Below are 288,358 nucleotides of genomic sequence, written 5' to 3' on the forward strand. Positions count from 1 at the left end.
TTCTGCAGAGCATAATTGTCCAATGTTGTCCTGGATGACATGGGTGGGCAAGAATATTTGTGAAATAAATTAAGGACTGAACTGGGGATGACATTGCAACTCATGCATATGCAGAAATAGAATAATAATCAGTAGGATAATAACATAGTGTAATAACAGTCAACATATGCACATGCTCCTTGTGTACCCAGCAGTGCTCTAGAATCCACTTAATCCTCACAAAAACTCCTATGAAGAAAGTACTATTACCATCAGTTCCATTTTACAGGTGGGGAAACAAGACACAGAGAACTTAAGAGCCCTGCTAAATTCACACAGCTATCAAGTGGCATATATGGCCTTCAAGCCCAGGGGTCTGTCCCAGGGGCCCTGCCTTTAGCCACCCCATTCTAGTGATGCATGCCACATAGGCCTCTCTATAATTTGGGTTTATATAAAATTCTTCTAAGAGCAGGAAACCAGCACTTATTTTGCACCCGCTGTGCATCAAGCACTTCAGGTACATCATCTCATTTAAAGTTCTCGATAACCTCATGAAGCAGCAATTATGATCGACATCTCAAATCACCCAGTTAGTGAGAGATTCACTTCCCCTGTTGCCTTTCAATGGGTGATGGTGCTCCAGAATGGTGCCGGGACCCATTAGCACGCTCCCAATCACTTGTTAAGGCTTCCACATGGCTATTCCTTTGTGACAATTCCCTCCAGAAGCCCGGGGAAGGGCTGAGGGAAAAGGCCCCTGCTGGGAACGAATTGTAAGCTCAGAAAACATCCTGGTATATTTGGAGAGAGAAAGCAGCAGCTTTTTGCCAAGGGCACACGTACATCCAGGTAGCTTCTCTTTCCTTTTGCTAACAAGCCTGCGAGGCCAGGAATAAAAGACCAGAACGGTCTGTCAGCCAATACAGGGGAGAACTGTGAATAACCAAAGACTCGGTGGGAAAGAGGGGCAGGCTTGATGGCCGGATGTCTGCGCTCTGAGAAAGGGGCCCACTTAACATTGTCAGGTCTGTTTTAAACCTGCAATAGGCGTCTCCTCCACTCCTAACCACACAAATAGGCATCGTAATGGAGTGTAGGAGAATGAAGAGAGCACCTTTTTTCTCTCTCTCAGAAGGATAATGGTGTCAGGGTCCAGGCTGATCAAGTCAAGGCTGAGAAGAGAGTCTTTGGGTCTGTGTCCTCAGCACTGAGGTCGCTAGACAACAGTGGAGTTGGTGTGGCCAGTCCACGGCCTGAGCCGTTGTTAGGAGCGTGACTCGTCCCGGCGTTTGTATCCCTCCGATGAGCCCTTGAAGAGGGAGAGGGAACAGGTACACCTGGTCTACCCGTCACCATTCTGGGCTTCACTCTTGGCTCACGCATTCCCATCAAAATTAGTTGGATCTTTTTCAGCTGAGGAAGTGTTAAGTTTATGGAGGTTCTTACGTAAATAACTGTACTGGGAAGATAGAGGAGACAATCGCAAGCAAGAGTAAGATGATTGTGGGATCCTGGAAAATTCTACCACATGTTGTGGTCCTTGGCCCTGGAGGGAGCCCCATGACTCCTGGGTGAGCCCCTCAGGGAAAGCCTTGGGGGATTAAGTCTCATTTAGGGAGACATCGGGCTGCAGATGCCTCTTGGTTAAACCAGGCAAGCCCCCAAACACAGAACTCCCTGAAGGCAAGGAAACTGCACTGCTGGAGTTCCAAGGAGGAAGCCCGGATAGTTCCAGAGCCACCATGAATGGTTGCGCCTTGTAAAAGCTTGGGGGGTGATCTTTAAATCCTATTCATCATAGATTTGTATATTGATTAAGACCATTTTGTGGCAGGTGGAAGTCAAGTGTCTTGAGGAAGGTGACATTTTTCCTCATTCATAAACGATGCTCTGTCGGCTCACCCAGTACTGCCTGAACCCTGAGCTGCTCACAGGGGCAGAGATGTCTAATCTAAGCCTTGCTGTCTTGTCTTGCTACTTCCCCCTGGGGTGAGGAGGAAAGGTGTGGTCATGTTCCTGCTTGCTCAGAGACAGAGCCCTGGGGCTGGCAGGGCCTATCCCTGGTTAGGGCAGGGTCTGGCTTATAAAAAAGCGAACAAACCTCTGACTGCCTTATCTTTGAATCATCTGTTTGGTCTTGATTTCTCACTGCTTTCTCTTATATCTTTTCAATGGAGACTTACAAACATCAGGAGAGCATATTCCTTTAAAAATTAATTTAAAAGCCTCTTCCTGCCCCTCCCACCAGCCTCGCTTCTGGGCCAAGGTGTTTAGGGTGCAATGACAGAGCCCAAAGGCAGCCCTTCCCTGAAGCTTCTAGGCTGAGAGAAATCCCCAGGGCTCCTGGAAAGGAAGTGAAGTCAAGGTGAGGTCATCCCGTCACACTAGGAAGGGGAATTCTCGGGAATTGGTACCTGCAGGGGAAGAAAGCTATTTCAACCTCCCAGTTGCCTGTAGTGAAAAAACCACCCTGAATATCTCTCTCTTCCCCAAGCTTTGTGTGGTTTTTTCTTATTTTTGGCACCATGAAGCCTGGGTGCCCTGGATGCCAGGGCGAATGTGTTTTATTCCATTTTCTCTGTGCCAGTCCAGGCTGTCCCTGCCCCAGGCGAAGGCAGCTGCAGGTGACTCACCATCTGAGTCTAGTTCCTGCAGATTCTAGGTTGGGTTTGTTTCTTTAGGAAACCTCCAGCACTGCCCCGGACTTGCCTTAAATCAAACCACTCTTTGAGATCAGAGACGGCCTCTTCCGGCCATTATTCCTAGCTCTTAGCACAGTACCTGGGGCACTGTAGGCACTCAAAAAATATTTCTTAAGTGAACCAAATAAGTAAATGAATGAGTGAATGGTGTGTTTTACGTGGATTTATGTATAGAATGTGTAACAGTGTTCTCCAGAGAAATAGAACCAACAGGAGATTTTATATATATACATATATATAAAGGTATATATATGTGTAAAGATATTTATTTTAAGGAATTGGGTCACACAATTGTGGGGACCGGCAAATCCAAAAATCCGTGAGCCAGCAGCCTGGAAACTCAGGCAGGACTTGATGCTGCAGTCTTAAGTCAGAATTTCTTCTTTTTCAGGAAACCTCAGTCTTTTACTCTTAAGGCCTTCAACTGATTGGATGAGGCCCACTCACATTATTGGGAGTAATCTTTATTTAAAGCCAACTGATTGTAGATGATAATCATATCTACGAAATACCTTCATAGAAACACCTAGTGTTTGATTAACTATCTGAGTACTGTAGCCCAGTCAAGTTGACACATAAAACTAACCATCATATCCTGTGTTAAATTATGTTCGTAGAAACGACCACCACCAAAAACCTTCTACCAAACAAATACTATATAACAAAAGCCCAGTAAAACAGAGTTAAAAACCTGTACCCCAGTTCCAGTTAGGTGCTGGCAGCACCAAGATGCTTAAAACACATTCACTGCCCTCAGGGAGTTAACTCTCTAATGGGGGAGACAGTCTGGTAGACAGATAATTACCAACGGGTGTAATAAATGCTGTAATCGAGATGTGGACAAAACATGTTTACTGCTATTTAGAGTTGGTCAGAACGACCTTGGTAACCTGAGAGAGGGTCTGATGTCTGCCAGGCTAATATTACAACCTTAACTGCCCTGCAGAGAGAGTTTCAAATACCTTAAATAAATGGCCTGGGAAACGGCCATAGGATCTTGATGCCAGCAAATGTCAGAACACCCAAGGCAATCTGGGCATTTGGGAAAGGCCTTGCCAGGCAGTCGCTCTTACTCAGCTGCCCGCAGCTGTTCCTAAATGCCAATCAGACACCCCCAGCCCTGCTCGGCTTTAGATCTGAAGTCATCTGGATAAATCCCCCAAAACACTGATGCCTGGGAGGGCAGGTTAGAGACACAGCTCTGTCTGCCGCCTTACCTATGGTAAACGATGCCCTGTGCTAACTTCGGCAAGCTTTCTATTTCTGGAAGAGTAGCATTGCATCCTGTTTCCCTTCCCTGGTAGGTGTGAGCAGACCACAGGCGTCTGCTTACTTCAGCAGTGCTGATGGCTTTTATCAGGCGCATGCTCTTCTACTTTCCTTCCAACAATATCTGTTGTCAAATTAAAGATTAGGCTCAACATATTTAGCTGCGAATGCATTGCTAACGCCACAATGGGGTTGTCAGATTTACCTCTCATCCGTCTCCTGCCCGGAAACATTAAGATCATACAAATAAGTACCAATGTCCCTGCATTCTTATGCCTCCACGGGGTCAAATCCAATGGTAAGACTACCAAACCGGGGTTGCCTTACGTTAGATCGGCCACTGAGTCTCATGGAAGCAGACAAGCAAAGGACAGCAGTGGGTCTCATGGCTATAGAAAAAGCAGCAGGGATGCTAAGATGTCACGTTATGATGTCAGGATCTGGCTGGTCAGAAAAATATTCAAAGATTGCAACCTGAAGCATAGGAAGAGTCTGGAAGGAAAAGCCTCAAACCTCATGGTGGTTCTCTCAGGAGGCTGACGTTGGAAGGGGGCACAGAGTAGCCCTCATTTTTGTTGTTGTTGCTGAGGAAGATTCACCCTGAGTTAATATCTGTGCCAATCCTCCTCTATTTTTTGTCTGTGGGTCACCACCACAGTATGGCTGACAAGTGGTGTAGGTCCGTGCCCGGGATCCAAACCCGCAAACCCTGGGCCGCTGAAGCAGAGTGCACCAAATTCAACCACTAAGCCAGGGGGCTGGCCCCTCTCATTTTTACTTTGCATATTGCTTGAATTTGATACAAAGGATATATATTACTTCTGGAAATAAAACATTAAAAACAATTAAAGTTGTTTTTTAAGAGAATTGATTACTTAACCCAGTAACAACAACAACGATAACAACAGCAGCAAGGGGCTGGCCCCGGGCGTGGCAGTTAAGTGCGCGCGCTCCGCTGATGGTGGCCTGGGTTCGGATCCCGGGCGCACACCGATGAACTGCTTGTCAGGCCGTGCTGTGGCGGCGTTCCACATAAAGTAGAGGAAGATGATGGGCACGGATGTTAGCCCAGGGCCAGTCTTCCTCACCAAAAAGAGGAGGATTGGCATGGATGTTAGCTCACATCTTCCTGACACACACAAAAATAAAACAAAACACAACAGCAGTAACAACACAAGGGTACCAGCTGACCATAACGGGAAGCACCCCGACCCCACCAAACACAGTCTTTGTAAGGACAGATTGCGGGTGACTTTGATCTTATGTTTCTTGGTGTGGATTTTAAAAGCACTACTTATCCAGAGTAATACATTCAGACCAGTGTCAGCCTCCTGGGGACCCTGTGCAAGGAAGTCTCGTGACCCCACCTAAACCTGAGGGGTGGGGGAAGGCAGTGGCCATCCGAGTGTTTATTTGCCAAACCAGATCGAGCTTAGAACTAACACATGGTTTAATTATCATGCAGGGCTGCAGCTGGAGGCGGCTGGAGTGAGTTGGCATCTGCTTTTGCAGAGCACAATTTCTGCAAATAATTAACCACCAGAACTCTCGATTTTCTCTAATTAATGAAGAGGAAGACTGGAATCTTCAGAGTCCACGAATGTCATGCTGCCATTGTGTCAGGATTGATCTCCTTTGTTCTAAACCGAAGAGCATGTCTCTCCCGCCTCTCCTAATTCTTTATAAATTGAATTTTTCTATTACTAGTTGTGACAGCTAAGTAACATGACTTCAGAAATTCACCCGCAGTTCATGCCAGTATTAGAAGCCTGAATAATAATACTTTTTTAAGAAGAACCATAATGGAGCAAGCTTTCTGTCTCTGACCCAGAATTAATCATAGTGAAGAGACACCTACTGAAAGGATGGCCGTTAATTAGCTCTAATGGATCTTGCTAGGTGGAAGCTGAATTACTGGGAAGTCTGCAAACAGAGGGAAAGAGGAGATTCTTCCCTTTCTCTGTCCATCTCCATGTGATGCTGGGATGGAAGATGAGGAGACTTTGCTTTCAGAGGGCCAGGGAGTCATGACGGAGGCCGCAGAAGAGTTCAGATCAGCAGGGGATGCTGATGTATTAGCCTGGAAGCCCGCCAACTCTGAACATCTTTGAGGAGGAGGAGTGGACGTGGGCAAATGGCCTATCCCTGTGGCCTTGTCTGAGCATGTAACAAAAGCACCACACAGAACCCTGAGTGGGATCCTAGTGAAACGTAAGTCAGATGGTGTCACTTCTTTGCTCCAAAGGCTCCAATGGCCCCATCTCTTTAAAAGAAAGCAAAATTTATATATCAGCCTGCAGAGTCCTGCCTATCTGGCAAATGTTTCCTCTATGATGTCATTTCCTCTCCTTTCCTCCTCACCCACTCCATTCCAGGCATACTAGCTTCTTTGATGTTCCACCAACACTCTGGGCATGCTCTTACCTCAGGACCTTTGCACTGGCTAGTCTATCTGTCTATGGCACTGCTTTCCAGATATTCACTTGGCTCCTTTCTTCTTTTCCTTTAGGACTTTGCTAATAGGTCACTTGAATGAGGCCAACATTGACTACCTCATGTAAAATGGGACCTCCGACCCCAGCACTCCCGATTCCTCTTACCCTACTATATCTTTCTCTCACCTCCTAACATACCGTGTAATTTCCTTATTTATTATTTTTATTGTTAAAGATTTGCCTCCTCCACCTCCCACTAGAATAAGCTGCACAAGAACAGGGATTCTTGTCTGTTTTGTTCACTGATGTCTTCCTAGCACCTAGAACTGTGCCAGAGCAACAAATGTTTGCAGAGTGAAAGAATCAGTCACCACACTTGGAGTGTTTGTTGGTATGTGTGAAGACTGCATGTGCCCGTCGAAAACGGTTGCTCAAACATCTTATAGAGGCTGGGGTATGAGCTGTTCCTTTTTCTTTTTCAAGTGTCTGGATGAAGTGCTGCAGTTTCCTTTGGCTGCCGAATGTTAATAATTAAAGCCAACAGAGTGATCCGAGTTAAAGATTACTTGAGGTGTTTCTTTCTTTCCCAATGGCTTCTGCTAGAAGAAGCTGGTGTGGGACTGGCCAAAAATGGTGCTTTTATGGGAGGAGGATCGGTTCTTGTCCCCAGGGGTCTGTGTTCTTCCTCTTTTAGTCCACAGAGCGCGGGAGGTCTTTAGAGATATTGTGCAGCAGAAATCACGGTGGTGGGGAGAGGTGTCCTTGGTGTAATTCAACAGTGACCCTACAGAGGGGGAAGCATTCATAGACACCCAAGGAAGAGGCAAATCTGCTGAGGATACAGAGCCAGGGCCAGAATGCAGAGTTTTAGGCAGAGAGTTGCAGTGATGTCCGTGTCTATGGATAGTGCCATCTCTATGGATTGTTTTCCCCTGGTCCCCTTCTCACACATGCTTCCCAACAATGGGACCATAATAGATTCCTGCACCAGATTCTTCCCATTAAAGAATGCCTGTTGAGTCCTGCTTGTGTCTGTGACTTGTTAAGGGTTAGGTAAATCTGACAGGGGTTGCAGTGTAGACAGATGAGGGCCCCGGGCAGTGGATAGATCCAACCTTCCCTGTTCTACTTAATTTGTGCCTCGTATCAATCCAGTCCCTAGCTCAGAGGGGCTGACCTTGGAGGAAAACTGGTATGCATTCAGTGAGCAAGCGGCTAGTGCTGCCTGGGTGCTGAGTCAGGGAACACAGGTTCTAGCCCTGGTTCTGCAGCTGCTGGGTGAGTGACTTTGGCCGTTCATCTCCCTGCACCATGGTTTCTAGCTCTACCTGCTTAATATTTTACAAAATTCTTTCTCATTTATTCCTCTGAATAACTCTGCCAAAGATAAAGAAAGAAAGGCCAAGAGAGGTCGAGGTACTTACCTAAGGTCACACTGTTATTAAGAGGTAGAGCCAAAAAGGTTAAAAATAGAACTACCATACCATCCAGCAATCCCACTTCTGGGTATATATCCAAAGGAAATGAACACAGGATCTTGAAGAGATACCTGTACTCCCATGTTCATTGCAGCATTATTCACAATAGCCAAGATGTGGAAACAACCTAATTGTCCATTCAAGGGAGAATGGATAAAGGTGTGGTGTATACGTACAATGGAATATTATTCAGCCACGAGAAAGAAGGAAATCCTGCCATTGGTGACAAGATGGATGGATCTTGAGGGCATTATGCTAAGTGACATAAGCCAGACAAAGCAAGACAAATACTGCATGGTATCACTTATATGTGGAATATGAAAAAAAAAGTCGAACTCATAGAAACAGAGAGTAGAAAGGTGGTTGCCAGGGGCTAGGGTTGGGGGTGGAGGAATAGGGAAAGGTTGGTTAAAAAAAAAAAAAAGAAGTAGGACCAGGACCTGAATTCTCCCTGCAAATCCAGTTTCTGTCCACAATGCTCTTCAGGTCGGACGACACCCACTCTATTTTCCTCTTGTAGCTACAAATGAAACTGTTCTCATGGGTAAAAAGGGATTTTACCAGTCTGAAGTGGATTATTATTAAAGTGGCCTCACAAATTCAGAGGATGCTCAGAGGTCAGAGCTGAGAACCTGAACTAAGTCTCATGGGCGTAAAGGTATGAATTATTGTGTTTTTTAGGTATTCTAAATTCCAACTCCAAGGCTGACATTGAGAGCACCCCTTCAAAGCTGAGTTTGGCATAGTGCTCTTGTTCTAAATAGCAAAATCGACCTTCCTCTTAGACTCATATTCTAAATTATTCTGAAGATTCTTCCTCCTCCACTGCTTCCGACAACCAACCTGAAGACACTCTTGCTGATTTACAACTGCAATCTTGCTAAAAGGAATGGAAAAAAGCCAGAATGAGTTTCTGTTAGACAGGATTACTGGAATGAAATACTAACATCACTACAACTTGGCATATAACTGACTGACTGACCGCATCACTGCCCTCCCTTTCTTATTTCGCTGAAATGGGTCATTTGTTAGAAAACTGAGGGCGCCTTGTTCCTCAGCCCCCCACCCCCAAAGGATGAAGGAAGAAGGATGCTGACCGTGCTACTCAGCGTGTGCCTGCATGTGGCTCCCCAGAGCCAGCGCAGGGCCAGCAAGCTTTCCTCGTTAAGTTCCCGCGCCAGTGCTTTGTCTTTGATGAGTGTCTGTGACTGATGTGTGCAAAGCCCTTCTGTTTCCTGCCTTTACTGAAGGAATAAAGACTGGGCAGGACGCAAGCAGTAAGCTCCAGCTGTCTCTGCTTAAAATATGCTGATTAGATGCGAACAGGCCATGACTTGACAAAATATTATCTAAGTGAGGAAGGGGGTCCCTTTCCCTCATATTTATTCTCTCCCAGAAACTTAATCCATGCTGTCAATTAGTCAATCAAATATTTGTTGACAATTCCCTGCGTCCCATTTTGCATAGAGTGAACAGAGCAGAGAGAGGTAAAACCTTACAAGTTATTAAAGGCTTAGCTTGGAAAATAAGATGAGTATTTGTTCATCAAGAGTGGAAAACTCAAATGCCTACAGGGGCCGGGTGGGTAATGTGGATGAATGAAGCTGTTTTATAATAGCATCTTAAGGTATTTATATATATATGTATAGAGAGAGACACACACACAGATATATATATATATAGACACACACAGATACATTTTCCTTGTATATTTAATACACAGAAATATTCTTTCCTTCACAAAATCAGAGACCTGTTGGTCCATTTTTAGTTTTCACTTTGTTTTTTGTTTTTTTTTTTTTTTGGTGGGGAAGACTAGTCCTGAGCTAACATCCGTTGCCAATCCTCCTCTTTTTGCTGAGGAAGATTGGCCCTAGGCTAACATCTGTGCCCATCCTCCTCTATTTTACGTGGGATGCTTGCCACAGCGTGGCTTGGTAAGTGGTGCATAGGTCCACGCCTGGGATCTGAACCTGTGAACCCCAGGCCACCAAAGAGGAGGCTCGAACTTAACTGCTACGCCACTGGGCCGGCCCCAGTTTTCACATTTTTGATAGAGACAAGGGTATCTTCTTCAACTCTTCTACAAAACAATAGGGTAAGTGCTGATTCCATGGCAACCAACAGCAGAGTTCAGTGTTAAGAGACAATTGGAAGTGCCACAAGGAAGTGGTGGGGCCCGTGTCCAGTTAGGGAGCTTGTGGGTTATCACAAGGGAGTAGCTGCTTTCTAAGTGCCATGTTGCCTTACTGCTGAGTGAAAATGGGGACTCAGAACACATCTTCAAATTATTCTAAAACCCTGTTCTTCCCCAAACATGTCATGGAGTATGTTGTCATTTCTGTGCCTTAGGTTTGTCCCTTTGGTCTCTTTCTTTAGGTTTGTCTTGTCCTTCTGTTTCTCTCAAATGGATGGAAAGGCTGAAGTTTTTCCCTCTTTGTCCACTCACAGGGATAGTCTGAGCTCTTTGCACATGGCTGCTGGGCAATGCTTACTTCTTGTCATCATTGGGCCATGACAGAGAGGATAACTTCCTTGTGGTCTGGTCAAAATTATGCAGAGTAATTCACCAGTGCATGAGTTTTGATTATCAAGGAAAGCAGAGGGATCTCCAAAGTGACAGCCAGGCTTCATTCACTTAACCTTGAACAGGTCTCTGTGGTAGATTGCAAAATGGACACAAATACCTTCCTTCCTATTGCGCTGCCCTCTTTGTCCACTCCTCCCATCAAGAAGTTTCTCTCTTCACTTCTTGATTCTGGGTCTATAGAACTTGTTTTGAGCATTGAGATATTAGCAAACATGACACAAGTAGAGACTTGAAAAGCACTGGCACTTTGAGGCTTACCAATTCTGGCTGCGCTGGATCCATGAGACCACCATGAAAATAAACTCAAAGCCCCACCAGACAACCTGTTAAGCACCAGATAGGTGAGTGAGGCTGATCCTAGACCAACCATCTGGCTCAGATGAGACTTGCAGAAGAACCAATCAGCTGAGCCCAGCCTGAATTTCCAACCCACAGAAATATGAACTAATAAATGATCATTGTTTGCAATACAGAAAACATGCCATACTGGCCAATCCAACTGAAGACCAGCTTCTGCCCACTGCCATCAATTTACTCCGTGCTGAGGTAATGCTGACTATGCAGCTATGTGGGAAAATTGCGTGGGAATCACAGACACTCTTTGCAAGGATACCATACTAGTTCCCTCCTCCTACATCCTGAGTCAGCCCTCTGTTTGAATGCCTCTGATAATAAGAGTGGCCTCCAAAGCCAGCCGTTTCATCTTAGGTCAGCTTTGCCTCTTAGATGTCTTCTTTACATTGACCCAAAATGTTTTCCCTGTGACCTCAACCCATTGGTTCTGGATACAGCACAGGGCAAGCAGAACAAGTCTATCTCTGTATGTGAAAATCCTTCATATTCTTGAAGATAATGACCACAGCATTCCTAAGTCTTCTCTGGCCTCAACTTCTCTTGTTCCTACAACAACCTTTCATAAGACATGATTTCAAATTTCTTGACCACCATATTTGCTGTCCTCTACATGAGCCCCAGGGTGTCCCTTCATGTGGCACCCCAAACAGCTCTCTACTGGGGTCTGACCCTGACACAGTAAAACAGCCATGACTCACTTCCTCATCCCAGATGGACCTGGTTCTTCCTGTAGCCTAGGATCATGCTGACTTTTGGAACATGCCTATATTGAAATCTGTTGACTAAAACTCCTCAGAATTTTCATTCAGTCTGTTGCAAAATTATATTTTTCACATCCTAGAATTAGATTTAGGCCACAGCTCCAATCTTCAAGATTCTTTAGTAGCTTGAGTGGTTTTAAAATATGTTCACAAAATTTTCGAAACTCCTCCCTTCAAGGGGTGAAGCCTAATTCCCCTCCCTTGAGTACAGGCTGGACCTAGTGACTTGTTTATAACAAATAGCATAGAGTGAAAGTGATGCTGTGCGAATTCAGAGACTAGGTCATAAAAGGTACTGTGACTTTCTTCTCTCTCTTGGGTTGCTCTTTCTGGGGGAAGGTTGCTGCCACGTCTTGAGGACACTCATGCAGCATATGGATAGGCTCATATGGTGCAGAACTGAGGCTCCCTGCCCACAGCCATGTGAGTGAACCAGATTGGAAGCAGATCCTCCAGCCCCAGTCAAGCCTTCAGATGACTGCAGCCCTGACCCGTATCTTGACTCCAACTACGTGAGAGACTCTGAGCCAGAAATACCCCAGCTAAGCTGTTTCTGGGTTTCTCTCTCTTTTTTTTTTTTTGCAGAGGAAGATTCTCCCTGAGCTAACATCCATGCCGATCTTCCTCTATTTTTTAGTGTGTGGGCTGCCAGCACAGCATGGCTGCTAACAGAGCGGTGTAGGTGCACACTTGGGAACTGAATCCAGGTGACTGAAGTGGAGCGTGCTAGGCCACCGGGACTGGCCCTGTTTCTGGATTTCTGAACTAAAGAAACTGTGAGATAATAAATGTTTGTTGTTTTAAGCCACTCATTTTTGGTGTGATTTGCTATGTAGCAAGAGATAAGTAATACATCTTGATTCTGTGGTTGGATATTTTTCTTACCCATCCAGCTTCGTGTTGTTCACACAAGGAGTCAGCATGCCCTTTCTATGTATATCAACACCTCCAACTGATACAAATTATAGGATTGACAAAGTCCTTGGAGATTGCAAGGAAGCCTCCTTAAAATCAGCACTGGTTCCCTACACAGCATGCTTAGATATCGTCCTTTAGCCAGTTCATAATACCCCCTGCTCTAAGAGAGAGACAACACCAGACATTGGCAAAAGACTTGAATGAAGCCTTGATGAATTATAAGAATTCAGACACGCCCAGAGGGATGGCAGGTGGGAGCATATTTGATGCATACAAACAGATTCCTATATATAGGTCAGATTCCATGGACAATGGAGAGAGAGCTAGATTACAAGCTTTTGGGGGAAAGGACTGTGTTTGTCTTATTCACTGCCTCCATCCCAGGTCTGGCACTTAAATGCTCAGTAACTTTTTTTTAATGAGATAATGAAAAAATAGAGAGTTTATATAGATGAAGAGTAAGAGAAGTTTAGATATGGAGGCTAGCCAGATTGGAGAAGAATTTCATGGTCAAAATATTTTTCTGGGAGTCAATTTTTCACAGCTGGTGAGAGATCAACATCTGCAAGAGGTATGAGCAGAACTTAAGCAGGGTTGATACTTGGTGTGATAGGAGGTGCAGAGAAGACTGTGGGTCACAGACTGTGGCTCCTGAACGTCACCTAATGTAGGCATAGATTAATTAAATTTCGGCAGCATCTTGAAGAAGTATTTTTCTTGGGGAAAACTCTATGGGGGGAAATGACTAACCTAGAAAGAGAAAGGTAGGAACTGTGCTAATAATTGATCTTGAAGTCAAGATTACCAGGTTAAGCCTAGATCCAAGCTGGGAATTTTCATAGAAGAGCAGAGAGTATAGGGATGTAAGTGAGAGAAGAGATGTCCTAGAGGCGTACAATATGTATGAACCATGAATGGGGTCTGTCTCAATTTGAACAGTCCCTTTGGTTCCGAAGTCTTCCAGAATTGGACCATACATATTGGGCAGCAAGGGCCACCCCCAGTACATCCTTGCTCCTGCTTCTTTTTCTCTGACCTAATTCCCTGGTTCCCAAGACTTTTCTAGTTCATATTCTGGTAGAAGCATCAGTTATCCTGAAGTGCAGATATTGGTTCTTAGACAACAACCCCGCTTGGAGCCAAGTAAGTCAAGTTCTGTTTCGTGAAGGGCATAGGTTAAGACAGGACGTGGATTAGAATATACTTTCTTAGATGCAACTGGCTGATTTTTTAATGAGATTTATAATTTTATTAATTAATACAAAAAAATTTTTTTACTGCTTTAAGTATGGCCCTAGATATTGGGACCACAAAAATCAATAATATAAATGATACAAGAACTAAGAGTGAACAGTGGCTATGGAAAGATTTTAAACAGAAGAGTGCTGCATTCTGATTTATAACTTTGAAATATAACTGATGGTAGAATGTTGGTGAATTGAAGGCTGGGAGATTGGTTGGGAAGTTATTACAGCAGGCTAGGCAAAAGAGGATGAAATGTAATGACAGCAGACATGGAAGAGGAGAGGAGCAACAACAGATCCTTAGGAAGGGGAACGCATAAGGCCTGGCAATGATTGGAGGTTGGTGGATGACTGTAGCCAAGAAGGAAGCTAAATACGCCTGAGGTTTCCTGCTCAGGCACTTGGTTGAGGTAATTTGACGTGGTAGAGCTGTATGTGTGGGTGAGCTTTGTGGTGTCTAACAAAAGATCAGCTTTAATATAATTTGACCTATCTATCAACCTCCTATGGGGATCTCAAAAAAGGTAGGAAGTTGTGAAGGAGAGAAGAAGTCAGTGTATACATCAGATTATAGTTCAGAATGGTTAAGTATAAAACTGAATGTCAGCAGCATGAAGGACAGTCAAGGGCCTTCTTGTGGGAACTCCAACTGAAAATAGCTCTCTGGGCTGGACTGGCTGGAGCGGCAAGCCCAAGTGCTCTGGTAAGGTGTGGATGCCATCCCTGTAAGCAGGCAGGGTGGATCCCCAGATGACCTTGGCCTATAGTTAGCTCTCACAATCAGCTGTGGCTGGTTTCCAAAGGAGCGGCAACGGCAGCTGACAGCTTTGGAAGTGTATTTTCTTCTCTGTAAAGAAAAAGTGCTCATAAGCAATGCATTTCCCAAGGAGCTACTCTTCCTGGTTTGACTAAGGGCTTCTGTGGTGAAAATATGCCCATGGTTTCCATAAGGCCATTTAAAAAAAATTAATCACTTTTCTCCTCAGTCAAATACCTTGAACCTTTTGGGTAAATTAGAAGAATCAGTGTTAAGTTCTACCCCTGGAAAATATGTCAAAGAAATGCCTGCTTGCACGCTCTAGTTCCTTAGAGACTCTTTTCCCCTTCTGAATATCACAATAAAAGTAAAATAGATATAAGGATTCAAAGGCAGAGCAGGAATCTAACCCTAACAGATTAGAAGGCAATGCCCCGTTTTGGGATCTGAAGCTGGAATACAAGAATCTGAGTTTGAGACTCGCAGATAAAAAGTGCTTGCAATCACTTAGAGTTCACGTCAAAACATCTGGTGGTAAGTTTGCTTTAGTGTATGGTAATGGGGAAAATATTGAGAGACTGCAATAATGTTTTTTGTTTGTTTGTAAATTGAGCTTTAGTTCCTGTACTTCATCCAGGAAACACTAGAGGGAGTAAGTCAGATAGAAGAAAAAGGCTACCGTGAGAATAAACAGGAATGAAGAGAGAGTGCTGAGGAGGAAGGCATTTCTGCATTTCACTAATGCACAGAATTTTACTTAGGTAGACACTGATGTTTAGACTATGACCAAGTGACTTTATGTTTGAAAACCAGTACTAAAAAGCATTTCAAACTATGATCTGCTGAGCCTGTTCAGAATCCAGAACAGTGAAGGAAAACCATTACTCTCTGACCAGAATCTATATTCTGTCCATTTTAGGCATTTTGAAAGCCAATACGATACAGCTCTATCTGTGAGTCTTTAATTTTAGAGGACACATTCTTTGGATGAATAACCTTTCACAGACATTGGAATTTTTTTTTCAGCACTGGTAAGTAATACTTCCAGTGATCAAAGTGAATAGTAATGATACCAGGAGTTTTCAGACACTTGTAGGAATAAAATGTGCTCTTTGTAGATATCCTAGATTGGAAGCCTTCCCCTCTTCACTTTCTCCATAGTTCTCACGAATTAGGTCCACATAGAAACACCATTTTACAATCCAGAACCACTGAAGTTAACTGGCCCAATGTCATGCACATGTCAATGAGAACTGATATTTATTCTTCTTGTTTAAATTCCCAGATCCTTAGTTCCTTTGTGCCTCTTGAAAATGCCAGAAGAGCTAATGAAGGCTAGAGCCACATAACCTATTTTTAAAAAAAATTTGTAACAATTAATCCCTATAATCAGAAATATCTTTAAAAGCTTTTTAAGAGACTATTCAACTGAATGTTAAAATATTTTACTGAATGATGAACTAATAATTCTACGAAATATTTACCTTAAACCATAGAGATTTTTGAAGTACGGCTGTTAAAAGCATGTGTGAATTCAAATGTAAAAAAAATCACAATAAAGCATGCTAAGTTAATAAGAATCTGCCCTTTTACAAACCATGGGTCAGCCTCACCTGGACGTTAATATCAAGAGAATAGAAATAACATTATGAACTTCCTAAGGCAGCGTCTGCCAGAAACGATCAATTACACTGACAAGGAAAACAGCTCCGAAATTTGGGTTTGGGTTTGTTAGTCATGCATTATACTACTTACCTCTCAGGACAGACCTTTAATTTCAGAAAGTGCTGAGATGCATTACTGCACCCGTTATCAAAAGTCTTTGGCAGAAATACCATTTATCCTTGTTGTGGTAATGAACAGAATTATAACATTCTGGTGTCACCATTCTTGAAAAAGCACATTCATTTGAATATCTCTTCCACAAACATAGTGAAATACTCCATGAAGGCACATGGGTGTAGAATACTATGGAGCGATATTGCTGGTGAATGACAGAACGTCTGGTTGATCTACATGAAACCCCAAGTGCTCATATGAGAATAGGTTAGGTTTAGATTGACGAGCAAATGTGTAACCAGACTTCTGGCTGACAAATGGCAGAGCTATGCCAGCGCATTAGCTTCTCTGGAAAGAGACCAAAAGTAAGAGGAACGGATCAAGTTCATTCCATAAAGGACATTCAAACCTAATGGATGGCAGGGTGGCTGGGATATTAAGAACATATAGATTTTAATACCCCAAAATAGTCCTGGGCAACTTTACAGTTGGGCTGGCATACAAACCAATGACCGAACTCCTATCAAATGTTCCTGTATCACGCATGTATTTATATTGACATTCCTTCAGAAGGATCCTAGTGTTTTTAAAGATGTCTATTTTATTGGCAGCTTTGGCTTCAAGTCACTAGCCTCTGAAAATAGCTTGTTTGGGTAAACTAGAAAATGAAAATAAAAACTGATGAGATTAGTATTAAAAATGGTGCCAAGCACTAAACGGTCCAGATTGGATTTGATTTATTCTGGTTGGGCACAGCTGAGGACAGAGACATCCATAGAACTTTTGTGAAGAAGGATGAATTGTTTGGACCACGTTCTTCTTTCAAGGCTGAGGCTGAAAGTTCAGGGCTTTGGGTCTGCCTTCAAGGAAGTGGCATGATAGTAACAATAGATGCCGTTCACTGAGTTGCTTCCCGTGGCATGCCGGACCTTCTGCTCAGCGCTTGAGTTGCGTCATCTCATTTAATTCTTACCACCACACTGTGGGGTTGGGTTTATTATCTTGCTTTATAGATGAGCCTGAGGTACAGAGAGATTAGTTGACTTGTCCTAGGTCACAGACTAGTAAGTAACAGAGTTAGGATTTAAACTCCAGTCTGACTCCAAAGCACTTTCCATCATGCTACACTGCTACATGAATGTCTGATGAACATTACTGGTGGAGGTTTGGCAGCTGGCAAGCCCTGTGGTATTTGAGCAGTAGAGAAGCAAGAGCAACAGAGAGCCAGGAGACCTGGGTCTGAATCTTGACTGCCATTTACTGGCTGTGTGATCTTGGAAAAATTTCTAACCTCTCTGAACTGTCTCCTTATTTATAAAGAATGTGTGTCTTGTGTATGGTGGAGTATTAGAAGATTCTTAAACTACATTTCATTTCCCACCTTCTGTGATTCCGTGAGCCTTCAAGGGGCTTTCAATTCCCTGTAATTGAGGTGCATGTTTGGTCTTTTGCTCTTTAAGTGAACTCAGATGTGAGGAAACGCTACTATCTGAAATTCAAGAACCAACTTAATTGCTGCCACAGAGATATCATTCCTTTTCTGCAAAATTTGTTTTCTCTGTGGGTTGCCCCAACACAGACTATCTTCTATTTCTCAGGTGGACAACTACACTGTGTGCTGAGTATGGCACTCTGCTCACAAGCGAGCCATACGGAGGCCTGTAGGACATGCTGGAAACACAAAATGGTATTTTATAGTATTATCACAAAAGAAACCACTAAAGTTGGCTTTCATCTGAAGGCAATAAAGGTTACTTCCAGTACGGGTTGGGGAACCAAATATCCATGTAGTTGCCTATTTTGGATGCTTTATTCTGTTTCTGTAAATTAATGAGGTTTTATTTATTGTATCCTCCTCCTTACATAAAATTCACCAGGATCTGCTGACAAGCTTTCTCTGAAAACTGCTGTCCACACCTAGAGGGTGCCACCCCTTGCTTGTCGGTCTTGCACCCATTCTCCCGCTGATGGAATTGTGTACATTGGCTCCCCTGCCATGGGCATTCATCACCCAGTGCTCCCGCTCTGCTGCTCGGCATTCTTGAGGATCAAATGACATGGGCCAGGCTGTATGTGGGGAGCAATGTTGGAAAATTCCTTTGATGTTGCGACTTGTGACACTCAATGGCTAAATCTAAGCTTTTGCTATTTGACCAAATGCCAAATGTGCTAGTTTCTGAATATCTATGATCTTACAGAGAGCTGGATGGAAAAATAAGAATAAACGACTGGAAAAAATATTTTAAAATTATTTTGCAGGGCTAATTAAGGTAAAGTTTTTATTAATTGGAAAGTTAGTTGAGCAGAATATTTAAGTTAATTAGGAGCTAAGGTATAACACTTTTAAAAATTCATTTAGTATATACTGAATGTCATCTACCTATAAGGTATTAGGAATGCAAATAAGGGCAAAAGTTCATACAGTTCTTCTGTCCAAAGCATCTTCTGGTTTTCTTCTACCCATTATTGTTGAAAATTTTGTTCTATTTCCTTCTAGGCCTTTTTAATGCTTAAGTTTTTTGTTACAACGATGTGATCACACAGAATATGTATTTTGAATCCATTTTTATTCATTTAACATTATAAGAACTTAATCTAAGCATCACCCAAGCATGTAATGGTGTGCTTAAATATTCCCTTATTTGCTTGAAATTTAGTTTGTTTCCTCTTGTTTTCCATGACAAAAAAGGCTACAAAGAAAATCTTTACACAAAGAAGTTTCCCTTTATTATTATTATTTTTGTATTTCCTATGATGAATTCTTGGATGTGGAATTATTGAATCAAAGAAGACAATTTTAAATGCTCATTGTTATCGATATGTGTTGCAATTGCTTTCCCAAGAAGTTATCCCAATTTATAGTCGCACTACCATTGTTTCACTGTAAGTTTCTCCTCACTATCTCCGTCCATATTGGGCTTTATTTGTTTACATTTTTTGCTGATGTAACAGGCAAAATACTTTTGAATCAAAAAAACAAATTTAACACCCATTATCTATTGAATTCACACAATAACCTTGCAAAGTCGATAGCTTACAGATGAATAGATACTGGGAAAGATATTAATTGACTTGCCCAAGTTGGTACAACTATTATCAGAGCTGGAACTTGATCTAGCTTCTTCTGAGTCCAGGCCTGTTGTGCGTGCCACCCTACCACAGCTGTGACTTAAATAACCGGATGGGTCTAGGCTAATGAGGCCTGCAAGGCAAGCTTGGAGCGGCTAGGTGGTTGGTATGTACAAAGATGGAGTTGATGAGCAGGACTGTCCAGATGACTTTGTTCCCTTAAAAAATCAAACATTTCCTCAAACTGAGTAAATTTTTAATTAATTTGCACATGCTGTTTCACCCTCCCACATGCACATTAAAAAGATTTTTTTTAAAAAGAAGAAAGTTATTTATCAGTGCCCAAGTGTTGGAGTATTTTAACTGCACTCAGATACAGGAGTGCCTCCAGTGGAAGTTGTTCATGCATATCTGAACCGAATGTGGCCTTTTGACTTTAGAATATTAAACACAAGGAAATTCATAGTTAAAATTCCACTCTTAGCTCTCTAGCCAAGGTGGGAATGGCCCCGGCCACAAAACATGCTGGACAAGGCTGCCCCAAGGCCCAATAATCTGTTGGCATTCTAGAGCAGGGTAGGCAAACCAAGTAAATCAAGGTCTCACCTTCATTTTTCAAAAAGCTGGATGGATTAAAGTGTGTGCTTCGTTCTCTACCGTGCAAAGTCTGGTTCTCTGGAGCGTGGTGTGTGGAGTAAATGACAAATGCCTCTCAGTAAGATGGTGTTTGGATGCCCCAGGTAACATTTGGAAGATCTTTTGGAAAAATGATTTGGGACCATGCAGCCTTCTTCTTCTTAGCAGGAGTGAAAAGAAGGAAAACCCAGTTTGGAGGTCACAGTCTGGCAGCATCTGCCAGCATTGGCTCCACCACATGTGGCTTGAGCAGAGCAGTCTGTGCTTCCATTCAGCTGGAGGTTCTTGGATTTAGGAGGTCCCCTGTGAGCTGAGCAGAAGGCTGAATAACGGAGTTTAGCAAAACTCAGGGATGGGTTCACCTCACCTGGATTTCAAAATGCCATTAATCTTTAATAGGACCACCATTTAATGGACATTGAAAACAAGACAACATCAAATCACCAGTATTTATCCTGCAAGGATATAACTCTGAATGTGGATAGCAGAAAGGATATCTTGTTAATATCACTCAACAGCTCCTTTTAGATAATTGCAAAGAACGCTGGCTTCTTCAAGCATTCGGATAATCTCTAGAGGCTTCTGTAGGGAGATGAAACTGCTTTGGTGCATCCTGCACTGAGAAGGTTATCTGGACTCACCCTGCCTTAAAGGAGAAAAGCTGGACGCAGCAGGATGCATTTGTGCAGACGCGGAAAACTGATCATCTCTCCAGGTCCCTTGTTTTGTAACCAGATTTTAATTTTAATCAGCGAGGAATCCTGAAAACACAATAACAGAAAACAACCTGGAAGCAGCTTTGATTTCAAAATTGCATAGTGACGCCTCCACTCCACCAATGTGTTTTCATAGCCCTTTGCCTGAAAGGCCAGGCCATAAACAGGCGTATCGTCCAGAGCTCTGCGTGGAGCTGGGTTCTTGTTTTGCTGGTGGCCTTCGAGAGCAGGCCTGCTGCGTTGAGCTCCAGGGGCATTTCCCCTAGCCTAGTCTAAACGAGGCCTCTCTCTGACGTGACTAGAGTGTTTTCTGTCACCTCCAAATATTACACACTGTGATAACATTGATTTCCAAGGCTCAAACCCTCTGTGACACTCAGGAATGCGTGTAAAATGCAAGCAAAGTTGAACAAGATGGGCGAACCCCTCCCGCCCAGCCCGGGCCAAGAGGTGGAGTTGGGGAGGGGCCGACCCTCATTTTGCCCTCTGTTGTTTTTGGAAGGCTTTCATTTGGGTTTTTACCACTGGGTGGTCTCTTGGGCCTCCCACTACATTCCAAATATTTCCAAAACATTCTGAGAGGTAGTGCTTCAACCAAATGAGCGTACTCTCCTGGCTCCCGCGGGAAGGCTGTAAGGCGCTGGCTGTCCCTCTGTCACAACATTCCTTCATGCTAACCCCTTTGTTTCCTTGGAGCAAGACAGAATTGTAGATCTGACGTTCTCGAATTCTGGGTACGGTGGAATTTTTTCTTGCAGCCCCTTATGCCTTAATGCTCAGTGGTCTCCAAGCTTTTGGATGGCTTACCAGAATCAGTAAAAGATTTTAAGCAGATACTCCCAATATTTGGTATTTGTTTATTATAAATATACATGCACTATTGAACTAATATATGATATGTTAGTTAAAAACACACAAAGAGAAAATTTTAAAAGATGAAACAATATTCTATATTTTTTCGATGGTACAAAAACCCTTTTTGCTTTTACTATGCTATTAATGCTGTATGTTCATTTTATATTTATACGTCACTGAAATGGACATGCTTCACTTGAAAAGCTTGCTTTACCACTTTGTGATACGATTCAAAAGTCTGATTCTAAGCACAGTTTATTTTGATACCTGGTTTCAGTGACTATCATGGCTAAAAACAGTGCTACAAAGGTAATACAAGAAGTGCGTTGTGGTCTGTCATTATTCCATAGTCACTCATGTTTTCAGCCACATCACCAGCTATGCAAGGATTCTGTTGAAAGTTTACTAATAAATTTCCATCTTCCTTAGCATCAATCAATTGCTCTTATAATCTAATCAAGAAGTGCTTCCCATTGGCCAGACCCAGAAGGCAAGGAAGCCTGGTTGATGCACCATTTTAACAGATAGATAGATGATAGATAGATAGATAGATAGATAGATAGATAGATAGATAGAGAGATGATAGATAGAAAGACAGTTTTAGATATGTTCGAAGCTCTCTGAAATTATATATTTGAAATATTTTTAAATAATTTAGAAAAATCCGACTCCCAGTTTTCAAAATGTGTATGTATCAGAATTTTTAACAGAGAAAACATTGTTTTCAGAAACAAATTTATACGATAGTGAAAACAATTCTAAATACCCATTTTCAAAGTGTTCTCTCCATAGCATGAATTTCTTTTTCAAAGCAGTCACTTTCTCACTCACTAGTACAATGTCAGCATGACCTTGGCTGGACAGATTCAGTGTCTTCATTTTTGCAGAGCTGACTGCTAGGTTGCATATTCCAACAGCTTCTTGTCACCATAGCAAATTTCAGAAAATGTTTTTTACACAGTAAGATGGCAGAAGGGGTCATCTCACTAGATGAATTGTTTTGGTTTGTTTCTGCTAGGTAGGATTATATTTTAGGAACAACTCAGGCAAATTGTGAGGGAAGCAAGTGGATGGGTCTGAGTTCCTGTAAGTAACTCCTGGTGCATTTCACTGGGGTACTTGAAAAGAGTTTATTTAATAAAGGCAGTCAGCAAAGGGAAAAGGGCCGTGATAGGGCAGCAATAGCTAGAAGCCCTTACTTCTTTCCCCTAAACCTGGGGTCTGGGGAGGGAGCAGAGACCCAAGCCAAGGGAGAGAACCGTAGTTCTAGGAGAGGGAGCATGGTCTGCACCTGTGATTTTGGGAGAGGGACTGTATCAGTTGGCTCAGAATGCCACAACCAAGTACCATGACTGGGTGGCTTAAACAATGGGAATTTATTTTCTCACAATTCTAGAGGCTAGAAGTCTAAGATCAAGGTGCTACAGTGTTGGTTTCTTCCGAAGCCCATCTCCTTGTAGGTGGCTGTCTTCTGCCTGTGTCTTCACGTGGTCTTCCCTTTATGCATGTATCTGTATCCAAATATTCTCTTCTTATAAGGACACCAGGTATATTGAATTAGTGCCCCCCAATGACCTCATTTTAACTTAATTACCTCTTTATTTCCAGATACAGTCACATGCTGGGGGATCAGGACTTCAACGTATGAATTTTGGGGAACACAATTCAACCCATGACAGGGACACTGCCAGTCTGTGGCCCACAGGGAGGAAGCCTGGAAATAAACCTTAATCAATCTTCCCTCTAGCCCACCAGTGGTCTGCATGTACCTCAGATTGGCCAAACCCAGAAGGAAGCCAGAGGCAAGTGAGCCTGTTTGATGCCGCCCCGGAAGGTCAGTCTCCTGGGACAGAGAGTAATCTGGAGGAGCAAACAGAGAAGATCCAGCTCACAAAGTGACTGTGCTGAACTTAGAAAACAGAGATTTCATTGACCTATGGGGTTATAAATAATTTATCACAGAAAGAAGGAAAGAAGTAATGATCAGATAAGCCAGGAGGTGTGGCTTTGTGGATTGCACAAGAGATGTGAGTTTCAGAGAACTGCTGTTACTAGGCTCGGCTTTGTGGTAATAGATTGAATATCTTGCACAGCACTAGTCCTTGTGAGACTTAGAAAAAGATATCCCCTGCGGGCAGACAAATTAGAGAAAGATGCCTTCCACTGGGTCCAGCAGGCCTTTTGGTGTACAGTTTTTGGTGAGCTCCCTGTTCGCCTTCCTCAGCCAAACTCACCCTGCATGGCCGTGTACAGCGACCCTCATCATGAAGTCAGATGCACAGCCAACATGCTATTAGTACCGTCTTTCCAGCCCCGCATCGTGAATACCTTCAAGGATAAATTTTGATACTGTGTCTGCTGTACTCTGCAAAAGGGCAGCCTTCTAGTTCCACATGGAAAAAAATCATTGAGCTATAGCAAAATTCAAATATATTACTGGCTGTTTTATTAAATCAATCAAGCCCCTTTTGCTGACAGTTTGTGGCTGACCTGAATTTAACTATTTGCTGTGTCTTCCACCTACAGGGAGTAATTAATGTTCATTTAGATAATTGTTCCTTATTAGCACTACTGGTAACCCCATTTTAAGATTTTGGGATTTTGGCAAACACGAGATTTGAATATAAGCATTGGATTTTATTTGTCCATCAGACAAACAGACTGCAGCTTACGGTGAGAAAGCTGAGCCCTGTACAACTCCAGGGATGCCATTTGCAGTCATTGTAGATTTGTATGGTCTTTCTGACAATTTTTCGGCAGATGGCTGTATAGAATTCTAAGAACAGGGTACCTCCTCCCTCCTAAATTGCTATAAAGTTGCCACTTGGGTAAGTGGCAGGTTAGGTCCCCGTGTGTGTGAGGAACTCTGCTAGGCACTGGAGTAGAGCTGGTGGGAAAGGACCCACTGAAGACTAAGCCGTGGTCCCAACTTCTCAATACAGTGGAAGAGGAGAGCTTATGGGCACCCTCTCGGCTTCAGCTTCAGCATAATGCCCGGGTGTACTACCTCCACCTGCCCCACCTCTCAAGTTCTGTGGGTGTGAAGGAGGAGGAAAAGGTCCAGAAGGAGGATGTTCCACACCCCACTCAGGCGGTGGCAACATTAGGCCACTGCAGCTATTCTTGGGGCTCCAAGGGCTGAGCCTGTGAGAACTGTGATAGCCACTGCCAGGCCAGGAGTGGAGGAAAATTGCTGAGGTTGAGGGGTGGGAGCCAGTGGGGACTGGGGTGGGTGGTGAGGGGGGCTAGCCCAGGAGCAGCCTGGTCAGCTCCACAGCAGCCAGGGGTGTCCATGGAAGCCACTAAAACACCGTCTGAGGCACCAGAGACCCTAACAATGAACTGCATCCTTGCTTAGCCAAGCCTGGTTCCTTCTTTTCAGGAGAAAGGAGGGGAGATCTTTTTCGGTGTTCACAGTGGGAAAACATTTATACTACTTACACCCTTGGCCCAGCACCTTCCCCTTCCCATGAGAGCTAGGACCCCTCAGCTGTGGTTTCTCGTCTGCTCTGCCGATCTTTGACAATACTCACCCTCTCACTCACTGGGCTCTTACTGCAGTTTTTATTTTTTTAAATCTCAAGTAGAGGTATTCTTTGCAAGAAGGATAGTTATTTCATCTAATCTTAGGGTCTGTGATTATCACTTTGAAAACATTTTGGCATTATCTTGTAAAACTGATGCTAGGCATACCCTATGATCCAGCAATTCCACTGCTGGGCATATACCCTGCAGAAATACAGGTATGGATGCACCAAGTGATACTTACAAGCATTTTCATCACGGCATGTTTAATAGTCAAAAACTGGAAAGAGCTCCCACGTCTATCAAAAATAAAATGGGCATGCTTTTGTATATTTATACAATGAAATACTACTCAATGATAAAAATAAACAAATTACACTTATGCAAAAACTCATGATTAAATCTTAAAGATATAATACAGTCATTAATTGATTAACGATAGGGATACATTCTGAGAAATGTGTTGTTAGGTGATTTCGTCGTTGTGCGAACATCATAGAGTGTACTTACACAAACCTAGATGGTAACAGGTGTAGCCTACTACACACCTAGGCTATGTGGTACTAATCTCATGGGACCACTGTCTTATATGTTGTCCGTTGTTGACTGAAACGTTGTCATGTGGAGCCTGACTCTATTGAGTGAAAGAAGTCAGACACAACAAAATATTTAACGCACGATTCCATTTATATAAATTTCAAATATAGGCACAACTAAACTCTAGGTTTTAGGGATGTGTATTTAGGTGGTAAAATCATAAAGAAAAGCAAGAAAGTGAATACTATAAAGTCTGTATATTGTTACCTACTGAGCCGGAGCGGGGTGGGAGTGGTGGGGAGGCTGGGGTGGGGGTTATGGTTGTGAAGAGACACCATGGGGGGAACTTTAGGGAGGGGGCTGGCTGTGTTCTATTTCTCAGCTTGGGTGGAAGTCAGAGGGTATTCATTTTGCAATGATACTTTGAGCTGTACATCTATGTTTTATGCACTTTTCTAAGCTTATTTTAGGATGTAAAAAAAGTTAAAAAGAAAGTAGTTATTTATTGCCTAATGATTCTCAGGAAGATTAGGTACTGAGTTGAATCTTAAAAGATAAATAGGAGTCATCCAGGTGGAGGACGATGTTCTAGGAGCGAGACAAGAAGGAGCAAAGGTGCAGAGTACAGAACTCTTTTGAGATTTTAAAGTTCAAGATGGGGTGTGGCTGGAGGTGAGGCCCCGAGGACAGTGGAAATGAGGTCATGGGGGAGCCAGGCGTTTAGACTCGGTGGGCTGGTGGAAGGATTTTAAGCAGGGGAATGAAATTTCAAGAAGAGGAGGGCTGTCAACAGTGACAAATGCAGCAAAGAAGTCATTCAGATAAGGATTGAGGGTTCTTTGACTTGGGAATAGGAGGAGGTCCCTGTCCCCCTGGGTGGGAACCGTGCAGTGGAGAGCTGGCAGCGGACACCAGATTGCAGTAGGATGAGGTGGAATGGGAGCTGGGGGAGTGGAGACAAATGTGTTTGGCAGCGCTGACCCATGCTGCAGAGAGGGCCAGTTGGAGGAAACAACAGATGAGATGGATTAGACTGGTGAATTCACTATTTCTCTGTGACCATAAAAGGTTGTAGCTCTTTTTCTCAAAAACTCAAAGGCATTTATTTCAGAGACTCCAGAATGAACTTCTGGGTGATGAGAAGTTTCAGCTGGTGAGGTAGTATCCCCACGCTCTGTGAGGTTGGACTAGATTCGCTTGGGAGGCAGTGGAAGAATACCAGGGGATATCAGTAGGCAGCTGCTTCGGAGTTTCCGCGGGATGTTGGATTTGTTGCCTCAGAGATGGCCACGCACTGCTGACATCTTAGAAACTTCTCTGTTCCCTTAATTTGATACACACCAGAGTTGGTGGCTGAGAGCTGGTAAGAGACCAGCAAGTTTACCAGGCCCTCGGGGGACAGCTTCGGGAGGGCTGCGTCAGTCAACAGAGTTCATTTTGTCTTCTTTTTCTCCTCCACTCAAACTTTCTTATATTTCTTTTCCTTCCTGTCTCCCTTTCTAACTCTCTTTTCTACTTCCTTTCTCTCTCTTCTTTCTGCCATCCTCTCATGTCTTTTCTAACTCCTTCCTGATTTTTCCACTTCCACACCATTCCTGCTTGTCAACTCTCTGCTTCAAACCTTTTACCATGTTCCATCTGACAGTGAGAGGAAAGCACACTTCAGGGGGCAAGTTTATGGCATCACAAAAGACCGCCTTCCTTTGGAGAACATTTACCCTGTCATGGCAGAATTACTCCTGTCCCTCAATATATGGTCCTTATCTCCTCTGGGCAGAGTAGGAGGAGAACCAACTTCCTCACCACCCCCAGACTCTCACACAGAGCCGGGTATGAAAGCCCGAGCAGGGGGCAAGGCTAAGGCATTTGTACAGCCAAGAAGGTGGTGGCAGAGATGGGAGATTGGTTACATACAGGGGAACTGATCAAATGAGTAAATATTTCAAGGATATCGGGGGTCAGGTCTTTTCCTGTCAGAGGAGAGAGTTACAAATAAGGAAAGGGAAAACGATCCCTGTGGTGTTGGATTGGAATTGGAGGTATGGATGTGCAAACATGTTCTTCAATGTTTATAGTTAATATCGAAAGTACAGATGTAAATGTGTGTTTGTGCACACTTGCACCACCCCTGCACACACACACACACACACACATTCCCTAACCCTGTTCACCGACGGGACTTGGGAACAGTGACATGTCAACAGCAAAGAGTACATCTAGTGCCCAAATCTTACCTTCTAAATGCCAGTGTCCGCTAAAAGGATGCAGGGATCTTTGGAGAAAGGGTTGATTCCAGAACTGGGACAGGAAGAGTACAAGATGAGCTTGGGACATCGAGTGGCACCAGAAAGCAAGGAAGTGCTTAAAGAATGATGGAGACATATCTTTAAAAAAACACAGAAGCTGGCCTGTAGGGGCTTCCACTGGCCAAACTGGGGACAATTTGAGCATCAAACCAAATAACGATTGTAACAGATTAGAACCCATCGAATAAAATAGGAAACCATGAGTCCATACTCATATAAAATAAGTTGATGAATGAATTCAAAGTTTGAGGGTGTTCAGGATATTTACATGGTTCCAAAACATCTCCCCACAAAATACTTAACTGCAAAGTGGGAAAGAGTAACTTTACAGTGGAGATGCCAGGCACATACCACCTTAATTAAGTGATCGAAGGGAACAGCATCAGTAAAGAGACAAATTGAAATCACACACCTTCTGGTGGGATCAGCGAGGAGAACACAGCTTCACTTCGGTCCTCTTCCTGCCAAAGGAGCAGGACCACATGGAAACTTCAAACAAACCAATCTGAGGACACTCTACAAAATAACTGGCCTGTCATCTTCAATCGTGTCAAAGTCATGAAAGTCACATAAAGACTTTCAGGAGCTATTTCAGACTAAAGGAAACTAAAAAGATATGACAACTAAATGCAGTGCATGATTTTGAACTGGATCTTTTTACTACAAAGACATTACTGGAATAATTGGTGATATATCACTATTACTTTCCTTATTTTGATGGTTGTATTGTGATCGTGTAGGAGAATGTCCTTGTTTGAAGGGGATCATGGAGCATCAGGTTGATAATTTGCTCTCAAATAAATCAGGATAAAAGTTCTTTGTACTGTACTTACAACTTTGGCGTTTCAAAATTTTTCTTTTTTTTGGTGAGGAAGATTTGCTCTGTGCTAACATCCGTTACCAATCTTCCTCTTTTTTTGCTTGAGGAAGATTGTCCCTCAGCTAACACCTGTGCCATTCTTCCTCTACTTTGTATATGGGACGCCACCAGAGCATGGCTTGACGAGCGGTGTGCAGGTCCATGCCTGGGATCCGAACTTGCAAACCCAGGCCGCTGAAGTGGAGCACGAGGGACTTAACCACTACGCCGGACTTAACTACTACGCCATGGGGCCAGCCCCAAAATTTTAAAAAATATTTAAGAAATAAATAAAATGGCACGACCACTTTGGGGAAAAAGAGAAAGATATGTTATAAGGTAAACACAAAATTCCCATTAATTGAGGAGAAAACATAGGAAGTTTTGTGTTTATGGTGGGCCACATGGGGCTATGCCTCCACATCCCTGGAGTTCCCTAAGCTCGCTCCTCAGCTCTCAAGGGTCCTTTGATAGAAAAATAGAGCAGCACTATGATTTTTGAGGATCCTTGGAAAGCTGCAGTATTAGGTAATGGAAAGTGCCATGATCCTACTTCCCAGCTCACAGGTCTTGCCACAGAGGAGCGAATGCCTGCCCAAATCAGCCTGCCCAGCGACTCGCCCCCTAGTGCTGATTGCGGTGAAATGGAAGAAACCAGATGGTGTCTTAGGTCTCACTTGAAGTGCTCAGTAAAGCAGCAGGATGACTTGTGGTTTGCATCTCATTTTCCATTCAAGGGGCTGAATGTGGCAGTGAAAGGAGCATCTGGAATGTTTGTGCTGTTGCAAGAGGGATTTTGTCCTTTAGAATCAGAGCAATGGCCTTGGTGAGAGCGATGAAGCACATCTCATAGGAACATTTGGGAAGAGATTTAACTGAGAACGTCCATTACAAGTCTAGTGCCTTCCAGAATCATTTTCATGAAGTGGCGCTTTGATGTGCTGCCTTTGGCTTTCATGGAGGGGCCCTACCTGGAACAGCCTTGAGAATGCGTCACTGTATTGGCAGAGAAATGTGGTGGAGGACATTGCCCAGTGCAGTGGTCTCTACACAAAGCTAGTAAATACTATCTTTTTCCAGAAGATCTGGTAGGCTTTGCTCCCTTTGACAGTAAGAGCTATACATGTGTGTACCTTTCTCCCTTTTCATCTTGGCTGCCAGGAAACTCAAAACTACTGAGGTTCAACTATATGGATGGTGGAGGCCTTTTGGCTTGCAGAGCTACTTTCTGTGCTCTCCTTTTCTCTCTTCACTGTTAACCTCCCAAGCCCTGATTTTTAATTTTCTGTTTTACTGTCTTTCCTCTAAGTTGCTCCAAACCTTTGTAAAATAAATGGACAGAAGGATCATTGGAAGAGTGAAAGTTGAGGGAAACAGAAAATCTTCTTTACAAAACTGTACTAAATGTTAGGAAGAAAATCATGCATATAACAAGAATGGAAGCAGTTCCTTCAGTATTTTTTAAGAGAAAATAAAAGGCAAGGTGGCCAGAAACAATATTCATGGTCTTGGGCTTGTGTCAAAGCACAACGTGTTACAAAGCGGATATGATGGGATTCCTGCCTAGACTTCTGTGAAGAAAGTAATAAATACAAGAGTTCTCAAAATATAGTGGAGGGGGTCAGAAAACTACACGGGTGTCTGCGAGTCCACAGTCTGGCACGTGCAGAACATTTGACTGAGGGTAAAAAAGTCAAAATGACGTTATTTGGAAAGTATCCTACATCCTGCTTGATTGAAACAAAACAAGACAATACTTTCTTGTTACACATTCCAATATTTTCCAAGCAGGAGTGACAAAGGAACATCAACTCTGGACATCTGCTCCAAGTCTCATTCTGGCAAAAGCAGAGCTCCCTAAGACTTCATTTGTCTGCCTGCCTATTTTATCTCTCAGAATGCGGAGGAACCAGCGAGGAAAACGACTGCTTCAGAGTGAATTCTGATCAGTAGAAAAAGGAACTGGCTGGTAACGTGAAAATGACAAGAATCTCAGGAGACAGTGTTCATGTCGTCTTGGCTCTCTTGCAGAACTCCCAAAGCTCTTTTATCATCATCATACTTTTGTTACTTCTCCTTGCAATATTGTCATTTATATACTTGCGTCTCCCCACAGGAACGTCCCTCGAGGAGTGGGACCACATCGTGTCATCTTTGCGTCTTCTGATGTCTGGTGCGTTATCTTCTAAATGCAAAATATCAGTCAAACGTGCTGAATTGGAATACATTGAACATAGCGAGTTGCACAATTTCAGGATGATCTGACATGCTTTGTTAAAACTTTTTTCTCCTGATCATGTTTTCATTGTAGAAAACTGGAAAAACTTGGAAAAGTATAAATGAGAAAATACAAACTTTCTATAATTCTTCTACCCACAGCTAAGCATTTTGAAGTATCTTCTCCTCATTTTTTATTCTTAAATATTGCTTCATAATTATGAGCATACTATATCTATACTCTGTACCTAAACCTTCCATTTACCTTATATTCTGAATATTTTTCATGCCATTAAAATGTCATTTAAAAATGACTAGTAATATTCCATTGCATGTCTTTATTATAATTAATCATGACAAAAAATAAAACAACATAGAGATGTTAATTGGCTACCAGCTTTAAGAACTGTAGTGTGCGCAAGAAGTCAACAGGAAACCATTTCACCTGTATAGAACCATGCGGCTGAGCCGGGGACATAGGTGAAGCCCTAGGCTATTCCTGGGGTGCTGGGTTTTGTCCTGAGTCACCCGTGGTGCATCTGGAGCATGAGCCGATGGCGTGGAGTGTGGAGCCAGAGCTGATGAACAATTAAAGCTACAAGGAACGTTCAACCCCAAGAAGATTAGAGGAGCCAGCAGTTTTCCACATTTGAGGAATGACCGACTTGTCTCATTTTTAAAAAAGATTTTATTGTACAAATGGTCATACATTAAAACAGACTTTTTGGTGTACAGTTCTATGAATTTGAGCACTTACATAGATTTGTGTAACCGCACAATCAGGATATAGAATAGTTTCATCACCCCCAAAAACTCCCTTGTGCTATCCCTTTATAGTCACAGCCTCCCGTCCCCTTTAACTCCTGGCAATCACTGATATGTTCTCTGTCACTATACTTTTGTCTTTTCAAGAATGGGAATGACTGACTTACTCTGCAGCATCTCAGTTGTCAGAACAAAGGCTGATGAGTAGAAAATACAAAGACACAATTTGGACTCCTTAAGCAAATTTGAGAGCTGTTCCAAAAACATACAGGACGCCAGGTGAGGTGGGAAGTGCCCCGTCATTGGAGGTGTTCAAGAAGAGGAAGTGGCTTCAGGGAGCCTAGAGGGTAGGAGATACATGCAGAGTCTTGTTTATGATCCGTATCTTGTGTAAATGAGCAACGGAATAATCTAAATCAAACCTCAGTCTCTCAGAGTCACGTTAAAAAAAATGAATAGCATTAAAGTTGTTGTATTTAATCCAATGCCACCTGTTTTCAATTCTGAGCGGCGCAGAGACCTGCCAGCGCTTTCTTGCGCCTCCGAGTCATGAGGTCTGGCAAGGCTTTTGGCTTCCTCCCCTGCCCCCAGCTTCCTTGAGCCTTGAAAGTCCCATTTAAGTTACTCCCCAGTCTGAGCAACAATGCTCTCCATGAGGGAGCTGGCAGCCTTAGGCAACAGTGATTATCTGTGTGTCAGTTCTTACCGTTAACCCGCAACTCAAGAACCCTATCATCCCCAGCACCGAGTGCCAGAAGACTCTGAATATCCACCAGCAGTTCCCCCTCCAATGCCCTCACCCACGTGGGCCGGGGCTCCTGCCTCAGAGCTCACAGCTGAAGGTGAAGAACAAAATCCTCCCTCTAGTGGCAAAAGATAAAACACTCCCTGGCCCTCCAAAGACCCAGAGGGTGTACACAACAGACACTCTGGAGCCATTTCACAGGGTTGAAATTCCATTGCCTCGCGGAGCTCATCCCACATGAAGGGATGGGCACACGGCACCACCTCTCAGCTGTGCCAGGAACCCCAGGCTGGGACCCGTGGGCGCTCACCTCGCAGCCCCCACTCCCCACTGCCATCTGGCACAGGCTGCCGGCGGGGCCCCGTGTTCTCAGTGATGACTGAGGAGTGATTACCTCATCACACTGCTATTAAAGGGGAAGAAACTGCCTGGGTTTCTTAAACCCTGAGCTTTGAGTTCTCCTCCTTCCTCACCTACTTCACAAATTCTGAAGATTTTTCTGTTGGGGCAGGGGGTGGGCGGCTGGTGACAGGTCTGTGACCTTTACCCCAAGTTAGTTGGATCTTTTCCTTTTTGGCTACTCCAGTGGAATGAGGATATCAGTCAGATCTGAACATTTTTGAGCCCCCACTTGGGCTGGGAGGCACCACCTTCCTCCTAGTGAATTTTTAATCAGTATTTGAGGAGGTGGAATTCAGGCTCCCGTGGACTTACTGAGCACCACGGCAGCTGAAGGGCATGGATGGTGGGGAGAAAACAGGGCTCCCTCACCGCCCCCCCCCACGACTACCTCATCCCAGCTGACACAGAAGGGGAAATATGCAACCAGGGAGCAACTACTAGAGCTTCTTCCCTCCCCTCCAACCCAGGAACTCTACCTCGGATGCTGGGTACCAGCCCATCTCAGACAAAGAGGAAACCCTGGCTCCTGATGGTGACCCGGGTAACCACAACTTTTTTGCAAGGTGGAATTGAACCCCAAAGGCACCTCAGTTCCTCTTTTTATGTGCGAATGACAGCTCTTTCTGAACCATCATCACTCTGGTTTGCTCGTCCCTTGCGCACAGATGGAAAAGGTGCTCCTGAAAAAGTGTTTAGCAGTTTCCGCGTAAAGGCAGCTAGCTACCAGATGTCCCAGGACTGCAGTGACATAAATCCTTCTTAAAAAACGAGAACAAAAGGTCAACCAAACCTATGGGGCTTAGCAGCCTGAATGGCATTTCTCTCCTGCCTTTGGTCGTTGGTCACATGTAGCAGCACCAGGACAGCGCAAGGCTGGGACAGAAAATGAGGCCACCCGGCTTACATTAGTAGCAGCCTGTGGTGATCTTTGTGAGGCCACACTTTCCTCCTGCCCGGCATCTTTCTCTCTGCAGCAGTGGTTATCATCAGAGGACCCTGTGCCCTTTCTCAAGGAGCCACTGAGTTACCAGTGCTTTCTTGGCTCTGGCAAGTTAAGTGCTCTAAACCCCACTTACCTAATTCACATTCCACATCATCCACACTGCAGGGGAGGCATACGGAAATGGAGGGTATGGATATTTTTCTTGCCCATTCCTTTCACCACCATGACGGAGCCATTGGGCAGCAGAAAAAGAATACCGTACAGCTCCACTAAAAGGTTCAATCTGCCTTGGGTAAAAGGAGTCACTTTCCTGTACTTAGTGCCTCCCATAGAGCACATGAGTGTGGGAAAGACAGTTCTCTCTCCTCCATGAATGCTGCACTGGAGGCTCCTATTGGGAGCAGCCACATGAGGTCCCTAAAGGAGGCCCTTGGTCTCAAGGCACGGAGAAGGTCTTCTTGAAATCCTTACCCGCGTGCTTGCTTACCAGAGATGGGACACTGTTTTTATTTTGTCCTTCTTGCTGGGCAATGACAAATAGTGCCACAGTCATAGGACAGCAGTAAGGAAGGAGGAAGCAGAGGGGTCCTGCCCTTGGTCTTTAAGAACAGACCAAAGGCAGACTTTTGCTGAGATGAAATGTGCTGAGCTGATGGCTGATGTCTCTGGTCCCTGTACACAGATTTAAATAACCAGAAAGAAGAGGGTGGGCAGGTTTTTCCAATTCTTTTCAAGGAAATGTATTTTGAGTACACAATGAATCTGAAATAATTTTCAAGTCACTTTCAAACCAATCTACTGAGCTGAAGAAAGAGATCAGAAATGAAATTCTGATATACTCTACTTAAAAGAAATTGACAGGGAAAATAAAATTTCAGATGTTTTTTATTCAAAGGTTCTCAAAAGAAATAAAACAGAAAAAGCTAACAATCTGATCAAATGTACAGTTCAAAAATGTCTTTTGGCGTTTAACAACAAATCCTAGGAAAGAAAACTACAGAGTTATCTTGAACCGGACAAATAAGTTACCACTGGCAAGTTTGTGGCACTAGTAAAACAAAAATAAAAAATTAACTCTCTTGATCATATAGATATCTCTATGAAAATCTTTTTTTTTCAATCTGTACAAAAGGTCTTTCTTCATAAATTAATTTTTTTTATAATTTAATGGCTGTCTACTATGTGATGTTTAACTGATTTTTTTTTTTTTATGTACAGAGGTTATGTTTCCCAAATCTTACCCAGACGAGTATGGCACTTAGTTCAGACATTTCTAGCAGCAGACTTCCCCTCCCCTCTAACTGAGCTATCAAATTTCTGTCTTAACTAATGCAAAAATATCAAGTAGTGAGAGACCCAGGTTTATAAATGTACTAGGTACAAGGAGGGTGCTGCGTTCAGTCTGGACTGTCACAAAGCAGTAATATTCCAGGGAGCATAGAACCAATAATACCACAACTTTAAAAAAGGAAACAAAAACAAAAACAAAAACACATTTCTCTTATGACTATGTAATTTTCACTAGAATCTACACTTCTCAGAGCAGCAAGGACTTTTGAAACTATGAAATGTCACTGACATCTATAATCAAATACAAGCATAAAATTTAAGAACTAAAAAATACTCGAAAGAAATAACTGCTTAGCCCTAGCTCCTGAGCTAGGAGGATTTGGTCTGTGGAAACAGGGAGGGCCAGCAACCTGTCCCAGCACAAAAGAAAATAGACTCTGAGGTAGATAACTGATCACACACAGTTGACCAGACAAGTACACAGTTTTGGAAGACAACTTAATTTACCATTGCTTTTCAAACGTATGCAATTGTCTTAATAAAAGAGCTTTAATAACAGTGAATTATCTTATATGTACTAAAGTAGAAATAACTGTGTATTTATGACTCAGGAATTTCATAGTTTCAAAATTGGTTTTTCTTTACACTTAACACTTGTAGTGATGATGTAAAGTGTGGCACTGCTTGGATCCAAATCTTCCTTCATGCTTTTGTTTGTTTGTGTGTGTCCATACATCAGTTAAAATTATAAAACCTAAATGCGAAGGTACAAAAAAGGCACATTCTCCTAACCGCAAACTGGTCCGGCAAAAATAAAGAGCACAGAAGATGCGACGCTGAGACGAGTTGGAGCTACTGGTTACTGGCTCTTCGGTCTTTGGTGAAGTTACCTTTAAAAGTGCCAAGTCATTTTCATTTCTCGAATTTACGGAATAGAGAGAGCGAGCTAGTAGCCAATCGTTCTGCTTCTACTCATATCTCAGCCTATGTTTGAAGATAAATCCTTACTTTTAGCTTCTGCCATTTCGTTGCAATAGCAACATTTTTCGGTTTGCCAGATCGCAGGCATGTCTCACTCTAAAGCACTAGCATTAGTATAAAGGAAGGACGAAACATTCGGTGACTCCCCTCCCCCGCCCCCCGCCCCTAGCCCCCACGCTACCTACACTACATCTAGAACATCAAGTTAGTTTTTTTTCCTGAAAAAAGGCAAAAAAGACTTTACATTGCATCATACAGCAGATATCCTAAATCAGTCAAAACTATCAGAGGAAACTGTTGGCGTACAGCCTTACAAACGATTTACCCTATGAAAAGTTCCCCAGTCAGAAAATGTGTTTCACACAAAACATTTTTCCCTTCTTGCATTTCACTACCTTACACATTATGTGAAAAATCATTAAAAACACCTACTACATATTTAAAAAAGCCAAAATTTCAGCAACTTTTATTGACTACCTTTTAAAAGCCCTATGCTGCTGTTTTACAAGGCATAATAGACCAGCTCATTTGGTCAAAGCGTTCTACATTAGTTTGAACTAACTTTTACTGAAACAGCTACAGCATCAAAAGAGTTAAGGCAAATTGGAATTCATAGAAAAGGATAAGACACTTCACACTAAGTTGAAAGAAAAACGGAAAGCTAAGAAAAGAGACGCTGACGGCAACACTGAATTACAGCAACACTCGCACTGCAAGCAGAGAACACGGTGGGTGAAGTCGGACTATTGAAACTTCAGAAAGCCCATTTCATACAGCTGAAAAAAACACAAATTCAACACAAAATGAACAGAACCACAAAAATCCGGTCATGCACTTGGATAAGTCTTCATGGTCTTTGTGCATACCCAGAAAATTGAAGTTTTCTTTTCTTTTTTTTTTCCTTTTCCTTTTTTTTCTTTTTTTTTTTCCTTTTTTTTTTGCATCATAACATTTGATAAAAATCTTTTGTTTTGTTTTTGTTTTTTGTTTTTTTTTTTTTACTAAAATAAACCTGTTCAGGGGAACAGCTACTAGATGAATTTAAGGGTTTTATGCACCTTATAGAACTTATAGCAAAAATAGTTTTAGTTGATTTCATTATAAATAACGTTTTCAAGAACCTGTGCAAAACTGTCAATAATTTCCTAAAGCACAATTGATCAGAAAAATCCATGATTGTTCAGCCTTCACACCCTTCTTCATGTAAGAACACCCTTCTGTACATCTGGAAGAGAAAAATAAAACACAAATGCTTTTGTACACTTGGTATAATACATCACAGAGCTTTGTAATTGCTTTCTTGTTTTAAAGATATATGTGTTTGAAAAAGGCTTTGCTCATCTCTGGTGGTAGACCAACAAATGCAAACTCTGGAACTGAGGGTTGCTTTCTATGCCTCAAATCCACCTTTCAAATGTGGGATCTGCAACATACATTTGCCAGAGCAATCCAGAAACCCAGGTGTTCTCAGTTCCACACAGCTATTTTACTGCAATCGGCATGGTAAAGCGAAAAGTTTTGAGACTTGTGGTCCACGTGAGAGCTGGGAAAACAATCTCCCAATCTAAGGATAATGACATTAAACTCATAGTCAAGATATTGCTAATCTTGTAATGCTGGATTAGGCAACATCTTATGCTATATTTCCTTCAGTTTGTGAGCATTAAAGCAATATAAATGTAGGCTACATGTATTGTAGAACACATTGGGTAGCTGGTGTTCTCTGATATGTTACAGAATTTTTTACGAGGGTTAGGGAGGGAGAGAGTAAATATACATTTGACTTCAATATAAGGCACTATTCTTTTTGGACAGAATATTCAATCTGCAAATCCACAAAATCACTGATTTTAACATTTCAGTAACACTGGATTGCTTGGCCATGTTTAGAGCAGTGTGACTAAATCTCAGTTAGTTTAAGTACCATTCGATAAAAGAATCATACACTTTCCCTGACTTGAGCCCTACAGTCCTGGAGACCTTCCCCTCATACCTCACAGTTACTTATTGGGTTGAAAGGTGTATGGAGAATGGTCATTAGACGTCTCCACAGCCACCTGCTGCTGGCCACTCGCCTCCTACAACAAAGCAGAACAGATGAGACACGTGAGCAATGAAATCCGAACTCTGCTATGCAGGTCTGACCGAGTCCAACAGCTTACAAACAAGCACTCTTTAAAAGTGATTTTCTTAATGCCATGTAGAGCTTTCAGGGTTAATTATTTCCCTAAGGAGTTAAAATGTCTGACAGACCCAAAGAAACCTCCCACCCCAACTTTTATGAGTTGTCTCTTCATGTCAAGCTACAATGTATCAAACAATCTCTTAGTCCCTGGGGCCAGGAATGACTTGGAATTCAGTATTTTCAGATTTTAGAATCTGAAATATGGTATTTATATGGTGAATATCCACAGAATATACCCAGTGGGGTCTAGGGCTATACCTCATAATCAAACACATTAACAGGTCTACACTGAAAGATATGATTGTGCACAGTAAATGGGGTAAAGATTTTGTCTGACATTAGTTCAGGCTGCTTGTGGCCACAGGTTATAACGGTTTTTTGCTCAAGCAGTTACAAAGAGAATTTTTTTCGGATTTTTTTTGTGTGATTCAGAACTATAGATAAGGGATTGTGGGTTCTGGTAACTGTGGTTAACAATAACTGCACAAATTTAAACCAAACAGAAGTAAACAAAACAAAACAAGAACCCCTCCCAAATCCAGTCACAGTCTGAGGGCTGCTTCTGGAATTGGAACCTATGGGATCTCTCTAGCGAGTGGGATTGATCGGGTTGATAAACTTCCTTGGAATTTTAAGAGTACTTTGCAGGAAAACGCTATACTTTCTGTCCAATCTTAATTCAAATGTAAGACTTCTTCCCTATCAATATCATATCAGTATCTTCCATAATAAGAACTAAAAGTTATTTGGCTATACTAACAACCTCTATAAAAACAGGTATGGTTTGTTCCCATCCCTGTTGCATTCTGAAGCATCAGTTTTTTCAAGCATCTTAATTATAACTGATTTCTTTTTATAATTATTATTATTGATATAATCTTTGATACTAGGATTCCAAACTCCAGCTTTATCTTAATTTGCCTGTAAGCATCATTTTACAGGAGACAAGACAGAGTCTTGAAGGGGTATGAAAGGTGCTACAAGCTTGGAAAATATTTCTGGGAGTCTTGCGCGTGGCTTGGCTGTTGCTACACTAATTGTATGCAGAGAATTATATTTCATAGTTGAAAATAACTCTAGGTATATACTCCCTTCTAAACTCAACTCTTTATGCAAATGTTTGACTTTTGATTGATATTTTTTTTTTGAGTTCTATCTAATTTACCCATTTCTGAAGCTACTCATTGCCAGAATGGCCATTGGATGGTCTGTACCAACCTCAACAGGAACCGCTGTCGTCTGCACGTGTGTGTACTGTGGCAAATAGGCTCCTTGCATAGCTGATGTTGCAGGCATATACTGAAAAGAAGAAGATGGTCAGGATGGGCAACGACAAGCCATGCAGAATTCCGAGCCCTTGGGGAATTTTGAGATGGGATGTCAAGTATCTGGAAGTCTCAAAGAAGAAATTTAAACAGGCTACCTCACAGTTTAATTTGTGCACATAAATACGTCATATGGAAGCAAAGTGAATGTTTTCTACTTTTTGAATCTGTCAGACTGAAAATCCCACCTCTCTTTGGATTTCCTAACAAAGAAGCACCTGGGTGAAGATCATGAAGGTTTCTCATCCTCAATAATTCAATGTCACCAATGTGCTATTTTAGAAGATCTCTCCTCAAAGGACCTGATTATTTTCCAGCAGCCCCCTAAACTAGTATCTAGAGTTGTTTCCATAGGCGGCGACCCAAGAGGTAAATGACTTCTCAGATCTTTAACAGGTCACTGTGGAACAGGAAATAGACTCTTGCTTTCCTGACGCAGAAGTCATCCTTTTCCAAAGGCAGGAGAGCTTGCCAGTCGATCTCACTGGATGTGTGGGGCCCTGGTTTAGCCTCCCCAAGAAGCTGCTTCTGGTTTTGAATGTAAGCGGGGAAAACACACTACCCTCTTTTCTTTTAAGCCACCATAGACGTGGACTGAATTAAAAGCCTTTGGCCATCTCACCATCTAAAACTACACATACCAACCCTGGAAGTTAACCTGGTGTCAGCTCAACCTCAATACCGAACTGAGTCCCCTGGACTTTGGGGAAATAAGTTGATACTAAGATGGTGATTCAGTGCCCCCAAATTCCATAAAAAAAAAGTGAGGAAAAATCTCCTGCCTTGACCACGATGTATCACCTTCATCTTTTGCTTCATGAGACCAGGTCTGCGTGTGAATCAATGTCACTAGTTATTAGGGCTAGGTGTGGTCATGTATGGGTGCTATATTCTAATAAAGGAGAGATACCCAGAGAACAGACTTCTAGTTCATCAATTAATTAAGAAATATCTGAGTATTTACTATGCAGAAGGCAATGTGTGGGTGAGAAGGGATCAGACATAATCTTTGACATCATAGAGCCTGTAACTGATGTGTAAGACATAGGCTGCATTAATTTACCCTCCTCTGTTTGCCAAGACACATGATATTAATTTGCCACCTACTGTTCCGGTGCTGCCTAGTGACAGGTGACTCATCTGCTGGGCCAGAGGGCTGATCATAGATGCAGGCTGTAGTGACATGGTGTGCTCCATTGAGGGAGTTAACACGGCACCCTGGAGAGTCGGAGACAAGAACAATGTGAGACAAACTGAGGGAGGGAGTTAAGACTCTGTAATCACCTTTTGCAAAGGAAATGTCTTAGTTTGTTGAGGAATGTGAAGCTAAAATAATCTCCTCTCAAACTTGCCAATGGTATCACAAACAATTTCCTAAAAATCTTCTAGATTGTGCTTCCTGGGACTTTTTAGAGACCAATGACTTCATAGAAATTCCTGTAATAAACACCTTTCCCTTTTCCTTCACTTAGCTGTAACGCAAGCTAGTCCAGCAGGAAGAACTGTAATAGGAAACGCAAACTGCTTTTGGCTGACTAGGGTTACAAAACTCTTTCTTTTTATACTGAATATATTAAATACAGTGTATGTTTAAAAATGTATTACACAGATAGTGATATGATTCAAGATCAGGCTGTTAGGATCAAGATCACATTCTTCACTCACTCAGTTTTCCTCAGAACTTTCAACTAAAATTCGGTGCCAGGAAAGCAGATTCAGATATGATTTCATAACCCAATTTCAGATTCTTTGATTTCATTTCAAAAAATTCTGGTCATTAAAAATAAAATTAAATATAGTTAAAAAAAACAGAGAGGAGGGGTGAAAAACATTGCCATAACCCAGCCTCTCTCTCATATATCACTGTCAGCGCTGTCAGGGTACTACTGCCCAGATTCTAGCCTCAGTGTGTTTTTACAGAGTTGCAACCAGGGCACATAATTTCATATCCTGGGTTTTGCTTTTAACTTAAATATCCTATTATAAATATTTATCTAACTTACTCCATAGGTGTCATTATCATTTTTAACGATTACGTAACAGCACATTGATTGTATAAACCCAAATTTAATTAATCCTATTTCTGGATTTTTGTATTTTCTCTCATTTATCCTATATAATATTCTTATGGATTATACAATTTCTCTCACTTTTGCCACCACCCAGTTACCTGAGAATGCAATTATTCCAACACACCCTACAAATATTAATGTTATGTTTTTGGTATCACTGGACCTGACTTATCCCTTAAATACACTGTTATTTAGTGATAATCAGATACACAATTGAGGGCAGAGATTCGTGTGTAGGCCCTTTAATTCTGGTTGCAGGCAGTCTAACTCATAGGGAAAGAGAATGAGTCCTCAGATAGGAACCTTCTGCATACACACTATGGTCTCCTTGGAGAAGTTCAACTGAGAAATGTGCAGCCTTTTTGTCTAAAAGTTGCCAGAAAAAAAAAAACCCAACCATATAGACGTGTGTCAGAAATGGTTTGTTAATACACTTCTTAAGAAAATTTTTAATGTGCATCATCAAAAAGTGTGTGGTGACATGGAAATGACTCAGAAGCCCAGAATATGCTGAAGGATTTTCCTACTCCTTTTTTCCTTCATCTATAGCAGCTACTGTACTAGGAAGACCCTAAACGAAAAGTGAGTTGACTTCCAGCATTCCAACACAGGACAGCACAAAGTACTAGGGACACAGATTGACATGGGCATTTGTGTACGTGTGGATTTGTGGGTGTCAATATGTACACATGTGTAAGTATGTGTGGGTTTGTGGATGTACATGTGCATAAGTATGTGTGCATGTAGAGACATACGTGTGTGTGTTTTATACAGACACATGACATACACACAGACATCATCAGAGAGCTCTTCTGTGTTATCAACTAAACATGTTTATCTGCTTCTTCAAAGTCATCTCAGCAACTTCCTGTTCAGAACTCATCCCTGGGGTGCTGTTTCATACACACGGTCTTATACTGTGCAGCGTCCTCTTGAAGAGGTGTCCTGAGAGAAATTCCCATCTCATCTTGAGGCCAAGAATTGTGTGCTTTTCCTCAGCAATGGATCTGTTTTTATCTTATAAGTACTGTGAACTGTATTGCTTATCAAGATTCCCATTTTGCATTAGTTACTAGAAAGCTTAGGGCCAAATTTGTGGCCCTCTCATGGCAAATATGCAGGTCACTGTGTTGGGCATTCTTAACTTTTTTTTGTGATTTCATTCTCCATCTTTATTTATCAACTTTTAAATCTATGTTTTAATTCAACAAACTGGATTTTATGTATCTTTGAAAAACACATTAAATATACTATCTAATAGGTGAAGTGTAACTCATTCAATTAAAAAAATGTAATACATACATAAGTATAACAAATGCTCATATCACTCAAGAAATCACACTTATTATTTACCAAAGAAGGTGTTACTACTTTGGTATCTATAATTTTCACAGAGAGGCTTACACTGATGAAAATCTCTCGCTCAATTTTTGTGTGTGTGTGTGTGTGAGGAAGATTAGCCCTGAGCTAACATCCGCTACCAATCCTCCTCTTTTTGCTGAAGAAGATTGGCCCTGGGGTAACATCCGTGCCCATTTTTCCCCTACTTTATGTGGGACGCCTGACACAGCATGGCTTGATGAGTGGTGCATCAGTTCACACCCAGGACCCAAACCTGAGAACCCCAGGCCACCGAAGTGGAGTGCGTGAACTTAACACTATGCCACCCGGCCGGCCCTCTAGCTCAATTTTGAACGCTACTTTATATTGGCATTAAACAGAATATGAAAGATGACAGCTGTTTCATCCTATGTACTGTTAAAAATTTAGCAATTTAAAAACTTCAAAATTTAAAAACTCAACTGAATGATCTCCTACAGAACTGGTACGAGGAAGAAAATGGTGTCCTGCCTCAAATACGATGTATTTTAAGTTCTTACAGATTGCAAATTTAACTTAAATGTTAATTACCAATTTGTTTTAAGACAAGGGTGAAGGGAAGTTTTATAATGAACTTGTACATTCTCATATTCCATGCTTAAAATTTCCCAAACCATACCATCTTTGGCAAATGGTTTTAACCCAGAGAATAGTTTTAATGTATACATAGCTTACTTGCAAACCACAAAGCCATTAAGATGAAAAACTTACGGGGTGCTGTAGGATATATGGTTGAGGTTGCATCCAAGAAGGACTTTGCACCTGGAAAAGGAGAATTTGAAAGAAACATTGATTTCCATTGGAAGGCTACCTATTTCTCTAGAACTCTTTTAATCATGTTAAAATCTACAGAAAGAAAATAAGGAAACAATACTATCAGTGATTAAACAGATTAAGGTAGGTAGAGTTCTTGGCAAACTGGTCACTCTGAATAGGATGAAATGATTATTTAAAACCAAGTTCCATTTGCCCACTCAAGAAGTATTTACTGAGTATCAGACAGCAAAGAGAAAAAGACCAATAAGACACGGGACCCACCCTCAAGAAATTTACTGTCTAAGCAAGGCAGATAAACAAGACACCAACTCAAATAAATAGTGAAAAGTGTTATAATCAAGGTATGAACTAGGTGCTTTAGGAATACAGATGAATGAGAATTAATTTCAGCACATCTTATCAGAACTAATCCTTAAAGTATGTGCTTCTTTTAAAAAAAACAACCAAATTCAATTCTTCTTTGATATCCAGGACATTAGGTTTCAGAAATCTTGTCTGGTGGTTAACAACTTCTAGTTAGTATGGAAAATAAAAACCTGAAATTGAGATTTAGGAAATTAAACTTCAGTAACTAAATCCTGACATCTACAGTCAAAAGGGCATCCACACAGTAGACCCTCTGGACTGAGAAATAAGATGTGAGAGTCAGGTTCCATGGCAGGAAAGAAAGCACGTGCAGTCTGCCACTCAAGACAAAAAAATATCGGTCCATTTCTTGATACCCAGAGCTTTCCTGAGACCATGTAATTTTTAAAATAAGTTTCAGTCTCTAATTTTTAACAACAAACCCCTCTTGTATGTTATCCCCTACTGTTAACTTCAGAGGTTCTATAGAGAGGATATGGGGAAGAGTCATGGGGGAAGAATGTATTGCGATTTACCTTGATAGCAGAGCCCCGATACTTGTTTTCTCTGGTTTCCTTTGCCACCTAAGGCAGACCAAAGTTAAGTGCTTCTGCCTTGTTAACATTTCAGTTATCTGGACTGCAGCCTTTCCCCATCGGGGTATTGGTGGTTTCTTGCAGATGCCAATTTCTCAAATCCAATTGTATAAGCATATGGTGGTTTAGTGGAGAAAGGCCCACTCCAACATGAGTGCAAGGCCTTCACTGAATAAATCATGGGGAGGCGAGCAGCTCCCTATAGACCTCAATTTGGGCCAGAGGCTCCCATTTCTTGTATGCTTCAGTGGTCTTAATAATCTAATAGCTTACAGCATTATGAGGTTAGGGAGCTATGACATCTAATCCAATTTTCTTTCTTAAGCAGCAAATCAGCTGCTGTCAATTTCTAGTCCTCAATTTTCCCTAACTGTAAAATGGGAATAATAATCTATGTTCTATGAACTCTTAACCATTGGTTCTTTACCCTCTTTTGGGTCATGATCCCTTTGAAAACCTGATGAAAGAAATACACCTTTTCTCCCAACTAATTGCATATACACAAGCCACATTTTGCAACCAATTTAGGGGAATCACAGACCACTTCAAGCTCATCCACTGACCCTACTGGGTCCCTAAATTTACGGGGTTAAGCATCAGCCTTAGAAGTTATGGCACTGAGTGTCAGGCCAATGGAATGAAATTCCATATGTATGTTAGGGAAAGACAGAATGCTCAGGAGAAGAAATCAGGCTTTGAAATGAAATACTGTTTCCAGGTAGGTATGTCAAATCTATTACCAACACTGGTCTCCCAATTTTTTTATTCTATGAAACAATTCTGTGGCCAAAACGCTCATCATTTTTATAGTAAAGAGGGGAAAAGAGGTGGTGGGGAGATGCATTAATAGCTGTAATATCTGTAGCAGCATACATTCAAATTAATATGCACAATCTTTCATTTGCCTGAGAATAAGCTTACATGTCTCTATTTTTTAGTAATATACATAAATGGCAGAGGTTTCCAAGTTCAGATAGTTAAGAAAGACTACCTTTCAAAATCAGACACAGTAATTGTTAATTAGAGAAAATGCACCACAGCAGATCACACTGAGGCTTATACAGGCAAGGAAAACAGAAATCTGAAGTCCAAAATAATTAAAGAGGCATTAAGTGAGTGAATACTATGTCCAGCAGATTGAAGCACCAGCATAAGTAACATAACAATCAGAGAGCTAAGAGAAAAGAAAATAAGTGACAACTCAGGGAAAGGAAGAGAAAAGAACCTAAAAGCTGAGGGAAGCTCTGAACGCTACTTGCAAACTTTAGTTTTAGTGCATTTAATCACTTTTCTTTGTTATTCAAAGCTACTTTTATGTTTTAGACAGAACCACCTTTATGATATTGTTTATGTTGACCAATCCATTATTTTAAAAAAGTATAAGGAATATACTCTTAACAGCCCGCTAATCCTGCATATTAATGATGATAGTCAGAGCTAACATTTATTGAGAGCTAATGATATGCCAGGTACTGTGCTGAGCTATTTACACAGTTAGTCTCATTTAGTTCTTGTAAGAAGCCTATGAAATAGAAACTATTATTATCCCCATTTTAAAGATGAGGAAACTGAGGCTTACAGAGGTAAAATAACACAGTTATTAGATATTGCAGTCCTCTAACCCCAGAAATCAGGGCTACAACATCTAATTCAATTGTTTTAAAAACAAGAATACACAAAAGTTTAGTTTAGTCACACATGATCTCAACAGTCAACAAAAGAGAACTGTATTCCCACATGTCTACAACTGAACTCCGTTATGAAGTTCCTGTCTGGGCCAAGGCAGTAAGCCTGTTAGACGCACTCTGATAAAGGAGGAGAAATGCATGTACACCACTGGGTTCATGGAGAATAGGAGCTAACCCTGCAATAAAACCAAATCAATATTATAACAAGGTGCTTAATGAGATCTTGGTTCTAAGTTGGGAATTTATTTTAAGGTAAGGCCTCTTCACAAAATAACCTAAACAGGGAGTCACCTCCCCCCTCCCCTTTTTTTTTCAGCCTCCAATCTCATGGCACAGCTCATTTAATGTTATCTAATAGAGACACATCTTTATTTATTAGCATGTTTCCTTGCTCTTTTGTCAGTTCCTGCTGACGAATAAACAAAGGTAGGTGCACACCTCTCCTGTATTTTACCTAATGGCAATTCTCCTTAAGCTTCAATTTCTGGGACACACAGGGTCCACGGCAGGCCCTGTTGTGGAGGAAGTATTCGGGTTCATCCCAATTCTAAAATGCTCTGATTTCAAGGACTGACAACTGACAACCATTTCCCCTTGTTTTACGTTCTCCTATATGTAAAAGTAAATCACTCTCAAATAACAAGCAGCTCCTTCTAAATTGGGTATCCAAGTTACATAACATCTGACTTAAATTTCATTATAAATCTTCAAAACTTTAAGACACATAAAAAGGTAGCAATGATTCGTGGTCAGCAAGTTGTCACACTCTTGATGAATCCTAAAGGTACAAACCTGGTAGGCAGATACAGGAGACGCAATATAGGGTGTAATAGAAGTTTGAGTGATCATTCGGTTTGTAGCAATACTGTATGGTGAAGGATAAAATCTAGAACAAACACAAAAGCCTTTATTAAGTAATCCTTTAAACAGAACAATTCATGGAACAAATGTCTGCTATTTTCCACCTTCACATTTTCCCTCAAGCCATTATGTATTTATCTTAATGACATACCCGTTCTGTATAGCAGCTGTGGTTGGGTCATAAGTAAGTGTCATTCCAGCCTATGGGAAAGAGAAAGAAATAGAAACATTCATCTGCAAAGGCATGATTTAAACATTCCATTTCTTAGAGTCATGGCAACATCAAACAGTGATAGTTTAGTAGCATTTGATAAAATTGAGAGTTTCTGTTAGACAGACATAATTATAAACTCAATATGACAATTAAGCTCTAGATCTGCACTGTCCCACATGGTAGCCATTGGTCACATGCAGCTATTTAAAATGAAAAGAAAAATTGAGTCCCTCCAGCATACTTGCTACATTTCAAGTGCTCAAATAGCCACATGTGGCTAGTGGTTATCATTGGGCAGTGCAGATTCTAGAATATTTCTACTAGACAGCAGTTCCCTAGACATTCTTGCACTAGTATGTTACTTTAGAAAAAAAGAAATTCATTGGAAATAAATATGAGGAAATGGAGGTCTAACATCTTTATTATGAAATTGAGCTTTTTTTCTTTTTTTTTTTTTTTTGGTGAGGAAGATTAGCCCTGAGCTAACATCCATTCCCATCTTCCTCTACTTTATATGGGACTTTGCCACAGCATGGCTTGACAAGTAATGCGTGGGTCTGCTCCCAGAATCTGAACCTGGGAACCGCGGGCCGCCAAAGTAGAGTGTGCGGACTTACCGCTACGCCACCAGGCTGGCCCTGAGTTTTTTGTTTTTTTTAAAAAAAAAAAAAAAAACAAACATTATTCTAAAGAATTAGACCAAAAAACTCAACAACAAATATACTAATTATTTTAATAATGTTATTTAGCATGATTTCTGAATAATTATAAACGTAAATCTAAGAAACCATGACACACCAAAAAACAAAAACACGTGCATTTCTTACAGCAATGTAAAATGCTCTTTTACTTTATATGTCGTTAACTGGTAAACATAGCTGTTTTTACGTCTGTCTGTCTGTCTAGAGAATCGTCACTCTCCTAGCACCATATCCACTGGGAAGAGTTTTAATCTAACATTATCTGGACTACAAAGTTTTAAATCTGGCACCATTCATGTAGGCCTTCATGATCAGACACCCGCACTAAAGTTTCAGGAAAGGACTTACAAGTCTCACCTCTCCTTCTCTATGCCATGGTCTTCCATTAGGGATGTATTTGTTTGGGTTCTGTCTTTTCTTCTGTCCTCCATCCGCAAACTTACACAATAAAGGTTCTGTAGGAGCTGAATAAATAGGGAGAAATAACATGAAACCAAAATCATGTGTGTGTACAGATGACAAAACGGAACTGAATTTCTTTTTTAACAGGAGCAGTGTTAGTGCTATAAGGGAAGTGATAGAACGCTTTAAGGCAAAGCTTACTCAGACCCCTGTACGGTCATCCACTGGTGAAAAATACAGTACAGAAAATACATTAGTTATTATTTTCAAACCAGAGAGTAATAAAAACCTTTAAAGAGCTATTCTGAGGAAGCAAAGGAAAGGAATCTTTTGATTCACTTCCGCACTTTAAGTGCAGATCCACTTCTTTTCATTCTGGGCTCTCTCCGATTCCACCTCTATAAATCTTCAAATGTAAAAAGGATTGTGTCAGCCTCTCCTCTCCCAACTTAAAAATGCTCTCATAGCTTCCCATTGTAATTCCTCAGAGAGGCCTTCACTTCCCTGGGTAGAAAACAAGTTCCCCTTTATACTGCTCACACCATATTTTTATTCACAGCATTCAGAACAATTTGCGAGTGTGGTAATCTGTTTGGTGTCTGTCTCCCCTCCAGAGTGTAGGCCCCATGGGGGCAGGCACATTTGTTTTGTTCATCATTGTATCTCCAGTGCCTAAGCGTCTGGCATGCTGTAGGCGCTTATGACATCTTCGTTGAATCAATGAATGAATACTATCTGTTTATCTTTGGGATACAGCATTGAAGATAGCTGTTGTGAGAAAGCTGAAAACACCTGCCCACTCTATTTAAAGGCTTTTCTGAGCCATTTACCACCCCACTTGGTGTTGCTTTACTATATATCCACATCATAAAATGATCCAACGAACAACTCAAGAAACTAACATAGAAAAGCAAAAGCTGCTGAAACTATTTTACAGGGATACATATTCATTAGTTAAAAAAAAAAGAAGAAAAATTAATAACAAACAAACAAAAAGGCAAACCATAGTAGGCCACCCATGACTTTTCCTTGGCTTTTCATAACGGAAATAGCAGTGTATTCCTGAAAGGGGTGCATGTTTTTGTATGTTTCTAGTTAATGTAATAAAGCCAATCACACCTTCCTGTCTGGTTCTCACAATCTGTCCTTTGTCTACTGTAGAACTGTGATTACTACTTTCAAGTTCTGTTTCAAAGTTAAATAACCATGAAGGGAAAAATATTACTTGTGGAAAATTTACTCCTTTCTCCTTTGCCCCTTATTATCCTAATTCATCTCTTATTTTATATCACTATTACCCACCCACTAATGACAGGGTGGAAGCAATAGTGCCTCTCAACACTTCTCTGGCAAAAAACAAAACACAACATAAAACCCAACTGTAATTCCTTCTCGGCGAGCTGTGTAGGCTGTTGTCTGGCGCTCCTTTCTCCTCTCCCTGGCGTGAACCGCTCCAGAGGGACAGCTGGAATGGGCGCTCACTTCTGAACAGCAAGTGCACTACAGTATGAGGAGGTGAGAGCAAAACTGTGATGGGCTGGTGAGAACACCAGAAAGTCTGGGCCTTACCTTTCACAAAGGGGGCCTTTGTTTACCTTCTGACTCCACTCCCAGGCTTTCCTGAACACAGAACGGCAAACTGGGTTGTGTCGCAAGATGGACCGGGGCTAAATCCTAGACTGTAGATGAACTACACTCTTTATCTTTCCAAAAAAAAGTATTGATTTTGGGAAATTTCTACCTTCACCAACGATCACAGAAGGTAAAGTAAATGGATGCAATGAAGCAAGAGAGCTTTCTAATCACTGATGCTTTTAATTCTACAACTGGGCCATTTAGGGAGAGATGGAAATTAGGGCTGAGAGAATACAGCACTCACATAGAAGGAGGGGATCAAGGGCAAACCCTCCTAAGAGTAAGGAGAGTATGTGTCTGCTGTGGCTGGGGATGCCTCACTTTGACTTCTAAAGACAAATAAGAAACTCAGACAAAGAGAAGCAAAGATCTCACTCTCTGCAGATGTAGAAAGGCCCTGGTGGCATCGAATGTTTTCTCCAACAACATCTGAGGTTTTAGGATTTTGCCTCCCATAACTTCATAGGGCAAGAGAGTATAATAAACTCTGGTGCTGGCACTTTGTGGGACCTCACTTGGAGGACAGACTTTAATCTAGAGGCCTTATAAAGACTAGCTCCTAGACTGAAATTTAACTTTATTTTAAAAAAACAGTTTACTTGACACAGTGAGTAATGCGAAGGACCATTTTCCTCCATGAGCACCATTTCTTCCAGAGAAAGATGATGACCAGGTTGGGTGCATTCCAGAAGTTCACTACAGGCAGGTATGAATGAAGCAGTGAGGTGGCAATTCCCAGCGAGCGCCGAAGCTCCACACTCGCTGAAAGGCCAAGCGTCCCTATATCTGTGGTAAAGAGTTTCCAGTACATTTCACTCATCTAGACTACGCTCTGTCGAAGAAAAAGCAATCTCAGGCAACAAAAAAGCCTGCTAAAAACAGATAATGATGAGGTAAACATCAAGCGAGCAACAAGATGTTTGCAAATATATCATTTAAAGTGAAACAAATGGAACTGGATGTAGTTGAATCTTTCAAAAAACCACTTATATTTACTACATGATTTTGTGCTGTCATTAAGATATTTTTCCCCCTCTAAAAGCAAAACGGTAAGTAGCTAAAACAGTTTGTATGCTGGCAGGTGTCTCCTATCTTAGGAAAACAAATTTCTTATTTTAAAACAAGAATTATAACCAGTAGAAACCACACATTTTTAAAATAGTTGCTGGCTCCTTGTTTCAGGGAAATGGGGGTGCCCCAGTATTCCCTGTGAAATGATATAAAATTCTAACAGCTTCCTTCTTGTATTAAAATTCCCTTTGCTCTATTTAGCAGTTGAAATTTTTATCGAGCACCTACTATGTGCAGGTACATTGTTAAGAACTAGGGATACAGTGGTGGATAAAACAGGGTTTTACTTCATAGGGATTGCAGTCTAATGGGGACAAGAGTGCACCCAATCTTATGAAAACCCATTTACCCATTTATGGTACAGAGCACTGTTTGTTTTTTTTTTTTTCCTGAGAAAGAGTCGCCCTGAGCTAACATCTGTGCCAAGCCTCCTCTATTTTGTATGTGGGTCGCTGCCACAGCATGGCTGCCGATGAGTGGTATAGGTCTGTGCCCAGGAACCAAACCCAGGCCACCAAAGGGGAGCGTGTTGAACTTAACCATTAGGCCACGGGGCTGTCCCCAGAGCACTGTTTTTAATAAAAATGCCACCCAGAAGTGAAATACTTCTGATACAGGAACAGCATATTTCTTTTATAGTTGCTGCTCTATGTAATTGGATGACATCATGAGAAACAGCCTATCCCTATAAGTTCTTGATTTCTTATTTATCACCAATATTGCACCATGTGCTCCAGGAAAGCAACTACACGAAGATTTCTTTTAGACATTTATGCTACCACTAAGCTGAGCAAGGGGGGTTAGATGATTTCAGTTAGATTTCTGAACAGAAAAACAAACACACACACCCAGATCTGTGCCATGGCCCACTTGGTTTTAGGTGCGTGTGTGCTTATTTCAAAAAGAGAGACCCTTACTTGACCGGTATATCCTGTGGCTTATTCCAAACCAGGGAATAGTCTCTAGTTTGTGTTTTGGAGCCTAATACACAGGTTCTAGGTTGAAGATTGGGACACTCTATGTGATGTCACATTGTTCTACAGAACAGACCCTTCAAGTGACTTCCTTGATTGTTTTTTTTAGAAGGGAGGTACTGACATGCAGAAAAGGCAGGCCATGAATACTAGTTAATACGACTATGATCGATAGGTAAGTTTGGGTATATTAACTTTAAAAAATTAGTATGAACAGTCAACTCATATCTTCTATATGGTCAATTTTTTGGAGTAGCAACTCTTCACCCTATTGTGCAAAACAATTAATTGCAATGAGTTCTAACAAATGATTTGTGATTTAAAATATATTTCTGTACTAAACGAATATAAAAGTTATATAAAATTATCCCAATCAATTGATTTTGCCAAATATGCACAGTATTCTAGGCTGAATTTCCCCTTAAGTAACCACAGTCTTTTGGCTTTGTGAAGGGTGCACCTCAGATGTCTTGTGAGATCTCTCAGGTTAGATTCTCTTCCTTATTATCCAAGACAGAAAAGTTATTTCCTTGTTCATCAGAACCTAAAGGAACATGTGCCTCCAAAAGCTTGGCTACTGTAGTATAACCTCCAGCAAGCAATACCACAAATGCAAACACTGGTCTGATATTTTTTGGCACCTCTTAGAGCCATCTAAGGTAACTGCATTACCGGATTCTCCAATGTGTCCTCAAAAGGGCTTTGTGGGTGGGATGATCTTTTACTAATGCCTGATTCTGTGGCACTAACAACCCCTCCTAAGGGACTAGGAGCCATATGGGTGATGTCCGTGATGACTCACCGCACATCTCTACCAAGTGGTTTCCTTACCCATATTCTGAAGCTCAAACTCTACCATAATTTAGGCTCAAATGTCTTCCCTTGATAGCCACACTATAAGTCACTTCTCGCATGTCTGCTTTGACTAAGCAGTGTAGCTCATGATGTGACCTCCTGGAGGTCCTCCTCACGCATCTTAATCAAGCAGCTCAGAGGACTCGGGTTTCTCTGTAGTTTGTAACAGAGTGGACCTTTTCCTCACTGTGTTCTAACAGCTGGAGAAATTGCTCCTTCCAAACTCCCATTTTTCTAGTTATGCAGTATTTATCCCAATCAACATTCTGTAAAATGTGAACTGCCCTCGATAGAAGCTTTTCCATCAGTTGTAGAAAACTAGCCTACTCTGTAATTGCTTTCTTTCCGATAATGTTGCCTACTTTCAAAATTCCTCAACTAATAACATGCAAGGAACTGTCTGGGGCTCTTCTTTTAAAAATTTCAACCTAAGGATCGAATAAATACTATCCATTTTTTTATGTGCATAATATTGTTTCCTGCTTTAGCTCCTCTCTGTTTCTAACCAAATCCTGCTGTCCTGCTCAACTACAGCACAGACCTACAGCTTCTCTCCACAGACCCTGTCCTCCCACACCTGCTGTTGGGTTCCCATCTCTCCTCCTTTCCTGACCCTTATACAGTGGTTCCATGTCCCACTCAGTTTTACCTATCAGTAAAATAATGATTTAACAACATTAAAGTCAGGTTAAATAGAAAACGGAAATGCAGTACTTCCCTATCACTCCAACATCAATATTTTAATATTCTATATTTACTACTTTTCTATGTCTATATTTATTTTTCATATTTGCAACGATAGGTCCTTTTCTTCTACCATTTACATTGTGCCCCCTTGTCTACCTTGTTATAGAATCATTTAAGGAAAAGTGGTTACATAATGTTCTATTTGAAAAGGGATCATGTCTAGTTTCTTTGTTATTATAATTAACATTGTCTGAACATCTATGTGTGCATATTATTTATTTCTCCGATCCCAGTGTCAACTGCTACACTGGCGGACAGATTCTATGGTTAGAACACGGGCTTCTAGATTAGTCTCCCCGGGTTTGAAATTTGGCTTTGCCATGTACTAGCTAGTGACTCTGGGCAAGTTACTCAACGTCTCTGGTTCCATAATCTGCGAAACAGGGACAGGAATAGTACTTACTTCAAAGGATCGTTATAATTAACATATAAAGTGCTTAGAACAGCTCATACTAACTACTGTTATTACTACTATGACAACAAGAGGAGCTCAGATTTTTGAATTATGGCTCCTCCTCTTGCCTTTGAATTATTAAGATAAATTCTCAGGAGAGGGACTTCTGGTTCAGAAGTTATAACATCTTTAGAGACTGGCCTGTTTTCCATGGGATTTGATTCTGCGAGATTTAACGAGCTGGCTAGGGTTGCTGCCTTGGCTTCACATAGAATAAAGAAATGTTCAAGTCGTAGTTAAGGATGAAGTTACTGGAAAATGTCTTTTAGAAAACTGTTTCAAAGTAACACCTACATCTTCCACCCAAGATCCTTATGCTTTAATAAAATCTTACTCCACTATTTATTGTTCCTCCCCGGCAGAACCTGATAAAGTAAAGGTATAAAACGGATTTGAGGGGCCTGCGGTAGGCTGGGTATGATTGATGGTGATAACAACTGCCCGAAAGCAGCCCCATCATAAACCTGGCACAGCACTCAGGCACATTTCTAGTTGTGGTCCTTTGTCACTTTTTAAAAACTAGACTTCCTTCTCCTTGGTGGAGAATGAGTTTGGGTTTTGGATCCGCAAGACAGCCCTCATCCCACTGGCCACCCAGGACTGTTCCAGCACTCCTGCTTTCACGCCAATGACTGCTCACGGAGTACAGCCCTTGGAGGGTACATCTCAACAATACGTGCATTCAGACTCTGCTCCACTGTACATGCTGGGTGAGGGGGTTGTGAGCAGACCACAATCCCAAAGGTACCATCCCACTGTTCTAAAGGTACCAGGAGCACCGCATACGTCTTCAAGTGTTTCTTTTGTCCTGGAGCTGCCAAAATTTTCTGTTTTTACAGAGTAACAATGCTTAAGACAAACATTCAGGGAACACAATGGGCAATAAAAACCCTTGAAAGATTTCCAGCCTTTTTAGTAGAGTCATAGTTTTTCCTCTAAACATTACCTTTTCTGCCTCCTGGCATAGGACAATGTCCTAATAATACCACCTCCACACAGGGAGTAAGGAAACGCGGGTAAGAGCAGTGTGAAGCCCTGCTGGGCACATAATCCAATCTGAACAGTCAGGGTAACACAGAAAGCAGGTGTACAACAAGCTGAGGTCTTTGAATGGAGTCAGCCAGCAGTCACGTACGTACTTTGCCAGAGCTCCTCCACAACACAGACGAAGCTCTGGGCGATGTGGCAGAATGATGCCAGCAGAATACTGAGAATCTAACACAGAGGCAGTGACTAGATACATTTCTTTTTTTTTAAACTCTCTGCCCTTAGCACACAGAAACTTATTCGGACTCTATTCATGTCATGGAGAGGTCCAGAAAGAGATGGGTGATCACATCGCCTCCTGCAGCACTGAACACATGTGTGACCTTTGTCCATGGGGTGTGCATGTGTGTTGTGTGTGTGTGTGTTGTGTGCGATGCCCACAAAGCCAAAAACAGCAGGCTCAGGGCAAGCAGCTCTAGGAGAGTTCCAGGTAACATGCCATGTGCATTAGTCTCCTCAGACACTGTACTCTCTTCCAGGAAGGTACTGAAAGAGCATTTTTTAGACAAATCCCTGAATCATGACCACGAGTGACAGTGTTTTTGCCTTGGGCATGTCTCCTAATTTGGACATCAGTTCTACGTAACTAAAACTTCCCATTCCTTATTTCTAACATTCACTGTGTGGGAAACCACCCACCATACTATTTCTCCATAATGGAATTTTTATCTAGCTAATATTAAGTAGATATTTTAAACTTCTATGGAATTCACCTAGATTGTCTCACAAAGAAGTCGTTGGTTCTTTTACCCTGGTTGGGGACCTTCCAAGCAAATGTGACTTACTGCAAACCAGCTAGCACTCAAAACCAACGTAAATCCAAATAAAAGACAATGCTTCAACATTTTCAGGGAAAAATGAGAGACTGGGTGGGGGATGATAGAAGGAAAGATCTTATGAGCAATTATTTTTTTCAACACAAACTCCAAAGAGTTTAAAGAAGAAGTTGCTATGAGAAAAGACAAAGCCTCTTTGAAAATATGATAACATCAGACACAAAAGCACAAGATTTTTTAATAAGCAATTTCAGAAAACAGATTGCATTAAAAATTGTGATGTGGATTTTTATATAACTATAAATATGTACTACATTATGTACCATGTCCCAGGCCAGGGTAGAGTCCGTCCAGCATGGGGGAACCCAGCCACATCACCCTGGTATGAAAAGAGTGTGTGGGCAGGAGGATGGGTAACATCTGAGAAGTGACAACTCATGTGCATACTGACCTCCTTCTGCTTCTCCATCTAGAGACTTTCTTAAGTGTCACAGTTAAGATGAGTTCACTGTTCAGTTTGTTAACTTTCAGAAAGTGTCTTTCGCAAACTGTGTTTAACGTGGGTTTCTTTACTGTACTTGACTCCAATGTCACAGGCAAATTGCCAGTCGTGCAAGAGTCTGAGTACTCTGACAGAAACCATCCTGGATAATTCTGCTTATGCCAGCTAAACAACCTGCATCATTAAATAAACCATCCTCTGACTGTATTTATGAAATGTTATGTCTGCCTAGCAATGAGCCTACATTATTTAAACATTAAGGTGGAGGTTCATTCAATCTACCCTTGCCTGACAATATTTTCGTTTTTTCTTCTGGTTCTGCTGAAAATAATCATGCACTCCATGGAGAAACCCATGGAGTGGGTTATGGAGTAGCCATTCAGGTAACAGAAGGGAGAGAGTAGCATCTAATCAACAGACTGGTAGTCAAAGATAACTCTCATATTATGTATCCAAAAAAGAGAAGTTGAAAACTGTTTCAAATTCTGTTGTGGGTTCTCAAATCTACTGGGGACTTGTTCTGGGGAAAAGTAGGGTTCACTGGAACAGTGTGCTTCCAAGTCCCACGTTGTACATCTTAAACTCCTGCCTAAAGGCACTTCAACCCTGCTTATATGCAAAAAGGTATCCAAAAAGGCCCTCAAAATAGCCATGACTATTGTTATGAGGTCTACATGAAAAATGTCCTTGGAAATTGCTTGGTAATCTCTACTGGTACAGGGCAATGCACAGGCTTTCTGTGCCTACCGCAAGATTAAAAATAAAACACAGCCCCCGCCACCAAAGAACTTGCAATCTATTTGGGAACCAAGACCAATACACAGGAAAGATCACTAAATATTAGAAAACGGCATAAATTAAATTCTGACTCAGAACCAAGAGAACAGTTCGACTGCACAGCGGCTCCTCCAACAGTGACGCTCTCGATGTAGAAGGAACCCGTCTGTTTTTTGTGCCCCAACTGACACTTGGCACAACTTGGAAGAAACTATTCTTTACTAGCTGCAAAGATGCAGAGGATCCTACAATCATTTACATGTGGTTTGGAAATCAGGGTCTTTTTTTTTCCTCGAATGGGTGTGACCAATAGTCTTCAAACCCACTTCAAAGAAAAGTTAGATGACACAACCATGAAGTCATTGGGAGAAAAAAGGAAACTGTCCAACCCCGATCCATGACACCCTGAGATCTATTTCATTCAGAGAACTGGTAGATCTTATCTTAGATTGATACAACATGGCAACAAATGTATGCTTGAATGTTTTTCCTTCTTGAACTTTCCTTGTTGCAGGCAAGAACGAGCTGAGAGAGTGAAGAGGTCACCAGTGAGTGGATGAGCAGCCCTTCAAAGGGACTCAAACTCCGGGGTCCTGACTATGTAAAAGATGGCACAGGGAAGCAGGGAGGACACCAGGTGCCAGCTGTGCACAGGGGTTAAACTTCTATGTATGAAATTCCTCCTTTGTCTTTACTTGGTTGGAGGGTAAAAAGCATTCCTTTTTATTTTTTCTTTCAACTCAAGTATTGTTGATGGGAAAACAAAACTAACTTAAAAAACAAAAGGGAAGCTCTTTCACAAGTCTGAGTTCCTTGGAATACTGTACTTCCAGGTCTTATATTTTATGCTCCAACCTCGTGCCTGTAGGCAGTTCAAGCTTACATATAGCCATGCCAACCGTATGCTGTCAGGTTTTAGTATTACAAGATGAAGTGTAGTCTGTGGTATCACATATACTTACAAATAGGTTCCCTATGAAGTGAGACTCAACTGGATGCAGAAAATTAAAGTAAATCCCTAATCATAATCATCAGGCATCTGGTTAAAAATGGAACCCCAGAGTTATAAGAGGAATAAATACTGAACACTAGTTACACATGCAAGGCTAACGTGGGGGAAAAATTGAAATGTCTTCTGGTTTGTGGTCAACCACTAGCATGCTGGCTTGTAAACAGGTAGTATTGTCTTGGTGAATAGTGTAGTGAAATTTATACAAAACCAACAAACATTTACTGTTGCTTAGTACGGTTGGAGTACTGTGCTGGGCATGAAAACAAAAAGACGAGGAAACAGTTCCTGCCTTCGAGGAGCTTACAGTTTACAGTTTAGTGGACTGACAAGTAAACACGTTAAATGCTGTGACACAAGTGGGTGTCCTCAAGGTGCTATGCAAACAGAGGGTAACCCAACTGGATCAGAGGAGGCCCTTGCAGGGGAGGCAAGCTTGAACAGAGTCTTGAAGGGTGAGGAGGGGACAGCCAGGTTAAAGGGAACTGAAGGGATCTGAGAAACTGGAAACCACGTGAGAGAAAGCAAAGGGAAATGAAGCAGCATTCCGTGTATCTGGAATACCATCTGCAGTTCAGTAGATAAACAGTAAGGCAAGGAACAGAGGGAGACAGGACTGAAGAAGTGGGCAAGAGCCCTGTCACCTCTGGTCTTCAATGTCATTCTAGGAATCCTGGGTCTTTTCTTCTGGGGGGAAGAAGGGGACTTTTAGCAGTAAAGTGACACAGAGGCCGTTATTTTATCTAAATCTCTCTGCTGTAGTCAGGGAGGATATGAGAGAGGAAGGACAGGGTAGGCAATGAGGAGGCTACTAAAATGGCCTAGGTGAGAGATAAGGGGTTAAACTAGGCAGTGGTAAGAGGGCTGGAGGGGAGAGGGAAGATTCTAGAAATAATCAGGAAGAAAAGTGTAAGGACTTGAATGACTGTATGTGAGAGATGACGGATGGAGGGGGACAGGGGAGCCCAGGATGATTCAGTCCTGGGTTTCTGGCTTGGGTGCCTGGGTGGATACTGGTTACACCAACCAAGATAACAAAAACAGGAAGAGGAGCTGGCTTAGACAGAAAAGGGGACTAGTTGAGTTTTGGAGTAGATGAATATAAGGTGACTGAGGCCAGGCAACCTGAAACTCAGGGGAAAAGCCAGGATGAGAGATGAATGTTTGAGAGCTGTCTGAATGTAAGTAGTAGTTCAAACCTTGAGAGTGGATGAAATCTATCAGAATCATGAGCCAAAAATGAAATTCAGGGAAACACCAATAAATAAGGAGTAGACAGAAGAAACAAGCCCACAAGAGAGAAAAGAACTAACACAAGATGGAAAGAAAATAGAGAGACAGGTGAAACAGAAGTCAAAGGAGGACACATTTCAAGGATGAGTGAGGGATCAGCAGTACCATATATAGCAGGTAGACACAGCACAAAAAGCCTCCAGATTTGATAATCAGGGGGTAAGTGTTAAGGGTTGAATTGTGTCCCCTACACACACACAGCTGGAGTTCTAACTGTCAGTACATCAGAATGTGACCTTATTTAGAGATAGAGTCTTTAAAGTTCAAATGAAGTCATTAGGTGGACCCTAATTCAATGACTGGTGTCCTTATAAAAAGGGGAAATTTGGACACAAAGACAGAAACACATAAGGGAAGATAACGTGAAGAGATATGGGGAGAAGACATCTAAAAGCCAAGAAGCGAGGCCTGGAACAGATTCTTCTTCACAGCCCTCAGAAGGAGCCAACCCTGCCGACATCTTCATCTTGGACTCCTAGCCTTCAGAACTATGAGACAATACATTTGTATTGTTTAAGCCACCTAGTTTGTGATGTTTTGTCACAGCAGCCCTAGCAGACTAACACAGTAAGTTTACCACGAGGAATTTCAGTTGCACACTAGGGGGAGAAGTCAGATTGGAGAGAGTTGAGGTGTGAATAGGCAGTGAAGAAGTGGGATTATACTTTTAAAAGGTTTACATGTGAAGGAGGTAGAGAGTGCTTAATTTAATTTAGTTTCAAGATCACAGAGACCTGAATGCTCTCAAACACAAATGGATAGATTTTTCTAGAAAGTTATTTATTAAAATGTATTGGCATAAAGTAGTTCATAGTTTTGTTCATTGTATTCTATGATTTTAAGAACGTCTATTATAGTTATGGTCACAATTTTTGTTTCTAGTATTATTTATACATTTTATCCCATTTCTCTACCAATTAGTCTTGCCAGAGATCTGTTATTAATCACAAAAAAAGGTTTTTGGTTTTGTTGAAAAAAAAAAAATAAAAGCAAAAGACAGACTGAAATTATAGGAGAGGGAGGGGATAACTGGCAGAGCAAGGTCCTGATGGGATGGGATCAAGGCCACAGCTTTGAACCTCCTGTCCTTGAGACTTTTGGGAAGGAGGGAGGCAAGAATGGGTGCGGGTGTAGGTCTCCTTGTCGGGAGGAAGCAGGAAGTTGACGATGGCATTTCCATCTGGTGATCTCAATTTTATTCATCAAGTAGGAAGTGAAGTCATCTGCTTAGAGGTGGGGGGCAGGGGTTAGGGAGGGGACTGAGCAGGATGGTGAAAATGGAGAAGAATTATGCTAAGGAAGGGTGAGAAAGCTGAGTGAGGACCAGTGATGCTGAGGGTCTGGTCAAGCTGAAGACAGCCTTTACCTGCCTGGGTGTAACAGCAGCAGTGAGGGTGGACTGTTGCAGGATTAATCCAGGTTCAGTGTTCTGCCAAGCAGGTGTGACCAGGGGATGGAGCATAAGGAAACTGAGGATGCTGCTAAAGAAATGGTTTTAGTGCTCAAAAATGGAGACCAGATTTGGGGGGGATGGGAAAGAGGTAGAGGAGAACCAATAAAGAGCGAAAATGGAAGGATCCCTTTGTATTTCAGATCAGGTTTAGTGGGAATCAGAGTGAGTATGATGTTGGAATGAAAAGCTCCTGAGGTGCAGTGTTCTTGGTCATGACAACACAGGGCAGAGCAATGGGAGAAAGTGGCGACAGGGGAATGGACAGAAAGGCCATAGGAGCTGAGGTCCAGGCACTATAAGGGGGGGAGGGGTAGCACATGTTGAAATCTTCCAGAACAAAGGAAGGAGCTGGGGTGGAAAGTACCCCAGTCCCCAACGGATGTGACTGAAGGACAGAAGATTTATTGAGGATGGTGATACGGTGGGTTGGAGGATGGCTTATGCATCAAAGAGGAGGCTTCTGAATGCTTTACAAGTCAGACAGCTCCTTACCACGGGTCTGCTTTCATTCATATTTAAACACCCAATGTCTGGGGAGAGATGAATTTTTAAGTTTTATTTGTAGATCCAAAGAAATAAATTTTAAAGAGCTAAAAGAAGCGTTTTTGTTCTTGACGTAAGAATCATTACATGTTAAAATTATACACACAATACATAAAAGACTACTGATAAAATTTAGACAAACAACATACCAGAAACTCCGGGGGGTGTCTTGATGAATTTTCCATTAAAATGACCAATTACGGCTTCGCACTTTTCTGTTGACTCCATCCTATTTACATATAAAGATAGAACACATAAATTTATATTTAGAGATCTCTTAGTTTTCATTTTGTTCTGTGCACGTGAACACATTCTTATAGGTTTACTGGATACAAATGAAACCTAGCAAAAATGTGAATAAGAAAAAGTGCGTTTATCCTATCTTTTATCTAATTGCTGTTTGTGAACTTCTATAGTAAAATAAAACTGATATCCACAGTACATTTGGAATCCAAAGAAAAATAAATTATATCGAAGTGTTCACTATCAAGCATATCAAATTCTACAATTTTTTTTCTACTTGTTGGAAAACTGACAGTCAATAAACAATAGCTCTGTTAGTCATGATATTGAATTAAAAACAAAAATACCAGTTTAAAATACTCATGATTTGCTGCTGCTAGAATATGGGTCATTTAAAGACGGTCCTTCCTTTTACATATTCACAAAATGACAGGCTCAAAAGTCATGATAAGAACTAGTGTGAATCAGAGTGTGCCTTATATGTTTTTTACATTAGTTTCAAGTTTAAAATGAAATTATTAAAGTTAATTATTTACTTTCTTTGTCATCTTGGTTTTGGAGGAGTAATTAAAGGATGGAGCCTAACTTTATAACTTATTCTATGCCTGCAAGTGGTTAAAAACATTTGTGAAACATTTCAGGGGAATTAAAGTATTTTGACTTATTTTTCTTTAATGGAAGAAACATTCAATAATCTACTCAAATGCGCTACACTCCTGGACTACCCAGAGAGTTATACCTTGGTTTTAACAGGTAGTGATAGTTTTAAAAAGCAATAGAATTTAATTGGGTTCCGTCTTTGGATGTAGAACTGAAATTACTTGATCTGCTTTCAGAAGAACACCCACAGAGGGGACGATTTTTAGACGGTGCCGATCTTTTCACTGTTTCATCTGGATCCTTTTAACCAATAAGGCGTACACTGGAGATGCTAGCCTTGGTGACTTTCTCCTTGTAGAATATTTTAGTTTTATTATAAAATTATCTTGCTTAACAGAAAGAACAAAGGACTAAAAGCCAGAAGAACCAAGTACTAGACCTTGATTCATCAGTTGGAAGCCTGGTGACAGTGGAAAAGTCCCATCTTTGCCTCGGTTTTCTTATACGTAAATAGTGAACAATGCTTGCTTTGTTGATCTCATAGGTCTGTGTTAGATGCGATTGTCATCAAATAGGATAATGTAAAAATGTCAGCAATTTTTCTTCCAAAATCAAAGTCAATACTTTACACTTCTGTTACTGCACAGTATTAATAGTTTCTAAATAATGTATTTTGTACCTGGGCTTTCAGATTCGAACTATGTCAAAAATCAAAGCTCCTTCTGTGTAAGATTTTTCCTGTAGAAACCAAATTAACCATTACACTGAAGTATCCTTTCTGGGGAGTGAGGGCCCTTTAGATATATCTGTAACTTTTTACTTCTTAAAAAAACAATCTGAAGCAAAATTATAAAATGCTACAATTGGTATAGCAATTGGTGGTTATACGGTTGTCATATCATTGTCTTACTTTCCGAATGTTTGAAATAATCTAATTCATTGACTTTGTCGATGATGATTCAAACTTCCATCTAATGAAAAAAAAAATCAATTTATTTAGGAACCTGAGATCTTTATTTTGAAGGGTTATACGCATCCTGATCTAATTAACCAAAATATTAAGGACACACATTTTCAGAACTATTGTTCATGTGATATTTCCTTGCCCGGAGCCAGCAAAAATTTAGTGTCCTCAGGTTCAAGAATCCTAACGAAATTCTAAAGGTTTGGAAAAATGCAAACCAGTATTCACAAATTTAATTTAATTAATTTATTTATTTTCCCCCAAAGCCCCAGTAGATAGTTGTATGTCATAGCTGCACATCCTTCTAGTTGCTGTATGTGGGACGCGGCCTCAGCATGGCCGGACAAGCGGTGCGTCAGTGAGCGCCCGGGATCTGAACCCGGGCCACCAGCAGCGGAGCGCGAGCACTTAACTGCTAAGCCACAGGGCCGGCCCTAGTATTCACAAATTTAAATTCACGGTGCAACTGGCTGCCATAACCCCGGCTTAAATTCTCTCTTCTTGCTCAATTTTTATTTTCCAGGAAACTTTGCAGGGCTATTGTTGTTGAAATAATAAAGACAGTGCAGCATGCTTACCTAGCAAAGCCAACACCACGACTTGTACCACTGGAATCACGGAGTATCCTCGTAGAAATAACTTGTCCAAATGGTTTGAGCATATTTTCAAGTTCCTGCTCATCCATGGACAGTGGCAAATTAGAAATATACAGGTTGGTAGGATCTTGTTCCTGTTGCTAAAACAGAACACAGAATTGTCCATTAATTCCCAAAAGAAGGTGAGATGTTTTTTATGTTAACACGTCTACTTTTATTTAGCCACTGTCATGGCTCAGGTCCTTTTAGAGTACTCCCTAGTAAGACCACGGGAACTGCAGAACACCCAAGTCACCCTGGACGCTTGAAAAGAGTATCTGAAGCTTGGACAATCTGTGCAGGTCAGACATGTCCCACCGAGCCATTCTTAGTAGATTTGGAAGTGGAACTGCTGGCAGGCACCGCTGAGTTGGAGAGGATGCCCTTATGGAACCAGGACTCTCAGCTGTTTGCAGTGTTCCCAAAAATAACCAACGTCCCCTGCACAGTCCATCCCAGGCACACTGTTGCACAGAAGGCTATTACTGCTGATAATTCAATCCAGACAAACACGACAGATTCTAGACCAAGCCATCTAAAGTATAGGGGAGCTTTGCCCAAATTCCCCTCCTCCGCTCCACAGCAGGGTCCTTACTACTTTTGAGTTGTGATCACCAATGGGAAAAGGAGAGCTCCTAAATTAACAAAAACAAGGAAACTCAAAGCATGTAACATGATAAACTCAAGACAGAGAAAATTTTAGAATCTGGGTAAAGCTGAACTCAAGAGTAGATGGGGGAGGTAGTTTTGCTAAATCCTTGCTACTCAAAGAGTGATCCAGGGGCCAGTAGTGATGGAATTACCCGCAAGCCAATTAAAATGCAGAATCTCAGGCCCCATCTAAGACCTACAGAATTAGAAGCTGCATTTTAACAAGACTTCCAGGTGATTCATATGCATATGAAAGTTGAAGAAGCAATAACTAGATATTTCCCACTCACCTTTCCTTTGCTGAGATACAATCAGCTGAAACCAAAGATATGCAACTGAATTTTCTGAGAACCAGTAACTGCTATGTATATTTACTAAGAGTACGGTGCTAAATCATCAGGGAAAAAGCTTATATGACAACTGGAATATTTTCTGACCAAGTCAAAACTCACCTCTGCAATTGTGAGGTTAGGAGAGTCAATTAATTTTAAAGCAGGCTTTCCTTTGATCTTATTAACCAACTGTATCTTTACAGAATGAACTATGCAAGCTTATACCTTTTCTTTAATAAGCACTATTAGTAAAGTCAATAATTGATGTTTTAGCCTTAGGCAACAGAATGGTGTACTCATTATATTTTAGATTTCCAAAATGCAGAGTACTTTAAAAATATATGCGAAGCATATGCATGTTTGAATTGCACAGTCTCTACTTTCAAGTGCGTCCTAGCATTAATTAAACCTAAAATGAAACTTGCCCTTTCATAAAATCCCCAAGAAAAAGTGAACGCTGATCTTTCGTGCTATACTTACCTGGTAAGATTTAAAATAACAATCTGGCATCCTACAGAATGGTAAATACCCTGGTATTCCCAAGAATGAAAGTTATCAAAGACTGAGAAACTATGGGCAAAAAGCCCTGTCCCTATGACTTCCTGGTTCTGACAGAAGGCGGCAACATGTAACCAGGCCAGTTCCAAAGGTACAGAGCAGAGGTTCCCAACCTGGGTGACTCAAACTGGCAGAGGCGTGTCAATGCGGGTGGGTCCAAGAAAAAAATTTAAAAATTTTCAAATGCTCAAATAGCAAGCCAAACACTTAACCTCATTAACCCTTCACAGAAGACACAAAATGACAACTACCTTTGCTTCTAGCTGAAATGGATAAATTCAGAGTGGTACCACTGATTATGTTAAGCCGAGCAAAACCCACTGACAATCACAGAAAGTGTATCTTTAATGTATAAAAATTGGAAAGGGATTTAAAAAAAGCACAACAATAATAGATAAAATGTTTCAAAATATAGGGCAAAGCAAAATGGTCTTAGATATTAAAGTTTTCAAATTCTTCTGAGGTGGGACAAGTGGTAAAATCTCATTTTCACTTCACTCACTACCTTCACCCAATTAATTACACAGCTCCTCGATTAGCCATCTCAAGTCAGCTCTAACTCCTAAGTCCCCAAAGCTTTCCTGGAGTGCGAAAGACTCGATTTGTTCCTGTGGAAGTCTGGTCCTTAATCGGCCAAGGCAGATGGGGTCCCTTCCCTCTGAAGGTGGGTACTGAGGGGCCCTGAAGCCTAATACAGCCAAATGACATTTACAATGCCTCTCATACATCCCAGACTCTCCTTACACAATAACCGTGACTCGTCCTGTCTTCTAGCTGCCTACAGTTAAGTAGGGGAGAGAGAAACACACGTAATGAATGCTGTAATAGAGACATGTACAAATCACAATGGGAGGACAGAGAGGGGCGCTTATCTTAGGAAGATTAGGGAAGCACCCTTCCGAGGGCATGATATTGAGTTGAGACTTGAGAAACAAGCAGAAGTCACAAGGCTGAAACCAGATTGTGAAAGGCTATCTAAGGAGTTTGATTGTTATTTTGTCAGTCATGCCTGCTTCAACTTTTCCACTTAAGCAATGCTAACAGCAAGGAGAACTACATACCCTGAAGAGTCTGTAGTCAAAGGCCAAAGAGTAGGCTTGCCAAAGCTGCAAAATTTCCTTAAAGCCTTGTGCTTTATCTCAAAAAAAAAAAAAAGTCACATAAATTTTGCAATCTACTTCCTAACTACTGGAGTTTGTTTTAATATAGAAACAATATTTCTGACCTAATCCTTTCAAGTAACACTGATCCTCCAGGGAAGTAAGCCATGTTTACCCTGGAGGGGGAGGGGGAGGAGCAGGGAGGAGGGACTGCAGTTAGAAGGCCACGCCCTGAAAAATGGGAGCTTGTGGAGGCATGAAAGCAGGGGAGAGACAGGATCAACTCTATCTTATTAGAAAGATTTCTGAATCATGCTTAGTCAGATTCAGAAAAAAGCTGGGAACTTCCTAATTAAAAAGCATTAAAACACTCCTTGGACAAAGACATGGCATAAAAAAAAATGTTACATAAGAAACATATCATCAATATTGTGGGCTTTCTTTTTAAGCTAAGTTTAAGTTCTTATAAAAATCTGACTAATATTTAAGAATGTTCATAGGAGAATTTGTCATATGTGAAGTATTTTTAAAAGCGTTGACGATGTAGGTCTTGTAGGACAATGTAGTACTTTCTAAATCTGTGTTTTAGTTGCTTCTATTATTAAAATATTAATAAAAATATTATATTCTTTAAAGTCTTGATTCACCTTGAAAGTTTACCAATGAAGAAAATAATAATTGCTAAAATCAGAATCCAGAAAGAAATGGAGCTCTTAGCCCATTCTTTGATAAATAGTGAGATGGAGTAGACTAAAATACAAGGAAATATTCCCTATGATTTTAAGGCACTTGTTTTCAATAGCAACAACTCAGTTAATTAGGTTTCGTCATTGGAGATGACCCTTAGAGCTAATGTTATTTACCTGTCTTTTCAAATGGTCAGCTTATCCTAATGCAAACATTGACTACGAAGTTGCAATAATTAAAAAAAAAAAAAAAAAAAACAAGAAGAAGGAACTCCAAGCTGGCAGCATTGGCCACAAAATGATCTAATCCCCAAGTGTCCACGCATTCTAATTACCATACATTCACAGTGAATGGAATATATAATACTTGTAGTAAGTGGGGTGGTTCCTGAATGAGGGTAATTTAGTTTCTTTAAAAGCAGTGACAACCATAACTCTGTTTTATTACATACAATGCTATGTCTGAAAAAACAATTATTCTGTAAATTATGGGTGGCCAAACATAAAAATGGGGCCAACGGGCCTCTTTATATCCCTAGGCATGGAGAGAGTTCAATGGCTTCTCTAACAAGTAGAAAACTAGATCCCACATTGGCCGTGAGAGGGATAAATGGCTACTAATGTTCACTTGAGTAGAAAAGCGGGGCTCGGAGGTCCCGCCTGGTGTAAAGCACTCAGTCATCATCTGAAAGAAATTAACAAAAACCTCCCTGTGCATGTGGAATGGTTCCTAAAATACAAGAAAGGGACTTGGCAGGAAGACCAGACATCTGTTTTCTCTTGTACTGAATAGGTTCCCCAACCAGCAGATAGCTGCTTACGGGCATGTGAATGCAAACTGCTTGAAGCACGGTAGACCTCTGTGTGGAAGAGGGGTTAAATTCCTGCTCTATTGACTGCCTATTTACTGAAAAAAATGTGCAAGCTTACCACCAGGCAAATACCAGGCGATGATCTGCTGACCTCCAGCAGGCCTTAAGAGGTATGCTGAAAGGCCCACAGAAGTCATTCTGGTCACAGATATCACCAAGGTTGATTTGAGTTTTCCGTCTCTTTAGCTCGTTATCTGAGTTCTTCTCTTTTTTTCATAGATTCTGAGTCTTCTATTTTAAAAAGGCACACATGGGAAACAAATGCCAAGTTTAACATAAATAGAAATGGCCTTGAGCCTTTGGGAAAACCTTTTGGTAAGTTTCATCTGGGTACTCTATGGACAGAGCCCAATAAATATAATTTTCAAAGGTCCCATTCTTAATTCCCAATATCTGTCCAATCTGGGAAGAAAGTTTTTCTCTTGCATAACTGGCTTCTTTGATCATCAACAAAACAAACATTTAATATCTACCATATGCCAGGTACCAAGCAAGGCAGTGAAAATTAAAACAGGAATAAGAAATAATCACTGCTGTCTAATGCTCTCCACTTGCAGTTTTGCAATTCAGTTCTGAATATTTGTGGAGTCCCCTTTCAATCCAGGTAGCCAACGCGTCCAACAATATTATATTCTCCCTCATCCCCGGACTCCGCTAGTAGAATGCCCCTTAATTTTTTCTGATTACATAAGAAATCAAGCCTTTAGTATGTGGCAATGTGAATTTTTAAAACCTTATAGTAACCTGATTAATTCACTAGAGGAAAGTGGACGGTGACTGGTCCCTTATCACCCAACCATGGGAGCCAGATCTAAACTTCTTTTAAAAAATTGTCTCCACAAAAGGTGCATGCCAGGTGCTCCTTTATCCAGACAGCATAAAGGGGCTAAGTCAACTCCAGATACTCAAATCCATGGCTGTGGCATAGAACAATGGACTCGCTAGCATTTAAAATACCTTTGTAACTTTAACGGTATAATAAAAAAGAAATCAGGTCCAGGAAACTCAGTTAGTCTACAGAGACCTGAAGAAATTCAAAGTGCAGAATGTTGGCACACTGCTAGCGTCTCTGAACCTGCATACTGCTCCTTCCCTACAGATGATGTAGGAAGGGATCATTTTTCCTAGCCAATTCACAGGATCAAGCCTCCTAAAGAGGTCTTTGAACAGTGCTCATTATCAACCCCCGGGAAAGCTGGCATTCAAAGTGCACTGTTGACACGATATGTAGTGCCAATCTATACCCAGGCCACTTTTGACTAAATGCATTGTCAAGACTTCTTCGAAACAGTGTATATTTAACATACTATGCTGCTTAATATCACTGGCATTGAAAAGATGCCTAGGTAAGTGCTCACAGGGCCACTCTAAATAAGGCTTCTGCATTTGTAGCAGGTTGTTAAAATAGGCCTATTTCTAACTTTGTTTCAGCAGAAGCCACAAAACAATGGGTGTCAGGCACTCCCACATTCCAGAATGAGAAACCAGACCACCTAAAGAGAGTCTGCATAGGAGCTGGCTGAGAACTGGTTTGGGATGCTTAGCTGACCACCCACCTCCTGTCTGTCTATGAGAGACTGGAGAGGCTGAGAATGAACACGTATATGGAGAGAGACGCTGATGTGTTCTGAGTCTCACCATGTGGGCTGCTTCCCTATCACCGCCAGTCAAGCAAGAGGGGCTTCAGAAACAGACCACTCAGGAGGCTTGATCTGCGTCCCGTGGAGCTTGGTGGATACTGTGGATCAATGTCCGACTTAAGCCTGAGGAAGCTAAAAGGCAAAAGGCTGGTTGACAGGGCCTATCAGTGTGGTTGGGAAGTAACTACTCTCCCACGGTTGGCAAACGTAGATCAGATATGGGCCACACAAGGTCGAGCCGGCCCAGGGTTGTGTTAGATCCTCCCAAGAAAGCTGCCTTGAAGGGCAAGAAGGTCCCAGCAGAAAGGGGCTAAAGACAGACCCTTAGATTATCAGAAGCTGAGGCTAACGGGCTGAGGACATGTATTCTCTAGCTTCAAGGAAGCATGAGGGAAAGATCAATTGGGCGTGCGGGAGGTAAGAGATCTCTGAAAAATTCCCAAAGCATTCCGTGAGGGAAAACGTCAGCTCTCTGTCTGGACAGAGAAATCAACACCAGATTACATCATTGTCAAGTCAAGAAACTTTCCCATCCTTACCACTGTTCCAACCCTGGAGGAGTAGAAACCACGGCTAGACAGCGGATGAAAGAGTGGGAAAGACACAGGTTTGGGAAACAGGAAAGAAACTAACCATGCTCCCATCCCACTACAGGCTTACTACTTAGAACAGACCTGAGCTGCGGGAAGGGAGACGCTTTAACATTATATGATACTCAAAATTTTGTCAAATAAACAGGATTGGACATTTAAATTATAGGCATCACACACTTAACATCAGTAACGTGTTCTTGAAAATCAGACTTTCAGCATCAAAATGTTAACCAGGAGCTTATTTCATATTATTTCAAATAAAAAAAATTATAATGTATTCCACATTAATCACAACCCCCAATTTCCTAAAATGTAACTAAATACATTTGCTACATATCTATATGTGAGTATTTATGTGTGTGTATACACACACATAATAGATGGTTATATTGGGATGTAAACCTTTAAAACATTGCTTCCTGATCACCAAATAATCATTTGTTATTGTTAGCAGACAACTGCTTTGTAAGCTGTGATTTCTTCTGGCACCAGCAACATCCAAGACACACGTCCCTTTTGCTGACTCTCAGCAGAGTTTTCGAAACCTCTACACATGATTCTGACATTTTACAAATTGTATTTGGAATGTAACTTGAGATTTTCCCCATACAACATCTTCTTTAAAATATACTGAGGTTAATGTAAATACATATAGAACCAGCTGAAAATGTACTGAAAGATAATTATGTTCCATGAAATTTGGATATGAAAAATCAAGAGGCATTCTACAGAAAAAAAAATTAACCAGAAAAACCTGAAATGAAAGAAGCAACTGAAGGGACTTTTTAAAATAATGAGAGTGGCCAGACAAGTCATGGGACCTGCCCTGGATTTTATCCACGCGAGGAGGAAGGAGGAGCTTCATAGAGTAGAGGAAACGGACAGAGTAGGGGAAAAAAATCGAGCTGTTTTCTGATTGTGCCTTAAAAGTCCTGCTTATAAAATGTATGGTTACCCATTGTTTACAGATGCAGATTAAATGTTCTGCAAATCATTATACAACATAGGTATTGCACATTCACAATTAAATATATTTAAAACCTCATAATCATTGTCTTTCAACAATGCCACAGGGAACTGCTCTATATTATGGGCAAATAATCTGAAAATCATGGTGCTTAATATTTACAGTTCCTGTTTATTTTACCTTCTTACTCTGGAGTTCAAGAAAATCTAAAATTAGTCCAACTCAATCCAAAGCTTTAAAAATATTAAAAGTCAAGAACTACTTTAGAAAGGTGATCCTTTTCATAATTCCTGAAATCTTTATGCTGATTCTTTTAGTCCTGGTAGCTGTACATATGTCCCTCAGTAGCCTTAAGGTCTTAGCAGGTAACTTATCTCTTTACTGGAGTCCTTTAACCTCCATAAATTTCCTTCCTTATGGAAATGGGAATGCTCCTCAGGGAATGATCACGTGCTACTATTCAGAAGTAGCAGAAGACAGCACAAAATTACTTTTCTCTTTACTTCAAGAAGCCAGATAATATGAAATTATTGATCTTTTGAAAAGAATACACAAAATATCAAACTGCGGAGTTTCAGGCTTGAAAATATTTTCCATAGCAATTCAAGGACCACAAATGGAAAAAAAGATGTACATGATTATATGAATATCTTAATAAGTGCACTATAGGTACTAGGTATGGTATAACCCAAGTTTACATTTGGGCCATAAAGACTGGGGCATAAATATCACTTCAACAATATTCCTCATCTAGAATGCTAAAAGTTCATCAGAAACATGTCTTGAATAAAGTCACCGCAGAACTACTAGAGCAGATTTATATCCCATAAATAACCAGTGTCTAAATAGGTCTGACTTATACAGATTCGAAATGGCACCTGTAGGTTACATTGCATTAAAACTACTATTGAGGATGTGGAGGCATGGGGCAAGTGTCCAGCAGTAACGGTGGCTAGCTGGAATGGCGGGGAGAATGCGAACGGTGATAGGAGAAGCAATGTGTCAGCCTTCAGAACCAAAGCCAGGCAATAGAGAAGACATTCCTCGCTCTCAACTCACCTTTGCCATTTGAGCTTGAACTCCACTAGCCTTCAGGGCAGACACAGCTTTCTGAGCTGCTGCCGGACTGTCAAAGTCAACAAAACCATAACCTGAAATGGAAAACACACTGAGTTTAAAGCCATTATTTTATGATTATGTGAAGAGTAAAAGAATGACTCCATTTGGTTTCAGATGCAGGCAAAAGAAACGAAAACCCTGATGTCCTGACGGGTCTCAAGCTTTAACAGCCGCAATGCAGCATCCTCCTCAGGCTGTCCTTCCCTGTTGTCTACCAGGGGCTAGACAGGCTTCCCTTCAAAGTAATAATAATAATAGTAATGATTAAAGAAAAGGAACGAGCTTGCCCCTCTTCCAGATCTTTTTCTCAGGTATCCTGTACTTACTAAAAGAAAAAAAATGACATCTAAATTACCAAACAAGGTTAAAAAAAAGGGAGGGTGGGGACGTGAATCAACTTCATTGCGTTTTTTTTTTTTTTGTGAGGAGGACTAGCCCTGAGCTAACATCCGATGCCAATGCTCCCCTTTTTTCTTGAGGAAGATTGGCCCCGGGCTAACATCCGTGCCCATCTTCCTCTACTTTACATGGGACGCCGCCACAGCATGGCTTAACAAGCGGTGCATTGGTGCGCGCCTGGGATCTGAACCTGCGAACCCCGGGCCGCTGCAGCGGAGCCCACGCACTTAACCACTTGCGCCACCAGGCCGGCCCCAACTTCACTGCATTTTTAATGAGTTGGTAAGAAAAATGGAGCTATCTTATGGAGCTTACAAATGACAGAAACAAAAATTATGTGTAGACTAAGCTTTATTTTTCAAATAACTTATTAAGTACAACCATTAGGTATCTAAAACATAAAAAAAGTCTAAATTTTAGTAATTGGTTAAAAATATCATTACTTATTTACCTAAAACATAGCTCATAATCTTCCTTCAAAATAAAGGGGGAAAAATGCCTCCAGATACCCAAAATAGCTGTTTCAGCAGTTCATGCCCTAAAGTCTTAAAACATAACAAAACAAGCAAATAAACCAATAACCTCCTAAGAGATGCCCTGCTTCAAAGCTTATTTATCCATAGCTTTACAAATATTTTTAACAACCTGGCAGCTACTTCCCCTGGCCACAACAATGAAAAGCAGGAAATTAGGGAAAGAAAGGGTTGGGTTGAGGAGATGGCTGCTCCAAAGTAAGCATATGGATGGTATCTAGCAGTGAAAACTAGTAACAAGCAATAAAAGAGGAAAACTATACAAAGAACAGGATTTCTGCAGCATAAGAGCATCAGCCCCATGCATCTCAACCAATCCTGTGAGCATCATTGTATTCAACAGGCAATCATTGCTTTTTCACTGTGATAACTCCTAAGTTATTGAAAAAGGTTAAGTTATATTCAGCACACTGTTTAAAAGATTGGGATACCAAGCAAAAATACTAACAGAGATTTTCTGGGAACTCAAGCCTATTATAAAATTAATTTTAAAAGGAATAAGAATATTTTGAAAAAGTAATGTGTGGGAGGTTGCAGAGAAGAGGGGCCAGTCCTATCATCTATTTATAGATAGTTTAAAGATATAGTAATGCAGACAGTAAGGTACTAATGTCAAAATAGACATACATATCAACAAGACCAAAGAGAAAGCTCGGACAAGATCCAAAGGTCATTTTGCAGTATTTGTACCAAAAATATTGCTGGTAACAAAACAGATGGTAATGAAACAGAGCGGACTATCGATTACAGAAATAGATGCTTTAGGAGAAATCAGTGTTAAAGCTGAAATAAGCAGTAGCTTCCTTCTATTACCTGGAATTGGATTGAAATAAGGCTTAATTTGATTTAGACAGTGGAGAAATAGCCAGGTTGGAAAGAAAAAGAAGAGGCTGACCCAGGTAAAAGCAGAAAATGCTACTCAACGGCCAGATTAGAAATCAAGTTAATCATATTTCAGGTGTTTTCTAGAAATCTGTTGTTAATGCTAATATGCAACCCTCTGTGGAGACACACACAGGCGCGCACTCACTCTCATACATATTTTAACACCAAACACAATTTTAGCAGGTCACAAATGAACACCCAACTACACTGAGATGATGTAATTCCTACCGATGGATATTTAAGTTTTCCCTCCAATTTTGCTGTAGTCAATAAATTACAATATATAGACGATCTCAATTTTAATGCTATTGTAGTTGAAGTTATTAACACTCAGGTATTATTAGTATTATTTTATGTTATTTTCTTATCAGGAAAAATCCATAATGGTTGCATTTTAGTTAATTGTTTACAACCTTTTCTGACCTTCTCCAAGCACATAGCTGTTTCATAAGCATTTGCTGAAAACAAATGTAACTGGTAAGCATGCAACCTTGTGCTTTCATTTTCTCACTTTCAAGTAAATATGAGTATATAAATTTGAGTTACACAGGTTTTACGGGGTCCATTATACAAATATGTATAAAGGTATTTTTGAAGGCAGGATTCACTCAATAACACAGCACCTTCTCACTGGATCTCCAGGAGGATCTTCTCAGGTCTCAAGAGCAGGAATAGTTATGGCGCTCCTGCTTCTTTGATTTTCCTCCACATTGTGATGACTGAATAATGGCAATAGCTATGTTTTCCATTTTTGCTTTGGCCACTAGGAAACACAGGGCCATTTCTATAGTAACCTGAAACTTCCTGCTCTCACCCCTATTTTCTCTTTGGTCTGACTTATCCTCACCCATTTTTAATGTGTGTGTGTACTCTCTGTATACATCTGTACGTGTGTATTCTGGTCTTACATGCCAATCCGTAAGCATTAATAATTAGGTAATTAGTGTTATAATCAATCCTTTGTACGCTTTTTTTGTCCTAAACTGCCATATATACCAGTGTTGGGAAGTGTTTAAATACCTTTTGTTGGCTAAAAACGAACAAAGATTGAAATGTAGAAGAGCAGCTGAATTGTGAATTTTTAAATTTAATAACTAAGGTACATGTTATTCAGAACGTTTCCTTCAACTTAATCTTGTCTCTTGGATAGAGGCTCTAAAATGTTTTGTGACAAAAAATGGTGCTATGACCAGTAAGGTCTCTAATTTCTAAGTTTAAAATTCTTTGATCTCACAATAGCCAAGACTTGGAAAGAACCTAAGTGCCCATCAATGGATGAATGGATAAAGAAGAAGTGGCATATATACACAATGGAATACTACTCAGCCATAAAAAAGATGAAATCGTGCCGTTTTCAACAACATGGATGGACCCTGAGGGTATTAAGCTAATCGAAATAAGTAAAATGGAGAAAGTCAAATAGTGTATGATTTCACTCATAAATGGAAGATAAAAAAACAACGAACAAACACATAGACACAAAGAATAGACTGGTGGTTACTAGAGGAGAAGGGAGGAGGGGGAAGGGTGAAAGGAGTAAAAGGGCACATGTGTATGGTGATGATGGTAATCAGTCTTTGGGTGGTGAACATGATGTAGTCTACATACAAATCAAAATATAATAACGTATACCTAAAATTTATCTAATGTTATAAACCAATGTTACCTCAATAAAAGTAAATAAAACAAAAAAAATTCTTCGATCTGTTCAATCTCCAAAAATTAGTACACAACACAAGCACTTTTCATTTATACTGATACTCTATAACCTCTTATGCATTATTTTTCATCCATCCACCCACCTACTACATTCTTAACATGGGTAACATGTTATCTTCATTATGAGCTATGGAAAGTGTTATTTCTTCTCATTTGTCCTAAAATTACTTTTTTTCAGGAGCTCTCTCTTTCTCACTTCCAGGATTTTATAAACCTATTTTTGCTTACTCTCTCCCCTCCCTTACTTCCCACCCACCCACCAGGTATCTGTTGACATCTATTCCTGAGAGGCCTGTGTGAGACAAAGATCCCTAAAAGGTTTCTATCCTTGTCCCCATACAACAGGCAAGTTATCTCCTGAGATCTGCTTTAAGAGAAGGTCTCCAGGAAACATGTATCGAAAATCAATTCGAATTATTCCTACCCTTATTTCAAAGCCCACAAATCGCTCCACTTATCTTTGGACCCTTGCCAACTGTTATGGGTTTGCATTATGATAATATGTTAGATTTAGCATTAGTATTTTTTTTACTCATACCTTTTCTAGATCATGTTGAGCACTTTGTGGAATTTTGGTTTCTAGGGAATAGGTTCTCACTGGAGAAGAGTATACAATAGTAGTTTCCAGTAGGTACATGGTGAAGAATTCAACCAGGAAGCCCTCTGGGTCCTCGCCCTCACTTAACTAGGGTAGCTCTGCTTTTTAACACACTGATCTGCTGTGTAAGATTTCTCTGTTGGCGGGTGGAGAGTGGGAGAAGGAGGAAAGGTAGGGTAAGGCTATAAAACCACTTGTCTACTGTGATTTCTCTCTTGGTTTGAAACTAATGTTTGAAATCAGCTTCCTGTTTTATGCTTGCAAGAGTTCACTTTTCTTTATAAAACCAAATATTTTTTTCTGTGTCCCTGCTTTCCCAAATCATTTACAAATATGTTAAATAGGACTAATCTTGGCAACTAAGTGTATACATTTCACTCTACAATTGGACTCTCTCTAGTTTGGTTCATTTAAAATATTTATTGAGTACTACTCTACATAAAGCACTGCTCTATTCACTGTCCTAAGGCAAAACTGCCCTCCTGTGCCATGCTGATTAAACATGGGCTTAGATATTTGTCACAATAGCTCCTTTAAATTTAGGAGCTTTGAAGAAGAGACAGAAATACAATGAACCACTTCAAGTCTAGATTAAAGGAAATGGCTGGCTTCTAAGGCGAGGCCCTCCGGTGGGGTTCGTTTCTGTTCTTTGCCTTTTTCAGACTGTCCTAAGCCACAGCCGTCACCACTACTTGAAAAACTGGGGTCTAATTAATGAGGAGATTTGCTTTCTCTGCCTATGCCTGTCAACCTTATTTCAATTCATGGGGTCAGTCGTTAGACTCAAAGTCAGCTGACTCCATTCTTCCCTTTTCCTAGAAATCACATGCCTATTGTTAAGATGCTGGATCATTAAAAGTCAGAACTACAGAGCATCAGTGCTGCCTTCTATAGACGCCTCCTCTTCCAGCTCATGGAACTGGATGAGCTCATCCCAATTACATGGAAAACTGAAGGTCAGTGCATCAAATTAATGCAGCAGCATATTTCAAAGGGGCGTGTGACCTCCCCTCCCTATTACAATTTGGTCTGTGAAAATGGTTCTCTCCTCCTGCTGCCAATATTGTCAACAGGCATTCAGCAGAGAACAATCGAGAGTATTGAAACATGTAATTAAGTACTGCTTAAAACTACTCTATTCTAATTAATAGAGCCAATTTGCACAATATGTAATCTTTTCAGTTCTTTAGTACAGTCCAGTGGTCTTCAGTAAGCAGCTCTAATCTCCTCAGACTCAGGGAAAAAAAACCTATTTTCTAACTCTATTCCCCTTTTAAAAGTAGGGGCTAAATGCCAACCAGTATTTTGCATGTTAACTCCACTGGCGTCAAATCTGGGATTCTGGCAAACTGCTAGCTGCTGTTGGGTTTCCAGCCAAAACGTGACCAGGGACAAACGTAAGCAATATGCTGACACTGTGCAAGACAGAAACTGGGTGATGTATAAGATTTGGTTTTTAATAAAACGGAGGTAGTTTTGAAACCAAAGATCAGGTTTAAAATTCCATCATTTTTCTAAAGCTATGATTTAGCAAATCATCAGCCAAGGAAACAGACCTTTGCATTTGTTCGTTGTCTTATCCAAAATTGCCTTTGTGGAGACGATTTTCCCATATCTAAAAAAAGACAAAAAGAAAAAAAAAGAAGTTATAATCAAGGAACGCTTATTAATGTCTAAGTCCAGAGAACACACATACTTTTCAAACATCTGCAAACTTTAAAGTACAAAATGTTCTTTTCTAGAGGACAGGAAATGAGAATTCTAAACTTAAAACTAAACTAAAAAGAGGGAATGGCTAGGCCTCCCAATTGAACCTTTGGATTAAACTTTCATGTTCAGCTTTGAGGAATTCAGTACTTACCTGACAAATCTTGGGACCAAAAAAATGGAATGTGAGCTCTATAAAAAATAGTTTCTTCTAGTAACACTATGTCTGGGGTCAAATACCAAGCCAAATGCAAGGCTTCAGAATTATTAAAGGAAAGTACTACGATCCACACAGCCTTTATGAACTAATAACTGGAGAAAAGCTGCCTGCATATCCATTCATTCTGGTTTAGCAGACAGTACTGCATGGCTCCAGATCCTCACAGAAGCATGCAAGCATGTGAGTGTATATGTTCAACACACGTGACAGTATATTTAAAACAGGTCTTTTTTTTTGGTGAGGAAGATTGGCCCTGAGCTAACATGTGCTGCCAATCTTCCTCTTTTTTTTTTTGCTTGAGGAAGACTGTCCCTGAGCTAACATCTGTGCCAATCTTCCTCTATTTTGTATGTGGGATGCCACCACAGCATGGCTTGATGAGTGGTGTATAGGTCCGCACCTGGGATCTGAACCCGCGAACTCTGGGCCGCTGAAGCAGAGTGCACAAACTTAACCACTATGCCACTGGATTGGCCCCTAAAACAGGTCTTTTATACCTAAGATTTTGATACCTGTTTATCAATATATTTATTAACATCTCTTTTAACTCAGTAATAATAGTTATACAACATACTCACTAACGTGTGTACATGCACATGTGTGCAAGCAATGGACAATCAAGAATATAAAACAATGAATCAGGGATTAGGCATTGATTTTATGAAGGTTTGTATGAGAAATGTGTTCAAACTCCTTAATGTAAAACAGAAGTTGGGGGAAGAAGGAAAAAAAATTCAGAACATTAAAATTTAGTACACTGCTATTGAAAATGAAGCAGCAGTATAAGCTTAAATATTGGTACTAATCCTACACCCTTTCATAATGACCACAGTGAGCACAACGTAAAACACTGCTTATCTACGTTAGTCTTCTAAAAACTGAGGAGAAAAAACTTTGAAAAATAATTCTTAAAAATTATTGGGACTTTGGGAAATACACATAACTTACTTCACGTATCTGAGACTCACTTCCTCATTTACACATCATGAATTCAAAAATTTTACTTTCCTATATATTTACAGTAAAAATTTCACATTTTCTCCAATACTGCTTTGTCATGATTGATTCTGAGGACTAAAACGTCTTAAACGTTTTAGGAAATGGAAGTATCTGTGTGGCATTTTAAACCATTCTGAATACTGTAGGTTTCTATTTGATGCACTGGACAAGCTGAAATATATTTATCTAGAACAAACAAATGGCTTGAGCCACCTCTCTCTCTCAGTTAATTTTCACTCTGTGTAATCATGTAATCAAATGATTACTAACTAGGCATGAAAGTAAAGATAATTTAAGGTTCAAATGACAATTACATCCAAGAGGCCTAATGCTCCACAAATACCTTTGATTCCCTGTGGAGATCCTGAGGATTTATAACAACATTAACACAGGTCACTAAGCTTACAAATAAAAAAAAAATCTGCAAACCAGAAAAAATAAGTGATTCAAAGATCACCTTTTAGTTACCATTTATCTACCTAGGTTATTTACATGCTTGATATTTACCAGTGCTCTCTTGTTTGCACAAGTTTTAGCTGAAAACGCTTTTAGATTGCATCCCTACCTCCTACCTTTCCAAAAGAAGAGAAGAAAGTTGGTATGACTCCAATTTAGGATAAGGGGATTGATAAAGGGATTGAGAGTCACAGAGATTAAGAGACTGAGGTCACGGAGTTCAGGGTCTTTTGTAAACCAAACAGAAGAAAGGAAATTTAGAGAAGGTCAGGGCTGGCCTTCTACCCTTCTGGTTGTGCTCTCCACATTAATGATGGGAAAGATAAAGACGTGGAAAGCAGGAAAAGAGAAGAGGCTCTTGGTAGCCCTGATAATCCATGCCACACTCTCTTCTGGTTTTGGTTCTCTGATCTCTTTGCTGCATTTGACATTACCATTCACTTCCACATCTATGCGATGTGCACCTCTCTCTGCCTCTGCCCTCCCTCCTGGGATCTCATTCCACCTTTCTGGGTTCTTTTCCTGTGGTTCTTTGCCCATTCAGCTTCCTCCTCTCCCTCCTGAACCAAGTACTTTCATCACGTTTAATATTGGGTACTCAACCCTTCCTTTTCCCAGGAAATTCATTCAAAGCCATGGTTTTTATTATGCATCTTCTCAGATGATGCCCATTTCTCCTTCTTGGGTTTTTTTTTTGCTGAGGAAGATTGGCCCTGGGCTAACATCTGTGCCCATCTTCCTCTACTTTATATGTGGAACGCCTACCACAGCCTGGTTTGATAAGTGGTGCATAGGTCCGTGCCCGGGATCCAAATCTGCGAAACTCCGGGCCGCCAAAGCAGAGCCTGCGAACTTAACCACTAAGCCATAGGGCTGGCCCCTTTGTTTTTGTTTTTAATCCCACTAAATCTTTAGTTTTTGTCTCTTCCTCTTTTAATTTAAATATCTTAGTATCTTAAGATACTTAAGTATCTAGTTAAATGTCACCTCATGCTCACTATTTTCTAAATCCCATCCCCAAAGAACCCCAAACACACCCTTCCCTGTCTATTCTTCATGTCTCTTTTCATTCAACAGCACTATCACACTCCCCATCTTCTACAAAGCTTGAGGCCCTTGAGACATCACCAATTCAGTCATTCCTGAATCCAGGAAGTTAGTACTCTTCTGAGTTTTGTCTCTGACATGCTTCTAACATTCATTCCTTCTCTTGATTGTGCTTAGACCTATGCCAGAAGCACATAAGAATACTCCTTGCCTCCAGCCTCTGGTCCCTCTAACCCTGTCTCCTGCATTAATTTACCTTAAACATCACTTGAAACATGCCTCTCTCATCTCTCTATTCTACCCATCCCCGATCTTGAAGAACCTGTTCAAACATTATCTTTTCCATGAAACTATCCCTAATCTCCTCAACCATTTACAGTCATGTGCCACAAAGTAACGTCTCAGTCAACGACGAACTGCATGTATGACGGTGGTCCCATAAGATTCATACGAGATAGCCTAGGTGTGTAGTAGGCTAAACCATCCAGGTTTGTGTAATACACTCGATGATGTTCACACAATGACAAAATCACCTACCGACGCATTTCTCAGAACATGTCCCCGCCGTTAAGTGTCACATGACTGTAGTAAGAAACCAGAAAAGGGATTACATTTACTCAGTTCCTACTTATGTTTTAGGCACTGGGCCAGGCACTTTGTATATATGACCTAATTTACTTTACAACAATCTATGAAGTAGCTATTATTATTCTCATTTTTGCAAATGAGAAAACAAAAGCTCATAGACATTTTGAGCCTAAGATCTTGCCTAAAACCCCACAGCTCAAAAACAAATTGTGTTTACATTCTCACTGAAATTTGTCTATGAAATAATCTTGAAAAATAATGTTTCCTTTATACACTCAGAGTATGAAAGGAGGGGAACAAAATGGAAGATCTCTTCTATTAAGGTATTGGAATAGATTTATTTTTCAAGCCAAGGCAAGTCTCTTGTTTGTCTTAAACACATGAAACAAATGTGTGGTTCATGGTTGAAAGAGCAATAAGGGGAGGAAGGTGTAGGAGAAGAGATATTTCTGAAATTTATCAGTTTTACTTTCTATTGTGGTTTTCATCATGATTTGTGGGTTAAGACTGAAAGACCACGACTTCCCAGAAAGTCAGAAAACAGTTTTCACTCTGTCTGTGGAACTATTGCATATGGCCTCCCTGCAATCCAGTGGATCAGGAAGATGCTTATCTGGAGTCACCTGAGGGGTGTTGAAGGGTTTCCCTCTCCTAATACATCTTCTTTTTGGGGCTGTCCACTCAGTTACACGGCTCACAGCACAAGAGGCTCATTAAAATGCATACCCCTGAACTGGAGGATGTAACCCTTTAAATCCCTCAGGCCCTGGCTAAGTTAGCTTCTCAGTGGGTGACGCACTTACCATGCTGTGGGAAGGGAGTATAGAACAAGTAGTTTTGATGACATGAGAAAGAATCTAGAATATGGGGAAGAGTTTGTCTATCAAATGGCACCTCAAGGAATGAGAAAAGATGTGGCAGGGTTCAGAGTGGTCACCATTTCCCTCTACTGGTTTTACTTGAAGTAAGATTTAATAATGGGGAAAAAGGATAGGGGGGTGGGGAAGAAGTCATTACAGGTGCTTAATTAACATTTAGTCTAATTCTATTGCTGGGGATCATCAGTGCCTACGAGAGTAACAGATATCTGGGTAAAAATTCGTAAAGCAACCAGATTTTGACCTCCTCTTGTTCCTATTTGTAGCTTAATTTGTAAAAAAAAAAAAAAAAAAAAGTCATCACTAAGTAACAGAGACATACAACGTATTGAGAGACACAGGCCTCCTGACTGGCAGAACTCACACTCTAAGAACACCAAGGACACGCATGCCCAAGAAAGCAAGCTGTAGAATTTTATGGGAAAAGTGGTGACTATGAATATTCTCTGGGTTTTATCCAGCTTCAAAGTAACAAGGCTCAGACCACAGCCTTGGCTACCCACAATATAATATTCTTTGCTAAGAGTAGATAATCCATTCTAGAGGAAGCTCTGACAGCAAAAGTTTAAAGAGAAATTAAGAGAAGTGACTACAGAATAATTAGAATTTTAAACAGAGACGATAACAAGTAAAAGCTCACATTTAAACCTACTGGCCCAAGCCAACTTGGCTGATAATAAAACCTTCTGCTTAGAATGTACCAAAATTTCCTTTGTTTGCACCACAGCCTTAGTCATTTCTCCCTCATTTCCATTTATACCTCTTCTTTCATCTGCTGTAATATAAAATCTAAGTAGACTTTAGTTTGCACTTAGCAAATAAAGCTTAATTTTCTCCTCTGCCCCCCATCACTTTAGTCCCTCCTAAATTCTACCTTTTTGTTAATCTACCTTAATTACAAAAGAAATACATATTTATTCTAACTAGAAGACAGAAAAGTAGGATGAAATATTAAAATCACCTGAAGTCCTAAATATGAATGTTAAACATATTGGTGCACATCCTTATTGACTTCATCCAATGTGCGTACACACACACACACTCCCCTCTATTAGGGAGCCTGCAGTCTTTGAACATTCCTAGTTAGAAACCAAGGCTCTGGAGAGTGGAGTTTACTCCACCCACCACCAACAGATGGCGATAATGGTCGATAAGTTATTTTAATATTGGTCATCTCAGTTGTAAATTCAATTAAGGCACCATGAGGTCCTCTGCAGTGTTTGTGTTAGTTTTGGAATACTGTATGAACATTATTAAATCTGATAAAGCAATGAGTGTGTGGAAAACAACAGAAAGGAAAACTGTACACTTATAACATAAACAAAAAAGATTTTTAAGTTTGAAAAAGGGCAGGATATTGCTCATGCATATAGGATGATTGTTTTTATTTGTTTTAACAGCTGAACTGCCTCTGAAGGACAGAGAAGGACTCACACATCCTGTGAGAGATGCTGTGCTAGCGTCAATGACAATAATCAGCAAGAAGGAGGGATAGGGGACTGAGATGAGGGAAAAAAACAAACAAAACTTCTGAGTATGTCGCTGTCAGATCAGAATCAACATGGGAAAGCCTATGACCTAGTGAGTTAATTCAGGGAAATAATAAAAGTCATGGCTTACATATACAGCTTTTATTTTATGCTAGGCGCTGTTCTAAGTGATTTAGGTTAGTTATTTTAATCTTTACAACAACCTTCCGAGTAGTAAAGTATTATTCTCACTTTGGAGATGTGAAACTGAGGAGGAGAGTGAGTACGAGACCTACTGAAAGGTTACACAGTTAATAAGTAGCAAAGATGGGAAGCAGGAAGTTTGCTCTGGCCAACCATGTTGACAGTTGCAGAAACTTTGGTCACCAACCACAGACTGTTCCATAGGTTCAAAGCAATTCCCACTGTGCATCTGCACAGCTCCAAATGAGTGAGGGGATGAGGGCAGACTCCGTAACTGCTGAAGTCTCTAAGACAGATGCTGTAACCTTCAGAAAGTTACCTGACTTTCTGGGTAGACAACACTGTTCTATTTGGAATAAGATGCTCAACAGAACATATATATCAGTGAGGAGGAGGCACGAATGGCTTTAAAGCTTAAAAGGAGTAACTGATGTAACTATTTGGTGGGAATGGATTTGGGGACTATAAGCCAAAACTCCTTGTATTATTTTGGACTTATTGGGGGCAAAGAAAAAAAATACACATATATATACATCTACACACAGATGATATTGTATATGTAGTTTTCTAACTTGCTTTTTTTTTGCTGCTTTATTTTTTCAGTGGCCTCCCAGGAAAAGGGGATTTCCTAAAATTTACTCTAGCCCTTATAACAGTGGTTGACTAGGGGAAGAAAAATAGTATAAATTACTGAAAAGTATGTTGGAGAATGAGGCCTAAAATAAAAAAACAGGAGGAGTCATTTATCCACGCTATTCTGAATCCTCATTACCTTGAGTAATTCAGCTGGTTACATTTTCTTTATTTACTTGGTATAGGAAGTGGTCAGCATTTGCAAATGAGAGACAAGACGTGAAATTTTAAAATTAGGCAATCAATATCAAACAGATTTGGTAAGACTTTATCTTTTTGGCCCTGAAGATTTTCATTGTTTCTACAAGACTCTTCTAAGATATAAAAATACTAAAGATGTAGAAAGATATTCCATTTTTCATTCCAGTTGTTTTAACTCTTACATTCAATAACTGTCCCTTCCACTTGTGTTGTATGGCTGGGCGTGTCCTTATGATTACACGACTCCTGGTTTTTGGGATAGAACAGGAAGCTACACCTTATGCAGCTGGAATTGGAGCCAGGGTTTGAAGGAGGAAAATGCTTGGCAGGACAGGCTGCTGCAGCCCTAAAGGTCAGAAACAAATCTGGAGCTGAAGATGAATGGAACACCGGAAAGACGAATTACAGTCAAGAAAGAGATCAGACGGAGAAATCAACCCACAAATATTTATAGCACGTTTATAGCATGCCCTTTACCATACAAGGCCTACGAAAAATATATAAAATGCCATTCCTACCATCAAGGGGGACAATCTTTCAGGGGATGTAAGGAATTTTTAATATTAAAAAATAAATAAGAATATTGAGATCTTGTATGATGAATGCTAAATAAAGGTGGCATAAACATAGAACGAAGGTCCAGTTCAGCAGGAAAGACTGAGGAAAGCAGAAATTCAGGCGGGCTATGGAGGACACGAAACAGAAGAATCTGTCTAATGCAACCTGTATGGGGGGGTGAGTAACGCAAGTCAGTCTGAGAAGATCCTATAGGGCCTTAGTTTCCAGGAAAAGGAGTCAGGGAACAGAAGGTGGCTGGAGGTTTTGCAATTGCAGAATGATATGACAAAAGCAAGATTTCAGTAAGATCAATGAAAACCTTATGGCTAGGATTAGCATAGAGAGAGGCCACATTTTATTATATATATAAATATATATATTTTTTGCTCTCTGTATTCAAGCAATAACACTCAAGTTCAAGAAATCAAAATGGAGGGATGAGGACAGCTAGGAAATGAATGGAAAGGTTCTAAATGACAAAAAAGTTCTAAGACAGAGGACTTCGAACTAGCCTTAAATAATTACCTTGACATCTGAGAAAAATAATCCGTGATATCTATGCTATGGAAAGCCAGTGGCTTGTCTTTGTGAATGCAGAGAAGATGGGAAAAGGAACCACCATGTTTCACTTTTCTGAACTATCCTGGAAAGGACAGTGACTTCCAGCCCCAGCCATGGACCTAGAGCCTGCCGATTAGAGATGACGCAGCAGAAGCTCAGACCATCTTCAAGTGGTCTAACCCTCAGCTAGACTGGTTGCCTTACAGCATGTGAGCTGATGGAGAATAAATTTCAGAAGCTTTGGGACAAAGTATCACATTTTTCAAGAGAAAACATGCATATCTACACAGCTGATTTTTCATGACACGGAAATCTTAAGATAAACATCCTTTCAGAACAAAACTAAAGTTGGTAATTCGCACCCAGATTTTGAGATTGATAACCTTTCCTGACTAAATTTAGAACCATTTCTGCTAATTTGCCTTTTCAACATTCCTGGGTGGCACAACTCATCTATTATAAATGCTACACAAAAGTAAAAACTGATGCTGCTTATTGCATGTCTGGCTTGAACTAAATAATTCATATAAAATGAACGTTAAAACTACCTCATTAGAAATGGCTAAGATGCCCTTTTTTGTCATATTTTATGAAAAACTTATACCTCTCTTCTAAACAAAGAGCACACTATAAGGCATTTGATTTATTACAAAGATTTGCTCTTACAGTTTAGTATCAAGTCTATTATGATCCACAATCAAGGTAAAGCAGCTTTACACTATTTTATGGTCTTTTAAGAGCACAAAGCACACAAAGGGTCATTTACATTATCTTACGACAATATTTTTGCCACAAGTCACTGTACTACAGCACTTATGAATGCAGTCACAGATGGTCACACCCAAATTAGTGCTCCCAAGTACTAATATGTCAGAGGAAAATAATACATGTTGGAAATGGAACCCAGAAGTTTGCAAGTAAAATGTAGATCATCCATCATAAAAATGAATCCCTGAAAGTCTCCAACACTGATGAATGTCTAACTTTTAAGACAAAGGCCACATGATTACAGAAAGTGGTCTTTTATTTCTGAATTGAATTTATGAACTGATAATGATTGAGCATTTCTTAAATTCTCTTCCTGTCCCACCAAAACCTATAATGTATTTGCTTTGACAATCTCAGCTTCATGTTTATATAGTACTTCACACTTTATTGTATCATAAGGAAGACAATGTTATATTGGAAAGAAGATAGAATTGCAACCAGAGAGACTTCTTCTCAAGCGCTCATTTGGCCAATGACCAGCTCTGGTGATTCTGGTCTCGCCTCGGTATCCCCAACTGTAAAGCATCATGATAACATTTAGCTCACAGGACTGCTGTTAGGGGGCTAGCACAGTGGTTGATACATAACATATAGTCAATAACTAATAAGTGTTATCCTTTTCTCCCACCTCCTCCAAATAACGGCAATTCTAATTCTTATCACTTGAGAGCACTAAGCGAAGACCACCTCCTTACCTTAATATCGATATGGTCCTATGCTGCCAAATGTTCAGAAAACATAGACCTACCATTTTTATGGTTACTTTTCAGCACAGTTCTCTGTATATTGTAACCACCCAATATATAGGGTTGTATGAATGAAATATGTATAAACATGTAATACGAATTTTCTCCCCTTAAAGTATTTGGTGTGGAGAATTAGGGTGGTTGACAGTAGTAGGGAGAAGGGAAATACTACATTTTGCCTTGGAAAATGGACATGGCCTTGTACTTTATCCCAATTTAGCTTATAAAAACACCTGGGGGAACCTAGATAATTTAGGTGTTTGATATGCAATTAAAAATTAGTACTAAGGGGCCGGCCCAGTGGCGCAAGAGGTTAAGTGCGCGCGATCTGCTGCAGCGGCCCGGGGTTCGCTGGTTCGGATCCTGGGCACGCACTGATGTACCGCTTGGTAGGCCATGCTGTGGCAGCGTCCCATGTAGAGTAGAGGAAGACGGGCATGAATGTTGGCCCAGGGCCAGTCTTCCTCAGCAAAAAAGAGAAGGATTGGCATCGGATGTTAGCTCATGGCTGGTCTTCCTCACAAAAAAAAAAAAAAAAAAAAAAATTAGTAGTAAAATGAAATAGGTTAGAGAAAAAAATCCCAAAAAGCCTAGAAGAGTTTTTGTTCCTAGATTGTTTTTCAATTATCTCTAAATTTGATGCTCCTTTTAAAAGAAATCAAAACTGGAAATCTTTTACATACACACACATACATACACACACACATACAGTACCAAAGAACTGTGTCAGTCTGTAGAAACCGAATGCATTAAACTCCAACACTGAAAACCATAAATGACTGCTTCATTCAAAACAAGAAAGCGTGACAGAGAGTAAAAGTAAACGTGCTCTCTGAGGCAAAACAGAGCGTTATCTGAAACTATTAAAACAGTGTGCAAATTACCCAGAAATTTCTCTTGATTCTGACATAAGCTAAAAAGGCAAGAGTCAAATTGGACATTTCCTAGACTGAACGCTAATGTTGGCTTTGATCCAAAACACAGCACCAGTATATTGATTTCTGAATGCAGCCAGTCCATCCTTTTCTAAAGTAATAAATCCTGACTGCCCCACGACCTTGAAGAGCCAGTCTGAAGAACAGACTGAAAAGGAAAATGATATCTGTTTTACTCACTTCAGCTCTAAGAAATCTGGAGATATAATATAAATGTATCACTAGTAAAAAATACACTTGGACTGTATAAGCAAGGGAATGCTAATGTAGCCTGCCAGCATGGTTGATGTTTCTAAACTTAGATATTTTGTTCCACGGTCACTTGTGACAATGGTCATGGCTTTAAGAGAGGACCTGATGGAAAAGGATAAATAGGGCTCCCACATTGGTTTCCTACTGGTTTGCCTATGAACAAGACAGTCTGTAGACAATGTAGATAAAGATATGCAATCATTCCAGAGTAGCACAGCTCTAAAAATCTATAATCTTAAAACTAAAGAAAACCAGAGGAATTAACTTTATTAGTGAAAGAATGGAACTTAAGAGAATCAAATGCTGTAAGTTACTTTAGTATCAGTTTCACAAAATTACCGTAACCCAAACCAAGATAATATGCCTCACGCTCAAGACAGCTTGAATTCACCACATTTTCCAGAAGATGTTCTGATTCTACTTTACAAGTAAGGGGGCTGTGAATGGAGACTGGGGCTAAAAGTGTTTCTTATTTACATGAGAATTTTCCAGCCCTGGTTGTTTTGAGAAATCCTGCACAACAGGAGAGGTGTTAACAGAAAGGCAAAATACCATTCAGATTCTTTAAAAGAATAAAACACTAGATTCTAGAAATGAAAGGCAGGTAAGGTTAATGCTGATCTGAAGCCAAATTCCAGAGTGGATTAGCAAATAGAAGGTTAGAGACACTTGTGAAAAGAACAAGTACCAGTAAAGTCCTTAAGAGCAAGTCATGCACATTAAACTTTTGTTCTTTCTATTTTGGGGGGGTGGTGAGGAAGGCAGGGTTGCTTGGGAATGCTAAATAGTATATTTTGATTTGAGCTAAATAAAAATCTTTATTTGCTCATGGATTAGATAAGGATATCTGGGAAGAGGAAATTTGGTTTGGATGAGCGGGTACGTGGTTAAACAAGTGACTGAGATGAAGTCTGTTGGTCAACGGTCACAGTCAGCACACAGGGAAGCCTCTAGGGATATGCCACAAGGCTCCATTCTCGGCCAGCACTTTCTCAACATTTAAAGAATGACATCAGTCAGATAACTGATAGCACAGATGGTGAATATAAGATGTCAGAATTAATACTTCAAAATTATTTCAACAGGCTAGAATGAATACTTGGCCAAAGCCAACACTGTAATATTTAACAGGGAAAACATTAAGTCTTACATATAAGTTCCAAGGCTAGGAAAATCAACTGTACAAATTTAGGGAAAGCCTTGGCTTATTCACATGAAAACACCTGCGTGTTTTGATTAGGAACAAGTTCAAGTTCTCTAAAAAAAAAACAAGTAACACTGAGAAAAATATATGATCTTGATCATAAAAAGAAATTATGCTCTTGGGCCTCTATGCTCACCACTCCCAACACCCACATTATGGGTTGAATTGTGTCCCCCAAAAAGATACGTTGAAGTCCTCAGCTCCAGTACCCGTGAATATGATCTTCTTTGGAAATAGGGTCTTTGCAGATATAATCAAGATGAGGCCCTTAGGGTAGGCCCTAATCCAATGTAGACAGTCGTTCTTAGAAGAGGGAAATCTGGATACAGATAGAGCCACAGGGAGAACGACATGGGATGACTGAGGCAGAGGGATACAGGTGCAAGCCAAAACACCAAAGATTGCTGGCAAACCACCAGAAGCTAGGAAGAGGCAAGGAAGGATTCTCCTCTATAGGTTTCAGAGGGAACGTGGCTCTGCTGACACCTTAAGTTTGGATTTCCAGCCTCCAGAACTGTGAGACGACAATTTTTGTTGTTTTAAGCCATCCACCTTGTGGTACTTTGTTATGGCAGCCCTGGGAAATTCACGGAGCTCCAGCTTACCTACACATCCCTCTACAAGTCCCTGTGCCTGCCCTGCTCCATCTAAATTTCCTGACCTTTAACATGGTACTTCACCTGGGAAATTCAGTGCCATTCTGCAAGCCTCAGCTGAATGGTGCTCTCCAGCAGCAAGCCTCTTCTGACCTTCCCTGGCTGAGCTCAGAGCTGCCTCTGCACTTTGCTGCTGCATCTCAGTTCAGCAGTCAGCACACTGCTGCATTACCTGCATGCCTACATCCTCATTAGATGCATGCCCTTGGACTGATCTCCTCTTAGCATATCAGGCCCCAGCCTGGTGCCTGGCAAATAATAAACAGTCAAAATTCAGAAGAAAGGAGTGGAGGAATAAATGACTGCATCATGATAGCCTGCTCTCACTGAGTGCTTTCTATATTGAACACATTTGTTCCAAACATCTCCTCTTCCCTAATCTGAACTCTTTCAGAAGAGAGTGAGCACTGGAGACAAAAGTCTAGAAATCATATCCTACAAAGAAGGAAGGCCTTGTGGACGCTTACATGGAAAAGGAAAGACTAGAAGGAAGGCCCTTCCAACACTGGCAGTGTTCAAGCAGGGGCTAGGTGCCCACGTGGGTCAGGGATGCTGCTGCAGACAAGTATTTCACAAAAACTAACCTAGGAAGAGATGATCAGCAGTCCGTCAGTGGTAAACAGAAAAATAAGTGTAATGAATTTTTGAAAATGTTAAATTTAATCTGAGATTATGCACATCTCACATTTTTGGTGTTAAAATGGCCTTTTTATGAGACAGTGATGAAAGATGGTGGTTATTTCAGAGTATGTCTTTTTTTTTGCTGAGGAAGATTTGACCTGAGCTAACATCTGTGCCAGTCTTCCTCTATTTTGTATGTGGGTTGCTGCCACAGCATGGCTGCTGAGGAGTGGTGTAGGTCCGCACCCAGGATCCAAACCTGGGCCCCCGAAGTGGAGTGCACCCAACTTAACCACTAGGCCATGGGGCCGGACCCAGTTTGTGTCTTTTTTGACAAAATAAAATTTTAACTCTATACTGGATCCCTAACTCTAATTATTTTTGCTTGGTGTCTTGGTCCTTAAAATCCAAAAATCTAGGGAATCACTAAAATACGGTGGGTTGGTGGGTGGGAGGTTGGTATCTCTGCTTTGAAAGGGGACTGGACTGAATGATCAATAAGATGACTGTCAATAAAGACAATGGTTATGTGGAAAGAATCACTGGGTAAAACGTTTTTTAATAAACCACATTTCCCAGCATCCCATTTATTTTAATTTCAAGTTATAAACCAGGATAAAAACAGCCCAACAAAATTCTGTAAAATTGTGTATGAATTGGCCATACCGCAAATAAAAATACACATAAGAAACAAATGAGACAACAGGGAGAAGGCTTTTGACTAGCTTTCCTCTCTTTTGGTCTCTCCAGGATTCAGGTGAAGTGGGCATCGTGATCAGCAAGGATGCTCCTTATACTTACTGTAACTATCCTGCTGAATTAGCAGAACACAACCCTCGGCTCACCCGACTTCCTGCTTTGTTCAGGGCTTACTTAACCTTGTACGCTTACACAGTCCAGGTAAAATGGGTTCTGAATGTAAATGTAGCATTTTATAGATCCTCACACAGGCCCCATAGAACCTGCAAGGAGAGGATCCTCTAAAGGAAGCCGAGATCCTAGTGATACTAGAAAATCACTGAAGACATGGTGCCAAAGGAAGTAACCAGAAAGCTTCATTACATAACACAGTTTTACGTATATAAGCTCATACTTAAACATACACACATATATACACATACACACACCCAGTTCTTTTCAGGTAAATGTAAAGTGCTTTATACTTTAAAGAGTAAGTGTAATATCTCTGGTATTAAAATGGGACTCCAATACAAGGCAATCCAGGTGGAGACGAATTCCCTCTTCGCAGACCCTGTCCCAGGCATGGCTGGGTGGTGATGGGCGTGGCGATGGGAAGGATGCGTGGGCTTTCTTTGAGCTTGAGTTGAGGGCGAAAAGTACGGGTATGATATGATATCTCTCCTGTTCTTATTTGACAAATACATATTACATATTATCTATATTATGACCCTAATACTACTAATTCCCACTCTCTTCTGAGACACATGGTATCTATTTTACAACATAGGTAAAATAAAAGACAAAATCCTAAGTAAAAATTAAGTACCTTTTCCTACTACTTAACCATTGAGAGCTCAGCTTATCAAAATATTTGTTTTTCTTTTACCTGGGTCGGCCCCTACCAGGCCAGCGCCTGTTCCAAACTGTATCCAGAGGAAGGTGATAATTGCCCCCTTAACACCCGGGCTACCCTGGGCGCACTAATTGCTCCAAGTCCCTGCTTGTTTCCTCTCACAAACACCCTAACTCAGAAGGAAAGCAAGGAATGGCCTCAAGCTGCAGCTCACTTCCTAGGCCTGACTCCAAGCCCTTCCCAAACTGTGCAATGCATGTACAGAGGCAATGGGACAGGAATGAAGGGCTAGTGAAGTTGGGAAAGGGTGGTGGACAGGAACAGGCACTTTTAGATCCAGTAAATGACAAGCTAAATTTTCTTCTAGTACCTACACATAGAACACAAGAGATATTCAATCACAGACGAATCAGACAGAAGCTGCAAAGGAAATTCAGCAGATAATAAGAAATCAATCTTTTTAAAACTGACAAATACTTCAGAGAGATGAAACCATGCAACTCTTGAGCATGAACCCTGAACGGCAAACCTTAAAGAAAACAAGAGATATACAGTGCATTCACTTTAAATAGATGAAAACGTGAGGGTTACAGCACCTTGTGTAGTACCACATGTAATGAGAGGCCCACATCTGTAAATCTCTTTTGGCAATGATGATAATTTTGAGCACACGGTTCTATAAATATTTTCATCCTTTTCAGTGAGGAGTCCTCCCTTACTACTCACAGGGTATTTATCTACAGTACCCGAAGATTTCCATTTCTCTGACATGACATTACGCAGGAGATTTTGCAGAAAAGGAGAGTAAGAGGTAGTAACGCACCGTAGGTCCTCAACAAAATATTTTTGAGTAAACAAATGAGCTAATGAATGGGGAATTTGTATGTCTAACGAGTGTAGGATGAACATGGGGGCAGTTAAGGTAAGAATCAGGAGAGAAGCTATAACACGCGTTTGATTTTTATGACAAACTTTTCAAAGAACTGTCACATTTGACATTTTATAAGGGCTTTCACACACATATCTCGGCCAAGCCTCACGACAACTCGGCAGGGAGATTAGTCCTTTTCTACAGGGGAAGGAAACTAAGACTGAGGTGGAGAGTGACTCATCTTTCCCCTGCACTGCAGTAGAAAGGAGACAGAAAAGGAAACCAGGTTATTTGGTAGGTGCTCAGTAAAAAGAATGAGTCTGAGTCAGGTCCTCCTGAAGCTCACTGAGGAGCCACTTCCAGTGACAATGCATATTAAGGAAACTGTTGGCTAAGATGGGAAGAGATCGTTACTAGAACCAAGACTGGACATCTGCCACGAAGAGTGTGTCAGGTCAAGAAAATAACGCAACACATCCCTCTTCTTTAGGAAAATGAAACTAAAACACTTAAACCCAAAACTCATCCCTTTAGTCACCATTTCAGGCTAAGTTTAAAGCATAAGTTTTAAGTTTATACTAATAAGAGACTCGATATGATTTGGAGGGAAAAAACAACCCAAAACAATAATAGTCTTTGAGCCGAACAAAAAAAGCTATAATGTAATGTAAGACTTTATCTTGAAATGGAGGGAAAAGGGTATTTACCTCAGGAAAAAAAGGCCAAAGCCCTTCAGCTAATCACATAACAAAAACGAAGTAATGAGGATTAAAATCCATCCCAACCTAGTGTGCAGAAGAGAGAGAGGAAGAAATGTCTAGAGTCTAAAGAATATGGTTTATACACATAAGCTCAGCAAAGAAAAATAAATGGTTTCTGAAGAAATGGCATGTGACCTATCCATCAACTGAGAAGGGGACGAGAGAATGCATAAGACAGTATTGTTGGGGAAAAATTTTTTTTAAATGTCTTTATTTTATTATCAAACTAATCAACCAAGTGAAAAATACAAAGGCACAAGGATTTGCGGAACCATCAAGCTCTACTCAGAATAGGGAGCAGCAGGGAGAAAGAAGGTCGCACAAAGGTTTAGGAGCATCAATTCATCAACCGGCTGAGCCTCTCTTATTGTTACAACCATGTAGCAAACCTGAGACATGACAATTACAGGACAGCAACCTCCTAGGGAACTGTTCAAACTGTTGTGTGTGAAAAATGTTAATGTGCCAGAGACAACAGTGATGATCAATTTCTTGACATAAACCAGTTCCTACTCTTGCTAAATAAAAAGAAGGAAAGCTAAAGTGTGTTCCGGGTTTCTTTTCATTTGTTCTCCTCAAGTGCAGAAGGCACAGAACAGATTTTTGTAAACTCTTGGCTAATTGGACTTGCAATCCTGATGTAACTGTATTCCATGTAGCCATGCCAATTAAAAACTTCCCAGTCTAGAAGGACTCTTTTCCCCAGGACCTTCATTAGGTACTTCTAAAACGACGTGTAATGTTAAGTGTTCTTGGTTTTCTTTCATTTCTAGGGCACATGTATGGATTGGTTCCCACAAGATTCATCCCGCCAGGTAATCCATGCAGTTTAAATGATTTATTTCTTAGGGTCTTCATGGCTGGCAAGAGGACCAGATCTTCACTAAAAATATAATTTGGAATGGTCATAGAGTCTGATGTACTTCTGCATAAACTACAAATTGATTTGAATCTCTATCTAAAGTGGGTTTGGATAAACTGTCCATCATCCTCTCCTGTTATTTTACGCTGAGCAGCTCATGTCAGAGTGCAAAATTTAGTTGTTTTTCCTTTTCTAATCGAAATAACACACACGATCTATCAAATTGGCAAAGATGATAACAAAAAAATGAAAATCCTCCCCCAGGTTGCAGAGGAAATGGCAAAAAAGGCATACACTACTGGTATGAGCAAGCTGGTCACACTCGGAGGGCAATTTTGGCAAAATAGGGCAAAGGCTTAAAACCATTACTCCTAAGGAAATTACAAAGATTGTATAAAGATTCTGTGGCAAGAAATACTTAATAATCTAATACTAAGTAAACTGCAAACAACCATAGGATGGAAAAAAAAAATCAATGTATTTGTTACAGTGTTGTCTCCAGCAAAGAGGGAACAAGGTATTGTATTTTGTGAGATACAGACTGTGAAGAAATCATATACACATCTCCACTTTTTTTCTCCTGAAATACCTAGACTGGCACTGTCCAGTAGAAATAGAATGCAAACCACAAACGCAAGCCACATATATAATTTTAAATTTTGTAGTAACCACCTTAAAAAGTAAAAAGAAACATGAAATTAAGTTTACTATTTTCCTTAACCCAACATATCCAAAACACTATCATTTCAACATGTACTCGATATAAAAATAATGAGACGTTTAATATTTCTTCTACCGTATGTCTGAAATCCCATGTGTATTTTGCACACCCAGCACATCTGAATTTGGACTAGCCACGTTTCAAGCGCTCTATAGCTACCTGTGGCTGGTGGCCATCCTGTTGTTTGTGCAGATCTAAATGTTTATGTTGCCTCTTCCACAGTTCAGCATTTCCCTTACCACGGGAAATAGTAGCCTGGCACCATTTAAATCATGGCCTCAGCAGCTGGCAACCACTACTTTAGATTGCTTATGGTAGTTGCTTTGGAGTGGGCACACATCAGGATAATAATCCAACTTTTGCACTTCTAAAGTTATTTTTCTAACCTTGCCTGTAAGGGAGATAATAATCATTCACCTTGGGGGGCTAATCTCTGAGAATATCTGAACAGCAAGGTATACTTGAAAAGCCCTGACAGCATTTTCCTTTTAACTTTCTTGGGAAGATTTTATGGTTACTCTCAGAGTATAACTAAAGTCCTGTGGCACATACACAGCAGAACATCTTCACTTTTTCCCTCATCATCCCCAACTCTGGGGACTCTGAATGAGTTTTATTTAATCATAAAGTTTGAGTGGAATGAACACCACCTATGACTTAGGATCGCATGTCAGAATGGTACATTTGTTTGATAAGACTTATTTCAAGAAAAAAAATTGGGGGGCAGTCACATATTTATTCACTGTCTAAAAACAAGGAACTGACTAAATTTGAAGCCAACTGACCTTGTAGATCTGAGACCTCTACCTGTCTCAGATATCACATTTTAACCATATGCTACCACATGATGCTAAGGGAGCAACTGGGATAGCCACTAGCCTTTAAGGCACCTTTCTCGCAAAAAAGAAAAAGGTACCCTCTGTGGGAGGAGGAAATCCCTCAGGCCCAGCACTTGGTGACTGAGCGTGAGATGCATTTCAGCCTCACACACCCCCTGGCCAGTGCAGGTGACAATGTCTCCAACTGTACATGGGGTCCTGGGAAGAATTTCCCAGCTGGCATACAACAGCAGACACAGGTAGCAAGCTCTGGAGATAGCAATGAGCCCAACAGGTAGGTCATAGATTTCCTTCAGGCACATCAGTACCAGGAATGCCACCCTTATTAAATATTACAAAATGGTGAGAGCCCTCCCTATGGACAGGTGAGGCAGAAAAGGAGGAGTAGAAATCAGATTCTCAAAAAGTAAAACTGCTGTTATACATAAAGTTGGAAATGAAAGTTTTCAAAGTTGAGGCAGTTCTTAATATGAATAAATACATGACGAATTTAATAAAAAATGTTTCCCATAAATCTTTATAAGGTACATAATAAATGATTCTGAGAGAGTTCATCTAATGATACAACTGGGAAAGCTGGGACTTGATCACACACTTCTTCATTCCTCCTTTGCTATAACTTGACTCTGGCAGAATAAAGAATAGAATACTCAAGTTAATTTTATATGTGTGCTATAAAAAAGTTACAGGACGTTCTACTGTCCATCTAAATAGGGTCTAAATGAAAATGTACAATAACTTCAAGCCAAACTCATCGTCTCCCCACCCAAACCTGATATTCCTTCCATGCTGAGAAAAAAGTCATCACATCTTGCTGTCCATCTATCTTTTTTCTCTCGTATATATTACAATCTTGTTAAGGATAGGAACCAGGCCTTATTCATTTATATGTCCTATGCTATTTGCCACAATGCCTTTCACATAACAGGTGCTCAATAAATGGTGGTTGAATTGATTCATTTAAAAAGCGTTAAACTGTGGGAAAAAAAGAAAAAGCAGTGGACGTGAGGCACAAACAGGGTGAGAGAGAGGAATATCCAATAACCATGTGATACTTAGAAGAGGGAAGGCGAGAGTAAGGAAAGAAAGAAACCCTATTTATTCCACTCCCTCTTTGTGCCAAGCGCTGGTGGAAGGACTTTACATCCGTTGTCTCACTTAATCCTACTTTATGACTGAGAACACGGAGGCCAGAAAGGAAAAGCACCTTGCCCAGGATCATCCAGCTATCACATGGCGAGCCAAGACCGAACTCGGCCTGCCTATGCCAAATCATATCCCTTCTCCTGTGCCCTCTGCTCTAGGGAGAGGAGCTGTGAGAGAAAAAGCCAAGATGCCAGCTGTGCAGACTCTGGAGGAAAATTCTGTGTGACATTATCCAAGCAGTTATCTTTCTCTTTTTCCTTTACTTGTCACACATCTTGTTCTGTTCTATTGAAACAAGTTTATTTTCATGATGAATAGCATTACAATCTGAGTATAAATGCTAAACTGATGACCAAGTTACTTTAATAATATTCAATATAAAATTCCAGGAAAACAAATTATTTTGAGCCTTTGAAGTTTATGGTAACAATGGTTTTGTTACCCGTTATTTTTCCTGTGTTTCTGATGTAGCTGGAAACAAATAGATGTCAAAGCCATGTTGGTGCTCTAAAGTTATTTATGGTGATCTAAAAGTTCTGCGAAGAGCATGTATAAATTAATTTTTCCCACAGTGCCAGGAACTGAAATACAAGTGTGTATTTATTACACGCTACAGACTGTCCTAAAATAATGTTCTTACTAAAGTGTCCAAAATAGCAAAATGAATATATGTATATGCCCAGTGTATGAACGTATCTGTACACACATGAGTATGTGTCTGATGCAATTAAAAAATGTGTGTACATACATATGTATATATATGTATGAAACAGCCTTTGTGACCAAAGTAAACTGTAATAAGGTCTAGTTAGTAAAAGTTAGACTATTAGTTCTTAATTTATGAGTTTCTTCTTATTACACAGAAAAAATACATTTTAAAGATATTTATCTTATTCTTGGATTGGTGCTTCTTCTTGGACCATCATTAGTGCTCATCAAATATTCACAATATTCAGAGCGCAATGTAACCCAAGTCCCTGTCTTTCAGAAGCCTGTACAATCATTCTCTCTCTCTCGCTCTCATAAATTTGGTGCTCTGTTGTGTAGACCTTAATGAATCAGTTTAGGTTAACTAAATATACATATTTTAAATATCAACCAATGAACTGTGGAGAGGGGTGTTTTAGCAATGGCATTACTTTTGATTCTTAGTTTCTTCTTTAAACTTTTGTATATTTTTCCATTTTTTCATGAGCATATATTATTTTTGAGAGAAAATAATAAAACATAGCATTTCCATTGCTGTAATTTATTAATGGCTCAATACTATTTAAAGAATGTTAGCTAAAATATTAAAATAGCCACATGAGATAAACATCTGAAAACATCTCTAATTCTGTGAATCCCACTGACGGCTTTAAAAAAGGACATCCTAGAGCTATGTTCTTATAGTGACTATGAGACTCTGGAAGATGCTGGAAGTAAGAACTTCTCAAAACATACTCCCAGGAGGCCCCACACTGGCTTTTGGTTCCCCAGGGAGTAATCTAGTAACAGCAGAAAGACACAAGCTGACCTCGGGGCACATGGGGAGAGAGGAGGAAAGAGGGGAGAGCCCCGAGGAAACGATGATAGAAATTAGAGGAGGCTTGCGAGTGAGAGGAATCAACAACTCTTTTTTAAAAAAATCTGAAGTAGGTGCAAATTCAATAATAAAGAAATGCTGATAACCAGAATTCTCTGATACACAAGATATAAAAGATGGGCAAACTGTTACCACCATCCAGGAAAAAAAAAAAACTTAAAAGCCAGAGCTAAGGAATTAGTAGTATGTGTCCATCCCTTAGTGAAAAGGTGAAATTTCCAATTTAATCTTTTACAAAACTGCGATACTCATGTACTGGTATGTCAGTAATATAGAATTTTTTTTTTTTAAACTTGCTATTCTAAAATACATGTAAGTCCTAGAGGAGTGATCAATACCGTCAAGCTGACATAAATACCCAACTATTATAGAGAGTGTCATACCCCAAATAACAGCTCTTAATCAAATGATTAAGAACATTTTCACAATCTACTCTCATTTTTTCTATTATTTCTCCCGTTTTGTGAACTGTTCATTTTTTAAAAGATTATAAAATGGGTTGGTGCTCTTATAAAATTAGAAAAAATAATTTTCTTAGAGTTGAAAAAAAATGTATGTATGTGAGTAGGTGGATGGACAACTAAAAATTTTTAACAAAATTGGGATCATGTCGAATATACAAGTATTAAATCTTTTTCACTTCATAATATATTGTGAGAATCTTTTGCATATCATTAAACATTCTTCAAAAACAAGATCCGTAATAATTATAATATGTTTTAATGGATAGACTATAAATCCACTATTTCTGAACATTCAGGTTGTTTCTAATTTTTTAATATTATAAATGGCACTGTGATAAACATCCTTTTACTGATATCTTCAGCCCCATAATTACTTTCCCTCCCTCCAGCACCGAGCCCTAAGTTCCTGTGCTCTGACACTCAAGCTGATAACTTGGTACCACTGTCAAGAACAGGAAATCTCCCTCTTGACATCCCAAAAGGGGCAGGGGAATCTCATGTTCACTATGAGGAGGAGAGAGTCAGGGGTCCAGAAAGAAACCAGAACTGAAAAAACAAACCAGAAATCTAGTTACACAAGAAGAGACATATTAATTAGATAATACCTGAGAACATTTTCCCTGTTCTCGGGGATACCTAGAAATGAGTATCCCTAAATGCAGACAGAATAGGATGGTTGAGCTATACTACCATCTGTTTTCTGTTTTCACCTGAACCAGCAAGATAAATTAAAATGTCCAAATAATTTTAGCTCACATCTCAACTTCCCTTCCATTCCAAATCTCACAATAAATAGCTGAGTGGATAAATGAATGTGAGCAAGATCTAAAGTTGAACTTTTACCTCCAATATAGTTACATGTTTTTAAACATTTATACTAAATTAAAATACTTAATGTGGTCCGCTAATGATATTGAGAAAACTCAATAAAAAACTTACTCTCCAAAAGAAAAGTTTGGTAAACCGGTGGGACCTTTCTTAAACCATTTGTTTTATCTAGCAGTTATATATAAATTTCATTTCACAATCTTAATGTTTGATCTTTAAACCTGGTAAAATTGCCTGTGAAATCAAGTGACAGTTAACATGTTGTTCAAAAGGCTAATTAAGACGCCCTGAGGTCTGAGTGGCTGTTTTATCACTGTCATTTACAGAAATTTGTCCTAAATATCTGACCCTTTCTCCTCAAAGAAAATGACTTCTATTAATGCTTGGCATAGTATCATGAAACTTCAGGAGGCAAAATCATCTTCTGAGAGTGGTTAAAAGGTACAAATTTCCAGTTATAAGATAAATAAGTCCTGGGGATGTCATGTACAGCATGGTGACTATAGTTAACAACACTGTAGTGTATATTTGAAAGTTGCTAAGAGATAGATCTTGAAAGTTTTCATGACAAGTATAAAAAAAAATTGTAACTATGTGTGGTGACGGCTGTTAACTAAACTTACTGTGGTAATCATTTCACAATATATACATATATCAAATTATATTGTACACCTAAAACTAATGTCATATGTCAATTATATCTCAATTAAAAAAATCATCTGAGAGATATGTTCCTATATATGTTTAAACATCTAAACAGACATCTCTAGTGCCCCTTACAGTTACTGAAAGATGCAACACGTGTAACACAAAAAAGAAAACCCAACCAGAGATTATTTTTTAAAGCTCTTACATTCATTTGTTAACAGTACCAGCTGCCTACTTATTTAAATGTTCACACAGTAAAGTCTCCTCTTAAAATTGTTAAATCAACATTACAGAAGAAATAGAACATATTCTTAGGGGTCAGACACTCCTTCCACCCTGAAGCATCCACATCATTTGCTCTTACCAGAGTCTTTAAGAGGCATATATATCAAGTTAGCAGTAAAGCAGGGAAATTTTTTTTTTTTAGGAAAAATTTTACATTGTCATCACCTCACTACAATCCAAACTAGGCATTTTCAAGTGATATATGAAAAAATGATTATCTACTAATAATTGGAATAAGGGACATAAGAAGCCATCATGGCATGAAACACACCTCATGGAAACCTACTGACGAAGCCAAACTATAATCCAGGCAATTTTGTCACTACAGACCAGGTTTTGAAGAAGGCTACCGCCTAGGTTAAAAATGCTTGCTTCGACCAAATGCTATATCCAAAGAGGGACAAGGCACAGTTCTAATAGGGTTAGGAATTCCTCTTTTCAGGAATCTTAGGCAGGACAAACCTGATTTCCAGTGAATATTCCTAAAAGTAAAATCAAGAGTACCCATTACTTGACCTTTCAAAAATGGCTATTCAGCACTTCAGAAATCCTTTTTGATTGTCATAAATTAAAAAAAAAAAACCCAAAATGTAAAATTTACAGTAAAATGACAAACTGACTTTATTAGCATTGTAGCATTTGCCACATTTTGTTGTCTTACTGTGGCCAAATCATAGCAGTCGCTCTGTCCTAGGTCTGCATATGGAAACGGAACAAGCTCAATGGAGCCTCCTGTTTCATTATTAAACCTATCGGATTACTGGTTCTAATTAAGGGTTGTGTTACTGGCTACCACACAGTTATTAATGTGCATTACTGCCATTATAGGAAGTTCTGATCTCTGCTGTGAGTCACCTGGAGTAAAATTTAATTACCAACCAGAGAAAAGAGAAGTGAGGACGATACAGAATGGCTATATCTTGTGAGGCATCTGTGATTATAAAATACTATTTTATAGTTTTGCTTTGACATTAGGAGAATAATTACAACTAAACCCTCTTCTAGAACCTAAAAATAATTCATCCTGAAGGTGAGACCACAGTGTATCTATTCTAATTTTCATGTGTGCTATTAATTTGGCAAATTCTTTATATGATATATTGTTCAAAATACAAGAACATAAGCTACAAGAAACGGGATTTACTGACTGAAATTAGACTGACCTTTAAAACAATATTGTAGGACTTGCCAACATATGTTTTAAAACTATATATTTATTTCCTATCCTATCCTTTGTTGGCCAAATGCTCTAAACAACTTGGAATTAAGGAAAATATTTGTTACCATTTGCATGGATATTTTCTTTTTTTTAAATCTGAAAGTTATACCTGTAAAAAGTCAACATGAAATCAATAAAAATGGACCTATTTCTGGTATTTTAATTACTAATTATCTCACATAGTCCTCACAACAGCCAGTAAAGTAGGTAAATTAAGTAATTTGTAAGCAGCAATATTGGATGGCACAGCAGGTATTACTAAAAGGCAACACAGTTCATTCCTCTAGAAAGTTTAACCTAAGAGCAAACACTTACTTTTCTGAGATACTTTCAATGTGGCCTCACTCAAAGACAGAACGTGGGCAGATACATTTTTATATTCTTTTCCATATCTAGGATGTTCTGCCTGCCTTGCTGAGCATTTGAATTTATGACTCTAACAATATATGGAAATACTGATGTGTTCCGTGAAGATGCAAACATAAGCTATTCAAAAGGAAGAGGTCAGATTCTAATTTTTCAAGAGGCAAGTGTATGGGAATGGCAAAAAATTTCACAAATATGACATTTCACAACTACATACTGAGTGTCTGCTGTGTGCTAGTACTGAGCACCTACTGTGTGCTAGCACTCAGTCCAGACAGTAGACAAGAGAGGACAGAAAAGAAAACCTGGTATAACACAGGTGGGTAAGTGTTAGGTGCAGTGGGCTACAGGAGTCCTTGCTTGTTCGGCAGCATCATCTTAGGATCCCATCATTTAGCACAGTGCCTGACACAAAGCAGATGCTCAAATAAAAGCTTATTAAATTGAACCTAGTATACAATGATTCCCCAGATTGGATAGGTGATGCATCCCTAATCCTTGACTTAAAATACGATGACAATAATCATATTAATAGAAACTTCCATCTGTGATTGCCCATGGGTCAGGTGGTCTGCATGAGAGCAAGGACATGTTTTGCTCTCTCCTAAAAATAACCTTAGAATGTTAGTCTTCTAACTTTATTTTACAAAAAAGGAGACTAAGTTTCAGGCAGATTTGTCCAAGATTACACAGTAATTTCAGTAGAATGACATAGAAAGTAGAATCCTTTCTCTTCTCACAATGCTAAGTTGAGTAATCTGTAGGACATTCAGGCCCTATAGACTAGCAGACAAAAACATAAGACAGCAAGCAGCTCAGAAAAAAGTGCTTTACCAGACATTTTCACACCAGAAATAATCAGTTTACAGAGAGCACCTGAAAATATGCAAGAGAGCGGGAAAAGCAAGTTAGCAATATTTAAAGGCAGGAAGAGTAGCCTATACCGAGAGACTAGTAGTGAGGGGCCATGGTGAAGAGTTCTTAAGGGAGACCCCAAAGTGTCCACTTCCGAGGGAACCTGGAGTAGGGGTTCAAAATTCACATTCCACATAACACAATTTCCATGTTAAAAATGAAGAAACTGAAACTTAAATATTTAGTGTATTCCTAACAGTTGGCTTGTAACCAACCCTTACTAGTAAGTAGTAGGTCCAGGGCCTGAAATCAGGTCTCCTGCTTCCACATTGACTCCAAATCATATGCTCCGTTTTTTACTTATTCTTCGAGATGACAGCCCAGGTAAATAGTATCCTTTAAATCCCCTTCGAAAACTAGGGAAGTTTCCCATGGGGGGGCAGAATGGGAATAAATCAGTTTGCCAGTGCTTATTCCAACTGGTTAGAATCTGTTCTAATTGTTAAACTATTTTGACTGTCACTCCAGAAGGGAGTGGTGAGTGGGAGGAATCATCTTCCCTCATAACGCCGTATTTAAAACTTTAAGAAGGATGGACATCACGTTAAGAGTCCAGGCTATGTCAAGCACAGTACCATGATTAGTATCCTAAGCAGGCAGTGACTGTTCAGAGTGAAGGACTGTGTTATTAACTTCACCTTGGATCTCCCAGAACCCAGCATAGTAAGCACTCTCATTAGATATTTCCTGAATTGCTTGATAAACAAATTTCCCCCAAATCTGGGAAGCCTTCTCCAGTCTTCAGGGTCTCCTCAATCATGGAATATCTCTCATGCCTGCCCATACTAAAAAAAAAAAACATTTAATTAGAGCTTCAGCTCTTGACCTCTTTTGGTGTGGGTTTTCACAATTCTTACCAGAGATGGGCTACAACATTATTCACCATCAGAATGTACTCTTTAACTCAGATATGCCAGCCCAGACGTGATGCTAAAAATATTTAACTCCTGGTATGACACAGGCACCAACCAATCAGAATGGGCAGCAGCCAGTGGGCCCTCAGTGCTGAATGCGAGCCCTAAGCCAGCTTGCTTATTCCTTCAGAACGGTGACCCTCTTTCCTAAGATGGAGATTTTGCTTATCAAAATAAGAATCAGATCACATTCTTAAAATACAGACAAATCACAGAAAATATCCAAATCTCCTTTATATCTCTTCCTAAATTTAACCCAAGTTGACCTGAGTCGCCATGTCGTAAAACTGGCCTGAGCTTCCATTCTCTGTCCCTTCCTCCTAAAGATATATTAACCAACACAGGAATGGGGTTAGAGTGAAAACAGCCAACAACCAAGAGATGCTACACATGAACTCTCTCAATGACAAATGCTCTGACTGAATTTTTCATTTGTTTTCAGCCATTCTTACAAGTTAAGACCTCAAAGGCAACACAATGCAATGGAAGAACCAAAGAACAGAAGCTAGTGGTCTTGGTCCAATAACAAAATCCTCTAAACACTACAGAGCTTTGAACACAATTTCTTAAAGCTACCTTCCAAAAAATACTAAAGAAAACTTTTATTTTTCATTTGGGTTCCTTAGTCTCAACTAATTATAATTATTATTCAGAAGTTCTTTTTTCAGAAAATAGCAAACTCTGCAAAAGAATGGTTACAAAAGAAAATCCATTGTTTCCTTTTGTAGAAGTACTATGAAAAAGAGATCTTTTCTTATTACTTGTGAAAAAGATAAGCAGAAAACCATCGTCAGAGAGTGAGTCTCTGCGCTTTAACTTAAGTCATGTGAGAAATGACTATCAGAGAAAGAATGAATGACTTTGAACTAAAGGAATAAAATCACTTGCAGTGTTAATGCAGAGGTGGGACCATGGATGTCTTTTCCTTTCTAAGGGCCAGAATTAATTGCTTAGAATACTAAAGCAATAGTCTATTGCCTCAGTAGCTGTAATAATTCAAATAGTTTAAAGTTTCAACGAAAAACCCAGCATCCTGCTCACAAGACATTTCAAACCACATAACCACCAAAGTGAACACAACTCTGCAAAAACTTAAGATTTTCGAACAATAATTTTTCAAGTAATGGTTCTAATACTACACTGTGTTTCTTTATTTAAACACCATTTTTAAATCTTATTTTTATCCCCACTTACAGCATGCATGTGATATCCAGTGATATAAGAGCATTTATAATAATGGATTTCTCTGATGCAAGAGATCAAGTAAGAGTGCAGAACTGGAAAATTATTTGGAGTAGAATGGTGGTGAACACAAGGCAGCAGTAAGACTAATCAGTTTCCTCACTGGAGATCAATCAAGTACCAATGTAAATGACCAACCCTGAATACTATGGGTGCAGCCATCTCAAAGGGCTGTCTACCAATTTCATCCACGGAACATATAATTTTGAGAGTTACATTTTTATTGATCTCTAAAACCATATAAAAGCACTTTCACATATATTATCACATGAATCATAACATTTCTAAAATTCTAAGAAATTTTGCTGCATTTCATGGGCAATATCTCAAATCTAGCCCAACAGCACACCAACAGAGGTCCTGTTCCTTGACCTGTTTGAATAGATTGTTTTATACTTTACAAAGTGCTTTCACATTCATTATCTCAATCTTAATTCAGAGTTCATGATTGAGAAAGGAGGCTAAAATAAATGGTAACAAATTAGACACCGTCCACTGCATGGAGAATGGTCAGGGGCAGTATTTCTGAGCTTTGACCATTCTAGAACAGAACAATGGCCTGCAGAGTCATTATCTCTAATTTTATTACCTTAAATAAGTTTCCCTAATTGTGATCCAATTAAAGAATGCCATCTATTGCACTTAAAATGTAAAGTGAAAGGAAATCATTATACAAATCTACCCAAAAATCAATATTGGGTTTTTTTTAAAAAAAAAAAAAAAAAAGAGTGTATGTAATTGACACTCCAAATGTTCCCTATAAGACATTTCAAAAGATGTCTCATTCAAAATATCCTCTTCACCAGAGTAATGAAAAGGTTTCTAGTTGATGGTTTTCATTACTTTATTCACAAAAGTAAAAGTGACATCTATCCATCGGTTTTACACATTTAAACATATAAGCTTGCGTGCATGTACGTGGTATACAGAAACATATGTATGTACATGTACATACATATGTGTATATGTATGGCCTGTCCTGTTCTAGAAAGAACTTAGGGTAGCTTATAAAAAGGCATACCCTACAAGATAAAATAAAGGTAAAAATCAATGGTAAGGAATACAGGCCAAAGGGAAAATGAGGCAGGAGCGAAATGGCTTATTGACAAAGGTCAACTGTTTCAAGTGCCCGACTTTTCATCTGTAGTTGAGCCTGAAGAGCTTGTCTAATGATTATCAACCAGCCCACTGATCAAACACAGCAAATGACCTGGAGATCAAGCACCTGACTGACAAGAAATCTATCATAAGCAGCTCTTCAGCACAAGCATAGTTCAATGATGATTGGTTCTAATGATGACTCTGAAATGCAAGTGTTAAGTGTAACCTGAATCATGACAGGAAACGTACCATACTGTATCCTATTGGTTTGAAAATTGACAATTCATATAAGATATATAAAGTAAAACTAGAATCATAAAATTTGATTAATTAAAACAACCTGTTTCTTGACTAAACTGCAAGACAGTCTAGTGATTGATTACTTGGAGATACAAACCCTGGGTTTATTAATGTGTTTTATGCAGGGATATTAAATACCAAAAACCGAAACAAGCAGCTTCCAGGTCCCTAGAAAGACAGAGTAACCCTTTATTTCTCCCTTTCTTAGACCACAGAGCTGGAAAAAATCTGCCAAGGGTTTCACATAGCTATCATCTCGCACGCCAACTCTGATGAGTTGCTAGTGGTTATGTTGTGTAGGGAAGGATTCTGAGGCCCAGCCAGGCCCAGCAGGAAAGAGTGTTCTCATCTACTTATCAGCACTTCTGCCAGGGAAGAGGAAATGAGGCGGTACGTCACCACTTACTTGTTTATTCCTGATCTCAGCTCAATTTGCTGACGTTACCGATCAGGAGTGGCAGGCTCAAGGGGCTGGTTATTTATTTACCATTTCTTTTTAGGTTTATTTGTAGCCTACCTTATTATAAAAATTATTCTATGTGTTACAGAAATACACACAATAAGATAATAATAAATAGATGAGAAAAACAGGATAAGAGAGAAAAAATATATACTATGGAGGAGGAAAAACTCTGTCCTTGTGGCAAATTCTAAAGCCTTCATTTTCACCACAGCCTTTCCCAGCACTGGGTAATCCAAATTCACTGACATTTTAGTTGCTCATCTCAGTGAGTGTGAGTGTGTGCATGTGTCACAAATAATGTGCGCCTCAGGACTAGGTCCCCAGTTTGGCGCTCAAGAAAACAATGCCTCTGCAATTAGAAATGTGGGCTCATACCTCAGCCTTCCTTTGTGCCATATAAAGAAGCATTTTATTCATTCATTCAAAAATATTTACTGATATTTGCTTTATAATAAATAAGCAAAAATAAGCAAATTACACAGTATGTGAAAGGGGGGGATTATGATTATTAAATAGCACAAGGAAACGGGGATTGACATTAAGAACACCAAGGTGGGGGCTAGCCCCGTGGCGTACTGGTTAAGTTCGGTGTGCTCCACTTCAGCGGCCTGGGGTTCGCAGGTTCAGATCCTGGGCACGGACCTACACCACTCGTTAGCCATGCTATGGCGGCGTCCCACATATAAAGTTGAGGAAGACTGGCACAGATGTTAGCTCAGGGAGAATCTTCCTCAGCAAAAAAAATAAAAAAAAGAATGCCAAGGTAAAGTGGAGGCAGATTACAATTTTTTAAAATGTGGCCCAGGTAGGCTCACTGAGAAGGTGTCATTTGAGCCAAGTCCTGAAGGAGACAAGGGAGTGAGTCAGGAGGACCCAGGGAGGAGCAGAGCAGGTGGAGGAGGAAACATCAATGCAGGGCTGGAAGGCGGCAGCAGACATGGTGGGCTTTAGAAACACCAAGGAGTCCACAATGGCTGGAGTGAGGTGGGAGAAGAGAATAAGGGGAGATATGGTCAGAAAAATAATGGGGAGGGGGGCAAATAATATAGGACCTTGTAGCCATTGTAATACTTGTGAATGACATGTAAAGTGAAAAAGCCATTTGGGGTCAGTTAGCCAGGACAACTGAGTTTACTTGTCTTTGGGGACAGGGCCTATCTGCACATTTTGTGCAGAAGTGGCCAGCAGTGGGATACACAGATTGTGGGCACATGCCCAAAGATGTTCATCTTTATGGCTCATATTGGTCTATAACATGAAAAGACATGCTCAGATTGTGACACATCCGGGCAACTGTGTCGGTGCGGCAGCTGCAGTCCTAAGATAGTGCTGCTGGGGTGGTTCAGAAAGGAGCAGCAGTACAAGTGGAGAACGAAGCGTTGCCTAATTTGCTGCAGTCTGAGATCATTTACGAAGCATCACCCCCTCATTTCTTCAGTTGTGGTATTAAAATTCTTTCTCCTGGACATCTGTAAGTGGTGGACCCACAGAGGAAACCTTGGTCTAGCAGTATCAGAAGTCAAAACAACATTAAATCTATATAATAAGACTGGCGTATAAACGAACTCTATAAAGAAATAAAACCAATCCTGAAAAATTCATAATCAATTTATCATTACTGTCTATGCAAGCCCAGTAAAGGTTGGTGCCATCAGAACAGAGATCTGAAGAGAGAGGGAAGCAGAGGAGAGGAAACTAACAACCAAGCATGATGACTTACTTCTGGAAGAAGAATGTTCCTTCAAGCTCAAGTCTGGGAATTTATCAAGGAATTTATCAGGAACTCATAGTAGATACAGAATCAAGCAGACGCATAGCCCACAGGAAGTTTAGAAGCTAGAATCAAATCATTTAAATTGTGACTTATTAAGCCACTAAAACACAGAGGAAACAAACTCCTACAGCTAAAACACACATCCAGGCAAGTTGCTGAATGTTTCTGGTCTTCAAACCTTTTAAGACAGACAATTACTTCAAAGCCAAAGTGAATTCCAAGTGAAAACGGATATAAGAAAAGCACATTTTAAAAAACCTTCCTTTTGCTGAAGATGTCAATCAAGCTCAGAGTTGCTGGAAATCACGATTTTGGGTATTTGCTGATTTTAATGCTTACTGACAGTCAGGGAACAGTGTGCATCCACTTATGTCTTTACAGGGCCATGAAGAGAAGGGACTAGATTTTCCTTTCCAATGGAAATGCTATTAGATATTAAAAATATCAGTATTTCCAAGCAAGCCACTTTGATAAGAATGATTGCTGTACAAACTGACAAAAGAAGATGACCAAGAAATGTTCCACCTACTGCGATTATAAAAGAAGCAGTCAAATAGAAAGCATGAGAAATATTTATTTATACCTCTTCCCATAAAAGTTTGAGACTGCTGGCAAAAATATAAGCAACATCACAAGACAGAAATAGATGCAAAGTTTCAAGGTGAAGGGAAAATAAACCCAGGAGTAGAGTTCTTAGGCAAATATGTGAACCAGAAAGTGAGGTCCTGCAGAACTGCCAAGAGTAGATGCAAATTTGGTTCAGAACTTTCTAGTACTCAAAATAAGAAGGAAATACAATTACGAAATTGAGTGTTCATGAGAGTAAATGCAAGTCAAGGGCTCATGAGAAGTTCCGTTTGTCCCAGCTCTAAGGCCAGAAGGATCTTCCTCCTGTGGGTCTCCCTCAGGGCCACACCCTATGTGCAATGCTCCGGCAAATGACCACTTGGTGCTCAAATACCCTGGCGCTGGTACGGAATTCTACAAGGGCAAAAAGCTAGTGGTTAACATACTAAGTGGTTAACATACTAGGCTCTCGGCCAACTTTGTTGCATCCAGGGATAAAATCCACACTCCCTGAAACAGTGATTATCAAGTTAGGCTCTGAAGAGGTGCTTTAGGAGTTCTACCAATTTTCAGTTTGAATTTTATTTCTTAGCCTTTAAATACAAAAACAAATAGGAAATGCAAGCAAATATACAGCACAACAAATCTTAACACACTGATAATCACTTTATATGAAGTAACTTCAAGTGCAGATGCTGGACAAATGTGTCTCTTGCCATCTCTTTGAGCACCTTTTAACTTCTTAAAAATGAGTCACTGATTAGGAAAGTTATAACACTATGTTGGTACTCTGAAGTTCAAGTCTATGCATGTCCATTCACATAAAATTGTACAAATGACCTACACACAAATCATGCTCAAACAAATGACAGGCCAAGAGCAGGTACAACTAGTTGGCGTACACCCTCACCATGATCTAATAGCCAGTTGTACAATAATAAGCTACCTACCACATTGAATCACGACAAAGGGACACCACTAGGACTGGTACTGACTAAGTTTCAGGTGCTCCTGTGAACAGCTGTATTATTAGGGATTAAACATCAAAACAAAAAAAATTTCTGGTTCTCTCTAGCTTCTGGATCAGATTAATTCAAGAACATACTAAGAAGATAAAATGAGCTGTTAAAAAATTGTTACCTTTGCAACTCCTTATGGACCTGAGTAAATATTTTTCTTAATACTGTACCACTAAGATGGAATACAGAGATAACCTACATATGTTAAGTTGTTGATACTGTTCTGCAACTGGCATCCCCAAGTCCCAATCTCAAATGTTTGAGTTCATCAAAACTGCCTCACTGTTCTCTCTGATGAATTTTATAAATTTGTATTTATCAAACATATACTAAAAAAAATACTTTGAAATATTTGTATATGTAGTTCCGTTTAAGATTTCATTTGACTAAGGGCTTTTCTACTAAAAACTTTCTAACCTGCCTGCTGGGGTAGTTCTCTTACAGGTGTGGAGATACAGACCCCATCAGCCCCTGGACACTGGGCAGGGCCTGTCACTTCCAGCACTGAGCAGCCTCGCCACTGGATGATATACCAATCCAATCTAATCTAATGCTAACCTAATCTAATACAAACATCATCCTATTCTATGTGTGCCACGACAAGGTTGGGAAGCTCCCCTGATGAACAAAGGAACTACAGAGCCTTCAGGCAATTCTTCATAAATCTGATTTCTTCCAACAGTTTTTGACAAGAGCTGGCAGTGGAGAGGACAACGTTAAGTTCTTTGGCAAGAACGTGAAGTGCAGATATTCCATACTTATGATTAAGGGCAGAGTTGAAGGTAGAGCTTATATTCATTCATGAAGAGTAAAGAGGCAAATCAAGATAGGTAGGTGTTTCAGGAGACAATGGGATCTATTCCCAAGCCTGTCACCTTCTAATTTTGACTTCAAGAAGGTCATTTAACCTTTCCTGAGCCTCAGCTTTCTCAGTTATACCATGAAGGGACTAAATCAGAAACTCTTAACTGGGACTGAACATCAGAACCTCCTGGGAGCTTTAAAAAATACATAATGATCATAGTAACATTAATATGTGCCAGGAAATGTTCTGAGCACTCTACATGTATTAACCCATTTAGTCCCCACAAGAACTCTGTGTTGTACTATTATTATTCTGATTTTACAGGTGACGAAACTGGGGCACAGACAGGTTGAGAAATTTGCCCAAGCAAGTATCAGAGCCAGGTGGAAAGCTCTAGAACCTGTGCTCTGTAGTACAATTGCATGTTATTCTGCCTCTCTGCACATGTATCTCTCTGAATTTTTTGACTCAGAATCTACTGAAGGGCCTGGGCACGTGTATTTTAATTCTGGCGAGCACTCTTCGTTAACAGCCACTTGACTAGAAGAGATGTAAAGTTCTGTGATTCAGACCGGAGATGAAAAAAGTGCAATAAACTTGTAATTAAATAAATGCTCAGATTCTTTCACCTCAAAAATCTGAGTCAAAATTAAACGGGTTTGGCTTTTAACAGCTAATTGTATAGTATCAAACAAAAAAAGATAATGCATAAAGGGGTAGAAGGGAAAATATAAGAAAGAAAATGTTATCTAGCCAGCTAGTAGGACTACAAAGGGCCATTTAAGTAGATTAAGTATTGGAGCAAAAGCTATGTCTATCAAGGGGAAATAATACTATTTTCATAATTTATGACTTAGATTTGGGGGTGAAGATGAAACATTTTGGAAAAACCCTTGGAAAGGATCAGTGCTCCTGTCCAAATGGGCCAGCAGCCTAATTTGTTTCTAGGATCACAAATGACTCTCTCTTTGTTTCATCTTTAAAGAAACAGTCCTCATGCTAGCAGAAAGTGGCCTTTGTAAGTTGGAAATCCACAACTATGCACGTAAATGCTGATATTAAAAAAAAATGTTTGTTTCCTCATACGTGTTCCCCCATTGACATTTGACACTTAATAGAGGCAGGAAGATGCTATGGCATAAAGAGAAAATAAGGAAGACAAGTGATCCTGGTCCCATAAGCAATTTAGATAAGTTGAAGCCTGGTATGGCCAGCTCAGTGAGTGCACAGACGGCCAGGAGGAGAAAGAGTCCTTGTCCCCTGGCAGCGCCAGGAACTTGGTCAGGTTTGTTTGTGTTATGAGTGTACTTCCTCACTAATTCTAGATACCCCATTTAGAGAAACTCATTCTTCTCTCCTCCCACTCAGTCCCATGGCTCTTATAAAATCTCTTCTCAAAAGTCTCCAGTCTGAAGCCAAATGATCCTATCAAGGGAGTTGCAAAGCACGTTATTAAACAAAAAGGAACTTTTAAAAAAGTTTAAGCCCCTAAAACAACTATAAAAATTGAAGAAAATAATCACATATTAGAAGAATATATAGATCTTATCATTGTTGATCATAAGGACTATATCGATCGAAAGTTTCCACTATATGGTATTCCAGTTGACAAATAAACATGTTTAATTACTAGTCTCTCTTCTGCACTGAAGATTCACCAGTCTGGAATTGATGCATTATTTCTTTTCATTTAATAGCCACACCAAAAGCACAAACTCATGAAGCAAACATGCACTCCATTTGAAAAGTTTCCCAAGAGTGGATGAGAATTGCCAGGCAAGAATAAAAATAAGCTCTTCCTCCTGATCCCCATATATCTGTTAATGTTACCAAACTCCCAGTTTCCTAGAATCAAAATTGTATACTCATCTTTAAATCATCTTCTTCCTTGGACCCACCCTCTTTTTCACATTCTATAAAGAACAAATCTTGAGACGGTATGTATTACCTACCTTCCCAGTGAAGTACAAACCTTCCTCTGGCATTAAAATCCCCCATGACGAGGTGGTCCTGGTAAGGACCAGACAAGGCAGGCAGCCAGGCTAGTCCTGGCCTCAAACCTGGGCTTCAGCTGCTCACTCGGCCCTGAAGACTCATTCAAATGCCAAGCTTTTCCTGATGCCCCCAATCTAATCACTGTGGCACTTTCTATCTCTCACATGACACATTACATACATTCTGGTATATGTGATGTATAAAGGTTATTGTCTATATAAGACAAGAACCTCCTTGAGCACAGAAAATGTGTCCTACCAAGTGCAGTCTAGCAAAATCAAAGGCATTCACCACTCACTTCTACTTGTTTAATTCCTCCTCAAAAGTGGCGTAGTCTTATGTTTTAATCATATTTATAATAGTAGTAAAAATATAATGCTATGTTATGCCCATTATTTTCTAAAGCAACGTTGCTTGGATTTGTTAGACAGCGATCCCCAAAAGAATGTTTCTTTTTGTATATGCACTAACCCCCTCAGGTATCAAGCAAATGACAAATTACCTCCTCTGTGCTGTACAATCCTGGGGAGCTGCACACTGGACAGCAAATCAGGAGCTGAGTCTCACATAAGCAGCTACATTAAAAGGGATTACTTTGTGAGAGGTCAGGAAAGACGAGTTCCTCCTCTATCCTCCTGCCTTTACTTTGAGCTTTTGATTCTCTTGGCTATTCAACTGGACTTAAGGAAAGCTGATTTTTCTCACAAAATCTTGTTAAATCTATCATGGCTGAACATCTCTTTTAGAATCCTGGAGAAATAAGTCTTTTTGTAGCTTGTGGGAACATGGGCACTGATGAGGGAAGGATGAAGATGATCAGCTGGCAGTCAGAGTATATTTGGGGAGGTAGAAAGCACAGGGGTTCAGAGTATGGGCGATAGAGCCGACTGTCCAAGCTCCAGTCCCAGTTCCACCATTATTAGCTGTATTATCCTGAGCAATAAGAAAAAGAAACCTCTCTCAACTTCATCTTTAAAATAGGGATAACAATACTGCTGACAAAGTTGTTCTTAGCATTAAATAATAAAACACTTGGCACAATTACTGGCACCCAGTAAGCATCTGACAAAGGTTAGCCGCTGGCATTATTCAGGTGTTTATACACATTATACAGGATTTTTTCACAGATATTTATTATAAAATGAAGATGGGGAAAGATGAAGGGAGAAGTTGTAAATTTCTAAGATTCATGGTAACCCAACAAGGAAATTCTTTAAGGAAGAAGTTCTATAAATTCAGTAAGTCAAACTGAGCACAACGTCAAGTAAAGACTTTAAAGGCTTTTATTCCTGATGACATTACCTTCACCTTCATATAATGGTTAAAACACCCCCAGGCTGCTGCTACAGAAATCTAAGGTTCATATAAAGGAACACAGAATGGACATAAAGTAAATTTCATGTGCTCTCACGGAGAAGGAGAGAATGCTCTTTAAAAATTTTTTATGGTTATGGCCATTATTTTCAGAGCTGGCTTCCCAATTAATTTCTGCTAAGGCTAATATTACAATTGGTTTGCCAATAGCTTGTGCAGTATTTGGGCAATACAGGGGAGAATGGCTCTTAACCATGCCTCGGAATAATAAAAAGAAATCCTAAAGAAAAAGGTCAACTGACAATAAGGAGGGTAGGCTAAATCTCTAAATATCCATTCCTGCCAGCAGGTTTTACACTAAGGATAAATTAGAAAATAGACACAACCGAGATTTTTTGCCAAAATATCAAATGCGTGCATACAATAGGTATTTGGCAATAATTAATACTTGCGGTTTCAACTACTCAGGACGACACTGAAAGTCTCTGACGTAGTAATTTTTAATTTTGCTGCATCATGTATTTGAATCGTGGGCACTCTTAGGCAGAGGGAAGTGAGTCATGTAGCCAGCGAAGAAGCGTTCCCTATCACCCAGGGTCCATAATTCAAGAAGATTTTGCTCTAATTGTGTAGCAGTAACTCTCAAGAAGGGATTAAATATTGTGTTAATTTTAAACAAACTGCCCACCCCCTAAAAAAAGCCAACTGATAGTTGTAACGATAAAAGTAAAGCAAGAGCAAGGAGAGGTCTAAGAAAGAGATGGTGCTCTACTCGAAAGTAGGTATTCATGGGGAATTTGTTTGATGCTAAAATTATTATTGTGAAATTCTGGGATTTCCAAAAGTCTTCAGACTATAACTTGGTATGTCAAAGATCTACTGTATACAAAGTATTTCTTAAAAGTGCCAGAATTCTTTCATACCAAGAAGAAAAATGAAGCCATTAACATGAACAAGAAAATGATTCTATATGGCTGATCCAAGAGATGAACAGAGACAAGATTTAGTTAAATACAATGTTGTTCCTAAACTCTCAAATCTGCTTTGACCTTCGTTTTTAGAAAAAAAGATCACAAGGAAGATATATTTTGCTGTCTCCAATGCACCGTGTCATACTCTTTGACTATATAGAACCATAATGGAATACTGTCCATGAAGAGTTAAATCATAATTAGTGACTCAACGTTTTGACTCAATAGACTGGCATGCCTTTTTAAAAGGATGAGACAAAGTCTGAAAACTTCCATCTTAGATCACACTTTTCAGTAAAATGCCCAAGTTCCTTGGTCTAAGCCCTCATTGAATTATTTGTTATGTGTCATACTTTTATGCTAGCAATAATAGGAGAAGCTAAGTCCCAGAAACTACTGCTGTTAGTATTTTAAGTATTGAGAATCTTCTAGATCAGTGAAGAAAGAACTCCTGAGAGGATAAAACTTAGCTGCTTTACAGAACAAAAAATTGGGAACTTAAAAGAAATCCTATTATTTATAATAAAAATAAAATATGTATATGGGCAAGAAATTATATAACAGTAATAGAAACAAAATGGCCTGCATTTTCTATGATTAACTGTGGAAAACTCATCATCTTAACTCAATTTCCTTTTTTGGGAGGCTCAAAAAAAAAAAAGTATGTCAGTCAATAAAGAAATCTATTTTTTTAAAAAGTACACACAATCAGAGAAGAACTATTTTTCTATTACTCCACATTTCTGTTAATTTTGCTTTTTCTTTCCCTTTCCCTGTTTTTCAAAGGAATCTGAGAAATATGCTAGATATAGTTTTCAGTACACTTGTAAAATACAATTTAGAAAAAACTGAAAATTCGAATGGCTTTGAAATAGAGTACAGTTCAATATGTCCAAAATCAAGTATCTGAGATGCAGTAGATACCAAAGAAAAAATGATCTGTTGGTCTTTCACTATTGGTGTGTGTGAGTTAAATACACCACAACCACTGTCACCAGCACCACCACTAAGACACTACTTGAACTTGCCTAGAAGACAACACTTGAAGGGTAAATTATACCTTAAATAGAGATCATCTCCTTATACCAGCTTCTAATTCAACCCTATATCAAGAGCTTTGGGTTTGTAAGACTCACATGCCTGACTCTAGAATGATGCTGAATGTAGGCAATAAAATCTCTGGTCTATGTCTTTCATGTCTATACAGCTATCTGAATACCCTAGTGTAGAAATACGTGGAGTGTGTGTGTGTGTTTTCTACAATAAATGTACTAACTCAGGATACGTTCATGCTTCTTGGACTGAGTCATTTGGGAATACCTGAAGGACCCTGGGTCACCTGCTCTAAATTCTCTCTTCAATTTGAAAATGATAACCAGATCTCTTTTGGGTGAAATGATTTTTCCTATTCCATCACAGGATCATTGTTTTGTTTTGAATTTAAGGTCCTCTCATTTCATGTTTCTATAAATTCCAAAGCATTTCATATTTACCTTTTTCAGAATACTAAGTCTGGCAGGCCCATTGTTACTCTGAAGTAAACATTTAAGGTACTTTCAAAATAGGCTAAAAGTTGATTAATTAAGCATAGAAAACTGTATTCATCTTATTAGAATGCCTTCAATTTCAAATTTTACCCTAAAAGTAGTCTAATCATTTTGGAATAAAGGGATGATCATTTTATTCCAAGGTAGAGGAAAAACAACTTTCAGCAGATAGATTGCTTAAGGAATTTTAGAGTTACAGAGATAAAGGAGGATGTATACAGAAAGAATATAATTATTTCAAGTTGTCCATTTTTCTGATAGTCGCCCTAATTTTTTACAATAGTCAGAACAACTTAAAATACTCTTTTAGAATCAGTGTTCAACAGGGGGCTGGCCCAACAGCGTAGTGGTTAAGGTTAAGTTCATGTGTTCGGCTTCAGCAGCCCTGGGGTTCGCCAGTTCGGATCCCAGGCTCAGACCTGTGCACCGCTCATCAAGCCATGCTGTGGCAAGTGTCCCACATAAAATAGAGGAACATGGGCACGGATGTTAGCTCAGGGCCAGTCTTCCTCACACACACACACACACACACACAATTCAGTGTTCAACAAATAAGCTGGTTGTTTCAGAACAGCATTTGGTTCACTGGGCCCTATTTGTGGGTTGTACAAACGAATCAAAGCACAGTCACATCTAGGGGACACAGGGAGAGGCTGGCCTTTGGGATCTGAGAGAGAACCAGCGAGAGAGAGAGAAACCAACCTTTCCTGTGTTCTCTCTCAGTTAACGCAACTCAAGTTTTCCCTTTACTCAGAGCTAAAACCTTACAGTCATTTTTAATCATGCTCGAGTCTTGATGTTCCTATCTCCAAGACACCCCCCTGCAGTCCCAGCGTTCTCTCCCTTTCCCATTTCCTATTACTGCCCTGGGTCAGGGTCGCATCATCTCTCGTCTATGAGAGTCTCTCTCCTCCAAGCCAACCTTCCTATTTTCATCAGAATTACCATTCTGAGAGAAAAACAAACATAACATTGAATTATGCTTCTCTTCTACTCCAAGGCCTAACTCCTCCTCTGTAACTAAAGAATAAACTCAAACTTTTTAGCTTATTTGTCAAGGTGCTAACACAATATGCCCCCAACCTGCATCTCCAGCCTCATTTTCCTCTATACCCACACTCTCCACTCTGGTCACCAAGAGCCCTGGCTAACCAACAATTGCTGGATGACAGCTATGCACCAAGAAGTGTTCTTTGTGCTTTCTTAAACATCGAAGCACTCTCACACCTCTTGGGCTCTTTCTGACACCTGGAGGACACTACTGTTTCCACTCCACAAGAAATCTTCCTTGTCCTTTAAGGTGGAGATGTTATCTCCTCCCTAAAAGCTATCCCGATCCCCTGGAATCAAGGATAATGAAGCCCTCCTCTGACTTCTCACAGAATACTACACCAATTATAATATTTACTTTATTCTGTTTTACATTAGGGATGGTTTTATATGTCTACCTCTGTTGACCTATCTTGCTTTTCTGCTTCATCTTTTTGAGATGTATTTGTATTGTATTCAAAAGAATAAGGAAAACTTGCGGAGAACAGAAAACAAAGGGATAGGAGATGAAAATAAATTGGCTATTACAACCAGGGATATTGATTATACTTCAAAAATATTTCCTTTTAATTAGTAATAGGCTATAATATTGTAAGCTAGATTTAATTTCACATTTATATTAAAATCACGTTTTATTGCACTTTGAAATGAATTAGATATCTATTGAATGAAAAGAAAAACAATTGGTTGACCAAGGATTGGTTTGGGATTCAGAAAAAAGCTGTAGAAAGTGGGAGGAGTGGAAATACCTCATTCTGTTTTAATATCAATAGATGAATTTTCCTTTAAAATAAGTTGTTGACACACTGAGTTATCCAGACCTTTTCATGTGATGTCAATACCACGTAACCTCTAAGCTACCGAGCCTTGGCCAACAGAAACACACACATTGCTCCCGCTGCAAACCAGGAAGAACTATGAACCAAATCTTGCATACAAATGTTTTTAAATCTTCAGAAAAGATGGCTTGGACACAACGGAAGATTTTACATGCACTAGTCATCATTATGACAAGAAATATATCAGGGGTGGTCACACGGCTGAAACTAGTCTTTTGCAAGTGACCAAAAAAAAAGCCTCAAGGAGGAGGAGGCTGGCAGTTATGTTAACATAACCTACTTCCCTGGCTTTCTCAGCTTTCAGAATCAGAATCTGGTATTTTTTTTCTCCTTAGTTTTACATGTAGGATTACATATAATTTAAGTTTATTCTAGTAGTTAAGATTCTGAGGAGCAAAGGCTCAGGCACAGGGGAGATAAATATTTGCTCAATAGCAACAGTTTTCTAGGCAGCAGACCAGCTCCTTTCCTTAGATTACTTGATTTAATCCTAATCACAACCTCATGATACAAGCATATTTGACCTGTTTTACAGGCTACTGACTGAGAATTAGGTCCTCGCCTAGCACTGTGGTGGGTAACTCGGGGGTACCAAAAACTTGCCACGCTGAACATCATTATTTTATACTGTAGGTGAGAAACTGGTGAGGATGATGCACTGTCAGCATGACATGCTGTCACAGACATGCTGCTAGATAATGCAACAGGCACTTGGAGGACAGAACTGTATGGAAAGAAGACGCTTATTGTGAGGTGGTGACACATAAAAAGAAATAAGGAGAGCTCAGTGTGGCCCCAGCATCACCGAGGCAGAGTGAGCTTGGCCTTGGCCTTGAAGAATCAAGAAAGGGTAATGGGGAGGCACCTGAGGTGAGGCAGCAGCAGGACAAATGGTTCTTGCTTGTCACACTGTAGGGAGGGAGGGAGGAACCACCCAGTTCTTCTGGCAGTGAGAAGGAAGAAGAAAGGCCAAAGAAGCTACAGGACTCGGTGACTAAGAGGATAACGGGAAACAGTCATGACTGCTCCAAAGCTCCCAGTGGAGGAGAGTAAACCTGGCAAAGTGACAGTTTGGAGAGGAAAAAGATAATGTTGAATTTGAGGTGCTAATAAAATATTCGTGTGGAAAATCTATAGAAAATTGGAGAATATGTAGCCCCCTATGAGAGGATGGGGCTAGAGAGGAATGAGCCAAGAAAACTGAAATCAAAAGAGCCAAAAATTGAGGAGGAGAGGTGGTCGATAGTGAAAAAAAGCCAGAGAAAATAAGGGAAATGGAAGATGCCCACGCAGTCTCAGTTGAGAACTTGAAGGCAAAATGCAAAGGGTTAAGAGGGCAAGAAAATGGAAGCAACAAGAGTACTCAACTTGTCTGTCAAGAAAATTCACTGAAAAGTTTGAATGAGAGATATAAAATGGTAACACCGTCAAGCAAAGTATTTTTTGGCATGATTTTAGAGAAGGGAGAGAATTAAGAATGTATGAAGGTCAAGGGGTAATAGAGTAATCCTTTCTGTTAGCCAGAGCATTCCATTTCCTATACTTGCTGGTTAACTGTACTGATGTACTCTTTCTGAGTAGATAACTTTTTAGAAATCGGGAGCAAAGTTGCAGCAGCCAGGAGTAGTCATGAGGTCCCAACAAGATTTCTCATACATATTTCACAAATTAGAAGTTAACTAGAGCTGGTCAGCTTCTTTCATTAAATACTCCTAGAAAATTTACCTACTTTCAATCCATATCACCTTAGCACCACGACCACGGTCACATCCCTGCCTGGTCCTCGATGCTGTCTCCCTCAGTAACCTAAATTGACTGCCCTCCAGCTGGGCCCCTTCCTCTTAACTTAACCATGTGGATCTACACTTTCCAGTGTCACGAGTCTCTCTGACTTGGGGTGAGGCTGCTTTTTCACTGTCACCTCTTGTTAACTGTCATCTCGTGTCATCACAGTATCTGCTTTTTCACTGTCATTTCTCCTAACATTATAGGATCTGTATATTCTGCTCCAAGCATAGCTTTTTAAAAATATTTTTTGTTTTCCTCCCCAGTTTTCACAATCCTCATGTCATTCTTGTCTTTAGACTTCCTGCACTGTTTGTTTTGAACTGAGTCACTATTATAAACATTCTTAGGTATCTTCTCATCTTTCTATTAGATAATCCTCTAAAACATCCCAGCCCCCTACAGACCCAAATTATTTTCATCCCTATCAGGTCAATCTGTAATTACAGTGCTAAATTTTTATTTGTAAAACATGTTGTCTTTTTTAGAGCTATGAATTTACACCTATGTTTTCTGAGAAGTTTCTGATATTCACTTTTCTAAAAAATCTCTAATTACGTCCACTGGGTTTTTTAAGCTCTAGGATGAGTTACTTTCCCATAAGTTTCTTGTCACTTTGAAGTCACCAACTAGCTACTTTTTATTGGAAACAATTAAGTCCAGAACAGGAATGCCCTTTTTTGGCTCTCTCTACATTCTAAAACACAAAATTGTCAGCAAGTCAAATCTGGTACTTATTAGATGCTCTGTGTTAAAGGGAATGAAGCTTTCGGTAGATATTGACATAGAGTCCTCTATAATCTATTGCATTGTATAATAGAGTCCCCTGTATACTACATATCAAGAAAACTATCATCAGAGTTAAATATCAAACCTGGAATTTTACAAATGATAGGAAAGAGTGAGAGTGGCAAATGGTTATTGCTGCTATTGATAATAGCAAAGAAAGTGATGTTTGCACACGTTAAGAAAATCTACATACATCAAATAGACCAACAACAAAAAAGAAATGAATTTTCTAGGAAAAATGATAAAATGCTCTTCTACTAGATTTGGAATATGATTTGATTCAACAAAAAAACTGGTGGCTTAATTTTTCAATACATCTTTACTGTATATAAAACGTGGCAGTACTCTATTATTTTATGGTTATTTAACTCTATGCCCTTGATGTTAAAACTCACCTTACATGACTCAAAACTAGCTGAGGAACAATTTGTCTCTTGAAATCCTTTTCCCTTCTCTTATACCTCAAGAATTTGAGAGTTAGCTTCATTCTTTTGTTTCCTACAAAGTTATATTTTTAGCTCCTTAGACTTTATGGCACTCTATCTACCTGTAATTATGCTGCAAAAGCATAAGAAGACGCCAGCAAAGGCCAGCAGCAGACAAGATAGCAAAAGGCCTATTTGCGGTCTTGAACAGCTGCAGTAGGGCAGGGCGCACCTGGCAGAGTTCCCTCTGACTCTGGACAGGCGTGACAAACCCCAAGAGCTGGACTTGCGTTCAGAGGAGTCCCTAGCACAAGACATTATTTCACTGCCCTGGAAGCAAATGGCTGCAGTCAATATCCACGTGGGCTGATCAAAAGGGTGGTAAAGGCTAAAGGGAAAGGCACAGGGAGGGGCTAAGAGTGATGGCTTTCGGAAAGCTCTCCAGATCCTAAAGAACCACCACCCACTGTCCCACCAGCCTCTCTAAAAACAAGAGAAAACCACCACTACCTCCTGAGAGAAGGCCAGATGCTACTTTTAGTTCCAGTTTGGAAATACTGCTCAAGTTAGTTTAAAAAAATTTTTTTTCCTTAAAATAAGAAGTAATAAATCTGTATCTTCACCAAGACAATAGAAATGAGATGCTATTAATCAGAGGTTTAGAAATGGGAAAATTTTTCAGGGAATAGGAAACATCCTCTCATGGACAACTTCTTCCACAGTTACGTAAAATTCCTTTTGTAAGGGGCCATTATTGTCTTTGGATAAATAAAAGATGCTGTTCTCTGTGCAGGCTTTTCCAGCTCAATGTGATTAGAGGCTTTACGTTTTTACACAGTGATCCTTGCACGGCACAGTGCTTCTGGCTCCTTAGTTTAAATTAGTGATTTCTTACTTAGGGAGGTAATGTAATTGCAGCAAAATAGCGTATTTATATTCCATTCATCAACAACCTTAGCATATAATGCAAATTTACTTTGGAATTTCATGTACATGCACACATTTCTTCACAAGACTCAGAAAGGGTGGAAGTGAGAAAAGGAATAGGAATTTGGAGAATAAGAATTCCCAAAGAGATGAGGTGAACAACCCAGACCACAAAGCTAGGGGTGCTAGTGAAGACAGACTACCATTGTTTGGCTGGAATGAAGAGTTTGACACATTTAGGATAAGGTTAGATGGTAACTACCTTTCTGACAAAACAATGACAACTAACATTTTTCTTATTATGGGAAACATTGGCCCCCAGAGATGCTTCTATAAAAAATAAGCACACCTCAAAGGATCCAGCCATATGTTTTAAAATAATGCATATTTTACTTCTTATATGCCAATAAAGTCATATTCTACTAAGAAAATGCTCCAGTTTATTTTGTTTTATAGGCATTCTGTTGATGTTAATGCTGACTGAATAAGTGTCCTAGGACTTAAAACCTGGAAACCCTGCCATTGTGTCGATAATGAGCAATCACAGACTTGTCTTATATTAAACCTCTCTTATAATATAATTTATATCACTCCATAATATGACCAAGGAAATATTCAGCAGCTAAAAACAACAAGAACAACTGCTACTTACGGTTGACACAGCTTCACCAGGTCCTGGTCTGTGGTGTTGGGAGGCAGTCCTCGGATATAGAGGTTCGTTTTGCTTAGCTGATCCCATCCTGAGTTGCTACTGCTGCTACTGTTGTTATTACTGCTGGTGGTGCTGGGGCTGGGAGGGGCCATGGGGTGCGCTGGGACCAGAGACTGCTAGAAGAACAAGATGGGGAGCGTTAGGATGCTAGACGGACGTATCCAGCACCATTCAGAGGCTGTATTTCCCAAATCAAATGAAGTTACCAAGATATAAATACAGATCTTAAGCTACTTTAATAAATACAAAATTTACACCTTAAAAAAGATCTGTTCATTCTACCAAAAAAACCCTCCTTCAACATGGAATTAATAATAGGATTTTATTCAGAAGCATATTCTCTATGCATACCTTAAATATGACTAAATTTACGTAAGATTAATTTATTCACACATTTTAAGGAACACATCTACTGAGACTCAAAATTAACTTGCATGAAGTTATATGATAATATCATTTTAATATACAATAATTTAGAAATCACTAGAACTTTTGAAAAAGTTTTCAAATTCCAAACAACATTTCACTGAAAATTGCTGATAATTTTACTAAGATGACTCTTGGGAAAAAAGATTACTCTTCAAGTGTAAGAAAGTTCGGATTCAATCAAGATGCTCAAATAAGGAAGACTTCACCTAGTTCTAAGACAGACATACAGCCTCACTGAGACATCTGGATAAGATTCATGGCATGCTGCCTTTCACTCTGGCTAAGGTTGTGAAATTTAACCCCTGTGAGAATGCGGTAGTAGTTGGAAACTTTCTCAGGACTTGCAGCAACGAACACAACTTTTGTAAAGCCTGCAACCCAGGGCTCAGTGTGGTTTCACAGTCAGCAGCCACTTAGGAAGAATGTCTGAAACTGTACTCACACCTGACAATTCTGTTAACCAATCGAAAGAAACCACAGTTCTCTGTCCCTATGCCACACACATGACTTTTGAGGAAGTCAAACGGTTCAGTTTGAGATGGAAGTCAGACACCCTGAAGTGTCCTCACAGCAAATGCTCAGCAGTTTCACACCAGTACAGGAATTTTTTCACCTCACATCTTCTAAATAATAAATATATTAACCCAAGGATATCACTTACATTGACTAACAGTTTGAAAACATAAAATCACATAGTCACTAAACATTCAACAAAAATTTCAAATCTTACAGCTTTTTACTACCACAAACGAGAAAATTAGGCATATGTAAGACACAATTAAATTCCACTTTGGAATGTTCAAAAAGCAAACCCGTTGCAATAAATGTAACCTTGCTTAGCTTGCCAGTAATCTCAACTATCCACGAGAGATATCTGGCTCTGCACCCAGTTTCTGCCATGACCATCCTGATTCCACAGTATCCCAACACACTGGGATCCTCATTAATCTAGACATGTAACCATTTCTTCATGCCCTATACTATGCGGATTCTTCTTCTCACTGCCCAGAGTCCTTACTAACATCATTGAGTCCAAACACCCCTTTATCTCAAGAGATTCTCTTTAAGAAGGAAAGTAGCAGAAGGGTTAACAATAGTCAGTGTGTAAATGAAAGCTGAACTTGAACTGGGAACATCAGTGCTGCTTAATCCAAGATAAAACCTGCCTGAGATCACATCCTATCAAATCTATTTGACTGATGCCCTTAGTAAGCCGTTGAACTCATATCCTTTCTTCGCATCCCTGTTTTTTCTCTAAGGGATAAAGACTCTGCTTTTTAGATGTAAAACTAAGACGAAGTCCTGTCCCTTGCTCTGCCACAGGTGGCACCTCATGCCTCCAGCCATGCCATACAAACACCTGTGTTCCTTCTCCAAAGTCATTCAGTACAACTGCTAGTTGCTCCCTGAAATTAGCCAGGCATCCCCTATTTCTCACTTCAGTTAAGGACAGACACACTGGGAAGTAACACGTACATTTGCCTCCCTGCCCCAAGCCTCTGATTTACACAAAGAACTTGTAGCTGTAGACAAAGCTAGGCAAGACTGAATTTTTTCTTAAATCACCTTTGATTAATGTCCGAGAACCTGTCCTTGCCACAAACCACACTGTTATTCACAGTGGGACCCGGTGTGTTCAGTGCAGCTGTTGGGGGATGAAACAGGGTCACCCGGGATAAGACTTGAAAAAGTCTGGAAGAAGCTGTGGATCAGGTCCATCCCCACCTCTCAGTGGGATTACACCAACACGAAGCAGATGAACCATCAGACATTTTAAAGACTGCATTCCAAGTCTTCATCAGCTCCAACCTCTGCTTTTCTCTGGGCAGCAAAGTGAAGCGCCGGGCGTGGACTTAAATGATTAAAAGAAACATTTGGGGGTATGATTTATTTGGAGATTATTTGGACATGAAAGTAATAGGTTTTTATTTATGTATTTATTTTTGGCAGAAGTAGAACCATGATTTACATCTCAGAATTTACATAGCTGATTTAATATATCTTTGACAAGCCTCCATATTTATTACAGTAATATTTCCCACTTCGGGAAGGAGGTGGGGAGCCTGTTCCTCCCCACTTCCCCTCTAGTCTGCCTGAAGGGGAAAGAAATCTCCAGCACTCCGATCCCAGCGGGGAGAAGGGGGTTCCTGAATGTACCCTGAGGAGGACGACTGGCCTCTGGTGAATCCTGTATAGAACACGTTCAAATTCAAATGTTACCCTAGTATCAACTATTTCCCAGAACTAGCTGCAGACAGAGAAAGATACCTGAAAGAGAGAAGCACTAAATTATTTTAGGTTGTCATCTTCTTATTTTGGGGTACAGAAAATTTCAGATCAAAGATTAAGTATTTAGAAGTTGTTGAAATTAAACATTTAATCCTGATAAATACTGGACACACATTCACAAGAAAATTTAAACACAATAAAGCTGTTTACTCTAAAATATTCAGAATGGGTTAATGATAATTTTAATAGCATGAGTAATAATTACTGTCACGTACCGCATGATTAATATGTGCCGGACACTGTGCCAAGGGCTTTATATGCATTAATCTACTTAACCCAGTGAGGCAGATATGTTAATGTTCTCCCATTTTGCACATTAGGAAACTGAGTCTCAAGAGAGATTAAGTGATGTGCCAAGGTCACACATTTAGTAGGTAGCAGGGCTGCAATTCAAACCCAGGTCTGCTGCACAACAACCGAGCCCTCAAACGGTACTCTAAAAGGCACCCCACACACTGTCTACATCCTAAATGTCCTATTTGTATTATTTCATTTTTCTGTGCCCATCCTTCTTGCAACCCAATAATTAAATTCAAGTTTCTCTGAAATGTGACATTGGTAGCTATGATTTTTTAAGAAAGAAAGTCAAAGGTGCCTTCAAGTTAATTTAATGAGCAGTCGGCTTGTGTGTGTGTGTGTGTGTGTGTTTTTAACAAAGTTAGCTTTAAAAAGGTTAGTTTTTTAAATTCTACCTTATAAATCTTTTCATTAACAAAAGACTTCTGCAAAATTTTTTTGAAAGCTACAGCATATTACCGCTGAACATCAGAGTCAGCATTTTCGGAAAGCTCGACTTACTCTGTCAAGAATGAAACCCTCACTCCCAGATTGAAATGCAATCACTGACAAGTCTTTAACTACAACTTCAGAACGCTGATCAATTCAAAGCATTTACACTTTGTAGTTATGCGCCTCAAAAGCACGAACTGTAAACTTCAAAAAAAAAAAAAAGAAGCTTACCAAGGGACGATATTTTACCAAATATCCATTCCCATTACTGGTTGTCCTTTTACATTTTGCCTCTCAAAATCCCTAAACTGCTCTGGAATTTGAAAAGACACCCCCACCCCCAACCCCTTGGATGGGCTTGCTAATTTACGGGAATTCAACCTAATTAAGGAACTGGGTGGTCAGCTAAGCGCTGATCCAACCCACAAGAGCCCAGTAGTCTATCTCAGCATTCTCTAGCCTAATTTCACTGCTTCAGGTCAGGTAAACAAGCTACCTATCAGGCTGTCCATCCAAGAGCAGGGGAAACAAGCTAATTCAGTTTTCATGATAACATTTATCTGGGCTTAATTTGTATGCCAACACTGACAGAAATGGTGAATAAATGGGGAGGCTGTATTACCAGACCCCCTCCGCACTCCCTGCAGGAGTGGGTGTGGGCACCAGCAGGAAGAGTGCTTGTCAGCACTCAGGGAGGACTTCCTGTGCGGACAGCTCTGACGCCTCCATCCTGCCAGGAAGGCCCACTTGCCTCCTACACTAAAAGACAGGATGATCAACAACAGGCACACAGCAACTACATACACGGCAATCTATTTCCCTCTCCACCACATCATCCCCCACCCCAACGTGAGACTAAGCAGCCTCTCCTACATAAATGCAAGTCTCAAGTCTTTTACAAAAAAGGCAAAATTAACCATGTGTGAACTAAAATATGTTAGTAATCATGTATATTGTTGTAGATTTCTATTCAGCAAAGACAATCAGAAAACAAAGACCTGTCATTACAAATTCTATTGTCTTATTTCCTTCCTATTTCTAACAGGCTAAAGAATAGTGCTCTGACCAATCTTATAGCTAAAGCTGCCCCACCCCTCCTCCTCACACTTAGTAACTTCCCTAAGAATTCTAATGTATTCTGAAGGGAAAAGAAACCTAGGATCTGCCTTTTAATTACCCCCAAGTCTTCTTTAAGGCTTTTGTGTTTAACATACACAGATCCACCAAACAGCAGAGGGGTTCAACACATCAACTATTTCCTTTCTCTAGAAGCAAAATAATCACTACAGTTGCTCCTGAGAGCAGAGAGAAGTCACGGAACGTTATCATTTCCCTAGGAAATAGTATACTATCAAGCCTGGCATGAACTGAGTACTATGTAGAGACACTGTATATTACACTAATTCCATACACTAGCTACTCTCCATAAGCTTTTAAGATATAAAAGAAATTTAACAATTTAAGGGAATTATTGAACAGGAGGGAAGGAAAAGCATCCAAATGGGCCAATTTCACTTAGGGTATTTTCTTTGTTTCCTTTGAGACATCTGAGTGGCCCCAAAAAGGCTAGGAATGGTGGCTGAGAAAGATAAAGCCGCTGGCAGAGGGAGCTGGGAAAGGGCACACAGCTGAGAGGTGGGAGGTGAAACAGTGAGAGACAAGAAACTGGCCAGGAAGCAGATGCTCTTCCGGGTGGGCCAGGATGAAACGACAGCACCTATACTGATGACGAACAACAGTGCCCCTTCCCACATGCAGGTTCTTACTTATCCGTGACGTGGGAAGGGGGGGCAAATGGGCAAATATCATTTAATCCCATTTGATGCTAGGATAGCAAAGCTAAAAATCACAGAGCTAATTCGTTCATGAAACTGGTTCTCGTATCACTGTCCCTTGTCTGGAAACAAGCTTTGCCGCCTCTAAAATTGTGAAACTGAGCAATAGATTATTCAGTATTTTTGGGTGCATTACGTCTGTCAAAGGCGAGAGGTCTCTGTTGTTATGTTAGCTATTCAAATAAAATCTAAAAATAAAAATTCCCGATAGACTTCATAATTAATATTCTCCGAGACATCTATCAAAGCTGATCCTTGCATGCAAAGCTGCAATGTCTACACAGAAATCTCCTTACCTAATTCCATGAATAAAGCATCCTTTTCTTAGACTTCAGATAAAAGAAATACATTTAAAACTTGTATTGAATAGATAAATATCTGTTGGATACAACACGACTGATTGAATGGATGGGGACCATGCTGCAGAAGTGAAAATCAACTTAAATAAAAAGGAAAAGTCCTTAGAAATTAAAGCAGCCTGGACAAGCTTTTTGGGGTAGGGACAGTGGTTGTGAAGGGGGTAAGAAGAAGAAAGGGCAAACAGGTGTTCAAATCCATTGTAGAAAACCTACCTTAGATATAGCATATGATTTCTGAGGTCAAATTTTCTTTTGAGGTCCCACCAAGAAACTAGATTCCTTATCATTCAAATATCTTTTAAAGATTTGTGTGTTCCAGCATGCAAATCAGCTCAACTGTTCTGTTCCCTCCAAGGGCTCTCCCAAGAACCCAACTGATGCCCCAAGTTGCCTACTGAGAACTCTGGTCCAAGAAACACTAGCGTTCTTGTGCAATTTGTTCCTTCTAGTGCTTGTAACAGCATTTATAAGGGGTGGGGGTGCAGGAGTTAAAAACCAACATGAAACCCCCTTAAATATAGTCAACTAATCTTTGACAAAGGAGCAAAGGCAATACAATAGAGTAAAGATTGTCACTTCAACAAATGGTGGTAGAACTGGACATTTACATGCAAAAAAATGAATCTAGACACAGACCTTACACCCTTCACCAAAATTGACTCAAAGTAAATCAAAGACCTAAAATGCAAATCTGCAAACCTCCTGGAAGATAACATAGGAGAAAACCTACATGACCTTGCGTATGGTGATGCCTTTTTAGATACAACACCAAAGACACAATCCATGAAAAATATAATGGATAAGATGGGCTTCACTAAAATTAAAAACTTCTGCACTGCAAAAGACAAATTCAAGACAATGAGAAGTCAAGCCACAGAGCGGGAGAAAATATTTCCAAAAGATACATCTAATAAAGGACTGTTATCCAAAATATACAAAGAACTTTTAAAACTCAACAATAAGAAAACAAACGACCTGATAAAATAATGGGCCAAAGGCCTTAACAGACACCTCACCAAAGAAGATATACAGATGGAAAATCAGCATATGAAAAGATGCTACACACCATATGTCATCAGGGAATTGCAGACTAAAACAACATAGAGATACCACTATACACCTATTAGAATGGCCAAAATCTGGAACACTGACAACACCAAATGCAAGGGAGGATGTGGAGCAACAGAAACTCTCACACGTTGCTGTTGGGAATGCAAAATGGTACAGCCACTTTGGAAGACAGTTGGCAGTTTCTTACAAGACTAAACACACTCATCATACAATCTAGCAATTGCACTCCTTGATATTTACCTAAAGGAGCTGAAAATTTATGTTCACACAAAAATCTGCACCACATGTTTATAGCAGCTTTACTCATAATTGTCAAAACTTGGAAGTAATGAAGATGTCCTTCAGTAAGTGAAAGGATAAATAAACTGTGGTACATCCAGACAATGGAATATTATTCAGTGTTAAAAAGACATGAGTTATCAATCCATGAAAAGTAACAGAGGAACCTTAAAAGCATATTACTAACTGAAAAGAAGATAATTGGAAAGGCCACATACTGTACAATTCCAACTATATGACATTCTGAAAAAGGCAAAACTATGGAAACAATAAAAAGATCAGTGGTAGCCAGGGGTTGGGGGGAGGGATGAACAGGCAGAGCACGGAGGATTTTTTTCGTTACTGAAACTATTCTATATGATACTACAATGGTTGATACATGTCATTACACATTTGTCCAAACCCACAGAATGTACAACATCAAGAGGGAACCCTAACGTAAACTATGGACACTGTGGGTGATTGTGATGTGTCAATGTAGGTTCACCTTTGGTAACAAACGTACCATATTCTGGTGAGTGACGTTGATAATGGAAGAGGCTATGCATTCTGTGTGGGGGCAGGGGTATATGGGAAATCTCTGTATCTCTCTCTTAATTTTGCTGTAAACCTAAAACGGCTCTAAAAAAATAGTCTTTTTAAAAAAAATACAACATGAAGATACCAGACTGGAGGCATTAAATACAAGTTATTCACCAGAAAACTAGAGAGCCAAGAAAGTAGTGAGGGGCTTAAGGTAATAGGTTGAAAACTTCCTTACCAGAAAACACATTCACCAGGAAGGAAAAGCATTTAACAGTGGTTAATGTACATCATGCCTTATGTACCCTTAATTGCATCACATATAAGGGCGTGGTATAGTACAGTTTCTAAAAAGAGTTCAACCAAGGAAGATCAGGGATGAAAAGGCCTGGGACAGACAGGTTGAAGAAGGCTTCACAGAGGGGGTAGACAGCTGAGCGAGCTGAATATTAACGGTAAGTTAGAGGAATGGCAGTCCTGAGAGGGGCGGTATTCAGCGAGCGGAGAGAAAGAGCCAACAAAGATAAAGACAAGAAGGACCATTCTTTACGAAAGCCAGTGCAAAGATCAACCTTGGTTGGCTCAGAGGGTATGCTAGGACAAGTGGATATTTGGGGAGTGGAGCGACAGGAGGATGGTACGGGAAAGGTAGCTGGATAACCTAGAAATTGAGATCGAATATGGATATGATGTCACAGATTACTGTCCAGAGTCACACAGGGAGAAAAGAAAATTTAAAGATGATAATGAAGAGGATAGCTTGTGGGGAAATGTAAAACTAGGGAAATTCTTCCCCCTCCTCTCTATGAAAAGGTATATAGAAAGCAAAAATTCTTGGATGGAAAGATCTGAATATTGGGATTCAAATCCTGCCTTGGCCAGTAACTAGAATGTCATTTGCGGACAGGACAGGTCAGTTCGTCACCTGGGAAATGAGCACGTTAGACTGGGTGATTTCTAAGTTCCCTTCCAGCTTTCAAATTCTACAGCTGGATAATGCTTCTCACAGTCTCCAGCTAAGGCATATCAAGATAAAACCCACCCAAACCCTTGGGTACTCTTAACCGTCTGCCAAATAGCCAGAGAAATGGAGGAAGAGGTAAACCGGCAGACCCAAGAAGGAAGACTAACTGCTGCATCGTGGAGCAGAAAGCCAGCAGGAACCACACTGCCATCCCTGTACATCACTTACGCCAAGCACTGATTCCCTATTTAGTCACAGATAATTATGAGAAAATATTATAAATACGTAAGCCATACTAAAATTACAACTAAAGCTTACAGGAACAAATTTTTTTTAATGACACTATTCCGAGTTCCAGAAACTGAAGTATTCTTAAGGTGAAAATATGATAGCTGAAATCACCTTAATAACTTAGATCTACAGAGACTTTGTGTTGGCTAACAGCCTGATATCCTTTTGTTTCAACGTATAACCAGTATAAAAAGTGGCATTTCACATTCTATTTAATCTCTTATACACAGAAGTACCATGTAAGAGCTCCAAAACCATCTTAAAAGAAAATGAAAACAATAAGCAATTTACATCTGACACAACCAGCTATTAGGACATGGTAAACACAAAATCCTGCCCCACTTCAGGTGCGAAATTAACTACTCTTCTGGATTCTGAACGCAGGTGTGTGGAGAGTGGTTTTCTCCTCCTGCTGAGCCCCAAATGTGGAATTTTCAGATCCAGACCAGTTTTCTTCCTCAGCACTAAGCCTTGTGAAGGGGACAAGAACAAACTCTTCTTTTCCTTTTTCGTCAAGATAAAATGAAAAAAGAAAAGTTGCAAAGGGAAGTAAAGCACTGCTTTTGTCATGACAGTTTAGAACACCTCAGCAATGCTTTGAATTTCCTGCCTCACCCCAATGGAGTTAGGATTCCAGCACCGACAACTTCCTTCCAGCTGTTTCTAAAAGTCTAAAAGTACAGTTTGTATCTTTTCCTATCATTTCTTGTAAGTAATGAATTATCGCTGAGACTGCAAAGTCTTCAGGGTGGAAATTACCTATTTTAAAATACACTTTCTTCACATTAAACAATACTTATTGAAAGTATTGTAAAGTGATTAACTAAACATTAAAGTTAGAAAAACTATATGAGTCAGCTTACCGGAAAAAACCCCAAATGAATTTATTCAAGTTATTTTTTTTTTTTAAGATGCAAAGGGACGTGTGAATGAGCCTGCAGTATTACTGGTTTCACAAATTAGCCCCTAGAGAAAAAAGCATGATCTGTAATTTAAGGAAACAGAACGAGTTTTGAAATCTCATAATAATAATTTTTAAAAAATTGAAATCTTAACTGACAGTGTTTTGATTCGTATACAACCAAAGTAAAACCTTATCAAACAGGAAAACGTTTTTTATACAGTTGATACAACTCAAAAAATTAACGATTACATTGTTTCTTTCTCACAGTAAAATCCAGCAGCTTATATCTGATACAATATGGATAATTAGTGTGGAACGGCTCTTTACTATCTATCTCTGTGTATGTATCTCTATGTAAATGTCTGTGTGTGACTGTGCGTGAGTAAATAGAAGGGACTAAGTAGATGGCTGTCTGTGAGATAACACTGTCTCTGACATACAAAGCACAGTGGCTTTTTTTTTTCTTTAACTTTTTTTGCCTGAGATCCACCTAAAAAATTAACTTTTTGCCAGAGATTGCAACACTGTATACACATACAGGCACAGACGTACAAAACTTATACAAAAGTTTTGTGAAACAGTTATTTTCCTTTACAATATGCAATGTACCCTAATATTATGTTTCCTGATCTATTTCCTAAAAAAAGAAATGCTACTGTTGACCTACTAAATTGATTTGAGACCCCTCTAATATTGCCACTTGCATGTTAAAAAACAGTGGTCTGCCACACTGCTCAATCTTTGATGTACATAGGAATCACCTGCACTGTTAAAATGCAGATTTTGATTCAGCCAAGCTGGGTGAGAGGGCAAGACTGTGCGTTTCTAGCAAGCTTCTAGGTGATGCCCATGCACAAGATGGGACTCAACGCAGGACTCTCGGTGTGTGGGGATGAATTTTTGAAAGGTCCCCTTCCAGCTATGGAAGGAACAAGCTGCATCTATTCAAAAACTGAGATAAAAACCTTTGTTCATCTGATTTCCAACCCAGCATCTATCTGCTCAGAATCACAAAATGTCAGAGCTGAGAGAGACATCAGAGATAATACAATCTAATAATTCTCAACCGGAAGTATTACAGAATCTCGAGGGATGGTCGAGTGGTGGGGGGGGGGTAGTATTTTAATTTTTATCAAAGGGAACTTGACTTTAAAAATGTTGAGAAACACTGATCTAATCCAATCCCTCACCCCAGAGAAGTTAAAAGCAAATATCCAAGGTCATACAGCTAATTCAAGGCAGAACTAGGTCTCCATTCCCACCACTGTTGTCAAAAAGCACTAGTTCTGGTTTGCTACAAGGATTGTAGCAAGGATGATGGTATATGCCAAGTTTTATTAATGAGTTTTAAAAAGGAAAATTGATATGTTTATCCCGGTAAGGCATTATAGAAAAAGTATATATTTTGTATAGCCTCTTTTACACCTTGTATTTCATCCACTATCAACTTCTAGATGATTTATGTGGTGTCCATGTCTATGCTGGACATCCAGTTTCTTAAAAAAAAAGAAAAAAAAAGGAAAGGAAAGGGAACTCCTACCATCCATTAAATTTATAACTCAAAACTAAAAAATGCTTATGAATGCCACCATTTCTATTTTTGTATATTAAACATTTGTGAATAGCACACACGATCATTATCTGTACCATCTACAAGAAGACACAAAAATCAAACAGATTAATTATAGCAGTTTGTTGCCTTTCTGTCAGAGAATTACTTTCACGGTCAACCAGCAATTTAATAGGTTTAGATGAGAAACTTCTGAAGAATCACTAGAACTGTCCACTGTCTAGTCTCCCTATATGTCACAAATTCACATACTTAAAACAAGTAACTTCAACCTCTCAGTTTCCTTACAAAGAAAATAAAGAGCTGTACAACTTTTCCTTTTGTGTAATCCAGTGTTGGCTTTTATCCTACAGCTTCACAATGACTATACTCATATTAATTCTCTAAGATGAGCTGGTCGTCCTTCAGAAGTCCAAAAATTTATGCAAACCCTACTCCCAGCAGCTCGCCAGTACACTCTAGAGAACTGTTTCTCTTTTGACCTGACTAAGCATTTCCCCATTTTTGTACGGACAGCTTTCTTAGATGTGAGATTTTTCATCGATACTGCATATTTGGACTGACTGACTGCTGCTACCAATAGTTCTGAGACTTTCCTCTCTTTTACGGAGCCAGCCCATGCAGTACTGTCTAATCACTTCAGGAGTGATGCTATCAACCTGGAAGAGCTAGGTGCCTTGGAAGCTAACCAACCCAAATGCTAGCAAGGTCCATTCCTCTCTTCATCTTTTCTGAAGTACATGAACTGAAGTAGAACTTCATTCTTCGGTAAGCAGAATCTGGGAAATGGTTTCAATATTTACGTAAACCAGATGCAACATTTTTTTCTTCTGGCTTAAAATTATTTCACAACATTCTTTGTTTAAAAGTAGGGAGTTACTGCTCAAGAAGAAAATGAGGGAAACTAAACACTTTTTATTTTCTGTTGCTCAAGTTACAAAGGATCAGTTTCATCACCTTTACTAAAACGACCTAAATGTACACATTGCTACTTATCAAAATTTCAGAGGAAGCTTCTTTTCCGAGGAGTCTTGGACAATATAAATAAAGTTCTGGCTCTGTAGAACAGACACCCAGAACCTCTGGAGTGTCTGGGGCAATGCGTGTGGGGATCACACCCCCCACAGCACTTGGTGACTACACATGAGTTTTTCCATCAATTTTTCCTCTCATTATATTTAGTTTCATTATAATATCAAAGAAAATATCTTTTAGCTTTGCTGTACATAATCAAACATGCACTCTTTCCCTTTCAATCACAAACCCAGATTAACCTAATTTATTAGTGACAAGTACCCAAATTGGGTTTCATAAATCTCTGCCCTTCTAAATGCACAAAACAAGAAAACACCATCCCTTCCCACCCAACACAAAGAAACAAATTTATGAAGAGAATCATGCCTAAATGGAAACTGGCTTCAACCACCAGGGATCTGGGACCAGCTCTCTGCCCTTGCCCCACCTAACCCAAAGCAGCCAATCAGCATTTCCAGCACAGGAAAGGGAAAAACAGGCCAGAGCCCAAACACTGTGTGGACCCCTGCTTGCCCAGATGGAGCAGACAGGGACAAAGGTCTGGGTGTGGCCCGCAGCTAGGCCAGGATCTCTGAATTCAGCAAACACAAAGCTTCAGAATCCAAACTACAGAGTACCCCTACATTATCAAATCACTTTGCTAAAAAAAGAAAAAACGCAAGAAGGGGACACAAACAGTTTTAAAATTTCTATTTCTCCATACAGACAACATCACAAATCCTAAAATGCAAGTCTCTGGATACTTCCTTTACATTTGGGACTAGATTTAATCTCAAAACAGTACTCTCTGCCCAGTCTAAAAATCAGAGCATAGAGCAAAGGAATGAACTCAGAAGAAGGTGGATTTTTTTTTAAAAAAGATCAGAACCAGGCACTACAACTTCAAATATGGAAAAAAATTTAGCAGTGAACCAGCAAGCTGCCCTTTCTACACCACGGCCAGGAAGCCAGAGAGGCAGGTCCACACCTCATGGCAGAGATGATGCCAGCAGCTACTCTGCTCTTCTCTGCACCCCAGCAGTTGCTCCTTGCAGTTCAGTAAAAAATACTGAGGGAAATCGAATAGAATTAGGTGTGCAAAAAGACCTCTGTGGTTGCTTTGACCATAAATGAGTTAATTAACCCACAAACTGACTTAGCTGCTTAGACTGTTAGTATAGTTTTACCTATGTTAATAAAATTATAACATTTAGATTAAGAAATGAAATCATCCTACTGCATAGACATTAAAAGTTCTAGTCCAATACTTAATCTCTAAGTTGAGATTTTTAACCAGAAGACATTTTTTTCATAGAAACATTGTATTTGGTAGTTTGGTTTCCAGGTTTTCCTATTGAAATATTATTAATAGTATTAGGTTCCCAGGTTAGCCCCAAAGCCCATAGTCTTCTAATGGAATTTTAGAACTGAGAGTGTAAGCTTCAGTTGAGTCTCCCATGAGCAAAGGGTTGTCACATGGTACATTAGGTAGAGGAAGAAAATCCCATTCTCACCTCTGATAATCATAGCGAGAAATGTAAATTATATGGCCTTTGGCACTCTCTCTCTCTCTGAAGGTTGAGAATCACAAAAGTGCAGCACCTCTAATGGAACATATGCACATCTTTAAATTCCCTTGTTGATGCTCATCTCAACTGTCTTAGGTGATGACTGTTTCCCCACATCGTAACCTGGAAGTTTTGGGATTTCAAAGAGGGGCCCTAACCCAAAGGCATCTCAATTTCAAGTGGTAAAACTAACCCAAGTGAAAAAGTCCAGGGACTACGAAAGGTTTGATCTGGCCAGCTTTCCTAGGGAGCCTTTCTGGGGAATCAGCTCCCCCAGTTTTACCCGCCTTTTGCAGCAGCTTTTACTTTGAACCCACAAGGTCATTTCTCTTTTCAGTTTCCTCCATTTTTCCTTTACTGTGTCTTTGCAAAGGAGCCTCAGTAGATAGAGAGGGATTGAGAAGCTGCTTGTATGTATAAGTCAATTTAAGATTAGGACTGGTGGTGCTTGCACTGGGCAGAGCCCTCATGGCCATCTGGATACCAAGTCTAGAGGGGGACACTGGGAAAGATGAACTTAAGCACAGCTGACTATTACTGAGCACTTCTTAGAAGTTTGGCATTTTACTGAGGCCTCAACCGTGATGAGCTTGCACAGTCTTCACAACCAGTCCGTGAGCTAGAACAGATGGTATCATCTTCACTCAACAGATGAAGAGAGGAGACTTGGGGATGTTAAATAATTTGCCCAACGTCACAGTGAGCGAGCGGCAGTGGTGGGATCTGAACTTGGGCAGTCTGATTTCAGAACCCACCCTTTCAACTCTAATTGCTATACTGGCTCCAAGTCGTCTTGGCCACAGAAGTTGTTTGGTTACTGTCATTTGTTTAGAGGTACAAAGGAATACCATTGGAGGGACAACAGTTATCATTAAAGATTTAAATTTGGATAAGAGAAGGGGAGACTAGACTTGCTATATGTTGTAGCAATTAGCAACGTTTCAGAAATAAACTGAGGCATGTGCTGTCTTGTAATGATCCCCTACCTTCACACCCAATCTCCATGCCACAGAGAAAAATCTGACTTTGGCTATGAAACTGGACAAGATGATGCATAAGTTTCTTTCCGGATCTAATTATGGTTAAAGAATTCATTGATATTATAACTTAGTGGGTGCTTATGTAAAATTATTCTCTATACATGTTTTGATTACTTCACTCAGATTTTTAAAAGTAAGGTTAGGAGAGTCAAAATCGGCCTTTAGAGAAAGCCTCTTTAGTGGGTTGAATAGTATCCCCCAAAATTTCCGTTTAACCAGAACTTCAGAATGTGACTTAATTTGGAAATAAGATCTTTGTAAATGTAATTAGTTAAGGATCTTGAGATGAAATCAAAGTGGATTTAGGGGCCGCCCTAAATGACCAGTGTCCTTATAAAAAGAGGATGTGACAAAGCCACAGAGAGATGGCCACGTGAGGATGGAAGCACAGATTGGAATTATGCCACCACAAGGTAAGGAACCACCAGAAACTAGAAGAGGCAAGGAAGATTCTCCCCTAGAGCTTTCAGAGGGAACACTGCCCTGCTGACAGCTTGATCTCAGTCTTCTGGCCTCCTGAACTGTGAGAGAATAAATACCTGTTGTTGTAAGCCACGCAGTTTGTAGTAATTTCCAGCAGCCCTAGAAAACAATACAGCCATTTTCCACTTTCTCTCCATTTATATTTGATCTTTAACTTCGATATAGCTTAATGCACATACATGTCACTGTACAAACTCTAAGTTTTAAATTTCCTGACAGAAACTAATCACATTTAAATTGTATTAGGATGGCTACACTTATATTTAATTAACTTTTTAAAGAGTTGAAGTGCATTTCAAGGAGTAGCTTTTCTCTTATTTTTAAAGCCATGCTGGAGTTGGGGGTGGGGTGGAGGCTGTGATTCGTCTGAAAGAATTTTATCAGACCACTCAGATGACTCCATTAAGAAGTTAGTCCTCTAAATAACTGTCTTACACTTCTCTAAGGTTAAAAATCAATTAAAAGGATTGGAGTGAGGGTGTCATTTTTCAATTGAAAGTCTAACAAAGCGAATCCTGGCAAGAATGAATAACAACTGCCTGACCAGATGTGGCCGTTACCAAAGGCAGGAGGATCCCAAAGTGATTACATCTTCTTGAAGGTTTATAGTAATTCTGATTAATCTGTTTTGAAAAGACAGATACCCACATATCTCATGTATCCAAAGGTAAGAAGATTAAGATTATTAGGACTCATATTTTTCTCTGAATTATAATTCTCACTATCAATCATAATTTGGCTAGTGTCCCTAGTGTTTCAAAGTCTAAACTAGGAATTTTAAAAGTCCACCTGTCATAGAGTTGGGAAATTGTCCTAGAGATGCTTCAGTCTGGAGAGGAAATATAACAGATTTCTAGTGGAAGCCGAGATCTTGTTTCAGCTAGGAAAATGATATGATTGATGCATTTCTCCCCAGAAGTCAAACTGCTAAGATACTTAGGTTCCATCACCAGGAGCTCTTGCTAACTTCTTGCACCTCCTTACACCCCAGAGCTGTTCAACATACAGCATTTTAATCACTGCAACAGTTACATGGTTTCTAACATATGTCACTCTATGTTAGTTCCCTCACCAAACACATAAAGCTCTCCGTCCAGGCTCTGGGCTATACTGGGTGGATTTATCAGGCAGGATGCAGTCACACATCCTCAAGGGACTTACAGGCTAGTGGGGGAGATCTGTTCTTTAATTCAAATGCAGAAATATCACATGAGATAGTGTTAAACTTTTGTTGAGATTAAATATCATATATTGAGAAGATCTAAAAGAAAGCAGGTTGCCTGGGTATTTTCCAGCAGTATTCCTTCCTCGTAATGCTGTACTGTTGGTATGGGAGCAAGGAAGGATCTGTCACTAAGTTTCACTGTTTTGAGACCAGTTTCTTGAGCCAAACCTTTTGATTATGTTTTATTGATGAGTGTTAGGAAAATTTTTAGTATCCATGACATAGGTAAACTGTTCATGGCAAAGGCCAGTTTTTCTAAGAGCCTTAATTAGAGCAATTGTGTATCAAGTAAGACTCCCAATACAGTGAAACTTAATGGCATACCCCCCAGCCCCTTATTCTCATGTTCTCTTCTGCTTAGCTCCTAAAAAGCGTGTCAGACAGACCTTATTTCACAACCAGACTGCCACCTCGGTGTTCTTGGGAAAACTCCTTAACTTCAATTCTTATCTGTATACTGGTGAAAATCCTACCTACCTTATTCTGGTCAAATGAAAGAATGCATACAAAGCACTTGGTACCAAAAACACAGTAAACACTCAACAATGTTAGCGATTAGTACTATGAATAACAATCATCCTCTAGGAAAAGAAAATGTTTTCAGTAAGTTGTCATGGTTTAAAATGATTTGTTCACCTTTGGTTTTTGCTTATTTAGCTATTTTTACAGACTGCCTAGACTACTGTGAGAGTAAGAGAAAGGTGAAATATTATAGCTATTAGCCCTCCTTTTGTTAACTTGGGCCATCTTCCAGTGTGCTGGTATCTTTCTGCTGTTATTCTATGTGGAGCACCATTCCTCCTAGGTGGATGTCACCTGAAGGATTGAGAAGCACGTTTCCTATGTGGTATACAAGTTGTTTTCAACAAATTTTATTAGAGGATAGTCACTGTCTGGCTTATCAAATCCTAAGACTGCCCCCACCTCAAGATTTTCCTGTGCTTTTCCCCTCTAGTCCCCTCTTTCCCCCTCTATTCAATAAATCTATATATGGTTGTCAACACAGAAGTTAAAATTTTCAAAATATTGAGATTAGCTGCAGAAAGTGGGGCTGGAGAGGTGGTGATGATGGGGAAAATGCTGAGGCAAGTGAGATTACATTACAGTGACTATTCTTTTTATCTTACTGGTTCTTTTTGCTCTTTTTCCTTAGAAGGAATGAATAAGAATTGGGTAAATCTCTAAATTTTAGCAAGAGCCTTTAATTAGTAAATGTTGTTTCCTAAAATTAACATTAACTGGCAAATTTTGTGGACTGTGGCTAAGCAAGCAGAGGAAGTGTACCTGAAAAAGTGCAAGAAGCTGGGCACCATTGTCTAATGGGACGGTCCCTCGCTTGCCTCTGATTGTACAGCCATCCAGCTGGGGGGGTGTCTCTGCAATGGTGTGAGCCCTGGAACCCTGCCTGTCTCTGCTGCCAATGGCAGTCTTGCCAGCTGTGTGTGTACAGCAGAGAGGGCGAGGAAAATGGTAAATGAAAGAAAAAAAAAAGGAAACTCACTCTCATCACTCACTGTATTTGGGTTCTGAGATGCTCAGTAATCTCCTCCTTGCCATGCCCTCCCCCAATAAGACACAGAGCTAGTCATGCATCCACCCTCCCCATCCCTGCAACACACATACAGACCCCAGGCAGTTACTTCGAAAAAAATGCACGGCAAAAATTCAGCAGGGGAAAAAAAGCTTTCTGTATCCTGAATTTCAAAGATTTCATCTGGTCTCTGAGGTTTATGGCTGGCCCTGGCGTCTTAGCTGGCTCAGCACATCTAGAGACCGACCTCTGAAACCATTGCCAGTTTCCTGTAGGAACTCAGAACGGCTCGAATGCATCAGCTCAGCTAGTCCAGTACTCTGGCCAACCAAGGTGCCAAGGGACATGTGCTGTTAGCTTTACTGACGTCAGCCTTAAGAGATGTATCCCAGTTTTTCTTTGGACCCAATTTTGACTCACTTAATCATAAATTTGTCATTCTCTGCTTGGCACCCATTTACATTTCCTGCCTGCATCACCCCTGGACTTGCAAGATCACTGCTTTATAAGATAGCTCATTCTTCCTCACGAAAGATTCCACAAGGCAGAGCTTCTCTGAGGAATATTTCACCCAGCGGTCCTCAGACTTCAGAGAGCTTCTAATCACCTAGAGACCTTAAAATGCCCCTGTAGGGTTTGAGTATGCCTGACTTTAGGAAATGCCTATGTAAGGGGTAGAACCAAGACAACGCATCTTAAAATTCAGAGACCCTGGTGTCCCTCCTACTCTGGAAGGTCTACTCTATGGTCTCTACAGCTGATCTGAGTCTTCAGGGCACTGGGGCTCCCCCACCCACTTATGTTCCACACTCTGGCTCCGTGACTGCACCACTTGCAAAGCAGCTGCCATCCTGTCCCTTGCTCCCCACAGGGTCTATCTTTCAACTCTTCCAAATGACACTTGATACTTTCACTTGCCAGCAGGAAAAGGCGTCTCCTGGTTCTAAAACTGCACACTCTCTGGCCACACCCTCCAGATCCTCTTTCGCATCAGCTGATCCAAGCAATTTCCGGTTCCCCGATCTGACACTTCTTACCAACCCTCCCTCAGATGGGAGAGGTTTTTGTGGCTCCTCACTAATTGACATGCAGAGAGTTCACTGCCCAGCTCTAGGTTACATCTCTCATACTTCACTGGGTACAAACAAATATAAACTCATCTGCTCAGATGATTCCCCCGGGGAGAGACCCTCTGTGGTGCTCCTCCCACACAGTTGCTAGACAAAATCTTTCTGTTCCTATTCAGAGGCATGGAGTCAATTCCACATGTGTTCCTTTTACAAATTATCTCAGTCTTGACTTTAGTGTATGTGACTATTTGTGGAAAAAACTTCAAAAAAGTGGCTGCTTTCGTAAACCTAATGATCTTATTTTGGGCAGAAAGGTACATTCCCTGACACACCCCACTGCCAGTCACTGCTAAATTCTTGCTGAAATAATGACTGACAGGTATGCCTGATTTCACACACAGGATGTGCTTCTGAAAAATTCTACATGAGCAAATCTATATTTTAAATGCAGTAAGGAAATTAGAGTTTTAAGAAAAAATCCTGAAAATAAAAGCAAATATTGTGCCCCAAATATGTGTGTAAAACACCATGCCACAAAAACACTAAGCTACAAAGAAATACAGGTTCCAGTGCTCAAAAATACTAAACAATCTAGTTGGTAATGAGAAACACACCCAAGCAAAAAGTTAAAGAACTCAGCAATTAAGCAACAATCATATATAAAGAGGAATCCTTTTGTAAAGAAAAATAACTAATTTAGCTGAATTTTTTTTTTAAAAGTGGTATCATCAGAGATATTTCCTCAGTATTGCTCAAAAAAAAAAAAAAGGGAAACGTGAAGGTTGAGAATAACTTAAGTGAGGCACCTCTAATGGAACATATGAACATCTTTAAATTTTTGTATAAAACTCAAAAGGCTTTAATACCACTTCACATTCTTACGGAATTACAGCTCTATAACAGCTTTCAAAACAAACTTACAATGGCAAGACTCTCCCTGTTACGAAGGACTTACTTAATAACTACAGGAACTCACTCCCATTCCACTTCCCCAGGGGTAACCTGATGCCTTAATGGGTAACGGTGCCACTCATCCCCTTCTGTACATAAAGGCATTACTGCTTCTCCATTCCACCTACACTGCCCCTCCCAATTGAGACGTGGTTGATGGAAAACCATCACATCAGAATTCTGTTCTAATGTAATGGCAGGAACTGCAGAAAAGGGAGATCACAGAAATCATTTTCCTGGAACTCCAAATTAAAGAAGAGAGGAATGTGAACTCAAGGACGAGGATAGAGTTTTGTGGCCATTTGTGATAGCCTAACAAAAGCCTGGCGGAGAGGAAGGAAAAACAGACTTCAAGAAGCAAGGAAAGAACTTTTGGCTGGAATGGCAGATATGGACTTGGGCAAAGCAGATCAGAGGAAGGGGCAGTTAGTTATTCCAGGTCCTTGAAGGCTACGTTGCAAATGGATGTTTCCATAGTCATTTACATGTCCAAGTTATTTCTTTTTTGTGTGTACGGTAAGGAAGATTGGCCCTGAGCTAACATCTGTTGCCAATCTTCCTCTTTTTGTTTGAGGAAGATTGTCCCTGAGCTAACATCTGTGCCAGTCTTCCTCTACTTTGTATGTGGGATGCTGCCACCGCATGGCTTGACGAACAGTGCATAGGTCCGCGCCCAGGATCTGAACCTGCAAACCCCAAGCCACAGAAGAGGAGCACGTGAACTTAACCACCATGCCACTGGGCCAGCCCAACATGTCTAAGTTATTTCTGTAAAGCAATATCTTTTATCCTGTAGGTTAAAAACAACAAAACAAAACATAATATTTCCTTATATATTATGCACAACAAGGTCACCAGCATAACACTTCTGTTATGAAAGCTAATGTGATCATGAGTAAGTCACAAAGCCTTCTGGCTTTATTTTGGGCCAACCAAGGGGTCCAACTACTTAAGCTGAATGAAAGTCTGGTACCAGGTTGTTATGAGTTGAATTGTGTCCCCCCAAAAAGAGACACTGGAGTCATAACCCCCAAGTATCTTAAAATGTGACCTTATTTGGAGAAAGGGTCTTTACAGAGGTAATCAAGTTAAGATGAGGTCATTAGGGTGGGCCCTAATCCAATGACTGGTGTCCTTATAAAAAGGGAAAATCTGGACACAGAGACAAACACACACATAGGGAAAACGTCATGTGGAAACTGCAGTTAGGAGAGAGACCTGCAACAGATTCTTCCCTCGAACCTGGAGAGGAAGCATGGCCCTGCCAACACCTTGACCTCGGACTTCCATCTTCCAGACCTGTGAGAAAATAAATTTCTGTTGTTTAAGGACTCAGTTTAGGGAACTTTGTTACAGCAGCTCTAGCAAACTAATACACAGGTGCATTGACAGTTTACTTGGGCCAAGTTGTTTTGATAATAATTAGTAAAACAAAGTTAGCCAAAAAATATTTTTAAAAATTAACATTTTACTCCCAGGATGCTATTTCTATTTTACTATGGCTCTCTGACTCACTACTTCAGAATTACGGCCTAGTTTTAGGGATTCAAAATACAAAAGATGACCAAAGTAGTACTGATTACATAGATACATGATGCCTCCCCAAATAGAACCAAACAAAATAACTATCCAGTCCAGATGTAGCTTTTAATCTAAAACCTTTTGCTCAAAGCTATGAATCAGACCTGCATTCACTTGGTTTTATTCTGTGTCTACCCTATTTTGATGGTTCTAATAAGTATCATTATTATCTGGTTTCAGTCTCATTTTCTTTCAATTCTTTCTGTGCACCTTTTGGAAAAAGAGTCAACAAACAAAAGGATTTTATAGACCAGGGGCCTGCCACTTGCTTTTGACAATAAAGTTTATTGGAACACAGCCATGCCTGTTTGTTTATGCATTATCTATGGCCGTTTTCGAGCTGCTAAGGCAGCGCTGAGCAATTGTGACAGAGACCTTATGGCCTGCAAAAGCCTAAAATATTTACTATCTGGCCCTTCACAGAAAAAACCTTACCAACCCCAGCTATAGACAGTCTATGAAATGTATGAGCAATTCCTATGTATACCTTTACTGACTGTTTCCCTTGTCAACAATCCACAAGTACTATTTTCTAATCCTACTTCACACATTTGACCAGCGAACAATGAAAAGAGGAAGGACCTCTTAGAAACTGAAATCATATCTTTTTTGCTTGATTTTCTCTTAATGCTCTCTAGTTTTTCCACATCCCTTTTAAAGAACTAAAACCAAATCTGGCAATGAACTGATGCCAAGAACATGGAAGATATACTTCCTTTTCTTCTCTACTCTGCTTTAGTACCCTAATAAGCAGCTTAATACAGTCAATTAAAGGGTAGAGCAACTCGAAGGTGACAACCAACACAACCACAAAATTATCAGGCAACTGAGAATCTTTCGTTTCTATCCTGGAATCAAATCAAATGCACCTGGAAGTCAAATAGTCTAAATTCAGGTCAATTGGAGCATGACAGCTGCAGGCGAGACATGTTTTTACTATGCACTTCTTAAATATCTGCACCTCTTACGGCATTAACTTTTACCTAACATAGTAATTTACATACCTACTCCATAGCCCCTATTAGACTCTAAGGTTGAGAATAGGATCATTAATTTGTTATCCCCTTTAGGGCTTTATACAGTGATTGGTCCTCAAGGGCTCTAAAATATTGATTGAATGAATAATAATCCAAGCTGGATTTATTTGAAAAGGTCCAAACTGCACTAGTAGTCAGGATGCATGGGTTCTAGTCCAGGCTTTCTTACAAATAAGCTGTGTGATATTGAAACATTCTTAGCTCTAAAATGAGACTTTGTAAAAGCTGATCTCTTAAAGTCCTTTCAGCACTAATATTCCATGCTTCTTTTGTGATACATATGATATAATAGATGTTATTTCATATCACTTCCTCCCAAACACTAGTATCACGTCACAGAATTCATTCAGAGTAAAATTACATGTTGCAGCCACCAGAAAGAATCAGTGAGGGACTCTGACAGACACCCATCCACTTTTCTTTAGACTAGACAACTAAGAACCCTAAAATATATAAAAAGAGAAATGCTCCAAGTGAACTATTAGTGCCTGAAATATCTTAATTACAAAAAAGGGCAATAAACTGGTCATTCAGATTTTTCAGCAACACACAGCAGCATGTCCTAGATCGGTTTTCAGCACAGAAGGGTTGTACAGTCTTCACTGTGGTTTCTTCTATACAGGAACTTAACCTAAAAACCACAGAGCAAATTTTGCATGCTGTAATAAGTCAGGCAGGAAGGGGCCAAAAATATGTAAATTCATCTACCCACAGCCAATTATATGAAAAAGACAAAACAAATTTAGGGCAAAAGAGTATTCATTAATAATTAGAATGTATAGGTTTTCTAGATCACTGATATTTTAAACTAGACTGATTTCCTAAGTCAGTAATCTTGATTTCATAAATGTTTTAAGAAGCAATAACAGGTGAGAAAATTAATCTTCAGAGAGGAAAAATTAACAACAAAAGAGATGATAGTTGGCAGATGTTTTTTTATTTTTTCTGACAATAACATGCAACATACCACCCCTAAGGGCCTACTTGTTCAGAGAATTAAAAAAAACCTCATATGAAAACAATTCTGAAAGCATTGGTGCAAGTGTGTGCCACACTTGGAAAAGCCAAGACTTTTAAGATAGGATGGTGGAGCTCTGAGAGTCAGAAGACCTAGGCTTTCCAAGCTGTGAGATTTGGGACAAATCATTCAATGTCTCTAGATTTTAATTTCCTAATGGGTAAATTAAAGGGGTTGGACTAGATAATCTCTAAGGTCCCTTCCAACAGTTCCTTTAAATAAGTGTTTCCTAAACTGTTTCATAAAATACAGTTAGTAATATTCTAGACTAATTGGTTCCATGATCAAATAATTCTAGGAAACAATAAAATACACAAAGTTGGACAAATGTCTTTACTGCAGGACTTCTCAGAAACTTTTTTATGCTAATTTACACTGTTACTCTCCAAGACAATACTATATGGTATGTAGTGTTTCTCAAGTTTCTCTGAACACTGAATATTTCAATTCCTGGAATACTTTCAACATTATTTAATAGAACCTGAGTATCTTAGTGAACTTCATGAATTTACAATCAGATGCTGAAAAAAGGAAAACGCTCACATGGTAGTTTAAGGCACCCACTTCAGAAACTGTAACAACATCTCTATAGTGTTGACATGTCACAAAGCACTTTATCTTATATTAACTTGTTGACCCTTCACTCTAGGAAGTCAAGGACGGGTATAAGAATCATTTCCATTTTACCAATGAGAACTGAGTTTCCCTTCTAGATCTTTCTCATCACAAGGTATTTTCCGCTAATGAAGAGAATGATCACAACCTCCAGCACTATTATCACTTCAGGCTTTCCTTGACCCATTCTCCAAGATTCTCTTGCGTAAACTGAATTGCTAGGTAACACTCCAAGGAAGGAGGGAAGCAGACAGAGCACCTGTGCCAGGTAATGTATCAAGTGCTGTCACATATACGACTTCATCTAATCATTCTCAATAACATTAAGGAACTATTATATCTAGTTTTGCCACTGAGAAAATTAAGACCCAGAAAGTTTAAGAAATGTGTTCACAGTAATAGAACTAATAAATGATGAAGTTGGGATCCACACCCACGTCCACCTTTTTCCTTTAAAAACAACTTATGAGATCATTCCTGCTGATGTAGTGGAGAGAGAGGCCCTAAATGCTGGGTAAAAATGTCAGCTCTATACCCATTCACTCTGGGATTTGGGGTGAACAACGCCAACTGTCTTGATCTGTGAAATAGAGGTAAGAGGAAATACCTCACAGAGGTGTTGTAAAAGAGAGACAATGATGCAAAAGTACCCCGCCCTCTGCCTGGTCCATAGAGTGCTCAGTACGTATTAGCCCCTTCCCTTTAGAGAGCTTACAGGTTTTGTGAGGAGAAATAAATAGTTCAGAAGCTAAGATGCTAAATGCAACCAAGGGCAGAGAAATAGATTTATCTAGCATGGTGAGTGAAGGCTCCTGGAGGAGGACTCTTAACAAAGTAAGGTGGTCATGAGGAGAAAGGTATCACGGATAAATCCATCCGATTTTCTACTCTTAAATGAAGGAGAAGCCAAAGCCGGGCACTAGTACTTCCTAAAAAGAGCATAAGAAAAAAAAAATACGTGTTCACAGTAGTAGAAATAATAAGGGATGAAGTTGGGATCCACACCCATGTCCACTTTTTTTTCTCTAAAAGCAACCTAAGATATTTTGAAAGTTTGACAGTATATTTTAAAACTTGAGTGGGGCTTGTGGTTCAGTTAAAAAAATTAATATTTTATTTTGGTTTGTGGTTCATGGTCGGTTGAAGTCTGTTTGAAATACGATTTGATTTACACAAATATTGTAACAGTAATTATAGGGAGGTATAAATTATACAAGAGCCACATCCTAATAATTATAACCACCTGAGCCTGCCAGACAGACACATAAGTATTAACTCATTTAATCCTCCCAACAACTCTACAAGGTAAGATCCTGGAACCACTCCAACTTAAAAGATCTTGACTATGGAATTTCCTCTATGAACTCCCTCCTTCCCTCACTCATAGGGACTTTTCTTTATATCTTATCAGAACCTCCATGGCCCTCCTTGTTCTCAAAGTCCATAATCTCTCTTGATTTCACCTGTTTCCTTAGCTTTCATAACAGTGCTCTCAATTTTCACACCTTACCAATGCCAAACCCTACATAAACTCATTACCCAGATTCTTTCCCCCCATTTATTGCTGAAAAAGGGTAAAAATATCTTGCCTACCGGGACCACTGAACTCCCAGGGGCCCTCACTACAGCTTAGTCATCCTTTTATACTCATCTCTGCTTGAATGCTCACCAAATTCCCAAGAGCAATTATTCCAAATCCTTTGTCACACTCTTTTAGCCCAGAATCCCCCCCCCCCCGGTTTTTTTTCAGTCTAACAGACGACCTAGCCTCTCTACTGAGATGTAAGCTTTTAAAGAGTTGAGCTTCACTGGTCTTCTACTCCTTCTGGACATCTCTAGCCTAACCAATCTCCTCCTTCCTGTATCATTGATGGGAAACTGTCTCAGATCCCTTTCCTGCAAGACTAACCTTGCCTCAATCTTTCTTAAAAGAAAGACCTATTTCCAACTAGTCCCTGTTTTCTATCACCTTGCTTTATCTACAACCACAGTCAAGATACTAAAATAATCTTGCCTCAAGGCTGTCTGAAGGGACTCTTTCCTTCTGACTCCTGATTTTTCTAAAGACACACCCTCTTCGCTCACTCACTCCTTAAACCCTTTAGAATGTGCTTTCTGCCACCCCTGCCCCACCTCACACCTACTACTCTTGAAACTTCTGTTTCAAAGACTTCCCAATGGGTATTTCCAATAGCCCTTTACTTGGTCTTTGTCTTCCTTGACCTCTAGGCAACATTTAACAGAGCTGATCATCTATTCTTCTTGAAACTTGGCTCTTCTTGGGCTTCTGCGACACTCTCCGGATTCTCCGACATTTTGCCATTTCTTTTGCCTCCTTTGCCAAAGGCTCCTCCTCCTCCTCCCCACTACAGGATCGATGCTCCTCTATGTCTGTCAGGATTCTTCCAGACACATTCTCTCCTGTAATCTACTCCCAATGCTCCACCTATTAAATTTGAGGAGGTTCTGAGCTTCTTGTTCAGGGCTCCAGTTCTGTTTTTCTAACTGTTTGCTAGACATTTCTGCCTGGGATTAGGAGGTAGGAAGGGTGGTAATGTGTGATTCCAGTGGCCAAATTAAAATGGACAAACCAAGCTCATCACCTTTCCTCAGAAACTATTTTACTGTGGTAGGATGAATACTCTAACCCCTTCACCACCCATCTTCCATACTCCTGTTGAAGTGAGAGATTTTCTTAACATAACCAATGCACTTGTTATATTATAGATGTTACAGATGACTATATACTTATAGATGCCATATACTATCAAGAAAAAGATTCGCTGTAAAAGTGCTCCACTTCAAAGAATGTGAGGATTCAGGCCAAACATGAAAATCCATGCACCCATGTGACGCAGCCTCTACGGTGACTTGAAGGCAATCCCAGGGGAATAGTAAAGAAATGTTTACAATCATCTCCTGGATCCAAAATTAGTTCCTAAAGTGGTTCACACTGTGGGCGCTACTGGTCTTTTACGTTGGACAGTTCTTCCTTATGAGACTGACTTGGACACGGAAGGGCCTTCTGCATCCCTGGTGTCTGAGCATTGGGTATCAGGAAAATTCAGCAAACACACCCTCATTTATTTTAACACCTAAAAAGTTGTAAGAGAATGACTGTAAGAGAATAGCTGGGTTCTTCCTTATCACTGAGCCCAGAGCAAGCCAGTTTGCAGTAACTTTTCATTTTCTCAATCGTTTAAAACTAGAAACCTAGGACCCTCTTTTACCAACACCCTCCCCTCCTCGTCCAGTCAGTCACCAGCCAAATCTTATCAATTTTCTCTGTACATTATCTTGAATCCATCCATACACTCACACTGCCACTACTCTATTTTGCAGTTTTATTTCAACTGTGGCAACACCTTCTAAACTCAGGCTCTCCTCTCATCCATTTTAGCAAGCTTCACCCTATCCTCCTCTGCCCCCCAATGTCTATCCTGCAGTCCAACTAACCTGAATTACTCACTATTCGCCTAATAAAGCCCATGTTTTCTATCTTCAAATCTTTGCTGTAATGTTCCTTCCACCTGAAATGTCACCTTCCATGATGTAACCATCGATCCCGTCTCCTGAGTTAGAAATTCCGGCATCATCCTTAAGTCCTTCTGCTCTCTCTCTTTCCACACGCAGTCATAAAATCTTGTGGAGGACACGGATCCCTTTGGCAAACTGATGAAAGCCATGAACCTCTCCCCAAGAAAGAGCTAATATATGCAACATGTTACATACAATTTTAGGGGCTTTATGTACTCAAATGTCTATAAAATTTGGTTATTCCTCCTGTCCACAATTTAACTGCCTTCTTTTGGGTCCTTACCATCTCGCAGCTGTTCTAACAGCTAGCTAACTGGTTTCCCTGACCAGCATCTTCCCTAATGAGAAAGTGTATCCCCTGCATGCCACCAGTTTACTTCCTACAGAATGATGTCTGCTCCAGAAATCACCTAACTTATGCTATAAACTCAATAATTATTTAACTCAGTGTTTCTGAGTCTCTGTTAAACTTTCAGTTAAACAAAAGAACATAGCCACTTCCTTGGAGGTGGTCTGATGCCCTTTGACCTACCAAACTGAGAATAGAGAGAGAGAAAGTCAAGACAAAGTCATTTCTAGAATATATGACTAGGTAGGATTGGGTTGATATAAATGGTGTTCCAAAAGGGTGATTTCCAGGCAGTTCCTGGAGGTGGAGAGACAGAGATCTTGTCTTAGAACAGAAAGGGAATTACAGGTGATGCGAACGATATAAAGAAAAAAATGAGATATAAGAATCTTGAGATAATACGAAACACTGAAGGCTACATATTTGCACCCAACCTACACAGCACCAAAACAATGAGACTTCAACAGATTTTGTAAGGTGACACATCAACTAATAAAATAAGAACCTAACAAGGCAACACTGCTTTCCTTCTCTCTCTCTTACTGAGCCCCCACCTCTTCCTTCCTCCCTTCGGCGCTCTCTCCTCCTTTCACTCTGAAGTCTTGCAGCCTCCACAGCGCACACCTAAAACTCCCCTGATATACTGAAAATCCCCCTGGGTTACACAGCAACAAAGCTTCTAAAGTGCTGACATTATCTGTACAGTGTGTTTCTTACAGAAACCTTCCCTGTTCCATTACAGATTAAAGACGCCACGCCTCCCATTCCACTGCCCATTCAAAAAGCTAAAACTAAAGAGGAAGTGTGTGATGAAGAAAATCACGAGTATTCATAATAAAATAAATCCAGGAGATTCTGACGTAAGTAGTAGAACAGTTTTGGTTTTTCATATTTAATACAGAAATTAAATGTGGGGGAATTTATCTGTCCACAAAACAGCTGTACTTAAGTGCAGCTATAAGTCATATGAAAACAGACTAAATAGCGGTAATTCCTCAATATTTAGAATAGCGACTTTCCTGAAAAGTAATCTAGAATAGGGAATTCCATATATATAGCTACATCTTCCCTTCACTGACTCATACAGATAAATTGGTGTCCTAAAAATGTTTTAATTTTTATTTATTTATTTTTTTCCCCCAAAGCCCCAGCAGATAGTTTCATGTCATAGCTGCACATCCTTCTAGTTGCTGCATGTGGGACGCGGCCTCAGCGTGGCTGGAGAAGCGGTGCGTTGGTGCGCGCCCGGGATCCAAACCGGGGCCGCCAGCAGCGGAGCACACGCACTTAACCGCTAAGCCACGGGGCTGGCCCCTAAAAATGTTTTTATAAAAGTACAAGAAGGCCTGTTTAAAGTATGTATAAAATAGGAAAATACTAAGTTCATAAATATACAAACGGCCTGCCAAAAAATAGATGATTTCCAAAATGTGGTATAGGAGTTTGCAATAAGAAGAGAAATTCATAAAGAACAGGAAAGCACCACATCTCAAAGCTCAAGTGAAGTGAAACAAGTAGCACCCACACACTTCTTGCTGAAATTGTCAACGATACGAATTCCTTGAGTTTTCACCACAATTTTAAGACAATAAAAATAATAGAATTTTCTAAATTTTTTCCACTTTATCTTTTTCTTCATAACCAAAGGACTGTCTATTTACTGTGGGGAGCAATGGGGACCAGAAGGTTGAAAAAAAATGTAAAGAATCAGGAAAAATAAGTCATTCATGATTCTACCTCCCAACAGAGGAAAACACTTGTTAATATTTTGGCATATTTCCTTCTAGTCTATTTTTTTAATGCATTTTTGAGACCGTATTGCATGTACAATTAACAAATATAATCTTCCCTAGTTTACATTACATTGTTTTGAAATTCCATATGTTTAGATGAATAAAGCAGAGCCAAAATAGATTTCTATTTGTTAGAGTACTACTACGAATAACACTAAGTTCTGTAGTTGCTACTGCCATTTAGTGTTAAATAACAATAGCTACATCGATTCATTATTTTAATACAGAATTTAGTTTGCTCCCTTCAATGTTTTCACTTTGTCCTAACTCCAGGAAAAGCTTGCTTCCTTCCTCATGGTATGTCTATCCTATTTTAAAATTTACCAAGCTTTTAGAATGTGTTAAGCAAAGCATTCTCTACAGATGCGAGTTTAAAAACAAACACCCACCAAACACCTACAGATGTCCATGGACAAAAAAAATGTTTATTTTTCTGAGTAATGCAAAGACGGCATCTTTGAAAACCAAATATACAGACAAAGGAAAGAATTCAGGAAATCATTATGGATATACTAATAATCAAATCTGTCCATTTTTAAGTAAATTAAAAGGCAGCATTTTTCATCAATAAGAGGATCAATGCTCTTTTTTTCCCCTTTTCCAATCAGGTATTTGCATGAAATAAAGAAGATCAAAAGCATTTCTCTCTCCAAAGAGAAGGCAAAGTCTGCTAACAAGAGCATATCATACAGGAACAATTCTTTTAAAATACGGTGTGACGCACTTTTCTACTTCTTTTCGTTTTTCTTTTTTAATGTGGTTCAGAGTCTCATTTTCAAGCTCCGGCTCCTTACCCTTTGGAGGCTGCCCCCACTTTCTAAACACAGTCCATTCCTAGAGGCTGTGTGAAGGTCTCCCAGGATCACACAGAGCCTCCCAGGACCACCCGCTGTTGCTTGCTCTGTGGGGACGTTAATAATAATAACACCTTAGAAGGATTAACAACAACAACCCTGTGGAGTGGGCACTATTATCTTTACTTAACAGAAACCCGGGCTTAGTGAGGTTGAGTGAAAAAGCACGCAAGCAGTAGAGCCAGAACGTAAGCCAGTCTTTGATTGAGTGACGGTTAAAGAACTTAACATGTGAAATTTACATTATTATCAGGGCTCAAGGTACACTCTAAGAGGCAAAATTTTAAGTGGCAAAAGTAGGAATAATATGGTTCATAATTATGATTTCTTTATAACTAGTTTTAAAAAGTGGATTGTCTTCCCCGAAGATAGAGTTGCTGGATTTAGCAAATAAAACTACACAGTACCACGCACTATTTGGGACATACCTACACTAAAACATTATTTGTCCTTCATCTGAAATTCAAATTTAACTTGGCGTCCTGTATGTTATCTGACAACCCTAGAGTAAAAGTCTTTTTTTGTGTGTGAGGAAGATCAGCCCTGAGCTAACATCCGTGCTAATCCTCCTCTTTTTGCTGAGGAAGACCGGCTCTGAGCTAACATCTATTGCCAATCCTCCTCCTTTTTTTTTTTTCCCCAAAGCCCCAGTAGATAGTTGCATGTCATAGGTGCACATCCTTCTAGTTGCTGTCTGTGGGACGTGGCCTCAGCATGGCCGGACAAGCTGTGCGTCAGTGTGCGCCCGGGATCCGAACCCGGCCGCCAGTAGCCAAGCGCGTGCACTTAACCACTAAGCCACGGGGCCGGCCCCTCTTCTCTACTTTATATAGATGTTGTGAAGATTAAATATAACTGAAGTTGGGAGGGGATATCATATATATCTTTAAATATTTATTTATTGGCAGAGTGCTTTGGAAATATATTCTAAGGAACTTGGACAAGACAGACTCTCCCTACCACCAAGAAAGGACTCAGAAAGTACTACCAACATATGGTGAGCCCAGTTGACAGCAGTCTCTAAAAGAAAAGAAAGAACAAAAATGAGAAATGTGTTCAAAACCTGAAGTGAACTACGGAAAATGCAGTGAGATGCCAAAAGGGGTGCCCAGCAGAAAAACTGAGTAATCGCTGATGGAGAATTCTGTACTTTTCAAACAGCTATGGATATGTATTTAAAACAAAGTTACTTTGACTCACAAATATCATGAATCACAAACACATCGAGATAGCCTAATATAAAAACAGGACAAGACCTTACTTATGCATACCAATTTAATTTTCTGCTATTTCTCCCTAACCTTCCAAGCTCTATGGCTTGAGCAAGTTTACCTCCTTTTAAAAAACAAAAAATTGGGACTGGCTCAGACAATGTTCATTTAAATATTTCTATATACAACTTTAATCTTCCAAGTTTAACAAAACCCAATCTATTACACATAAATTGCTGTGAACAGAAACTGCTTGAAGAGGATTAATCAACAGCTTTGTATGTCATCCTCTAACAAGGCTAAACACTGAATCACTGTTGAATTCTTCACGTGCAGCTACACCCAGTTAATCTTTAAAGCAGCAGCAAACTATGTAAATCTACTTAAACTGGGGCGATAAGTACTTCACTCATCAAAAGTTAGCAACATTTAACAAGTACAGCTATTAGTTGAAAAGATCATTTGTAAAGAAAAAGAAATATATGTGTATACACACAAGAAAATTCTGGCATTCACTGCCCTACCCCCCAAACCCCACTGCACACTACTAGGATATATTACTTAGCAAAAAAGGACTTGCTTACATGCCACAATTTGTAAAAACCAAAGTCTATGACATAACTGAGTCAACTACCTCAAGAAAGCAGTTCCAAAATGGAAGTAAGGAAACATGTAGAGAGAAGTAGCTGATAAAACAATTCAAAAGAAAATGGAAATATTCATTTTCTATATTTAAAGGCTTTTCAGCATAAAGCACTTTTTCTTTTGAAACACACTAAAATATTTTCCTAACTACAAAAGTCCCGATAAACGGTTTTCGTTTTGGTTGTGGGGGTGTTTTGAGATAATCAGACTGGATTTGCTAAAGGAATATCGTATATCTGAAAGTCACAGTCAACAATAGGACGAACACGTTTCTCCACTGAGACTTGAACCAACAGTCTTTTTTGTCCAGATACCGCCTACTGGGTTATCGCTCCGCTCAAAAGTGTCTCACTCTGACCTGAGCTGAGCAGGTATATCTCCAATGCGCTCCTAGGCCTGTGATGCAGGAAAATCCTGTTTATCCTAGATGATGCCAGAGATCAGTGCTCCTTGAGGCCCTTGATACACTATGTGGGGCCGGTGGGGGCCGGGCACCACCCACCTCTGCTTTAACTGAAACCGGCTGACTGCTATACATGTAAAATATAGGACAACTTAAAATAAGTTTTAAGAAACTGTATTGCCATTCAGTGAAGCAATACTTTGACATCAACGCTGCTTCCAAATATCAGGAACCCACCATCCACGTCATCCATTTACCTCATCCTTCACTTCCAACCTCACAACCTCTGCCCTCCTCCCTGCCCACTGCCCCCCCTCCCAAAAACGTGGGCGGAATCCCCAAACTGGACTTTTGAGACTAGAAGGGCAATGGGCAGTGATGCGGATGAGCTCTGGATGAGTTTCTATTGAGAAGTGCATGTAAGCAGGCAGTTGTAGTGTGGTGGTTTTAAGACCTTGACTGCCAGGGTTGAAATCCTGGCTCTGTACTTCAGGATGTAGACACTGGGCAAGTTACTTAATCTACACCTCAATTTTCTTAATATTATTACTACCTGCTTCATAGGACTGTCAAGATGACTAAATGAGTTAATCCACCTAAAACACTCAGAACAGCAACCAGGCAGTAAGATGCTCAATGATGGTTAGTTACTATTATATATGTATAACACAAGTGTGATTCTGACTCATTATATTTTTTTCCAAAGGCGATTTTTAAGTATTCCTCACATTCAATTTTTTTCTCAGGCAAATTATCTGAAATCAGCTCTTAACAGCTGATTATATACTTCTAGATTGGAATCAAACTGCATTATACACCTAAAATTTACCGATTCGTTCATCAAAATGAACAAACTAATATGAACTGAAAGGAGCAAGCTTAACATCACAAAATCTTACAAAAAGCATTAATTAGACCTCCCATTTAGGCTAAGCCAGGATGAGATCACAAAGTCACTCATGGTAACCAGGTCCCCGAGCTGGAAGTGTGCTTTGCCAGTGAATGGCTAAATACTAACAAAAGAAACCTTTGACTCAAATACCACTGGTACCCGGGGTCTTGTGTCTGTATAATGCCTACACATTCATTTCTTTCTTTGCCTATAGAAAAAAGAAAGTCTGTTTGTTTTTCTGATTCAGTCAGCCCTTTTAGTCTCTGAATCTAAGGAGAGCCCAGTGAAAAGAAGAGCATCTTATCAGCGTGCTCCAGACCAGCAGGCTGTCCCCTCCACACACAAAACCTCCAGCCCCTCACAGCAAAAGGCCTCGCCCTCAGAGCTTTTTCCTCATTTCAGAGCTAACACCCCGCCGGGTTTTGACAACAAATAAATGAATACACAAGGCCCTTACGTAATTAGCCATCTTTTCAGGTAGAGTGAGGTGGGTGGGGGAGGAGGGTTCGGGAGCAGAATATTTATTGTAAATTGGCTTCATTTAAGAAGTTGATTTAAGTGTGCTGGATCCAAGGGCATTTATTTTAAATGAGACTACATGAGGGGCTTAGAGATGCCTGCTTCTGAATCTTGACACTTTTAGCATATACTTCAACCAAGTTACAAATGCAAATTTTTTTTTTTTGTAATTCAAGGAAGGGGCTTTTCCTAAGCCAGGTAAAAGTTCCATTGACTTGGACAACAAGGGCACCCAGACCAGAGTGTGTTTACTGCCTTTTCAAGGGAAAGCTAACAAATAAAAGAACCAAAGACCAGAAAACAATACTTTTTGACACTGTCACTGTTCGACAAAATTAGCCCTACTTTCAGATATACTTATGCTAGGTTATACCCTCCAAAAAATGACTTTGAGAACAAAAAGGACTAAGCATAATCAATAATCCTGTAAACGCCTATAGGAAAGCCACCAGGCATCACTATCATCTGTCATGATCTTAACAGAGCCACGGTCTGCATGGAAGGATACAGTTCGCTTGTATCATTATTGGGATAATAACTTAATTGATTTGTCTCAGTGGCTAAGGATGAAGACAAGAGATTTATTATGGAAGAAAAATACATGCAATCGTGTTTTTGTTTTCTCAACAAGCATCTTGCCACTGACCTCTAAATCAGTTTAACCTTTTCTAAACAGACCTGCACATTTTTTACATAATTTAAAGCTAGGTTTTGTTATTGCTGCTGCTGAAAGGCTCTGTGAGATTTATGACAACATGGCTTCAGTAACCTTCTTTTAAAAACAAAGATGAAAAACAACACAAAAGGCCGCAACTATAAGCTCCCAGCTCCACTCCTTTTCCCGGCAGGGGATTTTGATCTAACCACTAAAGTGCCTTTGGAGTTCAATCTGTTAAAAAATGTATGAAATGGTATTAAAATAGGAAAAGGCATGTGTATGACTCAGGCTTATCCAAGTATCTCGGCAACTAGGATGTCACAGGATTTCCCTGTGCTTCTTAAAACTGAAAACCTTGAGAAAGTGACAGAAGTTCCTGTTTCTTTTTCTTTCTTTTTTTTAAAAATATATATACGGGAGGGGGGGCGCGCGCGAAGGCAATACACATACACACACACACACGCAAATTGGTCTTCCGGGTTTCCTACGAATCAGGCAGGTTCTTTGAGGTTTCAAGCGAAGATTGTTGCAAACCAGCGTTACGACTCATTATCGTACTCCTCTACACACAAAGGTTTCAGGAAAAAACCCAAACTTGTTGCAGAGCTGGGCGAAGCCCCCGGCCCGGCGCGCTCCGCCTCTCCGCCCCTTCCCCTTCCTCCACGTCCCGCCCGGCCCGGCCGGCTGGCGGGGGCGAGGGCATCTCCCCTGCTAAGGTCACCGGCCCGAGCCGTCCCAGCGGGCCGCCTCCTTCGGAAACAAGGTCACCGCCCAGCCCGGTCCCCCCGAGGCGGAGAGCGGGGTCCGGCCGAGCGCTGCCGCCCTTTGTAACGCGGGCCCGCCGGCCTCCGCGCGGCATCCCGGCCGCCGCCTCACCTGCTTGCGATAGGGCGTCCTGCAGTTGCTGCTGCCCCCGGGGTTGCCGCTGCTGCTGGGGAAGATCATCGCGGCGGGCGCGGGCGGCGGGCGCGGGCGCGGACGCGGGGCAGCCTCGCCGCGAGGGGGAGGGCGCAGGGAGGGGGCCGGCCGGGGCCGCGGCCGCTCTGGGAACTCCCTCTCGCCGCGCGGCGGCGGCCGGCGGGGGCTGCAGCTCGGGGCTGACTTCTCCTCCGCCCTCGACCTCCGGACTCGCCTAAAAGTGCAGCGCGGCGGCGGCGGGCGGGACTTGGGCAGCTCCGGCGACCGCCGCCCTGCGTGCCATGGACGGGAGTTCGCGCGCGGAGCTGGCGGCGGCGCGGACTCTCCCGGCGGCAGCGGAGGAGCAGCGCCGCCGCGTCCCCACCTCCCGCGGCCTCAACCACCGCCCCGAGAGCGCGCCGGCCGGGGGCGGGGAGGCGGCCGCGCACCGCCTCGCGCCGCGCCCAGGCCCACCCGCGCCTCCCCGCCCGCCCGCTGGGCGCCGCGCCCGCAGCCCCGCCGGCCGGCCGACCCCCGCGCGCTCCCTCCCGGACTTGGGGCCGGCGGGAGCCGCGCGGCCCGGGGAGCCGCCGGCGCCCCCGCTCTGGTGCAATGGTTGGGTCTGTCTCCCCGCATGCCGCACATTCCTTGGAGTAGCCACCCCCCTCCTCCTTTCTTTTTTTCCCCTCGGCTCTTTGCCTAAGCACCAGCGGCAGCTTTGCGCCCCTGCTCGAAGCCCCTTTTAAGGGCATCGCTTCGGGGATCACTCTGACACCTGGGTAGGAAGCGAACTGGTCCCAGGTCTTCTGACTCTTTTCCTTCATCCTTCCAAACTAACCCCCCCCCCCACCACACACACACACTCTCCCAGAAAAGATGCGGACAATCACTCCTACTTCAAAGAACACACCAGCCCTCCATCAAACCTCTGCAAATCCCCGTTCCCCCAAATCGCACGCTAAGATTTTAGCAGAGAAAACAGGTCTCCACTCCCTATCCCCTCACCGCAAACACACGGTTAAAGTTCTGTGCTTCATTCCTGTGCCGGAGTTTGCAAGCTTACCTTCACGATGCCAAATATCAAATAGCGAAAATCATTTAAGGCTATCGGTTTAGTAAGCCTTCCTGAAAACCGGAATAGTGTAATCCTTCTATATGTTAATTATTAGATGCAACACCAATGTGTTCTATTCAAAGGACACAGAAACTCTGCAAAAAAGGGACAAAGGGAGGAGGTAATTTCCTTTGTTTCGCAGTTGAAATTATCTAAGGCAGCTCAAGAGGCCCCTTTTCTGGATCACCTTTGCGTTGGTGTATCAAGCCTAGAACTTGTGTAATACAGAAGGCCTCTACCGCAAGTCCCACAGGCAGAGCCCGCCGTCTCTGGATAGGCCACTGGGACAGGCTTGCCAACTTTCAAGTTGGCCTGTTCAACGTGAGTATTACAGGGTAATATCATCGCGGTAAGTATAACAGCTTCCTGGAAAGGGCCATCTGCCATGATAATGAAAAATCCTAACTTGTCTAAGAAGTGAAGGCATTCGAAACAAAGAAAAACAAAATAGCCCCTATGGAAGTTGAGTCCTCTAGCAAAGCTCTGGTCATTCAAGGGTTTTTATCCAGCAGCAAGGAACTGAAAAATATCCATCCTAGATATCCTGCTGACTTAGTGAGCCGCCTCCTTACTCCGAGGTGCTCCCAACATTCCCAGCAAAAGTGATGAGAACTAGCAAGTCTCACCTTATTAGAAACAACCATATACACAAAGTAGACATATAACTGCTAATTCTTTTCATTAAAAAAAAAAAGCAACAAAGGAACTTATTCTAGGCACAGTGCTAGGTGCATAATGGGCAAGTAAGAACTTGCTAGATAAAATTCACAGTAACAGATCTGTCCTTAATAAACAGAGCACAACTAACATTCAGGTGTGTGTTAATATATATGCTAGAACTATTTCCTGCTGCTCTATGGATTTACAGTTGTTCTGGCTGCCCCTGTGCTATCTCCTCTCACTAGGACCCTTTACTGCAAGTTATCCAACACAGGTATTAAATAAAAGGTTTTAGATAGGACTGTTCAAGTCATAGGTTACTTTTCCTGAGAACTTAATGCCCAAGACCCCAGCAGTTCAGACCTGTCATCTGTGGAAAAAATTCCACGTACGTCGTCAGTCGTCATGACTGGTCTCTTAGGAAACCACAATCTAAACCACAAAAGAACAGCACAGATAAATTTTTCTATGGCTCTGCTCTAAGGTCATGATACTTTGGATGTTGTGCTATTCTGGAATGCTAAGACTTGATTTGATACCCTGCAATAGTTTTACAGTGATAAGACAAGATTTTAAGTGGTAATACAATTTATGTTAGAATATGAAAAGTATTCTAACACTAGGTACTAAAGTATACCAAGAATACTAAAAGAATATTAAAAGGACTCTATCTTTAAGAATAAAAAAGATATCTAAATATCAAAAAATGTAGTGTTCTATAATGGTGAATGACATAAAAGGAAAGAATACAAAGCATATATTTTTAAAAACGTCTACCAGCCAGGATTCAAAAGTTCCAGACTTAGGTGGGCGCTACACTCTTAACTTTAAAGTAAAGCACTTTAAAGAAAGAAGACAGATCTTCCACCCTCAAAGACAATAAAATGTAGCAAAGTCACTAAGGCCCAAATGATTCCAACATAAGAGAAATAACAGAAATATGAAACCATCTGTGTCTATATAATCAATTATAGATATTCACAAATGCTTAGTTGTAAGTAATTACAGGGATAGATCCTGGTGAGATTCATCTGGGAAAGCTGACTGGCCTTTGAAATAAATGTTTTAAAACAGAGAAAGTAAGGAAACATTCGAGAGAAACTACATATCATCATGGTAAGAATAAGGGCTTTGGAATCTGTCCTGGAGACACTCATTCTCTTTAAAGGGAAACTGAGACTCTGCAGCCTGGGCTGTCCTACAATACTCTCCTCCCCTAGCTCAGCTGGTGGGTAAAGTTGTGGGAATCTGACCCAAGGGCAGCCAATCCACACACAATCCAGTGACCTATGCCACGGCTGGGATTGAAAAAATGAGCAGAGCCAATCAGATTCTCACCCTTGGGAATCTGATTCAGAAAACTCCAAGAGCTGAACCAGTTAGGAAAGGGGCAGAAACTCCAAGAGTGCCAGGGGGTAGAGTTGAGGCCACAACAAGCCAAAACCATATGCAAGCCAAGGTTATGAGGAAGCAGAAACTATGAGTAAACAGGAAGCTGACTGGCAGCAAGCAGAGAGTAAAGCAGATGCCAGGAGCGGGTGAGCACTTGGCCATGAGATGATGGAGGGAGCGGCAGTCCCTAGAGCTGCTTTGGCTCTGAAGATGGACAACAGCCCCTCCAAGTGTCGAGTTAACCACGCCCCCTCCCCCCCTTCACATAGTTTAAGGGAACCTGGACTTTGCAATTCAAGGAACAAAATTAAAACAGCCAACAGATCTGGCTCATTTGAGCATCCCACTTACTAGCCACATGGCTTTGGCCAAGTTAGTTAACCTCTCTGAGTCCCAGACTCCTCACAAGATTGTCTTAAGTATATATACAGTACACCAACTAAAGTGCCAAACTCAATAAATGGTGGCTGTTATTATTGTTTTTCCAGGTTTTATAGTGGTGGCTTATAGATTTAAGTGGGTAAACTGTGTAAATAACTGATGCTTAGTAAATCTGACTGACCATCAAAGAGCAGGAGCAAGGGTGTAGTTGGAATTGACAACAAGTAAAAAGAGCGAATTTAGGTAAGGGGAGGACACTTTTTCAATAACTTTGTTGAATGGCTGAATGAAGATGCTTTCTAAGGCTGTGTGTACCACACACTTAACTTTAAGAAGTTTAAAAAAAAAAAGTCTGGCAAAAGGTCTGTTTCAATAGCCTAGGTGCACTGAAGTTTTCCCCCTACATTTGTTTTTGTCTCATTTCCTTTATAGAAAAGTTACGTGTTGGACCAGGGCCATTTTGGTATGAATGGGAAGACTGTGAGCAGTATCAGAGTATCAGTATCACACTCTGTCAGGCAGGAGGAGTATACAAATGAGGATAGAAAGGATGGAGCCATCAGTACCTGCAGAAGCCTGCAATCTTGTAGAGGAGATGCAACTTTGTATAACTGGAATTCGAGAATTTAGTAGACATTTCTCTCATAGAAACAATTTGAAAATGAGACTTTAACTTACAGATCTTTCACATCTCATTTCACTTTCACAAACCTATGAGGTTGGAAGAGTTATTCGGCTCCATTTACAGAAAGGAAAAAAACTAAGACTGACCTACCCATAGAGCTAGTACCTAGCAAGGAAGTGTTAGAATCTAGACCTAGCTAGGGTTAAAAAACTGTCCTGTGTTCTCTCAACTCCATAATGCTGTGTCTCCAAAAAGCCTTATAAATAATGCTCCATTTCCCAGGTGAGTACTTGTAAGCCCTACAGCACCCAAGCTACTCTACACTAATAATGCAAGGCATTAAGTGATAAGTGCCAGCCAAGTGGTCTAGACAATTATGTGCTATGGGAGTCCACGGGAGGGAGAGATCAATACAGGATATAACATGGGCGTGGGAAGCTCAGCTGTATAAATGTTTTCTTTGAGGGACATTCAGAAAGAAGCATTGTGCAGATGACCAGAAAAACAGAACCTGAGATAGAGGGCTGGTCTGAGAGAGGATGTAGATTTGGAGTGATCACTGCTCAAATCACTAATCGATGAACTCCCTGATGGGGGCAGATGATGAAGAGCTGAAAGGCTAGGGGACCCCGGGGACACCCCCCCCTTCCAACGCACACATTACTAAACCCAGTAGAAGAGAGGAGCCTTTGAATGAAATTACTACAAAGAAAGTGTGGTGGGGAAGCTAAGCTTTGAAAGAAGAAAAAAAAATGGGGGCAGAGAAGATGTCCAATGAGATAAGAATAGAACACCTCTGTCAACAAAAGAACAGACTTATAGCAGGTTCTTACCCCTCTACCACTGCTAAAGCATTTCAAGCACCCTTTTTTATTTGGGTCAAATTAAAAACAGAAAAGAATTAAGAGGAAAAATTCATTTGACATGATTTCAAATTGCAATCTTTAAAGAATAAAATATAACCATATAGTATTGGTTAGTGTAAGCAGTTCACACTAAAAATTGTTTATATTTAAAAGTCTCTACGTTTAAAAGCTCATGAAGTCTCTGGCTCCCAGCAAAACAGAAAAAAAAAAAAGAGAAAAAATATGAAGTCAGCAGATTCTTTAAATTTCTTTTCTTTCCTGGTACAAAATAGAGTTGATAAAGTACCCTATTTCTAAAGTAGCAGCAATATTTTCTATTATTTACTATTTTGCTTTTTAAAAAATCTATGATTCTTATTCTAGACTTAAAGCCTCCCTAGACACACATAAAATCGCATGTATATAAAAATGAAACCACTATAATAAAATAAAACCATAGCTCTATAGCCATAATCCTGGAAAGTATATAGAACATCATAAACATAGCTATCTTCTGATGAGTCTCATCAGAAGCAATAATCTGATGATTCTTAAATCCACTCTGGTGAACAAAACAGAAGAAACGGGCTTTGCTCTACTGCTGCTTCTCTGCATGGACTAAATAACAGCTGCCATTTACTGAGTAACTACTATATTCCAGGCACTTTCTCAGCACGTTCCTCTCTCTCTCTCTTTCTCTCTCTCTCACACACACAGACACACAGACACTGTGAGAGAAGAATGATTATTCCATTTTACTGAAGAGAAAACCGAGGCTCAGAGGTTTAAGTAACTTTCCCAAGGCCACAGATCCAATACATAAGGGGCTGAGGTTTGAACTCAGGTCTTTCTGCCTCCAAAGTCCCCTGCCTCCCATAATACTAATGATGGTTATTACTACTATTAGCTATGGATGAAGTACAAACCCCATAGGGGAACACTTAAGAGCCCAAGCCTAGGCGTGCATCTTGGCTTCCCCAGTGACCATCTATGTGACCTTGGGCAAGTCACTTAAAAAAAAGGATATGGGATTACATTGAATTTCCATTCAGTTGAAATATGAAGGCAAACTGTCCATAATTAGAATATAAAATTAATAGTACAGATATATATTCTGGCCTAACCTAGCTCCTAAATCTCATTTAACTGATGGTTACTAAGATGTATCTCCTCTCTTGCAATCAGTTTCATTTTCTGAGAGAGTTGGTAGGATGGAGTTGGAGCAGAAAAAACTATCTTCCATTAGCTTTTACCTAATGGTGATTAGGTAAAAAGTATTTCCAGAAACTTAAATGAAACTGAGAACATATTCTCCCTAAAAAGTAGTGGAAGACCATATTAGTGATTAGCTTAATTATGAGATTCATAGATGCTTACAGTCAACTAAAATCCTGATCACCATTTAGGATATCTCTATGGCGAAACATCCTCCAAATTTGAAACAAATAATTTACATTAAAAAATTTGGGGGTACAATCTGTTCATGTTATTGTCCTGCTCTTGCAGAATAGTTAAAATTCAAAGCTCACTCAAATTTCTGGCATAAGGGTTCTCTGTAAGTTAAATTTCTTTTCCTAAGTTTTTCCATAAAAATAGGTATATGGGTTCTTATTCTTTTCAAAAAACAAAATTTGGGGCAGGGGAAGACTATATGAATTAAAAATTTCAAGTTTTTGTTTTGTTTTGGTTTATGTTTATACTACATTGAATTTATATCTGTAAATCAAATTCTATAATAAAGAAAAGGAGAATCAACTCTTTGGGAAACCAGGAGAAAGAGAAGCTCCATTTTTCATTTATTGTGGATTACTGTTTTCCTAAATTACCTGGATGGATGCCTCAATAACCTATATTCTTTAACTGTGGAAATCTAGTATTGGAGCTGTTATTCTCCATTTCTACAGCATGCCTTTAAAAATAAGTGCTCATTTTCAGAATACTTGAGATAATTCAATGAATTTTCTGTGAATTATAGTAAAACTTACAAATTATGAAAAAAGATATTATTAGGTAATCTTTGCAATTACAGCTTCCCTAAAGAGATGGAAGTAACATAATCATCTACTGTATGTGAGCAAACTATGGGTAGAGGATAAGAGCTGAGGTGAGGAAGGGAGGGGCTGATGTGCTGTGGAAATAGCTAATCACATCCACCTCTTGCTACATGACCTGGGAAGAGACAGAAAGTACTTAGGAAATCAACAGAATCTGTGAAAACTAGAGCCAAAAATAACCTCTAAATCATTGAAAAACAAAATTCCAAACCTGGAATGACCATCTCCTTTCCATGAGTAAAAATAACTATTCAAATGACAACTTTGACAGTGCAGAGCCAACTGTACCTGGGGCAAACAAAACCCTCATATAAGCTAAGAATGACAAAAGGTTATCATAAGACATTCCTACATATCCGGGGGACATAACCAATGTCTGTCTATCCAATACCTGGGATCCACAACACAAGTTAGGTTTTAAAGCATTCAAAACACACAGGAAAAAAGAACAAAACAGTGTCCTTTCTCTTCAGTTGCTAAGATTACCCTTAAATTAGTTCTATTTCACCTGAAGAGGAAGGTGACAGAATAATTACTGACAACCTTTAAGTAAATGAGAATGCTGAAAAGCTTTTCATTTTCCACTGAATTATAAATGTAAAGGTTCAAACAAGAAAATAAATAATTAGGAATGAATTTCTATTCAGCTGAATATGTATGAAGGCAAATTTTCTAACATTAAAATATTTCATTAAGCATACTGGAATGGGCTACAAGAGGAGCTTATAAAAATTCCCCACCCTAAGTGTCTTTAGGAATGACTAGTTTGGGGTTATCTAATACACTTAACACATGGGGCAATCTGATGACAGACCTGTGGCAAACTGATACTCCCCAAGCGAAGAGAAGGCGAATGAGGAAATTCTGATGTTGTCATGACAATATGACTGATCGTGACATCAGCAATTCTAATTCCAAACCATGAAGAACACTCCCAGAATGCTGACAACATATTAAACAGATCCTCCCAGAACCACCCTCCCAATCTAACATTTGATCTAGTGACAAATGTGGTGATGTTTCAACCAAAGAATTATTAAGCATTAAAATCCTGTTAAACTCTTCTGAGTTGGAGAAAGCACCAGGAGAAAGATAACTTCTGAAGACATTTTCCGGACCTATAATATATATATTACATATACATGTGTGTGTGCATATATATACATATATATATATATATATTCACACATAGAGACAGAATGAAGGTATAAACATGTTACAATTTATAAAATGTTTTATTATACATAATCTCCTTAAAGTCTCAGGGAAGGAGGCAGGGCAGGCATTCTCCACTTTTTTTTGAACAGGTGAGACAGCCTCAGGTAGGTCAAACAACTTGACCTAGGTCATGAAGCCTGGAAATATAGAATCTCAGAGTTGGAAAGAAAATAAAGGGCCAGTCCTTGTGCCTGGTATATAACAATCATTCAATAAATATCAGTGATGGAATGAAAGCTGCTGTCTCCCCTTGGACACCTTGACAAATATATATTCATTCCATATATCCATATTTGGCTATATCTATTAGAATGTTCTTTGTTAAATGGCCTCCAAATCTGAACCTATCCATCATAGTCCTTCCCCAGGACTACAGTCTGTGTCTTCTGTGAACTTTATGGTGCTTTTTCTCTGCATTTTACACTGCCCTACCCATAAAAGTGAGCAGTGAGTCATCTCATTTTGAGCCTTGACAATCTTGAAAGATTGTTTAAACAGGCTGTAAATCCCTAATGAGTTACTTAACCCACTGTCCTACACACAGTAGGTTTTGTTGGAAGCATGAATGGATGAGGCAAACTTTCTTAAACATACACACACACAAATAGCAGAAATGATGATTTTCACCCTCTTTTCAAAACCATGATTATCCGAAGTTAGAAAGAGCTGAATGTAAGAAATGGAGTGATCAAATCTTAAAGAATAGGCTTTACAGATTATATTAAGCATGGTGAATTTGCATCCTAATCTTTAGATCACACGGGATCATAAGAGGGGTTGTAATAAATGCTTCATTTTGCATTTGTATGTGACTTACTAAGGAAATGAGATTCCACGACCAAATGGTTTCTCTTGACCTCAACTGTTACTGTCAGAATAAATCTTCCTGCTTTACTTTTTGGGGAAAAAAGAAACGTCCTACTCATCTCTCTGAGATCAGTCTCCTATAAACATTTGGATATAAGCTGTATGTCACGCAATCTAAGACACCACTGATTATAAGATGCTTTGACAACTATTGAGATGTTAATATTTGAAAAAAATGGACAACAGTAATTATAAGACATCATAAATTATAAGATGCACCCTGATTTCTGAGCTGTTGAAATGTTAAAAAGGTGAGTCTTAGAATCTGTGCAGTATGGCACACAGGTGCAGGAACACAATGCATGCAAACGCAGACATACTCTTTCTATTCATAGCCTAGGCTTGAGAAATATATTTTTTCAAACATTCATTTTTAACCTTCCTAAGAACAGAGAGCTACTAAGTGGTTACAAATAAATGGCTCACACACTCAGTTTTTCCAAGGAGATTTGACAGTGTGTCTTACAATTAGTGGGCACAGTCTCCACGAGTCAGAATGAGAAACTACCCTAATCTCGAAAAAGCATCCATCACAAAGGAACAAGCTGAACTGTCTGCTTCCCTCCTCAGCCATCTCCTCACAGTCACATCAAGTTACACCCATAGTATTTTAGATATACAGTGCATTTCTATAATAAGAAAGGTTAAAGGGAGATGAACCTAAATCCATAGATATTTATCAGACTTCTCCACTCTACACTTATTGCTATTAGTGCTTTAAAGCTGTCTGTGGCAACAATGAGAACACTGATCCTGGACTGTTATTTCTTTAGCAAGTTTTAGTCACACACATGTATGCACACGGACACACACACTCAAAAGATCAGTCATCAGTGCTGTTCTGGCACATGGCATCAATTCCAACCTACGAGTCTTACAAACAGGTTTCCATGTTCTTGCCGGACCTGGAGTGCCAGTTCTCAGTCTTCCTAGGGATTCAGATTGGAAAAATAATTTTTACATAGATAGGTGAGTCAGATAAAAAGATATATAACTGAAATGGTTATTGCAATCCTTAAAATTGATAGGAAATTACAAAGTGAATCAAAAGTAATAACAGGTAAGATAACCCAGTTTTAGAAAAAGATATAAATAGTTCCCACCTGGAGCAATGACTATTATTAGTAAATGTTAGTATCTGATATTTCATATTTTTTCAGGAACTAACTAGTCCCCTTGCATTTCCTCCTTCTTCCTTATGCAGCTTTTGTTTTAGTCATTTCGTTTAGTCATTTCACTGCTGGTGTGAAAATTAAAAAGTATTAGTGAAAAAAACTGGTCAGTTTATTAACTGATTATAGGTTGGTCAAATTGAAGCTTGGAGATTATCTATGAATTTCATTTATCTGTAATGTTTCTCTTGTTATATGAAAAAAATTATAATTGATTTCACACTGGAAATTATCTTACAAGAATTATTAACACACCAAATCACTAATATATCCCAAGACCTTAATTCAGAACCTGGCACATATTAGGCATTCAAATATTGGCAATGAATGTATAAATAAATGAATACACAGTATCTTCAAAATGCATGCAACTCCTATTCAAACATGTTATTATTCCATAAAAGTAAAACAAGCTTATGATTTTGAGATATGTTAATTCAATGACAAATTATAAACTCCAATTTATTAGCCAAGCTTCTTCAGTATTAAGGAATATCAATTCCAGGTACTGTAACTCATGATCTCTTGAGTGATTTGAAAATATATTCTATGTTTGGGGCTCTTTCAAGAAGTCTCAGAATCCACTTAAGCTATTTACTATCATTAAGTATCTCATTAAGACATCATTAAGTGTACCAGGCTACAAAATATTGCAAATCACTGTAGGAACTGTTTTTCCCTATTTCTGTATCTATTTGCCCCCTTTATTTAAAAAAACATAATTTTAGTTTTTGATGACTACCAGATTTTTTAAAGTAGGTATACAAACTCTTATAATTGAAAATTATGCAGTTTGTTTTATTCTATCACATAACACTTAAAAAAAATTCCATCAGTAAATAATGGCAAATTGTTGATAATTATTGAAGCTATTCTTTCTCCTTTAGTGTATGTTTGAAAATTTCCACAGTTAAAACATTTTTAGATGATACCAGGGTACTAAAAGCCTTATGAGTTTGATTCTCAGAGGATTCCAGAAACCAAGGCAAATTGATTCTTGGTGCTCTAGCACCAAGAAAGGGACTACATAGGTGGTTTTAAGTTTTCTTTTAAATAACGACTTTATTTCCTCATTTTACCCTTTTCTCCATGAACCTCTCCTAAAAAACAAAACAGAAAAAGAAAAAAAAAAACACTAAAAAAGTTGAGATATGAGACTACAGTCTGGATAATACGAAGGTGACAGCAAATCTGTGAGAAAATGCTACAAATCCAAGTGATTAAACAGATAGGACTCAGCCAACTTCAACATTCAACAGTGAAAATGCACTATTTCTGAATTAGCAGCATCTCTATTGTTCCTACTGACTCTCTCTTCTTTTTCCCTATCTTTTATCCATTAGTTTCCTCAAGCTAGAACTGCTAGAACGTCTTCTGTTTCTCCCTCTGCCTCGTCCTTATTTATGCCAAATTGTTACGTACATTGCTTCCAAAATAATTCTTTATGACCTCTTTGGCCATATGATTCTACTTCCCAAAACTCCCACGTCAAGTGCAAATTTCTGAACATCACTTGTAAAGCACTCTACTTTCTAACTCCTTTCTCCCTTCACCTCTCTTCCAGCTACTATTTGTGTTTTGGCTGCCCATGAACTCACTCTTTTCTGGCTCTGAGTTTTGCCAGGAAACAGCCTCTGTTTTTCCATCAGCCAAACCACATTCATCCCTCCCTCTGTTTACTCTGTTGAAATCACAGCTCATGGTCTACCCCCTCTAAGTTTTTCCTACTCTCATCCATTTTCTGAGACCTCTCGCTATATTTTCTAACGACTGTAATAATGCCTAAATTAGGTCAACTTAGTATCTTTACTTTATAAACTCCTCTACTGACAAAACCATGGCCAAGATTTGCCATGTGCTCTCCACTATTTACTATATGGAAAGGCATCCTGTGAGAGCTCAGCAAGTACTTATTGACCTGGCTTCACTATAAATCAGTTGTTCTTAGCCTCTTTTCCAGTCCAGCACACCTCAGGAACACTATTTATTCCCATCAGACACTGTGGCTTACTTTTACACGATTCTGAGTCAGAAGTGATGAGGATATACACTCCCATCCTTATCTGAAAAGTATTGTTATAAAGAATGAACCAGAGAGTGGTTACAGGAACCCAGAAAAGATAAACATTTAACTTCAGCTGGCTAGCTAGTGTGCGCTTGCGCCCTCTCTCTCTCTCTATGTATATATAATAAATATATCTATATCTATAACATATATATTATAGATACATAATATATAAGGTACATGAAAATTACAGCCTCTTGGCCTAAGAGGGCTTGGGAATGATTGAATGTTTTCTCGGGTAAGCATGTATTTATTAAAACCCAAGATGGTACCAAAATGTGTTTTACAATGATTGAAAGCAGCTGAGAATTACTTTCCCCTGATGACACAACTTCCCTTGAAACTCCAGTGGTTGATTCTTCTGTCTTGCCCACACCAAGAGGCATCTGCCTCTTCCTTGTTCCCCTTTGATGCGAAACAGCACAGCCCTTGAAATGTACTCCATCGATCACCTATAGACTGCCATTGCCATTTATAGCATGGAGTAGTGGACAAGGCATGGGCTTTCAATAAAAACTGCTGTGTTTGAAAGACAATTCTACCACCTGCTAGCTTAGCAATCTTCACCTAAATCTGTTTAACTGTAAAAAGGGAAAAGATAACAATACCTCCCTTACAGAGTTTTTGAGAGAAGCAAATAAGACACTTCAGTTTGTTAAATTACAAAGATCAGTTATCATCACTTACTTACTTTCAGCATAAATTTACTTACCTTCAGATAATTTAGCACATAGCTAAGAGCTTTTCCTAGGTGATATCATTTCATCTAAAACCCCAACCTTACAGGTCCTTGAACTCCATTTCAAGAAAACCTGAATATTCACTTTGCTTCCATGACTAACATCACTGCATGTCACCAAGTCTGAAATTCCCATTCTTCCATCTATTGTGCACTCTTATTAATAAAAATAATAGCATCAGATAACTTTTGAGTGCATAATATGTGCCAGACATTGTTATAAGTATTGTATAGGCACTGTTTCATTAATCTTCACACCACCATTATTCTTTCCATTTCCAGATGTGGATATTTAAGCTTCCCCTTCATTCACTCTATTCTCCATTCTTCTATCAGGTCACCACTATCACCACCATCACCCCCTCCCCACATTTCACTTAATTCCGACCAATCTAAATCCCCAAATCAAGAAACCCAAGTTTGTTATTTCTGGTACCCAGGATCCACAGACCTTTCATTTTGTTTTTAAGATGAGCTCTTTGACCATCAGATTTTTCTATTCCTCCACCTGAGTTGCTGACAACTGCAAATCATAACTATGCTTGTTGGCTTCACAAAAAAGTCACTTAAGCTCAGCATTCATTATACTCATTTTCAAGTGGCTCCCTACCCCATCCCACACAGAATTAATTCCAAACCTTTTATTTTTTCCCGTCAAACGCTCAATCTCACTCTTCACTGTCAAATAATAAGGTAGAGATGATTTGACATTATTTACATGAACTTCCCTCAGTTCTTTTTCAAATGTATATATACATATATATGTTTTTGTCTTGGCATTCTTCTCTACCTAGTAGTAGTGATGTTCCTAGTTCTTTTCAAGATATAGGTTTCCATTTGTATCCTTGATTTCAAATGAATTTCCCTATTATCTCCTCTCCCCCACACCCTCACCCATCTCCCCAACCCAATTTCTGTACTGGCTTTCTTCCTTTCCTTTCCTTCCTTCCCTTCCGTCCCTCCCTCCCTTCCTTCCATTTTCCTTGGCTACTTAATATATATATTTTTTACTATAAAAGTAATACATTAATATATTTTCCTTTTAGAAATAAGAATAGCAGATGCAATGGCTTTTTTTTCCCTATAAACTAACTTGCTCAAGTCTTCTCTATCTTAAGAAAAGGTAAATGCTTTCTTTGCTTCTTAAGCTATTTTATTCCTTCTTTCCTTCATTGCCAGAGTTCTTAAAAAGGCCATTCATCTGTGTGTACGTCTTCTCTTCCCATTCTAGTTACAGACCACTATAATCTGGCTTTTGCCTCCACCACTCACCCACAACTGCCTCTTGGTCCCCATGCAACATAATTTAGTTCTGTAACTCACCTTCATGGAATTCCAAGATGTCTACTCTTTTGGTTGTGCTCCTTTGCCCTCTTTTTCTCCCTGCTCTAGATTCTTTTCCATATATGAGTTCACCCATGACTAGCACTTCAGTAATCACCCTGAACAAAGGAGTCCACATCTAGAGATCCAATCTTGGCTTTTCTCTAGAAATCCAGACCCATGGTTCAAACATCCTTGAGCCTCTATTTCCCCTGGTCAGCATTCAGTGCTCTCTCTCTCTGATGTCCCCACTGACATCTATATGCTCCCTACCATAGCCACTTGTATTGTACTTTGGTTATAACTACCTGTGCATTTCACTGAAATGTAAGCTTGTCAAGAGCTAGGGGTCTAGCTCGATGCCTTGCACACAGTTGCAACTCTCTAAACAAAAGTTATTTTAAATTTACTGACTTACAAGTCCAAGAAAAAAAGTACCCTTTAAAAATTAAAGAGAAACTTTTCCTCACACTCATGTATTTTATCTGTTTTGTTTTTGTTTTGTTTTCACACAGATAGTCTTCAGAATCTGAGAAGCCCTTCTTCTCTAATAAGGGAAAATATTCTCGAATGCTTTTGAGAATGCCAATCATTTCCAAAGTGCAGGAGGAACGAAGCTCCATTAACGGGAGAGAGACTCATGCTCTAAGAGTTCGGGAAGCTGAGCAACTGCATTTTAAACTGCTTTTCTGGTTCTTCAACCCAATTTTTAGTTGAAAACTTTTAAATGAAAAGAAGAATTACACATTTGGGTCTAATTATGTCTACCATCTATTCATAAACTATTATACAAATGGCAGAAACTAGCGAAGATTTTATTTTAGAGAATGAACTTCAGAACCTCTTTTTCATATTAAAAAAAAAAAGCCAGCAAGGGAATGAAGAATTGAGAACTCTTTCCCGGTGTTTTTTTTTTACTTTATTTTCCCCAGTTACAAGATGAGTAAGTCTGGGGATTCAATGTACTCCTGGTGTTTATTTTCATACCCTGAGCAACAAAAAGCTAAAAGATGAGCAGCTTAGGAAGGCAGGGGATTTAACATGATGTAATCTATGCAGAAATAGAAGTATAATGATGTACACCTGAAATTTTTACAATGTTATAAACCAATGTTACTGCAATAAACAAAAAATTAAAAAAAAAAACACACACAAAAGGGATGGTTGCCTTAAGATAATCAGGAATTGGGAATCTATTCACAGACAAATAATTAATTAAGATTAAGATCTGAAGGCCAGAAAAAAGTAGTCTTCAGACCCATATTAGAGACCTTAATCTTGGTTCCTGAGTGGAATATGGTGAATAAAATGACCGCTTCACTTCTTGGCATCTGTAGTTAAATTGTCTCCATTCCCAATAGTATTTGTAGCTACCTAAATGGGGCAGCATGAAGTGGGAGAATTTAAAGGCACTTCTGTCTTTCAATGGGATAGTCTGGACTCTCAAGTTTAAACACATACATTTCTTCAATGCCTCTGTAAACAAATAATTCCTTACTACTATTACAGTGAATTCTTTTTAACCCAAAGAGAGACCATCAAGTCTCTTAAAATTTTCAAAATCTTTCCTCTTCCAGCTGCCTTTTAGTTATTTTGTATCTTACTAGCTCCTTTAATGTTTGATTAAAAGAGAAAATAACTTAGTTTTTCTTTTCCCTAAAAATGTTCCTCACCTATTCATTCAAACAATGTTTACAGGAAGCCTACTATAGTCAAAGCGTTGGGTGCTGTATAGAGGGCGGCCATGACTAAGCTGAAGTTGGGAGGACCAGAAACAATGAGACAGGGGACTCATCCCTTCTAAGAGTGACTCATAGGGCAGGGATTTTCAACAACATGGAGACTCACAAGAGTGGAGGAATGAGATGCCAGTAGACAGCAAAAAGCAAAACACCCAAGGCTCAGAACCCAGCTAACCAAAGAGAAACTGGGTGACAGAAATAGTGGAAGTTCAAGGGGGAAAATTCAAAGCTCCTGCTCTTGAATTTGCGCCTAGAACTGAGAACAATCATCCAGTTGGTCTCCAAGAGGCCCACAGCCACTATGGTCCTTGCCAATCCGGAGGCCTGGAAGGCAGCTTTCCTGGGTTCCCCTGAGGTCTGGTCTCATGACCGAGCTTCTGATGCCCTTATATTCTTAGAACAACCCCACTCCCATTACTTCACACAAACAGTAGTGGGTCTCTATTACATGCAATCAAAAGCATCTTGCTAAACAAATACTAACAAAATGTTACAATAAAATGCTTCTTGGAAGTTAGCACCTAGCAATAGCAAGGTATTTCAAGAGGGAAATAATTTCAGGTCAGGCAGCGCCACCCGTGTTTTTAAGACAAGTTACTAAACGATTTCCATCTCTTTCAAATCATTTATTCTTAACAAAATTGCCCTACTTGCACCTACGTGATCAGCAGGTACTACATTCATCTTTCTTATCATCTCAATTAAAGTATCGCCTGACATCCAAAAAACAACAAGCTTCTCATATACAATCTGAGCTGTCTCAAATTCTTTAAAAGGAATGACAAGACATAGGCTCCGCCCCCACAAAAAAATACATACAAATTAAACTGCCCTTCATCAAACTTAAAATATGTCTTTAATGTTTATACATTTCAATGACTCTAAAATAAACTATCATTTGATATATGAAGAATGTTATTTGTTGCAGATCCTTCTACAAAGTGTATATATGATGTATTGTCTAAGTAAGTCTAAGGGATTCTATTTTGCTTTTAAGTGTATATGTTTTAAATCAAAGGAGGCATTCTTTTGCTATTAGAAGCTAACAGATTTTTGATAAGACGGTCTTAAGGGTTGTGTTATATTTTAAGAATGAGCACTTCCTGTCCAGATTTGTGCCGCCGCCTCGTTCCTGGTGACTTCTAAACAAACTAGGGTCACAGTGGCCTCTCTTTAATTAGTATCTCACTGGAGGGAGGGGAGCATGTCAAGAGGAAAAGAATGCACGAAGACATTGTAAACAAAGGTCTTCGAAGCAACTTAGAGATTTGGTCAAGGAATGAAAAAAAGCCTAGCTCCTTCTTTGTTACCAAAGTGAAGCTGGAAATGGTTTTGATTCCTACAAATTGAGAAGGCTGGAATTTTTATGTATGTTTGTTTGTCAATTCTGGCTTAATGTGTTAGACTTTATCTCTATTTCAATTTGATAGCCTTGATTGAAAACTATGCATTCATTGTTTAGACAACAAAAGAGTGATCCATAAAGAAAACAACTGATTCAGTAAAAACTTTTCTATCTAAGATATGATTCCACTAAGGTTTGGAAATATCCAAGTTATATTGATATAATATTTTCTTTCTTTAAATTAAGAAGTACAATATTTAGGAGAGTAAAAGTCAGTAATACTTACCTAAAAGATATTTCTAAAATAGATATTAAATAGCTAAAACTGTACCTCTCATATATACATAATCAACTAATCTTATGAGGCTAGGAACAAAAATTCTGTTTAAATTAGGCTCACTACAATGAATGAAGGAAGGAAACTGAAACAAAAATAAATTTTGCCTGAAACTCAAGAATGACACAACAATTTAAAAATTCTGAAAGCCTAAATATACGTAAACATATGTGTGTATATCCCTATCTATCTATCTATCTATCTATCTATCTATCTATGAGTGGGTGTAACAGACAGATATACATACAGATTCCATATAAATTTAATTCCACAGGGGAATTATATTTTCAAAATATCAAAGAGTAAAATTCTGGAAAATTAAGGTGGTTATGTGTATGAATAAGCAATGCTTTTAGATTATTAAATCTTCAGTTAAAAACCCTGAGACTGATTAACGGTTTCTATTGGGTACTATTTACGAGAAATCACCTCAGCAGGGTGCCCGTGTCCAGTTCCATAATCACATAGTACCCTCGCCCTACAGGATTATGTTCCAGGCAAGTTCACGTGTTAAGTTGAATTTCATTCTCTTCAGGAAGTGACTTTTACTCAAGATTGAATACAGCTGTTAGCACAAACCACTGCTCCAAAAACACTTCTATGAGAACTGGAAGAAAACACCATTTTAAGAATTGCAAATTCACTTTCATTATTCCAAATCCGTGCAACTAAAACGGGAGGGGAATCTGGTCTCTATTTGTTAGTTAAATTAGGTTTTTATAAATATTCAAAAAAAACATGCAGGGTGCTTAAAAGATGGCTATAAGACTTTCCATGTACTTCTATAGCCTGTATACTTTAATAACCAAATGACCAGTTTGTTTATAAGAAGTTTAGTGCATTTTTTTGCTTCAAAAAAATCAATGTTATACGAACACTTAATTTTTTCTAAAATTTCACTCTCTAATACAACTTGGTTTTCTCTATATTCACAGAAATGAAGCCTGGCAAATAAAGTGGGCCTCAACAGAGGAAATGCTGCCAGCTAAAAACACCGGATGTAATCGAGACCACAAGAGACACTACTCGGTATAAATGTCGAACGAAAAAGAGGTACTGGAAAGAAACAAAGTCTAACTTTTATTGGATAGTTTAATTGTCTTCATGAAATCATACTAGCTCACAGTTTACTCCTAAACAAAACAAAATCTCTGGGAATCATTTTGATAATCCTAGGTTCCACTTTCTGGAAATTTAAAAGGAAAAAAATCTATGGATTCTTACCTACCATCCCCCTGGCCATTCTACTATCTTTGTGGGAAGGAGAGAGGGATGCCGGCCTCAGCCTGCCAGATAAGACAATGCAGTATAAGTAACTTGGATCAGCTTAGGCAAATAGCAGAGAAAACAGCATTTTGTAAGCATATTTTTTCTGATAGCATTACAGAAAATGTCCTTTTTTAAAGAATTGGAATAAATCTGTCTGTAAATGGACAGATAACAGAGTGAGTTAATGAGCATTATTAACTCTCTTTGCTGTGGGGTGGGGATAGGAAAACTTCATTTACAAAGTCCTAGTAGCTGTTTTTCTATTCCCACCCTTTGACGTTGTGCTTCCTTTTGCACAGAGTGATGGTGATAGCTATGATGAATATTGTTTCCCCACTGGCTATGACAACACAAATTTGAACTTTTTTAAAGAGGAAAGCATAAGGCTTTGGCACCTCTGTTTTGTCTGGTTTTTTTTAGTTTGGCTATCAGTTCTTTCTAAGCTTCACATTTCAATAGCTACCTATACTCTCTTTCTAAAGATTTTTGCAATTAAATACATTTATCTGTTCAAAAAAGAATTCTTCAGACAAAAATTTAAAATTCAATTCAGAGATCAAGATATTTTAGTTGTCAACACAATAATTTTTACTTAAGACTGATGGATGGGAGCAGTTAGCATTTTTTATACTTTAAAAGTTAACATTTTTTTTCATATAATATGATCAATGCTTCTCAGGAAGGTGAGCATTTCTCATATGAGATGAAAGAATCTACCATAACTCACACAGGAAAATGCATCTATCTCAGGAATAACCAGTCATTTTTGAAACTGTGTTCTGTTATAGATATCAGCCATCTTATTATTTCAAACGCAAGGTCTTTGAAAAAAAAATAAAAGAAAGTCTTTTGCCACTAGAGGGAGTTCAAAATTCCCTTTGTATCAATAAATGTGTAGAGGGCATTTAACTTCTGAAACAATAAAAAGTATGATTGTAGTACATTTCTTTTTTTATTAAACAATAAGACTAAATCAGGAGTCAGACTTTTAGGGGATATATTTTCCTCTTCAACTAGAGTAACTACTGTGAATATATTTGATGGCTATTATGCACAGCACACATATTAAAAATGACTTAAAAATTTTAATCTCTGGAAGTAGTGTAGGTCAAGAGCGTGATTCTAACTGCTTATTTATTGAGAATGGAATCTTTTAATTTATCAAACTTTATTTAATAATAATTGTGGTAGAATGTTCCAAAGATGGATGTCACAATCTCATTCTGCATATGCTTTCCCACTGACTCTGCCCACCTTGGTCAAGAGCTGGAACCTATTCTTCCTCCCCTTGAATGTGAGATGGCCCTGTGATGTACTAGAAGAATGCAAAAGTACTGCTGTGACTTGCTGGTCTAGGTCTTAAGTGACCTTCAGCCAAATGCCATGTAAAGAAGACTGGGCTGGTCTGCCATCCAGACAGAGAGCCCACGTGGAGAGACAGGTCCTGCAGAATAGGAAGCCAGGTAGAGGGGAACAGAGGCTCTCCAGCCAAGAGCCAGACAACTCCGAGACATATGAGTGCAGCCATCTTGGACATTCCACCCACAGCCGAGCTCCCAACTGTGTGCAGCCGGGTGAGCTCCAACATCACATGGAGCAGAAGATCCACCCAGCTGATCCCAGCCACCCCGGGAGCTGTACAAAATAATAAATCATTATTTTAAATTGGAGGTGGTTTAGTCCTCAGTAACAGACAACTGAAACAATAATACTAGCAAATACATTTGTATGGTGCTCTAGTTTTTAAAAGCCCTTTCACATCCACTATCTCCTGTAGCCCTACCATGCAGTAGGAAACTGGGTCAGAGGTTAAATATCCTGTCCAAGAGCTGAAGAGTGCTTAAAAGCAAATACAAAGTTTATATTTAAAAGCGAGATGTTTCTCATTAAAAAAATAGATCTCGCTTTTAAATATAAACTTTCTCTCTATTTTTCTATTTTGTATCTAGTATAGTAGCCATTATCAAATAATCAAGCAGTGACTAAGAACTATTCTTTGTAGCACTTTTTAGTAAGAACTGATTAATCTAAGCAATTTATTCATTTCTACTAGTCCTCAGTATTCAAAAAAGCAAAAATAACCTTTCTGGACCTGTCTCTCTTTATGCACACAGATTTTGTTTTGTTTTGAAGTGTGAGAAATGTTAATCATTTAAAAGTTCTAAAGCTTTGCCATCTTTGAGCAATATTATAAACTGGATTTTTAAATCTGGAAAGACCCTTAAAAATGTCTTGCCTTCCTTATTCTCATTGCATTCACAAATTTTACAACTCTCCTATCTGTTTAACAGAGTTCCAGGTCAACAAAATAATGATTGAGCACCTAGCACCAAGTCCTGTGCATTTTAGTGCCAACCCCCTGCCCCCCAACCCTTCCATCCTTCAAGCTTATGAGGAGACTGTTTATGATTGATACGGACACACAGCTCCAGGAAGAGAAAAGCGTTGGGATTTTCCCTTTGACAGTTAAGTGTTTGGGGGTGGGAGGTGTTGTGTGTGGCAGGCGGAATGGTTTCAGCATTCAAGAATGGCCCAGTTTACCTAGGCCATAGTCCAAGAAGAAATTGGTAGGAAGATGATTGCTAGGAATCAGTTTTTCAGAATAAACTGAACGGTCTATGTTCAAGACAGAATAAAATTCAAATTTTGAAAGCCTTGCATCCAGACTGGTTGTCCTTCAACCTACTAGTCAGTTTCTTTTCTGAGGAGGCATCTCATTATCTTTTGGTAGAGAAGTTCCAATTACTTGTCTAAATCATGTCACTTCCTCTTTTCCCCCTAACAGTGCAAATGAGAATGAGCGTAAATGTAGCTACAGAAGCTGGAAGGTGGAGGCTGTTAGGATTAATTGAATAAATATGTAGATGAAGCATCTTCTACTTTATACCCTTCAATGGCTGTTTCTTGATTTTAGGCTAAAGAACCAAATCCTGTAGATGCCCACAAATCTCTGCAACATTTGAAGCCTATCTACTCCTCCAGCACTGTATGGCACCATTCTCTTCCTCACTCACTACGTCCCAGGTATTCTGATCTTTCAGCACTTCACATCTGCAAGGCAACCTATCCAGCAACATGCTTCACACATGCTGTTCCCTCTGCACGGAAAGTTATTCTCATACCTCTGCCTGGTTAACTCCTACTTATCCTTCAAATCTCAACCTACACCACTTCTACCAGAAAAACCTTCCCTCTTACCCCTCAGAAGAGGTTAGGCCCTCCTGTTACATAGTCTTATTTATAGCATGTTGTACAATCTCCTTTTCTGGACTCATCAAGTTGCAATTTAAATTATTATTTAATGTCCATCCTCTGATGAAAGCTCCTTGAGAGACGGGGTCGTACCTGTTTTGTTCATTGTTTTTTCACCAGTGTCTTATATAATGTAGAGTAGGTACTCAATACTATTTACTGAATATGAATCTATTATATATAAGGAACTTAAAAATACATGTCTATGTGTAAACATATATTATGTTATGTTATATTACAGGTACTTCTGAAGGTACACAGAAGAATCTGACAGTTTCATAAGCGACACACACAAATGACCAAGTGGCAATGTAGAACCTGAGCAGTAATATGGTAGCGATGTAAATAATATACAGCAGAAGAACAGGGACAAGGAGACTGACTCCAAATGGTGACTATAGAGAGCTTAGTGCAGAAGGTTCTGAAAAGGCCTGTAAGAATGGGCGAGGTTTACAAAAACACATTTTTCTGGCTCACTAGAACAGTAAAGTTCCCAAGCGTTTGTCATCCCCACAAACACTTTTCTGTTCTTCACTCTTCCTTTCCACCTGGTGTCTCAGATGCCTTCCAAACTCTAGGAAATAAAAGAAATGGTGGCTTCATAGGGCACTGGCAATGATTAACTCAAAGAAATGGCATTTTAATGATAGACTATTAGACCTATGTGTCAAGACTGACTTAACTCCTTGCAGCAATGACAGCTTGGCATCCGTGGAGGAATTCAGATTAGGAACTGCAAACCAACCCTGCCCAAGAAAAGTCCTTAGCTAAATCCACATATAAGGAATGTAAACTGCTTGGAAGCAGGGAGAAAGCATGCAGGCCATGCAGGTAGCCTGGTGGCAATGTGTCTATGAAGGAGCCAGAGCTTTAGGAAAACCTAGGCTTGCTGCTATACAGCAGGGAAATCTTTGTGACATGTTGATGTGTCATGACACAGTGATTGGGAAACACTGACGGCAAGCATTTCATTTACTGGTTTGGCATTCTGGACAGATATGCTAAGTAGCCTGCCCAACTACCTAGAACAAAGCAGATTTAGACCTGGGACATCACCCTCATTGCTCAATCCTCAAGCAATTCACATCACACAGGAAGTCCAATGAGATGAGCTGTGTGCTACTCTTTCCTTCTAAGGTTTGTGGCTCCCGGCTAACTGGCTGAATCTCCCAAGGAAGTATCTATTCTTACTCGTTTTGATATGAAGATAGGAAAATATGCTTAAAACAAGTCTGTTCACAGAAGTCAAGTTTTAAGAAACAAAACTTTATTTTCAGTTTCACAATTAAAATTACTGAAATTTGGTCCATGTAGCAAACACTAAGTGACATTAAGGTATAATTTTGTTTCCTGGCTTTGCATAAATTATGTCAATGTTAAGGTGAAAAACAGGCTTCCATGATGGAAGACCCGCCTGGTAAACTACACTGCTTACACAAATGTTTCTGGTCCTGATCCAAAGAAATGTGGCTTGGCTTTGAAGACTGTCCTTTTTTACACCACGTCTTCACAGTACTATCTTAAAACCTTTTTAGCAACTATTCATCAAAAGTGAATTTTAATTCCCAAGTATATTTTAATATCAATTTCTCAACATGAAGCACTATAATTTAAAAACAGTTTGCAATACCCAGGAACATGCCTGTGCAACTGAACTGTGCTTCTTAAGTACAGAATTGTGCAATCCTCGTTTACTTTGGGTTTTGTGATAAGGACTCAACTCCTAATCATTTTAATCTCACATTTTTTATGACCTCTTTGTTTAAAGTCAATATTTTAATTGGCATATATATCAAGATCTGAACATATCTTGGATCAGAAATTTTGTTTAAACTGAGAAAACAGCACATATTACTTTGAATGACCTAGATATGAGCCTACTGGCCTAATTTTCACTTAGTAAAAGAGTCTGTAATAAAGTGAAATTTTTAGAAGTAATGAAACAACACTCAATGGGAAAAGTGTTGTCACTAGCTTATGAGAAGTGTTTAGCTAACACATGATTCTAGTCCATTTAAAAAACAGATATAGCCACCTCCACAACTACCGCTTTGGGCAATAAATATAAATTAAATTCAAAGATATTTCAAAAAGCTTACTCTAGTCAATAGTTTCAGTTTATCCAGTTACCAACTACTTCACCAACACTATTAAAACACAGACACACTGGACATGAGTTTGATCTCTTTTTTTCCCATTGCTCACCCGTAACAAACAAGCATGAAACAGTCTTGGGGGGAGACAGCAGGAGAAAAAAACAGCAACAAATGAGTTAGAAAATAGTCTATCACAGTGCCATCCATTAGAATTTTCTGTAATGGTGAACATGTTCTACATGTGCACTATCCAATATGGTGGCTACAAGCCACATGTGGCTGGTGTGCACTTGAAATATGGCTAGTGTTGACTGAAGAAGTGAATTTTTTATTTTAATTAATTTAATTTTTTTTATTTATTTATTTTCCCCCAAAGCCCCAGTAGATAGTTGTACGTCATAGCTGCACATCCTTCTAGTTGCTGTACGTGGGACGCAGCCTCAGCATGGCCGGAGAAGCGGTGCATGGGTGCGCACCCGGGATTTGAACCCGGGCCGCCAGCAGCAGAGCGCGCACAGTTAACCGCTAAGCCACTGGGCCGGCCCTATTTTAATTAATTTAAATTTAAATAGTCACACGCTGCTAGTGGGTACCGTATTAGATAACATAGGCCTGTAATTTACTGAATCCCTGAAAAATGAAACGCAAACTATTGTAAACCATCAGTTAAATCTGGCAATTATCTTACAGCCAGCGGGAGTCTAGAATTATTTTTATCTGATGATCTTTTAAAATCCTTATTAAATCGGTCATGAAAAGGATCTTTAACCATAAATAAGTAAAAGTACTGTCAAGGAAGGCCAGAAATGACAGAATGTCAGGCAGAAAGGACAAGCACAGTCCTGAGTCCTGTGGTTACTGTTCTGCCACGTTACCAGCTTTTACAGGAAATTGAACACTTAAAGGGGACTGGTATTTTGGCCAGGGAAGTTCAGCCTGACCCAAACTTTCTACATAACCAGCAGAACCAAGCAGAACCGCAAAGAAAAGGTCTTGCTAGCTCTCTCTGGAAATGACTGAGATTATTTTAAACTATCTTCATGGCTTAACGAGATATTCTACTGGAAATACTCTCTAAGGAGACTTGAATCCCTTGGGGGAAATACATACATATATATATATATTTAACTGAAATCTTTCTCACTTTTTTTTGGTATCCCAACACTTCTTTTATCACCCAGTTATCATACGTTATGTGTGGCCCTGAATACTTTTATTCATTTAAATTTCACAAACATTCTCTGAGGTAGGCGGAGTAGGAATTATTCCCCTCATTTTATAGATTACGAAAAAGGCTCAAAGGTGAAGTGACTTGACAAAGGTGACCAGAACATCAACCCTCTCATTCCTATTCCATGGCTCTTTATTCAGAATATTTAATACACAATAATCATGCAATATATTTTATTTTCTAATAATTGGAATGCAACAGGATCAGTAGATTTTTATATTCACCAAGCTATAGACTAGCCTTGTATTTGGGGGAATTTTTATATTAGAACTCCAGCCTTATTTTTTCTCCTAAAAAAAGTCACTTATTTTCAAGATCATCTCTGGCTGTGAGAAAAGGGACATATACTTCTCCTCCAGGAAGTAAGAGGAAAAATAAGAAGAGTTACATGGTCAATTAGAGTACAACAATGGGAAATTTAGAATGAGTTTCAGGTCTAGACTTAAGTAATCTTCTTTGTCCAAATTTCCTAAGAATCAAGAATGCACTCATTACATTATTCCAAAGATACTTCCAAGTTACATATGTAAATAACAGTGATAGATAATCTCCAAACAGCCACCATTAATTCCTTCCCTTCATGTACTCACATGCCACTCCATCCATCAGGAGGTGGAATCGACTCACTTCACCTTGAATCTGAGCTGGCATGTAACTTTTTTTGACCAATAAAATGCGGTGGAAGTGATGCCGTGCAGCTTCACCTTTCCCCTTGGAAGCCACCCACCATATAAGAAGTCCAACTCTCTTGAGACCACTGTTGTGTGAGAAAGGCCAAGCCACCAAGGTGAAGAGAGAAAGGATAAGAGAAAAGCAAGAGGCACTACCTATTAAAAGTGAAACCTTCACAACCGTCTAGCCCATCCACGCTGCCAGCTGAATGCAGTTGAGTGAGTGAACCCAGCTGAATATAGCCCAGTGCCCCACCCCAGATGATGACAGGTAGAGCAGCCAACTCTGTCCAAACTCCTGTGCCACAGAATCATGAGAAAGAATAAATTATTGTTGTTTCAAGCTGTGAAGTTTTGGGTTGATTTGTTATGTTATCTAGTCCATACTTTATTACCAAGCTTGCTAATTCTATTTTTTATTCTGAATAAAAGAAATAACTTGCAAGTTTCAGTTGTCCATTTTCACTCAAGCTTAAATATGGCGCCACACAAATATCTCTGAGGATGTTATGACCATGGAAAAGGCCCATCCAAACAGAAAGCTCATCTTTGAGGTTTCCTGCTACATTGGTCTCACTTTTCTTGCCACCACCAAGTAAAAAGAAACTAAAATAAAAAGGGAGCTAACAGAGTAATGGGTTCCTGGAAAACTGCAGGATGCATTTTTACACTGTTCAGAAAGAATGTGTTTAGCAAAAAAAATCCTCAGCTAAGGTCTTTACATTCAAATTTGAAGGATGATGAAGAAAAATCGCCAGATAAAACTGAAATTAAGCAAAGCAGCCCAGCTGTCCATCTCTGCAGTATATCCTAGAACCTCATCCCTGCCCCCACTCTATTTCATGTCTTTTCTTTTTTCTCATGAATATTTAATTCAATGATGGGATAAAAACTTCAAAACATTACAAAACATAAATAGATAAGTGCTAAATTTGCACATTAATCTTGTTCGATTGTGGAGCAGACTGCTTCGTTTCCCTACAACGACATAATGCTGGGAAAATATTTTTAATAAATATTTAACAAAATAAATATGAACGGTATGAAAAAAACTGAATAGCTAGAGAAGTCTAAAATGCTAAAGGGGATCCTCTCCATGGTAAAAACTGCTTTAGAGCTCCCAATCCACTTAGATTGAACCCTGAAGGAGTGATGTTAAAGGGAAAAAAGTTACATAAAAATAGAATAGTAAATTGGCAACTACTATCCTAGACGCCATCATGGTTACCCTCAGTGACACCTGAGTTAGCTCCACCACTGCCACCTCCTTAGTTTTCTGTCTAGTTTGTGACTCCCACCTGCACCCTCCTAAAGGTACTCTGGCGGAGGGAGAGGTGCAAAGCGTAGACTCTTCTCATTTCTCTTGCAATCTCTCCCAGTTTAGCATAATTAGCAAGAATGGTATATAATCCATAATAAAGTGATACATAATCCATAAAGCAAAATCTACCTAATGCCTCACTCAAACTGAAAAACCGCCAGTTCTGTCAGAAAAGCCAACACTGCAATCCAGTATTCACTACACAGAATCTTCATCTTTCCATCAGTACATGCAGGGGGGTAACAGATGTTAAAATACAACCAATTTTGTGGCTGACAAATGAATCTTGAAATGACTATAACCATATGAACAAAGGTAGTCCATGAATATGACATTTTCTTCTGGGTCAACCTCCCAAAGGTTTGGTGGACATTGTCTCACAACATTGTTGCATCTTTAGAACATATAATGTAGGAAGTGTTCAAAGTGTGAGGGCGACGGGTACAGAGGACCAGTCCATAGCACATGCAAATCACATTGCTGTCATTCAGGAAAAATCAGAGGCACTGATTATTAAGGGACCCAAGTGATACCTCACAGTTTTTCTAAAACCAAGTTCCAATTATAGCCATATTAGATACTTCCCCATTTAAGGGAATAAGGATATACAAGTAAATTTCTCTGAAACAGTTTTCAAGAGCCTCAATCCAAAAATGCAGGAGAATCACCCTGTTCATACCACTTTTACTTCTGTGATCAGCTGAGATTTTTGACAGGACCTGGACAAGAAATAAGAAATGCCTTTACGGTCCTGCTGTTCGGGCCATTGCAGGAAGGGAAGAAGTTACTTTGATGTTAATGCCTTCTCTGACTTCCCATCAAGTCCTTTTTGCTTTTCAGCAGCGTCGAAAGCATCCGGAAGTCAAATACTCTTTGAGACCATTATAAGGGACTCCATAGGGGAATCAAGTTATAGAATGTCCATTGTCTATGCAGATGAAAGGCAATCTTTGAAGGATCAATGCTTTCCGGTAACTGGAAACATAAAGGAATTCTCCTTCTCCATCAAAAAGGCTGACCAAATGGATCCGGCCTCCTGCCTGACGCGGAACTCAACATTCCTGGCCTCAAGAAACCGAGTCCAAGGTGCAATTCTGACACCTGAAACCAATCCAGCATCCCTGACTTCAAGATGCTTCCACCCCAACTCCACCTTGAACATACACCAAGGAACCAATCTTTTGGTCAATCAACTCCCAAGCCGAGGAACACCAAAAGTATCCTCTGAAGGATCTCCCTGTACTGCCTTCTCTGGATGAAGCCTGAGAATCACCATCTCTACTGCTGGCAAAGCCTGTCTCTGCCCCTCCCCCTCCTCACTAAAATCTGCTCCCTCTAAAATGGCCTCTTCAGTGTTGTCTCTAGACCTGCTGGTATAGAAGCTGCACTTTCCATTTCTATTTCCTTAGTAGGTTGTTGACTACAGATTGTCCTAAGATTCTTTTGAGGGGTTCTCATAGCACAGACATATTTGTGCACATTGGAGGCAGCCAATTTCTTCTTCTTCCAAGAAATCTCTCATACAACATTTTCTCACATTCTCTAGGCTCCCATCTTGGATTAATCACCAGTCTGCAATCGTTTCGGTGGAGGAAGACAGATTCTTCTTGTTTTTTTTTTAAACTGAGATATAATTAACACAGAATAAAACACACAGATCTGGAGTGTTTAGTTCATGAGTTTTGACAATTATATACAATTGTGTAACCACGACTCAAGACAGGTCATTTCCATCCCTAAGAGAGTTCCATCATGCCCCTTTCCTGTCAACATCCCTCTCCAACCACCATCTGATGTCTGTCATGATAGATTAGTTTTGCCTGTATTTGGATTTTATGTAAATAAAATCATAGAATAAGGGCTTTTTTAAAACAGGATTCTTTCACTCAGCATGTTTTTGAGATTCATCAATGTTGTTGCTTGAATCATTAGTTTGTTCTTTTTTATTGCTAAGTAGTATTCCCTTATAAAGGAATATGTTTATCCAATCTCCTGTTAACATTTGAATTGTTTCTAGCTTTTGGATTTATGAATAAGGCTGCTATAAACATTCTTAAGCAAGTCTGTTTGTGGGCCTATATTTTTATTACTCATTGGTAAATACCTAAGAGTAGAACTGCTAGGTCATATGGGAGATGTATGTTTAACTTTATAAGAAATTATCCAACAGTTCTCCAATGTGCTTAGCCCACTTTATACTCCCACAAAAGACTGAGAATTCCAGGTGCTCAACATTTAGCATTGGCAGTCTTTGTTATTCTAGCTATTCTAGTGAATAGGTAATGGCATCTCACTGTGGCTATAATTTGCATTTCTCTGATGTTTAATGATGTTGAGCCCTTTTTTGAGCTTATTAGCCATTCATGTATCTTTTTATGTGCAGTAGCTATTCAAGTCTTTAATTGGGTTTTGTCTTTTTCTTATCAATTTGTAGAAATTCTTTATGTATTCTGGATTCAAGTGCCCTGTCAGATATAAGCACTGTGATCATTTTCCCAGTTGGTACTTGTCTATTCATTTTCTTAAAAGTATATTTTGGTGAGCAGAAATGTTTAATTTTGATGATGTCTGATTTATCAATTGTTTTAGTTCATGATTTATGCTTTTTGTGTGGTGCCCAAGAAATCTTTGCCTGGTCTGAGGTCACAAAGATATCCTCTTAAGTCTTCTAGAAGATTTATAGTTCTGAGTTTATATTTGGGTCTATGATCCAGTTCAGATTAATTTTTTAGTATGGAGATAGATGTCAAAGTTCCTTTTTTTCCCCAGAGGGACTGTTTCTTGATACTATATTTGCCCACAGTTTGGGAAATAGTTGCATCCCAGTACACTTGAAATATAATTTATAAACACCTTAGTTTGCATGTAAATTGTACATTCTCACACCATGCTGACGTTATTTTCTACTGCATTCAATATTCTAGTAGAACTGGCCATCCTAACTCTGAAAAGTATGACAAGGATAGATCACTTGAGCTGTACATCCTGCAGCAGCTAAAGACTACGCTACATAAATATTTCACTTTAATTTCTTTTTTAAGGCAGAAGCTTAGATATAAAAAGACTCTTAGGTTTCTAATTTTAGTACAAGTCTTATAATTTGACTCATAAGTACAACTATTTAGAATAAAATGTTTATAAGTGTAAAATATCCATGACTTGTTCATGTACTCAAAATGGGATAGAGAGGTAAGCAAACGGTCTAACTCCCACAACAGGATTCAGGAAAAGAGAACTGCTTGCTAGGAAGGGGGCTAACAAAACTCATGGGCATTTTCTTTCTTGCTTTTTCTCCTTCCCCCTTTTTTTAAACCCTGCCTGCCAAACAGAAATGACTTCAGTGCTGACAGAAAACTTAGCTCCTCCTCTAGATTTAGAAAGAGCCAGGAAGGATTACACTGTCTGACAGTGTGTGTTGCAAACCTTGAAAAATAATTTATTATTTGAGAATCAGTTAAGTGCACTTTCTCCACCCTTTTAATTCAATTCAAATTCCAGTCAGTGTTCAATTTAACAGAGGAAATAGAATATTGGCCAATGAATTAGGCCACTTACTGGTGGCTTAAGAGCTACTGGTAAGTTATCAACTTAGCTTTCCTACTAAGCTGTTTTCTGCTTAGCTTTCCAAGACACTAACTAAGTGGGGACATCTTTGACTCCAAATTCCCTATAGATAGGGTCCAAAGATTACTGAATTTCTTATTACGGATGAAGTATCTTGATTTCCACAGCAATAAGGTATAGAACCATGTGTTCTATTTTTTATTGTACAAACAGGAAAGTGTGTGTGTGTGTGTGTGTGTGTGTAAGGGCTAAGTGGCAAAATGGGAAAAGTAGAGAATTCCTTTTTCCATAGCTAGGAAAGTTACTCTACCTATTTGACTATTTGGTAGAATGTACACAGAATCTTCTGGAAATCTTTAGATAATAGACAGAGAAGGTCGTGAGTCTGTTTGGAGAACAGACATTCTCCAGTGCTAGGGGATGGGACAGGATAGGTGGGGGAGACAGATCAACACTGATGGGAACAACTTCTTTATAAGAATTTTATAAAATAAAATATACTCTATTCCCTTATATTTAAGCTTCTATCAAGATTCAGGGGGAAAATTTTCAAGGCATGCTGAGAATCCCCAATGCCAGTAATCATTTGATATGTAAACATGAAGTACTTGGACATCACATATATAAAATCACAAAAAATCTTAGCTAACAGCATAAATGTCTAGTTGGATATTTACTAATAACTGGCATTTACTGAGTGCTTAGTAGGTGCCATGCACTATGTCCTTTGCATGTCTTAACTCATTGATTCAACATGATAAAGCCATGAAATAATTACTATCTTTATTCTCAGTTATACAAAACTGAGAAACAGAGTGGATAAGTAACTTGCCCCTGGTCACATTCAAACTCAGGTGGTCTGACTTCAGGCCCCACTGCCTATGTGTGATGGCCTGAATTGTGTCCCCTCAAAATTCACATATTGAAGCCCTAACTCCCAACGTGACTATATTTGGAGATGAGGCTTTTAGAAGGAAATTAAGGTTGAATGAGGTTATAAGGGGGGACCTAATCCAACTGAATTGGTGGCTTCTCTCTCCATGCTCACATGAGCACCAAGGATAGACCATGAGAGCACACAGCAAAAAGTCAGCCATCTGCAAGCCAGGAAAAGAGCTCTCACCAGAACCCAACCGTGCTGGCACCCTGACCCCAGACTTGCAGCCCCCAGGAACTGTGAGAAAATAAACGTCGTTTTTTAAGCCACTCAGTCTACGGTATTTTGTTACGGCAGCCCCAGCAGACTAAAATGCTATGAAATCATCTTCTCAGAAACTTCCAAGTAAGGGGAGAGACAAAAAGAACACAAGATCTAATTTTTGCTTCATCTATAATTTCTTCTCATACTAGTAAACTTGCCCCTCTTTCACAGGATACTAAAAGCATCTGAGAAACTGAAATCTTTTTGGATTTTATCACTATAAATATTCATAGAGTTTTAAAATATACGCATCAATACATGCAGGTTAAGACGTGTTTACTATATTGATCTTTGCAAAAGAAACATAAAAGCTTCTGATCAATGTAAATGTAAAAGTTTTTGGTCAGATTTTTAGCATAACTAGATTTTCAGGCAATGACTGGGCGTGAAATGGAATAAGAATGAAGACCTTAAATGGCTGCTGTTACAGTGTTCCTGATTTATTAAAAATAATCACAGAGCATTACTAGTAATGCTAAATCTCTAGTGTTCCGATCTAGTGAAAGGAATTATCAGTGTCTAAAAGGTCTTTGTCAACTCTAACATCTACAAACATTTAAGCGGTATTGAGCAGATTCCATAATCTGATCTGCTTTTAACTGTGGAAATCCATGCAATTATTAAGAAGCTATTTGAATAATTCATGTTGTAAGAGAAGGCCTTCAGAGCAGCCATAATGTGTTTGCATCTTAATGGTATTTTAAATAAAGTTGTGTCTTGCTACAATGCACATTTAGTAAGCGAGACCAATCAATCCCCATCCATCAGTTCAGAGACAGCAATGAGAGAAATTCTGACAGCTTCAGAGGAACAGCTGAGCTACCTGATTTTGATAAATAAGGGAGTTAAGGAAAAGTTTCTTCCCCCAATATGTCAGAGATGATAGTATCTGCCTTTTCATTCACCCCACTGCCTTGCCGCTGGGGTGTGATGTTCTATTGGAGATACCAATTAGTGATATCATTGCAAGGTCATTTAGCCATGATAACTGGACAAAATGCTTATTCATCAGCCCCCCAAAAAAGTATGTATTAAGTGCCAAATGCTTAGCTCTGAGGAAAGACATTTGTGCAAGCATAGTTTTCTCTCTCTTTGAAAGTTTTTAAACCTTATATCATACATTTCCCTGACCTTGAAATCAGGATGTATGTAAGTAAAGTTAGCCTTCATAAAATTGTAAATTTCAGATAAATATAAAAGAATATGAGACTATTAGCAAAGACCTCAAAAAGTATCTAGTCCAAGCCTCATCCAATACTTGAACCCCCTCCATGGCAATACCTCCAGGCTGTAAGACAGTTTATTTCAACTCTTCCTGTTCATAAAACTCATTGCCATCTACTCCCGGACTGAATGAGTGCTCTTCCAGCAAATATGACAGAAAGTTCTTCCTTATGCTGAACCCAAGTCTGTCTTGCTACCCTTCTACCTATCAGTCTTAACTAGCCTTGGGGGCCACTCAGTCAAGTATAACCCTCTTCCACCTGCTATCCATACTTGAAGGTAATGATATGGTCCCAACTTCCCTATTCTTCAGGCTAAACATTCCCAGCGCCTTCACTTTTCTCATATGTTCTATCAGTGTCCATGTCCACATCAGCATCAATGGAGGGGTCTACAATCACAAACGTTAGGAGACCTTGTATGTGAGAAAACCCACTAAGCATGTCCATTACTAAAAATTATCTTTATTATTAGAAATTGTTTCTATTAGTAAACCATTTACCAAAGCTGGGTTAGCTCCTTTTCTTTATTGCTTGAATATAACTATTACACACTCCATCCCTTAGGGTGCTTTTCTCTCAGGTCTATGTGGTTCTCCTCCCTTAGTTTGGCCCACAAAGCTTTCCATGATCTGCTCTTGACTTTCCTTTCCAGTCCCATCCATAAATACTGCCCTATACTCCCACTACTCCCTGGCCACACTGAGCTATTTACTGTTACCTGCAAGTTTCAAGCTTTCTCCTTCCCCTATGCTGCTCTCCACCTGGGACACTCTTCTCGCCCTTCTTCACATAACTAATGATTACTAGGAGCAGGTATCCCATAAGTGGACAGAGAGTACATTAATCAATATAGATTAACTGCTATAAAAAAATAACCTTCAACATTTAGGGACTTAACACAATGAAAGTTTACTTCTCATTTATCTTACAATCCAATATCGTTTGGGAGGAGCAGTGTTTATTGGTAGGTGAGTGACCTGCACACAATTCTTCAAGGACCCAGACTCCTTTTATCTGATAATGCTGCCATCTTCTACACCTGGCCTCAAAGGTGATCTCAGAAAGGGAAGAAAGAGCATGAAGGATTTTATATCCGTCCAGGCCAAGATGTGGTGTACATCACTTCTGCCCACATTCCACTCACCACAACTCAGTCACAGGGCTCCATCCTTACTGCAAAAGAAGCTGGGAAATGTAACTGCTGGAGGAAAATGAAACAGCGTTGCTGAATCCATAGCCCTGTCTCTAGATTACTCTACTTCATTGTCCATGAGAGTCTAAGGTCACTGATTTCATTGCACTTAGTACACTGGATGTGAAAATTATGTTTGTTGACTTGTTTGTTTCCCCAACTGAACTGTAAGCTCCTTGAGGACAGCAATGTGGCTTTCCTTTTTATATGGCTAGCATGTAGCACAGGACATTCCTGCCACAAATGTCAGTTTATACTTGTGAGTGAAGGGATTAATGAAGGAGTCTTGGCCCACTCTTCCTACTATTTCTAACTAGCTTGCTGAAATGGTACTTGTAGACCCAAAGATCAACACACACTGAAGCATGGCTCCTCTGAGCACTGGGGGTCAAGAGATGCTATAGTGGCCCTTATAGTGGATTGGATGATGCCCTTAATAACCATGCAGATGATTAAGTCATCTCCTTTTCCCCTAGACGATGAGCTCTCCAAAAGCAAGAGCTACATCTTACTCATCTCTGAATCCTCGGCATTGAGCGCCCTTAGAAAGTATCTGTTGAACGAACGAATGTAAAACATTGTTATAAATAGGATAATCAGAACGTAGGCTCTATTAACTCTAATTTCATGCCAAAAGTAATAAAATTTGATATCAGGACCAGCCATGAAATGCCAATAAAGAGTTAGTTTTACTATGGCTTACAACAATTATTTTTATATCCTTTCCCCCCCTCCCCGAAGCCCCAGTAGATAGTTGTATGTCATAGTTGCACAGCCTTCTAGTTGCTGTATGTGGGACGCGGCCTCAGCATGGCCGGAGAAGCAGTGCGTCGGTGCGCGCCCGGGATCTGAACCCGGGCCGCCAGCAGTGGAGCGCACGCACTTAACCGCTAAGCCAGGGGGCGGCCCTTTATATCCTTTTATAATACTGTCTACAGTCACGTATTGCTTAATAATGGGGATATGTTCTGAGAATTGCGTCATTAGGCGATTTTGTCACTGTGCAAACATCATACACAAACCTAGATGGTATGGCCTACTACATACCTAGGCTATACAGTAACTAATCTTATGGGACCACCGTTGTATACATGGTCTGTCATTGACGAATACGTCGTTATGCGGTACACGACTGTATTCTTATATTCTTTTTATAACACTAGCTCTAATATATTTTAGGGCTAAGAAACTTTTTAGAAAGTTGCTTAAGTGAAAGTTGCTTAGCTTAAATGAAATGGTAGAAATCACTTAACCACTGGAATTTGACAACCCTGACCCCAGCTTTTAACAGTGGTGGTTTCTTCCACAGATGTAGAAAGAATGCCTTCTTCCTTTGGATTAATTCATTACAAACTGAGATATCATCATTAGGAAACTGAAAAAGCAGGAAAGGCTGTCTTCCTTTTCCAGTCTATAAATAAACAGGAAGACGAAGATAAAGACTGAAGTAGCTCCCAAGCCAATATTCTGAAACTCGTGTTGACCTGCCTTAAATGCCTTATTTACTTACTGTGACCAAGTTTTGCTAAGGGAAAAAAAACCCCGACTCAACTAAATGTCTAAAACTAGAAAAAAATTCACAACATGTGCTTCTTTTCTTGACACTTTGTATTAACTGTTAAAGAAATAGTCAGGATCCTTAAATTTATTTGTTTATGTCAAAACTAATTTAAACACTGGCTCTTTGGATGTTGGCTGTAGTGCTCAAAACACCAGATTAATCTGCTAAAATGAGAGTGTTCACCTTCCAGTGCCCTCAGTTCTTACCTCTTGATAAACAGAATAAAGAAGCAACAGGTCCAAAACTAATCCAAAAATATATTGACTTGAGCATATACAGTGCAGCCTACATTTGAATTAAAATGTAAAAATCAATAATTTATTTTTTTTGTACTAAAAAAAACCCCCTCAGTTTCTTTATTGGTAATTTCAAATCTACTTAAATCCAATCCATCTGGCAAAATATGAAAATGAAACTTTCAATGCAGCATATCTTGAAAAAATCATCTTTCTACCATCTTCATCTAACTTTTTTTTCAAATTACAAAGCCTTAAAAGTTCAATGAAAATCAGATGGATAAAACCTGAATAAAAGCAAACTTGAACCCTTAAAGGAAACTGCTCAGAGAATTTGAATATCAACCTTGGCAGGCCTGGAGTCCCTGTTGTCTAGCTCTGCATGAGGATGCGATGTAGTTCAAGGCCTAGAAAATCAAATCAGTTATGAGAGGCCCCATGGAATAAAGGGAACTGATAGGAGATGGAAAAAAAGATATTCAGTTTGATCTAGAGGCATTTAAGCCCCAGGAAATTCCGAAGTCCTCATATCTCAAGGCCCCAGCGCTGTCACAGAGCCGAGCTAACAAGTATCCCCTGCCAGTGTGGGCGCTTGGACCAGGGCAGTGCATCACAGGCTTAGATGGACCTTACTACAAGAGTAGCAATCTTTAGTGTCAACTGGTTGGTTAACTGAGCACCCTACCATGAGCCATGTAATTGCAAAGCTAAGTATTGGAGGGTACAGCCAGGAACAAGATAGACACAGAACGTGCCCTCATGGGGCATACAGTCCAACAGGGAAGATCCACATTTATCAAATAAATACTAATGTGATAAAAGTCTCCCCAGAGAAATTAGGAGCCTATGAGATCACATTACAGGGTTTTCTAACTTGGATGGAGGTGTGAATGGCTTCCTTGAGGAAGTGATAAGCAGTGATATGTACACTTGCTTTTAAGTCACTTAATCTGGCAATGCCTTAGCATCTTCATCTGTAAAATGGGAAAAAAATAGTACTTACCACATAGAGAACTCTTGTGAAGATTAAATTAGATAAGAAATGAAAACACTAACCACAGTGACTAGCACTGGAAAGTCATCAATATATACTTCTACAATTATTGTTATTATTATGATGCTTATTATTACTACTATTATTTGTCTGAAGGAGTAAAAGTCAGCCAGGTGAAAGGAGGAGAGAAGGGACAGCAAGAAGAACTATTCCAGAGAAAGGAAAAGAATACATGTATGCAAAAGCCCTGAGACCCAAAATGTTGTGGCCCCTCTAGATGGACAGAATTAGGACTTGTGGGGAAAAAAGAATTAAACTAAGGGATCTCCATGAGGGAAGATCCTTCCAGATCCTTTCCAAAAGTTCCTCCTCACCCTGACCATCCTAAGAGCATTTTCTCTTGACTCTGCTTTCCCTTCCAGAAACCATATTGTAATCTTTGGCTTTTTAAAATAATTTTCTGCATTATCTCTACTAAGCATGTATTACATTCATAATTACAAAAAAAAATAAAAAAGGAAAGATTTTTAAAAGAGATCCCATCATTATTTCCCTTCCCATAAGAACCTAACTTCTGCAAAGTTTGACTATTATTCACTGCCCTCTTCTGTCCCTTCCCACTCACTCAGCAACTCATTGCCACCACCCCATTGAAACAGCTCTCTTCAGATAGGTCTTCAGATAGAACACCAGCATGATGTTTCTAAAACACACATCTGCCCTCTCACTCACCTGCTTATAACATTTCATGGCCTCTTATGGCCTACAAAATAGTATCCAAACCTCTTAGCCAAATCACCCAAATGATCCAGGACTTAAGCCCAATCTATCCTTCCAGTGTCATTTCCTGCCACTCTCCTCCATTACTCACCCTTCTCCACAACCACTCCCAGCCACACAGAACTTCTAGCCAAATTTCCTGAACACAATGTACTTTGATGCCCCTCTGCCTCAGCCCATTTAAGTTTTTCTGCCAAGAGCAGCCTTCCAACCTTCTCCATCTAGCAAAATTCTACTCCTTCTTCCAAACTCAATGAGCTTCAATGTCATTTCCTTTATGAAAGTTTCTCCTATCTTGTCCACCTCTCCCCCAAAACACAAGCCCTTGGGAACTATCCCCATATTGCCCTCCAAAGAGTTAGATAAATGTTTATCTCTCTGCTTACATTATGAGTTCCATTAAAGTCGAGGCTACATCTAATTTACCTTTGTGTGTAGAAGCACCCAGCTCATAACTCAGTAAATGTCTGTGTCACTGCTACTCAAATTAAAATAATATTATAATGGTTTCTTTGAGGAAATCTCATGAGAGGTAGAATGTTTACAGCAAACTAGAGGTAGGAAAGAAGCAAAGACGACATACACAAACCATTTCAATTATTTATCCTTCTCTTGCAATCTTATGGGAGTATTTATCAATTCAGCACACAGTTATTGAGTGCTCGCTATTTGCCAGGCACTGTGCTAGATGCTACGCACACAGTTGTGAATGAAACAGAATCTTTGTCTTCAGGGGGCTTATACTCTACTTGTGAGATAGATGCTAAAGAAACACACAAATAAATATACAATTACAGATTGCCATAAGGGAAAAGAACAGGAGACCGTGAACGATGGCGACTTTGAGGCTCCAATTTAAATCAGGGAACCAAGGAAGCCCCCTCTAAGAAAGTAACTGTGACAATGAGAAGTGAAGGCTGAGGAGGAATTAACCATGTAAAGAATGGGAGAAAGAGCATTACAAAGGAGGTAAAATTTCCTGGTAGGTCCTGAGGCAGAAGGGAGCATAGACTGTTTGAGAAAGTGAAGGATGTTCAGTGTGTCTGGTATCTGGTAAAGAAGTAGGAGCACAACGGGCCAGCTCTTCTAAGGTGTGCTGGTTCTGTGAAAGAGACTGCACTTTCTTCTAAGGGGACCCATGGGCCACTGAAGATTTTAGGCAGTGTTGGCAGGGGTGCGAGTGGTGTGACAGGGTCAGATTTACATTTTTAAAATATCATTCTGAAGTGAAGAATTAAAATTCCTTAGGTAGAATTACTAGTGAAATGGAAAAGTTCTCAGTTTATTTGATTTTCAGTACATTTAGGATAATAGTTATTTGAACATCCATCAGTCAAATATTATATTCCTCAGTCAAATATTTGTCTCTGATCATTCTCAAAAGTTAAACCCTGTAGCTGTTGTTTCTCTGAATAATATACTTTGGGTGTACAGTTACAGTACAGATCCTGGTTCCTAGAATGCCACATTGTATGTGCCAACAAATGTTTAATCAGAACTATTGCTCCAAAGTGTTTAAAGCCTCTTGTCAAGTTAAAGACGAGTATCTGATGTTGAGTGAAACTCAAATTTTTCATTTTAACTTCAATTGAAGACTTGGCTTTTCCACCTGAGCTGATGCTTTATGAATGGTATATAAGAAACAGTGAAGGCTGTTATTTTTGTTTGTTTAGAAATATCACAATCCTTCTCTCTGTTGAGAACAAATCCACTCGAGTTACGATTATGTCACAAAAAGGAAATAAAGCACAGTATCATTTTTAGAATGTTCTTGTGACATTTTGTTAAACCAAAAGAAATATTACAACCAGAAAGGGGGAGAGGAAGGAAGAAGAGAAACAGAGACGCAGATAGAACAAAGAGTAACAGGAACACACTTGCACACTTCGGTACACGGACTTTAGCTGACAAGCAGCAATGCTGCATGGGTGCTACTTAGAGCTTGGGAGGGAAAACTGTAAACACACATGGAGAGGACACCAAAGAAATAGCCAACATCCAGCCAAGACAAGAAAAGAAAAAAAGCCGAGGGCCGGCCCCGTGGCTTAGCGGTTAAGTGCGTGCGCTCCGATGCTGGAAGCCCGGGTTCGGATCCCGGGGGCGCACCAACGCACCGCTTCTCCGGCCATGCTGAGGCCGCATCCCACATACAGCAACTAGAAGGATGTGCAGCTATGACATACAACTATCTACTGGGGCTTTGGGGGAAAAATAAATAAATAAAAATTAAAAAATTTAAAAAAAAGAAAAAAAGCCGAGGAAAAAGCATAACCATCACACACAATGTAATATAAACTCCCTGTTCAAGCTTTTAACGGGCAGTGATTTATCTAATATAAAAACAATGTTTGAAAAATCAAAGAGAGATGAGGAAATCTAGATCAAACATGGGAGTAAAGAGCAAGGACCTTCAGAGTAACGTAAAAAGAGTGGGACTTAATGGTTTCAGAAAAAAAATTCTTGGAAAGGTGAGACAGCAACTGTAACATTCACAGTGAGAACACCAAGAATAAAAGCTAATCTTTATTTAGTACACACTTTGTATTAGGTCCTGTGTTAAGTGCTTTCCATGGGTTATCTGATTTAAACCTCTTACCGGCTCTATGGTGGGTGGTAATTTTAATTCCATTTGAAAGATGAGAAAATTGGTGCTAAATCTAATAATCAGGAGGCTTAAATGTGAATGTGAGGTCAGCTCTGTTTGACTGGAGCTTTTGCAAATGAATTCTAGGTAAGTTTTGTCATTGTTTTTTATCTAGATAATGAAGGCTTAAATAAAATACAATACAGATTTTTACCTTAACTCTTTCTTAAACACGATATCCTGAGCATAATTTAAGTCCTCTTAATAATTCACAATATACCGAGCATAATTCAAACATCAGCTATCATGTTCTGCCTTAACAGCAACTTCAAGAGATACTAAGATATGTAGGACTAGTGGTTCCTACAGCAAATGGGAGCCGAATGCTCTCTGAGTTGTTCCTGATTTTTATATTCTGTTTACTCCCTCACTGCCAGGTTATCAACTCTCACTTCTAGCTGCTGTGAGGGTACTGAGCTCGAGCAGCAATCTGCCCTCCCCTGCCTCCAATACAACTGCTTCTCCAACCTTCTTTTGCTCCATCCACTGCCTTCTGAATTTCAACCAGTTCAATCCAGTACATTTTATAAAGTCGACTTCGACCTGTGTTTGTCCTCCATGGGCTATTTTATCAACAATAATAGCAGAGACACTGTGCCAAACCAAGAAAACTTACACTTCCTTTCCAGCCAACCTCAGCTAGCCAGTTCTGAAGGATTCTGTGTAACTTAACGGAGGCTGAGAGGACTGACAATCCTATGAATTCGTAGGAGTATCCTCATTTTACAGAGAGGTAAACTGAGGCTCAGAAACATTAAGCAACTCAGGCTGTCACAGCCAATAAGTAGCAGAGCTGGGACCGGAACACCGTCTTTCTGATTCCTAAGCTTCACTGAAACAATGAGAGGGAAAAACAAAGCAGTTTCACGCAGTATTAGCGGTCTCAAGAAATAGCCACAATTTGCTTTATGTCTTATTGTATGCTAAGTATCGAATAATATCACAAATCTACTTTGAAATTATAAGACAGGATTCAGAGCATAGACCAGAGACTGCTAAACAGGCAATATACAGTTTATGATCAGCCGGGGAGTGCTGCCTGTGCATTAATCAGTGTCAGCCTGAAAGTACACTTTTACACACCATGTGACCTCCTCAGTGATTTCCTGGCACTCTTGGGTGCAACCCACCACTTTCGAGGCAGATTATTGCATAAGAATAAAACAACTATGCAAAGAAATATAGGTTTCTTTAATTCATATTAAATATCTTTTGGAATAAAAATATTGCTAGCATCAATTTTTGCATATCATCACACTAAAGCTTTACTGATCACCTGATTCAGAAGCCCATTTATCTCTCCTATTTAGTCCTAATTCTATTTCAGCCTGGTTGTCCGAATTCATGTATTTATTTAACCAATATTTATTAAGTGGGTACTCTGCTACAGACACTCTGTGCTACATATTATTCTAGATGGCAGGACAGAGGTGACTATTTTATAGTATATAACCCTGGATATCTACTTAGGTACAGTGATTGTAATTGGATTAACATGTACCTTCCTTTATTCATGATGATCATTAAAACTGTCAATATTTTAAAAATGGATCAAGAAACTTTCCATACATAAAATTACATTAAAAGCATTTTCTTCCCAATTTACTAATATTTAAAGTTATTGAAGTCTTTTTATTTTTTTTAACTTTATTTATTTATTTTTTCCCCCAAAGCCCCAGTAGATAGTTGTATGTCATAGCTGCACATCCTTCTAGTTTCTGTATGTGGGACACGGCCTCAGCATGGCCGGAGAAGCAGTGCGTCGGTGCACGCCCGGGATCCGCCGGGATCCGAACCCGGGCCGCCAGCAGCAGAGCGCGTGCACTTAACCGCTAAGCTATGGGGCCGGCCCGAAAGTTACTGAAGTGTTTACAAGGAGTGAAGAGGTCTCCATACAGCAACCACACCCCGAAGAACTTCCTTAGACCTGTAGTAAGAACAGGTCACATCCTGGGGTCCTGGATCTTAGAGCACACAGACAGAAAGAAATCTCCAGAGAAACTTTGTAAACACAAAGGCCAATAACATATACTACGTGCACGGAGTTGTGGAGAAATGGCTTCTTGGATGGGGCAGACCCTTGCGTTTCATTCACTTTAGACTCACACAGCCTTTATGTGCTGCTTCGACTCTTTTTTTTTTTTAAAGATTTTATTTATTTATTTTTTCCCCCCAAAGCCCCAGTAGATAGTTGTATGTCATAGCTGCACATCCCTCTAGTTGCTGTATGTGGGACTTGGCCTCAGGATGGACGGAGAAGTGGTGCCTCGGTGCGCGCCCGGGATCCGAACCCAGGCCACCAGCATCGGAGCGCGCACACTTAACCACCAAGCCACGGGGCCAGCCCATGCTTCGACTCTTTTTAACCACAAATCAGAGGTACCCTAGCAAAAACTGCATCAGCTTAAAAAGCTCCTTAGAAGTCCAGGTAGCACCTTTACGATACTGCTTCAAAGGCAACACCTAATACCCACTACATGGTCTAACTGTTTTTTGTGATGCAATTATATTTTGAGATTGTTTGGCCTATGGGTGGTCTGCATTTATGTTCCTAACTATCCTGTTAATAGAGTGTCTGTGGCACTTTAGATAGTGTCCATTCATACAGATTCAAGCTTTCTTTAAATTTATTTATATATTTCTTTCTAGGCATATTTATTTCTATTTCCCACAAATGTCTACTCTTTCTTAGGGTTACTAAGTTGTTGTCTCCCTCCAAAAAAACTCTAGTAGGCTTCCCAAATACATGACATTTAATTTCATCTTAGAAAAATAAACAAGACACCACATGAAGTGCTGCCATTCTTCCTGCTTATAAGATTTACATTTAAAATGCTTTTACTTGATCCTCCATGATCTTTTTAATAGCACAAATGCTTAAAAGATTAAATGCATTTTGGGGAAACTTTAAATCCATAATTCTTAATGGCATATTTCAAACTGAAAATGATACACATGCTGATCTTTAAAAATTTCAAACAGAAGTACAAACCAACATAAGCATTACTTTTCTGACCTATTTTAAAACATTTTCCTCTTGCTTCCATTCATTTATTATTATTAACTGTTGACCAAAATCATATATTATTTCACATGTTATATGGCTAATCTTATTGCCTCTAATGATCAGGGGGCATTTTATGAGCAAAGTCCTCAATAAATAATTTATTCCACCTTTCCATTACTTGGAAAGTAAAGTTTCAGAATAGTGCCTGACACTAATACTCGCAGCATAGCAAGTGACTTACTGGATAGATGAGATAAGGTCTAATGCACTCATCTTCTTTCTAAGAGATCAGTTCGTCAATACTGATAGAACCCAACGTGCACAAAAGCATATATTAGGAGAGAGGAACTTCCTCTAAACACTACTTTACTTCAAGCCCAAGCTTGCTGAACCATGGGAGAATTTATGGCTTTTCCTACACCGGCATCATTAATTGGGAAGAATCTTTAATTACAATCTAACACACAATTAAATCCATTAACCTTGTAGATAAGTTCAAGCAAATGTCTGGGCCCACAGAAGGTAGAGTCTCCCTGAAGCAGGTGATGACCCCACACCACCCCCAACTGTTCCGTCCTTAACCTGAAACAAGGCAATCAAGGTGAATGTCCTGCTTCCGGTCATAAATTTGGGGATGCATCTGCTTTTCTGTGGGGAACAGGAAGTTACGGCCACCTAATGACTGTGAGAGGCACCAACTGAGAGCAGCAGGAGGAGAAGGCGGTGGTGACCAGATCTGGGTGCCTTCATCACTCACCATGTCACCATGAGGTAAGGGGATCTACAACCAGGGGTTCCACAAACGACAACTTGTTGATAAGGACACTGTGGTTCAGAGAGGCTGAGTCTCAATTAAGGTTATCGTAGAACTACTGGGGTTTGGCCACAGGTCCACTGGCTGGCTAGTTAGGGGAAGAAAGTTCTGGAGCTGCTGCTACAACAGTGCTCACTCCCTTTTCTACCACTGGCCATGCGATAACCAGTTGCTTTTTTGAATTCTTCTCTTTGGCTGTTCTGCTCCCCTTGAAGGCTGCCCTTAACTCACTTATTTTAATTGCACTAATATAGCCACCATATTGAGTGACTATGTAAGGTGGGGAGAAAGGAGGTGTGTTTTGGTCCCTAAGCTCCCTGAGGAATGACCATCCCTCCCACCTCCCCTTATGGTGACCTTGTTGGAGCTCTTCTGAAGACGGCATCCTCTTTTTCTCTTTGTTCTTCATCCACTCTACTACAAAAAGAGTTAAAGGAGCAATGAAGCTTAATATTATCTCAAGTAGAAAATGTGCTTTTTTTTTTTTAAACCAGGGATAATGCTCTAATAAAAGGAATAAAGTATAAATGGTGGCATTACAAACATCAGAGCAAGAAAGGGTGGCTGTGGCTTTGTCCACAGTTCTAGAACTAACTGCACTCCAATTCAAGGGAGTGGAAGGGCAGGGTGTGACTTCCCGTCTCTTTCCTTTTACTTCTGTACTATCAGCACAATGGTCACTGAAAGGCCAGAGCCTGCATTTCCACAACCTCTGGAAGGAGAGCCGCTCTGGCTGGTCTTGCTTCACGAGAGCTTGGGGGGGGCGGCAAGTGCACAGGGCCACAAAGGCTGTGGAAGACACCCTGCCCTAGCTCACATACATCACTGCCACTCACGGCCTTCCTCCCTGAGTTATAACTTCCGTTTTCACTGCTCTGTACTCCATTAGGCCCGCACAAGTATTTGCCTACAGCAAATGACTCAGAAATTCTTCACAAATACAAACTGCCAGTAGACTATAAAGAAAGGGGGTCAGAGAAAGGAGAGAGAGTTTAATTTCCCTTGGACCTGCTGCTTATTTTCTTTCAGGCATTCGCCATGTGGCCTTTTGCTTAGCTGTAAAAGACTAACTTTCTTGCCCTCAGGCTTATGGGTAGCAGAATGGAAATCACCATTGTCATCTTCTTGATTTAAGAATTTCAATCAATATTCAGTTTTCTATGGCAACAGAAGGCAAGTGGCATAGCAGATGACCCAGAACAACAGATAACACAAGTTATTATTATTGTCTTAGCTATCACTGTTCTACGTGCTCTGCTCCCACCAATTTCCTTCCCAAGCTCTCTTCTGCTTAGCCCAGTGGACCCCAAACTTGGGTGGGCACCAAATTCATCTGGGGGAGGGTATTCAAATAGCCTTAAAGCATATTGGATTGTGAGGAAAACCAATCTGCTTTATGCCATTTATCACAGATAATTGGCAAGTGGACACACAAGAGTTTGTGCCTAATATTTACTAAGACTACAAATGCGCTGAGTATTGTACTGAAATAACAAGGACGTGATCCCTGCCCTCTGCTCCTACACATGTCTTTTTGCCCAGGGGTTTCAAGGTAACAGCTCTGAGGACACTTTCTCCTGACCTATAATTTAACATATCACACTGGTCAGATTAGGGCAGGAAAGGAAGGGGCTGACGAAAGGGGAAAGGCTGATTTTCTGATGACACGAGCAGTGAGTGGTACCCAGGAGGAAGACTTTACAACCAAGTGATTTTTGAGATTCTAGTACTGGGAAAGTAGAAATGATACTCTCAACAATAAAAATATGTGGCAAGAGGAATAGCGAATTTGGGCAAAAGATAAAGAATATCATATTAGCCACAGTCATTTGCTAGATTTAGATGGCATTTCAGTCAAAGAATGAAAATCTGAGATGAATGGAAGAGATATGAGGTTAAAGAGGCAGTCTGATATTTGCTATTTATACATTAAAGGAAAAGCCTGACAGGAAAATGGGCTTTTCCTGCAGAACTGAGGAGAAAACAGAACCCACTATCAGGAGAAGAGAAAAAAATCATGATCCATAAAATTAGTCATAATGCTTTTTTTTTCCTTCTGACAAAACCAGGGTTTCATTTCCGCTAACAGTAGTTTCCATATAAAAGAGATGACATCTTTTTTAGAAAAGAGAGGTTCAAAAAGATGTTCAGAGTGGTCAGGATGGTTAATCCAATAACTGTAGAAGCTAATTCTTACTCTCTTAAGCTATTTAATCCAAACCTTTCATTAGATATCTACTTTCATTTTATAATACACCTCTCAAAAAGCATCAGTTCAGGCTGCTACAAGACTAAGTATTTAGGACTGAAAAATGATTATTATGTAGTCTTTTCGGCCAGGATTGTCACCAGGAGGTTCAGTCGACATCTCTTTCAGAATGAGATGCACTTCGATGTAGTTCAACAGCCACCCTCGATGCAGAGCAACAAGAGTTTTTAACCTAATGTCTCATATTTATTCCATGACTATTCCCTTTTTTCATTCACAAGTGTTTTGTTTATTATGTTGTCTTCCTTTCTCCTCTAGAATTATGAAAAACAATTTGAATTTTGCAAAATTAAATAGCAGTTAAGCCCTCTACCACGAACTTTAAAAAAAAACCCACTTTGCATATTTTACTAAATACTAAAGCCTCTGAAAAATATGGAGAAAAGGTATTCTCCTGCATGCTAGTGAAAGGCTGAGTAACAACAGCCCTTTCAGGGAGCACACAACACACCAAGACCCGCCACTCCACTTCCAGAAGCACCCCTCAGAGAAGCTCCCACACATGCGCAGAGAGACCCATCAGCGATGTTCGCGGGGACATTTCTGTCACAGTGAAAATAACCTGCAACAGGGGCCGGCCCGGTGGTGCAGTGGTTAGGTGTGCGTGCTCTGCTGCGGTGGCCCGGGGTTCGCAGGTTCGGATCCCAGGCACGCTCCGATGCACCGCTCGCTAAGCCATGCTGTGGCGGCGTCCCATATAAAGTAGAGGAGGATGGGCACGGATGTTAGCCCAGGGCCAGTCTTCCTCAAGAAAAAAGGGGAGGATTGGCATCGGATGTTAGCTCAGGGCTAGTCCTCCTCACAAAAAAATAAAAATAAAATAAAATAAAATAAAATAAAATAAAATAAAATAAAATAAAATAAACCTGCAACAATCTAACCATGCAACAAAAAGTGAACAGATAAATTACGGTATAAGACAGAAAACTACTAAGTGACAAAACAAATAAAATAGATACATATATAATCAACGTGGACATTTCTCAAAAACATAACTTTGAATGAACAAAACTACAGAAGGATACTCTATTATAGAGTATGGTATCATAAACGTAAATTTAAAAACACAAAATAATCCACCACTACATACTATTTTATTGATACACACAAATGTAGGAAAAGTATAAGGACATGAACATAAGAGTAGTCTCAAATTCACGATGAGAGGTGCGTCGGAGGAAGGACGGAAAGACATATTTTACTCCCTTTTTTAAAAAGAAAAAAGGAGGTAAAGGATATGTGGCAAATGTTAATAGCTATTAATACTTTATGGTAGCTATATGGGCTTTTTTGTTATTTTCTGTAGCTTTCCGGATGTTAAGTTGATTTTTTAAAGTATTGTAGCTTTGAAAACCTTTTATTTAAAAGTCATATGTTTTCTTAAATTCATTCGATTGCCTATTTACTCATGCATTCAACAAATATTTGTTGAACATGTCATTCATCCTGGGATAAGAAGAATAAGAAAAGATCCTTGCCCTTGCAAGGCCCACACAAATGGGCTAATTCCTGTTTAGGAATTCTGTCACATTCTGCAATGTAGGTTTCTGTATAGAGTAAGGAAGGATTTCCTAGGTTTGAAACTGCCCAAGAGTAACTGCAATGTGCTTACTTACAGAATAGCATACTACTATAGTTCAAAAAATATAATTGTCAATATTAATCTTTATTTTCCTGCCAAGAGTTTTTGAAAGGGCATTGAAGCAAATGAGTTTTGAAGATGTTCCACAGTGAGTTATTATCAAACAGACAATCATAATGACAAAAAGTCAAATAAGCTCATCTTTCTTTGAAGGTTTTCGAAAGAGACAGCTTAATTGGCCAATCTGCCACTACTAATGACAATAGTATGTGACACAGTGAAACTCGAATTTGGCATAATCACTACAACCCTACAACAGCACCTCCAACATCTTATGACTCCATTTGTGGAAATGCAAGACTAAAAGTCTTGTCTATCCTGTTTTTCTCTAAGGTAGCTTTGTATAGTCTTTGCACCACAAATAATACATCACCACCAATACTGAAAAAAATCAGGCCCCAATATTGTTGGCTAACTCCAACATCGCCCCTGCCCAACTCAATCCTACATTTTTCATTCAACTTTTTTATTTGATAAAGATGAGAAAGGCACCACTTTTTCAGCAACACCTGTCAGCCCTCAGGCCTGCAGTCAGGCTACCCTGACTATTACTTACTTTCAAAGAGGGACCAGGTCTAAGGAAAAGTCAGATATTAACCAGATCACAGCCAGTACCAGGAGTAAGGGATCCCAGTGTGGAATCATTAAAGCAAGCTTGGCTCAGGAACCAAGTGTGAGGACCGTGGGACTGAATTTTTTCTTCTCTCTAATGCCTTCTCCTGAGAGTGCTTATCAATCATCAAAGTTCATGGTAGAGCCCATCAGATTAGAAGGCTGGTTCAGATTACCCAACCTTATGCTTGGGTCTGATCAAGCAGTAGGGAACAAGAGGCCAGGTAAATAAATTAGGCCTTGGTAGGGCTACAGTGTATGTGTACACACACACACACGCACGCACACACATGCACACTTGTGAATTTCACTCTTTATCTAGTAATTATGAATGTCATCTAGCTTCCACAAAGCCTCCCTCTCTGGATAATCCTAACACGAATCAGAAAAGTTTTTGTTAAAGTGTATTCATGTATTATTATCATACAGTATATATACACTCAAAGTATTTTATTACAATTTACTGCAATTTATTACCATCCCAAGTGAGTTAGATTATGTCTGCCCATCACACCTATAAAAGCAAAAGTTTCTAAAATTTTGCTTTTTGACATTAAATTTACTCAATAAATTATATCATAGTAAGTTCTAGAGATTCTCAGAATATAACCACATGTAAATATAAAATATTTTTTGCTTTCAATTGATGCTTTGCCAAATCCTAAAGGGGAAAAAACTATAGACATCCATGTGAAAATGAGACACCAAAGCAGATGTCACGCTACTTTTAAGATTTTTAAATTTGAGAACTGAAGTAGCGAGGCCTCAGCATTTGTTTTTATCTGAGGTAAAAGTACTCATTTCTCAAATGTTAACACAGTAACCAAAACCCAAAATGTATACAACACACACACACACAACATACGTACATACACACCCCCAAAACGAAAGCCCCAATTTCAAGCTTCCAGGCCTACACCTATGATGCAGTCAGATGTAACATCTGCTGTTAGCCGAATTCTAAATGTGTGTTGAATCTCTATTGTGAATAAATCACTTAAGGGAGCCTCAGAGAAGTTAAAAAGAGAAAAACTAAGTGAAGCTCTGCCCTCAAGTGAACCAACGAGGTAGAGTGGAAACAGTTTGGCTGTGAAGTCTGACACAGGTTTCAAATCCTGACTCAACTCCTTACCTGCTGTATGGGCTTCAGCAAGTGCTTCACCTCCGTGAACCTCAGTCTCATCTTACATAAAATGGAATAATAATAATAATAATCTGCCACAGGTTGCTGTGAGGATTAAATAAAATAATTTCACAAAGTACCTGACATTAGTAGCCAATAAATAAATGTTAAATAAATAAATGTCTCCTATCCCTAGATAGGTGAGAAGAGAACCACCTGGGGACAGAAGGAGTAAGAAAGTGTTGGCAACACTCCTGAAGGAAAGAAATGAAGAATCTGTTACGAAGTGGAGATTATAATGCAGGAGAGCATTCTAGTCTGCACATGCGATAGCAAAAAGATGGGCAAGGACTAACTGCTATGAGAAAGGCAAAAGGGAATGCAGCTGACCAGTAAGTTTGTAAAGTAGAAACTGAGCCCTAAAGAAAAAGACAGGATCTTTAGTGAGAGCTAATGAGAAGAATCAGAGCTTTTGATTTAAATACCACTTGGATTCCTGATTGTATCCCTTCAGTGCCATCTCAAAGTGAACCTTAGGCACAGCGAGGAACCATGATGAAGCAACTACAGTGGGACTTTGTTTCCCAAACCCCAAACAGGCTTAGCAGAATTAACACTGCTAAGACACTGTCATCCAGACCGACTCATACCTTCAGATCCACAAGGGTATCATAACCATATTCTTTACAAAGTAAGCTTTCTGGCTCCTCTGGCAGACAATCGGCAAACCTCTGTCTGGCTTTCAAACGCCATGGATCAGATGGATAACTGCAACCTGAACAAGTACTGTATTTCATCAAATCTAAGATGCCATCAACAATAGGAGACACCATTAATCTATGTACCACTTAGAAATAAAAAATGCTCTACAATGAGGAATCTGATCAAGAGTGCTATAGAAAACTGGGACACCAAAGGGTCACATTTGCTGGGGAAGGGCAAACAAGAAATAAACTTACCACGCTGAAAGAAACAGCAAGGAAATGTGCCTGTCTCAAGCTTGTGACTGGGTGAAGAGGAAAAAAATCTCCCCCTAGAATTTGAACTACCAGCTGGTACTGCATCCACACAACCAGTGTGGCCAAGAAAACCTCAGGCAGAGAATTTAATTTCAAGTGGTCTCAGACTGGTAGTGTCCCCAAGTGGCTATCAGAAGTAAACACAAACCCACACATCTCCAGAAGAACTGGGTTTTAATCCAGGCCGATGGCCCCTTAAACATGCCATCAACTATACGATGCACTCTGATTTCAGGGAAGTTAAAGTACGGGGGGTAAGTGCGTGCATTTGTTATTAAAGAAATGCAGTGGCTGTTTTCTTAAAAAGGATAAGACGATATTATATATGGATCTGGGTCACTCAACAAGTATTTATTAGTATGTATCCACTATATGCATAACAGAGGTTTCAAAGCAATTGAAGGCATGACCCCTGCTCACAAGCAGCTTACTAACAATCTCTCTGGGAACATAGATTCACGTTTTTATCCGACTTACTTTTGGATTATTTCGCCAACATGGTTATAGCGCTGTCACAAAATGGTTAACGGGGTAAAAAGGCACACACTGTCCATCTTGGCTCTGCTGTTTTATGGTCTAGCCTTGAAAGGGTGTCTATATAAAGTTAGCTTCAATAGAAGCAAACTTATTTTCATCCCTCCAATTTCAACAAAAAACATACAAGCTACTTTCTGATTACTTTGATTACATTTCATTCAAAATAACAGCATTACATACAGCATGTGGGATATTCAATTTTGATCATTTGGTTAAAATTTATAGCATAAGTAAATACAATTAACTTTTATCTTGGGAAGGAAAGTTTGAGGGAATTTCATCCTTAAGGCTTTTTATTAAAAAAAAAAGGTATAATGTAAGAAATCATTAAGGCAACTTTCATTCATTAATTCAGCTTTGAAAAGTGAACATCTAATTTATTGGTCAAGAGAGCGTCGAACTCTTGCATGAAAAGAGACAGCAGGGCTTTAATAATGGCTCACTGAAAAAATTATTTGTTAGCATTAGTTCTGCCCTTACCCATGACAGAGTTAGTATTTACTTGTGTTGGGATTATTACATGAACATATGCCAAAACTCAGCCCCAGGGGACCCTTACACAAAAAGTCTCCATTTGATGCTACTTTTTGAGACATGTTCTGTTACCATCACCTGGAGGAATACAGGTTTCCCCTCCAAACACAGAGCCACTTGGTTTCAGGCCTTCGTTCTTTTCTTACAACGCCCTCAATGCCCCTCTGAGTCCTTCAGCACTATATGTTCAGAATGTCATTTAAAATAGACAAAATGATTGACATGGTAACTGTTTACAAGAAACATAAAGAGAATCTCGGGGAATAAACTACACAGAAATTAGACATATTATAGGTATACACTCTCAAATTCATGTGGTCTGGCTCAGGTTTACACATTAGATCATTCTTTCCTGGCATTTTCAGTCTTTTTTGTAAGTTTACCCTCACTCTCAACTTTAACTCAAACCAGAGTCCTCTCTGTCTGCCTCCTTGGACATGAAGGACCCAGACGTTCTTCTCCAGGTCTGGTTCTCACCCCCTGGCTCCTTGCTGCCACCACAGCGCTGAAGCCAGGCTTCCTTGGACTCTGTCCATACAAGTCAGGTGGCCCCTGATGGCAACTCGGGGCTGCAGGGCCTTGAGAGCTTCCAGCGTTTTCTAAACTTGTCGTTTCCGTAGTAGGTTCTAGAATCTTCACAGTTGGACAACCCTCAACCAGAATTACTATCCAAAGGTTTCTATTTGCCCACCTTGGTATCCACCTCCCTAAAGACCATTTTTCCTCAGGGAGTCACTCGTCTCAGCATTTATATTCAGATCTTCTGTTTTCTCTCAGGACCTTACTGGTATCCCTATAACTTTTACTCAAGCCACAGACTTATGCAAACAACTCAAAAATCATTCTGGGAACTCATCAAGAGAGTTGTCACAAGGCAGCATATATAATTATAGGAGACACACACTCTGGAACGTAACTCCACAAGGGAGCACAAAAGACGTTTCAAAATATAAAGTAAAGTTAAGGAGACAAAAAGCTGACCTCATAGTGAATAGATAGAACAATGAAAAGTGGGGAGAGGTCAGGGCTATAAATTTCTGAAAGGAAGAATGAGAAAGAAGAGTCTCAATAAAATATGCGCAGCCTGCATTGGCAGCTTCTGAAGCCTAATGCAGATAATTATGATGTTCATTGAGTGTGGTGCTCCAGAGCCAAGAAGAAGAAACTGCACAGATATATTTTTAAATCCATGAGGCTGTTGTGCGGGTGTTGATGTAAAAGAAAAACAAATCCAAGCTGGTGTTCTGCTTGGAATAGCTCCACATCACACTCCCCAAATATTATTCTGTACACCCAATTTATTTTTACTTTCTAGCATATGTTAATGAACTATATTACAAACTTTTTCAATTACCAGTATAAAACAGTGACATTATTCATTTCTCACAGTGCCTAGTACATAGGCATTTTCTTGATGATATGAAAATGGACAATATTTATAGACTGTTCTATTTATCAAGCACATCAAGTTGTTGTTCTCTTCCCTTTTTTCTATTGTTTATTCTAACATGAGATATATTCATACTTAACTATATATAATATTTTAACAATAGTAATGTGTATACATATAAACTCCTTGGGACAGTGTCTGGCACATAGTAAATAGTCAATAAATGTTAGCTGTAATCATTATTACTTTTGTTATTGTTGTTACTAACAATTTACCTTACTATAATGAATTCTAATTATAACACAGCCTATACCTGCCAGGAAAGTCCTACAGCTGGGCAGGATGGATTTACATAGTACTTGAATCTGATAAAGTGAAACTACAAATTCAAATAATTAATGAAAAAAATGTAGAATCACTTTGGCTAGATATCTTTTGTACACATCACAGGTACATTTGATTTTGTACTTAAATATTTTAGTGGCAGGTAGTGAAAAGAGCTGTTTAACACTAATTTTATTCGAAACAATATGGGCAGTACCTCAGATGTTTTCAAGAAATCTTTGACATGTTTCCCACAGAATCCACTTTAAAATACATACAAAGCTCTATTATGCTTAGGGTTCCCCTCACCTCCAAACCATTCTTCATGCATCTGCTTAATTAATCTCCCTGAAATGTTGTCATTCCTCAGCTTAAAACCTTTAATGGCTCCCCATTGCCCAAAGGATAAAGCAAGAACTTTTTGCTTGCCTAGTCTTCCTACATGGATGCCAGACGGTACATCACACAGCTCCTCTAGTCCACCCCCAACGTACCAAGTCTGTTCTGCCACCACCACCACCCAGCATGATCATTATATTTCTTTCAAGGCTGAGCACAAATGTTGCCCCATCCACAAGCTTTTTTGATCTCTCCTGGACAGAAATGAAGTCTGTTTCTCCACATTTCCGTAGACCACTCTCCTCATACCATCCATAGCTCTCCTCTTAGGTTGTTAATGGCTATTAATTATACATTATTTCCCCTAGTTGTGTCAGACTCTTTCTAAGAGTCAGGATATGTCATCTGACCTTTGAATCCTCCTTATGCCTAGTTAAGAGTATTTGTGCAATGAACATTATTATGGAAGGAAATGTAAAAAAGAAACCAACATAAGAATCATGACAATTCTTTCAAGTTCCAAGAATGGTGTCTCTCAGACTCATGCCTGGCTTAATCTCACATTTTTATACAGCATTTGAAAGAAGTGGTATACACTGAAATACCATATCTGCATATACCACTCCACCCTTTTATCACAAGATATACTGTGCTGATGACAACGAGCCATGGGAAAGTGGTCAAAAAGGTAACAGATGATCGTCAATATCCATAAGAGTAAGACTAACACAGCCCACTAAACTACCAGTTGCAACTGGAACAATGTTTGGGAGTCATTTTGGATGACCTGAGGGGTACCAGGCCAACATGAACCATAACCCAAAAGAGCAATAAACTTTGGGCATGAGAGTTATTTAACGGAAATAAAATCGAAAACCTAATGTTACTATGTAGAAATGTCAAGTGCATCTAGACCACTCTAAGAAGTTGTAATTATTTCCCATCCAAACAACAAAATGAAGAACTAAAATGATTCAAAGAAAGATATTTCCATGTAAGTATAATTTTAAAATTAGGATTCTTCATTCTGGAAAAATATTAATTTGAAGGAGATATTTTTAAAGTTTATAAAATCATAACCAAACACTTCTCAAATCATGGAAAATTAGGAATAGAGAAAACATTTGAAATATGTATCTTCTTGAAAAAAAGAAGCCAGTAGAACTTCACAAATGTGTATGGATCACATTGCTCTGTGTCCTAAACACATGAGTAAGTCCAAGAATGGTCTAGTCACACTCACAGATGACTGATCCATTGGTTACTTAGGGGGATATTTGGGGCATTTGGTTGACCTTGTCCAAATGACAACTAGTGCTCCAAAAAGTCCCTCTCTTATTTCCAAACGTAGGGTCAACACCATGTTTGGGAAATCCTTGGTCTAACTCAATATAACCTTTCATATATTCTGATTACAAGCAGAGGTCCACCAGGTATTTTGAGAAGTGGGGAGAAGGATTCATACTATAAGAGAAAGCAGAGGACAAAAAGTTATCTGTACTGAAGGCTCCAAACTACAAGTTTCAGGGCAGGGTTGGGGGAGGCAAACATTTAATTTTTTATTGAAAAACCGTATTTCAGGCGCCCTCAGAGATGGGGACAACGAGAGGCGTAGAGGAAGAGTTTTCCGTCTGGCGGCGGGAAGTGAAAAGGCAGCGCTCAGTACGTGCCGCGGCGGCCCCAGCAACTGGAACCCGGGCTAGAGGGCCTTCTCATCACCTGCAACATGAACGAGCGCAGGTGCGGGGAGGAGGCCTACAGCCTGCTCAACGAGACGACGTCAATGGCCCGGAAAAGTTTGGAAATCGTTATATTCTTGGCTTAGGATCTGGATCCGAACACTCTGAGGAATTAAATGCAGGAGGATGGTCCCCAGGGGATTTGAATTCAGAATCTGAGAAATCAGTGCATCATATTCTCCAGGATATGGACAAAACCAAGAAGACAATGACTTGGGTTATTCTACAAATGTTACCCTCTCAGGCACAAGCTGGGCTTTCTTAGAAGCTAGGAAGAAATATGCAGGAACATTTTTGGAACTCTGGTTTAAAGCTCCAAACAAAAGGACATTTCAGATTGTATATAAATCTCGAAATAACAGTCACATAAATAGAGAAGTTATCAAAGAACCGGCAAAAAAAAAAAAAAGAGAAAAACCGTATTTCAGATAACTTTTTAATTTTTTGAGGTGCTCTAACACTCAGTCAATCAAATATCATGCTACAAACCTTTCATATATCAGGTTCACAGTCCTTTTTTGGGGGGAGGGGGATCATATCATAGGTTACCTTTCTATCAAGCAGTTCAAACCTCTCTAGAAATATGCTTAACAAATTCCCAAATTTTAGACAACAGACTAGAAAACAGAGGCAAAAACAGCAGGAGTCACTGGCTCCACTGACCTAAATTGAGCTCAAATTTTCCTCTTGGTATTGAGCCATGTGATATAGCTATGCTTTATTTTAGTGTCGATGTAAACTAATTTTCAGAATTGTAAGCCAAGTATTCCTGGGAAACTGACAGGAAAAAAATACTATAGGGAAAACCCAATGCGTGTATTAAAAACATACATTTATATTACTGCAGGACAGAACTATAAATCAATCTCTTAAATATTCCACTTTCAAAAAAAAGAAATTGCTTCAGCTATGTATCTATCCCTCTTGTTGTTGCCATCAACACAGAAGGATCAACCTTTCTGGTCTAGCTCTACTAAATTGGTTTAATCTAACTTCAACAAAACACGATGTGGACTTAACACTTAGCTTATGTTTGGTTTCATTTTAATCTATGATATTCTGTTGCTTCTTTGCATTTGTTATTTGAAGTAAATGTCTGAAAGAGGGAAGCAGGAAGTGCATTTTGTATTAATTTCTAGTGTAAAGTTATTTTCAAACAAATAAAATTCACTTTGTAATCAATTTAAACACAATCTCTTGTTTATATAAGCTTACATAAAAGTCCAAAGACCTGAGTGCTTAGGCTCAGTTACAAACAAAATAAAAGTACTACATTCTTCGACAATCAAAGAAATAATTCTCATTCAGTGATCCCTTTATTATTGCTATCTTTTGTTTCCATGGGGGTTTATGTGAATAACATAAAATAAAATCCAGCACGCATTTAGATAGAATTACAAATGAATGTTCTCTATTCCTGTTTATGTTAAGAGTTCCAAGAATGACTATCATGTGAGCATAATGGCGGTCTTTTAGCAATGCTGACATAAAAGGGCCGTTCAACTGTGTTGTTTAATTGTATATATTCCAATGCTAGGCAACTCTCCAGACCTTACTGTAAACATTGTATAAGGTCTGTAAGTTCAGCAAAGTAATGGCGCTCAGGCTTTTTACAGTTAACTCCAAGTGACAGCTGACTTCTCTTTAGGATCTTATATATTGTTTGCCATGATTAGTGCAGATTGCTTTGTCACATAAAACAAGTTGACATTGGGAAATTCAGCCTAATGTTATGCTCCAAGGGTGTCATTTTTTCCCCAGGAACACTGACTTGGTGCAGTGTTTTGTTTCCAGGTCTATAGAACAGGTCATCTATTACAGATTGCTATGTTAAGGTTGGAAATATAGAAATATATAATCAATAGCCATATTGAACGGGTATTAACTTATTGTGTTATAGCAACAGAAAGATTTTGTTAATTTGATGGAAATTATAATTTTGAAGTATTCATAGACAAAAATTCATGTTTTTGTACACTTGAAGTAGACACTAGTTTCTGTGCAATGATTAAGGAGGAAGGAAAGGCAGAGAACTATAGAATAAAAGGTAGTACATTCCTACCCTTGAGTTTTATAAGAACGAGGCTCATTTACTGTTCAAAGGACATTGTTTATACATTCCAGACTTCCATCTTATAATTGCTCCAGGATTTGTAAAAAGGAAATCTCAGCAGGGCAGCAAAATTTATTCAAAGCAATAGCTGCACATAATTGGTATAAAATACCAGAACAGTCTGCTCTGAAAACTCTTTTCTCAGCAATACAGATTTCCACCCCTTCAACTCTCTTTCAAATAAAGTTTGACTTCTCTTCCATTACTTGAATCTTTCCTTCCCCTACCCAGCTAAGGTATTTTTTAAAAAGATCTTATGAAGAATTTTCAACAAAAATTGTGTGAGAAGTTTTTTTGATGCTCATTTGGTTTTATTAGTGTTTATCTGGTTACCATGGCAACAGTAAGTAGGAGGAACCCATGTTGTGCAAGAAAGCTGGTTTTTATCTTTCATATTTTCGCAAAACAGTATGAGTTAATTATGCGTTTCATCACACACAAAAGTAAGTTAAAATTTCATTGTTGTATTAGTATCATCTCAAGAACTCAATTAAATGAACAAAAGAAAGGAAGCTTAAGTCTGGATATTATTATACAAACTTGAAAAATACATTAAAGGAAGGTGACTCACAAAGTGTGGCATATCTCATACATTACAACCACAGCCTTTCTTCAGCACACCACATCATTGTTCTATAGTGGTAGTTGGGTTTCTGACAAAATTCCTCCAAAAGCGAAAATAGAAAGGAGAAAAATAACTGCATCTTCCTATTTAAAGTGCCATTTCCATTTAAAAAGTTATTTCAACAAGTTCTTTTTGTGTGTTGACGAACAAGCTTACAACAGCTTTGCTAATTTAATACCACTTTAAAATGCCATTTGATAGGATTTTAGCAGCTGTTTCTTTACTGATATGAACGAGAATTTGGGGAAGATTTTGTTGCTGTTCTTTTTGGAAGAGAAAAAAAAAGTTCATGAAACTGGAAACATCACCTCTCAATATTAAGGATTAAAAAATCTTCTTGAGTGGTGACGGCTGCACAACATGAATGTACTTAATGCCATGGAATTGGACATCTAAAAATACTAAAATGGTAACTTTGATGATATGTATATGTTACCAAAATAAGCAAAACAAAAACATCCTTGAGTTTGTACAGCAAGAGCTATTTTTAAAAGGCGTCATAATGAACTTAGAACTTGTTCCTTTTACAAGGCACAGTCTCAGATATAATTCTTATGTCCTACTAAAGAGAGATCAAATAAAGCAAAATGTGGAAAAGGTAGACTTGAGTAGAATAATAATCAGAAAACAAATATCCAGGAACTTAACACTCCAAAAAGTATTTTTAGTTGAATTACAGGTAATACATCATATTTGTGATGATAATCTGTTTTTCCTTATGGCATAATTATGAGCTTCAAGTGATTGTTTTTTCAGATTCTGGACTTAACGCAAATTTCTGAAGATAAGCTAAAAAGAAGAAAAAGTATTAGGAAAAGGGCTAAGAGAACTCTCAGATTTTATCATAAATCTGAATATACATATTCATGTATAGATATATCCAATAAACCCAAGAAAATAAACAAAAATGAAATGAAGCCACTATCAAAATCTTGAAGATATATATGCCTTTCTATACCATCAGTCATATTTTCTTCTAGCTGTGTACATATCAGATTTCCTATCTTTATTTTTTGAATATCTTCTTTGTCACCAATTGCCTATGTACAGAAGCAACTGGTATGGTAATTAAGGATCAAATATCCAGAATAATTACATCATAGAAATAAACGTATTGTTTTTTAATTGAAGTAGACTTTTTGTGTGTGTGTGTGAGGAAGATCAGCCCTGAGCTAACATCTGCCAATCCTCCTCTTTTTGCTGAGGAAGACTGGCCCTAGGCTAACATCCATGCTCATCTTCCTCCACTTTATATGGGACTCCGCCACAGTCTGGCTTGCCAAGCGGTGCGTCGGTGCGCGCCCGGAATCTGAATGGGCGAACCCCGGGCTGCCGCAGCGGAGGGCGCGCACTTAACCACTTGCACCACCAGGCTAGCCCCTGAAGTAGACTTTTTAATGATGATAAACCTGGACACAGTGGTCTATTTTTAAATGTAACTCAGTCTAAATAAATATAACTTACATTGTAAAGCATATACTATATAACATAAAAAGAGTTCTTGCATCTTTCGCTTTGCTTTCATTTGCCAAAGCCTTAGGATCTGCTCCCTCTTAGTCGCTTTTGATTTCTTTTCCCTTTACATCCTAGTCACCAGTGTTTGCAGGGTTCCCAAATATGGAGGCTTCCTTGTTGGTGCTGTTCAGTCAATTCCTAGAGACACTGTGTACAGCAGAGCAGAAGCCTGCCTGGTCTTTTCTGCCATCCTCTCACCTTCTGGCGCTGCATCAGACAATGCTCTGCTGCTTTCCATTTTTTCAGAAGTGGGTGGCCAGGTCCTTCTTCCTAGCCTGTCTTAGTCTGGAAGCTCCCCTGTACCTGTCTACCATGGGTGACCCTACTGATATTTGAAATACTGGTGGCACAGCTTTCCGCATCACAGCAGTATGCAGCTGCCACTGTATGACAACCGACAGACGGGTGGTGTGGTTCCCTGACCGGGAAATGAACCCGGGCTACAGCAGTGAGAGCACCGAATCTTAACCACTAGACCACCAGGGCTTGAAGAGCTTAAGCTTACTATAAATGTAAACTTACAATCTAAAATTCATTTTGGCAACTTTGATTTTCCCCCTAAGAAACTTAAGAGCACAATATTCCATCAAATATCCATCCAATTCTGCCCACTCTAATTATTAAATTTTTCAACTTATTAAGAAACCACTAGACCACCAGGGCTGGCTATGTGTGTGTGTATCTATCTATCTATCTATCTATCTATCTATCTATCTATCTATCTATCTATACAGAGAGAGAGCACCCAAGCGAGCTGTTCCTATATATGGAGGCTAGCCATCTGAAAATCTGAAAATGCAAGACCGAACTTCTTCAAAATGGATTTCATATAAAAATTAAATCAGGTAGTGCATACTTACTTAACAATTTACTATAGCTTCACTGTCCAATATGAGAGCCACTAGCCTCATGTGGCTGAAAATTTTAAATTCGGTTACTCAGTCACACTAGCCAAGTTTCAAGTGCCTAACAGCTCCATAGGGCCTGTGGTCACTGTAACAGACAGCGCAGATATAGAACATTTCCATCATCACAGACAGTTCTGGCCAGACCTGAACTACAGGACTGCTTTAAAAAGCAAGCTTCCCAAATTGACTTGAAATGAGGTGTTCTGGATTACTTAAATATCTGTCACTTCAAAGTATTTAACGTCAACACTTGCTTGGTTGTTTGCAGTATCTATCTATTACGTAAAGCAAGGTACAACTCCACTAGCAGCTAATTTTCTTAGAAAGTCATCCTCTATTGATAGCAACAGGCCTGGTAAAATGCTTTGCACATAGCAGGCACTCTACTAAATACACCTTATCTCATTTGAGTAATAATGCAGATTTTTAAGATGGCAATAAGCAGCACTGTTGCTTGAAAGAAACAAAACTATCCATTAAGAAAAGTAGTAAGCAATCGTTCATTTATTCAACAAATATTTACTGATCCCCATACCTCTGTTTGCTCTCCACCTTCTCCACCCTATTCTGTGCCCTGGGAGGCTGACCCAAAATGCCCTGTGTCAAAGAGATCCTCCTTCCTCTGGCTTCCTATTGGTTCCAATTGGAGGCACTGGCAGGAGATCCAAAGGTGGGAGGAGAGTGGGAGATGTCTGCCCAACATGGGTTGGCCTTGGTCCTCAGCTGAAGGTCACTGCTCCTCTCAGGCAGCCCTCCTCCCAGGGCTACCCCTCTAGATTCCAGTAACTGCTCCCACCCCTTGCTCTTCAGACTCTGCATAGTAAAAGCACTCATCTTTTGCTGGCCTCAGAATACGTCATTATCCTTTTCTGGTCCTGCCAACACATTTGTAAGTATTCTTGTTTATTAAGCATCCCTTAAATACCAAGTTTAAGTATGCCATTGTTTCTTGTCAGAACCCTGACAAATGTAATCACATATCCTTTCAGATACACTTCTAGGCCCTTAGAGTTCCAGCTAATCCTAGGAAATATTGTTCTTAGAAATACAGCCTTTTTAAAAAATTCAACTGCTTTTCAATAATAGTACCCTATCCACATGTTATTCAAAAAACTACACTTATAGATTAGAAACTTCATTTTAATGGACCTCTTGTTTCTATATACATTATATTTGCTATATTTAACTTAAGAGAGTCATTGAATATTTTGTTTTTGAACTTCATAAAGTGCTTATATGACAATGACAAACTAACCTAATAGTAGTGATGGCCTTTTAGGCATGAATAAGGAGTCGAATAGTAAAACTTGAGATTGAGAAAATTATTTAGGTAATTTAGACTAAAAGCCCATCTTTATCCTAATCATGTGTGTACTTTAAGCAGAAGCATTTCATCCCTGAAGAATTCTAGCCATGCTTCATATTTCTCTTTACCATGTTAGTAAACAAAAATTATGGATTCAATTTAATGAACATTTATTAAGTACCTACTATGTGCAAAGCATTGTAATAGGCACAAAATGAACACGACATATTAAGAATCTTACATTCTTATAAAGGAGACTACATGTACACAAATTACTGTTAACAAAATGCTACAGGCCGGCCCTGTGGCTTGGTGGTTAAGTGCGCGCGCTGCGATGCTGGCGGCCCGGGTTCGGATCCCGGGTGCGCATCGAGGCACCACTTCTCTGTTCATCCTGAGGCCAAGTCCCACATGCAGCAACTAGAAGGATGTGCAGCTACGACACACAACTATCCACTGGGGCTTTGGGGGGAAAAAATAAAATAAATAAAATCTTTGAAAAAAAATAAAAAAAAAAAAATGCTACACCAAACTGTTACTAAATATACATATAACTTCATGTGATGCTTTTTCTTTCCTGATATCTTCTGACTTTTTTCAGTCTTTCCCCCAAAATGTAAATTATATTATAATGCTGATTTATTACACAGTATAGTCTAAACGAAATGCCACTGAGTGAAAGTTAAAATCTAATAAGAAAAAGAAATATCAAGTTAATCTCACATCTCCAACTTTTAAACACCCTAAAAATGAGACTTTACAAGCTAAGAGTGAGCATATAACCAACACAGAATTTGATATATCTGCCTTAATTTGCCTGTATATTCTTTAAAACGTGGGTAAATTGTGCACAAAAGCTCATAGTACGTTGAGGAAGTTAGATAAAAGGTACTAAAACCAGAAATTTTTAGTTTAGGAAGTAACCTTGGATCAGAAAGGAAATTCCCTGTATTTCTAGAGATAATAGTTACTCACGTGCTTACTGGAACACTAACGCTCCTTTTAGACTTCCAGTCACTGACTGAATATGTACGTGTTTAACTTAGACAAATAATGCACAGGACTTCTAAGGTGTCAAGCATGCCCATCTTTCACTGTTGAATATTAAAGAAGTAAAGGGAAACCAAATACAAGGTTACTGCTGTGCTTTGGGAGAGATTCAGAGCAATTTACACACTACCATTATTAACAGCAAAATGTGTTGGATCAACATGTTGTTGTTTAAGATGATTCACTGGAACCCACCTGAGAGAACTTTCTAGCCCAAGTAGTCAACAGCTCTGTAAAAAAGGTACCCTAAAATGTTTTAAAAGGCCTATGTGGGCCGGCCCCGTGGCTTAGTGGTTAAGTGAGCGCGCTCCGCTGCTGGCGACCCGGGTTCGGATCCCGGGCGTGCACCGACACGCTGCTTCTCCGGCCATGCTGAGGCCGCGTCCCACATACGGCAACTAGAAGGATGTGCAGCTATGACACACAACTATCTACTGGGGCTTTGGGGGGAAAAAATAAATAATAAAATCTTTAAAAAAAAAAAAAAAAAAAAGGCCTATGTCTCCCCAGTCGTTAAATATACCTCCATACTGGAAACCTCGTTGACTGTGACACTTGAAAACTAATAACGGTCCACAAACAACTTGGTTTTCTTACAGATAATAGAGAGGCCCTAATATGATTTTAAATCGGCCACAGCCCTTTCTGTCATGTCCTTCTGTGCATCCAGGCCTTCCAGAGTTCACTAGTTACAGCCCCACATACTTACAGGATGGAAAACAAAAAGTTTAAACCAATCAGCACAGAGGATTCTTGAAACCATGAGAAAAAAACAAAACAAACAATAAAAAAAAAATAAAAAAAAACAAAGCTAGCTGTAATTGTACCTTGCTTTACTCTTTACTCAATCACGAATTCCTAAGAAGCTGAGTGTCAATCAAATACAACAAAATGAACTCATCCTTTCCAATTGACTTAAGAAATTATTTCACAATTTTCCTTAATATCTAATTAATCTTTAATACACCATACTTCTTGATGGCATAACTTTAAATTATACTTTCTGTCAAAGACTTAGTGATCTGTAATAATCTTTGAAATATGTAAACGAACTAAGGAGGCATTTTCACTGGCGAATCTTTTTGTAAACTGTGGAAAAATCATTCTCCTATTTGCTTATTAGAGTAGTCCCCCCTTATCCTCAGTTTCGCTTTCCAAGGTTTCAGTTACCCATGGTCAACCAAGGTCTGAAAATATTAAATGGAAAATTCCAGAAATAAACAGTTCATATGTTTTAAATTGCACACCGTTCTGAGTAGCATGATGAAATCGCTCCTGCCCTCCTGCTCCATCCCTCTTGGGACATGAACCATCCCCTTGTCCCATGTATCCACACTGTATATACCACCTACCCATTAGTCACTTAGTAGCCATCTCGTTATCAGATGACTGTCGAGTTAGTACAGTACTTGTACTCACGTAACCCTTATTTTACTCAATAATGGCCCCAAAGTCAATTTTATTACTAGTTATTGTTATTAATCTCTTACTGTGCCTCATTTTTAAATTAAACTTTATCATAGGTATGTATGTACAGTATAGGAAAAAACATAGTATATATAGGGTTCAGTACTATCCATGGTTTAAGGCATCCACTGGAAGTCTTGGAACATAGCCCCCACAGATAAGGGGGGACTACTGTATATCCCAATTTCTCCTATATATATATTTTGTGTGTGTGTGTGTGTGAAGAAGATTGGCCATGAGCTAACATCCGTTGCCAATCTTCCTCTCTTTGCTGAGGAAGATTGTCCCTGAGCTAACATCTGTGCCAGTCTTCCTCTATTTTGTATATGGGACGCTGCCACAGCATGGCTTGATGAGCGGCGCATATGTCCGCCGCCCAGGATCCAAACCCGTGAACCCCGGGGCGCCGAAGCGGAGCACTCGAACTTAACCATTATGCCACTGGGCCAACGCCCCAATTTCTCCTATATTTGATTTCCCTGATGTGTGACATATAGCAGGCATATTTTTAGCTAGTGTATTTAATGAGTATATGATCCAAACAGCAGGAGGGAAAAGCTGTGTCCAAGTGGCACAATGGGCTTGTTGATGCCACCTACTGTGCATTTTGTTTTTCCAAGGTTCTCCACACAATTGACTGAAACAGACCTCCCGAAGCCTGATCATATAATGAGTGCTGAAGGCTGCCAACTGTGTTCAAATATTTCAGGAAAAAAAGAAGATACTAGATACTTGCGTGTAGTGCTTGGCATTAGGAAGAAGGTGGTTCCCATCAGAGTGGTGAACGAGAGGGTTGGCTTCAACAAATAAAGGAGGTGTTTAATCAGAGCCTCTCTGGGGGGTTTTGGTGACCAAACAGGTTAAGCAGGCAGTGATGGCAGGATAGAGAAAGTTTAGCAAGAATGAAGTAGTCTGGAGTCTATCCCCCAGTGTGGGAAAGCTCCAGGGGTGCTGAAAAAGTGAGAGGGTTTTGGCCCCAGACCCAAGGCTCTAAAAACAAAGACCCTTAGGAATGTGGTAAAGGAGGAATCCAGAAACAGAACAAGGCCACGAATAGGCCAAGAAGCCATGGAGGATGAGCAAGGCCCAGCTCTGGGCTACCCAGCTAATCTGCAAAGTTAGAAACATGAGAACAGAGAGGAATCAGCTCTGGACACTGTTCTGGCAAACCAAGAGAAGCGGCAGTGCTGGTGGAAGGAAATGCAGAAGTTTGGGCAGCCCTACCTGCCGGGGTGACCTCGGACAGAGTGACCACTACTGATTCCTCATTAGACACCAGCTGGGGACGCTGGCCCCATTCACACCCCCGTCCAACCTCTGTGATAAAATTTCCTGGAATGACTGCTAAAGCTGTGTGTGGCCTCCCTTCTCCTTCCTTCCTCTTTAGGTCACTGCACTGATCAGCCGTGTGAGGTCAGGCCTCCACCCTCCCCATCTCTGGCCCTCCTGCCACTGGCCCCAACTCTCTGCCTCTCTGGAGCGCTACTTCTGTCTCTTCACTGTGGGTAGCTTTCCTCATCTGTAAAATGAATGGCTTGGGCCAGATTATCTTCAAGTTCCTTCCAGTTCTAAAATTCTGTGATTCTTGGATGTTATAAATTCCCAGAATCATAAAATTTAGAGTTGAAAGGAATTTCAGAAGTCATCAGAAGTTGTCGTTCAACCTCCTACTCAACCTAAGCTAACCTAGCCAGAGCTAATAAGCTTTGAAAGTTCTATGTAGTTGTTTTTGGCTGGCTGAATACACAATAATCAAAGCTTAAAAACTTTAAATATAAAGCATGAAAAATATACATAAAAGATTTTTAGAACATCTAAGAAAAAGTTTGAAAGATCTGAAGCCCATAGAGCAGTATGTTCTATTGCTTAGAAGTTGGTACCTAAGCAGTAATTCCCCGTCTTTGTTTTCACAATATCTGGGGCATACTGAAAAATCACAAGGGATGTCAGAAAATTCTCCAAACACAACTAATTTTCAATTTCTTATTATGCTTATAAATATATAAGACAGGGTGATGGGATGTCACAGCATTAAGTAAACAAAGCCTCAAAAGGAGAATAAAAAGTATAAAGAAGAAATAGTCATATTTTGAGATGCATTCAAAAAAAGAATGTCATCTGTTCTTTTTTTTTTTTTTTTTCTGTGAGGAAGATCAGCCCTGAGCTAACATCCATGCCAATCCTCCTCTTTTTGCTGAGGAAGACTGGCCCTGAGCTAACACCCGTGCCCATCTTCCTCCACTTTATGTGGGACGCCACCACAGCATGGCCTGACAAGCAGTGCCTCGGTGCGCACCCAGGATCCGAACCCGAGTCGCCAGCAGTGGAGCACTCAGCACTTAACCGCTACGCCACGGGTCCAGCCAGAATGTCATCTCTTCTTACAGGGTAAGTTTCAGTTAGTAAGCTACTTTCCAAAATTAACTGTGATCTCTGATAATATACATTCTCTCTCCCTCTTCAAAAGAATTGTTTTTTCTTAACAGAGTCTATGTCAACTATCACACCACAGATCTTGAAGAAATCATTGGATGTATTTAAGAAACAAGCATTTAAAACAATAATAATTTTCCATAAAATTACATTTATTATTATTTATTTAAAAGTGGTAAGTTCATAAATAGAGATATTTTTACAGTTTGGAGGATATCAATTCTCCCAAAATTGATGTAAAGATTTAATGCCATTCCACTAAAAATCCTATCAGATTTCTTTTTTATGGAAAGTGACAAACTGATTCTAAAATTTATAAAGAAATGCAAAGGATCCAGAATAGTTAAGACCACTTTGAAAAATATACACTTAATATATTGTTACAGCAATTAAGACTGTGTAGTATTGACACAAGGATACATATGGAACAAAACAAAAAGTCCAGAAAAAGACATAAATATGGTCACCCAATTTACAAAGGCGACACTGAAATTCAAAGGGGAAAATGAAAATGTCTTTTCAATAAATGGTGCTGGATCAATTAGATATTCATATGGAAAAAAAACAAATCTTGACCCTATCTACACCAAACACAAAAATTAATTACAAATGGATTGCAGACCTATTTTGAAAAATAAAATACAGCTTCTAGGAGAAAATATAAAAATATATCTTCATGACCTTAAAGTAAGCAAAGATTTCTTAAACAGACACAAAAAGCAATGATTATAAAAGATGGGTAAATTGGAATCATTAAAATTAAGAACTTCTATTTATTAAAAGATATTAATCAGGGGCCAGCCAGGTGGTGCAGCGGTTAACTGCGTGGGCACCGCTTCGGCGGCCGGTGGTGGTTCCCCGTTCGGATCCCGGGTGCACAGCAACGCACTGCTTGTCAAGCCATGCTGGGGCAGCATCCCATATAAAGTAAAGGAAGATGAGCACGGATGTTAGCCCAGGGCCAATCTTCCTCAGCAAAAAAGAGGAGGATTGGCATCGGATGTCAGCTCAGGGCTGATCTTCCTCACAAAAAAAAAAAAAAAGATATTAATCAGATAGTGAAAGGGAAAATTGAAAATTGGCAGAAAATATTCTCATACATATATCTGATGAAGGATTCACATCCAGACTATATTTAAAAACCTACAAGCCAATAAAAAGGACAACTCAATATAAAAAGCGAGCGAAAGGCTGAGCTATATGTTACATGAATTACATACAATAAAGCTGTTATTTTTAAAAAGTGAGGAAAAAACCTGAAAGATATTTCACAAAAGAGGATACCCAATTGGCCAATAAATGTATGACAAAGCACTCGATATCATTAATCATCAGGGAAATGCAAATTAAAACCATAATGAGATACCACCCACCAGAAGGGCTAAAATTAAAAAGACTGACAACATCAAGTGTTAGGACAGGTAGAGCAATTAGATTTCTCATGCTTTGCCAGTAAGAGGGAAAAACCAGTAACATCTACCAAAGCTGAACATAAACATATCTTATGATCTACCAGTTCCTCTCCTACAAGTAAGCGCATATGTTGACCAAATGATATGAACAAGAATAATTATAGCAAAATTGAAATAATCCAAATGCCAATTAATAGAACAGATAAATAAATTGCATCATATTCTGTGATGGAATACTACATAGCATTAAAAAAGAACCAATAACTGCTACACATAACAACATGGATGAATCAAACCAAAATAATGATGAGCTAAAGAAGCCAGACACAAAAGGATACCTACTGTCGGATTTCATTTTTATGACATACAAGAATAGGCAAAACCAATCTACGAAGACAGAAGGAAGACTAGTGGTTACCTTTGGGGAGTGCAAACTGGGAAGGGGCAAGAGGATGCTTTCTGGATGCTGAAAATGTTATATAGTGTCCTGGGTGACAATTACACGAGTATTATCAATCTATAGATTTAAAATTTGTACACTAGACTATATCTATGTTCTACCTCAACAAAAATTTTAAATAAACAGTGGCCGGCCAGGTGGCGCAGAGGTTAAGTGCGCGTGCTCCGCTTCAGAGGCCCAGGGTTCGCCAGTTCAGATCCTGGGCGTGCACTCACGCACCGCTTGTCAAGCCATGCTGTGGCAGCATCCCATATAAAGTAGAGGAAAATGGGCATGGATGTTAGCCCAGGGCCAGTCGTCCTCAGCGAAAAAGAGGAGGATTGGCATCGGATGTTAGCTCAGAGCTGATCTTCCTCACACACAAAAAAAATTAAAATAAATAAACAAAATTACTTTGTGTAATTTGTGTTCCACTATGGCACAAATCAAGCCTTATTTACATATTTGCACCTTCCAGGGCCTAATACAATGCCTGCCCAGGTAGTTCCAACTATACGGTCTCAACCAGATGATTCTAGTACAGCATGTCTGAGTTGTCAATAGTAGAACTATAGCTGTGCACTAGCTTCCTGCAGACTCCTTTTAAATTCCCAGTGCATTTATATTTAAAATATCCATTTTTTTCCCCCCCAAAAAAGGAGATAGGACTATTTGCATACTGAAAAACAACCCCATTTGCAGGGTTTAACAAGATTCAAATCAAAAAGGCAAAAGAAGAGGAAACAAAGGAAGGTGCTGCTGTGGTGCCCTAGAAAGCAGATGTTCACTAAGGCCCAGACACAGAGATTACTATCACAATGTACTTATCTGAACGTGCTATCGTCAGACCACACAGGCAAATCAAATTTTGAAGGCTCAGAGGATGTGCACGGAAGAACATCCTGTACTGCTGAAACATGAATTAGAATTTTGTGACAGAGACAGAGGAGTAGAAAAGAACACCAGATATCACCCTGTGTCATTTTAAATCCTATTTATATGTTAAGATATAATCTACTCTTTTTTTAAAAAAAGCAGTCAAAATCAACATTTAAGATATCTGATATTAAAATTAAAATCTGAGGAACTATTACCAAGAAACACATCTTTTTTTAGTCTTTTGCAAATTTAAAAAAACACAATACTTTTGTGACTGTTTTTAGATAAAGAATAGTTTTGTGAAATATTCAAGAAAGGGAAAAAATGTTTATGTGTGATTTTAAATTTTAGTATGGGGAAGAAAAAACGAAAATGGCTTACCATTTCACTATGTCATATTTAAGTTCCAATCTCATTAGGAGTACACATTTATCATCAAAATACTTTCTCTTATGCTAATTATGTTCTCTTTTGTTCAAAGTATTACATCATGTCTGTGCTTCTATAACACACTTATATATTACCAAATAAAATTTTATTTAAATTTTCCATATAAAATTGGATAAGGAATCAGAAAGAAAATCCAATTCAAAGAGGCAATTCTAGTTAGCAAATTCTTAATCATAATCTGTAGCATTAAGAGGTAGTAAAGATATTTTTAGCCAAATTAAGTCAGGCACAGTTGGTCCCCGATTTGGGTAGATGCAGTGGGAGTAGCTTATATGTGACGATCACTGGTGAATCCACCACTAGCACACACACCTGTAGCTGGTCAGAAGTAAGTCCAGAGTAGCACTACCCTTAGTGGCAGGAAGAAAAGTTGGGGGCAGGAGTGGAGGAGAAGGAAGAAGAAGGAGGGAGTAGGGGAAAAAGAGAATCCATGGACTTTATCCCCACCCATTCCCACTTTGCAGGCCCTTATATATGAAATATAGGAAATGAGTTTCAAATTCTAAGTAACTGACAAGTGAACTTTTTGGAACAAAACCTGTTGGCAACACAAATCACTTGTAGGTTAAGGTGGAAATCATTACACAAATCACACAGAGCCCTAGAAAATCTCTGCTCCGCTATAGAATTTTTGCTATAGAAGTTTCTCTGGTAGCCAATTCTTTCTGTGTCTGTTGTTGTTGTTTAATAAAAGTAGGCAAGTGATCATGTGGAATGAAACCTATGAAGAGGCTGAGATTAGGAACCTTTTTTTTCTTTTTAGATTTCCATTTTTAAAAAACAACGAAATTAATCAAAGCTGTGCTTTGTAGAAGGCAGAGAAGGCCTTGGGAGTATTTCAGTTAACGACCTGAAAATAAAAACAGGCAATTTTTCTTTTTATAAATGTCTGCATTTGTCAAAAGCTTGTTTGGTGATGAATCCAAATCGTTGTTGAGAAGACAAAAGTAAAGCTAATGGTATTACAAATTCCTAATAAAATTTACTTTTCCATATAACCAAATATTTTAACTGAGACTTTATTTTACAAATTGTGAAAATATTTCATTGTCATTCTACAGGTAAGGAAGGGTTTAGAGATTCTCCAGAAAAACATACTCCCAATTGCAACTCTCAAAATCACCGTGTTTAAAAAGTGTTAAACAGGGGAAATAGTAGTGTCATTTGAAGAGCTTTTTTATTAGAGATGTGGAGTCAATTCCGACTCCTAGAGACCCTGTGTACAGCACAGCAGCTTTGGGCCATCCTCTCATCTTCCAGCACTTATCAGACAATATCAGACAATGCTTTGCTGCTATTCAAAGGGTTTTCATGGCCAATTTTTTTCGGAAGTGGGTGGCCTGGTCCTTCTTCCTAGTCTGTTTCAGCATGACAACAACACACAGCCAACACAGTATGACAACCGACAGACGGGTGATGTGGTTCCCTGATAGGAAAAGGAACCAGGACCGCAGCAGCCAAATCTTAACCACTAGAACACCAGGGCTGGCTTGAAGAGCTTAAGTATAATATAAATGTAAACTTACAATCTGAAATTCATTTTGGCAACTTCGATTTCCCCCCCCAAGAAATTCAAGTTAAGAGCACAATACTCCATGATATATCTATCCAACTCTGCCCATTTTTTTTTATATAATTTTATTTATTTATTTATTTATTTATTTATTCCCCCAAAGCCCCACTACATAGCGGTATGTCATAGCTGGACATCCTTCCAGCCGCTGCACGTCGGACGCGGCCTCAGCACGGCAGGAGAAGCGGCGCGTCGGTGCGCACCTGGGATCTGAACCCGGGCCGCCAGTAGCGGATCACACACACCCAACCGCCAAGCCACGGTGCCGGCCCCTGCCCATTCTAATTATTGAATTTTTCAACTTAAAAAAACAAAACTGGTATGATATAAAATGGGCCCACACTTGCAGAGCTGGGATGATGGATTTTTCCTTCAAGATAAGTAAAAGTTATGTATAATATCTATGAAACGATCTAGTTTGTTACACAAAACCTTTTGCTGGTTGTCACTCTTTATCTGGGACCCAGCAGCCCAATAGTGCACATTGTTTGATGGGCAGCCAGGGGGATGAGTTCCGTGTCCCACACTGAGGCCTGACAGAGAACAATACGACTCCCGAAGGACTTAGTTCCATTTGCAGAGGTGAATAACAGCTTATTTTAAAGGAATTAAAGCTAGATAATGACCAAATAATGAGAATAAAAAGCTATATTTACAAAAGATCAAGAATAACAAAAAATTTGTTATTTCTGAAGAAATGCCAGCTCACATCAGATATATTATCAATGTGTAGACTGCAGGCACGCAGTGATCTAATTAGCAGCATAACAAAACTCCAAACTTATTTTTCCCGTTTGCCATGAGCAAGGTTAATGAATTAGGAGAAATAAACATGATTTCAATTGGTTTAAAACAATAAAAGTAATATTTCTGTATAACCATTATGTATCATTTAAAGATTATATTCTCAGTCTGTCATAATCCTAATAGGTTGGCCTCTAGTACATTTACAGCATAAAAATGGAAAAATAATAATGTAAAATAAGGTAACTGAATATGAAACTCTGAGGGGAAGGAGTTAACACAAAGCACAAAAAAAGTTATCCTTTAAAATTCTAAGTACTCATAAGAGGATTATAAAGCAGAAAAAATACAAAACAATGCTGATTATCAATTCAAGAAATTTTCATTCATTAATCTAAAGTCCAATTTCTTTTTAAAATTCCCAGATTTACTGTAGCTTTTATTAGCACTTTTTTCTCACAAAATGCATGGCATTCTTTTTAATCCCACATTTAGATCTTAGTGACTTTTCAGTCACCAGACCCTTGGTTGATATGCTGCCTTCCTGGGTCTTACTATTTTCTAAATATTCTTCGCTTACTTCTTATATTGTGTCATTCTGTCTTCCCTGGTAGCTGGTGAGATGCTGGAGAGCAGGGACCAGACATTACACTCCCTAACCTTTCCCAATGTCAAGTGCAGAGAATGCTGCTTTGGGGTCACTCAGGAAATACGATCAATTAGTATTTTAGCCCTTCATGAGCCTCAGCAATTTTCCAACAAGCTACCAGCTTAAAACTTAACCTAATTCCAGAATACACATGCTACAGCCAATGTAGGAAATCATCCACTGGACATTGATTTCGTGTGTTTACAGTACCAGATTTATAAGCAAGTTAACTGTTCATATTACCATCGAATCTCTCTTTTAGAATCTACGTTTTCATATTCATCATCCAGAAAACTGTTCTCCATCCTCTAAAATGACAAACGCATCCATTTAAGAATTAGCTAAAAGACAATGTATGGAGAAGGACAATATTCAATTTTATACGTCTCCCCTAGGAGGTCTAGGATGTTGTTTTTTGCCCTCTCCTTTTTGTCTCTCTCTCTCTCATCATCTTTGACGTGCTTATTTTCCAGTACTTGCTTGAAAAATTAAAATATTCATATAATTATGTTAAGGTTACTAGATGCATTAAGCAAAAATAAGGAATTCAATTATGGGAGATATATGTTCAGTTTGTTGTTTGCTTAGCTGTCACCATCCCCTTACACTTTTCACCTCATATCTATCTGATTAAGAAATGTTTAGTTTCTGTTATCAAATCTGTGTGTGCTCAAATGTGCATGTGTGTTCGACACACGCGGTTCTAAGACATTTTGCTGTGTATCATCTGACCAAACTCCCAGTGGTAAACGTCTGTTATCATCCAACGGTTGCCTCTCGGGAGGCACAGCCGAGTTCCATCAGGTTTTACTATTTTATTCGCTAAAATGATACAGCAGAAAAAACAGAACATTTAAATTTATCCACATAAAATCCCCAAACTCAACCTTCAATTTTGAATATATGCTTTGATTTTATATCAAATATTATGGCACTGCATTTAAATCACTGACATGTCATTACTACATTTTCTTTAAAATAAGCTATGTTACATTGATTAAAACTCTTCCACTTAACTTGCTATATTCCCGCTTATTCCTATAATATCCGAATGAATGGGATAAAAAACTAAATGGCTGTATGTCATGTTTAGGGTTATGCAACCATCAGTAACAGAGATAACTATAATTCTGAACACCTCAATGCTAGTTTATATTTTAGTTATATTTTAGTTATTATCCATTAAATGAATAAATGTTTTTACCAAGTCTGAAATATACTGGAAAAGGGATTTTCTTGAAAATTAAGCAGGAAAAAGTTTGCATTGTGTTGGTGGGGGCCATTGATAGGAGGCAAAGACAGGCTGAGTCACTAATTCATCACATGTAGCATTTCCTTCCCCAACATAATACTATGAGATTTTTTTCTGGCACCATATTTTTTAATAAAGATTGCACAGAAAGGCACTTTTGATCCCAACTGACCAACTGATATGTGATTCATCTTAGGGATCTTACTCAATTCATAAAACATTTGAAAGTTTTCATTATGGGAACAAAATAAATCAAAGCACAAAACAAACTATATTGAGATTTCATTAGAAAATTAAGCTGGATTATTATATTTGTAGATTTTAGTCTACAATTTTTTTCTGGTCTAAAAAAATTTTGCATGCACTTATTCTGAATAATAACAGTCAATAACAAGCATTTATTTAGCACCTACTGTTCTGTGAAGCAAGCAAGGAACTAGGGAGGTATTGATATCGGTTGAAGAGAGATTTAACGGTGGGACAGCAAGACCATGCTTGGGGAAAATAAACTTTAGTGAACTAAGCAACCAATAAAAAACAAACTAGAATGAAATTCCTCATTTTAAAAAGAATGAATGATATTTAAGTGTCCATATCATTTTTACTAAGCACTTATCCTTCCATTATAGATCTTCCTCATGTGATTTTTACTGATTAAACATATATAGGGGAAAAAAAGATTTTCTTTTCCGGCAACTCTCTCTTTAGTAAAAAGAAAAAGGAAAAAGATCCCTTTGTCTTTAGCTAAAAGACCCCTAACTTAAAATTTCAGCACTCATTAACTAAGCTGGGGTAATTTTAAAGTTTCAGTAAACCACTAGGCAAAATACAAAGTCTGAGCAACGTATCAGTAAAGTTTTTAAAAAATTATTCTTGAAAGTATATCACATGGAAATTGCCCATATTTGAATTTAAATTCAAAGCCTAGATTGCCAAACATGTAAGGTATATCTAATTATATGGATAGTAAATGATTGGATACTTTCCTACTTCTCTTCACCTATATTTTCCTGTTCCCTTCTAGTAGCTTAAGATTTGGCTCCCAACAATAAAAAAATAGTATGTATTATGGGAAATTCAAAACAAATAGCTACCCGAGGAAAGGGTGCTACAATACTGCATTATAATGCATGTTGATTTTAACATTTCCTTGACCTTGAGTCTTCCAATGTCACTTCCAGAGAGCCACAATATCCCACTCACCTAAGAAAATGAGGTGTATTCACGGTGTAAAATATTCCATTACTGTACTAATACATTTAAGCAAACTTTATTCACCTCATAAATGTGGTTACTTCCTTAAGACACAAAGCACCTCAAGTCTTATTAATATCATGCCTCTATACCTCTAATCCACCTTAATATACTGTCGTGCTATGAATCAAATCATGACCCCTAATTCCTGGAGAAACAGACTGACACAATATTCATTTGACTACAACTAAGTAAAAGTTAAAGAATTCAATAAAAAGTTAATGCATGCAAAAACTCAATTCAGAAAAACTCTTTTGTCTAGTAGACTTTATTAAAAGAATCCCAAATTATATCACTCATTATTTTTCAGATTTTGAAGCTAGGTTCAGATATGTTCTTTGGTATACACTTAAACAAAAATGGCTTTAAAACAAACTTTTGTTTTAGAAACAAACATTTCTTTAATATAGAAAACAATACTGTTGTATACATAAAAAATTTGAAAATCAAGCTTTCAATATGAAATATTTTATAGAAATATATTTTGATAACTATGAATAAAGATCACAAATCTGTCAAATAGCTTTTAGTTCATATAAAATATCAGCTAACCATATAAAGAACATTTTGTACTTCCCTTTTTTCAAAAGAAATAGCCTAAGTATTGCAAATCTGATAAATATTGCACACATGCATTGGCAGTCGTGAATGTTAAGTATCTTTGAAGTAAACAGACCATAATTCAAGGATTGCCTTTACAATAAGTGAAATTAATACAGTCATCGTTTGAAAATGTGTACATACAAATTTGGAGGTTAAAATATGTTAAATTATCAGAACTTTTCCTGTGTAGCTGAAAAGTGGATACCAAATTAAATTTTTCATAATATAGCATAGTCATTTTATAATTTAGAAACTCCTTTAGAACAATATGTGCTCATATTTACAAAGCTACATCAAACTACATCTTAGAATGAATATGTCAGGTGATAAAGAGAACCTGCTGTGATAAGACCATCCTGACCGAGCAATACAAAAAACCCAACAAGCGTGTAAAATCAGGTTACTTGAAATCTATGTTACTCTCCACTAAGGTATTATGAAAATTTCACAATCTCCTTCATTTCCACTCATGTCTTGCCTTTCCATAGCATCCTCAAATTTACTTTATGTTTAATGCAGCTGTATTATTTTCTCTAATGATTTTCTCTCTCTGTCAAAGCACAGAGCATACCAACAGGGTCATATGCTGTTATATAGCTCCACAGATTTTCGTTATCGTTAATAAAATGTAGAAGTAACTAATATGCTTTTATGGGGGAAAATTACTAAATACATTTTCCAAAACAGACTCTGACTAGATGATTAACACAAGAAGAATGATTTGACATATGTTAACTTTTTAAAGTATGGTAACAAAACTCATTTTCAAGCGCCATTTTAATTGGTTATCTATTCCTTCTGATGAAAAGAAATCCCATCCATTTATTCTTTCTCAGTTCAAAACAATCATATCCATCTCTTGAGCACAAGTTTAAGTCAAACACCACTTTGTAAACGATGTGCCATTCCTCGGTTTTTGATACAGTTTCCAAACAGAAGTTTCAAAACAACTCTGACTAGCAAACACATCACTGTACTTTAAACATAGTGATGTTTTCTATCCCATATTTCAGGAAGGTTAAAACACACACACACCCAGGCAAGGATTATCACTGTAGACAACAGATTCTAAGTGAGTTCATTAACTCTTTAGGCAGATTGGGCGATGCTTGTTTTTAAACTAACTACAAATCAAACGAAGTGTCTATTCTTTTTAATGACTCACACCACGTTACCAATAGATATGCAAGGGAGGAAAAAAAAGGGCTATGTGTTCTGAACTGTGCTTACCTAAAATCTGCATCTAGTCACTTTAGATTTTGGGAGATGCCCCTTTCTGAGATAATCAAGATACTTTACAACAGGGAATTTAGATTTAATTATCAAACTTTAATACCATGTTATATAGGTCAAGTGAGTATGTGTGTCTTTCTCCAGAAACAAAGAGATTCAGAGTAATAGGATTTCAGATTTCACAGTAGAAACAACAAGATATGTTTTGAGAATGTCATTTACCGTAACACAAATCAATATTAAATGCTTTATGCAGGAAGCACACTTTCAGAAAATGGGCCCTAAAGCTTTCTGGGATCCGACCCTAATTACTAGAGCAGGCTCTTGCTGTTGTCTCTCTCTTCAATTATTTACAGGGCAAAAAGAGCCAAATGGCATTGCATTAGCTATATTAAATGCTATGTACTTGGTTTCTAACTTACTAATGGTACATAAAAATTACTAAGGTGAACGTGCCTGAAGAAACATGGCCTTTTCTCTTCTTCACCTGAGCGTATGTATTTATTATTCATATAGCTAAGTGTTGAATAGGCTGTCTTTTAGGCACCCAATGCTGCATAATTTAAACAAGCGCATTAAACATATATGATATTTAAAAGGTAGTGCATTGATTATGCCTCAAAATTTCTTTGAACAACTTATATTTACAATGTAGTTCACAGAAAACAAGCACCTCCCTCCAGTCCCTGAAAACAAATAGGTGGGTGCCACACAGAAATGAATAATGAGTATGCTTGCTGCTACCATCTTGCTGCTTTCTGGCGACCCAAAGTAAAATGAGAATTGGGGGAGTGAAAACGAGGCCCTCGAGTGCTAGGAAATTTCCGTCTCTATGTTGACTAGTGTCCTTTTCACATGGACAAACACAAAGCTATGTTGTAGGTACATAAAACGGACCACACACACTGCAAGACAGAAAAGGTTATCAAGGTTGAATCAGCGATTCTTTGTACCAGGCCAGAAATGCCCTCTGCCCGCAAGCAAGGCAAGATTACAACCTCCCAAATAAAGTTCAGACACTGCATCCATACTTGATTGTTTTGTGATCTAGAAGGGCACCTGGAGTCGTGATAGGAGATGCTAATTGCGGAAGAAAGCTGGTGCATCCAACTTCCGCCCTCCCAAATCGTGGAAGAAGCTTCGAAAGCAGTGAAACCCTCAGTCTTCATGGACCCAATTTTTTTTAACGATTTCAGGAGGCATCAAATTCTTATTGTAAAAATAAGATAGGTCCACTAACAAAGTACCCAGGGTCCCTAGAAAGCCAGTCGCAATTTCTACGGCTACATGTCATCAGTGTTACCTAAAAGCATGCCAAGGCCACTTCTGAGAAAGCACCGTTGGAAATCGATCTGTGGTAAACACATAAGGTAGTATTATTCTAAACTAAATACAAAGTCACTTCTTTCTCTGCACTGAAATCTGCCCATTGTTCCTGCTTTGCAAAAGCCACAGGGAAGATTCAAAGGGACATCAATGAACACTGAGTGAACTTTGGCCACTCTTCTACCCAAAACACCAGCGTAAAAGTAGAGATCAGTAACCAGGTGAAGCGCCACACCGCACAAAGATCAAGGCGAGGGGCGGGCGCGCAGGGCCGGAGGCGGGGAGGAAAATGTCCCGTCCCCCACCCCAGGCCCCAGTCATCGGGCGCGCGGGAGGTGGAGGGGTGTCCCCGGGGGACAGGAGGCTCCGCGCAACTCCGAGGGAAGCCAAGAGTTACTGCTCAAAAGGCAAGGCCCAGGAGAAGGGGTCGAAAGCCGCGCCGCCAGCGGCTCCTGCCGCGGGCCCCAGGCGTCGGCGGCCGAGCAGCCAGCGCTCGGCGAGGGGCGCCGCTCGGCCCCGCGACCCTCCCCGCCTCCTGGTCAGGAAGGGGCTGGCGGCTCTTTCCTGTCTAGTCTCTCCCCCCGCGGCTTGCTGTAACCCGATCCCCGCACTCCGCTGCCCGGGCAGCCGCCGCCCCGCGCGCCGCCCGGCTCTACCCAGGCCAGCGCTATAGTTAGCAACCTTTCATCAACTCCACCGGGGGCGACGGGGGGTCGCTCCGCACGCCCCTCCCCGGACCCGACCCACGCGCGCTCCCGGGGCCCCCTCCTCCGGCACTCCCCACCCCCAGCGCCCCTTTACCTTCGCTTGAAGATACTGGGGGTAGTAGTAGGTGGCGTACTGAGGGTACATCTGCTGTTTCCACACTTTGCCCATGAAGCTGGAAGGGAGCCTGCTGTGCAGGGTCGCGGGCACTTTGGGGTTTCCAAGTCTCGATCTCTCCTGCCTCTCCCTTTCCGGCGGCGGCGGCGGCGGCGGCGGCGGCGGCGGCTGCCGCTGCTCCACCTCCTAGCCGGGACCAGACGTCCTCCCCCTCCTTCTTCTCCTCCTCCCAGGCAGAGAGAAAGACACTGCAGAGCGCAGAGGGCACCCCGGACAGGGCGCTCGCAAGGAGTTGCCTCCCGGAGCCCGGTTGCTCCGGGGCTGCCAAGAGCTGGCGCGCTGGCCGCGCTCGGTTCGGGCGAGCAGGCTGAGCCGGGCTGGGAGGTGATCAATACAAGTGGAAAGTGTTGCTGCGGCGGCGGCGGCGGCGGCGGCTGCGCTCGGTGCCAAGCGGCATCTGGGGTGGGTGCGCCCGATTGGGAGAGGGGAGAGGGGCTGGCGTGCCGAGGCCGAGGGGGAAGGGCGGGCGGGGGCGGGGCTTGGGCGCCGCGGAGCCGGGACCGGCTGGAGGTGAGGGCTGAGTTTTAACCACTCCTCACCTCCCAGGCTCCCGGTTGGACGGGCAGAAACCCTCGGAGCCCGGATCGCTTTGTGTCGGGGGTTGGGGGATGGATTTGGGGGACCCAGCTTAAGAACTGAAGAGTGGACACCTCGTTTGCTTTCATGAGTTTTTATCTCCGTAAGGGGGAGGGGAGGTAAGGAGAAAAAAGAGGAAATCTGATTAATCTCTCACTCTGCCGCCCCCCACCCCCGCCCAGTGATTTTTGTTTTTCCACAAGGGAAGGAAAGTGATTTAGTGCCCAACCACAACGCTGGAGTCGGGACACCTGGGTTCTGTTCTCCCCACCCGCCAGGTCACAAGACTAATTTTCTAGGTGACCTTGTGAGGGTTAGTGTCCTTCGGTTTGGTTTTCCCAGATGTGAGAGGTGAAATCATGCCCTCTACCCAAGGGGAGGCAAAGCTCTCGCGCGCGCGCACACACATACACACTTCACAACAAATAGACGGATCCTTCTGAGGGGGAGATGCCGCAAAGAGGCAGAATGTTATTATTAGAGGACACAATATAGACATCAGCTTTTCTCTGCCTCTTTCTAATGCTGCCAGACAGTCTGTCAACTCCCACTCAGGAGCAAGGAAACTCCCTGAGTTTGGAATATTTTAAGGCCATTTTGAAAGTCACGCTGGCATATTGTTGCAGTGTGCTTCAGTGACATATAAAATCAATCTCGCTCTTTCTGCCTCTCCATCTCCTAATTGTCACAGCTCTAGACAGCCCCAGAGAGCAGTGGTTCGGTTCACTACATAACTGGATATAATTTAATGGAGTTAATTGGTCCCTGAAGCTGCCTGGAGAAGACTTTTATACTCTAGCTCAAAAAGAGAGAATACCAAAATGTACAAACAGGATAAGTAAGAAAGCACCTCCAGATTGGAGTTCTTGCACATCTAATAAAATGTAATGAAAAATTCATTTGTTATTAAATACACCTTGATTACTTTGTTTTGTCATTTTGGTTTTCCGAGAGTCTGTTTTCGTAACCTCACAAACGTAAATCAAACTGAAATGGCATGCATGATTTTGTTAAAGTTATATTTTTACATGATTACATTTCAAAACAGGTTTAGTAAGATACTTAAAACAATGAAATAGTGAACTGAAAACTTTATAATCTTTTTATGATTTAGACAAATTTCTAGGTTGACAAAACACAATAAATGTAAGTTCATATGAGAACATTTTGGATATGCCAGGAGGCTGATCATGTTCTCTTGAAAAAAAACATTAACAGTTAACTTATGTGAAATCGCCTATGGAAACTAGTATTTACTGAGCTTCTTCTATATTGTGGGCACTGTTGAGGTTAACGTCAGTCTGAAGGTTGGAGTGGTTCACTGTCTAGCTAGAGAAGCTTAAAACAGTTCTTTATATTGTTTCAATGTGGGACCCTTTAACGTTTTCAGGCAGAGAGCTGACGTGAACTAATCTGCTTTAAGAACCTAGGAGGACTAGGAATGATGGTTTGGAGGAGAGATTGAAGGAAGAGAACAAGTTAAGAACAATCTCAGCAGTTCTAGACTTGAGGTGAGAAGGGAAATTACCCGACTTAGGCTAATCTATTTTTTTCTGGATGATGAAGATTCAGCCTGTTTTAGAGAGCCCAGATGCACATCCACAATTATGTAGACACTTGATTTATGACCAAGTTGGTATTGCAGAGCAATGGAGAAAAAATGAGCTTTTCAATAAATGATTCTGGGTCAATTGGCTGTCCATATGGAAGAAATGAAATTGGAGCCTTGCTTCACAAAAGGGGAAGAAAAAAGTTCAAGTGAATTAAAGGCCTGGATGTAACAAACAAACCTATAAAGCTATTAGAAGACCATATAGAAAAATATCTTTATAGCCTTGAGGTAGGGAAAGATTTCTTTAATGTAGTGACCAAGAGTGCAAGATTGATCAATTTGACTATGTTAAAATTCAGAACACTGATTCATCAAAGGATTCTATAAAGAAAGTCAAAAAGCAAGCCACAAAATAGTTATTTGTAATCCATGTAACTGCAAAAGGTTAATATACAGAATACATAAAGAACTCCTTGAAATCAGTAAGAAAAAGAAAATTTGTTAGAACATGGGCAAAAGAATGAATGTGTGTATTTCACAGAGAAGGAAGCACAAATGTCCCTCTGACATATGAAGATGCTCACACTCACCAGCAATAAATGAAATGCAAATTAAAATAATAATAAGATATCATTTCACCCTCACCAGATTGGCCAAAATTAAGAACTATGAAAATATTAAGAAAAGGTGAAGATGTAGAAAAGGGAAAAATCTCCAAAACACTCCTTACTGGAGGAAGTGTAAATTGGTACAGCCACCACATTAGAAACAGTTTAGCATTACTCAATTTCATTTGCATGTATGCTGTGACACAGTAATCCTACTTGTAAGTATATACCTCAAAGAAATGTACATGAATGTTCATAATATACTGAAAATAACTCAAGTGTCTACCGACTGTAGAATGGATAAAAAGACTAGTGTATGTGTACAATGGAACAATTTGCAGCAGTGAAAATGGATAAACTGCAGTTAAAAGCATTAACATTGATCATTTCAAAACTGATGTTGAAGAAGCAAATCAACATAAAGCATGATTCCATTTGTATGAAGTTCAAAAACAGAAAAAAATGGTATGTTGTCTAAGAATAAGTACATGAATACTTAAAAAAAACTGTAAAGGAAAATAAGGGGATTATAACACAAAATTCAGAATAGCTGTTATCTCTAAGGAGAAGAAGGGTGAGATATTCAGGGGTGGACCAAAGAGGACTTGGAGAGATGGTAATGTTCCATGTTTTGCACTGGGTTGTGGATACATAGGAATATACTGTTCCATGTTTTGCACTGGGTTGTAGATACATAGGAATATATTTCAATATTTTTCTTTAAGTGGTTCATAGACTCTTTTGTATGTTTGCTGGAGTTGACACTAACACATTTTAAAAACTCAGCTTTTAACTTTAATCGTGATCAGTTTCAAACAAATACAAAAGTAGAGAGACTAGAATAATGACCCCTCTTTTCCTAATACCCAGCTTCAACATTTATCAACATTTTGTCATTCTTGTTTCACGCACACAATTTTTATTTTTCTGGAGTATTTTAAAGTATATCCCAAACACCATATCATTTTACCTGCAACTATTTTAATATCTATCTCTAACAAATAAGAACTTTTTTTGTAACACAATATCATGATCACATCTAACAAAATTGACAATGATTTTTTAAAATCAACTAATACTCAGTTCTTGATCATTTTTCTCTGATTATCTAAAAATTGCTTTTTGTAGTTCGTTTATTTAAATCAGGATGAAACAATGTCCTCATTAAATTTGGTTGCTATATCTCTTAAGCCTCTTTTAATGTATAAAAGTTCACTCTCACTCAGTTTTTAAAGTGATATTTGTTTGTTAAAGAAATCAGGTCATTTGTCCTATAGAATTTCCCACCTAGCTGATTGTAACCTCATGGTGTCATTTAAAGTGATGGTTAGTTCTAGAGGTTTAGTTGCACGCAGTTTCACATTTTGGCAAAGAAATACTTTATGGATGGTTCTGAACACACATAGGTGATGTGCGTGCCATCACATCAGGAGACACATAATGTCTGGTTGTCTCACTTCTAGTGATGTTAATATTGATCAGAAGTTCAGGTATTTCCAGTCTGATTTATCCATTAGAAAGTTCTGTAGTTTTAATAGCCATTCATGAGTGTTATCTCAATCCATTATTTCATTAGGGGTTACAAAATTGTGGTTTTTATAATTTTATCATTCCTTGTGCACTTATTAGTTGGAAATTGTCTACAGAGAAGAACTTTCTCTCTTCAACTCTTTGGTTAACTTGAAATACAATTAGCATGGGAAAAACAGGATAAATTTCCCCCTATTTACCAATTTTTAAAATAAAGAGTTGATGCCATAGGAAACTCCAAAGCTAACTAGTTTTAAATAACATTCTGAACTTCTGGATTTTTTATTTTTATTTTTTTTGCTGAGGAAGATTCACCCTGAGCTAACATCTTTGCCAATCTTCCTCTATTTTGTGTGTGGGCTGCCGCCACAGCATGGCCACCAATGAGTGGTGTAGGTCCACACCCAGGAACCAAACTGGGGCTGCTGAAGGGGAGCAAGCTGAAATTAACCAGTAGGCCATGGGGCTGGCCCCCTGAACTAGTGGATTTTTATATATTTGCTTTGTTTCAACCCATTGCAGTCATTATTCTTGTTAATGCTCAAATTGTCCCATCTTCAGCCAATGGGAAACCCTTTGAATTGGCTCCTGTATCTTTTTTAACAGACCCCAATAGTCCGATAGATTTTTTTGCTTTCTAGCATGATAAGATTGTTCCAAGTTCTTGTACAATTCATGCCCAAATCTGGATCAGCCATTTCTCTAAGAAACCCACATCAGCTTGATCTTAAAAAAATGTTTTTTACTAATAACAAATTCTTTAAAATGTGTTCTTCATACTTATCACATTGGAGGCAGAAGCTCATGAAAGATTCTTAATGAAAGTTGTGCCAAGATGACCTCTAGGAGAGCATGAGCCATTGAGTGAATTTCCCCAAGAGAAGTTATACATTTATTCCCTCACTAGCATTTAAGAGGCATCCTCTATGTGTAGGACATTGGGGATACAGTTGACTTGGTGTTCGCCTGCATGGAGCTTACAATCTAGTTAGAGAGACAGAAATAAAACGATGATAAATTGTGATAAACTCTATGAAGAAAGCAATGTGATAATGGGAGGAGAGTAATTTTGTGAGAGTGAGGTTAGGAATTTAAAGCAGAGTAGTCAGGGAAAACCACTACAAGGAGACATGATAAATGAGAATGGGTCAGCCCCATAAGAACCTTGTATGAGGTGAAAAGTGGGGGGTTGTGTCCCTGCAGAAGCAGCAGCAAGTTAAAGACTTTGAGGCACAAATTATCCCATCCAAGATCTCCAATCTGGTTTCACTTATAACCAAAGGTAAACATTTTTTTTATTATAGTTAATCAGAAGTGGAGCAAACAAATTAGCATTGATTAATGCCTTTGTTCTAATGCCATCTGCCTGAGAGTACTGAAATAATTGAAGGATAAAATTAGAAATTTTGCTACAAAAAGCCCCTGTGCTGGAGCATCAGTGAATTGGAAATGGGATTTAGGTTCATTAGAAAGATTTCATGCAGAACTTGAAGAATCACTGATCGGTGAGTATTCTTGCTTCCACGCTAGGTATCTAGGTGATGTGTATCATACATTTACTGAACACTTAAAGCAGAAAGGCCACATGGTTTTTGCAAGGTGGAAGTATGACTGACAAATATGTTAGAGTTCTTAGAGGGATAAACAAATAAGAATGTAGATAAAAGGGAAGCAGTGGTTTTAATCTACAATGAAGTTTTGTCACGAATAGGGAATTGTTTTACAGTCTTCAAGGAAGGTTAAGTCTAAATCTTCTAGCCTGATGTTTCTCAGATATTTCTCCTCAAACTCTATTTTGTGGAGCCCTGTCTGAAGAAACTAAAATCTTACTATCTTTATAAGTAGTAATATACTTTAAAATTTTTTTCATCAAAATGAAAGACAAATTAAAAAATTCTCAGAATGTGTCCCTTATCCCCCACTAGACTTTGAGAAGCACTGTTTAGTTCACACATTTTATCACAGCTCACAAATCCCTTTCTAACCAGACATTCTCATTTTTCCAGATTCATTTCCTTCCACTATATTACCTCTTGGCTTGTAGCTCTTTCCTTCCCTCTATGCTTGACTTGTCATTCTTTCCTCCACTCCATGTTTACTCCTTCCAATCCTTACCATATTGTTGTACAACTCCAACCAGCTTTGGCTATTTCCAATCCATCTCTCTAGAGCACATTTCACCTTTCTTTACCTGGTCCGTTCTTACTCTTTCTTAAGACAGCTCCATCAAGACTTCCTTCAGCCACCATGTTAGATTGGATGCCCTTCCTGTGGCACCAAGTCTGAACCTCTCTCAGATCACCACTTATCCAATTAATGTGCAAATTCATTGGAGGCACATGGAGAAGTGTCAAGACTAGGCAACCTCCACAATTCGTGGTAAGAAATGTTTTTTAAGTGCTCAAAGGTCCCTTCCAATTTAGAAATTCAGTGATTTTGTGATTTGCAGAAGTGACCGTGTAACAACCACCCACATATTCTCTCCTTGCCCCAGTGTATCTTCGACCAATAAAGGGAACATATATTTCAACCAGTAGGTACTAAACTTTAGGAAAACATTCCTCCACGAAGTGAAATAAACAAAAGTATACCTGAACTGAAAATTGTTTTTGATAAATTTATTAATGAGGGCTAAAATTGGGCAGTTGAGGAACTTGGTTACCCTGAATATTTAGTAATGTCGACGTTGGTGGACTACTATGTCCTAAATTTAGCAAGTAATGCATGACGTTGTATGCTGCTATCTAAGAATTTAGTGGAACTAAGGACTCAGTTGACCATCAAGAACATACATTCCCCCAATCAGCTCTGCTTGGGGTGGGTGGTCCATAAAGAAGGTTTCACCTCTTTATCCTCATACCCTAACTGACCTAGCCCAGATGACCATCTCCACAAAGGGACAAAAGAAATAATTTAGTAACTAATTAATTCATCTAGTAAGCATCTAGTAAGCACCATCAGTATGCAAGGGACTATTTATTAATGGCCTCTAGAGACAGGTAAAGACGTAGACCCTGACCTCAAGGAACCATGGTTCCATTATATGCACTCATTAGCTAATCCTATGAATGTGTTTGTTAACAGGTTGCTGATAAGTATTATTATAACCTTTGATGACAACAAAGCCCAAAATAAGTTAAAATTTTCAAAAGTTAAGGGAGTAAGCCAGTTGAATAGGAAGGGGAAAAAATTCTTTCACTTTACTGTCTGATTTCTTTCCTATAGGCCAGCAGTCCTCGTGCTGATTTTTGTTAGAAATTTGGATTTTGTGGAGGCCAATATTTCTTAAAGATAGCTTTTAATTTTTATGCGTTAGCTTTCCAGGTTTTTAAAATGCTTTTGATAAAAATCATTTAATGGCATCATTTAAAAAAAAATGTTTTAAAAATACCAACAAAATCATGTTATTAGACAGATGTCTACTGAAGGTTATTTTTTCAACTGTAATTTAACCTTTTAGTATAGCCTGACCTATGCAGCAATATGTTGAGATGCCTATGTAAGGTAGGCTGTGATTTCATGAATTCAGAGTCATAAGAGTTCAAGAAAAGGTGCCTGTGCTCTGAACATTTTAAGGCTTGCTTTTAATTAGATGATGTTTCCAGTATGTTCATCAATAAGAGAACTTCTACAGAAACATCAGAAGAGATAGAATAGACTGTTTTCCTTTCCCCACTTCTTTCTTTTTTTTACATGTTAAAAAACCCCAACATTAAAGATAGCTATTTAGTATTCAATTCTTAGAAGTTAGAGGGTTTTTTTGGTGAGGAAGATCGTCTCTGAGCTAACATCTGTGCCCGTCTTCCTCTATCTTGTATGTGGGATGCCGCCACAACATGGCTTGATGAGTGATGTGTATGTCCACGCCTGGGATCCGAACCCACGAACCTTGGGCTGCCAAAGCAGAGTGCACAAACTCAACCACTATCCCACCAGGCTGGCCCTGAGAGATTTTTTTTAAAAGTGTTTAAAAATGAGATAGAACAATGTTCTCAAAGCTGAGATTTCACATACACATATGTATACACACACTCACATACTCTTCAACGCAGTACTGAAATGAAAAGATACCTGTGTTTCAAAATCATATAGAAATATTTAATAAAAATAAAAATCCAAGACTATAAATTCTATCAATTTTTATCTACCAGGGTATGGGTTCTGTGGCATTATAGATTATTAGCCAAGTCAAGGTGGAAGGCATTGGTAATTCTGTTTACTTGATGCTGCTGTGGAATTAGAAAGCTGGGGAAGAAAATATAAAGGAAGAATCATCTTTAGCTTCTTTAGCACTTGTAAATTTTCCAAATCTAAATTATAGTCGAATTCTCAGCAATACTTGCTTTTGTTCTTAAGACTTCCTGTAGTCTTATTTGAATTTTATCACCATCATTGCCATCACAATTATTTTGAAATTATTTTAACGTAATTACTTTTTTGTTTACAAAACCCTCTCACATAAGTTACCTCATTTGATCTTCACTGAAATCCTTCCAGGTAGATATTGTTATTAAGGGCACAGACTCTGGAGTCAGATTGCCTCAGTTTAACGTTGGGCGTTCCACTTCCTAACTAGGAAGGTGTAAAATAAGGTTGTTGGGAGGATTAAATGAGTTAATATACATAAGGGACTTAGAATAGTGCCTGGCACAGAGTAAGCACTACAAAAATATTAATTATTATTAGTTATTTTATATATGAAAAAAACCAAGGCTCAGAGATATACAATAATTGGCCTAGGATAGTTCTTTATGGTAAGTTAAAATCTAGGGCAAAATCCCAGGACTTCTGATTATAAAGGCCCTATTTTTTTAATATTGTCAGTACTGTCCTCCTACTTAGACTGGATTTCTTTTAAGATTTCTTTTCTCCTTCTCTTCTTTCTCCCTTTGATCCTCTCATCTTTTTCTTCCCCTTCATCCTCTCCTTTCTCTCTTCTTCGTCTTCTTCTCCTGGCCCTACCATCATCCTCATCACCTCTTCCAGTACTGGTGCCACACATCACCACCAAAAACATTAACATGATGAACTAAGTTGCCAGCAAACTTGAAAGGAACTTATGATGATAAATTTTTTTTAATAGAGTGACAAAGAAGAAAGGAAGGAGTGTAGGAAGGAAGGAAGGAAGGGATGATTTATGTATTATAGCATGAAGGGACACATTTTAGCTGACAACCATACTATGCTGTATATTTAAATTGCAGTTATGATCTCTACTTATTTATAAAAAACAATGCCTGAGATGAAAAGTATGCTTGAAAAGATGAACAGCAGCTTAGACACTACAGAAGAAAAGATTAGTGAACTTGAACAGATAGAGGTAGAAGCTATCCAAAATGAAAAAGAAATGCAGAATGCTAAACTGTGCAAATGCTATGCATAGAAATTGATAATTTATATAAAATTAATTATCTATAAAAATATGGAAATGCTTGTGTAAACATTACAGTAGTTGTGAGTTAGGGTGTTATGATAGTGGATAGTTTTTTTGCTGTTGTTGCTTTAATTATTAATATTTATTCATTCCATTGTTTAGCACATGCCTACTAGGTGGCCTGACACTGTGTTAATTGACAGGTCACTAAAGACGAATTTAATATAGTCCTGTCCTTGAATGGTTCTCAGTCCAGTAGAGAAAACAGATGTAAACATACAATTGCTATAGAGTATGGTAAGCTGGATAAGGAGGAAGCACTTTGTTTGGACTGAGGAAGTCCGATGAAGCTTCTCTAAGAAGAGACATTTTAGCTATAGTTTGTGGAAAAAAAAAGAAAATTCACCAAGTAAATAGCAATACAATTGGAATGGAGTAGGGGTAGAGTTGGAGGAAAATTGGAGAAATCCAGGCGAAAGATCAGTACGTGTGTGTACTATGCAATAAGTGAAATTTTCCAGTATTTTCTGCATAGGCAACATGAAGAGCTTTGTAAATCACCTGGGCTTTGTTCTGTAGTCACAACGGAGTTATTAAGGGATTTTCTATAATCTGAGTTACAAGGTCAAATTTATGATTAGAAAGATTACATTGTCATGGTAGATAGATTCAGTGTGGATGGGGGAGACGAGAATCAGAAACTCCAGTTATTCCAGGGAAGAGATGACAATGGCTTAAACTACAGCAAGGATATATAAGAGCAGTGGGAGCGGTCCATTCTGGGTGCAGGCAATAAGGGAGTATTGTGGAGAATTTAAAAACAATAAGAAAGCTAACTAGAAGTCAGTATGCTTTATATTATCACTGTGCACCCTTTTCATCACTAAACAATGTTAATGATAAAACACTCCTCCCTGAAAAAGTCTTTTCTTGGTCTAAATTCCAAATAATTGCCATGGTTACTGTTGAGTTTTAATAATTGTATTAGTTATCTATTGCTGATTAATAAATTACCCCAAATTTAGCAACTTAACAAACATTCATTATCTCACATGGTTTCTGAGGGTCAGGAATTTGGGAGTGGCTTAGCTGGATGATTCTGGCTCAGGGTCTCTCATGACATTTAGCTGTCAATTGGGACTATAGTCACCTGAAGGTTTGACTTGCATTGAAGGGTCCACTTCCAAGGTTACTCATGTGCCTATTGGCTGGTATTGGCTGGTATCCTCAGTTCCTCTCCATGTGAGCCTCTCTATAGGACTGCTCTTGACATGACAGCTCTCTCTATCTCTATATCTATCTACCTATCTCTCTATCTATCATCTGTCTGTCTATCTATCTATCTATCTATCTATCTATCTATCTATCTATCTATCTATGTATCGAAGAGAAGGCTCAATCAAGACTGAAGCTGTAGTGTTTTTTATAATCTAATCTCAGAAGTGACATACCATCAATTCTGCCATATTCTATTAGTTACAATGTGGCAAGGAACTGACTACACAAGAATGTGAGTAGCAGGAGTGGGGATCATTGGAGGCCATCTTGGAGTCAGACTACCACAGTAATGTATGTAAGTTCAAATGAACACATCCTTATTACTTACTCTTTTACTTTACTTACTCACTCATATAATAAACACTGTATGCTACATGGAAGTTAATTCAGCAAATTACCTATTAAGCAATTATCCCCCATTCCCCTGTCTTCCAAGCATCTGGCAACCAACAATCTGCTTTCTGTCTTTATGGATTTGCCAGTTCTGGATATTTCATATAAATGGAATCATACAACGTGGGACCTTTTTTGTCTGGCATCTTTCACTAAGCATGTTTCTGAGGTTCATCCACATTGCAGCATGTATCAGTACTTTATTCCTTTTTATGGCTGAATAATATTCCATTGTATGTATATACCACAATTTGTTTATCCATTCATTCTTTGATGGATATTTGGGTTGTTTCCATCTTTTGGCTATCATGAACAATGATGTTATGAACATCTGTGTAAAATTATTTGTTTGGGGGGGTACTGATTTTGAGGTGCCAGTGAATATGTGAGTGAATGTGTCCAGCAGGCATTTGTATCTGTGAGTCTGAAGTTAAGAGGAGATATCAGAAGTGTAGATAGACTTGGAGTCAGCAAGTATATATGGATTGTGGTCAAAACCAAGCCATCAGATGAGATCACCTAAGGAGAACATGTACAGGAAAAAAAGCAGGAGATTGAAGGTAGGAGTTAAGTCAAAATGTTTATGTATATAAGACTTGGCTAAAACCGCTAGACATGCTCTGGTCTAACACCTTGAATCTCCTCAAGTATCAAACCAGTTCACATTAGGCAGAGCTTCTCATTTATCATTGACCTATAGACTTTGCAGGATCACATAACTTCCTTCAATTACTTATTCAAGTTTAGCCATTTTTATTATCAAGAAATCCCTTCTTTCAGGTACTCAAGTTGCAATTTATGGCATTATGAAATCACATCCTGCCCTGTGGAAGACGTATAATGTTTAGTCAGTGCTCTGTGATATAAATAACTTCTCAGATATCTTTTCTATTGACTAAATAACTTCAGGTTTTTCATCTTTCCTTTAAATATTTTCTAGTATTTAGATGCATTTTCTAGGTGCACAATTTACCACATTGTGATTCAGTTGGATAGTCTAGTAAAGCACTGTCTCATGCTCAATAAAGTATGTGCTTTACCAAGCTCTTCCGGTCTACCCTTCTTTTAAGATACTATCATGTTCTATTATTATAAAAAGGAACAAGACAAATCCACTATTGATTTATCAGTATCTTGAACTTGTATTCCGCTGAAATCTCAAACCCAGGTATTGATGTTTATGTCTAGATCATCATTTCTCCTACTATATCAGCAGAGAGTATTTTAATTTCAGGGCACATGTTAATGTTGCCTTTGTACTTTTCTCTCAAAATTCTTTGTTTACACATATCTCTAATTTATAAAGAACACTTTCAATTTTCTTCTTGTATTTTTTACATTATAATCTTGTCATATTTGCTATCATACCAGAATTGAGAATTTCCCAATTCCATTTTTTCACTGATAAGGAATATTGAACATTGGGGACCTAAGATTCACCCCAGTGTGGTAGCTTTCAATTAGATTGACACTAAGCTGTTCACTTGCACTTTTGAGGGACATTACTCTCCATCAAATTATGCTTCTAAGGTTGCGTGAACCTTTTTATGTTTGCAACCTTCCCACTTTAATGGATATTGGAGCATAAGCAAGACTGTAAATCTGTCTGGTGGACTAAATTCCACTCATACGAACCTCAATCGTTTCCATTTCCTGCATGTGCAATGCAGAATGCAGTGATTGTAAACCGTCCAATCTTTGTCAGGACTTTCTGTGTTTGGTATATATTGTGATTGACACAGCAACGATAATGAAATGCGAGTAATCCTGCACTGTCAAGATGCTTTAGATAGATTTCCTTGTATTTGGGAGATGTCTGGCTAGGGAGAAGAGGAAATCTAATCTAGCATTCAGAAGAACAGTACCTGCACCCTGATGTCTAGAAGGAAGGAAGTTAGACTCCTGGGTAATGCGATTACAGGGCAGTGGTGTTTACTGCAGCGGAATCATTAGGATATTCCAGTTCTTTGAAAGACCAGTCTCTTATGTGCTCAAAGGGTGGAGTTAACATCCCTTAATGAATGCTGTGCAGGGAGACTTGATTGCCTAGCAGGCAATTGGTGTTAGTGGGAAATGGGCAAAGTGTAGTTAGGTCAGAGCACCCCTGCCCTACCAGGATCCAGTCCGAAAAACAGCCATTTTCTGGTTGGCTTCCTGGAGGTCATGCTTACATTTGACTGCTATGCGTCTTTTACACTTGATAGATTTTGCATGTCAGCCATTTATTAAATGTTATCTCACTTAATTCTCTCGATCACTCTGCTTTGTAGGTTACCATCTTTGCATTTGCAGATGAGAAAACAAAGGCTATGTGAGGTCACATCTTCCCAAATCTTCAGAGTAGGGGAATCAGGATTTGAACTCAGTTCATACTCAATGCATTATGCCTCATTATTTCACTTTAAGCAAAGAGCCAATGAAAGATACGAGTGATTCAGTTAATTAATTTTATAATTAATTTTGAAATTAGTAAGCACTTTTATGTAAATTTTTTGTAACATTGTGTTTTTACCTAACCTTACCTTGTAAAAGCTTCTTCTGATCTTAATTCAGATATAATTATAATTTTTATATTTGTTATCATAGCAAATGCAAAATTTCAAGACCTACATACCTTTCTCATGTGAGATTTCATTTACATTTTTTCATGTTGTATAGTTTTTACAGTTATAATTTTAGTAGCTACACAATAGTCAGTAAAAATTCAATCATTTAAAAAAATTCTTAATGTAGTAGTAAAAATTAAGACAGTATCGTACAAGTACACCTCACTTCAGAAAAATCAGAATTCTGGACAAACAAAAAAAGCAAAACAGAGGGGGAATATTTTCTTAATGAAAGGATTCAATATAGAATTCCTTTAAATAGTACGCTCCCGTGGATCCCCAGGGGATTCAGTTTCTTAAAATTAAGAGATACACACTTTTGTGAAGGTTTGCCTAAGGCTAGATAATTTTTGAGATCCTTTCTAGCACCACCATGACTAATATATCGATTGGGTAAAACGAGACTGTCCATATATTCCAGGTGTTTTTCAGTTACAGAAACCTACAGGAATGAAGGATGTGTTTGCTTCTCGGGCCCTGGTGGTTCAATAAAAACTCAGAAGAGTTTTTCTCTCCTTTACTCCCATGGTGCTGAGTCCAAGCGTTTCTAGAATCATAGAGTCCTCAGGATGTCAGGGACGGTGTGCGGTCGTCTATTCTAGTCCATCCTCCTGCCTCCAGTCGGGACCACACCCAAACCAGCCCAGACAGATGAGACTCTGTCCTATTTTTAACAAGACCCAGGGACAGGGAGCATTTTTTCATTTCCTCAATAACTTATTTCAAATCCTACCCACACTTTAAGTTTAATTTTCACGCAATTAACTGACAGTCTCCATGCACTTCTTACAACCTTAGATCTAATACAAGAGACATTTTCATGATTTTAAAATTGAGAAAATAATAAATATGCATCAAACAGAAAACAAGATGTATTTTAGATTGTCCGTGACTTTAGATATACTAGTATAATGTCATATTATGTTATAATGTTAGGATATGCAATAGTAAATATTATTTCCTAAAAATCCCAATTCCATAAGTGTAAATACATATCTTAAATATCTTAAGACATTTGACTGGGAATAAGTGATTATATTTAAGAGAGAAGGTAGTGTCACACCCTTTACTCACCTCCCAAAAAAGATTTCATTCTTGCTTAGTGAGATTAGATTATATGTAATCGAGATTGTATTTGAGCAAGGTTATTTTTTTTATTTTATTTTTTTTAAAGATTTTATTTATTTAATTTTTCCCCCCCAAAGCCCCAGTAGATAGTTGTATGTCATAGCTGCACATCCTTCTAGTTGCTGTATGTGGGACTCGGCCTCAGGATGGACGGAGAAGTGGTGCCTCGATGCGCACCTGGGATCCGAACCCGGGCCACCAGCATCGCAGCGCTGAGCAAGGTTATTTTTAAGACACACAGTAATGAAAACCACTCTACCCTCTTCCACACACAAAATACAGTTTTATTTTTGCTCAATGAGGTTAGATTGCTTGGGGAAAAAAATCGCTATTTACCATTCTGCTAGTGTTCTGTTAATTGCCTCCCATCAGCTTTTACTTTAGTTCTTTTAAATATCAGGAAGCTGAAAATTTTGAGGAGACTTAAAAGGACAAAGATTAATCAAGGCTAGAAGTGCCTGCTTTACGTTGGACCTGATCAACATCGCTGCTTTTATGTTTTCCACGTGGCCCTCTCCCCAAATCGAGTGCTTGTTGGTGTTGCAGGGAATCTTTCTTAGTAGGTGAGGACATGCTTTTCTAAAGTCTCATGAGTTATTCCTGTAATTTTGGCTAGTTTATTTTGTAAATTTATTCTACAAAAATAGATTGATTGTCTTCCTCTGATATTAACATTCTAACAGGCCTGGTTCCCTCATTTTCTTTTTCTTAGAAAATTTCTATTTTGAAGAATGTAAACAATAGTGAATACTCCCCCTTGATCCAGTCTTCTTTTGTCTGCTTTCTTTCTTTCTTTTTTGACACAGAGGCTGATATGCAGACACAAGTGCTAGATAAGAATTCTCTATCAGATTGAGCTGTTCTGCACATGATTAATTTTGTTATGGGCAAAACAGAGTGTGTTTTCTAGGTTCTCTGGCAGTCACTGTATAAAGCTGTTCCTGCCCTTAAATCATCTCAGTTTGTGTGTAGTAAAGTAGAGTATGTCTTAATTGAAATAATTGTTTTCTTCCATTCATGCTGCAGTATCTCCTGGACTTTCGAGGACCGTATTTTCATATGTATGAAAATAGTTAATATCACTTTGACAGACTGTCTTGATCCTTTTCCATGAATTATAAAATCCCATAACAAAAACATGATTTTATTTTTCCTGTGATGTATTTTTCATGTCAATTTTGAGGCAAGATACATTAGTAAAAAAGAGAAAAAGAAGATAGTCTAAATCAGACAACAAAATAAAACAAAAACAAAGCAGAAAACAAAATATCTTTCTTATCAGGCTCTGCTAAAAATCTACAAACTCCTCAAGTGCAATGAAATTTTATGTTACACCAGCATTCAGTAGGTGTATGATTAACAAATATTACTGAGTGGTTAATAGGTCTGCAGACTCAGAAAATTTAGCCAAAGGTATATTTGCTGATGATATCTAACAATAGTAGTATTTTAATATTGTATATGCAGGTGGCTTGGTGGGTGGGAGTTAGGAGATAGACCTGGATTTGAACCCTTGCTCTCTCACTTAATTGCTGTGTGACCCTGGGCAAGTTACTTAACCTCTGTGTGCCTCAGTTTCCTCATTATAAAATGGGGAAGATAATAATTGTTCCTACTCATAAGTTGCTGTATTAAATGAATATGAATAAATATATCTCTGAATAGCTGAACATGAATATATTGAATAATATTCAAAATATATGACTATTAAGATATTATTCATATCATATATGTATATATCACTGAGAAGGGTACTGGGTAAATAATAAGCACTATATATGTTAGCTATTATTACTAATTTTATTTATTTATTTTTAAAGATTTTATTTATTTATTTTTTCCCCCCAAAGCCCCAGTAGATAGTTGTATGTCATAGCTGCACATCCTTCTAGTTGCTGTATGTGGGACGCGGCCTCAGCATGGCCAGAGAAGCGGTGCGTAGGTGCGCACCCGGGATCCGAACCCGGGCGGTCGGCAGCGGAGCGTGAGCACTTAACTGCTAAGCCACGGGGCCGGCCCTATTATTACTAATTTTAGAATGTAAAATCTCATTGCTGTGATTATTATACTGATCTTGGACATTAGCAAAAATTGTGGTGCTTGGAAATGATTACCAAGAGAATAGAAATTCTTCATACAGATTCTAGACAGCACGGGGTCTTAGAAGATGTGCAACCATGAAGAAACGAATTTACTCTTTACTGGGCAAAGTTACCACTATTCTGTGATTAATTGAATGTTAAAGTTAAGTTAATTGTCATGAGGAGTCACACAGACGACTATGACTTTCTTGAGATGTCCACAGCTGGCCTGACCTGATCCAGTTAGCACAAGTCAGGATGGATGGGGATCCACAGTCCAAACTTCCTTTGGTTTACAGGGACCTGCAAGCTGCCTTAACTTCATACTTGTCACCCTCTCTACTGGCCCCGTGGTGCTATCTCCGTTTCATCTGTGTTCTCCACATTTGGGTAACCAGTTGCCAAGTTTCAAATTTCTTCAGATGGCATTGGAACAGTCAGTAAAAATCACAAGATCTTTTGTAAATTCTCCCTATTCTTCATGCTATATGTAAGAATTGCTTAATTTTAAAAGAACTACAAGCATATTAGAATACTTTCTCATTTTTAGTGTTCATTAATTTATTAGATGAATATGTATTGAACACTAGCTATGTGTTAAGCACTTGATATATAGGGATAAATAAACCATGGTCCTTGTCTGTGTTGGAGTTATACTCTGGTAGTTTAGTGTTGATCTCTTATAAAGTTGACCCTCATTATTGTTTAGTTTACTCACTAACATTTATTTGTAATTCCAAAATCAACACTTGTAGTGCTTTGCAGTCATTCATGGACATGTATAGGATAGCCAAAAATTTGAGTCCCTTGTCACATATTTCCAGTTGAAGTCAAGCAAAGCAATGCTCTGCCTTCTTGTTTCAGCTCTCATACTGTCAACAGTGTCCTTTCTGCAGTCTATTTGTTGCCACATTTTTTGCATTTTTGTGCTTTTTATTGGCTATTTCTCTGTTTAAAATGGCCTCAAGTGTAGTGCTGAAGGACTGTCTAGTGTTCCTAAACATTGGACTATGATGTTCCAGAGAAAATATGTGTGTTAGATGAGCTTTGTTCAGACATGATTTATAGTGCTGTTGGCTGTGAGTTCAATGTTAATGAATCAACAATGTAGTACAACCAGAAAAAGGGAGGAAAATTCACCAATCTGTACATGAGACTGCTCCAGAAATGATGACAGTAACATCTATAGTGCATGACGAAGCTATGAAAAAGACAGAAGAGTGGCCGAATTTGTGGATTCATGAGTTGAGGAATTGTTGTAGGGCTGAAAACCAATGAAATTTACAGTTATGTTATCCAGAGTCAGGAAAATATTAAACCTGTCTTGGCTAGTGTTTTATTGTAAAGAAATGCTGCACGTAATTATTTGTAAGAACTATATGTTAAATGTATTGTCTTTAAACAGAAACACACATGAAACAAGATTAGGAATTGACTTTGTTGTGACCAGAAGCTCACAGGAACCTAACCCAGTATTTCCCTTAGGAGCAATGGCTCAGTATTTATTAATTCAGTGTTTCTAGTGACTTTATACAACCTAACTACTGTGCATAACAAGAATTGTCTGTGTATTCTTTGATAATCTATAGCAGTGATTCTCAACCAGGGTGATTTTGCACCCCATGGGACATTTAGTGATGTGTGGGGGCATTTTGACAGTCATGACTTGGTGGAGGGTGGAGGTTGGGAGTGGGGGCTACTGGCATCTAGTGGGTAAAGGCCAAGGATGCTGTTAAACTTCCTACAATGCACAGGACAGCCCCCTACAACAAAGAATTAGCCTGTCAAAAATGTCAACAGTGCCAAAGTTGAAAAACCCTGCTCTATACTGAGGGTCTGCAATTTTTTTCTATAAGTGCCAGATAATTAATATTTTCAACTTTGTGAGCCATGAGGACTCCATCACAACTACTTAACTGCCATTGAAGCATGAAAGCAGCTGCTGACGATATACCAGCTGACAATAAGGATAGCTGTTTTCCAATAAACTTGATTTATAATAACAGTCAGCATGTTGGATTTGGGCCTGGGCTATAGTTTGTGGACACCTTCTTAGCAGTGATTCTCAGTCTTCGATGTTCATTAGACAACCCAGGAGCTTATAAACAATGGTGTTGCCTGGACTCCCCTCCCCAAAATTCTGATCTGATCGGTCCGGCAGGGGCCCCCAGTGTTGGTATTATTTAAGGGAGAGGAGGGCTCCCCAGGGATTAGAACATACAGCCAATGTTGAGAGCCATTCCTCTGAAATAGTTGCTGTTTGTGTATCCGAAAGTTGACCCAGCACAGTAGACCCTTATCAGCAGTCAGCAGACTCTTCTCTTGCAATCTGGCTTTTGTCCCAGGCACTTCCTTGAAAGTCCCCTAATTAATGGCCTTTTATTAGTGCTCATTCCTCTGAACCTCTGGCGTTCAGATTTAGAAACACTCCATGTTTTCAGGTATCCTGAAACTCCTCACTCTCCTGGTTCTCCTTCTGTGCGTCTATCTACTCTTCTGCTGTCCTAGCGTTCTTCTCTGATTGATTTTCCCTGGACCGTGTCATGGCTTTACCTCTCTTTAAACAACATTCACACAACTATCTGTTCACACAACATTCACACAACTATCTCCCACAGGGGTTGTTTTAGTAGGTCACCTGGTGACTCTATTCTTGGTTTGATAATAGTTTTTGAAATTAGATGTGAAAATTCTTATTCATGATACAAAGTTACAATCTCTTCTTCCAGATATCAACTCCCACTGCACAGGACATTTCATAGAACATTTTTAAAACATAATCCTTACTGTGCAACTATCTTACAGGAGAAACAACCCCACAATAAGGTCATTTGGGGACTTTGTAACGTATCTTGTGCATTTAGACCTACTTCATGCTGGATAGAAAGTTACCAGTGTATACAAATTTAAATACCATTTAACAAGTACTATAAATACCAATTTTGCATATATGTCACCAGAACACTCCTAGAGTACAGAGTTATAATAACAAGGCATTCATTCATTGCCAGATACATCCAGCAGATCTTGGCAGGAGATAGGTGGCACACGCAAACTGGATAATTGGCTAGAGTTTTAAGAGGGTCTGTTTACAAAGATATGGGCAGGTGTATTTGTTTCCTTGGGCTACCATAACAAATTACCACAAACTTGGTGGCTTAAAACAGTAGAAATTTATTCTCTTGTTCTGCAGGCCAGAAGTCCAAAATCAAGGTGTCGGCAGGGCTCCACTCCCTCTACATGCTCTGGGAGAGAATCCTTTCTTGCCTCTTCCAGCTTCTGCTCCCTGTTGGCATTCCTTGGCTTCCTTGACTTGTGGCCACAACACTCCAATCTCTGCCTTCATTTTTACATCGCTTTCTCCTCCTCTCTTCGCATCTTCTCTTCTGTCTGTGTCAAATTTCCCCTTGCCTTTCTTTTATAAGGACACTTGTCATTGGATTTAGGGCCCACCCAAATAGTCAAGGATGATCTCCTTGTCTCAAGATCTTCAACATAATTACATCTGTAAAGATTATTATTTTTTTTTGTAGGGAAAGATTCGCCCTGAGCCAACATCTGTTGCCAATCTTCCTCCTTTTTTTTTTTTCTCCCCAAAGCCCCAGTGCATGGTTGTATATCCTAATTGTAAGTCATTCTAGTTCTTTTATGTGAGCTGCCACTACAGCATGGCAACTGACAGATGGGTGATGTGGTTCTGTGACTGGGAAGTGAACCTGGGCCACTGAAGCAGTGAGCACTGAACTTTAACCACTAGGCCATCAGGGCTGGCTCTGCAAAGACCACTTTTGTACATAAGGGGTTAAGACATGGACATATCTTTTTGGAGCCACCATTCAACCCACCACAGTAGGATTGGGAGAAACCAACAGGGGACAGTGAAGTCCTATAGGGTTTGTCTTTAGTAGGGCTGCAAGACAAAGAGAAGGAAGCAATCAGTGGAATCTAGAGCCAGTAACTGTAACTGTAGGGTAGGAAGGGGGTCACCTGACAGCAGTGTGGCTTTTTTTTTTTTTTTTGTGAGGAAGATTGGCCCTAAGCTAACATCTGCCAATTCTCCTCTTATTTTGCTGAGGAAGACTGGCCCTGGGCTAACATCCATGCCCATCTTCCTCTACTTTTTTTTTTTTTTAAATAAATGAAAGTTTTTATTTCCATCATATTTTTTAAAGATTTTATTTATTTTATTTTTTCCCCCCAAAGCCCCAGTAGATAGTTGTATGTCATAGCTGCACATCCTTCTAGTTGCTGTATGTGGGACTCGGCCTCAGGATGGACGGAGAAGTGGTGCCTCGATGCGCACCCGGGATCCGAACCCGGGCCACCAGCATTGCAGCGTGCGCACTTAACCACCAAGCCACAGGGCCGGCCCTCCTCTACTTTTTTATGGGATGCCACCACAGCATGGCTCGACAGGCAGTGCGTCGGTGCGCACCCGGGATCCAAGACTGGCCCTGGGCTAACATCCATGCCCATCTTCCTCTACTTTGTTATGGGATGCCACCACAGCATGGCTCAACAGGCGGTGCGTCGGTGCGCACCCGGGATCCAAACCAGTGAACCCCCAGCTGCTGCAGTGAAGCACGCGCACTTAACCGCTTGTGCCACTGGGCCGGCCCCTGTGTTTTTTTTTTTTAGTGAGGAAGATTAGCCCTGAGCTAACATCTGTGGCCAATCCTCCTCTTTTTTTTGCTGAGGAAGATTGGCCCTGGGCTAACGTCCGTGCCCATCTTCCTCTACTTTATACATGGGACACCTGCCACAGCACAGCTTGATAAGTGGTGCATAGGTCTGCGCCCTGTATCCGAACCTGTGAACCCTGGGCCGCCCAAGCTGAGCATGCGAACTTAACCACTATGGCACCGGGCAGTGCCAGTGTGGCTTTTGAAAGAGAATTTTACTTAATGAGTGGACTGACTAGAAGAAAACTGGGGGAATAGATGCCCAACTTAATTCTCTTCCCACCCTCCTACTGGTGCCTTTGACTGGGCCAATGAGAGAAATGTGAGAGAAAAAGATGCCCAGTGATGCAGTCCATAAAGGAGAAGGGTGGAGAGTGGATCTGGAGGGGCATATGAGGACATTACCACTCCCGAGGAGGAACAGAGAAGTTCTCAAGTTAGAGGTTCAAATGAGGTTGCTTTCACAAGTGCAGCAGTAAGTTTAGCTTTTTCTATATGTAAAAACAAATGAGAACATATTTCATTTTTTCCTGTAATTTCAGACCTTTACACAACGTTACTGGGAAATACTAATTACCTCTGTGTTTTGGGAAAAGAACTATAAGCAGAGTACAAACCACCACGGTCCCTTCCATATATAGAAATAATCCCATTATCATAAGCATCATCATCATTATTATAATTTTGCTTCCCTTATTTATATTCCTTTTTTTTTTCTCAAAAGGAATTTGGGTGGCTCAGGAAGAAGAAGAGATGTATTATAAGGATGATGAAATTGAAATACAAAGTCAAGACCACGGAAAGGAGGAGAAAGCAAATATGTCAACCTCAAGGGCTAATAGAGTTGCTGTGATTGAGCATCGAATTTGGTTCTGCCTTCCTGGCAGCATCATTATGATAACATAGTTATGTCCACATCTCACTCAAACAGAGCTCTGCTTATCTAGTCAGGAGAAACTCCTCAGCACATGATTCCATAAAGGCTGTCTCCCTCTCCCATTCATGGAACAGTCACATTCTATGATTAAAAATTACCAGGTAATTTGTAGAGCTAATCACTTCTTGTGGAAATAAATATCTGAGGAATGAGAAAAAGACTGTAGAAGAATACAGAGGGACAAGAAGAAAAGAAATAACGAGGGGAGAAGAGGGAATATAGTTAAGGTCAATGTAGCTCTTGTAATTGCTAATTATTTTCAAATTTTTCTTACTCCTTTTGTATTTCTTATTTGCTTTATTGAGGTATCATTTAAAATATAATATATTTTAAATTTTTATTGTTTTATTTTATTTTATTATATTTTATTATAATATGTACAATAAATTCACCAACTTTACATGAATTGTTGATGATTATTGGTAAATGTTTACAGCTGTGAAACTACCACCACAATCACAATATAGAACATTTTCAACAGTGCCCAGAATTCCCTCATTCCCCTCTTCCCACTGCTGGTCTCTAGCAACAAGTGATCTGCTTCTTATCAATATAGTTGTGGGTTTTCTAGAAGTTCACGTATATGTAGTCTTTTGTGTCTGGCTTCTTTCACCTAGCACAATGCTTTTGAGATTCATACATGTTGTTGCAGGTATCATAAGCTCATTCCTGTTTATTGTTGTGTAGTTATCCATTTTTTTATACCCCACAATTTATTTATCTATTCACCAGTTCAACTGATATTTGAATTGTTTCCAGTTTTTGGCAATTATGAATACAACTGTTGTGAACGTATGCGTACAAGTCTTTGTGTGAGCATACATCTTCATTTTCCTTGGGTAAATACCTCATAGTGGGGTCAGTGGGTTGTATGATGAATGTATGATTAACCTTATAAGAAACTGCCAAAACTGTTTGGAAAGTGATTGCACCACTTTACATTCTCACCAGCAATGTGTACTACTGTTTTACATCTTTGTCAACATTTAGTATTGTCAGTCTTAATTCTGACTATTCAAGTGTGTGCATAGGTGGTATCTTTTTAATTTGCAGTTTCCTAGGGATTAATAATGCTAAGCATCTTTTTATCATTTATAAGTCTTTGATAAAATGTTCAATTCTTTTGCTCATTTAAAAAATTAGGTTTTTAAAAATCTTATTATTGACTCCTAAGAGGTTCTTTTTGTTTTAAAATAAGTTCCGATTTAAACAAATCCTTAAGTGAATGTGTTTTGCAAATATTTTTCTCAACTATGAAAAAGAAATATTACTTATACCATAGAGCTATTGTAAGAATTAAATTAGACTAGAAATATGCAAAGTTTCTGATACCTAATAGCCACTTAGTAAATGGGAGTTCTCTTCTCATGTCCCTTCTCCCTATCAAAGATTCACATCCTCTAGAAAAGTTGAGAATGAGGCAAGCAAGAAAAAGTCTTTCAATGAGGGCATCTTGGAGAGAACATTTTCAGGACATTGAAAATTGGGTAATTGCGGGGAAAATTGGGAAAAACAGGGAAATTGCAAAGGTTTAGAGAGTGGTAAGGATTTAATCAAGGGCAAAGATAATCCTTTCAGAAAATTGGGAGATGACGGAAGAAGAGAGAAAGCAGTAGCATAAGTGAGAGGCAGGATTGCACACTGGTTAGCACAAGAGTACAGCCGGGTTGCTTGGGTTTGAAGTCCAGCTCTGCCACTTACAAGCTGTGTGAAGGTGGGCAAGTTATTTAACTTCTCTCTGGAAGAGCAGGCAAGAGAGGAGGGCAAGGTCCCAAGGGAAGTTATGAGGCATGAACCTGGGGAAAAAAGGTCAGATTTGTATTTGCTAAAGGATAACAAGAGCAAAGACCAACCACAAGGAATTCTGAGGGATACGTCAAATTAGATGATCTTCATTTTTTCAATAAAATATGATGTTAAATCAGCTTCACTGAAAGAGGAAAATCAAGGGCAGAATTGGGAGTTAAGGAAAGTGAAGAAGGTAAGGCACAGTAGCTGTTGAGATTCAAATAGTGGTTTGGCAACAAAGGCATTAAAAGATTGCCAAAAATCAAGAAGGATCCAGGTGAGCCAGAAGAGCGTGAATTAGAAATGGGTTCTGTCAACAAGTTTTTATGACTTGCTCTAACAATATTTATCAGCCCGGAAGCAGGAAAGGGAGAAAACCGAACACAACCTACTGGGGGAAGATAGTGGTTGGCAAAACAGCAAATATTTAAGGGATCCCAGATGAACATATTTTTGAAATGGTCAGCCATTTTACAGATAAATCTATACTATGTGATAGTGTGCAGCCAAAGAATGAGGTGTTCATGAGTGTGTTTTATTTCTGTAAGTAGAAAAAAGAAAGGATAATTTTTTTAAGTGGAAAATTTTAAATGGCTGCCCAGATGGACAGAGTAAGATGGAGAAAAAAGCTGACAACGTGGTCACTCAGATATTTCAGATTCAGTGATAACCAAATGCAGATGGAGTTGAATTGATGGATGGAGAGATGTCAAATGCGAGGTTCTCCTGTCATGGGGAATTTTAGATTGGAGATTTTGAGGTAGGGAACTATGGAGGTTGAGGTACATGGTCTCATGCGTATCAGAGTTAGAGTGGAGAAGGGAGAAATAGCAAATTAGTTGATGAAGAGACTGTAGGGTCAGTATTAGGAAGGGTGGTGCTGGGGGTGGTACATGAGATGCTCACACACACTGAGGAAGACTGAAGGCCCCACGAAATAAGGAAAAGTGCTTTAGAGACCAGTAGATTATTGCAGAGATTTCTCAACTACATTGTGTTACCAATCAATCCTAAAAACGGGTGGAAAATCTTTATCCAGATGAATATTTGCTTAGCCTTGTCTTGAAACTAATGCTAAGTGAGTTTTTATATTATCTTTTATAACTGATGTCATCTCAGTATTTATAGCACACCCACGCCATGCTCCAGAAAACATGCAGCTATCAAGGCCGGGTTCTCATCAGCTGCCTCCTCCTTCTCAGATGTAACATGCCTGCTGGGATAACTCCAGTGAGCTGCCTTTGCCTGGGACAGAGCAGGAGGGCTTGAGAGAATGGAAAACAAAGTATTCTTCTCTTCTTCTTCATGTGGGTCTACCCGAAGGGGGTGGAAGAGTGAGAGGGAGACCTTACCTATATTTCAGTGCTGGTTAAACAACATATCTTGGCTTTTCACTCAAGGTCCTAATTTATATATTTTACACATTTGTACTCTGAGCCCCAAGGTTCTTAGTTAGTACACATGCATGTAAAAGACCATTTAAGATGAGTCACTGAAATCTCTAAGGGAGTTTATTCTCCTTCTTCTTCTACTTCTAGAGTGTTAGGTAAAGTTGTATTTGAAGGAGGCCCACAGAAAGACTAACAATCCTCAGAATCCAGCTAGAGCTTATGATACATCATTTACCACACTGGAAAAAAAATAAACTAGCCAATGTCTAATCAAAAGATCTTAAAATTTGTTTAAACAAGGTCAATTTCTTCTTTTTCTATCAAAATAGGCAAAATATTGCCATTTAATATCCCGTTCCAAGTAATCGGCAGTACATACACAAATAACTTAGGGGTTGAGGTGCCTGTATTGATAATTCAAGTTTCAAAAAGGGATTCTGAGAAAATATTTTACTGCTTGTGTGGTACAGACTGACTGTCTCCATTAAATCCATTCATTGAATAGTTGCTTAACTTTCCACTTTCCTTTTCTGGTGAAGTCACATATAATATGTCCAAAATGGCTAGAGGAATGATGGGATTTGTGAATATAAATACAGCATTGCTTTTCAAAAAAGACAGAATATGTTCTAGAACTATTTATACTCTGGGTAAGCTCTGAATTGTATATATTACATGCACAGAAAATAATTCATTATGAGAATATCTCATGATGTCCACCAAACTAAATGACCCTTTGATACTGATGTCATGCCCATTCATGTTAGTAGGAGTTATAGATACCAAGAGGACCAAAAACTAATGCCAAGAATGCACGGAATGGTTTCCATGGAGCATAATGGCACAATTGTCTGATGGAACAAAATTGAAAAGAACTAGAGAACAGGAAAAGGGTGTGGTGTCTGCAAAAATAAAAAACTTTATTCATGGATTCAAATTTATGCTTAAAATGAATTGGATGTGATATATCATTCTCAGTTTTCAGGCAAAAGTTAGAAACTAGTTAAATACTGATGGAACTTTCAGAGTAATCTGGCAAATTCTCTTGGAACTTTCTTTCCCTCCACCTCAAATATACTTATTTTCACCAGTTCTATCTTTCTTCCCCAGAGGATGACAGACTATCCTCCTTTTTTAAACCAATGCTTTTGAAAAGGTTCCTTCCATATCCTTTTTAAGACTTCATGCCACCAATCTTCACATAGTTTTGTAAACCTGCCATTTCCTCCCACACATCTGGAAGGGCCTGTGGGAAGAGTTCATTACCATAAAAAACCCAACCTGACTAAGAGACAGTTAGGAAAAAATTCTAAACATTTCTTTTGTCTTCCCATCAGACATTTTATTCTATTCTATAACCATAATTAAATCTTCCTTTGATTTCCTTTATGAACACTGAAAACCAATAAGCAGATTTAACGTTATTATTACTGTGTAAATACTGGTCACATAAAGGCTTCCCAATGGTACAGTTTCACGACTTGGTGCCATTCCAAGGACAGTTTCTTGTGTTAAGTTCAAATGGAGATGCCTTTTTTATGCCACCCAATTGCTTAAAATTATTTCACAGTTGAGTTTGTTTCATAATGTCTAGCTCAGACAGTTTTCTTATAGTGCCTTCCCCGTTATATATCTAAATAGTCCCTTTCTTGTTCTTTATTACTTGAAATCCATTTTATTCTTCCTTAAGGCTCCTGACTTTCTGTTTCAGTTTGACTAATTTCTTCATTTGTGGACCAATACTTTCATACTTACCCTCATTCCTCACTCCCAACTCTTACCATAGATCTTCTTCTTGGGATCCTTTCATCTTAATAGCATTAAAATTTGGACCAGTTACTTTCCAGACTTGATGTCATTCTAGAGCTTCCTTTTATTGTCCTCCTTGATTGGAAGGATCTACTATTTTTTGGATTCTACATCTCTCCTTTGATTACTTTGCACCTTTGTTTTCCTGTAGTATGTTTTCAAGCAACTGCCTATGAAAAGATAAATGGGATGCAAAGGTTCTGAGACTTTACAAGTTTGAAAATGTCTTTTATCTGCTCTCACCTCTGATTGAGAGCTTGGCTGAGTGTAGAATTCTAGATTGCAAAAAATATTCCCTTAGAATTTCCTCAGTATGCTAAAAGGGGTTTACAGAAGCCTCACAGATAACATCATTCTCAGTGGTGAAGGAATGAAAGCTTTCTCCCTAAGGCCAGGAACATGACAAGGTTGTCTGTTTTCGCCACTTCTATTCAACTTTGTACAGGAAGTTTTAGCTACAGCAATTAAGCAAGAAGATGAATAAAAGACATTAAGATGACAAAGAAGGAAGTAAAACCATCTATCCACAGATGACATGATCTTATATATAGAAGATCCTAAAGAATTCTTCAAAACGATTAGTGCTAATAAATGAATTCAGCAAAGCTGCAAGATACAAGATCAACACACAAAATTCAGTTGTATTTCTATACACTATCAATGAAGAATCCAAAAGGGAAATTAGGAAGACAATTTCAATTACAATAGCATCCAAAAGAATAAAATACTTAGGAATAAATTTAACCAAGGAGGTGAAACACTTGTATACTGAACACTATAAAACATTGCTGAAAGAAATTAAAGAAGGCTTAAATAAATGGAAAGATGTAACATGTTCATAGACTGGAAGACTTAATATTGTTAAAATGGCAATACTACCCAAAGTAATCTACAAATTCAATGCAATGCTTATCAAAATTCCAATAGCATTTTTTACAGAAATGGAAAAGTCAACCCTCAAATTCATATGGAATTGCTAGGGACCCTAAATAGCCAAAATAGTATTGAAAAAGAAGAACAAAGCTGGAGGACTCACACTTCCTTGTTTAAAAAACTTACTACAAAGCTACAATAATGAAAGCAGTGTGATACTGGCATAGGGATAGACATGTAGATCAGTGGAAAAGAATTATAAATCTAGAAATAAACCCATAGTCAACTGATTTCAACAAAGATGCCAAGACCATTCAATGAGAAAGAATAGTTTCTTCAACAAATGGTGCTGGGACAACTGGATGTCCACACAAAAGAGTGAAGTTGGACACTTACCTCACTCCATATACAAAAACTAACTCAAAATGGATTAAAGATCTAAATATAAGAGGTAAAACTATAAAACTCTCAGAAGAAAACATAGGGATAAATCTTCATGACCTTAGATTTGGCAATGGTTTCTTAGATATGATACCAAAAGCACAAGTAACAAAGGAAAAAATAGATAAATTGGATTTCATTGAAATTAAAACTTTTAAGCATCGAATACTATCAAGAGAGTGAATGAAAAGCAACCCATGGAATGGGAAAAAAGCATTTGCAAATCATATATCTGATAAAGATCTAGTATTCACAATACATAAAGAACTGTTATACTCAACAACAAAAAGATAAGAACCTAATTTAAAAGCGGGCAAAGGACTTGAACAGATGTTTCTCCAAAGAAAAGATGACCCACGTCATTAGTTATTAGGGAAATGTAAATCAAAATCAAAACCACAAAGAGATACCACTTCACATCCACTAGGATGGCCATTGGGGGAGGGTGGGGGGAAGTAAAATAACAAGGATGTAGAGGAATTAGAACCCTTAAACATTGCTATGGTGAATTTTAACTTACGTGTATTTTACCAGAATAAAAAAAAAAAAGAAAAGAAAGAAAAGATGGGTAAGGGAGGCTAAAGTAGACACCTCTGATGGTTGGTTACTTGTCAACTTGGTTAGGCTATAGTGCCCAGTTATTTAATCAAAAGCAAATCTAGGTGTTGCTGTGAAGGTATTTTGTAGATTCTTTAACATCTACAATTGGTTGACATTAAGTAAAGGAGATTACCCATGATAACGTGAATGGACGTCATCCAATCAGTTGAATGGACTTGAAAGAGAAAAAAAAAATTCTGCCTTAAGATCACAGCGTCAACTCATGCCTGGTTTTCCAGCCTCCTGAACAGCCCTACAAATTTCTGACTTGCTACCCCTGTAAGGGACCTCCTACAATTACATGTGCCAATTCCTTCAAATAAATCTCTCTCACTACATAAGAGAAAAAAAGATTCTCTTAAAATATTGAAGGCATTCTTCCAAATCTTTTAGTTGCTAATGAGAATTCTGATACCAGTCTGATAATTATTCTTTTGTACAAGATTTATTTCTTTGCTTTCTTCCTTCCTGTCTCTCTTTCTTTCTTTCTTTGTCGTGTCGTGTTCCCCCACCCCCGGCTTTAGAATCTTCTTATCTTTGGTTTTAGTCAGACAATGGTATACCGAGTGTTGGTCTTTATTCTTTCATTGGTAGAATAGGGGTTTTCTCACTATATGAAGATGTGTCTCTCTCTTTAGTTCTGGAAACTTACTTGCGTAATTTCTTTATTTTCTCTTCATTGTTTTCTTTATTCTCTATGTCTGGCATGCCTATAGATGGATATTTGACCTTCTGATTGATCTTCTATGTCTCCTTTCTCCCTGTTATTTTTGTTTTATTTTTTAAAAGAAGTTCCATGATTTATCTTTCTACCTTGGGTTGATAATTTTTTGGGGGAAATTATATTTGAAATTTTCAAGAGCTCCTTATTTATTGTTCTTTTTCATATTATTTTACAAGTGTAATATTTTCTGGAACATCTAATTAAATTGACTTTGTTTGATTTAAGTTATCTCTTTTCTCTGGGGTCAGTTTTCCATTTATCATGAGAGGCAATATAGCAGAATCGTTTATCAGTGCAGACTGGAAACAGATCAAATCTCATCTTTAATACAGGCTAACTGTGTAACTTTGGTCAAGTTACATCAGCCATCTCTGCCTCAGTTTCCTGGGGCATAACAGTCATATTAAGCTTATACAATTGTTGTGAAGATTTACAGAGTTTGATTACAAGTGTGCTTAGACAATTCCCAGCATATAGTAAGCACTTAATAAATGTGAACTATTATTATTGGTCCTTTTCTTTAGTGTTGCAAGCTTTATTCATATGACTAATGAATCTTGGTTGTCCATTCATATTTTTTAAATGTGAGACTATAAAGTTGACTTGGGAGCTCAGTTTTTGCAGGTGAGATTTGCTGAGTGAAAAGCCTAGATTTAGTGTGAGTCAGAAATGGGCATCGAATTAAGCCAAATGAAGAGACGTTTACTATGAAGCAACAACATCCACGTTCTAGTTCTCCCTAGATAATTGGTTCAATATCTTTAGAGAAGAACCCTCAAATTATTTTGCTTTACATTAAGACCTGACTGCAAGTTCTTCTACATGGGGAAATAGTGTGGGAGGGGTTAAGTGTTAAGCATATTCATCTAGAAATGATTCCCCAACTTTCAGCCACAGTCTTCATCCCCAACCCTCAGTCCTGTTTAGCTGACGCTTTTCTGGGTCAGCCCTGTGGTTGCCTCTTTCTTTGGCTCCACTTCCTTCCACATGTGTTCTGAGCTGGGGCTTTGTTTTTTTCTTTTCATGAATATATTCCTTTCCATCATCTTCCAGAAATTTGCAGCAATTTATCGTCAGCTAAAAACTTCTGCCTCCACATTCCCTCTTTATTTTTGTGGGATTATACTTATTATTATTATTTTTTAAAACCTTCATTCTTATTTTAATGTGACCTCAGGAGGGTGAGGAACAAAACACATGTACTCAGTCACCATTTTGAACCAAAAACCCCAACATTTTTTATACATTTTTGCAGTCTGAATTCCAGGTTAATTCCTAAATTGAAAATATTCCATTGTATTTCACCAACGATTTACTGTTCCATCATCCACAATAGTGGTGCTATTTAATTTCCCTTTTTAAAAAGCTAATTTCATCATTGTTTACAAAAAAATCCAGTTTATTGTAGAGAAATTGGAAAATAAGAAAAATCACAAAAAAGTAAAAATCAACCATAATCCCATCACACCAAGGTAATTATTGTTAATTTCTAGTCTTTTTTTCTTTAAAATCACCATGTTCCCTTCTGTAGTTCTGTTTCTACCCATTTTATAGATTCTGCAACACTAAAACCCAGCATACAGGCTGACAAAGACAGAATATCCCCAAAGCAGGTGGAGAAAAGAGAGGGACATGTGGAAGTGTGCCTGCCATATTTGAGGAACTGCAAGGAGGTCAGGGTGGCTGGACCCGAGCAAAGAAGCAGAGTATTAGAAGAAGAGGTCAGAGACATGGGGGTATGTGTGTGGGGCGCAGATCATATGAGCACTTAGAGACAGACCATTGTAATATCTTTGGCTTTTACTCTGAGAAAATGACAAGTTATTGGAGAGATATGAGCAGACGAATGACATGCTATAACTTATGTTTTTAAAAGATCTCTCTGGTGGCTGTGTGCAAAATGGGCCATAGGGGGCAAAGGCAAAAGCAGAAAGACTAGTTAGGAGATTATTCAATAGTCGAAGAGACAGATGATGAAGTCTCGGACCAGGGTGGTTATTGCAGAAGTAGTGAGAAGTGGCCAGAGTACACATACATTTTTATATCTATATTCAAGAATGAGAGTTATCTAACCATCCACCCACCTGCCTGCTTGTCCATTCATCGGTCCATCCATCCATCCATCCATCCATCCATCCGTCTATTCCTATTGTAAGGTTTAGATTTCAGAATCTGGATTTGGAAAATGTCCATATTTTTCTATGTTTCAAAACAGTTTATATAGCATGGAAATTGTATGTTCCTTGAGGTTCAAAAAAACTTGCTCATGTGACTTTCTTGACCTGATGCTTTTCTTGTAGATAAGGCTTTGGTAGCTTTTTATACATCTTCCATGTTAGCGGTCTCTTAAAATTGTCTATGTCTTCTCGAGTCAGTATTGGTCATTTGCACTTTTCTAGAAAGTAATTCATTTCTTTGAGATTTAAAAATGTATGCTTTGAGTTGTATACAGTGTTATAATTTTAAAAATCTCTCTGTATGTTTATGGATATATCCTCATTGTTATTATTTTTATATATTTGTATTTTATCTATCTTTTGATTTATTAGACTAAGTAGAGGGTTGTCTATTTTAATGAATCTTTTTCCCCAAAGAATAAGCAGCTCTTAAATTTCTTTGTCTATTTACCATTTTTACCTGACTGTTTTTCAGGTCATTTATTTTTATTTCTTTTTAAGTTATTGCCTTCTTCCTGCTTTCCTTGTATTTGTTTTGTTTTTTTTCCCCTCTCACATGGTTTCTTAAATTAAACACTTACTTCACGTTTTTTCTTGTGTTCTGAATTTGCCTCAGATAAATGCTTTAGTCATGCCCCATTGGTATTGATATGTCATGCTATCATTACTGCTCTTTTCTTAGTATTCTATACTTTCACATTCGTCCCAACAGCTATTTATTAGCGGTTTTTCTTTTCATTTCAAAATTTTTGTTTTTCAGTTTACTTTTTGAAATTAATGTATAGTTATCAAGATTTGTGATCAGAGACTATGTCTTATACGATTTCTGTTTTCTTGGCACTCATGGCTTTATGACTTAACGCAAGATCCTTTTTATAAAGTTTCCCTGGGTCTTTAAAATAGAGAGTGAATTCTCTAATGAGTACTGAGTTCAATTTATAGTTATTAAATCAACCTTTTTGATTACATTATTTAGCACTTCACTTTTATAATTTTTTCCTTGATTAATATGAAAAGAGGTAAGACAGATATTTGTCATCCACATTTATTGTGTTGTTTATTTACCTTTTTTACTTTATATATTTTATTTGAAACATATAGTTTCATGACTATTAATATCTTTATTAATTATGCCCTTCATTAGTATAAAATGTCCTTTCATTACTATGTAATTTTCCCATTTATTGTATTTTTTGCCTTGAATTCTATTTCGACTGATATTAATATTGTGATCACTGCTTTCTTTTAGTTTGAATTTTCCTGATACAGTTTCACATATGTATAAGATCCCATTATTTGACTGTACCATATAGCTTTAGCTTTATTAGAAATCAATTGAGATGAGTCAATATTGATAATTCAATTTTTCTTTAAAAATCATATTACATTAAATACATAATCTACTTATTTTATATTTTCAGAATTATAAAATTTATATAAATTCATGTGGTATGATATCAAAATATAGGTTTGAAATGGAAAATAAATAATATGAAAATTTAAGATTATTTTTTAAAATTCAGTGTCATAACATTTTAATAATGGGAAATTATAAAAGCTGCCTTCAATTTATTTTCAGTATGGATTCAGAAAGATGTTCTGTCTCAACAACTTTTGGTAAATAAAATAAAAATGATAAACAATAGCTTAAGAAGTATGGATGACAACGTTACAGGGTTGTATGTCCGTAGTTAATTATTAGGTGATATAGAAAAATTTAAAGACCTCAAGCTTCTCCATTATTATTGCGTTGCTTATTCTGTTTGTCTTCTGACACTCCATTACTCAGATCCATTTTCTGCCCTTCTCTGCCCTGACTGTGCCCTAGGAGGCTGACCCTCTGCATACTGTTTTACTCACTCTCCCCTGTCGACAGGCTTCTGGTAGAGCTCAGCCAATGGGAGGCATAGACAGGAGATTGGGGGACAAGAGGAGAAAAAGATTGGAGTATTTTTTCCCACCCATTGGGCAGCCCCATCCTTCTTGGCTTCTGCTTTTGCTGGGCTCCGGTAATACTATTTCTTCTTTCCCCTTCAGGCCTAGAGTTGGTAATGGTGCGAATCTCTGGGTACCTCAATACTCCTTGTTGGTCTCTTTGACCCTGCCCACACCTCTGTAAATTATCTCTTCACTGAAGTCTCTTCAGGTGAATCATGTAAGCGGAATTCTGTTTTCTTCCAGGATCCTGACTGATCCAGTGCAGTGTAAGCCTGGGTTGTTTTTTTATAAGTAACAGAAAGCAACCCAGCCTTTTTTGAAGAAGAAGAAGGAGAAGGAGGAGGAGAAGGAGGAGAGCTTGGGGGGGAGGAGGAAGGTTGGAAGGATATCAGGGTGCAGAGGATTAATGGGAAACTTGAGAATAAGGCTTAGAGAGTGGGCAAGAGCTGAAACAGGGTCTGAGAGCTAAGCAGCAGAAGTTGTGATGAAGGTCACACTACGAGAATGATCTGGCTCGCGTGCTTCTGCTCTTGAGATAATCTTGAACTCACTTATATAATTTATAATTATAAAATTATAAAAATAATTTTATTCTTGGTTCAGCATCCAAAATCCAAGGAGAAGCCAGTCATGTGCCCAGACCCTGGCTGTGATGGGGAGGTCGAGAGGGGATCTCCATCATTTGGCTTCAGAAATATGATGTGTCCATAGGAAAATTAGGCAGATAGGAAGGAGAGGTGGATACCAAAAAGACAGAGATGACCAATGTCCACTGTAGATACTATCTTTGATGGCATCTTAAAGCTCAACACATACTATTATACAAATGCTTATTGTAATACGTTATAAACTTAAAAGGTGGTGGAGTCAAGTGACCCTCTTAATTACTAGGTAATTATTTGCTCATTCATTTATTGATTTCTCCTGTATGTCTGCAATTGAACAAGAGCCATTGGTTAAGTTATCCAGGGTGTTTCCTTAGATTTCATTTTTATCAACCCAGTATATTAACATTCAAGTAAAGCAAATATACACATAGCAAGAAGTTCAGAATTTTATGAATCAGATTCACATCTAAATATGCTATCCTCTGCCTTTTCCAAGAAACAATATTGTCAGAGGCTGCTGATAACCCTCTCAAATGAATTTGTTCTTGGTTATCAGGATACTAAGCCCATATTGAAAATCAATGTTAATTCAAGAATTCTCAGCTCAAAATGCAGCTTGTTTTGAGCTCCGGGAATTGTGCAGGAGAAGGAAAAAGGAATGATTTGTGATCTAAGGAATATGTTTTGACAGCCCAAACCCAAACACATTCAAAAATTTTCACAGGGGCTTTAAAGGTGACCTTGGTGAGGAAGAGATAGCAATCTTCATCTAGTCAAGACAGAGTGAGAAACACTGCCTAGAAAGATGCACAGACTAAATTTAAGGTAAAAAGAATTCCGGGTTTTACCAGATGCGTGCTTTGGGCTTTTGGAGGTGCAGTTTAAAATGCTGGCATCTCAGCAATAAATATTGGAGAATCTGGAGACTAGATATCAGGTGGTGACACCTATCTATAAACCTTCAAGAGCAATGAGAAGATTCAGCTACTGTAAAAGGGAGCATGGGCTCCTGCTGCCCCCAGCCACGGACTGTCATTGAAATGACTCTCCAACGGCCTCCTTGGAAGCTGGGTCTGGAGCTGGTCCACAGGGTATAATTATGAGATTCCTAAGCTCCCATGCTACTGTTAGGCAGAAATAAAGGTCATCTAACTTACAGTTCAGCTGGAAGTCTCTGTCCAGAGGAAAGTATGAAGGAATGGGAGTAGAGGAGGCCTTGTGCTTCAGCTCATAAACTTTTTCCTTAAAATGAAACATTGGTAGAAATCGTTCCACTGCTTCTTCGTTGTTTAATGGGTATAGAAATAAAATGCTAGACGTTTAAATGTACCGAAAAAAAAAAACCCTTCAAATTTATGTCCAGAATAGAACACATAGGCTCTAAACTATAAAGTCATAGTAAACTGTGATGCACATTTCTTTAAGATAACTTTAAGAACTTTCTAGTCCTTATTATCTTCATTAGCCTAGCAGTATTATGGGACAAAATGCGATACAATGCTGCTGGAATTAGTTAGAAATCTTAAAAGCCTTGTTTCATTTTCAAAATGAAAGATTGCTTTTCAAGTTTTTTAAAAGAAAGCATTAGGTTGAACAAATGAAGAGAGAGACTAATCTTGGGAGTACTTCTGACTTAGAAAAATAAAAATCCACTCTCTATCAAAACTGATGTGAGTTTCAAGAATTATTTCCTGTTGAAAGACCTTTTTACATATTTTGGGCCTATTAGAAATATTTTAAATGATCAGAAATGAATGTCTATTTGGGGCATCCCATGTGTATCACATTGTTTTAAGCCATTAAATTGGAAGACATGACCCCTGCCTTCAAGGGACTCACAATTTAAAAAATATAGATTACAGATAACCCAGCCTCAGTGCTAGAGGACAGAGAGGACCAGGCCAGGAGGCTGAGGTCCTGGCCTTACCAACAGTTCATTTGAACCTTGTTGAAGTTAACTAAATGTGTAGTATCTCTGTTTCCTCATCTTTCATTGGTGAAGGAATAACATCCGCCTGCCTTATCTCATAGGTTCCTGTATGGAGAAAATAAGATAACGACTATCAACATTCCTAAAAATTCGAATGCATTATTGTTATCTATATTAGGCTCAGAAAGACTGAAAAGGGGTGTGCATTTCCTTTTAAATAGCTTTAAGAAGCATCATTAATATTTGTAGAACTCTGAAAATCTCTTTTCGGCCCCAAATTGCAGAACTGTGTTTTTAGCTACAACTTGGGCTGTGACTGCAGAGGAAGATGTTAAAGTTATATCTTCTCTAACCAGAAGCAAAATGCTGATATCTTGAAGAACTTTTTTTTTCCAGTTTTATTGAGAAATAATTGCCATGCATCACTGTATCAGTTTAAGCTGTACAGCATGATGGCGTGATTTACATATTTTGTGAAATGATTACCAAAATAGGTTTAGTTGACGTCCATCATCTCATATAGATATGACAAAAAGAAAAGAAAAAAATTACTCCTTGTGATGAGAAGTCTTAGGATTTACTCTCTTAACGCCTTTCCTATATATCCTATAGCAGTGTTAAGTATAGTCATGTTGTACATTACTTCTCCAGTACTTGTTTATCTTACAACTCACCTTTTGACCATCTTCTCCAATTCCACCTTCCCCATCCCCTGCCTCTGGTAACAGCAAATCTGATCTCTTTTTCTATGAGCTTGGTGGGTTTTTTTGTTGGTTTTGTTTGGATTTTTAGATTGAAGAACTTTTTTTTACTGATACTCACAGATATGTGGAAAAAAGCAAACTGCAAGAGGAAGAGGAGATTATACTTTTTAAGTCCTGAAATATAAAACGTTTTGGCTTAAGGCCTTTTGGGGTAATTGGCAAAGTAGGTTAGCCTATTTTATTGAGCCTTTGGAATGTCAGGGATACGATGATACTTGAATATATTTGAAATTTACATACGATATTGTTGACAAAGAAAAAAATGTGGAAGATTGAGTAAATATATTAAAGGCAGAAGATATTGGTTTCAATTCTAGGTTCATTCATGATAAAATGAAACCTTGAATGTAAAGAACCTTATTCCCACAAGAGTTAAAGATGTTTTGTGCCACTGTGTCTTATCATCTTGCTGTTCACCAGTGAGTCTCTGAGTTTCTGCTGCCATGATTGACTCTATTTCCATGTATTTCACCTTTAAATTTCCCAGGAGAGGATTGGTTGGGTTCATCACTCTCTTCAGTATTCAGTGCCCCTCTAGGTCTCAAAACAGGGCACTTCAGAGGTCCCTGGTCAGCCAACAGCTGTTCCAATTGGTTGTGGCTGTGGTGGTGGGGTCAAATGATGCAAAGGACACTCTGAGGATTCCAGTGCACTCAGTTTATGTGGGAAGTGCAGCAAACACTAGTTGGGGAGTGGGGAAGTGAGACAGGGAAGGAAAGGCAGTCAGTAAAGGGTGCATTATCAAGCACTGTGGGTGACTGGAGTTTAATCCCATGGGGAAATCCAGGAAAATGGCATAAAACACATGTCCCAGTGTTATCCCAATGAAGGCAAGGGAGCTGGGGTGTTTATACACCAACTCCCCTTAATCAGTGGTTCAGGGCTGCCGGGAGAGAGGTGGGGGGGTGTTCATTGTTCCATACTCCAGTGTTTGCACCCTCAGGCCAAGAGATACAGTTGAAAATGCTGCAGCTCACTGAAGTGGTTAGGCCTGAGGGATCTGGGCCGGCACTGTAGCATTTACTATACTCAGTATCTATATATAAGAAATCACTCATAGCCCCTTTCCCCTAGAAAAGCTTTTCATGTATAGTCTTCATGGCTGGTCCAATACCACTTTTATTAGGGCAATAATTCAATTTAAATTTTAAATTAAATTTAATATAGGTGCTATTAGATTTTTGTGTTTGACTTTTTGGACAATCTTTATTTATATATACAAGTTTAAGTGCCTAAAACTCTTCTTTATATTGAATTTATATTTTTTTGTACATTAGCTGATAAATAAATATTAAGCTTTTCCGTGGGAATGCTGGGTGTTAATAACAGTTCAGTTTTGGCAGCATTGACATTTTTTGTCAATTGGTTGAATTGGGCAATAGTTGATTATTTTATTTTGATTTTTGCCCCAATTTTAATGAAAAGTACAAGTGTTAATATTAATTGTGGGGCCTTTCATATGCTTAAAACAGTAGAGACAAAGATGAAAACCATAAAGCATGCCAAAAAAAAGGAAATCTTCAGTTATATTTAAACTTAAACTTTGTTTTCAATTTCAAGAACAAAATTAACAAAAACAAAGCACAAGATGATGATTCAAACGTAAGGTGAGATTGGGATTTTTATATATTTTGATTTCTGAGAACCAGCGCCCTTTAAAAAATTTAAGTCTGTTGTTTGACTTTCACTTTTCAATTTTGTGTGTGTTGTTTTAGTAATGGGCAGAAACAGAAATCAGAGACTGCATAGTAAAACTGCTTTACGCAAAAATAGAAATGATTGAAAATGTCATCTTACTAAAGGTAAATTTAGCCCTGGTAGAGATGGAGTGCCTGACCAAGAGACCACGGATTTGGAACTGCCCCTCAGGGTCTGAGTTCTATCATCCCACCGAGTCAGGCAGGCCCAGTAGCCATCCAATGTGAGATGGCAGTGATACATCCAGGGTTGAGCACAAACAGGACCAGAGGGCACAAGCAAGCTGTGTGAGCAGAACGCTCAGACCCAGGTAAGGTGCTTGTTTGGAGAAGCACCTTAGAGGACATCTATGGCCATATGGGAATTCATTACCACCAGCTGATGGAAGAGGAAATAACCTCAACTTGAGTTATAGGTGGATCTGCCCAATTTGTGGCTACAAACCAAGAACTCGGGAGTGACCTTGAAAGTCTATTGTGCAGCAAATCCTCCTGGTAAACCAGCTGCTTGTACATGATGCAGGATATGATACAAACAGTGGATCCTGTAGCCTTAGAAGACTCTGGCAACTTCTCTGCTGTGAAGTGAATCCCCTGGTCTGTGTGGGATGCTACGCTGGTGGATCAAACACTCTATTAGCCTTCAGATAGTGGTCTGGCTGGGGTGCTGCAGGCAGGAAAGGCAAACCTATACCTGGAACATGTGTGTATTCCTGGTAGGACAAATCTCTGGCCCTTCCAAGGTGGAAGGGCCCATGTAGTCAATGACTGAGGTTGCTGATGTCAGCTGTCCAAGTCATTTTGTCTACTTGGTTGGTTAGTGTCTCCTCTGTGGTGGGTGCCCTCTGTTGGGTGCTGACATGTGGTATACAGATCTTCACACTTTGTGCCCACTCCCATATGTTGATCCACATGTCTCTATCTTATACCTCACTGTACTTAATCTTCCAATTTTTTGTTTTCCAGGCCTCTGAACATTTGACTATTTTTTGGTCTCTGTCAAAAAAGCTAGGCCTTTTGCCACCTTCTCTGAATCATATATAGGCTAACATTGGGCCACTTCTCCTTGTACCCAAAGTGGATATAACCAGGTCCTAGGAGCATTTATATATATTTACACTTCTGTGTTTTCATTTCTCTTGAGTAAATATCTAGAAGTGGAATTGCTGGGTCATATGGTAAGTGTATGTTTAACTCTATAAGAAACTGTCAAAGTGTTTGCAAAGTGGCTGTAGCCTTTTGCATTCCTACCAGCAAAGAATGGGAATTGCGCAGTAGAGCTTAGACTTTTCAGTCTTTAACTTCAGCTCTTTAAATTTGGATATGTTATAGCATCTCATTGTGGTTCTAATTTGCATTTTCCTTGGAACTAACGATGTGGACTATTATTCATGTGCTTAATGGTCGTTTATATTTCTACTTTTGTGAAGTAGTTGTTCAAATCTTCTGCCCATTTTAAAGAATTGGATTACTGTATTTTTTATTATTGAGCAATAAGATTTCTTTATATAATTTAGATTCAAGAAATATTTCCTCCCAGTGTGTGACTTGCCTTTTCATTTCTAAATGGTATCTTTTGAGGAGCAAAAGCTTTAGTTTTGATGAAGTTCAGTTTATCAAGTTTTTCTTTTATGTCTTATGATTTTTGTGCCCTAGCCCAGAAATCTTTGCCTACCACAAGGCTGCAAAGATTTTCTCGTATGTTTTCATCCCAAAGTTTTATAATTTTAGTTTTTATGTAGGTCTATGATTTATTTAGAGATTTTTTTGCTCACGTGTGTAGTGTGAAGGAAATATCGATTGATTTTTCTTTATATGGATATCCAGTTGTTCCAGCACCATTTGTTGAAAAGATTATGCTTTTCACATTGAGTTACTTTGGCACCTTTGTCAAAAATCAATTCACAATATATATGTGGGTATATTTCTAGACTCTCTATTCTGTTGCATTTATTCATACCTTTCTTCTGATGCCAGTACCACACTTTTGCTTTATAGTAAGTCTTAATTACTTTAGCTTTATAATAAGTCTTGAGATTAGATATATAAGTTCTCCAACTTTGTCCTTCTTTTTTAAAATTGTTTTGTCTAGTCTAGATCTTTGCAATTTCTACACAAAATGCCTGCTGGTGTTTTGATTGGGATTGCACTGGCTCTGTAGACCAATTTGGGTAGAAATGACATCCTAACCATATTGAGTCTTTCAATCCAGCAACATAGTATATCTCTCCATTTATTTAGATATCTGTAATTTCTTTTTGCATTTTTCAGTGCACAGATCTTACACATAGTTTTATTAAATGTATCTCTAGGTGTTTCATGTTTTGGATGCTATCGTAAATGGAATCATTCTTTTAATTTTATTTTCTAATTGCTTATTGAGTATATAGTGAAATACATTTGATTTTTATGTATTTGCTTTGTATTTAGCAACCTTGCTAAATTCACCTATTAGTTCCAGCAGCTCCTTTGTAGGATTTTTAGCATTATGTCATTTTACTTCTTTTTCAGTCTTCATTTATTTATTTATTTGTTTGTTTCTTTGTTTGTATGCCTTATGGCACTGGCTAGGACCTCCAGTATAATGCTGAAAAGAAGTGGTTTGAGTAGATAAACTTTTTTTTTTCTGATCATAAGGGAAAAGCAATCAGTCTTTTACTACTAACTATGATGTTATCCGAGGTTCTTATAGATATCCTTTATCAGGTTGAGGAAGTTCTCTTTTATTTTTAAAAAAACTTTATTGAGATGTAATTTATATACCATAAAATTCAGAGTTGTGCAACCATCACCACAATCTAAGTTTAGAACATTTTCATTACCCCAGAAAGAAACCCTATACCAATTAGCAATTTCTGCCCCTTCTCCCACCCCCTACCTCTCCCAATTGCAACCACTAGCTTACATTCTGTCCCTATAAATTGACCTATTCCGGACATTTCATGTAAAGAGAATCGTGCAATACATGTGGTCTTTTGTGACTGATTTCTTTCACTTAGCATAATATGTTCAAAATTCATATAAGATGTAGCACATAATAGTACTTTACTCCTTTTTCTTCTGAAGAATGGTAATAATAATAATAATCCCTATGGTACATTTTCTTTATTCACTCATCAGTGGGTTGTTTCCACTTTTTGACTACTATGAATAATGTTGCTATGAACATACAGGTACAAGATTTTGTGTGGACATATGTTTTCATTTCTTGGGTATATACCCAGGAGTAGAATTGCTAGGTCATATGGTAAATCTATGTTAAACATGCAAAGAACTGTGAGACTGTCTTTCCAAAGAGGTAGAAACACTTTAAATTTCTACCAGCAATGTATGAGGGTTCCAATTTCTCCATATCCTAGTCAACACTTCTTATATCTGTCTTTTTGATTACAGTCATCCTAGTGCATATAAAGTGGTATCTCATTGTAGTTTTGATTTTCATTTTCCTGATGACATTCTTTGTGTGGTATTCTAAAAACAAATAGAACTGCAAAGAAAATTTAAATGTAACTCAGTAGTTTTACTGTTAATAGTAATAATGTTATTGTAATTTTGAAACTGTTTTATATATAGTAGGGTAAAGCAAATAAGACAATTTGTTAATGTCATTAGGAACCAACATTTTTTAATGTAAGCAGTAGGAGATAAAAATAGCAAATTAAAGAAGATAAAGAAAAAAAGCCCTCTGATATTTAAATCTGAATTGAACATATTGATATAACTCTTGATTTTATATTAAACTTTATCCATTGAAATTGTCTAGAATCAATGACACCCCAGTAACAACAGTTGTGCTTAACATCCTCATCTTGGTTTCTAAATACCTTGGAGCTGAAAGGAATCATCTCCTTGGAGAAATGACTGATTCTTAGACATGTGACAGGAAAGCTACAAAGTGAGCCTGGGATGTTTGTAGTCATAGAAAGCAAGGAAGTGCTCAAAGGCCAGTGGGCAGATTGAAGAGGCTCCCACTGGCCAAATTTGGGGCAATTTTAGCATTAAAAAGAGTACCAAGTGTATAGTTCATAAATCCATAGTGAAAGAAAAAAGGACAAAGAGCGCATGCCTCATTGGTCACATTGAAGGTGATTTTGACATCAAACCCTCACTCTCAAAATCTGTAATTAAAGGGAAAGAATAATCATTTACCATGTCTTTTTAGAAGATCATAAGGGAAAGCTCTTCTTTATAAAAGAATGTCAGCTAATAAATGTAGAAGAAATGAGAGAATTAGAAAACTGTCATTTTGCAATTCCCAGTGAAATAATCGATTTTTGGCAGGATGATCCAAGGATGTTAAAGGCTGCAATCGTTAGGTGAAAGGTAGTTGCAGAGAAGGACTACCTCATGATGCCTAACTATTCCCTTACTGCTAATTGCTAAGGGAAAAATAAAACTGCTTTTACAATAAATGTATCTGGTTGTCAACCCTTAACCAAATCCACGTACAGTAAAGTTCAAATTATGTCCTTTCCAGCAAGAGGATCCATTCCAGGATTATGTGTTGCACCCAGTTGTCAGGTCTTTATAGTCTCTCTCAATCTGGAACATTTTCTCTGTCTATCCTCTAGTTCCATGCCATTGATATTTTTGAAGATTACAGGGCATTCCTTTTTTAGAATGTGCCTCAATTTGGGTTTGTCCAATGTTTTTTCATGATATAACCCAGGTTATGCATCTTTTGCAGAAATATCACAGAAATGAAGCTGTGTTCTCCTCACTGTACCATTACTCATGATCTTATCTTTGAGTACTTAATTAGGAGGTGCCTGCTAAATATCTCCACTATTAAGTTACTTTTCTTTCCCTTTGTAATAGGTATTTTATGCAGAGATACTTTTGAGCGTATGTAAATATTCCATTTCTTTTTAATAAATTTTTTTTGTTTATTGCAGTAACATTGGTTTATAACATTGTAAAAATTTCAGGTGTACATCATTGTACTTCTATTTCTGCATAGATTACATCATGTTCACCACCAAAATACTAATTACAACCCATCACCACACACATGTACCGAATTAACCCTTTCACCCTCCTCCCTCCCCCCTTCCCCCCCGGCAACCACCAATCCAATCTCTGTCCCTATGTGTTTGTTTATTGTTGTTATTATCTACTACTTAATGAAGGAAATCATACGGTATTTGACCTTCTCCCTCTGACTTATTTCACTTTGCATCATGCCCTCAATGTCCATCCATGTTGTCACAAATGGCTGGATTTCATCGTTTCTTATGGCTGAGTAGTATTCCATTGTGTATATATACCACAGCTTTTTTATCCATTCGTCCCTTGATGGGCACTTAGGTTGCTTCCAAGTCTTGGCTATCGTGAATAAGGCTGCAATGAACACAGGGGTGCATGTACCTTTGCAAATTGGTGTTTTCAAGTTCTTTGGATAAATACCCAACAGTGGAATAGCTGGATCATATGGTAGTTCTATCCTTGATGTTTGAGGAATCTCCATACTGTTTTCCATAGTGGCTGCACCAGTTTGCACTCCCACCAGCAGTGTATGAGAGTTCCCTTCTCTCCACAACCTCTCCAACACATGTTGTTTCCTGTCTTGTTAATTATAGCCATTCTGACGGGCGTGAGGTGATATCTCATTGTAGTTTTGATTTGCATTTCCCTGATAGTTAGTGATTTTGAACATCTTTTCATGTGTCTGTTGGCCATCTGTATATCTTCTTTGGAGAAATGTCTGTTCAGGTCTTTTGCCCATTTTTTAATTGGGTTGGTAGTTTTTTTGTTGTTGAGATGCATGAGTTCTTTATATATTTTGGAGATTAAGCCCTTATCAGATGTATGGTTTGCAAATATCTTCTCCCAATTGTTAGGTTGTCTTTTCGTTTTGTTGATGGTTTCCTTTGCTGTGCAGAAGCTTTTTAGTTTGATGTAGTCCCATTTGTTTATTTTTTCTATTGTTTCTCTTGCCCGGTCAGATGTGGTGTTTGAAAAGATGTTGCTAAGACTGATGTCGAAGAGCGTACTGCCTATGTTTTCTTCTAGAACTTTCACAGTTTCAGGTCTTACATTCAAGTCTTTAATCCATTTGGAGTTAATTTTTGTGTATGGTGTAAGGTAAGGGTCTACTTTCATTTTTTGCATATGGCTATCCAGTTTTCCCAACACCATTTGTTGAAGAGACTTTCTTTTCCCCATTGTATGTTCTTGGCTCCTTTGTCAAAGATTAGCTGTCCATAGATGTATGGGTTTATTTCTGGGCTTTCGATTCTATTCCATTGATCTGTGTGTCTGTTTTTGTGCCAGTACCATGCTGTTTTGGTTACTATAGCTTTGTAGTATATTTTGAAATCAGGGAGTGTGATACCTCCAGCTTTGTTCTTTTTTCTCAGGATTCCTTTAGCTATTCGGGGTCTTTTGTTGTTCCATATAAATTTTAGGATTCTTTGTTCTATTTCTGTGAAAAATGTTGTTGGAACTTTGATAGGGATTGCATTGAATCTATAGATGGCTTTAGGAAGTATGGACATCTTAACTATGTTAATTCTTCCAATCCAAGAGCACGGAATATCTTTGGATCCCTTTTATTTCTTTCTCTTGCCTGATTGCTCTGGCTAGGACTTCCAATACTATGTTAAATAGGAGTGGTGACAGTGGGCATCCTTGTCTGGTTCCTGTTCTTAGAGGGATAGCTTTCAGTTTTTCACCATTGAGGATGATATTAGCTGTGGGTTTCTCATATATGGTCTTTATTATGTTGAGGTACTTTCCTTCTATACCCATTTTATTCAGAGTTTTTATCATAAATGGATGCTGGATCTTGTCAAATGCTTTCTCTGCATCTATTGAGATGATCATGTGATTTTTGTTCTTCATTTTATTAATGTGGTGTATTACATTGATTGATTTGCGAATGTTAAACCATCCCTGCATACCTGGAATAAATCCCACTTGATCATGGTGTATAATCTTTTAACGTATTGTTGTATGCGATTTGCTAGTATTTTGTTGAGGATT

General features: G+C 39.2%; 1 protein-coding gene across 7 annotated transcripts; it reads right to left on the reverse strand.

The window, feature by feature from the left end:
* Positions 1–34,711: 34,711 nt before the first annotated feature.
* On the reverse strand, positions 34,712–242,276 carry RBMS1 (RNA binding motif single stranded interacting protein 1). 7 transcript variants are annotated; one of them, XM_014785904.2, is made up of 15 exons: positions 241,809–242,276; positions 125,118–125,290; positions 78,448–78,506; positions 72,698–72,789; positions 64,183–64,340; positions 61,947–62,026; positions 48,608–48,723; positions 47,496–47,545; positions 47,276–47,369; positions 44,736–44,783; positions 43,789–43,839; positions 40,733–40,843; positions 39,519–39,599; positions 38,109–38,193; positions 34,712–37,340 (listed from the first exon to the last, which is right to left on the reverse strand). In XM_014785904.2, the coding sequence occupies exons 1-14, from the start codon at positions 241,881–241,883 to the stop codon at positions 38,116–38,118; spliced, it is 1,266 nt and encodes a 421-aa protein (XP_014641390.1). In that variant the 5' UTR covers positions 241,884–242,276; the 3' UTR covers positions 34,712–37,340; positions 38,109–38,115. The 7 variants fall into 7 exon arrangements, with proteins under 7 accessions (XP_014641390.1, XP_014641389.1, XP_004428329.1 ...); XM_014785903.2 differs by having other exon boundaries at positions 125,118–125,293; XM_004428272.3 differs by having other exon boundaries at positions 48,617–48,723; positions 125,118–125,293; positions 241,809–242,275.
* Positions 242,277–288,358: the final 46,082 nt, after the last annotated feature.

This window comes from Ceratotherium simum, chromosome 9 (genome assembly GCF_057802395.1).
Source record: "Ceratotherium simum simum isolate JZ-2026a chromosome 9, ASM5780239v1, whole genome shotgun sequence".
In the NCBI taxonomy this organism is placed as follows: domain Eukaryota; kingdom Metazoa; phylum Chordata; class Mammalia; order Perissodactyla; family Rhinocerotidae; genus Ceratotherium; species Ceratotherium simum.

Bases quoted from the DNA above. Each gene is read 5' to 3' on its own strand.
- RBMS1 (XM_014785903.2), bottom strand. From the start codon at position 241,883: ATGGGCAAAGTGTGGAAACAGCAGATGTACCCTCAGTACGCCACCTAC. The intron at 125,294-241,808 runs GTAAAGGGGCGC...TTGTTCTTCTAG, and splicing joins CCCAGTATCTTCAAGCGAAG to CAGTCTCTGGTCCCAGCGCA. The intron at 64,341-72,697 runs GTGAGTTGAGAG...GTTCTGTTTTAG, and splicing joins TTCAAGCTCAAATGGCAAAG to CAACAGGAACAAGATCCTAC.